The 247964-nt window shown below is 61.2% G+C and overlaps 2 protein-coding genes across 6 annotated transcripts; one reads left to right on the forward strand and one right to left on the reverse strand.

The window, feature by feature from the left end:
- The first annotated feature begins 59594 nt into the window (after positions 1-59594).
- Positions 59595-191915, forward strand: ASIC4 (acid sensing ion channel subunit family member 4). Of its 4 annotated transcripts, none has more exons than XM_075001758.1 (10): positions 59595-60304; positions 149849-149993; positions 150341-150468; positions 152618-152777; positions 157158-157214; positions 157436-157589; positions 158597-158688; positions 165345-165424; positions 166542-166646; positions 190379-191915. In XM_075001758.1, the coding sequence occupies exons 1-10, from the start codon at positions 59720-59722 to the stop codon at positions 190490-190492; spliced, it is 1620 nt and encodes a 539-aa protein (XP_074857859.1). In that variant the 5' UTR covers positions 59595-59719; the 3' UTR covers positions 190493-191915. The 4 variants fall into 4 exon arrangements, 3 of the variants coding, with proteins under 3 accessions (XP_074857859.1, XP_074857858.1, XP_074857861.1); XR_012646442.1 differs by lacking the exons at positions 59595-60304; positions 166542-166646; positions 190379-191915 and adding exons at positions 145134-145752; positions 162404-162543; positions 163939-164023 and having other exon boundaries at positions 165345-165371; XM_075001757.1 differs by lacking the exon at positions 59595-60304 and adding an exon at positions 145134-145752.
- Positions 191916-221959: 30044 nt separating this feature from the next.
- CHPF (chondroitin polymerizing factor) lies at positions 221960-237366 on the reverse strand. Of its 2 annotated transcripts, XM_075001735.1 has the most exons (4): positions 237078-237366; positions 232025-232589; positions 230984-231166; positions 221960-224875 (listed from the first exon to the last, which is right to left on the reverse strand). In XM_075001735.1, the coding sequence occupies exons 1-4, from the start codon at positions 237338-237340 to the stop codon at positions 223613-223615; spliced, it is 2274 nt and encodes a 757-aa protein (XP_074857836.1). In that variant the 5' UTR covers positions 237341-237366; the 3' UTR covers positions 221960-223612. The 2 variants fall into 2 exon arrangements, with proteins under 2 accessions (XP_074857836.1, XP_074857837.1); XM_075001736.1 differs by lacking the exon at positions 230984-231166.
- Positions 237367-247964: the final 10598 nt, after the last annotated feature.

Genomic DNA, 247964 nt, shown 5'->3' on the forward strand with positions numbered 1-247964 from the left:
AGGGCCACGAGAACGGCCAGGCCCCCACCATGCCCCCACAGCGCCCCCCGTGGCCTCCACCCACAGGGACCCTGCAGCCCTCTGCTCCCACCCACAGCACCCCCAGGGGGGACCCCAGTAACCCCCCAAGGCCTCCACCCACAGGGACCCTGCAGCCCTCTGCTCCCACCCACAGCACCCCCGGGGGGACCCCAATAACCCCCCAAGGCCTCCACCCACAGGGACCCTGCAGCCCTCTGCTCCCACCCACAGCACCCCCAGGGGGGACCCCATTAACCCCCCAAGGCCTCCACCCACAGGGACCCTGCAGCCCTCTGCTCCCACCCACAGCACCCCCAGGGGGGACCCCAGTAACCCCCCAAGGCCTCCACCCACAGGGACCCTGCAGCCCTCTGCTCCCACCCACAGCGCCCCCAGCAACTCACCCCACTGCCACCCATGGGCCCCCAATGGCCTTAGCCAGCGCGCGCCACCCAGCCACTATTCGGCACCCTGCCCTGGGTATAGGGTACGAGCTCTGCATGCTGCACATAAGCTCTTGCTCCTGCTGCACCACCCGGCCCCCAGCCTCCTCAGCCCGGTGCCCGGTGCCCGGTGCCCAGCCAGCCCCGGTGCTCACGTTCCTGGTGCCCGGTGCCCAGCCAGCCCAGTGCTCATGTTCCTGGTGCCCAGTGCCTGGTGCCCAGCCAGCCCCGGTGCTCACGTTCCTGGTGCCCGGTGCCCGGTGCCTGGTGCCCAGCCAGACCCGGTGCTCACGTTCCTGGTACCCGGTGCCCAGCCAGCCCTGGTGCTCACGTTCCTGGTGCCCGGTGCCTGGTGCCCAGCCAGCCCCGGTGCTCACGTTCCTGGTGCCCGGTGCCCAGCCAGCCCTGGTGCTCACGTTCCTGGTGCCCAGTGCCTGGTGCCCAGCCAGCCCCGGTGCTCACGTTCCTGGTGCCCGGTGCCCAGCCAGCCCTGGTGCTCACGTTCCTGGTGCCCGGTGCCTGGTGCCCAGCCAGCCCCGGTGCTCACGTTCCTGGTGCCCGGTGCCCAGCCAGCCCTGGTGCTCACGTTCCTGGTGCCCGGTGCCTGGTGCCCAGCCAGCCCCGGTGCTCACGTTCCTGGTGCCCGGTGCCCAGCCAGCCCCGGTGCTCACGTTCCTGGTGCCCGGTGCCCGGTGCCTGGTGCCTAGCCAGACCCGGTGCTCACGTTCCTGCTACCCGGTGCCCAGCCAGCCCTGGTGCTCACGTTCCTGGTGCCCGGTGCCTGGTGCCCAGCCAGCCCCGGTGCTCACGTTCCTGGTGCCCGGTGCCCAGCCAGCCCCGGTGCTCACGTTCCTGGTGCCCGGTGCCCAGCCAGCCCTGGTGCTCACGTTCCTGGTGCCCGGTGCCTGGTGCCCAGCCAGCCCCGGTGCTCACGTTCCTGGTGCCCGGTGCCTGGTGCCCAGCCAGCCCCGGTGCTCACGTTCCTGGTGCCTGGTGCCCAGCCAGCCCTGGTGCTCACGTTCCTGGTGCCCAGCCAGACCCGGTGCTCACGTTCCTGGTGCCCAGTGCCTGGTGCCCAGCCAGCCCCGGTGCTCACGTTCCTGGTGCCCAGTGCCTGGTGCCCAGCCAGCCCCGGTGCTCACGTTCCTGGTGCCTGGTGCCCAGCCAGCCCCGGTGCTCACGTTCCTGGTGCCTGGTGCCTGGTGCCCAGCCAGCCCCGTTGCTCACGTTCCTGGTGCCCGGTGCCTGGTGCCCAGCCAGCCCCGGTGCTCACGTTCCTGGTGCCCGGTGCCCAGCCAGCCCCGGTGCTCACGTTCCTGGTGCCTGGTGCCTGGTGCCCAGCCAGCCCCGGTGCTCACGTTCCTGGTACCCGGTGCCCAGCCAGCCCCGGTGCTCACGTTCCTGGTGCCTGGTGCCCAGCCAGCCCCGGTGCTCACGTTCCTGGTGCCCAGTGCCTGGTGCCCAGCCAGCCCCGGTGCTCACGTTCCTGGTACCCGGTGCCCAGCCAGCCCCGGTGCTCACGTTCCTGGTGCCCAGTGCCTGGTGCCCAGCCAGCCCCGGTGCTCACGTTCCTGGTGCCCGGTGCCTGGTGCCCAGCCAGCCCCGGTGCTCATGTTCCTGGTGCCTGGTGCCCAGCCAGCCCCGGTGCTCATGTTCCTGGTGCCATGGACTCATAGGTTGGACCCCCACATGGCCGGTAAGGTCCCTGGGGGGCACTCAGCAGTGCTACAGCCCCTTCCTGGGGGTGTCACTCGCACCGGGGCAGCCCCTTCCGCTCCTGAGCCCAGCCCCTCCTCTCCACCAGCACACCTGGCTCTTCCCCCAGCCCCTCGGGGAGCCCCTCGCTCTGCCCCGGCCCCCACCCTCCCCCCGTATGGCCTCCCCCCTACCCCCCGCTGCCCATCCTCCCCCTGCCTCCCACCCCACCTCACAATCCCCCCAACCCCAGCCACAGGCTCACAGCTCCCCTCGCTCTGCCCCCGGCCCCCACGCCCCGAGGGAGCAGCCAGCCCTGTTCTCCAGCCTGGAGCCACTCCCAGCCGGCCTCACGCAGGCGATCGCTGAGCACTGGACCCAGCACACGACCTCCCCGGCCCGTGGGCCTGGCTCCCCAGCACCGCCCGGCTGAGTCTGCCCTGCGCCCGGGGGTGGGGGCCCTGCCTCATCTCTGCCCCTTCCCGTCGTGTCCCGTCCCACAGCCCCCTGCTTCCAGCCCAGCCCAGCCCAGCCCCCAGTACCCCAGCTCCTCCCCCGGCCTTTGTCCTCCGCCAGGTAACCAGGGCGCCTGGACCCCTCTCTGCTCTGCCAGGTAACCAGGGCGCCTGGGCCCCTCTCTGCTCCGCCAGGTAACCAGGGCGCCTGGGCCCCTCTCTGCTCCGCCAGGTAACCAGGGCGCCTGGGCCCCTCTCTGCTCCGCCAGGTAACCAGGGCGCCTGGGCCCCTCTCTGCTCCACCAGGTAACCAGGGTCTCCTGGGCCCCTCTCTGCTCCACCACGTAACCAGGGCGCCTGGGCCCCTCTCTGCTCCGCCAGGTAACCAGGGCGCCTGGGCCCCTCTCTGCTCCACCAGGTAACCAGGGATCCTGGGCCCCTCTCTGCTCCCGCCTTTGTCCCCGCTGGCTGGGACCAGCCGGGCAGGGCACTGGGGTCTCCCTCCCCTGCATGTCAGAGCTGCAGGGAACCCCTTTCCCCCAGGCTCAGCCACTTTGCTCTGCTGGGGGTCATAAGGGTTCCTGCCCTGTGGGACTGTGGGGAAAGCCTCTGCTGGGCGGGGGGCCTGGTAGCAGGAACAGGGAGTGATTCCCGGACCCTGGGAAGGCTGAGAGACGTCTGGATCACGGCCACCTGGGAGCTGTGGGGAGCCCACGTCTGGCAGCAGGGGTGCCAGCAGAGCAGGGCACGGGCATCTCCTATCCTGTCCCTGGCCTGGGCTGTCCCATGTGTGGGGACCAGCCCCATCCCAGCTGGGGCCATCGGTCTTATCCCAGCCTGTGGGCGCCCTGCTGCCTGGCCTTGCCCCAGGGTGCCTGCAGGTGCCCCTGTGCCCGGCCCTGCATGGGTTAAGCAGCACTGGGCTGTTCTCCTGGTGATGCAGGGGGCACTGAGCAGTGGTGGATCGATACGATACGGGCGATGCAGCAAATCCCAGTGGGGAGCCATAAATCTGCCTCCCTCTGTGAGCAGGCGCGGGAGACCAGAGCTTATCTCCTGGCTGCAGCTGGTGCTGGCCAGCCATCCTCAGCGCTGCCACACCACAGCCACCTGCACCCTGGCACAACCACCTGCACCCCGGCATGGCCCCCTGCACCCCAGCACAGCCACCAGCACCCCAGCACAGCCACCTGCACCCCGACACGGCCCCCTGCACCCCAGCACGGCCACCAGCACCCCGGCACAGCCACCAGCACCCCGACACGGCCCCCTGCACCCTGACATGGCCTCCTGCACCCCAGCACGGCCACCTGCACCCTGACATGGCCTCCTGCACCCCAGCACGGCCACCTGCCTGCCGGCATGGCCCCCTGCACCCCAGCACGGCCACCTGCACCCCGGTGCAGCCCCCTTCACACTGGCACGTCACATGCTCGCCGGCATGGCCCCCTGCACCCTGGCACGGCCCCCTGCACACTGGCACAGCCACCTGCACCCCAGTGCAGCCCCCTAGCATGGCCCCCTGCACCCCAGCAGAGACCTCTGCACCCTGGCACAGCCACCTGCACCCCAGCATGGCCCCCTGCACCCTGGCATAGACCTCTGCACCCCAGCATAGCCACCTGCACTCTAGCACAGCCCCCTGCACCTCGGCGCACTGGCACAGCCACCTGCACCCCAGCATGGCCCCCTGCACCCCGGCATAGACCTCTGCACCCCGGCACAGCCACCTGCACCCCAGCATGGACCCCTGCACCCCAGCACCCTGGCATGGCTGCCTGCACCCTGGCATGGCCCCCTGCACCCTGACACCCTAGCATGACTGCTTGTACCTCAACATGGCTGCCTGCACCCCAACACCCCAGTATGGCCCCTGCACCCAATACCCTGGCATGGCCCTCTGCACCCTGGGATCCTAGCACAGCCCCCCTGCACCCTGACACCCCAGCATGGCCACCTGCACCCCCACACAACCCCCTACACCCTTTCACAACCCCTGCACCCTGACACCTCCACACTTCCCCCTGCACCTCAACACTTTGGCATCACCCCATCTGCACCCCAACACCAAAGCACAGCTCCCCTTCACTCCGACACACTGGCACAGCCACCTGCACCCTGACATGGGCTGGCAGGACCCATGGGGCGTGGAATCTGAGGCATGGGATCTATGGGATGTGCGGTCCTTGGGCCATGGGATCCGTGGGGGCGTGGGGTCCATGGGGTGTTGCATCCGTGGGGGAGTGTGATCTGTGGGATGTGGGATGTGGGGTGGGCAGGCTCCGTGGGGCATGGATGTACCCAGGGTCAGTGCGTGCTGTCAGCGCTGCACGCCCTGTTAGATTTCATCCAGCACGTCTCTCGTGGTGGGCCCATGGATGTACCCAGGGTCAGTGCGTGCTGGCAGCGCTGCACGCCCTGTTAGATTTCATCCAGCACGTCTCTCGTGGTGGGCCCATGGGTGTACCCAGGGTCAGTGCGTGCTGGCAGCGCTGCACGCCCTGTTAGATTTCATCCAGCACGTCTCTCGTGGTGGGCCCATGGGTGTACCCAGGGTCAGTGCGTGCTGTCAGCGCTGCACGCCCTGTTAGATTTCATCCAGCACGTCTCTCGTGGTGGGCCCATGGATGTACCCAGGGTCAGTGCGTGCTGGCAGCGCTGCACGCCCTGTTAGATTTCATCCAGCACGTCTCTCGTGGTGGGCCCATGGATGTACCCAGGGTCAGTGCGTGCTGGCAGCGCTGCAGGCCCTGATAGATTTCATCCAGCACGTCTCTCGTGGTGGGCCCATGGATGTACCCAGGGTCAGTGCGTGCTGTCAGCGCTGCACGCCCTGTTAGATTTCATCCAGCACGTCTCTCGTGGTGGGCCCATGGGTGTACCCAGGGTCAGTGCGTGCTGTCAGCGCTGCACGCCCTGTTAGATTTCATCCAGCACGTCTCTCGTGGTGGGCCCATGGATGTACCCAGGGTCAGTGCGTGCTGGCAGCGCTGCACGCCCTGTTAGATTTCATCCAGCACGTCTCTCGTGGTGGGCCCATGGATGTACCCAGGGTCAGTGCGTGCTGTCAGCGCTGCAGGCCCTGTTAGATTTCATCCAGCACGTCTCTCGTGGTGGGCCCATGGGTGTACCCAGGGTCAGTGCGTGCTGGCAGCGCTGCACGCCCTGTTAGATTTCATCCAGCACGTCTCTCGTGGTGGGCCCATGGATGTACCCAGGGTCAGTGCGTGCTGGCAGCGCTGCACGCCCTGTTAGATTTCATCCAGCACGTCTCTCGTGGTGGGCCCATGGATGTACCCAGGGTCAGTGCGTGCTGGCAGCGCTGCAGGCCCTGATAGATTTCATCCAGCACGTCTCTCGTGGTGGGCCCATGGGTGTACCCAGGGTCAGTGCGTGCTGTCAGCGCTGCACGCCCTGTTAGATTTCATCCAGCACGTCTCTCGTGGTGGGCCCATGGATGTACCCAGGGTCAGTGCGTGCTGGCAGCGCTGCACGCCCTGTTAGATTTCATCCAGCACGTCTCTCGTGGTGGGCCCATGGATGTACCCAGGGTCAGTGCGTGCTGTCAGCGCTGCAGGCCCTGTTAGATTTCATCCAGCACGTCTCTCGTGGTGGGCCCATGGGTGTACCCAGGGTCAGTGCGTGCTGGCAGCGCTGCACGCCCTGTTAGATTTCATCCAGCACGTCTCTCGTGGTGGGCCCATGGATGTACCCAGGGTCAGTGCGTGCTGGCAGCGCTGCACGCCCTGTTAGATTTCATCCAGCACGTCTCTCGTGGTGGGCCCATGGATGTACCCAGGGTCAGTGCGTGCTGGCAGCGCTGCAGGCCCTGATAGATTTCATCCAGCACGTCTCTCGTGGTGGGCCCATGGATGTACCCAGGGTCAGTGCGTGCTGTCAGCGCTGCACGCCCTGTTAGATTTCATCCAGCACGTCTCTCGTGGTGGGCCCATGGATGTACCCAGGGTCAGTGCGTGCTGGCAGCGCTGCACGCCCTGTTAGATTTCATCCAGCACGTCTCTCGTGGTGGGCCCATGGGTGTACCCAGGGTCAGTGCGTGCTGGCAGCGCTGCACGCCCTGTTAGATTTCATCCAGCACGTCTCTCGTGGTGGGCCCATGGGTGTACCCAGGGTCAGTGCGTGCTGTCAGCGCTGCACGCCCTGTTAGATTTCATCCAGCACGTCTCTCGTGGTGGGCCCATGGATGTACCCAGGGTCAGTGCGTGCTGGCAGCGCTGCACGCCCTGTTAGATTTCATCCAGCACGTCTCTCGTGGTGGGCCCATGGGTGTACCCAGGGTCAGTGCGTGCTGTCAGCGCTGCACGCCCTGTTAGATTTCATCCAGCACGTCTCTCGTGGTGGGCCCATGGGTGTACCCAGGGTCAGTGCGTGCTGGCAGCGCTGCACGCCCTGTTAGATTTCATCCAGCACGTCTCTCGTGGTGGGCCCATGGATGTACCCAGGGTCAGTGCGTGCTGGCAGCGCTGCAGGCCCTGTTAGATTTCATCCAGCACGTCTCTCGTGGTGGGCCCATGGGTGTACCCAGGGTCAGTGCGTGCTGTCAGCGCTGCACGCCCTGTTAGATTTCATCCAGCACGTCTCTCGTGGTGGGCCCATGGGTGTACCCAGGGTCAGTGCGTGCTGTCAGCGCTGCACGCCCTGTTAGATTTCATCCAGCACGTCTCTCGTGGTGGGCCCATGGGTGTACCCAGGGTCAGTGCGTGCTGGCAGCGCTGCACGCCCTGTTAGATTTCATCCAGCACGTCTCTCGTGGTGGGCCCATGGGTGTACCCAGGGTCAGTGCGTGCTGTCAGCGCTGCACGCCCTGTTAGATTTCATCCAGCACGTCCCTCGTGGTGGGCCCATGGGTGTACCCAGGGTCAGTGCGTGCTGGCAGCGCTGCAGGCCCTGTTAGATTTCATCCAGCACGTCTCTCGTGGTGGGCCCATGGATGTACCCAGGGTCAGTGCGTGCTGGCAGCGCTGCACGCCCTGTTAGATTTCATCCAGCACGTCTCTCGTGGTGGGCCCATGGATGTACCCAGGGTCAGTGCGTGCTGGCAGCGCTGCAGGCCCTGTTAGATTTCATCCAGCACGTCTCTCGTGGTGGGCCCATGGGTGTACCCAGGGTCAGTGCGTGCTGTCAGCGCTGCACGCCCTGTTAGATTTCATCCAGCACGTCTCTCGTGGTGGGCCCATGGGTGTACCCAGGGTCAGTGCGTGCTGGCAGCGCTGCACGCCCTGTTAGATTTCATCCAGCACGTCTCTCGTGGTGGGCCCATGGGTGTACCCAGGGTCAGTGCGTGCTGGCAGCGCTTCACGCCCTGTTAGATTTCATCCAGCACGTCTCTCGTGGTGGGCCCATGGATGTACCCAGGGTCAGTGCGTGCTGGCAGCGCTGCACGCCCTGTTAGATTTCATCCAGCACGTCTCTCGTGGTGGGCCCATGGATGTACCCAGGGTCAGTGCGTGCTGTCAGCGCTGCACGCCCTGTTAGATTTCATCCAGCACGTCTCTCGTGGTGGGCCCATGGATGTACCCAGGGTCAGTGCGTGCTGTCAGCGCTGCACGCCCTGTTAGATTTCATCCAGCACGTCTCTCGTGGTGGGCCCATGGGTGTACCCAGGGTCAGTGCGTGCTGTCAGCGCTGCACGCCCTGTTAGATTTCATCCAGCACGTCTCTCGTGGTGGGCCCATGGATGTACCCAGGGTCAGTGCGTGCTGTCAGCGCTGCACGCCCTGTTAGATTTCATCCAGCACGTCTCTCGTGGTGGGCCCATGGATGTACCCAGGGTCAGTGCGTGCTGGCAGCGCTGCACGCCCTGTTAGATTTCATCCAGCACGTCTCTCGTGGTGGGCCCATGGATGTACCCAGGGTCAGTGCGTGCTGTCAGCGCTGCACGCCCTGTTAGATTTCATCCAGCACGTCTCTCGTGGTGGGCCCATGGGTGTACCCAGGGTCAGTGCGTGCTGTCAGCGCTGCACGCCCTGTTAGATTTCATCCAGCACGTCTCTCGTGGTGGGCCCATGGGTGTACCCAGGGTCAGTGCGTGCTGTCAGCGCTGCACGCCCTGTTAGATTTCATCCAGCACGTCTCTCGTGGTGGGCCCATGGATGTACCCAGGGTCAGTGCGTGCTGTCAGCGCTGCAGGCCCTGTTAGATTTCATCCAGCACGTCTCTCGTGGTGGGCCCATGGGTGTACCCAGGGTCAGTGCGTGCTGGCAGCGCTGCACGCCCTGTTAGATTTCATCCAGCACGTCTCTCGTGGTGGGCCCATGGATGTACCCAGGGTCAGTGCGTGCTGTCAGCGCTGCACGCCCTGTTAGATTTCATCCAGCACGTCTCTCGTGGTGGGCCCATGGATGTACCCAGGGTCAGTGCGTGCTGTCAGCGCTGCACGCCCTGTTAGATTTCATCCAGCACGTCTCTCGTGGTGGGCCCATGGATGTACCCAGGGTCAGTGCGTGCTGTCAGCGCTGCAGGCCCTGTTAGATTTCATCCAGCACGTCTCTCGTGGTGGGCCCATGGGTGTACCCAGGGTCAGTGCGTGCTGTCAGCGCTGCACGCCCTGTTACATTTCATCCAGCACGTCTCTCGTGGTGGGCCCATGGGTGTACCCAGGGTCAGTGCGTGCTGTCAGCGCTGCACGCCCTGTTAGATTTCATCCAGCACGTCTCTCGTGGTGGGCCCATGGATGTACCCAGGGTCAGTGCTTGCTGTCAGCGCTGCACGCCCTGTTAGATTTCATCCAGCACGTCTCTCGTGGTGGGCCCATGGGTGTACCCAGGGTCAGTGCGTGCTGTCAGCGCTGCATGCCCTGTTAGATTTCATCCAGCACGTCTCTCGTGGTGGGCCCATGGGTGTACCCAGGGTCAGTGCGTGCTGTCAGCGCTGCACGCCCTGTTAGATTTCATCCAGCACGTCTCTCGTGGTGGGCCCATGGGTGTACCCAGGGTCAGTGCGTGCTGTCAGCGCTGCACGCCCTGTTAGATTTCATCCAGCACGTCTCTCGTGGTGGGCCCATGGATGTACCCAGGGTCAGTGCGTGCTGGCAGCGCTGCAGGCCCTGTTAGATTTCATCCAGCACGTCTCTCGTGGTGGGCCCATGGGTGTACCCAGGGTCAGTGCGTGCTGGCAGCGCTGCAGGCCCTGTTAGATTTCATCCAGCACGTCTCTCGTGGTGGGCCCATGGGTGTACCCAGGGTCAGTGCGTGCTGTCAGCGCTGCACGCCCTGTTAGATTTCATCCAGCACGTCTCTCGTGGTGGGCCCATGGGTGTACCCAGGGTCAGTGCGTGCTGTCAGCGCTGCACGCCTTGTTAGATTTCATCCAGCACGTCTCTCGTGGTGGGCCCATGGGTGTACCCAGGGTCAGTGCGTGCTGGCAGCGCTGCACGCCCTGTTAGATTTCATCCAGCACGTCTCTCGTGGTGGGCCCATGGATGTACCCAGGGTCAGTGCGTGCTGTCAGCGCTGCACGCCCTGTTAGATTTCATCCAGCACGTCTCTCGTGGTGGGCCCATGGATGTACCCAGGGTCAGTGCGTGCTGGCAGCGCTGCAGGCCCTGTTAGATTTCATCCAGCACGTCTCTCGTGGTGGGCCCATGGATGTACCCAGGGTCAGTGCGTGCTGTCAGCGCTGCACGCCCTGTTAGATTTCATCCAGCACGTCTCTCGTGGTGGGCCCATGGATGTACCCAGGGTCAGTGCGTGCTGTCAGCGCTGCACGCCCTGTTAGATTTCATCCAGCACGTCTCTCGTGGTGGGCCCATGGATGTACCCAGGGTCAGTGCGTGCTGGCAGCGCTGCACGCCCTGTTAGATTTCATCCAGCACGTCTCTCGTGGTGGGCCCATGGGTGTACCCAGGGTCAGTGCGTGCTGGCAGCGCTGCACGCCCTGTTAGATTTCATCCAGCACGTCTCTCGTGGTGGGCCCATGGATGTACCCAGGGTCAGTGCGTGCTGGCAGCGCTGCAGGCCCTGTTAGATTTCATCCAGCACGTCTCTCGTGGTGGGCCCATGGGTGTACCCAGGGTCAGTGCGTGCTGTCAGCGCTGCACGCCCTGTTAGATTTCATCCAGCACGTCTCTCGTGGTGGGCCCATGGGTGTACCCAGGGTCAGTGCGTGCTGTCAGCGCTGCACGCCCTGTTAGATTTCATCCAGCACGTCTCTCGTGGTGGGCCCATGGATGTACCCAGGGTCAGTGCGTGCTGTCAGCGCTGCACGCCCTGTTAGATTTCATCCAGCACGTCTCTCGTGGTGGGCCCATGGGTGTACCCAGGGTCAGTGCGTGCTGTCAGCGCTGCACGCCCTGTTAGATTTCATCCAGCACGTCTCTCGTGGTGGGCCCATGGGTGTACCCAGGGTCAGTGCGTGCTGGCAGCGCTGCACGCCCTGTTAGATTTCATCCAGCACGTCTCTCGTGGTGGGCCCATGGATGTACCCAGGGTCAGTGCGTGCTGGCAGCGCTGCAGGCCCTGTTAGATTTCATCCAGCACGTCTCTCGTGGTGGGCCCATGGGTGTACCCAGGGTCAGTGCGTGCTGTCAGCGCTGCACGCCCTGTTAGATTTCATCCAGCACGTCTCTCGTGGTGGGCCCATGGGTGTACCCAGGGTCAGTGCGTGCTGGCAGCGCTGCAGGCCCTGTTAGATTTCATCCAGCACGTCTCTCGTGGTGGGCCCATGGATGTACCCAGGGTCAGTGCGTGCTGTCAGCGCTGCACGCCCTGTTAGATTTCATCCAGCACGTCTCTCGTGGTGGGCCCATGGGTGTACCCAGGGTCAGTGCGTGCTGGCAGCGCTGCACGCCCTGTTAGATTTCATCCAGCACGTCTCTCGTGGTGGGCCCATGGATGTACCCAGGGTCAGTGCGTGCTGTCAGCGCTGCACGCCCTGTTAGATTTCATCCAGCACGTCTCTCGTGGTGGGCCCATGGGTGTACCCAGGGTCAGTGCGTGCTGGCAGCGCTGCAGGCCCTGTTAGATTTCATCCAGCACGTCTCTCGTGGTGGGCCCATGGATGTACCCAGGGTCAGTGCGTGCTGTCAGCGCTGCACGCCCTGTTAGATTTCATCCAGCACGTCTCTCGTGGTGGGCCCATGGATGTACCCAGGGTCAGTGCGTGCTGTCAGCGCTGCACGCCCTGTTAGATTTCATCCAGCACGTCTCTCGTGGTGGGCCCATGGGTGTACCCAGGGTCAGTGCGTGCTGTCAGCGCTGCACGCCCTGTTAGATTTCATCCAGCACGTCTCTCGTGGTGGGCCCATGGATGTACCCAGGGTCAGTGCGTGCTGTCAGCGCTGCACGCCCTGTTAGATTTCATCCAGCACGTCTCTCGTGGTGGGCCCATGGATGTACCCAGGGTCAGTGCGTGCTGTCAGCGCTGCAGGCCCTGTTAGATTTCATCCAGCACGTCTCTCGTGGTGGGCCCATGGGTGTACCCAGGGTCAGTGCGTGCTGTCAGCGCTGCACGCCCTGTTAGATTTCATCCAGCACGTCTCTCGTGGTGGGCCCATGGGTGTACCCAGGGTCAGTGCGTGCTGTCAGCGCTGCACGCCCTGTTAGATTTCATCCAGCACGTCTCTCGTGGTGGGCCCATGGATGTACCCAGGGTCAGTGCGTGCTGTCAGCGCTGCACGCCCTGTTAGATTTCATCCAGCACGTCTCTCGTGGTGGGCCCATGGGTGTACCCAGGGTCAGTGCGTGCTGTCAGCGCTGCACGCCCTGTTAGATTTCATCCAGCACGTCTCTCGTGGTGGGCCCATGGATGTACCCAGGGTCAGTGCGTGCTGGCAGCGCTGCACGCCCTGTTAGATTTCATCCAGCACGTCTCTCGTGGTGGGCCCATGGGTGTACCCAGGGTCAGTGCGTGCTGGCAGCGCTGCACGCCCTGTTAGATTTCATCCAGCACGTCTCTCGTGGTGGGCCCATGGATGTACCCAGGGTCAGTGCGTGCTGTCAGCGCTGCACGCCCTGTTAGATTTCATCCAGCACGTCTCTCGTGGTGGGCCCATGGGTGTACCCAGGGTCAGTGCGTGCTGTCAGCGCTGCACGCCCTGTTAGATTTCATCCAGCACGTCTCTCGTGGTGGGCCCATGGATGTACCCAGGGTCAGTGCGTGCTGGCAGCGCTGCACGCCCTGTTAGATTTCATCCAGCACGTCTCTCGTGGTGGGCCCATGGATGTACCCAGGGTCAGTGCGTGCTGGCAGCGCTGCACGCCCTGTTAGATTTCATCCAGCACGTCTCTCGTGGTGGGCCCATGGGTGTACCCAGGGTCAGTGCGTGCTGTCAGCGCTGCACGCCCTGTTAGATTTCATCCAGCACGTCTCTCGTGGTGGGCCCATGGATGTACCCAGGGTCAGTGCGTGCTGGCAGCGCTGCACGCCCTGTTAGATTTCATCCAGCACGTCTCTCGTGGTGGGCCCATGGATGTACCCAGGGTCAGTGCGTGCTGGCAGCGCTGCACGCCCTGTTAGATTTCATCCAGCACGTCTCTCGTGGTGGGCCCATGGGTGTACCCAGGGTCAGTGCGTGCTGTCAGCGCTGCACGCCCTGTTAGATTTCATCCAGCACGTCTCTCGTGGTGGGCCCATGGGTGTACCCAGGGTCAGTGCGTGCTGTCAGCGCTGCACGCCCTGTTAGATTTCATCCAGCACGTCTCTCGTGGTGGGCCCATGGGTGTACCCAGGGTCAGTGCGTGCTGTCAGCGCTGCACGCCCTGTTAGATTTCATCCAGCACGTCTCTCGTGGTGGGCCCATGGGTGTACCCAGGGTCAGTGCGTGCTGGCAGCGCTGCACGCCCTGTTAGATTTCATCCAGCACGTCTCTCGTGGTGGGCCCATGGATGCACCCAGGGTCAGTGCGTGCTGTCAGCGCTGCACGCCCTGTTAGATTTCATCCAGCACGTCTCTCGTGGTGGGCCCATGGGTGTACCCAGGGTCAGTGCGTGCTGGCAGCGCTGCACGCCCTGTTAGATTTCATCCAGCACGTCTCTCGTGGTGGGCCCATGGGTGTACCCAGGGTCAGTGCGTGCTGTCAGCGCTGCACGCCCTGTTAGATTTCATCCAGCACGTCTCTCGTGGTGGGCCCATGGATGTACCCAGGGTCAGTGCGTGCTGTCAGCGCTGCAGGCCCTGTTAGATTTCATCCAGCACGTCTCTCGTGGTGGGCCCATGGGTGTACCCAGGGTCAGTGCGTGCTGGCAGCGCTGCACGCCCTGTTAGATTTCATCCAGCACGTCTCTCGTGGTGGGCCCATGGGTGTACCCAGGGTCAGTGCGTGCTGGCAGCGCTGCACGCCCTGTTAGATTTCATCCAGCACGTCTCTCGTGGTGGGCCCATGGATGTACCCAGGGTCAGTGCGTGCTGTCAGCGCTGCACGCCCTGTTAGATTTCATCCAGCACGTCTCTCGTGGTGGGCCCATGGGTGTACCCAGGGTCAGTGCGTGCTGTCAGCGCTGCACGCCCTGTTAGATTTCATCCAGCACGTCTCTCGTGGTGGGCCCATGGGTGTACCCAGGGTCAGTGCGTGCTGGCAGCGCTGCACGCCCTGTTAGATTTCATCCAGCACGTCTCTCGTGGTGGGCCCATGGGTGTACCCAGGGTCAGTGCGTGCTGTCAGCGCTGCACGCCCTGTTAGATTTCATCCAGCACGTCTCTCGTGGTGGGCCCATGGGTGTACCCAGGGTCAGTGCGTGCTGTCAGCGCTGCACGCCTTGTTAGATTTCATCCAGCACGTCTCTCGTGGTGGGCCCATGGGTGTACCCAGGGTCAGTGCGTGCTGGCAGCGCTGCAGGCCCTGTTAGATTTCATCCAGCACGTCTCTCGTGGTGGGCCCATGGATGTACCCAGGGTCAGTGCGTGCTGTCAGCGCTGCACGCCCTGTTAGATTTCATCCAGCACGTCTCTCGTGGTGGGCCCATGGGTGTACCCAGGGTCAGTGCGTGCTGGCAGCGCTGCACGCCCTGTTAGATTTCATCCAGCACGTCTCTCGTGGTGGGCCCATGGATGTACCCAGGGTCAGTGCGTGCTGGCAGCGCTGCAGGCCCTGTTAGATTTCATCCAGCACGTCTCTCGTGGTGGGCCCATGGATGTACCCAGGGTCAGTGCGTGCTGTCAGCGCTGCACGCCCTGTTAGATTTCATCCAGCACGTCTCTCGTGGTGGGCCCATGGATGTACCCAGGGTCAGTGCGTGCTGTCAGCGCTGCAGGCCCTGTTAGATTTCATCCAGCACGTCTCTCGTGGTGGGCCCATGGGTGTACCCAGGGTCAGTGCGTGCTGTCAGCGCTGCACGCCCTGTTAGATTTCATCCAGCACGTCTCTCGTGGTGGGCCCATGGATGTACCCAGGGTCAGTGCGTGCTGGCAGCGCTGCACACCCTGTTAGATTTCATCCAGCACGTCTGTCGTGGTGGGCCCATGGATGTACCCAGGGTCAGTGCGTGCTGGCAGCGCTGCACGCCCTGTTAGATTTCATCCAGCACGTCTCTCGTGGTGGGCCCATGGATGTACCCAGGGTCAGTGCGTGCTGGCAGCGCTGCAGGCCCTGTTAGATTTCATCCAGCACGTCTCTCGTGGTGGGCCCATGGGTGTACCCAGGGTCAGTGCGTGCTGGCAGCGCTGCACGCCCTGTTAGATTTCATCCAGCACGTCTCTCGTGGTGGGCCCATGGGTGTACCCAGGGTCAGTGCGTGCTGGCAGCGCTGCACGCCCTGTTAGATTTCATCCAGCACGTCTCTCGTGGTGGGCCCATGGATGTACCCAGGGTCAGTGCGTGCTGGCAGCGCTGCAGGCCCTGTTAGATTTCATCCAGCACGTCTCTCGTGGTGGGCCCATGGATGTACCCAGGGTCAGTGCGTGCTGTCAGCGCTGCACGCCCTGTTAGATTTCATCCAGCACGTCTCTCGTGGTGGGCCCATGGATGTACCCAGGGTCAGTGCGTGCTGTCAGCGCTGCAGGCCCTGTTAGATTTCATCCAGCACGTCTCTCGTGGTGGGCCCATGGGTGTACCCAGGGTCAGTGCGTGCTGGCAGCGCTGCACGCCCTGTTAGATTTCATCCAGCACGTCTCTCGTGGTGGGCCCATGGATGTACCCAGGGTCAGTGCGTGCTGGCAGCGCTGCACGCCCTGTTAGATTTCATCCAGCACGTCTGTCGTGGTGGGCCCATGGATGTACCCAGGGTCAGTGCGTGCTGGCAGCGCTGCACGCCCTGTTAGATTTCATCCAGCACGTCTCTCGTGGTGGGCCCATGGATGTACCCAGGGTCAGTGCGTGCTGTCAGCGCTGCACGCCCTGTTAGATTTCATCCAGCACGTCTCTCGTGGTGGGCCCGTGGATGTACCCAGGGTCAGTGCGTGCTGTCAGCGCTGCACGCCCTGTTAGATTTCATCCAGCACGTCTCTCGTGGTGGGCCCATGGGTGTACCCAGGGTCAGTGCGTGCTGGCAGCGCTGCACGCCCTGTTAGATTTCATCCAGCACGTCTCTCGTGGTGGGCCCATGGGTGTACCCAGGGTCAGTGCGTGCTGGCAGCGCTGCACGCCCTGTTAGATTTCATCCAGCACGTCTCTCGTGGTGGGCCCATGGATGTACCCAGGGTCAGTGCGTGCTGGCAGCGCTGCACGCCCTGTTAGATTTCATCCAGCACGTCTCTCGTGGTGGGCCCATGGATGTACCCAGGGTCAGTGCGTGCTGTCAGCGCTGCACGCCCTGTTAGATTTCATCCAGCACGTCTCTCGTGGTGGGCCCATGGATGTACCCAGGGTCAGTGCGTGCTGTCAGCGCTGCAGGCCCTGTTAGATTTCATCCAGCACGTCTCTCGTGGTGGGCCCATGGGTGTACCCAGGGTCAGTGCGTGCTGTCAGCGCTGCACGCCCTGTTAGATTTCATCCAGCACGTCTCTCGTGGTGGGCCCATGGATGTACCCAGGGTCAGTGCGTGCTGGCAGCGCTGCACGCCCTGTTAGATTTCATCCAGCACGTCTGTCGTGGTGGGCCCATGGATGTACCCAGGGTCAGTGCGTGCTGTCAGCGCTGCACGCCCTGTTAGATTTCATCCAGCACGTCTCTCGTGGTGGGCCCATGGGTGTACCCAGGGTCAGTGCGTGCTGGCAGCGCTGCACGCCCTGTTAGATTTCATCCAGCACGTCTCTCGTGGTGGGCCCATGGGTGTACCCAGGGTCAGTGCGTGCTGGCAGCGCTGCAGGCCCTGTTAGATTTCATCCAGCACGTCTCTCGTGGTGGGCCCATGGATGTACCCAGGGTCAGTGCGTGCTGTCAGCGCTGCAGGCCCTGTTAGATTTCATCCAGCACGTCTCTCGTGGTGGGCCCATGGGTGTACCCAGGGTCAGTGCGTGCTGTCAGCGCTGCACGCCCTGTTAGATTTCATCCAGCACGTCTCTCGTGGTGGGCCCATGGGTGTACCCAGGGTCAGTGCGTGCTGGCAGCGCTGCACGCCCTGTTAGATTTCATCCAGCACGTCTCTCGTGGTGGGCCCATGGATGTACCCAGGGTCAGTGCGTGCTGGCAGCGCTGCACGCCCTGTTAGATTTCATCCAGCACGTCTCTCGTGGTGGGCCCATGGATGTACCCAGGGTCAGTGCGTGCTGGCAGCGCTGCAGGCCCTGTTAGATTTCATCCAGCACGTCTCTCGTGGTGGGCCCATGGATGTACCCAGGGTCAGTGCGTGCTGGCAGCGCTGCAGGCCCTGTTAGATTTCATCCAGCACGTCTCTCGTGGTGGGCCCATGGGCCTGCTGGTCCTATGCACCAGCCCTTCCTGGCTGCTGGCTGGGGCAGGCCTGGGGCTCATCCCCTGCCCGGCTGGTTGGCGTGGGTGGTGGCTGCAGCTCGCTGGGCCCGGGCTGCCCTGTGGGTTCTGCAGCAGCCTGGCAGTGCCCAGTCCCATCGGGGACACGCTGGGACACCGTCTCCTTCAGTAGAAACCACCAGGAGCCCAGTGGCCCCTTGGACCCAAACGAACCCCAAAAGCTGCTGCGCTCGCGCGCTGGTGCTCTGTTGGTCTGAGGAGTGCCCCGGACTCCTTGTTCAAACCAGGACGGCTGCCCGGGGTCCCAGCGGGGTCCACATGGCCAGGCAGCGGGAGCTCAGGACAGGCTGTGTCTTGGAGCGCGCTGAGCTGAGCCCGCATCCCACAAGGGCCCTGGGATGCGACGTCGGCGGAGCTACACGAACGCACAACAGAGCGTTGCACCCGCTGGGCCGGGCTGCACCAAACCGTGCGCCCAGCAGGCCCGGGAGCTCTTTGGGAAGCTGGCGTGGTCTGTGCTGTGCAGGGGCCCCGGTAACTTTGGGGTGTGACGTGCTGAGGCCTGGCTTGTGCTCGTGTTGCCGATGGGTCGTGCCGAAGTCAGGGGGTCCCCTGCCCATGTACCCTTCTCTGCAGTGTGAGGCAAGGGTGGCCAGGGAGTCAGGAGTGCACAGCAGGGGACGGGCAGACAACAGGGCAGGAGAGATTTCCCACACACAGCGGGCGGCTTCTCTCTCAAACGTACCCAGCAGCAGCTGCCGCACGCCCTCTGCGTCGCTGCCACACCCAGTCTGTGCCACACAGACAATGCCGCACACCCCAGACTGTGCCACACAGACAATGCCGCACACCCCAGACTGTGCCACACGGACACTGCCGCACACCCCAGTCTGTGCCACACAGACACTGCCGCACACCCCAGTCTGTGCCACACGGACACTGCCGCACACCCCAGTCTGTGCCACACAGACACTGCCGCACACCCCAGACTGTGCCACACAGACAATGCCGCACACCCCAGACTGTGCCACACGGACACTGCCGCACACCCCAGTCTGTGCCACACGGACACTGCCGCACACCCCAGTCTGTGCCACACGGACACTGCCGCACACCCCAGACTGTGCCACACGGACACTGCTGCTCATCCCAGTCTGTGCCACACGGACACTGCCGCACACCCCAGTCTGTGCCACACAGACACTGCCGCACACCACAGTCTGTGCCACACAGACACTTCCGCACACCCCAGACTGTGCCACAAAGACAGTGCTGCACACCCCAGTCTGTGCCACACACACTGCCGCACACCCCCAGTCTGTGCCATGCAGACACTGTCACACACCCCAGTCTGTGCCACACAGACACTGCCGCACACCCCAGTCTGTGCCACACGGACACTGCCGCACACCCCAGTCTGTGCCACACAGACACTGCCACACACCCCAGTCTGTGCCACACGGACACTGCCGCACACCCCAGTCTGTGCCACACGGACACTGCTGCACATCCCCAGTCTGTGCCACACACACCCTAGTCTGTGCCACACGGACACTGCCGCACATCCCCAGTCTGTGCCACACGGACACTGCCGCACACCCCAGTCTGTGCCACACGGACACTGCCGCACACCGCAGTCTGTGTCACACACACCCCAGTCTGTTCCACACAGCCACTGCCGCACACCACAGTCTGTGCCACACAGACACTTCCGCACACCCCAGACTGTGCCACAAAGACAGTGCTGCACACCCCAGTCTGTGCCACGCAGACACTGTCACACACCCCAGTCTGTGCCACACAGACACTGTCACACACCCCAGTCTGTGCCACACACACACTGCCACACACCTGTCTGTGCCACGCAGACACTGCCGCACACCCCAGACTGTGCCACACAGACACTGGTGCACCACATCCCCAGTCTGTGCCACACACACACTGCCGCACACCCCCAGTCTGTGCCACACAGACACTGCTGCACACCCCAGTCTGTGTCACACAGACACTGCCGCACCCCAGTCTGTGCCACACACACACACTGCTGCACCACATCCCCCATCTGTGCCACACAGACACTGCCGCACACCCCCGTCTGTGCCACACAGACACTGCCGCACACCCCCATCTATGCCACACAGACACTGCCGCACACACTCAGCTGCGTCTGCACGCCAGGAAAGAACGCCTTCAGAGGAGTGTGCCCACACACACGTGTGACCTGTGCCCACACAGCCCCCGCCTGTTGGCAGAACGGGCCAGGAAGTGCCCAGTCCAGCGCCAGGACAGCTCTGCCTGCACCTTGAGATGCTCCTCTGGGTATTCTGAAAGCATTTGCTAGTGTAGACGCAGCCCCAGTGTGTCACAAAGTCCGTCTCACACACTAAGGGTCTCTCACACTCACACACTCTCTATTTCCGCAGCCTGAGGCCCTGGCCCTTCCGGGGGGGCCCAGGGCCAGCCTGAAACCAGGAGCAACATTCGCAGTGTGGCTCCTCTGCGAAAATTACCGCTCACGCCTGCCTCAGACACTCTGCCTTCTGCTGTGCCACAACCAGTCCTCTCCTGACAGCTGAGATTATGAAAACTGGCTTAACAAATCCACCCAGGTTCTTCCTGCCCCCAAGGGCCGGCCACATCCCCAGCTCAGTGTGCACCTCGGGTCTGACCCCAGGGAGCAGCTGGGCCAGGCCTTCACAGCTAACAGCTAAAGGTTTATTAATAGGAAGAAAGAAAGAACAGGCTGAGAGTGAAATTGTTAAAGGGATCAAATTATATACACTGATTGCAAATGCTTTGGTGCAGGCTGCAGCAGATGGAACAGGCTGCTGTCCTATAACCCTCTGGAGAACGTCCTTTGTTGGGATGGGCCATCAGTCCTGGGCTCAGCTCATAGCAGCGATGCTCCTGAAGGGTCACTGCTACTGGCTGTCACGTGACTGGAGTTTTATATTAGATATGGAGGCCATTTTCTGTGCCCAGTGGATCACTGGCACCAAATATTGTGGGGCCATGGGAGGTGTCTCATGAGAGCGGAGGAGGCCCAGAATCTGCCTGTGCGACTCACACGTCCGTGTCACGCAGGTGGGTGAAGTTCCAGGTTTCAGCTGTGCAGGGTGTTAGGAAATGTGTCAGTGCTGAGCTTCACAATGGGGGTGCGACCTCAGCCCGGCCAGGGCACTGGGTAAACAAGGGGTGGAAACCAGAGGCTCACACAGTCCCTGCGGATTTCTGGCACCAGCATCTGATGAAGTGAGTCTGTGCTCACGAGGGCTCATGCTCAAAACTTTTCTGTTACTCTATAAGGTGCCACAGGACCCTTCGTTGCTGTTACAGTCCAAAGTGTGACTATTGTGGTGTTCACCTGAGGAAGTGGGTCTCTGCCCACCAAAGCTCATGCTCCAAAACATCTGGTAGTCTCTAAGGCGCCGCAGGACTGCTTGTTGTTTTCGAAGATACAGACTGGCATGGCCCCCCCTCTGACTCTTCTCAGCCTGTGGAGGCTCGAGATGGTGCCAAGGCCCCAGGGTTGGATCTGAGGGCAGCTGCAGCCCAGAACGGGAAGGCTTGTGTCTCTCCGGGAGGATGACGTCTTAGCTCAGTCTGGCCCAGTTAGTATCAGCAGGGAATCCCAGAGACCAGACGCTTCTGGGGCTTGTTCTTCGCCTGGTGTTGACGTGTTGCTGGGAGGGGGTGAGAGGACTCTGCCCGGTTGGGGTGATCCTCTGGCCAGGGCACAGGAAGGCCAGGAGGGCAAGGTCATTGTGCTGCCTGTTGGCAAGGGGGAAGCTTGCAGCAAAGGGGAGGATCCTAACCTTTTAGCGAGTGGTACTAGGTGTTTGCCTGGAAGGGGATGAGGTGGGAATCCACCTGAGGGGCCAGAGATGATCCTGGGTGTAGGTGAAACCCAGGAGCTGGTTGTGGCTCAAGGGAGCAGTGCCCCTGTGGAGCCAGATGGAGGTGAATTGTTGTCTAAGGAAGTCCCTAAGAAAGAAAATCTCCCTGAAAGTTTTCCCAAGCTGTCTGCGGTGCCTGCCAGGAACGGCAGTGAGGTGACTGAGAGATCAGGAGGCGAGGAGCTTGTCGGTAGGCGCCACAGCAGCCCTTCATCTGTGGAGCGGTTGCTTTCAACGCCTGATGGCCAGGACCTGCCTGAGCGTGAAGCCACTGGGTGTGCTCTGGGAGGGTCCAGAGCAGGCAGGGTGAAGGTTTCTCAGGAGCTGGAGGTGGTCCAGGGAAAGAGGAAAGTGAGGGAGGTCGAGCAGCCCTGTGATGACCAAGCAGCGGTGTGTGACCAGCGTGGTGGGAGCGCAGCTCTGCGCCCGGGTGCTGCTGTACATTGACCGAATGGGCCTCAGGTTCAGGGAGAAGGCTGTGAGGGGCTGAACAGCTGTGCAGTCAGTCTCTGGAGGGGGCAGGAGTTGGCCAAGAACGCCCCGCATCTGGGCACTGGAAACACTGGTTCTCTGGTATTGGATCCCGCTCCTCATTCCATGGGGGAACGGAAGTTGGAGGTGGAAGAACAAGGAAGTGGTGGGCCTGGAGGGCCAGTAAGGGTTAAACAGAAGTTCCTTCATGTGGGTGCTGGGGCTGGGACTCAGAAAGCAGTGTTGGGAAAGCAGTCGGGTGCCTGTGAAAATGCAAATTTCCAGACGGATTGGAAGAGGAGAGTCCTCTATAGCATGGTTAGAAGTGGGGGGGCACACCCAGACAGCCAGAGAGATCAGATTTCCACCCCACCGGAGCAAGGGGGAAGGTTCGAACTTGATGGTGCAAAGAAAGGCCTCAGCCGTTTAGCCCCAAAAGGCCAGATTCTCGAGGACGTTACACAGAGCAATGTGAATGTATAATTGCAATGGATTTACTGCTGTTAGCAGTTGTCACCGACGTGTTGCTGTTACCGAAAGCTGTAAAATTGTACAATGTGCATGATGTCTGGAGAGACCCAGGTAACACAATGACATTGATGTATAAGCACCAATTGCATTTAAAGAGACTTTGTAATCCTGAAATGTCGCTGTCGTTGCCTGTAACTAGACTTGTAACTTCTCACATGAGAAGGAGCTTTCCAAACCTACTGCGTGCTATGTGATTTCCCACAAAGCAATCCGTTCCTCGTTAGCAGAGCGGCGGGGTGAAAGGGAAGGGAAACTGAGGCACACAACTATTTTGCTTATGTGGCCAAGAAAAAAGGATTGTACACTGTGGGAGACATCTGCATGTACATTTACCAGATAGCGACTAAATTGCAAACCTCTGCCAGAGCCTGCAGGAATAAATTCGCTCTTTTGTGCAGCTCTGGGCATGAGCACATGAGATGTGTGGGAGCCAGGCTGCAAGAACAGATCCCCTCCGCTATTGCTCTAGCTGAGCATTGTTCTGAATTTGTCACAGAATGTACTGAGCCTGAAATGGCATTAAAGAAGGCTGTGTTGGACAAGCAAGGTTTTCAGGAGCCATTCAATTGATCATTGGCATGGTTAACGTTGGGTTAGAAGCTGTGGTGACCCAGGGCCAAGCATGGAAAGGCCCTGAGATGCGTTCTGTGATGCTACTGGCATCCCTTCCTGCATCAATTTTGCGAGGGGGGTCACATGGCTGGACTTGTGTATTGGGTCTGGAAGCTGTTTTATGTGTCCATTGTATCTACTGGTCCCTGCCAGTGTGCTGGGGGGCGGGGGGGGGGCGTGTGAGGTGTCTAACAAAGGCCGAGGATGCCCTGAATCTGTGTGTGCTACTTCTGTGTCTGTGTCACGTGTGGAGGTAGAGTTGTGACTTGTAGCACTCTAGCTGTATTAGCAATGATTTAGCGCTAAGCTTCACACTAGGAGGGTGAACTCAGCCCCGGGCAGGCACTGGGTGACCAATGGGATGGAAACCAGAGGCTCGGACATCGCATCCACACCTCAGAAATGGGGCACTTGCCAGTGGGACGCAGCCCACAGGTCGGGGACCTGGGCTGAGCAAAGGAGCTGCAATCTGATGCCCAGACACCCATCCCACCTGCCATGCGAGTGACTGGGGTGTGCTGGCAGAAGCAGCGACCAATGGCCTTCTGCCGCAGCGGCTGCCGTGGGTCAGATGACAGTGACCCTCGAGGGCCGGAGGGGAAGGAGAGAGCGTTTGGCACCTGGACACAAGAGAAGAACCATGAGGAGGACCTAGCAGCATCCAGCTTGTTCCTGTGCCTGTCTCCAAGGGCCCATATTCCAGCGTGTTGACCCCAGCCAGCCAGATTTACAATGCTCAGGTAACTAGAACCATGTGACCTGGAATCATGTCCCTTAGGGAATGGACTTTCAGATACCTACAAGAATTGGCAGATAACCTCTCTGGCTGCGTCCGTAGCTGTAACTGATGCATGTAAAGTGTCGCTTTAACAATTTTTCTCTCCAGCCCTGTTCTTTCTTTTGCGCTAATACATCTTTAGCCACTAGATGTAAGGAAATGGTGAGCGTGCTGTTTTAGGTAAGATCCAGGTACACATTGGTCTGTGGTTGGACCTTTGGGGGCTGGAAGAACCTGTGTGCAGTTGGTGAAACAGGTTTAAGAGCCTCTCGCTCGTTGTTTGGGGCTGTTGGCCTGGGCTGGTGCAGCAGCTGGGCAGTCTGGGGGTTTGCTGGTGTGGCTCTGGCTGGCCGGGGGGCTGGCAGAGGTGTGTGGCGGCCGGTTGGATTTGCCTTAGCGAGGAGGAAATCCCAGCCTGGGCTGTGAGTGGCCTGGATTTGAGCAAAGACACCCTGGGTTGATTTCCCTCACTGTGCCCAGAAACCCTGTCCTAAAACACTGGCCCTGCCCCAAGCTGGGGGATAGGGCACGTAGGGCCAGTGGTGAGCTGGCTGACTCACAGGATGAATGGTGCGGGGCAGCAGGGTGGACAGGCGGAGGGGAAGGAGGGACCCCAGAACTTCACTGGACCTGTCCTGTCTCTGGTACCTCCAGGCACTCCACCGGCCCTGGCCCTGGCCCTGGCCCTGGCTCTGGAGGCAGCTCAGCACCATCTCAATACTGCAGCCAAACTCCATCCCCTCCCCAGGCTGCGTGAGCCCTGAGCCCTCAGGAACCTCCCCAGTGGGCACAGCCACCGCTTGCCTCTGCAGAGCAGCTGTGTCCTGTGTGACAGTGACTGTAGAGCTGAGAGGTGACCAGTATGTGCAGCACATCCCCCTCCCCCTCCCCCATGCAGCATCTAGCGCAGCCCCCTTTCCCACCCCCAATGCAGCATCCAGTGCAGCCCCCTTTCCCACCCCCAATGCAGCATCCAGTGCAGCCCCCTTCCCCGCCCCCAATGCAGTATCCAGTGCAGCCCCCTCCCCCCCATGCAGCATCCAGTGCAGCCCCCTCCCCCACGCAGCATCCAGTGCAGCCCCCTTCTCCTCTCCCAATGCAACATCCAGCACAGCCCCTCCCCCTCCTCCAATGCAACATCCAGTGCAGCCCCCCCCTTCCCCCACACAGCATCCAGTGCAGCCCTCTCCCTCTCCCCAATGCAACATCCAGCGCAGTGCCCTTCCCCTCCCCCAGTGCAGCATCCAGCACAGCCCTCCTCCCCCATGCAGCATCCAGTGCAGCCCCCTCCCCCTCTCCCAATGCAGCATCCAGTGCAGCTCTCCACTGCCCCAACACAGTATCCAGCACAGCCCCCTCCCCCACTGCCCCAATGCAGCATCCAGTGCAGCCCCCTTCCCCCTCCCCAGTGCAGCATCCAACATGGCTCTCCCCCTCCCCCACCCCGCTCTCCCCAGTGCAGGATCTGGTGCCAGCAGTGCAGGGATAAATCACCCTGCTGCTCTGCTAACGAGGAGCTGATTGCTTCGTGCCGTGTGGGGTCACCTGGGAAATCACGTCCGGAGCCTGCGTGGCCACACGGGGTAGGGGATGCCGCTCCAGGCAGCGATTTATTGCTTTGATTTTCATGGGCTTGGTTTATTCCCAAATGGCCATGGGGGAATTGCAACCCTCAGAGCTGCAGTGCCAGGCAGGATGCCGGCTCATTAAAGTGTCACCAGCTGTAATTCCTCACACATCACCATTCCCAGGGAGTCTGGCTCTGAGACACTCTCCCTGTGGCCCTTCCTGGCCTGCTAGACCAGCTTAGGGGTCAGGGGCCCTAAGACAGATCCAGGTCAGGGGATTGGTGACCCTGAGACAGATTCAGCTCCCCTGAGAACAGGAGGAGTTGACCCCCGCAGGTGCATGGCAGGACAGAGTGATGCAGCTTTCCTGTGCTCAGCGTGGACGTGAGGGGCACCCCAGGCTGGGCCAACTCGGGGAGCGGAACTATTGACTGCGGTTTGTAGCCTATCTTCAATTTATCTTCTGTAGCTGCTGATTGGAAGATAGCTAATGTGATGCCTATATTTAAAAAGGCTCTAGAAGAGATCCTGGCACCTACAGACCAGTAAGTCTAACATCAGTAGTAGGCAAATTAGTTGAATCTATAGTAAAGAACAGAATTGCCAGAGACATGGATGAACATAACTTCTTGGAGAAAAGTCAGCATGGTTTCTGTACAAGGAAACCACGCCTCATCAATCTACTAGTTCTTTGACAGGGTCAACAAGCACGTGGCCAAAGGGGAGCCAGTGGATATAGTGTACTCAGATTTCCAGAAGGCCTTTGGCAAGGTCGCTCACTAAAGCCTCTTAAGTGAAATAAGTGGTCATGGAATAAGGAAGAAGGTCCTCTCCTGCATTGAAAATGGGTTAAAAGGCAGGAAGCAGAGGGTAGCCATGAATGGTCAGTTTTCAGACTGGAGGAAGGTGACTAGTGGTGTCTCTCAAGGGTCTGTAATGGGACCAGTCCTAGTCAACCTATTTATAAATGATCTGGAGAAAGGGGTAAACTGTGAGATGGTGAAATTAGCTGATGAGACTAAACTGCTTGAGAGATAGAAGTGGTCTTACCCACAAATGCCTATTACCTCAGAAATAAATGTGTTAGTCTTTAAGGTACTGCAGGACTGCTTGTTTTTAAGAATAAAGCAGCCTGTGAAGAGCTTCCAAAGGATCTCACAAAACTAGGTGTCTGGACAAGAAAAAGGCAAACGAAATTTAAAGTTGATAAAGGTAAAGTAACGCACATCGGAAAGAGTAACCCCAACTACATACACGGAGCAGTGGGGGCTCATTTAGCTGTAGCCACTCAAGAGAGAGATCTGAGAGTCATAGACAGAGCCCCGAAAGCATCCACGCAGTGTGCAGCAGCAGCCCGAAAAGCAAACAGGGTGTTGGGAATCATTAAAAAGAGGCATAGAGAACAGGACGGAAAACATCTCATTGCCTGTATATCAATCCCTGCTACACCCATGCCTGGAACACTGCGTGCAGACGTGTGGTCTCCTCGGCTCAAAACAGGTCCTGGCACCGGAAAAGGTTCAGGAAAGGGCGACAGAAACGATCAGGCATCTGGACTGGCTCCCACATGGCGGGAGACGAAACGGTGAGATCATGGAGAGGGACGCTGGGGCTCTTCACTTAGAAGCACGGAGGTGAAGGGGGACGTGCTGGAGGTCTGCGGAATCAGGACGGCTGCGGAGAGGGGGAATAAGGAGAAGTCACTGACGTGTTCCCATGACACGAGAACTAGGGCTCACCCAAGACGCTGAATGGGCAGCAGGCTTAAAACTAGTGAAAGTGGAGAACTCAAGCCCCAAACCGCTCTGCCCTGAGGCCCAACCCCTCCCCGCAGTGGCTTAATGCCTCCCCAGTGCAGGGCCCAAACCACCCCCATCAGCCTAAGCCACCACCCCATGCAGGGCTTAAGCTGTCCCCCAGCAGCTTAACTGCCCCCGAGTGGTCCCAAACCACCCCCCAGAGGGGCCTGAGCCACCCCACAAAAGCTTAAAACCACCCCCATCCTCCCAGAATGCCTCCCTCTCATGCCCAGGCTTAACCCCCTGCCCTAACCCCCCACCTCAGCCCCAACCCATGCCCAGGCTTAACCTCTAGCTCCCACCTCCCCTGCAGCCACAAACTGCCCATCCAGTCCCAGGATTCACTTACTGGCTTGCACAGGAACTCTGGGTGCTGCTGCTCCTTTCCGGCCAAGCCCTCTGGCTGCACAGCAGGGGCAGCTCCCACCGCCTTGCAGGGCTGAAAAACTAGCACTCAGTGTAACTGGTCTAATGGCCAGATCCCTCCTGCTGGCCACTAAAGCAGTTAAAGCAAGTGCTAGTCTTCCAACGTGCCAGGGAGCTGGAAGAGTGAGTGGCGGAGCCACAAATGGCTCCTCAAAGAGCCACGTGCAGCTCGGAGCTGCCCCACCCCAGCCAGCTTGCGAAATGGCAGCTGGGCAGAAAGGTGGCAGATCGCAGTGCCGCTGCATTCTGCCGGGAAGAAAAGCCCCGAGCACGCAGCACACAGGCAGCCTGGGGCGGGGACTCCGTGTCAGGAGATGTTGTGAAGAGCAGGACTGGAACAGGGCTCAACAAGGAGCTGGAGGCATGAGGTCAGGTCCATCGATGGCTGTTACCCAGGCCGGGCAGGCTGGGTGCCCTGGCCTCTGTTTGTCAGAGGCTGGAAATGGATGGCAGGAGAGGGAGCGCTTGATCGTTACCCGTTGGGTTCACTCCCTCTGGGCACCCAGCATTGGCCACCGTGGGCAGACCGGGCACTGGGCTGGCTGGACCTGTGGTCTGACCCAGTGTGGTCGTTCTTATGTTCGTATGTGTGGGAGGGGAACCTGCTGGGGCAGACAGGGAGCTGAGCCAGCCCCTGTTCTGGGCCACATACTTTGCTCAGATAAGATGGGAAGACAGTGACCCCCTGGCCTGGCCCTGCTCTGCCCTGCCCTGCCCTGCCCCCTCCTAGCACAAGGATCCAGGACCCTTTGACCCAGCCCAGCCTGGCACGTGCTCTTCCCAGAGCTGTAGCACTGGGCCTCCAGCCCCACAGGACCCCAACCCTGGTCTCTGTGGGGATCAGGCACCAGGTGAGGGGCTGGGCCCCCCCATGCTGCATCTGTCCAGGGGGGGTCATCCCAGCTGCCGTTTCACTCACCGCCTCCACCTGCGGGTGCTAGCTGAACAGCAGGGTGCTCCGGCTTGGTCCTGGGGGAGCAGGGCCCCTTGTCGGGCAGGGAGCTGGGGTCTCCCCATCACAGCTCAAGGCTGTGCCCCCAGCAGCCTCTCCCTCCCTGCAGCCCCCGGGGCCCTAGAACGGCAGGGGATGGCTGCAGGCACCCGGGACCTGGTGTGATCAGGTCCCTCAGGCCGAGCCAGGGGAAGGACCAGGGCCTGGCCCGGTTTGCACAGGCACACGCTGAGCTGAGGGGTGCAGGCTGGCAGAGCTGCTGGCCAGTGCCCATTGGTAGCTGTTGAGAGAGGGCAGGGCCTGGCTGTGAGCAAGGGGCGCTGTGCAGGTGCCAGCGAGGGCGGCAGAGCTGGGCACGGCAGGGCTGAGGCGGTGGCTGCAGTCAGGGCCAGGGCTGCCAAGGGGCTCTGCAGGGGATGCAGCTGCTGACCTGGCAGCGGCTGGGGCTGGGGCTGTGGTGGCCCCGCTAGTGGCCGAGACCCGGAGCTGTGTGAGGTGGGGGAGCTCAGGGCTGCGGAGGTCCTGTGGGGCAGGCGGCCTGCTGGTGGCACCTGGCAGGTGCGAGGGGCTGCAGAGGAGGCCGTCCTCAGGGCCAGCAGCCCCCCAGGCAGGTGGAGAGCCCCGCTGAGAGGGACAACGTGAGGCCATGCCGGGAGCCAGCAGGGAGCCGGGGAGAAGGCTTTGTCCAGGTGGTGCATTGGAGAGCTCGGCGGTGGCCAGGGGCTCCACCCCAGACAGACCTGAGCCCCGGGGTGTGGGCCTCAGCTGACTTCCCTCTGCCCGCAGGGCACCGTCCTGCACGCAGCCCTGCAGCCCTGCCCGGGCGGCTCCCTGCGGGGCTGCGCCACTCAGCCTGGCCACGCCTGCGGGGGTCACTGGACAATGGGCCAGCTCTGGGCCCAGAGCCACACCTGCCCTGCAGCCCTTGGGCGGGCGCCTCCTCGTACCCAGCGCTGCCTGGCTCAGTGACCTCCCCAGCCTGGCCCCAGCTCTCCCGCGAGTGCCTGGCGCCGCCACCCCAGGTTTGCTCTCCACGAGCAGCGGGGCGCGGGCGGAAGTGTACCTCCCATTAGCATTGCTTTTGCTGCTCCCCGAGTGCCGTAGAACCTGCGCTCGTCTGCAGAGCGACTCGTTAAGTTGCTCATTACGCCTAATTGTTCAAACTTTGCCTCTTGTCTTTCTGATTAAAAGCACATTTGAAAAGAGCCGTTCAGGAGCTCAGCTATTTTAGAGTCAAATGAATTCCAGCCCCCTCCTCACTTATTAATAACCCGCTTGCACGCTGACACCGCTTCCCTGGGGGGAGCCTGACGAGAGACAAAGTGACAGCACAGCTCCAGAGAAAGGGGTTCGGGGGGGTTACACATCTGCCTGTCTGTCTGTCTCTCCATACCCACGTCCCCATCTATCTATCTATCCTCCTGCACCGTATCTATCTATCTATCTATCCCCCTGCACCATATCTATCTATTTATCCTCCTACACCGTATCTATCTATCCCCCTGCACCATATCTATCTGTATATCTATCTATCCCCATACACCGTATCTATCTATCTATCCTCCTGCACCGTATCTATCTATCTATATCCCCATACACCGTATCTATCTATCTATCCTCCTACACCGTATCTATCGATCTATCTATCTATCTATCTATCTGTCTGCCCCCGCACAGCCCCCGCACTCTCTCTGCTCCCTACACCCCGCTCTTCCCACACACACCCAGTTCTCTATGACATGTGTTACTTCTCTCTTGTCGTATAGGGATCACAACAATGGGGAGGCGTCCCTACCTTCCCCACCTCTAGCAGAGGGCACAGCCGAGGGCGTGGGCAGGTGTGGGGGTGGGCTGAGGGGGCTGCTGGGGAGTGGGTGGCTGATTTGCTGGGTGAGTGGAAAGCAGGGAGGAGAGTGGGAGGTCACTGGGGTGGCTGGGTGGAGGGATGGGAGGTCACTGGGTGGGTAGGTGGGTGGGAAGGCGAAAGGTTATTTGGTGGGGGGCTAGGTGGGTGGGAGGTCACTAGGTGGGTGAGTAGGCAGGAGGTCATTGGGTGGGTAGGTGGGTGGGAGGTCACTCGGTGGGTGGGAGGTCACTGGGCGGGCGGGTGGGTGGGTAGGTGGGTGGGAGGTCACTCGGTGGGTGGGATGTCACTGGGCGGGCGGGTGGGTGGGTAGGTGGGCGGGAGGTCACTCGGTGGGCGGGAGGTCACTGGGCAGGCGGGCGGGCGGGAGGGCAGGCGGGAGGTCACTGGACGGGTGGGTGGGGGGGAGGTCACTGGGCAGGCGTGCGGGCGGGAGGGCAGGCAGGAGGTCACTGGACGGGCGGGTGGGTGGGTAGGTGGGCAGGTCACTCGGTGGGCGGGAGGTCACTGGGCGGGCGGGTGGGTGGGTAGGTGGGCGGGAGGTCACTTGGTGGGCGGGAGGTCACTGGGCGGGCGGGTGGGTGGGTAGGTGGGCGGGAGGTCACTCGGTGGGTGGGAGGTCACTGGGCGGGCGGGTGGGTGGGTAGGTGGGCGGGAGGTCACTGGGCAGGCGGGCGGGCGGGAGAGCAGGTGGGAGGTCACTGGACGGGCGGGTGGGGGGGTAGGTGGGCGGAAGGTCACTCGGTGGGTGGGAGGTCACTGGGCGGGCGGGTGGGTGGGTAGGTGGGCAGGAGGTCACTTGGTGGGTGGGAGGTCACTGGGCGGGCGGGTGGGTGGGTAGGTGGGCGGGAGGTCACTGAGCGGGTGGGTGGGTAGGTGGGCAGGTCACTCGGTGGGTGGGAGGTCACTGGGCGGGCGGGCAGTTGGGTAGGTGGGCGGAAGGTCACTCGGTGGGTGGGAGGTCACTGGGCGGGCGGGAGGGTGGGTGGGAGGTCACTGGGCAGGAGGCTGGGTGGGTAGGTGGGCGGGAGGTCACTGGGCAGGCGGGCGGGCGGGAGGTCACTGGGCGGGCGGGAGGTCACTCGGTGGTCGGGAGGTCACTGGGTGGGCGGGAGGGTGGGTGGGAGGTCACTGGGCAGGAGGCTGGGCGGGCGGGCAAGCGGGTGGGTAGGTGGGTGGGAGGTCATTCGGTGGGTGGGAGGTCGCTGTGCGGGCGGGCGGGAGGTCATTCGGTGGGTGGGAGGTCACTGGGCGGGCGGGCGGGTGGGTAGGTGGGCGGAAGGTCACTCGGTGGGTGGGAGGTCACTGGGTGGGCGGGCGGGTGGGTGGGAGGTCACTGGGCAGGAGGCTGGGTGGGTAGGTGGGCGGGAGGTCACTGGGCAGGCGGGCGGGCGGGAGGTCACTGGGCGGGCGGGAGGTCACTCGGTGGTCGGGAGGTCACTGGGTGGGCGGGAGGGTGGGTGGGAGGTCACTTGGTGGATGGGAGGTCACAGGGCGGGCGGGTGGGCGGGTAGGTGGGCGGGAGGTCACTCGGTGGATGGGAGGTCACTGGGCAGGCGGGTGGGTGGGAGGTCACTCGGTGGGCGGGAGGTCACAGGGCAGGCGGGAGGTCACTGGACGGGTGGTGGGTAGGTGGGCGGGAGGTCACTTGGTGGATGGGAGGTCACTGGACGGGCGGGTGGGGGGGAGGTCACTGGGTGGGTAAGTGGGCAGGTCACTCGGCAGGCGGGCGGGCGGGTGGGCAGTGGGTGACTGGCTGCTCTCTGGAGCTGCGTCTACACGTGCACGCTACTTCGAAGTAGCGGCACTAACTTCGAAATACTGCCCGTCGCGGCTACACGCGTCGGGCGCTATTTCGAAGTTAACTTCGACGTTAGGCGGCGAGACGTCGAAGTCGCTAACCTCATGAGGGGATCGGAATAGCGCCCTACTTCGACGTTCAACGTCGAAGTAGGGACCGTGTAGACGATCCACGTCCCGCAACGTCGAAATTGCCGGGTCCTCCATGGCGGCCATCAGCTGGGGGGTTGAGAGATGCTCTCTCTCCAGCCCCTGCGGGGCTCTATGGTCACTGTGTGCAGCAGCCCTTAGCCCAGGGCTTCTGGCTGCTGCTGCGGCAGCTGGGGATCTATGCTGCAGGCACAGGGTCTGCAACCAGTTGTCGGCTCTGTGTATCTTGTGTTGTTTAGTGCAACTGTGTCTGGGAGGGGCCCTTTAAGGGAGCGGCTGGCTGTTCAGTCCGCCCTGTGATCCTGTCTGCAGCTGTGCCTGGCACCCTTATTTCGATGTGTGCTACTTTGGCGTGTAGACGTTCCCTCGCAGCGCCTATTTCGATGTGGTGCTGCGCAACGTCGAAGTTGAACATCGACGTTGCCAGCCCTGGAGGACGTGTAGACGTTATTCTTCGAAATAGCCTATTTCGATGTTGCTACATCGAAATAATCTATTTCGATGTAGGCTTCACGTGTAGACGTAGCCTGGGTGTGCGGCTGCAGTTTCTGAGCTAGCGTGAGGCGGGGGTGTGCCAGAGGCTGGGGCTGTGTCCTGGGGGAATCACACATGCTGTGGGTGTGGGTATTTGTGTTGCCAGGTTTCCTGGGCCCAGGCAGGGCCATACCAGCGCCAGGTGGTACCTTGTGCCCCGCAGGGCAGGGGCTCCTCAGAGCTGCATCACACACTGACCTGGCGGGACAGTCAGTAACATTTCTGTGACCCCACCTGTGCCTCGGTTTCCCCCAAGGCCTGTGGTCTCTGAGGCGGGGTGGTTTGCTCTGCAGGAGGCTCAGAGCCATGGGGTGAACGGGAGGGGTCGCTGCCAGGCCTGTCCGAGCCCAGCCCCAGGCGAACGGGGGCCCCAGCAGAGCCTCGCCCAGGCAGGCGGCAGACGCCTACGCACAGCACCAGGGGGCTGGCTTTCCCCACCGTGGCAGGGGGCCTGGGCGCAGTTGGGGCTGGAGAGCAAAGGGGTCAGAGCTGGTCGTGTCCTTCCCGCAGGCCGGCCAAGGTCAGCCAGGTACAGGTGTGACCCGCCCCGCACACGTGCAATGCAGTTACATGCCAGTCCTACGGCGGAGCGCCCGGCCCCCCAGCGCCAGGCGGGATCCTGGCAGAGCCGGGCTGTAGCTCAGCGCTGCCTTCTCGGCCCCCCCGTCTGGCTAATGGGCCCTGACATTTCTGTGAGATTTAGCGCTGAGCCCGGCACTGAATATTCATGAGGCCGCCCAGCCGGCCGCTCGCGTGATTAATCATGTGTTGTTCCCTTTGCTGTAACCCTCCTCTGCACCCGCAGCTCACCAAGCACAGCCAGCCCAGCCCAGCCCAGCCCAGAGCGGGGCCTGTCCCCTGGACCCAGAGCAGCCCCATGCATCCCAACCAGGAAGAAGCTTCTGCATGCAGTGGTGCTGTGCCCGTGCCGGGGGGCCCTGGGCAGCAGCTGGGGCTGTGGGGTGTGGGGTGTGGCGGCTGCTCCTGGTCCCTCACCCACCCCCGGGTCATGTTTCCCAGAAAGCCCAGGGCCAAGCGGGCAGAGCTGCAGTTCGTGGCATCTGCTGGCTCAGGAGCCCCAGCTGCCTGGGTCTGTCTGTCCAGCCTGGCACAGTCTCTGAGTACCGCCTGGTCACCCTGGGCCGGGGCTCTCCAATCCAGATGGGCTCGGCGTCCTGCTCCCACTCCTGCCTGCTCGCCTGTGATGGCTCTGGGGCTGCCTGGACCTGAGACCACCTGGGTTTGGCCCACAATCAGCCAGGTGGGATGGGGCAGAGACGTGGGAGTCCTGGGAAAGACAGTTGGGGCCCGGCCTGGCCTGGAGCCCCAGACCCCTACTTACGTGCTGGTGTCCTAGTCGCACGCTGCATGGCCAGCTGCTGGATAGCGGAGCCTCCTCCGAACGCCCTGCACCTGGGCACGGGCCCCTCTGCACCTTCTCCAGACACTGGCAGGGCCCTTGGCACCATGTCCTGCCCTGCTCCTGGGTGGCAGCCTCTCCTCACCTCCTCCAAACACTGGCTGGACCCTTGGCTCTACGCCCTGCCCTGCCCATGGGCAAAGAAAGAAAGAAAAAGGTGAGAGTTAAAATTGTCAAAGGACTCAATGCCCCCCCAGCTGCACAGCGCTCGGCCCAGGCTTGTCACAGAGGTGGAATAATTCACTGTCTTACTTCAAGTCTCTGGAACACAGCGCCTGCTGGAAGGGCACCGGTCCCTCCAGGCTCAGCTCATGGCAGAGCCCGCCAGAGGTGACGAGCCGGACTGAAGACCAATGGAGGAAGCCCGGGGCCCATTTTTACCCTCGAGTTATGTTGTGGGATTCTCTTATGACCATGCAAAACATTATTGCAACAACTGCGCTATAGCTGCGTCTACACGTGCACGCTACTTCGAAGTAGCGGCACTAACTTCGAAATAGCGCCCGTCGCGGCTACACGCGTCAGGCGCTATTTCGAAGTTAACTTCGACGTTAGGTGGCGAGACGTCGAAGTCGCTAACCCCATGAGGGGATAGGAATAGCGCCCTACTTCGACGTTCAACGTCGAAGTAGGGCCCGTGTAGACGATCCGCGTCCCGCAACGTCGAAATTGTGGGGTCCTCCATGGCAGCCATCAGCTGGGGGGTTGAGAGACGCTGTCTCTCCAGCCCGTGCGGGGCTCTATGGTCACCGTGTGCAGTAGCCCTTAGCCCAGGGCTTCTGGCTGCTGCTGCTGCAGCGGGGGATTCATGCTGCATGCACAAGGTCTGCAACTCGTCGGCTCTGTGTATCTTGTGCTGTTTAGTGCAAGTGTGTCCAGGAGGGGCCCTTTAAGGGAGCGGCTTCCTGTTGAGTCCGCCCTGTGACCCTGTCTGCAGCTGTGCCTGGCACCCTTATTTCGATGTGTGCTACTGTGGCGTGTAGACGTTCCCTCGCTGCGCCTATTTCGATGTGGTGCTGCACAACGTCGATGTTGAACATCGAAGTTGGCAGCCCTGGAGGACGTGTAGACGTTATTCATCGAAATAGCCTATTTCGATGTCGCCACATCGAAATAGGCTACTTCGATGTAGGCTTCACGTGTAGACGTAGCCTATGTTTGTCAGTAAACTCTTCCCTCATCCAGAACTCTCAAATAACCGGCATTGTAACCATAAGTACATTTCAGTCACGTTTTCCATAAGCGCGGTATAAGCGGACGTAAATACAAATAAAGACAGCAAACCCAGGGTAGGTTTGCAGTGTACAATCCTCCTGTTGTTGGTAGTTAAAGTACACTGCATACATTTTCTGTTTCTTAATATCCAATCTCGCTTTCCTGAGTGGAATGCGCTGCTGGTCGACCTCTCTATTCTCCTGACTATTGAATATCCAGCAACCTCCCGGTCCCGGGGCTGCCGGCCAGGAAAGAGTTTACTGTACAAAATTGTGTGCACAGTGGGCCAAGTGAGGTGTCCATGGGAAACGTACGATTTGCTGGGTCTGTGCGTGCTGCTCAGGTGCATGTGCCATTTGTGTCCTGGAAGTTACGAGTACTGGCTCCGTTCTTGCAGAGCCCGTGCTCGCTTGTGGGAAACACCAATAGGAGGCTGGGCCACCTCTTGTGCTGGGCTCCTGGTCAGCTGAATGTGCACTCGACAGACAAAGGACCTTGAGGGGGCCAAGCCGCGTCTGAGGAACTTTGCGGTGAACATCAGACCAGCAGAGAGGCAATGGCTGATTGCCGCAGAAGGACATGCAAAGGGATTCCCCCCACATGGGTATAAAGGGGTCTGGGGGGCTCCTCCATCTTTGTCTCCATCCCAGCTCCTCACTTCAGGAGCACCTCTGCAATGAGCTGAGCCCTGGGGGATCGCTGACCTGCCCTAACATAGGATGTCCTTGTGATGGAGTGGGGGATACCTGTGTGTGTGTGAGTGTCTCACAGAGGGTGGGGGGCTCCTGCTGAGGGTAACCTTAACGACCAGGTGACACCTTTGTACTGCAGACAAAGGGGGAGGTGGAGCCTGAGGGGTTTGAATTGGAACTGGGAGTTGGGAGCAGTGAGTCTGGGCTGGGAGAGAGAGAGACAAAGGAGGGGGCAAAGCCCGGCTCTGGGGGCCCCTCGGGGCCTCCTCTCCCCAGCATGGATGGGACTGGCTGTCTCTGCCTGCTGTACTGACTCCTCTGTACGACGCTGTGTCCTGTCGGCTAATAAACCCGCTGTTCTCCTGCTAAGTGAGAGTCACTCCTGCCTGCAGATGGGGTGCAAAGTTTGGGGGACCCGAACCGCATCACACTGGTGTCAGACGTGGGATATGCTGCACCCCGAGGATGGAGCATCCAGCAGTAAGTGATGGGGGCCCCGGAAGAAGAAGGGGGGCCTGTGAGACCCAGGTGTGCTGACGGGCAGTGAGGTGCAGTTTCCCAAGGCGGAGGGGCCTGTGGCCAAACCCGAGCAACTGCAGTCGTGGTCCTTGAGAGGGGGTGTCACACCTGAGGAGGGGTTACTCGTTGGAGTCGGTCCTAGAAGGTGGAGGGGCTGAGGGCCCAAACCCCAGGAACAAGTGACCCACGAGGAGGCTGACACGCTGAATGAGTTTGTCCCAAGACAGGGTGCTCATGGTGTGATGGGGTTCTGGGGTCCCCCAAGCTCTGCACCCTGTCCGCAGGCAGGAGAGTCTCTCACTCAGCAGGAGAACAGCAGGTTTATTAGCCGACAGGACACAGCATCGTACAGAGGAGTCAGTACAGCAGGCAGAGACAGCCAGTCCAATCCATGCTGGGGAGAGGAGGCCCCGAGGGGCCCCCAGAGCTGGGGCCTAGCCCCCTCCTTTGTCTCTCTCTCCCAGCCCAGACTAACTGCTTCCCAACTCCCAGTTCCAGTTCAAACCCCTCAGGCTCCACCTCCTCCTTTGTCTGCAGTACAAAGGTGTTACCTGGTCTTCAAGGTTACCCTCAGCAGGAACCTCACACCCTCTGTGAGTCACTCACATACACACAGGTATCCCCCACTCCATCACACATGGTCCCTGAAAGCGGGTGTCACAGCGAAGAAGGGGTTCCTCTGGGAGTCTGTTGGAGTCAGTCCCAGAGGGCAGAGTGGGCTACGGCTTAACCCCGGGAAGCTTGTGACCCCCAAGAAGCCTGGCACACTGAAGGTATTCTTCCAGGAATCGTGGGGTGCAGAGGGCATCAGCCTGAGAGCCTGCAACCACGCTCAGCAACTCCACTGTGAAGTGGCAGCACCTGGAAACCGAATCGAGACTAAAGGAGCTGGACAAGGCAGCGTGGATGTGCAGTGGCAGAGCTGAGGGTTAAGGAAACTCCTGCAGGGGTGAGCCCAGATCGGGGCAGGGAACTCTGGACTGCATGGAGCTCTGAACCGAGTGGCCTGCCGCAGCTCAAGGAGGGAAGGAGCGATTCCAACCCAGCGTCTACTAGTGGCCAAGACAGGCCTGTGAAGAGTTTTCCAGTCCTGGGCTGAGGAAGGTGCCTGTGTGTCTGTGCAGGAAAGCAGCTTGTCCACTGGGAATGCAGCAGCCTGGGGAGAGAGCAGAGCCTGCATTTGAAAAAGGTGCCAAGGAGGAAACTCGTCCATTGTCTGCAGAAGATTCCCCCAGCCGGGGGTGGCTGGAGAGGGAACCACCAGGAAAGAGCATTCCAGGTATGACTCTGAATCCAGCCATGGGGGCTGGAACAGAGAGAATGGCCCTGGGATGGGCAGTGGTATCTCTGATAACGATGCTGGTCCTTGGTGCAAGAAAGATTCTCTCTGCTTCTGGGGAAGTGAATCCTTTGTCTGAGCCTGTGGGGGCTCAAGATGGGGCCAATATCCCAGAGCTGGATCTGAGGGCAGCTGAAGCCCAGATGGGAAGTGGGCCTACCTCTGTGTCTCTCAGGGAGGATGATGCTTTAACTCGGTCTGATCCAGTTTGTATCATCAGGGATTCCCAGAGACCAGGTGATTCTGGTGCTTGTTCTTTGCCTGATGCTGAGGTGTTACTGGGAGGGGTGAGAGGACTCTGTCCCACCAGAGTCATCCTCTAGCCAGGACACAGGAAGAGCAGACTGGCAACGGAGTTATGCTGCTGATGAAGATAAAGGAGCTGGTAGCAGAAGGGAGGAAAGGGACCCTGACCTTCTGTCCGGTGGTACTGGCTGTCTGCCTGGAGGGGGGTTATGTGGGAATCTGCCTGATGGGCCAGAAGTGATCCTGGGTGTAGGTGAAACCCCGGAGCTGCTGGTGGCTGAAGGGAGCAGTGCCCCTGTGGAGGCAGACAGGGGTGAGTTGTTGTTTGGGGGGGCTCTTGAGGAAGAGAATTTCCCTGAAACTTTTCCTGACCCGTCTGTGGGGACTGCAGAAAATGGGAGTGAGGTGAAGGAGAGTGAACAGGAAAGGTGCTTGTCTGTGAGAGCCAGAGCAGACTTTTGCCTGTGAAGTTTGTTTCAGTTCCTGATGGCCAGGACCTGCCTGAGTGTGAAACCACTGGCTGTGCTCTGCAAGGGTCCAAAGCAGGCAGGGTAAAAGTTTCTCAGGAATTGGAAGTTGGTGCAAGTAAAGTGAAAACTATCAGGTAGTGTGAGCAGCCCTGTGAGAACCAAGTAAAACAGCTGCACAGTCAGTCTCTGTAGGATGCTGGAGAGCGCCAGCAATTCCCCATCTCCAGATGGTGGAAACACTTATATTCTCATACTGGACTCCACTTCTGATTCCATGGGGAGGCAGAAGTTGGAGGTGGAAGGAGAAAGGAGCTTTGGGCCTGGTGGGCCAGTAAGGGATAAACAGCAACGAAGGGTCCTGTGGCACCTTATAACTAACAGAAAACTATAAGGTGCCACAGGACCCTTCGTTGCTGTTCCAGATCCAGACTAACAGGGCTGCCCCTCCGATGAGAAACAGGGATTCCTTCATGTGGATTCTGCGTCTGGGACTCTCAAAGCAACTTTTAGAAACCAGTTTGGTTTGCAAATTTCCAGGCTGGCTGGGAGGGGCCATCTCCCTAAGATCATCAATGGCCCAGCTCTTGTTAGAAGGGAGGGCACAGCCAGAGAGATCAGATTTCCACCCCAGGGGGCAAGAGAGAAGATTAGAACTTGATGGTGCAAAGAAAGGCCTCAAAACAAAAAGCAGTCAAGTAGCCCACTAAAGACTAGCAAAATAGTTTATTAGGTGAGCTTTCGTGGGACAGACCCACTTCCTCAGACAGGGTCTGTCCCACGAAAGCTCACCTAATAAACCATTTTGCTAGTCTTTAAAGGGCTACTTGACTGCTTTTTGTTTTGAAAGTGTATAGACTAGCACAGCTTCCTCTCTGTTACTATTCAACAAGAAAGGCCTCAGCCACTTAGCCCCAAAATACCAGATTCTCAAGGATGTTACACAAAGGTTGTGGTCTACCAAAGAGCAATGTGAATATACAGTTGCAATGGGTTTTGTTCTGTTACTCACACTGACTGCTGTAACCAGTGGGTGCTGCTACCCAAAGCTGTAGAATTGTACCATGTACTGAATGTTTGAAAAGAGCCGTGTGACATGACGACATGGATGTATAAGCATGAATTGTGTGTTGAAGGAGTTTGTAATTCTGAAATGTCACCACTGTTCCCTGTTAACTAGTCTTGCAACCTCTGACATGAGGAGGAACATTCATAAGAACATAAGAATGGCCATACGAGCTGATGGGAATAAGGGGACTTCGAAGTAGGCGGGGTCCTTTCAAAAAGGAGCCCCGTCGGGATGAGCCGCGCAGCGGCGAGGCACGTCAATTTCGAAGTGCTGCGGCCACCCGCATGCTAATGAAGCGCTGAATATGCATTTCAGCGCTTCATTAGTAAACTTCGAAATGGCCATTTGCGTGGCCATTTCGAAGTTTGGGGCACGTGGAGACACGGCCCTGTATTTGCCCTTTTCCAGTCTTCTGGAATCTCTCCTGTCCCCCATGATTTTCCAAAGATGATAGATAAAGGCTCAGATACCTCCTCTATCAGCTCCTTGAGTATTCTAGGATGCATTTCATCAGGCCCTGGTGACTTGCAGACATCTAATTTTCCTAAGTGATTTTTAACTTGTTCTTTTTTTATTTCAACTTCTAGCCCTACCCCTTTCCCACTGGCATTCACTATGTTGGGCATTCCTTCATCAGACTTCTCAGTGAAGACCGAAACAAAGAAGTCATTAAGCATCTCTGCCATTTCCAAGTTCCCTGTTACTGTTTCTCCCTCCTCACTGAGCAATGGCCCTACCCTGTCCCTGGTCTTCCTCTTGTTTCTCATATATTTAAAAAAGTCTTCTTGTTTCCCTTTATGCCTGTAGCTAGTTTGAGCTCATTTTGTGACTTTGCCTTTCTAATCTTGCTCCTGCATTCGTGTGTTGTTTGCCTGTATTCATCCTTTGTAATTTGTCCTTGTTTCCATTTTTTATACGATTCCTTTTTTACTTTGAGATCGTGCACGATCTCCTGGTTAAGCCGAGGCAGTCTTTCGCCATGCTTTCTCTCTTTCCTACGCTGCAGCGGGATAGCTTTTGGGCCCTTAATAATGTCCCTTTGAAAAACTGCCAACTCTCCTCAGCTGTTTTTCCCCAGACCCTACCTACCAGCTCTCTGAGTTTACCAAAATCTGCCCTCCTGAAATCCATTGTCTCTGTTTTGCTCTTTTCCCTTCTACCCTTCCTCAGAATTGTGAACTCTGATTTCACGATCATTTTCACCCAAGCTGCCTCCCACTTTCAAGTTCTCTACGAGTTCCTCCCTATTTGTCAGTGGGAGTGTGCAGGCAGAGGGGTGTGCGTAGAGGGGTGTGCAGGCAGAGGGGTGTGCATAGAGGGGTGTGCAGGCAGAGGGTGTGTGTGTGTGTGCAGAGGGGTGTGCGTTCAGTGAGGGTGTTCAGGCAGAGGGGTGTGCATTCAGTGGGGGTGTGCAGGCAGGGTGTGTGTGTGCGTGCAGAGGGTTGTGCATTCAGAGGGGTGTGCAGGCAGGGGGTGTGTGTGCATGAAGAGGAGTGTGAGTTCTGTGGGGGTGTGCACACAGAAGGGTGTGCACAGAGGAGTGGGGGTGTGCAGGCAGAGGGTTGTGCATTCAGAGGGGTGTGCAGGCAGAGGGGGTGTGTGTGCATGAAGAGGAGTGTGAGTTCTGTGGGGGTGTGCACACAGAAGGGTGTGCACAGAGGAGTGGGGGTGTGCAGGCAGAGGGGTGTGCATTCAGTGTGTGTGTGCAGGCAGGGTGTGTGTGTGCGTGCAGAGGGTTGTGCATTCAGAGGGGTGTGCAGGCAGAGGGGGTGTGTGTGCATGAAGAGGAGTGTGAGTTCTGTGGGGGTGTGCACACAGAAGGGTGTGCACAGAGGAGTGGGGGTGTGCAGGCAGGGGGTGTGTGTGCATGCAGAGGGGTGTGAGTTCAGTGTGGGTGTACAGGCAGGGGTGTGTGTGGGTGTGCAGAGGGGTGTGAGTTCAGTGTGGGTGTACAGGCAGAGGCGTGTGTGCGTGCAGATGGGTGTGCATTCAGTGGGGGTGTGCAGGCAGGTGTGTGTGCATGCAGGGGGTGTGCATTCAGTGGGGGTGTACAGGCAGAGGTGGGGTGTGTGTGCATGCAGAGCGGTGTGAGTTCAGTGGGGGTGTACAGGCAGAGCAGGGGTGTATGCAGAGGGGTGTGCATTCAGTAGGGGTGTACAGGCAGAGGTGGGGTGTGCGTGCGTGCAGAGGGGTGTGAGTTCAGTGGGGGAGTACAGGCAGAGGGGGTGTGCATGCAGATGGGTGTGCAGGCAGAGGGGGTGTGCATGCAGAGGGGTGTGAGTTCAGTGGGGGTGTGCACACAGAGGGGTGTGCATTCAGTGGGGGTGTGCAGGTGGGGGGTGTGCGTGCAGAGGGGTGTGAGTTCCGTGGGGGAGTACAGGCAGAGGGGGTGTGCATGCAGATGGGTGTGCATTCAGTGGGGGTGTGCACACAGAGGGGTGTGCATTCAGTGGGGGTGTACAGGCAGAGGGGGTGTGCAGGCAGAGGTGGGGTGTGTGTGCGTGCAGAGGGGTGTGAGTTCAGTGGGGGTGTGCACACAGAGGGGTGTGCATTCAGTGGGGGTGTGCAGGTGGGGGGTGTGCATGCAGAAGGGTGTGAGTTCAGTGGGGGTGTACAGGCAGAGGGGTGGGTGTGCGTGCAGAGGGGTGTGAGTTCAGTGGGGGAGTACAGGCAGATGGGTGTGCATTCAGTAGGGGTGTACAGGCAGAGGGGTGGGTGTGTGTGCGAGCGCGCAGAGGGGTGTGAGTGCAATGAGAGGCATACAGGTTAATGTGCGTGTGCACACTCAGTCCTGGCCTGGGTGCCACCACTCAGCAGCTAGCCCCTTGTTCCCTGGCCCAGCTATCCAGGCGATGGGCAGTACCACATGGCCTTTCCTGGACTGCCAGCCTCGCTGGGCCCCACTGCCCCATGCTGCCCCTGCACCCACCCCTGGTGCCCAGCTGAGCAGAGCTCAGCACACTCCCTCCATTCCTGGCGGGCGACAAAGCAGGGGAGGGGCGACTGAGCCAGGCAGGGGTCTGTGCCAGGGTCCCCACGCCCCCAGGGTGTCGGTGCCAGCCATTCAGATCGATCAGTGGCGCTCCTGACATTGGGTGAGAAGCTGTGGTGCCCCAGAGCCCAGTGTGGGAAGGCCCTGAGATGCACTCTGGTGTAACTGGCACCCCTTCCTGCATCAGTTGTGTGAGGTGCCACGTGGCTGGATATTCACGTGGGCTCTGGAAGCCATTTCACGCACCCTGTGTATCTGTTGGCCCCAAACAGTGCGCCGGGGGGCTTGTGAGGTGTCTGACGAAAGCTGAGGATGCCCTGAACCTGTGCCGGCTGCTTCTCTGCCTGTCATGTCGTGCACCCGAGGAACCAGGTCTTTGCTCCAGCGTGTCTGTTCGTCTATTAGGTGCCACGGGACTTGTTGGTGCTTTGGAAAGCACAGCCTGACTCGGCCCCCTCCGATGCCTGTCACGTGTGGAGGTAGAGTTGTGACTTGTAGCACTCTAGCTGTATTAGCAATGCTTTAGCGCTAAGCTTCACACTAGGAGGGTGAACTCAGCCCCGGGCAGGCACTGGGTGACCAATGGGATGGAAACCAGAGGCTCAGACATCGCATCCACACCTCAGAAATGGGGCACTTGCCAGTGGGATGCAGTCCACTGGTCGGAGACCTGGGCTGAGCAAAGGAGCTGCAATCTGATGTCCAGGCAGGGATCCTTCCCGACGCTGGCACTCCAAGTGCAGAAAGTGGAGCCCTGCAGAAACTTAAAACCCCTTGCCTAGCCACAGGCTTCACTTGAAAACTTCCCAAGGTCACAGCTCCCCTGGACCCTGGAAGACACAGCTGTGACCAGCCCAGTCCTTGGAGACCCCTTTGACCCAGGCAGGCAGATTGAGGAATGCCATGTTGTGGTAAAACTCCAGCCCGTTCTCCCCTCTGCAGAGGGCTGGAGAACAGCAAGCTGTCACTTGATAGCTCTGTGGCTGAAGGGAGGTACACAGACATTTCTCAGGCACGGGTATCTGATTGTTTGCTTTTAAAAACTGATTTATTCACAAAAATAAATGATGGGGTTGCACACAGAGAAAACTGTTTCCCTGGGATTCAGCTGAAAAGTTACAGGGGAAAAAACACCAAGCTGAACAACAACACAAAAGAGAAAACCAGAGCAGCCAGTCCAACCAAATTCAAAATAACCACAACCCGACAGCATCTAACTATGCACTTCCCTCTTACATATGCCTCTATAGCTACAGTCAGTATATAGCTGAACACAGGGGACACGTCCCCTCCCCCCCGTCTTCCTTCCCGCTGAGCTGCAGAAGAGAACAGCCCCAAAAGCTGCAATTGTTCCCAGTTTAAAAAACGTTTCTTCACTCCCATTGGCTCTCCGGGGATTCAAGTTGTACCAGGAAGATTAACCCCTTCCCTGCACTCATTCTTGACAGTGCCTGAATGGCTCTGCCTGGCAAGGGGTCCCCCGCAGCGTGGTTGTGGGGCTGCATGGGATGGATGGTTGCCCACGCAGTGGGGGTGGGTGCCCATGCGACTGGGCTGTGGTCAGGCTGGCGTGGGGCTCCCAGTGGTCTGGGTGCATCTGCCCAGCAGCTCCCCACTGGGTGCCTGGGACCCCCAGAGCATCTGGAGGTGGTTCCTAGCATGCTGTGGGGTGGCAGAGCTATAAATAGGCAGCGGGTCCGAGGGTGGCTTTTTGTGCAGGACAAGGAGGAGGCAGCTTTGGGCTCACTCACCGCCACTGCCAACAGGGCTTGCGAGGGCAGCAGCGAGCGCTGTTGGGCAGCGTACACAGCCTCCTGAGCTGAAGCACCTTGTCCTTGTAGTTCCTGCAGTACAGAGACTAGCATCCAAATCTCCCTGTCCGTTTAGTCCGACCCTGCCCAACTCTCACCCCCGGGGCAGCTCCCTTGGCCTCCCACAGCGGAACGAGCGAGGTCCCATCCGCTTCTCTTTGGTGTCAGAGAACCTCCACCAAACCCAGGACCTCACTGAGACGTAAACCTTCCTCGCGCCCAGCAGCGTTGGGAACCTATTTTAACAGAAAAGCACAGTGAATTTCCTGTCAGGGTGACGTCATTGGATATTTAAAAGGAGTATGGACGCCATTTCTGTCACCACTGTACTAAATGGTGAGGCCTCATCTGGAGTACTGTGTCCAGTTCTGGGCCCCCAGTTATAGGAAGGACGAAGACACACTGGAGAGGGCCCAGTGGAGGGCGACCAAAATACTTAGGGGGCTGGAGCGTATGACCTATGAAGAAAGGTTGAGGGAATTGGGACTGTTTAGTCTGCAGAAGAGAAGACTGAGGGGGGACTTGATAACAGCCTTCAACTTACTGAAGGGAGGCTGCAAAGAGGCTGGAGAGAGGCTGTTCGCAGTGGTCACGGACGGCAGAACACAGAACAACGGTCTGAGGTTGCAGTTGGGAAGGTCCAGGTTGAACATTAGGAAAAGCTTTTTCGCTAGGAGGGTGGTGAAGCATTGGAATGGTCTCCCCAGGGACGTAGTGGAGTCTCCATCCCTGGAGGTGTTTAAGTCTCGGCTCAACAAAGCCCTGGCGGGGCTGATCTGATGGGTTTGGTCCTGCCTAGGGCAGGGGGCTGGACTTGATGGCTTTTTTAGATCTCTTCCAGCTCTATTGTTCTATGCTTCTAGTGGCACCGACTCCTGTGCCCGGTGGCCCAAGGGAGGTGTCCCTGAATCTGTCCACGTGAGGTGTGTCTGCACCATGTTGTACGAGAAGTTCTAGCTATTGGCTCGCACTGCTTTGGGAACGTGTGAGTGATGAGTCTCACCGAGGCAGGTGAGATCCCCGCCCCGGTGCGGGTGATGGACTCAGCCAAAGGACCCGACTCCCAGCTGGCCCATACACAGCTCAGGGACGTGGGACTGTCACCTGGGATGCGTCCAGCGGCAGAGGCCACAGCAGCCACCTGGCTCAGGTGCCCCTGACTCTCCAATGCCTGATGGGAAGGTGAACGGACTTTTCCCTCCCCGGGCAGCGTCCCCCTTTGTTCTGTCAGTCCCACGACCGAAGCCTGCCCGGGCGGAGCCCGTCCCTCGGAAGGACGCTTGCAAAGACTTACACGAATCAGCACAGAACGTGGCTGCTGCGGCCGTAGCTGTAACCGACCTATGTCGTGTAAGTAGCACACGAAGACCTTCTCTCGCAGCCTGCTCTGTCTGGCTGTCTTTGCAAATGAACCTTCAGGTTTTAGAGCTGAAGGGTTGGCAATCAATGCATTGTTTCAGGTAAGGTCCCAGAATAGCTCAGTGCTGTAGCACTGGCCTGTTAAACCCCAGGCTGTGTGCTCAGTCCCTGAGGGAGCCATTTAGGGATCTGGGGTGAGTAGATTTAAAAAGTGAAAAAAGGATGATGCTTGGTCCTGCCAAGAGGTCAGGGGGCTGGACGAGACGACCTCCTAGGTCCCTTCCAGCTCTGTGAGATGTGCATCTCCACATATTGACCTGGGACTGTGGTTGGAGCCTGGAAAACCTGTGTGGAGCTGGTGAAATCAGTGGTAAGAGTCAGGGGCTGTTGGTCTGGGTATCTGAAGTAACTGGGAGGTCTGTGGGTTTGCTTGTGTGGCTCTGGCTGGCCGGGGGCGGGGCTGTGGCTGGTTGGATTTGCCTTAGAGAAGGAAATCCCAGCCTGGGCTGTGAGTGGCCCGGATTTAAACAGAGACACCCTGGGCTGAGTTCTTTAGCTGTGCCCAGAACCGCCGTCCTGTTACAACCAGTCTAGTTATGAACCCGTCAGTGCTCCTTTCTCTAAGAGCCAGGGACTTCCTTCTGAACACCCTGAACTGCTGGGCCTGCTTAACTTGCAATAGTGCCTTTGTTTCAGTGTGTTAAATATGCAGTAATCTGCCAGGATGACTTTCTGCAGGCCTCCGAGTGCATTTAAAATGTAAAATCAGCTTAGAAGTACTGATGAGGGAAGCGTAGACCGGAGAAGGGCTGCACCACAGATCCCAGACTATCTAATGTTGCCTTCTGCAGGACAGCTGACTCGTCCTTCCTTCCTGCAAAGGTTTTGCAAATAAGCCTCTGACAAACTTCAGGGCATATCAGATAACCTGGGTCTGACCTTCTTATTCCTGAACTCAGTGCTCTGAGTTAAATCCCTGCTTTTACCGGGTGGTGCTCTGGCCTGGCCTGGGAAACAGACGCCATGGGACAGAAAAGGGGCAAGTGCTCCCCCGTGTCTTTTGCCACCCGTGAGCGCAGGCGCTGGCAGAGGAGCAGGGAGAAGAGGGGCGCAGTAGGGAGTGTGGGGCAGGGCAGGAGCGCAGTCACCGCCCCCCAAGCAGCAGCTGCTGCCCCCGGGGCCAGTCCCAGCTCCACAGCCCAGGCTAGGGGCCTGCCTTTGGCCCGGGCCAGTGGCTCCCCTGCGGGCACTGGGGAGAGGGCCAGGCCGCTTAGCCAGTGGGCAGCAGTCACTGGCACACCGGGTGCATGAGGCCCACTGGGCTGGGCCTGCCCCATGGAGCCTGGCTCCAGCCGAAGGGAACGGGAGGCCCTGGGGCAGCGCCTGGCTCATGTGGGCAGCAGCCCTGGGGCTGCGCCCTGGGCACCCGAGGACCAGCAGAGGAGCCCTGGGGGGGCCAGGCCAGCTCGGCACTGCAGCCTGGGGCTGGGGGGAGGCAGGGCCCCGGATGTGGCACAGACGACCAGGCCAAGGTCAGCAGTGGGGCACAGCCTGGCCCTTGGGAGAGAGCCCCCAGCTCTGGAAGCGCTGGGCTGGGCCAGTGCAGCTCCGGCCACAGAGGGTTAAACAGGAGGCAGCGGGGGGTGGGTGCGGGGACGTGAGACACTCTGGGCCCCTGGTCTTAGGGGTGTTCTGGGCAGCTGGGGCTGGGCGGGGGCATTACTGGGCCCCAGGACCTGGGCCCACTGTGTAGTCACCCCTGCTATTTCTTGACCCCCTCCTCTTTACCTGGGGGGCAGAGCTGGGGGCCAGAGGGGCAGGGGCAGAATGGAGGACCTGGGGCAGAACTGGTGGGGCTGGGGGCAGAACTGTGGGTCTGGGGGAGAGCTGGGGGTGGGCAGGGCAGGGGCAGAACTGTGGGTCCAGGGGTGAGCTGGGGGTGGGCGGGCAGGGGCCGAGGCAGGGTTGCGGGGGCAGGGTTGCGGGGGCAGAGGCGGGGGGGCGGGCAGGGGCCGAGGCAGGGGATGGCCGCGGGGTGGGTGGCTGAGCTCCCTGCGGCGCAGCCGTTAATTACCGGTGCTGCTCGGCTGGCGCAGCACGGTGCGACACGGCACGGCACGGCACAGCCGGCTGCTCCCCTGGCAGAGCCGTGCTGTGTGACGCTCTGTGATAAATCGATGTCCCGTTTAGCATCAATTTTCCCTTCTCCGGTGGCAGACAGCCACGCTAATGGGCTGGGACGGCACGAACAGAGCAACAGGCACCGTGCGGCAGCGCCTGGGCACCGTGGCTGTCCGGGCCAGGAGCCTGGGGCCTGTCCTGGGAGTGCCCGGCTGGGCCGGCTCTTCGGGGCTGCCCCTCGCTGGGGCTGCCCTGGTGCTGGGATGCCCTCAGTCACCTCTCCCTGACCATCCCCTCCTGGTGTGGTTATTGGTGCCCAGGGAGGCCAAAACTGCCCGCCCCCCACCGGGGAGCAGAGCGGAGTGGGGCCACTGAGCCGTGGCTGTCGCCCCAAAGCCCTTGTGGAAATGCCCACTTGCCGCACACCTGCCCTGCTCTGGCGGGTGGGAGCCCCCAGCAGCCTCTGGGGGCTGCCCCCAAACGCTAGCCTGTGCTGGGGTGGGGGCTCTGGGGGCTCACTGCGCTTGTGACTGAGGAGCAGCGTGGCCAGGCCACGTGGGCGCCCGGTGCAGAGCAGCCTGGCACGCCGTCGCTGGCCGCAGGTCACGCAGGGCTGCGGCAGGGCCAGTCCCCTGGCTGGGGTTGTGCCCTGGGCCGAGCAGCATGGCATAATAGGGACAGGAGCGTGGCTTCCCCAGCGGGTGATTGCGTGTGCGTCAGTGTGTGTGTGCATGCGTGCGCCTAGCCAGTGTGTGTGTGGGTGTGCATCTGTGTGCACCTAGCCAGTGTGTGCACATGCGCGCCTAGCCAGTCAGGGTGTGTGTGTGTGTGCGTGCACGCGCGTGCACCTACCCAGTCGGTGTGTGTGTGTGCACGTGTGCGCGTGTGCGCACGCGCTCCTACCCAGTCAGGGTGTGTGTGTGTGTGTGTGTGTGCTCCTATCCAGTCAGGGTGTTTGTGTGTGTGTGTGTGTGTGCTCCTACCCAGTCAGGGTGTGTGTGTGTGTGTGTGTGTGTGCTCCTATCCAGTCAGGGTGTGTGTGTGTGTGTGTGCGCACGCGCGTTCCTGGATTTAAGAGGAACCCTCTTCCCCCGAGCACACCTCCCCTTCGGGGCACCCCCCGGAGCCTACTAGCGGCTGCTTCCTGGGGTCCCCCCACAGGTCAGGGGCCTGGCTAATTGCAGGGCCAAAAAGGCCGGGGTGCAGCCTAAAATGCTGCCCACCCCGGCTTAGAGAGCTGCAGGCCAGCAGCCCGGGGGGTGGGTATCGCCCCGCTCCTCCTGCCCCCTTCCTCCTGCCCCCCTCCCGCAGCCCCCCTCCTGCCCCCCTCCTCCTGCCCCCCTCCGCCAGCCCCGCTCCTCCTGCCCCCCTCCGCCTGCCCCCCTCCCCCAGCCCCGCCCCGTCCTGGTCCGCCAGCCCCTCTCCCAGCATCAGTCCCAGCCGTTATCCTGCTCTGCCAGCTGCCTCCCCGCCCACCATTCTCCGCCAGCCCTGCTCCGAGCCATTACCCCACCCCACCAGCCGCATCCCACTCTGCTCCACCAGCCCCACTCCGCCAGCCGTTACCCTGCTCTGCCAGCTGCATGCCCACCTCGCCAGCCGCCTCCCCGCTCCGCCAGCCCCAGTGTACCAGCCCTGTTCTGTCAGGCGCTGCCCCACTCCACCAGCTGCTGTGCTGCTCTGCCAGCCGCCTCCCCGCTCTAGGTTCACTGCAGTGCGTGCCCGGTGCCTGGGCAGCAGCCCCGGGCCTGGCCTAATGGCACCACTGGCTTTCAAGCGGTATAAGCTGGCAGGCAGCGGGCGGGGGGGGGGGGGCGGTTGCGCTTCAGGCAAGAGGAGCTCCGCAGATGGTCCTGGCGTGATGGACGGCACAGCCTTGCCGGCAGCTCCGCCAGCCAGCGCCCAGCCCCAGGTGTGAGGCTGAGCGCTGCAGCTGAGCCGCCCCCCAGCTGCAAGGCGCGGGAGGAAGGACTTGCTGGAGCTTGGGCCACTTGCCTGCAGTGCTGGCACTGTGCTGCACAACCGGCAGCCCTGCTCTGCCGCGCGCCTGGGACTGCGCAGGGCCTCGCTGCTCAGTGCCACGGCAGCCCTGGCGGGATGCACAGCCGGGCGGGGCCTGTGCCGGTGGCTGGGCTCCGCCAGGGTCTCCCCAGGAGAGATCCAGACACAAGCGGGGTGATTGGCAGAGCCCCCCGCCGGCAGCGCGTGGCTATGGGGGGTACGTCCCACCGCCTTGGACCGCACGGCACCATTTATTCTGCCCCGGCTCGGAAGGGAGCCCTGGGAGGCTTCTGAGGCCCAGTTGGAGGGTCCATGTCAGGGCTGGGCGGGGGCGTCTGGCTGTGATGGAGTGGGGGGGGGGTGTATGTGTGAGACTCAGGCTGGATGTGAGAGACAAGCAGAGCAGCTCCCAGTGGCTAAGGATGACCCTGGGGCTGCAACCCAGGCTGGCAGGTAACACCTCTGCCCTGAACAAAGGGGAGGGAGGAGCCGAGCTGGGTTTTTGATTCTGGGGCGGCAGTTAGAAGTTGAGGGGAGGGGGAGCTGGAGGGCAGCCAGCCGGGCGAGGGGGGAAGCTACACCCCAGAGGGGCCCCCGTCGGGCTCCTCTCCCCAGGACGGGTTGGAAGGACTGTCTCTGGCTGCTGCACTGGCGCTTCTGTGAGAAACTGGGCTCTGTCACCTCATAAACCTCCTGTTGTACCTGCTGAGTGAGAGTCACTCCTGGCTGCGGCTGGGGTGCAGTGCAGGGGGACCCCCTCAGTCCATGACACCAGCCGCTCCTTGTCAGACGGCCGTGTGTGCTTTGCCCTCTGCCCAAAGGGGCTGGGCCGTCCCTGGGGCCTGAGGTGGGTGTGCAGAACACACACCCGCTGGTTTGGGGGCCCGGAGGCTCTGCGGGCAGCTGGCACGGCTGGTTCTGTCTGCGCTGCACAGGGCAGGGGAACTTTGGGGTGTGACGTGCTGAGGACTGCCCACCGAGCACCCCCAGCCCCTGCCCACCGAGCACCCCCAGCCCCTGCCCACCGAGCACCCCCCAGCCCTGCCACTGCCCACGGAGCACCCCCAGCCCTGCCCACCGAGCACCCCCAGCCCTGCCACTGCCCACCGAGCACCCCCAGCCTCTGCCCACCGAGCACCCCCAGCCCTGCCACTGCCCACCGAGCACCCCCAGCCTCTGCCCACCGAGCACCCCCAGCCCCTGCCACTGCCCACCGAGCACCCCCAGCCTCTGCCCACCGAGCACCCCCAGCCCCTGCCACTGCCCACCGAGCACCCCCAGCCCCTGCCGACCGAGCATCCCCAGCCTCTGCCCACCGAGCACCCCCAGCCCCTGCCACTTCCCACCAAGCACCCCCAGCCTCTGCCCACCGAGCACCCCCAGCCCTGCCACTGCCCACTGACCACCCCCAGCCTCTGCCCACTGACCACCCCCAGCCTCTGCCCACCGAGCACCCCCAGCCCTGCCACTGCCCACCGAGCACCCCCAGCCCCTGCCACTACCCACCGAGCACCCCCAGCCTCTGCCCACCGAGCACCCCCAGCCCCTGCCACTGCCCACCGAGCACCCCCAGCCTCTGCCCACCGAGCACCCCCAGCCCTGCCACTGCCCACCGAGCACCCCCAGCCTCTGCCCACCGAGCACCCCCAGCCCCTGCCACTGCCCACCGAGCACCCCCTGCCACTGCCCACCGAGCACCCCCAGCCTCTGCCACTGCCCACCGAGCACCCCCAGCCTCTGCCCACTGAGCACCCCCAGCCCTGCCACTGACCACTGACCACCCCCAGCCTCTGCCCACCGAGCACCCCCAGCCTCTGCCCACCGAGCACCCCCACCCCAGCCTCTGCCCACCGAGCACCCCCAGCCCAGCCCACTGAGCACCCCCAGCCCCTGCCCTCCAGTCCCTGCCAGTTGCTGCCCACCAAGTCCCCCACTGCCCCACCGCCGTACCCCCAGCGCGCCGCAGCCTGAATCAGACTGGACAGCTTGTCAGCCCCTCCCCTGGCGCCGGAGTGGCCTGCGCTAACGAGGCGCTGCCGGCCAGGCCAGTGCCGCTGGGGGCCAGCCTGCCACACGCACATATTGGGGCCGCAAGGCAGAGTGTGCAGCCGCGTCCCTTCAATCACATCAGCATTAACGAGCGCCCGGCTGCACTGCGGGTGCACCTGGCCGGGCCTGGCCTGTGGCAGCGCTGCAGGACTGAGCACCCCAGCAGAGACCTGCCTCCTGCCCTGACCCCCACCCGGCAGCCGCCTACGCCCCCTGCCCCGCTCCTTTGGCTGGGCCAGGCAGCCAGCGTCTCTGCCAGGGTCCCCCGAGCACCGGGGCAATGCAGGGGCTGCCAGCGGAGGAGCAGTGCCGAGCCAGCGGTGCGCATCACAGACGCCTTCGTGCACAGAGCCGCATTTATTCTCCACTGGTTGGAAGAACGTAGCGGAAGCCTGGTCTCTCCCCAGGGCAGTGCCTGGCCCACCTCCCACATCCTGGCACAGCCCAAGCAGCCCCTGCCCTGGGCCCCCTGGGCTCTGCTGTGCAGCTGCGGGCTGGGCGGCAGGGGAGGGAGGGTCCGGATGGCGCTGCCTGGTACCCACTGCTGCTGGTCCCTTGCAGCGCCCGGCAGAGGAAACCTGGGTGCTGCCGTCAGCCTAGCTGGCTGTGATGGGGTTCAGGGGTCCCCCTGCACTGCACCCCGTCCGCTGGCAGGAGTGACTCTCACTCAGCAGGTACAACAGGAGGTGGGAGATTGTGATGGGGTTCAGGGGTCCCCCAGCACTGCACCCCGGCCGCTGGCAGGAGAGACTCTCACTCAGCAGGTACAACAGCAGGTTTGTTAGGCAACAAATGCCCAGTTTCTCACAGAAGCGACAGTACAGCAGTCAGAGACAGTCCTTCCAACCCGTCCTGGGGAGAAGACCCCGAGGGGGGCCCCTCTGGGGTGTAGCTTCCCCCTCCTCAGGCTGGCTGCCTTCCAGCTCTCCCCTTCCCCTAGCCTCTAACTGCCGCCCCCGATTCAAAACCCAGCTCGGCTCCTCCCTCCTCTTTGTTCAGGCAGAGGTGTTACCTGCCAGTTGTAGCCCCAGGGTCATCCTTAGCCACTGGGAGCTGCTCTGCTTGCCTCAGACACCCAGCCTGACTCACACCTGCACCCCCCCCCACTCCATTACACTGGCCCCACGCATGCCTGCGGAGGGGCTTGGAGCAGGGCCAAGCCACGCTCCTGCCAGCCAGGGCCTCAAGCTGCCCTGCATGGACATGGCCCTTGCAGAGCAGGAGCAGGAGCAGGAGCAGGAGCAGGAGCAGGAGCAGGAGCAGGAGCAGGAGCAGGACCAGGGCAAGGGGAGCCGGTGGGGAATGGGGGTGCGTGAGCACTGTTGCGACACACGTGGGTGGGTGGGTGTGGGCCTGTGTGCATGTGTGTGTGTGGGGATGTGGGCACGTATGGGCGTGGGTGTGTGGGGGATGTGGGCACATACGGGCCTGGGTGTGTGGGTATGTGGGCACATACGTATGTGGGTGTGGGTGGGGATGTGGGCACATACATGCGTGGGTGTGTGTGGGTGTGCATGGGTATGTGGGCAAGTACGTGCGTGGGTGTGTGTGGGTGTGCATGGGAATGTGGGCATGTACATGCGTGGGTGTGTGTGGGAATGTGGGCACATGTACGTGGGTGAGTGTGGGTGTGCATGGATGTGGGTGGGGTATGTGGGCACATACATACGTGGGTGTGCATGGATGTGGGCACATACGGGCGTGGGTGTGCATGTGTGTGGGGGGATGTGGGCACATATGTACGTGGGTGTGTGTGGGTGTGCATGGGTGTGGGTGGGGTATGTGGGCACATACATACGTGGGTGTGCGTGGGTGGGGATGTGTGCACATATGTACGTGGGTGTGTGGGTGTGCATGGGTGTGGGTGGGGTATGTGGGCACATACATACGTGGGTGTGCGTGGGTGTGCATGGGTGTGGGTGGGGGTGTGGGCACATACGTGCGTGGGTGTGGGTGGGGATGTGGGCACATACAGGCTTGGGTGTGTGCGTGGGTGTGGGTGTGGGATGTGGGCACATACGGGCTTGGGTGTGCGCATGGGTGTGGGTGGGGATGTGGGCACATACGTGCGTGGGTGTGCATGGGTGTGGGTGGGGGATGTGGGCACATACGGGCTTGGGTGTGCGCATGGGTGTGGGTGGGGATGTGGGCACATACGTGCGTGGGTGTGCATGGGTGTGGGTGGGGATGTGGGCACATACGTGCGTGGGTGTGCATGGGTGTGGGTGGGGATGTGGGCACATACGGGCTTGGGTGTGTGCATGGGTGTGGGTGGGGTATGTGGGCACATACGGGCTTGGGTGTGTGCATGGGTGTGGGTGGGGACGTGGGCATATACGTGCGTGCGTGTGAGTGGGTGTGCATGGGTGTGGGTGGGGATGTGGGCACATACGTGCGTGGGTGTGCGTGGGTGTGGGTGTGGGTGGGGATGTGGGCACATACGGGCTTGGGTGTGTGCATGGGTGTGGGTGGGGATGTGGGCACATACGTGCGTGGGTGTGCGTGGGTGTGGGTGGGGATGTGGGCACATACGTGCGTGGGTGTGGGTGGGGATGTGGGCACATACGTGCGTAGAAGTGCATGGGGATGTGGGCACAAGCCCACGCCTGCATGTGCCCACAAGTGTGTGCACACAGGGGGTGTGGCGCTCTCTCTGCATGCCATGCTAGTGGGTGTGCTCTGCCCATGGCTCTATGCGTCCCTGCGTATTGGAGCCGTTGGCCTGCTGGGGGTGGGAGTGTTGCAGGGCTGGGGGTGGGGCTGCCGGGTGGGGTCAGTGCAGAACACACATAGGAAGAGGGGCTGGCTGGGGGGTCAGTGTGGGCCTGGCGCTGGTCTGGCTGGGGGGTCAGTGTGGGCCTGGCACTGGGCTGGCTGGAGGGTCAGTGTGGGCCTGGCGCTGGTCTGGCTGGGGGGTCAGTGTGGGCCTGGCACTGGGCTGGCTGGAGGGTCAGTGTGGGCCTGGCGCTGGTCTGGCTGGGGGGTCAGTGTGGGCCTGGCACTGGGCTGGCTGGAGGGTCAGTGTGGGCCTGGCGCTGGTCTGGCTGGGGGGTCAGTGTGGGCCTGGCACTGGGCTGGCTGGAGGGTCAGTGTGGGCCTGGCGCTGGGCTGGCTGGGGGGTCAGTGTGGGCCTGGCGCTGGGCTGGCTGGAGGGTCAGTGTGAGTCTGGCGCTGGTCTGGCTGGGGGATCGGTGTGGGCCTGGCACTGGGCTGGCTGTGGGGTCGGTGTGGTCCTGGCACTGGGATGGCTGGAGGGTCGGTATGGGCCTGGCGCTGGGTTGGCTGGAGGGTCAGTGTGGGCCTGGCGCTGGGCTGGCTGGGGGGGGTCACTGTGGGCCTGGCACTGGGCTGGCTGGAGGGTCAGTATGAGTCTGGCGCTGGGCTGGCTGGGGGGTCGGTGTGGGCCTGGCACTGGGCTGGCTGGGGGGGTTGGTGTGGGCCTGGCGCTGGGTTGGCTGGGGGGTCAGTGTGGGCCTGGCGCTGGGCTGGCTGTGGGGTCGGTGTGGGCCTGGCGCTGGGCTGGCTGTGGGGGTTGGTGTGGGCCTGGTGCTGGGCTGGCTGGGGGGTCGGTGTGGGTCTGGCGCTGGGCTGGCTGGGGGGGTTGGTGTGGGCCTGGTGCTGGGCTGGCTGGGGAGGGTCGGTGTGGGCCTGGCGCTGGGCTGGCTGCGGGGTCGGTGTGGGCCTGGCGCTGGGCTGGCTGCGGGGTCGGTGTGGGGCTGGCAGTAGGCTGGCTGGGGGGGTTGGTGTGGGCCTGGCGCTGGGCTGGCTGCAGGGTCAGTGTGGGCCTGGCGCTGGTCTGGCTGGGGGGTCAGTGTGGGCCTGGCACTGGGCTGGCTGGAGGGTCAGTGTGGGCCTGGCGCTGGGCTGGCTGGGGGGTCAGTGTGGGCCTGGCACTGGGCTGGCTGGAGGGTCAGTGTGGGCCTGGCGCTGGTCTGGCTGGGGGGTCAGTGTGGGCCTGGCACTGGGCTGGCTGGAGGGTCAGTGTGGGCCTGGCGCTGGGCTGGCTGGGGGGTCAGTGTGGGCCTGGCGCTGGGCTGGCTGGAGGGTCAGTGTGAGTCTGGCGCTGGTCTGGCTGGGGGATCGGTGTGGGCCTGGCACTGGGCTGGCTGTGGGGTCGGTGTGGTCCTGGCACTGGGATGGCTGGAGGGTCGGTATGGGCCTGGCGCTGGGTTGGCTGGAGGGTCAGTGTGGGCCTGGCGCTGGGCTGGCTGGGGGGGGTCACTGTGGGCCTGGCACTGGGCTGGCTGGAGGGTCAGTATGAGTCTGGCGCTGGGCTGGCTGGGGGGTCGGTGTGGGCCTGGCACTGGGCTGGCTGGGGGGGTTGGTGTGGGCCTGGCGCTGGGTTGGCTGGAGGGTCAGTGTGGGCCTGGCGCTGGGCTGGCTGGGGGGGGTCACTGTGGGCCTGGCACTGGGCTGGCTGGAGGGTCAGTATGAGTCTGGCGCTGGGCTGGCTGGGGGGTCGGTGTGGGCCTGGCACTGGGCTGGCTGGGGGGGTTGGTGTGGGCCTGGCACTGGGCTGGCTGTGGGGTCGGTGTGGTCCTGGCACTGGGATGGCTGGAGGGTCGGTATGGGCCTGGCGCTGGGTTGGCTGGAGGGTCAGTGTGGGCCTGGCGCTGGGCTGGCTGGGGGGGGTCACTGTGGGCCTGGCACTGGGCTGGCTGGAGGGTCAGTATGAGTCTGGCGCTGGGCTGGCTGGGGGGTCGGTGTGGGCCTGGCACTGGGCTGGCTGGGGGGGTTGGTGTGGGCCTGGCGCTGGGTTGGCTGGGGGGTCAGTGTGGGCCTGGCGCTGGGCTGGCTGTGGGGTCGGTGTGGGCCTGGCGCTGGGCTGGCTGTGGGGGTTGGTGTGGGCCTGGTGCTGGGCTGGCTGGGGGGTCGGTGTGGGTCTGGCGCTGGGCTGGCTGGGGGGGTTGGTGTGGGCCTGGTGCTGGGCTGGCTGGGGAGGGTCGGTGTGGGCCTGGCGCTGGGCTGGCTGCGGGGTCGGTGTGGGCCTGGCGCTGGGCTGGCTGCGGGGTCGGTGTGGGGCTGGCAGTAGGCTGGCTGTGGGGGTTGGTGTGGGCCTGGCGCTGGGCTGGCTGCAGGGTCAGTGTGGGCCTGGCACTGGGCTGGCTGGGGGGTCAGTGTGGGCCTGGCGCCGGGCTGGCTGCGGGGTCGGTGTGGGCCTGGCGCTGGGCTGGCTGGGGGGTCGGTGTGGGTCTGGCTCTGGGCTGGCTGGGGGGGTCGGTGTGGGCCTGGCGCTGGGTTGGCTGGGGGGTCGGTGTGGGCCTGGCGCTGGGCTGGCTGGGGGGGTTGGTGTGGGCCTGGTGCTGGGCTGGCTGGGGAGGGTCGGTGTGGGCCTGGCGCTGGGCTGGCTGCGGGGTCGGTGTGGGCCTGGCGCTGGGCTGGCTGCGGGGTCGGTGTGGGGCTGGCAGTAGGCTGGCTGTGGGGGTTGGTGTGGGCCTGGCGCTGGGCTGGCTGGGGGGTTGGTGTGGGTCTGGCTCTGGGCTGCCTGGCGGGGTCGGTGTGCAGTTTGGGCCTCGTGCTGGGCTGGCTGGGGGGTTGGTGTGGGCCTGGCACTGGGGGTGGGGGCCATGGGGCTACTGCTTGGGGGGTGGGGGCCATGGGTGCTGTTGCTCGGGGCAGGGGGTGAGGGGGCTGCTGCTCGGGGGTGGGTGCCATGGGGGCTGCTGCTTGGGGGGTGAGGGCCATGGAGCTGCTGCTGTTCAGGGGGTGGGGGGCTGCTGCTAAGGGTCGGGGGGACTGCTTCTGCTTGGGGACGGGGGGGCTGCTGGTTGGGGCAGGGGCTGCTGCTCAGGGGCGGGGGGCTGCTGCTCAGGGGGCTGCTGCACGGGGGCGGGGGGCTGCTGCTCGCAGGCGGGGGGGCTGCTGCACTGGGTCGGGGGGGCGGGGTGCTGCTACACAGGGGCGGGGTGGCGTGGGGCTGCTGCACTGGGGCAGGGGGGCAGGGGCTGCTGCACTGGGTCGGGGGGCTGCTGCACCGGGTCACGGGGGCCGGGGGCTGCTGCACTGGGGCAGGGGGCTGCTGCTTGGAGGCGGGGAGGCTGCTGCACAGGGGCGGGGGGGCGGGGGGCTGCTGCTCAGGGGCGGGGGCTGCTGCACAGGGGCGGGGGGGCGGGGGGCTGCTGCTCGGGGCGGGGGGCTGCTGCACCGGGTCGGGGGGGCGGGCGGCTGCTGCACTGGGGCGGGGGGCTGCTGCTCAGGGGTGGGGGGCTGCTGCACCGGGGCGGGGGGGCGGGCGGCTGCTGCACTGGGGCGGGGGGCTGCTGCACCGGGGCGGGGGGGCGGGGGGCTGCTGCTCGGGGGCGGGGGGCTGCTGCACAGGGGCGGGGGGGCGGGGGGCTGCTGCACTGGGGCGGGGGGCTGCTGCTCGGGGCGGGGGGCTGCTGCACCGGGGCGGGGGGCTGCTGCTCGGGGCGGGGGGCTGCTGCACCGGGGCGGGGGGGGCGGGGGGCTGCTGCTCAGGGGCGGGGGGCTGCTGCACCGGGGCGGGGGGGCGGGCGGCTGCTGCACTGGGGCGGGGGGCTGCTGCACTGGGTCGGGGGGGCGGGCGGCTGCTGCACTGGGGCGGGGGGCTGCTGCTCGGGTGCGGGGGGCTGCTGCACCGGGTCGGGGGGGCGGGCGGCTGCTGCACTGGGGCGGGGGGCTGCTGCACCGGGGCGGGGGGGCAGGGGGCTGCTGCACTGGGGCGGGGGGCTGCTGCACCGGGGCGGGGGGGCGGGGGGCTGCTGCACTGGGGCGGGCGGCTGCTGCACTGGGGCGGGGGGCTGCCACCCTGAGCCTGTCCCCGGCCGGCTGGCGTTTGCCGGAGGGCAGCGGCCGCGGGGCAGGAGCCGGGCGAGCGGCTGGCCGCGGTGGAGCGGCTCCGAGCGAGCGCGTCAGTCCCGGGCGGGCGGGAGCCCTGACAGCTGCCGCTTCACACGGATCAATAACCCCTTTCACTTTTCCCGCTGCTTGTTCCGCAGGGAGCGCGATCGATCGATCGCCCGGCAGCTCCTCCCGCCGGCTCCCCCCGCAGCGCCGATTGGCAGGGCCTGGGCGGCCGGCGCCGGCAGCGCCTCCCAACTTTGGGAGCAGAGCGGCCGCAGGCCAGGGGCTCGGAAGGGCGGCTGGTGGGCTCCCGCCCAGGCGCTGCTCCTCTGCCGGGCAGGCTGGGCTGGGCTGGGCTGGCTGCCGGCCCCGGCGGAGCTGAGGCCAGCAGTGCCCCCGCGGCTTCGGCAGCACTTCTCCCAGCCACGCCATTCAAACAAGTGGCGGAGCGGCACTTTGCCGGGGCTGGGGCCCATGCGGCGAGGCGCCCCTGCCCGGCTCCGGTCCCTGCTCGCGCCGGGAAATAGCACTGACATGTCTTGAATGATTAAGTATTCCCTGGATTGTATTAGCACATGCTGCCTCGCTCGGCTCGGCTCGGCTGTGCTGTGCTGTGCTGTGCTGTGCTGCGGGGTCTCAGCCAGCCGGCAGGCAGAGGCAGGGTTACTTGACAGCTGTATTTGTGCTGATAAGCGAAGGCACAAGGAGCCGATCGAGGAGGGAGACAAGTGGAAGCAGCGGCCGGCAGCTCCGGAGAAGGGCTGCGCATCGGCTGGCGCCCGGCCTTGCCGGCCTGGCCGGGTCCGTCCAGGGCCCCGCGCCCGGGGACAGCTCGCTGGCTGGGCGCGCCGGGCAGATGCCGATCGAGATCGTCTGTAAGATTAAATTGGCCGAGGAGGAGGAGGAGGATGAGAAGCAGAAGGCGGAGGAGGAAGGGGACAAGGAGAGCCTGATCGAGGAGCCTGGCCGCCCCCACGCTCGCGACCTGGCCACCTTCGCGGGCACCAGCACCCTGCACGGCTTGGGCCACGTCTGCAGGCCAGGGCGCCCGGGCGTGCGCCAGAGCCTGTGGGCCTTGGCCGTCCTGCTCTCGCTGGCCCTCTTCCTGTCGCAGGCGGCCCGCTCGGCCCTGCGCTACCTGGAGCGCCCGCACCTGGCGGCGCTGGATGGCGAGGCTGCCCACCAGCTGGTCTTCCCAGCCGTCACCATCTGCAACATCAACCGCTTCCGCCACTCGGCGCTCTCCGACGCCGACATCTTCCACCTGGCCAACATGACCGGGCTGCCCCCCAAGGACCGCGAGGGCCACCGGGCAGCCGACCTGCTCTATCCTGACCCCGACATGGCCGACATCCTCAACCGCACTGCCCACCAGCTGCCCGACATGCTCCGCAGCTGCAACTTCAGTGGGGAGAAGTGCTCCTCCCAGAACTTCTCCGTGGTGAGTCCCCGGCCAGGTGCCAGATCCGGCCACTGCTGGAGAGCCCGGGTGGGACCTGTGCCCAGGCTGAGTGGTGGGCACAGCTCTGGGGCTGGAGCTGGGGGGGCGCGAGGCGCTGGGGCTGAGTGGTGGGCACGGCTCTGGGGCTGGAGCTGGGGGAGCGAGGGGCGCTGGGGCTGAGTGGTGGGCACGGCTCTGGAGCTGGGGGAGCGAGGGGCGCTGGGGCTGAGTGGTGGGCACGGCTCTGGGGCTGGAGCTGGGGGAGCGAGGGGCTCCAGGGGCTGAGTGGTGGGCACGGCTCTGGGGCTGGAGCTGGGGGGGGCGCGAGGCGCTGGGGCTGAGTGGTGGGCACGGCTCTGGGGCTGGAGCTGGGGGAGCGAGGGGCGCTGGGGCTGAGTGGTGGGCACGGCTCTGGAGCTGGGGGAGCGAGGGGCGCTGCGGCTGAGTGGTGGGCACGGCTCTGGGGCTGGGGGAGTGAGGGGCACTGGGGCTGAGTGGTGGGCATGGCTCTGGGGCTGGAGCTGGGGGGGCACCGGGGCTGAGTGGTGGGCACGGCTCTGGGGCTGGAGCTGGGGGGGGCCGCGGGGCGCTGGGGCTGAGTGGTGGGCACGGCTCTGGGGCTGGGGGAGCGTGGGGCGCTGGGGCTGAGTGGTGGGCACGGCTCTGGGGCTGGAGCTGGGGGAGCGAGGGGCGCTGGGGCTGAGTGGTGGGCACGGCTCTGGGGCTGGGGGAGCGAGGGGCACTGGGGCTGAGTGGTGGGCACGGCTCTGGGGCTGGGGGAGCGAGGGGCACTGGGGCTGAGTGGTGGGCACGGCTCTGGAGCTGGGGGAGCGCGGGGCACTGGGGCTGAGTGGTGGGCACGGCTCTGGAGCTGGGGGAGCGAGGGGCGCTGGGGCTGAGTGGTGGGCACGGCTCTGGAGCTGGGGGTGCGCGGGGCGCTGGGGCTGAGTGGTGGGCACGGCTCTGGAGCTGGGGGAGCGTGGGGCGCTGGGGCTGAGTGGTGGGCACGGCTCTGGAGCTGGGGGAGCGAGGGGCGCTGGGGCTGAGTGGTGGGCACGGCTCTGGGGCTGGAGCTGGGGGAGCGAGGGGCGCTGGGGCTGAGTGGTGGGCACGGCTCTGGAGCTGGGGGAGCGTGGGGCGCTGGGGCTGAGTGGTGGGCACGGCTCTGGGGCTGGGGGAGCGAGGGGCGCTGGGGCTGAGTGGTGGGCACGGCTCTGGGGCTGGGGGAGCGAGGGGCGCTGGGGCTGAGTGGTGGGCACGGCTCTGGGGCTGGAGCTGGGGGAGCGAGGGGGCGCTGGGGCTGAGTGGTGGGCACGGCTCTTGCTCTGGGGCTGGAGCTGGGGGAGCGCGGGGAGCCTGGGGCGGTTGCGGGTTGTCACCCGGCTCTGCTCTTGCCCTACTCAGCCCTGGCGGGCGGCCAGGTGGTGGAGACCCCTTGGAGGTGCCCGAGTCACACGCATCCCCAGGGCGACCATGCGCCTCCCGCTGCTGCCGATACCCAGGGCTCCCCGGCGGCGCCCTTCCGGGCAGTGCCACACAGGTGCCCGTTCGGCGGCTCGGCAGGCTGCCGATCCCTGTGGTGCTCAGGGGAGGGATGTGCTGAGCGGGCGGAAAAGCTGACGGGACCTTCACTGCCCACCGCGACCGGGCACCACACTGCTCCTGCCTGCGGCTGCAGCACCGCTGAGCCCTTCCCGGCGCCAGGCTGGAGGGGAGAGGACGTCCGCGGGTACTGGGGGCCCAGCCAGAAAGGGCAGCTGCAGATACCAGGGGCCCTGCTGGGAGGCAGTGAAGGTACTGGGGGCTCCACTGGGGGGGGCAGGTACTGGAGGCTTGGCCAGGGGCACGGGGGGGGTCTCGGCCAGGGGGCAGGTACCTGGGGGCTTGGCTGGGGGCAGGTACCTTGGAGGGGGCTCGGCCACTCAGCCAGGGGTGCAGGTACCCTGGGAGGGACTCAGCTGGGGCACAGGTACCCTGGGGGGGGCTCGGCCGGGGGGCAGGTACCCTGGGGGGGGCTTGGCCGGGGGGGGGCGCAGGTACCCTGGGGGCGGCTCGGCCTGGGGGCGCAGGTACCCTGGGGTGGGCTCGGCCGGGGGGCAGGTACCCTGGGGGGGCTCAGCTAGGGGCGCAGGTACCCTGGGGGGGGCTCGGCCGGGGGGCAGGTACCCTGGGAGGGACTCAGCCAGGGGCGCAGGTATCCTGTGAGAGACTCAGCCAGGGGCGCAGGTACCCTGGTGGGGGCTCAGCCGGGGGACGCAGGTACCCTGGTGGGGGCTCAGCCGGGGGACGCAGGTACCTTGGGGGGGCTCAGCCGGGGGATGCAGGTACCCTGGGGGGGCTCAGCCAGGGGCACAGGTATCCTGTGAGGGACTCAGCCGGGGGATGCAGGTACCCTGGGGGGGCTCAGCTAGGGGCGCAGGTACCCTGGGGGGGGCTGGGCCGGGGGGCAGGTACCCTGGGAGGGGCTCAGCCGGGGGACGCAGGTACCCTGGGGGGGCTCAGCCAGGGGCACAGGTATCCTGTGAGGGACTCAGCCAGGGGCGCAGGTACCCTGGGAGGGGCTCAGCCGGGGGATGCAGGTACCTTGGGGGGGCTCAGCCGGGGGATGCAGGTACCCTGCGGGGGGCTCAGCCAGGGGGCACAGGTATCCTGTGAGGGACTCAGCCAGGGGCGCAGGTACCCTGGGGGGGGCTCGGCCGGGGCGCAGGTACCCTGGTGGGGGCTTGGCCGGGGGACGCAGGTACCCTGGGGGGGGCTCAGCCGGGGGACGCAGGTACCTTGCGGGGGCTCAGCCGGGGGGCAGGTACCCTGGGGGGGCTCAGCCAGGGGCGCAGGTACCCTGCGGGGGGCTCAGCCGGGGGGCAGGTATCCTGTGAGGGACTCAGCCAGGGGCGCAGGTACCCTGGGGGGGGCTTGGCCGGGGGGCGCAGGTACCCTGGGAGGGATTCAGCCAGGGGCGCGGGTACCGGGAGCTTGGCCGAGGAGTCAGGGTGCCGTTGATGTCGCTGGCTGCCTGGAGGCAGAGGGGTGAATGGCTGGCGCGGCTGCCAGGCAAAGGCCCAGGGCAGCAGGGTGAGCAGCAGGCTGGGAGCCAGGAGCTCTGCTGCCCCAGGGGCAGAGCTGGGCTGGGAGGGTGCTAGCTGAACCTGCGTGGGTGGGAGCCAGGCCTGGACGAGCTGGGGGCAGGTCCCGCAGGCCCTTGGCGTGAGACCGGCACAGGGGTCGGGGGTGGCTGGCTTTGCTGGGGTTGTCTGTGGGGGGCACCGTTGCCGTTTTGCTGTGGCCCTGTGCACCTTGGGGCAGTGCCCAGAGGCTGGGGGCAGCCCTGCTCTGGGAAGTGGGGGCCGTTTCTGTGCAGGCGGCTGGGGCGTGGGGGGCTGGGGCTGCTGGGAGGCAGAGCCAGGCACTGCTCCCCGCCCCCCACTGGTGCTGGGGTGGGCGCAGGACTCCTGGGTCCTCACCCCACTGGGCCACAGGACCCGGTATGTGTGCATTGCGGTGGGAGGGCACCTGGGGCTGGCTGGCCCTGGCCCTGTGTGCCCCCCACTGGGAGGTGCCCAGCTGGGTGTGGGGAGGGGCGCAGGGCTCCCTGGCTGGCCTGCTCCTGCTGCAGCTCCGAGGCACAGGCTGGGCACCATGGGGTCCATGTCCGGTGGCATGGGGCGAGGCTTGGGGCGGAACAGTGCAGCTGTCGCATGGTCTGCGGCCTGGCCAGCCCAGGCTCTGCACCTTTGGCCTCTACGCTCCTGGCCCATTGGGCACAGACCCTCAGTGCCATGGGCTTTGTGTGTCGGCTGCAAAGCACAGCAGGAGCCCCACCCCCCAGTGCCAGGCCATCGATCTCTGCCCCTGGCATTACCCTCCGCGACCCCGGGGCTGCAGGGCATGGAGGCGCTGGGCGCGGGGCCAGGCACGCTCAGGTTGTGAGCGCCAGGGCTGTCGATCTCTGCCCCTGGCATTACCTTCCCCGACCCCGGGGCTGCAGGGCATGGAGGCGCTGGGCGCGGGGCCAGGCACGCTCAGGTTGTGAGCGCCGGGGCTGTCGATCTCTGCCCCTGGCATTACCTTCCCCGACCCCGGGGCTGCAGGGCATGGAGGCGCTGGGCGCGGGGCCAGGCACGCTCACGTTGTGAGCGCCAGGGCTGTCGATCTCTGCCCCTGGCATTACCTTCCCCGACCCCGGGGCTGCAGGGCATGGAGGCGCTGGGCGCGGGGCTGAGCACGCTCAGGTTGTGAGCGCCGGGGCTGTCGATCTCTGCCCCTGGCATTACCTTCCCCGACCCCGGGGCTGCAGGGCATGGAGGCGCTGGGCGCGGGGCCAGGCACGCTCAGGTTGTGAGCGCCAGGGCTGTCGATCTCTGCCCCTGGCATTACCTTCCCCGACCCCGGGGCTGCAGGGCATGGAGGCGCTGGGCGCGGGGCCAGGCACGCTCAGGTTGTGAGCGCCGGGGCTGTCGATCTCTGCCCCTGGCATTACCTTCCCCGACCCCGGGGCTGCAGGGCATGGAGGCGCTGGGCGCGGGGCCAGGCACGCTCACGTTGTGAGCGCCAGGGCTGTCGATCTCTGCCCCTGGCATTACCTTCCCCGACCCCGGGGCTGCAGGGCATGGAGGCGCTGGGCGCGGGGCCGAGCACGCTCAGGTTGTGAGCGCCGGGGCTGTCGATCTCTGCCCCTGGCATTACCTTCCCCGACCCCGGGGCTGCAGGGCATGGAGGCGCTGGGCGCGGGGCCGGGCACGCTCAGGTTGTGAGCGCCGGGGCTGTCGATCTCTGCCCCTGGCATTACCTTCCCCGACCCCGGGGCTGCAGGGCATGGAGGCGCTGGGCGCGGGGCCGGGCACGCTCAGGTCGGCGGCTGCTCTGCAGCACAAACTCCCTGTCAAAAGCCTTTTGTCTTTGCTCCCTCCTCGCGATCCCAGCGGGGGGGAGCCAGCCGAGACCTGGCAGCGCTTCCACCGCAGCTGGCAGAAGCCCGGAGCCTGGCACCAGCAGCCTCCTGGGCAGGGGCTTTCCAGGCACTGGGCTCCAGCCTCGCCCCAAACACGTGGTCAGTGCCGGGCGGGGGGAGCTCCTGCAGCCGGCAGAGCCGCCAGGCTGAGTGGAGAAGCCTCCAGGAGCAGAAAACTACAAAAAACAGTGCTGAGTGCATGGCCTGGGGCCAAGCTGGGGGGACTCTGGGGACAGCAGGGGCTGCGGGGGGGAGTGTGGGGCACCGGCAGGGCTGTGGGTGGGAGTGTGGGGCACCGGTGGGGCTGTGAGCTGGCTGGGGCTGTGGGTGCGAGTGTGGGGCACCGGCAGGGCTGTGAGCTGGCGGGGCTGTGAGTGGGAGTGTGGGGCACCGGCGGGGCTGTGAGCTGGCTGGGGCTGTGGGTGCGAGTGTGGGGCACCGGCGGGGCTGTGAGCTGGCTGGGGTTGTGGGTGCGAGTGTGGGGCACCGGCGGGGCTGTGGGTGCGAGTGTGGGGCACCGGCGGGGCTGTGGGTGGGAGTGTGGGGCACCAGCAGGGCTGTACGGAGCACGTTGGTGGGCAGGGGCATTGGATGCCCACCTAGGAGACCGAGGTTCATTCCTGTGCGATGCACTCAATGAGACCCTCCCTCATTCGTACAGCGGGAAGGAAGCCTGAGGCGGTGGTTGTGGGCTTTGCACGACAGGTGTGACAGGACGGGGGTTCTGGGCACAGCCAGAGAACTCAACCCAGGGTGTCTTTGCTCAAACCCGGGCCCCTCACAGCCCAGGCTGGGATTTCCTCCTCGCTAAGGCAAATCCAACCGGCCGCCACACACCTCTGCCAGCCCCCCGGCCAGCCAGAGCCACACCAGCAAACCCCCAGACTGCCCAGCTGCTGCACCAGCCCAGGCCAATGGTCCCCTGTTCTCAGGTGAGAGGTTCTTAAAACCTGTTTTGCCAACTCCACACAGATTCTTGTGGGCCCCAGAGGGTCCAGCCACAGCCCCAGGTCGATGTACACTTGGCTCTTACCCAACACACGCCGACGCCAACCCTTCAGCTCTAAAACCTGAAGGTTCATTCGCAGAGACAGCCAGACAGAGCAGGCTGCGAGAGAAGGTCTTCGTGTGCTACATACACGACATAGGTCGGTTACAGCTACGGCCGCAGCAGCCACGTTCTGTGCTGACCTTGTCAGGCTCTGAGCTCACCCCGCAGCGGGGAATGACCCCAGGGTGCACAGGCGCAGTTACTGGAGCACCGAATCCAAGATGGTCCCTGCCAGGGCCCTCCGACAGCTTTACCAGTGGAGAGGTGTGTGTGTGTGTGTGTGTGTCTCACACAGGGTGGGGGGCTCCTGCTGGGTTAACCTGGCGACCAGGTGACACCTTTGTACTGCAGACAAAGGGGGAGGTGGAGCCGGAGGGGTTTGAACTGGAACTGGGAGTTGGGAAGAAGTTAGTCTGGGCTGGGAGAGACAGAGACAAAGGAGGGGGCCAGGCCCTGGCTCTGGGGGCCCCTCGGGGCCTCCTCTCCCCAGCATGGATGGGACTGGCTGTCTCTGCCGGCTGCACTGACCCCTCTGTACGACGCTGTGTCCTGTCGGCTAATGAACCCGCTGTTCTCCTGCCGAGTGAGAGTCACTCCTGCCTGCGGCCGGGTGCAGAGCTTGGGGGACCCCTGAGCCCCATCACAAGGGAAAAGGTCCCTTCTCCCTGCGGCCCTGGAGGGTCAGACTCCCCCGCCCCAGGCGAGCGGCTGCGGCAGGCGGCCGTTGGTCGCTGGTCGCACCAGCCCGCCCCAGTCCTTCACGTGGCAGGCGCGATGGGCGTCCGGGCGTCTGCTCTCCACCCCACCGCTCAGCCCAGGTCTCCTGCCCCGCGGCGGCTGTGGGACTTTGCCCCGGCCGCATCGGCGAGGAGAGGCCGAGTCCCCCATGGCCGAGCCGTGGCTGGGACGTCTGGGCCTTTGGCCGGTGCGTCGCCCGGGGGGAGGGGATCGCACCTCCTGGTGTGCGACTGGACACTAACACAGCTCCCACGCGGCGATAGCGCCGGAGCCAGGACTCCTCACGCACAGGGCACAGCACGCCAGGGGCACGGCCAGGCTCAGGGCCGCACTAGCTTCCGTTAGACGCCTCCTCCCTCGGCCCAGCTGGCACAGGACTCGGTGCCACGAGGTTCAATGGGCACAGAAATGGCTTTACCCCATGGTAACATCCAGTAACATCACATGGCAGGACTCTGGGTCTGAGGCTGGGGTAATGGGCTGACAGGAGTTGGGGTCCCCAAGGCTGGGGTGATGGGCTGGCAGGAGTTGGGGTCCCTGAGGAGTTGGGGTCCCCGAGGCTGGGGTAATGGGCTGGCAGGGTCTGAGGCTGGGGTGATGGGCTGGCAGGGTCTGAGGATGGGGTGATGGGCTGACAGGAGTTGGGGTCCCTGAGGCTGGGGTGATGGGCTGACAGGAGTTGGGGTCCCTGAGGAGTTGGGGTCCCCAAGGCTGGGGTGATGGGCTGACAGGAGTTGTGGTCCCTGAGGAGTTGGGGTCCCCGAGGCTGGGGTGATGGGCTGGCAGGGTCTGAGGCTGGGGTGATGGGCTGGCCATCAGTGCTGCCTTGCACCTGCCCAATGTCTGGGCTGGGCTCCAGGTGGGGCCTGTGCCCCTCCCCAGTGAGATGATCCTGGGCTCCGGCAGGGCAGAGCTGGTGCCCCTGCCAGGCAGTGCCCAGTGCTCCCCCTCCGTAGAGCACACGATATCTCTGCCAGCCCCGGGCAGTGCGCTCTAAGCAGCCCGGTGAGCAGCTTGCAGCCGCCCAGACACCACAGTGAGGGGCAGCTTTGCCATGTAGCTTGGTACCCTGCCTGCCAGGCTGGGCTGTGGGGCGCAGGCAGGGTGTCCCAGCCAGGCTGGGCTGTGGGGCACGGGCAGGGTGTGCCAGTGTGGGGCGCAGGCAGGGTGTCCCAGCCGGGCTGGGCTGTGGGGCGCAGGCAGGGTGTCCCAGCCAGGCTGGGCTGTGGGGCGCAGGCAGGGTGTCCCAGCCAGGCTGGGCTGTGGGGCGCTGGCAGGGTGTCCCAGCCGGGCTGGGCTGTGGGGCGCGTGCAGGGTGTCCCAGCCGGGCTGGGCTGGGGGGCACGTGCAGGGTGTCCCAGCCGGGCTGGGCTGGGGGGCGCGGGCTGGGTGTCCCAGCCGGGCTGGGCTGTGGGGCGCTGGCAGGGTGTCCCAGCCGGGCTGGGCTGTGGGGCGCGTGCAGGGTGTCCCAGCCGGGCTGGGCTGGGGGGCACGTGCAGGGTGTCCCAGCCGGGCTGGGCTGGGGGGCGCGGGCTGGGTGTCCCAGCCGGGCTGGGCTGTGGGGCATGGGCAGGGTATCCCAGCCGGGCTGGGCTGTGGGGCACGGGCAGGGTGTCCCAGCCAGGCTGGGCTGTGGGGCGCAGGCAGGGTGTGCCAGCCAGGCTGGGCTGTGGGGCGCTGGCAGGGTATCCCAGCCGGGCTGGGCTGTGGGGCGCAGGCAGGGTGTCCCAGCCAGGCTGGGCTGTGGGGCGCAGGCAGGGTGTGCCAGCCAGGCTGGGCTGTGGGGCGCTGGCAGGGTGTCCCAGCCGGGCTGGGCTGTGGGGCATGGGCAGGGTATCCCAGCCGGGCTGGGCTGTGGGGCACGGGCAGGGTGTGCCAGCTGGGCTGGGCTGCGGGGCGCTGGCAGGGTGTGCCAGCCAGGCTGGGCTGTGGGGCGCTGGCAGGGTGTCCCAGCCGGGCTGGGCTGTGGGGTGCTGGCAGGGTGTGCCAGCCAGGCTGGGCTGTGGGGCACGGACAGGGTGTGCCAGCCAGGCTGGGCTGTGGGGCGCTGGCAGGGTGTCCCAGCCAGGCTGGGCTGTGGGGCGCTGGCAGGGTGTGCCAGCCGGGCTGGGCTGTGGGGCACGGGCAGGGTGTCCCAGCCAGGCTGGGCTGTGGGGCGCTGGCAGGGTGTGCCAGCCAGGCTGGGCTGTGGGGCGCTGGCAGGGTGTGCCAGCCAGGCTGGGCTGTGGGGCACGGGCAGGGTGTCCCAGACTGGCTGCAGCTGACCCCGCTGTGCCATGGGCCAGGTCCTGTGTCCTGTTCCTGGCTCTCACACACGCACTGCCCCCCTTTTCTGTGCCAGTGGTGCCCTCGCCCCAGGCCTCTCGCTGACCTTTCCGCCACAGCTATTTTTACGCGGGTACGAGGCTCGGTCGCCCGCCCCTCCCGCGCAGCCCCCCGCACACAATGCCGTGGCCTTGGGGGTGCAGGAGCTGAGCAGCCAAGGCCATTTAGTCGTGATGGGAGCTGCTGCCCCGAGCCAGCCCGGCCGCAGGAACTGTGCCAGCCTGGCCCCCAGCCCAGCCCAGCGTTGGGGGAGCCCACAGCTCAGGAAGGGGCTCTGGGTCAGGCGTGAGGGCACAAGCAGAGCCTGTGGGGCAGCGCTGCGTAGGGGCAGAGTCGACGGGATGGTGAAGGGGTTGTGGGTGGTGAATGAGGGGCAGCTGCAGAGCTGTGTTGGGGGCAGAGCTGTGGGGTGAGAGCCAGGTTGGGGGCAGCCATGGGGCACTACGTGAGTGCTGGGGGTGGTGGCGGAGAGGCCAGGCCAGGCCCGTCCACCAAGGCCCCGCCAGCCCAGCGGGACGTGCTACTGGACGGGATCGGGTTGAGCTCTGGGGACAGATTAGAAAGAGCTGGGGGGGGTGGAGGGGTCACGGGTGCGACATGTGGGAACAGGGTGGGGACACCGAGCAGAGACCCCCACACGGCGCCCACGGCCCCCAGGCTGGCGAAGGAGCCCACGGGGGCCGCCCGGGCGTTCAACCCTCTGCCAGACTGCGACAAGGGGGCAGGGGACGGGCCCAGCCGCAGAGCGCCCAGAGCCCATCGCCTGCCGCCCCTCACCCCGCACCCCTCGCCCGGCGCCCCTCGCCCGACGCCCCTCACCCCGCACCCCTCGCCCGGCGCCCCTCGCCCGACGCCCCTCACCCCACACCCCTCGCCCAGAGCCCATCGCCTGCCGCCCCTCACCCCGCACCCCTCGCCCGGCGCCCCTCGCCCTGCGCCCCTCACCCCACACCCCTCGCCCGGCGCCCCTCGCCCTGCGCCCCTCACCCCACACCCCTCGCCCGGCGCCCCTCGCCCTGCGCCCCTCACCCCACACCCCTCGCCCAGAGCCCCTCGCCTGCTGCCCCTCACCCTGCACCACTCACCCAGAGCCCCTCGCCCTGCGCCCCTCACCCCACACCCCTCGCCCGGCGCCCCTCGCCCTGCGCCCCTAGCCCAGAGCCCCTTGCCTGCCGCCCCTCACCCCACACCCCTCGCCCAGAGCCCCTCGCCTGCTGCCCCTCACCCTGCACCACTCACCCAGAGCCCTTCACCTGCCGCCCCTCACCCCGCACCCCTCGCCCAGAGCCCCTTGCCTGCTGCCCCTCACCCTGCACCACTCACCCAGCGCCCCTCGCCCAGAGCCCTTCACCTGCCGCCCCTCACCCCGCACCCCTCACCCGGCGCCCCTCGCCCTGCGCCCCTCACCCCACACCCCTCGCCCAGAGCCCCTCGCCTGCTGCCCCTCACCCTGCACCACTCACCCAGCGCCCCTCGCCCAGAGCCCTTCACCTGCCGCCCCTCACCCCGCACCCCTCGCCCGGCACCCGTCGCCCCACACCCAGCGCCCGCCGCCCAGAGTGATGGATGGTGGCTGTGGCCAGGGCCAGGAGGAGGTGGCCAAGGGGGTCTGGCAGCTTTGTGGGGCCACGGGGGGAGGAGCAGGGGTGGGAGAAGTGCAGAAGCCGGAGCAGGGGCTGCAGCCTGGCGCACTCGAGGTAGACGTGTGCCCAGTTTTCCCTCACGCTGCAGGAGAGGCAGGTGTGGGGACGGGGATCAAACGTGCCACAGACGCGCCCGGCAGCGGTTGGGACAGGATCGCAGGGCTCAGGAGAACGCTCCTGTCCCAATTACATGTAACGAATTGACTCGAAAAGCTCCTTGTGCTTACCTGGGCAATTTCACACCAGGCTCCACCTGAGAGCTGCCTCCCTCACCTGGCGCGGGGCTGGGGCGGGGCCAACGTGGGGCCATGGGGTCCAGGGGTCCCCAGGCTCTGTGCCCCGTGCTCAGGCAGGAGTGTGATGGGGTTTGGGGTCCTGCAAGCGCTGCACCTGTCCAAAGGCAGGAGTGTGATGGGGTTTGGGGTCCCGCAAGCGCTGCACCTGTCCAAAGGCAGGAGTGACTCTCACTCGGCAGGAGAACAGCGGGTTTATTAGCCAACAGGACACAGCATCGTACAGAGGAGTCAGTGCAGCCGGCAGAGACAGCCAGTCCCATCCATGCTGGGGAGAGGAGGCCCCGAGGGGCCCCCAGAGCTGGGGCCTGGCCCCCTCCTTTGTCTCTCTCTCTCCCAGCCCAGACTCACTGCTCCCAACTCCCAGTTCCAATTCAAACCCCTCCGGCTCCACCTCCCCCTTTGTCTGCAGTACAAAGGTGTCACCTGGTCGCCAGGTTACCCCCAGCAGGAGCCCCACACCCTGTGTGAGACACGCGCGCGCACACACACACACACACACACACACACACCCCTATCCCCCACTCCATCACACCTGGTTAGCTCCGCCCCTGCTGCACCTGGGCGAGGGGACCGACCCCAGGGCCCCTCTTCCAACCCCCAGGCCAAACCCCCCTTGCTGTGATGTCCTGCCCCACTGGCTGACGGCAGATGTGATTGGCTGCACCCCAGGTGGGTGGTCCACTCTGATTGGCCAAAGTGCAAGGGAGCCTTGCTATAGGGTAACATGATTGGTTGTGTGGTGCATGAGGGATCTGCAGCGTGTCCAACATGGAACAATGCCATTGGCTGAGACAGGGGTGGGCCTCGTGTGGGAGGATGCGATTGGCTGTGGCATGGGTGGGGCTCATATGGGGCAATGCGATTGGCTGTGGCATGGGTGGGGCTCGTGGGACAATGCGATTGGCTGCGATACAGGCGGGGCTCACGTGGTCTGGATAAATTGCAGGACTGGGCCAAAAGAAATCTGATGTGGTTCAATAAGGAGAAGTGCAGAGTCCTGCACCTGGGGCGGAAGAATCCCAAACACTGTTACAGGCTGGGTACCGACGGGCTCGGCAGCAGCGCAGCGGAAAGGGACCTGGGGGCTATGGTGGATGAAAGGCTGGATATGAGTACACAGGGCGCCCTTGTCGCCAGGAAGGCTAACGGCATAACTGGGGTGCATTAGGAGGAGCATTTCCAGCAGATCTGTATGTAGGTAGTTGGTTGTGTCCGATAATGACGTCTTGAGCTTGCACAGGCTCATCGGTTGTGGACTTGCATGTGGCTGAGGAGTCCAAGCGTTGAACGGCCTGGGCGTTCATCCTGGGGGCAAGGGAATTGTCCTGGCTCTGTTGGTGCGGCCACTGCTGTTGTTCTCTTCCTCTCACGAGCATCAATGAGGCGTACGCGTCGCTGCTCTTCAAAGTTGTCACGCGCATGTCGTACAAGAGCACGCCAGCCTGGTCGGTCTTTTGCACGCTGCTCTAGCAGATCTGGTTTTAAACAGCATGAGCAATGTTGGCTTTCACACAGTCTTTCTACCTCCTGCGAGGCCTACCTTGATTCCTTTTGCCCTGGGAGAGTTCACCGAAGAGGAGTTGCTTAGGGATTCTTGACTCCTCTGTTCATATGACGTACCCTGTCCAGTGAAGTTGGGCTTTCAGAATCATGGCTTCGATGCTCGTGGTTCCTGCTCTGTCCAGGACTTCCAGGTTCATGACTGTCCTGCCATCGAAAGTGCAGTACTGACCTCAGGCTGCATGCGTGGAAGCGCTCCAGCAGTTTATATGTTTTCTGTACAAGGTCCAAGTTTCACAGCCCTACAGGAGACTGGTCAGGACTACAGCCCTGTACACTTTCAGTTTAGTAGAGAGGTGGTTGTTCCCCTCTATTTGGCACTGGTGAGGCCACATCTGGAATATTGTGTCCAGTTTTGGGCCCCTCAGTATAAAAAGGATGTGGATTTGCTGGAGCAGGTTCAGCGAAGGGCAACAAAAACGATTAAGGGGCTGGAGCACAAGACCTATGAGGAGAGGCTGAGGGATTTGGGCTTGTTTAGTTTACAGAAGAGAAGACTTAGGGGTGATTTAATAGCAGCCTTCAACTTCCTGAAGGGAGCTCTAAAAAGGAGGGTGAGAAACTGTTCTCAGTGGTGTCAGATGGCAGAACAAGGAGCAATGGGCTGAAGTTACAGAGCGGGAGGTGTAGGTTGGATATTAGGAGAAACTCTTTCCCCAGGCGGGTGGTGAAGCACTGGAATGTGTTGCCTAGAGAGGTGGTGGATTCTCCATCCCTAGAGGTTTTTAAGTCCCGGCTGGACAAGGTCCTGGCTGGGATGACTTAGTGGAGGTTGATGCTGCTTGAAGCAGGGGGCTGAACTAGATGACTCCTGAGGTCCCTTCCAGCCCTGGGATCTGTGATTGGGTGGGGTGATGGGATTGGCTGCGATACAGGAGGGCTCCTGTGGGCTGATGTGGGGCTTTTCCTCCCCCCCCGTTGGCTCTGCAAGGGGGTTTTGCAGGGGGTAGGGTCCCAGACGGCAGAGGGGGTTGCAGGTGACAGGCCAGAGGGCCCATACGGGGGCACCCTTAGCTGGGGCTGCGCCTGCTCTGAACCCTCCCTGCCTCCCTTGGCCCCACGGCCACCCCTCAGCCCCACTGGCACTAAGCCTAGCCACCTCCCACCCCCACTTGCAGCCCTGCCCCTGTCACCCCACACCAGACTCATAGCGCCTCAACCCCTGGCTCTGCCCCCCGGCCATGCCTTGGGGCAGCCCACTGGTCGGGGCTGAGGTCGGCACCCCTGGGGCTCAGCGGGACAGACACGTGGCACTGGGCTGGGAACCAGCTGGCTGACGGTCACCCTACCCAGACCCCCCACACCCCAGCAGACCACCCCATGCCCTGGCAGGCTGGGACTGGAGTCACCTGGAGCCCCCAGCCAGCAGAGGGGCCACTGACCCACAGGCTGGGCCCACACTTGGCCCACAGGTCCCCAGGAGGCACCCGCTCCAGTGCGACAGCCCCTCCTGCAGGGCCACTCGCTCGGGGTAACCTGTCCTGGGACTGCACCCCTCTTCTCCACCAGCACGCCTGGCTCTGCCGCCGGCCCCTCGGGGAGCCTCTTGCTCTGCACCCGGCCCCCACCCTCCCCCCGTATAGCCTCCCCCCTACCCCCCACTGCCCATCCTCCCCCTGCCTCCCACCTCGTCCCACAATCCCCCAACCCCAGTCACAGGCTCACAGCTCCCCTCGCTCTGCTCCCAGCCCCCACCCTCCCCGCTCTCACTCACCCCCCGAATGGCCTCCCCCCTACCCCCACCGCCCATCCTCCCCCGCCTCCCAACCCGTCCCACAACCCCCCAGCCCCAGCCACAGGCTCACAGCTCCCCTTGCTCTGCCCCCAGCCCCCACCCTCCCCGCTCTCACTCAGCCCCCGAATGGCCTCCCCACCGCCCATCCTCCCCCGCCTCCCAACCCGTCCCACAACCCCCCAGCCCCAGCCACAGGCTCACAGCTCCCCTCGCTCTGCTCCCAGCCCCCACCCTCCCCGCTCTCACTCAGCCCCCGAATGGCCTCCCCACCGCCCATCCTCCCCCGCCTCCCAACCCGTCCCACAACCCCCCAGCCCCAGCCACAGGCTCACAGCTCCCCTTGCTCTGCCCCCGGCCCCCACGCCCCGAGGGAGCAGCCAGCCCTGTTCTCCAGCCTGGAGCCACTCCCAGCCGGCCTCACGCAGGCGATCGCTGAGCACTGGACCCAGCACACGACCTCCCCGGCCCGTGGGCCTGGCTCCCCAGCACCGCCCGGCTGAGTCTGCCCTGCGCCCGGGGGTGGGGGCCCTGCCTCATCTCTTCCCCTTCCCGTCCTGTCCCGTCCCACAGCCCCCTGCTTCCAGCCCAGCCCAGCCCAGCCCAGCCCCCAGTACCCCAGCTCCTCCCCCGGCCTTTGTCCTCCGCCAGGTAACCAGGGCGCCTGGGCCCCTCTCTGCTCCGCCAGGTAACCAGGGCGCCTGGGCCCCTCTCTGCTCCGCCAGGTAACCAGGGCGCCTGGGCCCCTCTCTGCTCCGCCAGGTAACCAGGGCGCCTGGGCCCCTCTCTGCTCCGCCAGGTAACCAGGGTCTCCTGGGCCCCTCTCTGCTCTGCCTCTGTCCTGTGTTCTCCCTCCTTACACCAGCTGGAACCAGCCAGGCAGGTCACTGGGATCCTCCCACTGGCCTGAGCCAGCTGCGCCATCCCAGCTGGGGTGGCTGGGCCGACCGGTGCGCCATCTCCAGGCGTTGTCTGGGGTTCTGGCTGCTAGGCGAGGACTCACCTGGTCACAACAAACGCTCCCCCACCCCCTTGCAGCGTACGGGGAAATGGGGGAGCTTGCACCATTCATGTAAAACACAACAACCCCCTTTTGTCACAAAAGCAGCTGCTGCTGCCCCACAGCTCCATCTGGGGCCCTTCAGCCTCCCCTGCTGGGGTCCTGGGGGGCCTGGGCCAGACCCCTGAGAGGCAACTGAGCCCTGCGGGTGCTGTGGAGGTGCAGCCAGAGCAGTGCTGGGGCTGGGAGCTGTGCTGATACAGCAGGGGATCCGGGGCAGGAAGTGGGGGCTCGGTGCTGTCACCCTGAGGGGAGCCACGCAGCCCTGGACTCTCGGTGCTGCTGGCCCCACAGGGGATGCGCCAGAGCTACACGATGCCAAGGACTTGGAGCCCATAAAGGGGCCCAACGCGGCTCCCAGCGCCGCGGCACAGACGGGCCGTATTTATAGCAGGCCGCGTGCGCCAGGGAGCAGTGGGAGAGCTGGACGCCAGCCAGGGCCCCGCTGCTCGCGCTGCGACTCATTTCCCCGGCAGCTGCTGCCAGCTCTGCTCCCCCTCACAAAAAATCACAAGTTTGCAGCCAGTCGGGCGGAAAAACAATCAGCGTTTCAAACCGGATTCCCCTCTTCCACTGACGAGTCGCATGGTGGGGGATGCCCGTGACGGGGCCAGGCCTGTGCAAGCTGGAAAAGCCAGGCTGAGGGGCGTGGGGCCAGGGTTAGGGGCATGGCAAGAAGGGGGAGGGCTCGGGGCTGGGCTGGCAGGGGCTGCGGGTCGGGAGTGAGGGGCACTGGGAGGGCTGTGCCAGTCTCGCAGGTTGCAGGCTTGCGTGCGCCCTCTGCCTGCCTGTGGCATTTGCTCGTTTGCCGCGGAGGGGGGATGGGGCTCCTATTCCTGAGGCCGTTCTCCCAGCTCTCGGGCAGTGGGCTGTGGAAATGGGAGGCTGCGGCCGCTGGGGGGTGACAGGGTGGGGGCCTGGCCCGGCCTCTGGTGAACAAGTGTCCCAGTCGTGTCGCCCGTCACTCCCTGCTGCAGGCCTTGGACTTGCCTGCACCGCCCTTCCTTGCCAAGCAGGGCCAGGCCCAGCCCAGAGAAGGGCTCTTCCCAGCATGGAGCTGTGCCAAGACCCCGCACACTTAGCAGGCAGCCAGGCAGATCCAGGGAGTCCCTCATCCCAGAGCCCAGGGTGGCGGGTGAGCTCTGCTGTCTGCCACTGCTCCCCCATGCATGGCTGCGCCATAGGCCAGGGGTTCTGGGGAGGCACTGCTGGCAGGGAGGCACACGGGCGCAGCAGGCTGGCCCCTGGGGGCGCGGCTGGCAGAGTCATTGGGGGACTTGGCCGGGTCGCTCACTGGGCCAGTATTGCATGTGGGATAGTGCTGAGAACAGCTGTTCCCAGGCCGCATTCCCTTGTGATCCTTGGTGACTGTCCCACGTCACACTGGAGAGGAGCAGCAGTGCAACACAGTGTTGTGCAGTGCAGCAGGGTGCAGTCCTGTGCAGAAGAGTGAAGTGCAGCAGAGGGTAGGGCAGTGGGATGCTGTGCAGTGGGGTGCAGGGCAGGGCAGGGCAAAGTTGTGCAGTGGGGTGCAGGGCAGTGCTGTGCAGTGGGGCCGGGCAGTGCAAAGTTGTGTAGCAGGGTGCAGGGCAGAGGAGTGCTATTCAGTGGGGTGCAGGACAGTGCAGAGTTGTGCAGAGGAGTGCTGTGCAGGGCAGTGCAGTGGGGTGCAGGGCAGAGGAGTGCTATGCAGTGGGGTGCAGTGCAAAGGAGTGCTATGCGGTGAGGTGCAGGGCAGAGGAGTGCTATTCAGTGGGGTGCAGTGCAGTGCAGTGGGATGCAGGGCAGAGGAGTGCTATGCAGTGGGGTGCAGGGCAGTGCAGAGTTGTGCAGAGGAGTGCTGTGCAGTGAGGTGCAGGGCAGAGGAGTGCTATTCAGTGGGTGCAGGGCAGTGCAGTGGGGTGCAGTGCAGAGGAGTGCTATGCAGTGTGGTGCAGGGCAGTGCAGTGGGGTGCAGGGCAGAGGAGTGCTATGCAGTGGGGTTCAGGGCAGTGCAGAGTTGTGCAGAGGAGTGCTGTGCAGTGGGGTGCAGAGTTGTGCAGAGGAGTGCTATGCAGTGGGGTGCAGGGCAGTGCAGTGGGGTGCAGGGCAGAGGAGTGCTATGCAGTGGGGTTCAGGGCAGTGCAGAGTTGTGCAGAGGAGTGCTATGCAGTGGGGTGCAGAGTTGTGCAGAGGAGTGCTATGCAGTGGGGTGCAGGGCAGTGCAGTGGGGTGCAGGGCAGAGGAGTGCTATGCGGTGGGGTGCAGGGCCATGCAATGCAGTGCCAGCTTCTGACAGTGCCGGGCCCTGCCTGAGGTCTGCCCACGGCACACGAAGGAGCCATTGCGCACCAGGCCAGGTGCGGTGCGATGGGCTCAGCCTGAGCTCATGGTGGCGAGGGTGGGGGTACAATCAGAGGCAGGGTGTGGTGGCTGTGCTGCAGGCATTGCCAGATGCCCGGCCACCCCACTGGTGGCTGGGCTGGGCTGGGCACGCTGGAGAGGGCCACATGAACCCTGGTTCCTGGCCTGGCGCCCTTGCCAGCGGGTCCCTGGACACAACCCCAGGAGTGCCTGTGATGAGGGGCTGGCTCATTAGGCACCAGGACGCTGGCCCCTCAGGCGGGCCAGATGCTCCACCCGCCCGTGTGCGACTGACACAGACAAGCCGCGTGTCACCATCCGGCAGTAGTTACCAGCCTCGCGCCGTGGCCCTGCCGGTCCGAGCGAAGCAGCCTCATCCGTTATCCTGTCACTGCCTTATCTCCCCGGGCACCCGTCTCTGGGCCGGCTCCAGGGCGCCTTGGTGGCCAGGTGGAGAGTTCCTGGGCTGGGCAACCCCCCACCCGCCAAGGCACGTGCTGCCCAGGCCTGGCTCAGAGCTGGCGTGTTCCTGTCTGTGAGGACCGCAGCTCCTTGCCACAGAGCAGAGGGAGGGCAGGGAGTGCAGCTGGCAGATCCCAGCAGCGTTTCTCTCCCCTGGAGCCTGGCGCTCAGCTGGGCACGGCCCTGGGAAACAGCTGGCTCGGTTCTGTCTCATCAGTAGTGCTGAGCTGGCCCCCGGCGTGGTGCCCAGAGCGCTGTCTGCAGGCGGCGAAGCAGCCAGCCGGGGCGTGGGGGGACGGGTCCCCAGGGCCAGCGAGAAACTGCTGAGGGTTGCATCGTTGGGCAAGCACTGTGTGTGAGGGCTGCTGTCCTAGAGTAACCCTGGGGCGTGCCTCAGTTTCCCAGCGTGCTCTGCACCCCCACCAACAGCCAGCTGTGATGCTCAGCCAGCAGGTAGAACAGACTTAGCCCAGGACCGGGGGACCTGGGCAGAGCGGGGCTGCGAATCAGGGCCCTGCTGTCCACCGGCGCCCCAGGCTGGCTCCCTGGGCTCAGGTTACAAAGAGAACATGCCCAGCAGCCTCCCTCCGGCGAAGCCGCACCCCAGACAGGCTGCCCAGCCAGCGGCACCTTTGGGACGAGGTAAGGAGCCTCCGTGGGTCAGACCCACTTCCTCGGCGCCCCTGGCCGCGTGGGTTTTGTGAAGCTGCAGAGCAACAGGGCCACCCCATGGGGACTCTTCCAGAGGTTTGCTGCGGTGCCCAGGGAAGCTGAGGCACACGCCCGCCTTATAGCTCCCCGGGGGCACTTGTGCAACATGCCGAGGTGGGTGCCACCCCCGTGGGCATAGCTGGGCCAGGTGTCACGACGCTGCTCGCTCGCCGGGGTGTGAGCTGCCAGGGCCTCAGCACGTGGGCCGCTGCAACGCCAGAATTCACACGGGGAGCTGGGAGTGAAATCTGGGCCCCAGGCTCCAGCCAGGCCACCTGCCAGGTGCTCTGGGCCGAGGGGTGGCAGGGTGGGGGCGAGGCACGCTCTGAGCTCGGGGGGCTCAGGCAGAGGGGGAGGAGCTGTGGTTAGCTGTGCTGAACAGCTCACTCACCCCCCTGCCCACGGCAGCGGGAGCCAGGGAAGGTGCTGGATGTGGGGTTCTGCAGCCCCCTGGCTTGAGGCCGTTTCCATAGGCCTGGAGCCAGCGGCACTCAGCACCCCTGGATAAACCCCTCCCAGCCCCTGGCTCCAGGGCTCATGGTGAGTGAGCTGCCGAGTCCCTGTGCCGGTGGCTCTGCTGGGGACAGCGGGGGCAGGACGGGGAAGTCCCTGCTCTAAGCAGGCTGCTGGACCCTGATTAATCACCAGCCTCCCCAGCTCTCCAGCCGCAGCTCATTAGCTGTAATTCCCTCCCACCGGCTGGCTGAGGCCGCACTGATTGAGCCCTCCTGGGGCTCCTCTGGGGAGCAGCAATCAGCCCCCAGCCAGGGAGCGCAGCCGGGAGGGGAGCATGGGCCTGCGGGGGGTTCTCAGCCATCTCGTCACACTCAGCTTCAGCCCCGTGTGCCACCAGGCTGAATCCCACCACGTCCCTGTCGCCCACGACACCACCGGCCGCACCCCCCAGGGCAGGGGGCTCGGGGCGCGGGGGACAGACTGGGGCGACAGCTGGTGGGGAGGAAACCGCAGGAGCCAGGGGGTCCCCTAGGAGTCTGGGTCCTGTGGGTGGTGCTGAGGGGCCTTGTGTGACCTGCTGGGCAGTCGGCCTGGTACACGCCCGGTGAGCGCAGGGCAGTGCCAGCTGAGCCGGGGCCACCTGGGCTGTGTCAGGGGCTGCCTGTGACGAGGGGCTGGCTCATTAGGCACCAGGACGCTGGCCCCTCAGGCCCTCGTCACAGGCAGCCCCTGACACAGCCCAGGTGGCCCCGGCTCAGCTGGCACTGCCCTGCGCTCACCGGGCGTGTACCAGGCCGACTGCCCAGCAGGTCACACAAGGCCCCTCAGCACCCACACCACCGGCTGCACCCCCGCATGCTGGCACCTGCCCCATCCGCTCCCCCCAGCTGCACCACCTGCACTAGGTTGGGCCCCTCTTGCCTTGCCCACTCACCCGCTCTCCCTGGCTCCCTGCCCTGCTGCCCCTCCCCCTCCCTTGCTGCTCCCCACTGCCCCTGCTACCCCCAGCCCTGTCACTGCCCCCAGCCCCCCCCCACAGCCCCTGCTGCTGACACCTGCCTCCAGCCCATGCGGGGGGGGGCCCTCACAGGCCCCTCACTGCCCTTGGCTGGGCCCCAGGGCCCCACGAATGCCAAGCTGCTGCCCCCCAAAAGGTGCTCAGGCAGGTGCCAGAGGACTGTGGCTGGAGGCGCTGGGGAGGCTGGAGGCACTGGGGAGCTTGCTTTGCAGGGAGGGCTGGGCACTGGGGGCAGCTGGAGCACTGGGCAGAGCCTGTTTGTGGGGCTCTGTGCCAGGCTGTGGTTCTGCCCCACAACCTGCTCTGGCATCAGCCGCTGCACCCGGGAAGGGCATGGAGTGAGGCAGGTCCGTGCCAGCTCCCGCAGGACTGACGCAGGGGTGTCCCCGGCATGGCTGCTGTGCCCGTGGATGGGGGGGCCCCGGTCATACAGCTGCACCCATGGACCCCAGCACGCTGCCCGCCAGCATCCCGGCTCCCTGGGTCCTCTTCTCCCATCAGAGCCTGGCCACAGCCACGCACTAATTGCAGGTGGAGCCTTTCTCTGGCAAACCCCATTGTTCTGGGAGCGGTCAGCTCAGCCCCCCGGCATGCCAACCTCTGGGGGAGTATGGGCCGGTCTGGGATCAGCTCAGCCCCCCGGCATGCCAACCTCTGGGGGAGTATGGGCCGGTCTGGGATCAGCTCAGTCCCCCAGCATGCCAGCCTCCTGGGGGAGTATGGGCCGGTCTGGGATCAGCTCAGGCCCCCGGCATGCCAGCCTCCTGGGGGAGTATGGGCCGGTCTGGGATCAGCTCAGCCCCCCGGCATGCCAGCCTCCGGGGGTAGTATGGGCCGATCTGGATCAGCTCAGCCCCCCGGCATGCCAGCCTCCTGGGGGAGTATGGGCCGGTCTGGGATCAGCTCAGGCCCCCGGCATGCCAGCCTCCGGGGGTAGTATGGGCCGATCTGGATCAGCTCAGGCCCCCGGCATGCCAGCCTCCTGGGGGAGTATGGGCTGGTCTGGGGCCCAGCACCACCCAGCCGCAGGCAGCAGCTTTGCAGACGTGGCAGTGGTGCCCAGAGCCTGTACCCACCGGGGGGGCAGGAGGGGCTGGGGGGAGACATGGAGGCGGAGGGGTGCACAGGGGCTGCAGGTTGAGCCCAGCCCCAGGCCTGGACTGTTGCTGGTGCCAGTGGCCCATAGGACTCACTTCTGGGGCTCTGCACAGCCGGTTGCACCTTGACGAGATTATGACCCGTGGGAATTGTCTGCCCCTCCTGACACAGCCACGGCTGCCAGCAAGCTGCTTGAGGAGAAACCCTGTGATGGGGTTCAGGGGTCCCCAGGCTCTGCACCCTATCTGCAGGCAGGAGTGTGATAGGTCCAGGGGTCCCCAAGCCCTGCACCCCATTCTCAGGCAGGAGTGTGATGGGGTTGAGGGGTCCCCAGGCTCTGCACCCGTCCGCAGGCAGGAGTGACTCTCACTCGGCAGGAGAACAGCGGGTTTATTAGCCAACAGGACACAGCGTGGTACAGAGGAGTCAGTGCAGCCAGCAGAGACAGCCAGTCCAATCTGTGCTGGGGAGAGGTGGCCCCGAGGGGGCCCCCCGGAGCTGGGGCCTTGCCCCCTCCTTTGTCTCTCTCTCTCTCTCTCCCAGCCCAGACTCACTGCTTCCCAACTCCCAGTTCCAATTCAAACCCCTCAGGCTCCACCTCCCCCTTTGTCTGCAGCCCGGAGGTGTCACCTGAGGAGCCCCCCACCCTCTGAGAGACACACACACACATCAGAGCGGAGCTGTGTTAGTCTGTAGCTTCGAGAACAACAAGAAGTCCTGTGGCACCTTATAGACTAACAGATACTTTGGAGCATGAGCGTTCGTGGGCACAGACCCGCTTCATCAGATGCATGAGGGGCGGAGTGGGGATTTCCAAAGGGCTATTTAAAGAGTGGGGGCCCCATAAAAGGAAGGCCCAGAGCTGACAAGGTCTATTCAGTAAGGTGGAAATGGCCCAGTATGAGTAGTACTTATCAAAAGAGGAAAAAACAAGTTAGGGGCATTGTAAGGCAAATCCAACCAGCCACAGAACCTCTGCCAGCCCCCCCGGCCCGCCAGAGCCACACAAGCAAACCCACAGACTGCCCAGCTGCTACAACAGCCCAGACCAACATGCTGTTATCTGCTGATTCCTGAAAGTCTGTGAAAGTTCATAGAATCCCAGGGCTGGAGGGGACCTCAGGAGGTATCTAGTCCAGCCCCCTGCCTAAAGCAGGATCAACCCCACTAAGTCATCCCAGCCAGGGCAATGTCACGCTGGGACTTAAAAACCTTATTTAAAGCAACATAGATTCAGTCACTGGAACATTGTAGGTCCGGCCCACTGGGGTCCACATGCTGAGACACGGCTCCTTGGAGACCACAAGACGAGATCCGAGATGGACACAACGAAGTCCTCATCAGCCCTCTGAGGGACGGTCCCCAGTCCAGACAGGCTTTCAAACTGCAGACCGGCCATGTAGACACGGTGCTTCGAAATACAGCCCTGACTTCGAAATCCCCTTACTCCAACCCCTGGGAACGAGAGAATGTCGAAGTGTGGTGCTTGTTCCCACGCTGCCTGTACACGGCCCAACTGCGCTTCGAAATACACCCCCGACTTCGAAATCCCCTTACTCCAACCCCTGGGAACGAGAGAATGTCGAAGTGTGGCGCTTGTTCCCACGCTGCCTGTACGCGGCCCAACTGCGCTTCGAAATACACCCCCGACTTCGAAATCCCCTTACTCCAACCCCTGGGAACGAGAGAATGTCGAAGTGTGGCCCTTGTTCCCACACTGCTTGTACACGGCCCGACTGTGCTTCGAAATACACCCCCGACTTCGAAATCCCCTTACTCCAACCCCTGGGAACGAGAGAATGTCGAAGTGTGGCCCTTGTTCCCACACTGCTTGTACACGGCCCGACTGTGCTTCGAAATACACCCCCGACTTCGAAATCCCCTTACTCCAACCCCTGGGAACGAGAGAATGTCGAAGTGTGGCCCTTGTTCCCACGCTGCCTGTACACGGCCCGACTGCGCTTCGAAATACACCCCCGACTTCGAAATCCCCTTACTCCAACCCCTGGGAACGAGAGAATGTTGAAGTGTGGTCCTTGTTCCCACACTGCTTGTACACGGCCCGACTGCGCTTCGAAATACACCCCCGACTTAGAAATCCCCTTACTCCAACCCCTGGGAACGAGAGAATGTCGAAGTGTGGTGCTTGTTCCCACGCTGCTTGTACACACCCAACTGCGCTTCGAAATACACCCCCGACTTCGAAATCCCCTTACTCCAACCCCTGGGAACGAGAGAATGTCGAAGTGTGGCCCTTGTTCCCACACTGCTTGTACACGGCCCGACTGTGCTTCGAAATACACCCCCGACTTCGAAATCCCCTTACTCCAACCCCTGGCAATGACAGAATGTCGAAGTGTGGCCCTTGTTCCCACGCTGCCTGTACACGCCCCGACTGCACTTCGAAATACACCCCCGACTTCGAAATCCCCTTACTCCAACCCCTGGGAACGAGAGAATGTCGAAGTGTGGCCCTTGTTGCCACACTGCTTGTACACGGCCCGACTGTGCTTCGAAATACACCCCCGACTTCGAAATCCCCTTACTCCAACCCCTGGGAACGAGAGAATGTTGAAGTGTGGTCCTTGTTCCCACACTGCTTGTACACGGCCCGACTGCGCTTCGAAATACACCCCCGACTTCGAAATCCCCTTACTCCAACCCCTGGGAACGAGAGAATGTCGAAGTGTGGCCCTTGTTCCCACACTGCTTGTACACGGCCCGACTGCGCTTCGAAATACACCCCCGACTTAGAAATCCCCTTACTCCAACCCCTGGGAACGAGAGAATGTCGAAGTGTGGTGCTTGTTCCCACGCTGCTTGTACACACCCAACTGCGCTTCGAAATACACCCCCGACTTCGAAATCCCCTTACTCCAACCCCTGGCAATGACAGAATGTCGAAGTGTGGCCCTTGTTCCCACGCTGCCTGTACACGCCCCGACTGCACTTCGAAATACACCCCCGACTTCGAAATCCCCTTACTCCAACCCCTGGGAACGAGAGAATGTCGAAGTGTGGCCCTTGTTGCCACACTGCTTGTACACGGCCCGACTGTGCTTCGAAATACACCCCCGACTTCGAAATCCCCTTACTCCAACCCCTGGGAACGAGAGAATGTTGAAGTGTGGTCCTTGTTCCCACACTGCTTGTACACGGCCCGACTGCGCTTCGAAATACACCCCCGACTTCGAAATCCCCTTACTCCAACCCCTGGCAATGACAGAATGTCGAAGTGTGGCCCTTGTTGCCACACTGCTTGTACACGGCCCGACTGTGCTTCGAAATACACCCCCGACTTCGAAATCCCCTTACTCCAACCCCTGGGAACGAGAGAATGTTGAAGTGTGGTCCTTGTTCCCACACTGCTTGTACACGCCCCGACTGCACTTCGAAATACACCCCCGACTTCGAAATCCCCTTACTCCAACCCCTGGCAATGACAGAATGTCGAAGTGTGGCCCTTGTTGCCACGCCGCCTCTACATGGCCTGACTGCGCTTTGAAAGCAGCACTTCTGAAGCCCAAATGGCTGCCAGTATGCTAATGAGGCACTGAATATGTATGTCAGCGCTTCGTTAGCCTGTTCTGAAGTGCCTCATTAATATGCCCCTTCCGAAAGGGAGGGACATGTGTAGACACAGCCTGACAGTTAGGAAGTTTTTTCCAAATCTCCAGCTAAACCTCCCTTGCTGCAGTTTAACCCCATTGCTCCTTGTCCCGTCCTCAGAGGCCAAGAGAACAATTTTTCTCCCTTCTCCTTGTAACTCTCTTTGAGGTGCATGTAAACCGCTGTCCTGTCCCCTCTCAGTCTTCTCTTTTCTAAACTAAACAAGCCCACTTCTTTCAGTCTTCACTGGCTGGTTGGCTATGGGGGGCCCAGGTATGCCGGCTGGCTGACTGGTTATGGGGCTCAGGTGTGCCGGCTCACTGGCCAGTTTTGGGGCCCAGGTGTGCCGGCTCACTGGCGGGTTATGGGGCCCAGGCGCCGGTTGTGGGGCCCAGGCTCAGTGTCTGGCTGGCTGGTTATGGGGAGCCCAGGTGCGCTGGCTGGCTGGTAGGCTGCAGGCGGGATCCCAGACTCATTGACTGGCTGGCTGGTTATGTGGAGCCCAGGCACGCTGGCTGGCTGGTTATGGGGGACCCAGACGTGCTGGCTGGCTGGCTGGTTATGGGGGACCCAGACGTGCTGGCTGGCTGGTGGGTTATGTGGAGCCCAGGCGCGCTGGCTGGCTGGTTATGGGGGACCCAGACGTGCTGGCTGGCTGGTGGGTTATGGGGAGCCCTGGCGCTCTGGCCGGCTGGCTGGCTGGTTATGGGGAGCCCAGGCGCGCTGGCCGGCTGGCTGGTGGGTTATGGGGAGCCCAGGCGTGCTGGCTGGCTGAGTGGCTGGCGGGTTATGGGGAGCCCAGGCGCTCTGGCCAGCTGGCTGGCGGGCTATGGGGAGCCCAGGCGCGCTGGCCGGCTGGCTGGCGGGTTATGGGGAGCCCAGGCGCTCTGGCTGGCTGAGTGACTGGCGGTTTATGGGGAGCCCAGGCGCTCTGGCCGGCTGGCTGGCTGGTTATGGGGAGCCCAGGCGCTCTGGCTGGCTGAGTGACTGGCGGGTTATGGGGAGCCCAGGCGCTCTGGCTGGCTGGCTGGCGGGTTATGGGGAGCCCAGGAGCACTGGCCGGCTGGCTGGTGGGTTATGAGGAGCCCAGGCGCTCTGGCCGGCTGGCTGGCGGGTTATGGGGAGCCCAGGCGCTCTGGCCGGCTGGCTGGCGGGTTATGGGGAGCCCAGGAGCACTGGCCGGCTGGCTGGCGGGTTATGAGGAGCCCAGGCGCTCTGGCCGGCTGGCTGGCAGGTTATGGGGAGCCCAGGAGCACTGGCCGGCTGGCTGGCGGGTTATGAGGAGCCCAGGCGCTCTGGCCGGCTGGCTGGCGGGTTATGGGGAGCCCAGGCGCTCTGGCCGGCTGGCTGACGGGTTATGGGGAGCCCAGGCGCTCTGGCCGGCTGGCTGGCGGGTTATGGGGAGCCCAGGCGCTCTGGCTGGCAGGTTATGGGGAGCCCAGACGCTCTGGCTGGCTGGCTGGTGGGTTTTGGGGAGCCCAGGCGCTCTGGCTGGCGGGTTTTGGGGAGCCCAGGTGCTCTGGCTGGCAGGTTATGGGGAGCCCAGGCGCTCTGGCTGGCGGGTTTTGGGGAGCCCAGGCGCTCTGGCTGGTGGGTTTTGGGGAGCCCAGGTGCTCTGGCTGGCAGGTTATGGGGAGCCCAGGCGCTCTGGCTGGCTGGCTGGTGGGTTATGGGGAGCCCAGGCGCTCTGGTTGGCTGGCTGGCAGGTTATGGGGAGCCCAGGCGCTCTGGCTGGCTGGCTGGTGGGTTTTGGGGAGCCCAGGCGCTCTGGCTGGCTGGCTGGCGGGTTATGGGGAGCCCAGGTGCTCTGGCTGGCTGGCTGGCGGGTTTTGGGGAGCCCAGGCGCTCTGGCCGGCTGGCTGGCGGGTTATGAGGAGCCCAGGCGCTCTGGCCGGCTGGCTGGCGGGTTATGGGGAGCCCAGGCGCTCTGGCTGGCTGGCTGGCGGGTTATGGGGAGCCCAGGCGCTCTGGCCGGCTGGCTGGCGGGTTATGGGGAGCCCAGGTGCTCTGGCTGGCTGGCTGGTGGGTTTTGGGGAGCCCAGGCGCTCTGGCTGGCGGGTTTTGGGGAGCCCAGGTGCTCTGGCTGGCAGGTTATGGGGAGCCCAGGCGCTCTGGCTGGCTGGCTGGTGGGTTATGGGGAGCCCAGGCGCTCTGGTTGGCTGGCTGGTGGGTTTTGGGGAGCCCAGGCGCTCTGGCTGGCTGGCTGGCTGGCGGGTTTTGGGGAGCCCAGGCGCTCAGGCGCTCTGGCTGGTAGGTTTTGGGGAGCCCAGGTGCTCTGGCTGGCAGGTTATGGGGAGCCCAGGCGCTCTGGCTGGCTGGCTGGTGGGTTATGGGGAGCCCAGGCGCTCTGGTTGGCTGGCTGGTGGGTTTTGGGGAGCCCAGGCGCTCTGGCTGGCTGGCTGGCTGGCGGGTTTTGGGGAGCCCAGGCGCTCAGGCGCTCTGGCTGGCGGGTTTTGGGGAGCCCAGGTGCTCTGGCTGGCAGGTTATGGGGAGCCCAGGCGCTCTGGCTGGCTGGCTGGTGGGTTATGGGGAGCCCAGGCGCTCTGGCTGGCTGGCTGGCTGGCGGGTTTTGGGGAGCCCAGGCGCTCAGGCGCTCTGGCTGGCGGGTTTTGGGGAGCCCAGGTGCTCTGGCTGGCAGGTTATGGGGAGCCCAGGCGCTCTGGCTGGCTGGCTGGTGGGTTATGGGGAGCCCAGGCGCTCTGGCTGGCTGGCTGGCGGGTTATGGGGAGCCCAGGTGCTCTGGCTGGCTGGCTGGTGGGTTTTGGGGAGCCCAGGCGCTCTGGCTGGCTGGCTGGCTGGCGGGTTTTGGGGAGCCCAGGCGCTCAGGCGCTCTGGCTGGTAGGTTTTGGGGAGCCCAGGCGCTCTGGCTGGCGGGTTATGGGGAGCCCAGGCACTCTGGCTGGCTGGCTGGCTGGCGGGTTTTTTGGGGAGCCCAGGTGCTCTGGCTGGTGGGTTTTGGGGAGCCCAGGCGCTCTGGCTGGCGGGTTATGGGGAGCCCAGGCACTCTGGCTGGCGGGTTTTGGGGAGCCCAGGCGCTCTGGCTGGCGGGTTATGGGGAGCCCAGGCACACTGGCTGGCTGGCTGGCGGGTTTTTTGGGGAGCCCAGGCGCTCTGGCTGGCGGGTTATGGGGAGCCCAGGCGCGCTGGCTGGCTGGCTGGCGGGTTTTTTGGGGAGCCCAGGCGCTCTGGCTGGCGGGTTATGGGGAGCCCAGGCGCTCTGGCTGGTGGGTTTTGGGGAGCCCAGGCGCTCTGGCTGGCTGGCTGGCGGGTTATGGGGAGCCCAGGTGCTCTGGCTGGCTGGCTGGCGGGTTTTGGGGAGCCCAGGCGCTCTGGCTGGCGGGTTATGGGGAGCCCAGGCGCTCTGGCTGGCGGGTTTTGGGGAGCCCAGGCGCTCTGGCTGGTGGGTTTTGGGGAGCCCAGGTGCTCTGGCTGGCGGGTTTTGGGGAGCCCAGACGCTCTGGCTGGCTGGCTGGCGGGTTTTGGGGAGCCCAGGCGCTCTGGCTGGCAGGTTTTGGGGAGCCCAGACGCTCTGGCTGGCTGGCTGGCGGGTTTTGGGGAGCCCAGGCGCGCTGGCTGGTGGGTTTTGGGGAGCCCAGGCGCTCTGGCTGGCGGGTTTTGGGGAGCCCAGGCGCTCTGGCTGGCGGGCGCTCTGGCTGGTGGGTTTTGGGGAGCCCAGGTGCTCTGGCTGGTGGGTTTTGGGGAGCCCAGGCGCTCTGGCTGGCTGGCTGGTGGGTTTTGGGGAGCCCAGGTGCTCTGGCTGGCGGTTTATGGGGAGCCCAGGCGCTCTGGCTGGCAGGTTATGGGGAGCCCAGGCGCTCTGGCTGGCGGGTTTTGGGGAGCCCAGGCGCTCTGGCTGGTGGGTTTTGGGGAGCCCAGGTGCTCTGGCTGGCGGGTTATGGGGAGCCCAGGTGCTCTGGCTGGCTGGCTGGCGGGTTATGGGGAGCCCAGGCGCTCTTGCTGGCGGGTTATGGGGAGCCCAGGCGCTCTTGCTGGTGGGTTATGGGGAGCCCAGGTGCTCTGGCTGGTGGGTTTTGGGGAGCCCAGGTGCTCTGGCTGGTGGGTTATGGGGAGCCCAGGCGCTCTTGCTGGCGGGTTATGGGGAGCCCAGGCGCTCTTGCTGGTGGGTTATGGGGAGCCCAGGTGCTCTGGCTGGTGGGTTTTGGGGAGCCCAGGTGCTCTGGCTGGTGGGTTTTGGGGAGCCCAGGCGCTCTGGCTGGCGGGCGCTCTGGCTGGTGGGTTTTGGGGAGCCCAGGTGCTCTGGCTGGCGGGTTTTGGGGAGCCCAGGTGCGCTGGCTGGCGGGTTTTGGGGAGCCCAGGTGCTCTGGCTGGCGGGTTTTGGGGAGCCCAGGTGCTCTGGCTGGCGGGTTTTGGGGAGCCCAGGTGCGCTGGCTGGCGGGTTTTGGGGAGCCCAGGCGCGCTGGCTGGCGGGTTTTGGGGAGCCCAGGCGCGCTGGCTGGCGGGTTTTGGGGAGCCCAGGCGCTCTGGCTGGCGGTTTATGGGGAGCCCAGGCGCGCTGGCTGGCGGGTTTTGGGGAGCCCAGGCGCGCTGGCTGGCGGGTTATGGGGAGCCCAGGCGCGCTGGCTGGCGGGTTTTGGGGAGCCCAGGCGCGCTGGCTGGTGGTTTATGGGGAGCCCAGGCGCGCTGGCTGGCGGGTTTTGGGGAGCCCAGGTGCTCTGGCTGGCGGTTTATGGGGAGCCCAGGCGCGCTGGCTGGCGGGTTATGGGGAGCCCAGGCGCTCTGGCTGGCTGGCTGGCGGGTTTTGGGGAGCCCAGGCGCGCTGGCTGGCGGGTTATGGGGAGCCCAGGCGCGCTGGCTGGCGGGTTTTGGGGAGCCCAGGCGCGCTGGCTGGCGGTTTATGGGGAGCCCAGGTGCTCTGGCTGGCGGGTTATGGGGAGCCCAGGCGCTCTGGCTGGCTGGCTGGCGGGTTTTGGGGAGCCCAGGCGCGCTGGCTGGCGGGTTTTGGGGAGCCCAGGCGCGCCGGCCGGCTGGCTGAGTGGCTGGTGCTCCAGCAGAGCCGTGCGGCGCCGGGAGCGGTAATGAGATGGAAGCGGCAGAAGGACGGGGAGATAAGGCGCCCGCGCTGCCCCAGCAGATTAAAGGCTGGGATTAAGCAGGCGGTGCCAGCTCCGCTGCCTCTTTATCTGGCTGCTTCCCGCTCGGCCCCGGCAGGCACCGTCTCCTCCGCTCCGCTGGCAGCAGAGGAAATTGCTTGTTAACCCTTTGGGGGCGAGCGAGCGCAGTGCCAGAGCCCCCAAGCCGCTGTGTGCCAGTGACAGCGACTCCTGCCGGGTGCGCGTGGGAGCAGCCAGGCAGCAGAGGCCTGGCGACTGCCTCCCAGCAGTGCCCAAGCCACACTGCACGCCCTGCAGGCCTGCCTGCGCCCTGCCCTGAGGGGCCCCAGGAAGACCAGGCTGGCATGGAGGGTCCTGGCCCCAGAGCTGCCAGCAGTGTCAGATGAGATGTTGTCCTGCCCCTGCCCAGATGGAGCCCTGCAGGTGACGGGCTCCTCCCCAGCCCAAGATGCAGGAAGAACCTACTCAGGGGTGTTCAGCAGGCACTGGGGGAAGGCCAGGGCATTTGATTGGCACGGGGGAGACTTTGGGGAGGCCGGGGTGTTTGGTTGGCACTGGGGGGAGGCCAGTGGCGTTTGGCTGGTGCACGGGCGGATTTTGAGGAGGCTGGGGCCATTTGGTTGGTGCACAGGGAACTTTGGGGAGGACGGGGGCATTTGGTTGGCGCCAGGAGGACTTTGGGGAGGCCGGGGGCGTTTGGTTGGCACCGGGAGGACTTTGGGGAGGCCGGGGGTGTTCGGTTGGCACAAGGGGGACTTTGGGGAGGCCGGCGGCGTTTGGTTGGCGCCAGGCGGACTTTGGAGAGGCCAGTTGTGATGGGGTTCTGGGGTCCCCCAAGCTCTGCACCCTGTCCGCAGGCAGGAGAGTCTCTGACTTAGCAGGAGAACAGCGGGTTTATTAGCCGACAGGACACAGCATCGTACAGAGGAGTCAGTGCAGCAGGCAGAGACAGCCAGTCCAATCCATGCTGGGGAGAGGAGGCCCCGAGGGGCCCCCAGAGCTGGGGCCTTGCCCCCTCCTTTGTCTCTCTCTCCCTCAGCCCAGACTAACTGCTTCCAACTCCCAGTTCCAATTCAAACCCCTGAGGCTCCACCTCCTCCTTTGTCTGCAGTACAAAGGTGTTACCTGGTCGTCAGGGTTACCCTCAGCAGGAGCCCCCCACCCTCTGTGAGCCACACACACGCAGGTATCCCCCACTCCATCACACCAGTGGTGTTCGGTTGGCACAGGGGGGACTTTGGGGAGGCTGGGGGTGTTCGGTTGGCACTGGGGAGAGGCCAGTGGTGTTCAGTTGGCGCAGGGGGGACTTTGGGGAGGTCAGACCTGCACTCTCTCTGGCGGCCCGTTCCCAGCAGGCATGTGGAGAGGCTGGAGTCAGTCTGGCAGTGCAGTGCAGTGTCGGGTGGGTGTGCCACGAGGCCGGCATGGTGCAAACCTGTACCTCAGGGACAGCAATGATCTGCCTGGCAGGGGCACAGGGAACAGGGGGCAGCAGCGAGCCCTTGGTACAGCCAGTTGCCTCCACCCACGTCCCGAGAGTGCCCACGACCTGGGCAAGGCCCTGTGGGGCACAGTGGGCATCCCTCCCTGCATCCAGGGACAAGCACAGCTGAATGGCCCCGAGGCGGGAGGCAAAGCCCTCAGGTGGTGTGTCCAAGCGGGGCGTGCAGGTAAGAGCATACCTGTCCCCTTGCCCGTGCTTTCATCTGCGTGGGCGTTGCTGGGGCGGGCGGGGAGGGGACAGGCTTTGCCTCTCATGGGCCCTGGTGTGATGGGGTTCAGGGGTCCCCAGGCTCTGCACCCCATCCGCAGGCTGGAGTGACTCACTCGGCAGGAGAACAGCGGGTTCATTAGCCAACAGGACACAGCATCGTACAGAGGAGTCAGTGCAGCTGGCAGAGACAGCCAGTCCCATCCATGCTGGGGAGAGGAGACCCCGAGGGGCCCCCAGAGCTGGGGCCTGGCCCCCTCCTTTGTCTCTCTCTCTCCCAGCCCAGACTCACTGCTTCCAACTCCCAGTTCCAATTCAAACCCCTCCGGCTCCACCTCCCCCATTGTCTGCAGCCCAGAGGTGTCACCTGGTCGCCAGGTTACCCTTGGCAGGAGCCCCACACCCTCTGTGACACACACACACACACACACACACACACACACAGAGGCAGCAGCAGGGCAGTTAATGTCAGTGATCGGCAGCCCGGTGGCAGGCATATCTCTACCACTCCTGTTGCCAGCCCCCAGCCGTTCTTCGGCGCCACACCACTGGCACTCGGCCGCCCTCGGGTTAACCTGCAGCTGCCCTTTGCAAGCCCAGCTTTGCCCTCCTCCTTGCCCTCGCAGGCTGGGGGTGTGCTCTGCTAGCAGTGGCCACAGGGTCTGCTCCCCGCAGCCCGAATCTGAGGATGTGGGCCTGTCCCATGAAAGCTCAGTGTCTAATACATACATGGGCTAGTCTCTAAAGTGCCGTTGGACAGCTTGTTATATGCGACGTCCCAGAAACAGGGCTCCCTGTCAGGGTCCCCCAGGCACTCAGGTCATTTGCATCAGGACAGACACTAATGTGTTCCTCGGTTCTCAGCTTCTTAACCATCGCCATGCGCAAAGCGGGTCTCTGTCCCAGAGATGGGGCCGTCTGCACTCAGGGTTGTCCTGTCCCTCCATCAGCAACCTCTGCTCCTGCATACAGCCAGTGGTCCCCGAAAGGTTACAAGTGGGCACAGTGTCTAGAGATGGGGCTTTACCTGCCATCCCTGGCATTCTCCAGAGCTTAACTGCACAGCTGTTCTGCTGTGCACACTCCTCTATGCAGTCTGCCCTCTGCGCCTGAGCCACAGACCGCCCACTTTCCCAACCACCATGGAAAATTCCCGTCCCAACAATGCTGACTTCCCAGGCAGCTGCTCTAGCACTTTTCACTTGGTCCTCAGGGCTGTTGTAATTTTCTGGTAGTTTCTACTTCATCTGAAACAACTTTCAGCCCATCTGAAGTATCTTCAGAGCTGTCCACCCTGGATCCTTCTCAACCAAAGTCAGAAGAATCCCAGCTGTTAGGAACCAAAACAAAGCTTCCAAGCGATGCACCGCTGCCTTCTCCGGCAGGCCGTTTCTCCCGCCCTTCCTCCCTCAGATCACTTCCACTCCCTTCAGCCACAGCAAATGGCACCACAAACCACCGGCAGGAACTTCTTCAGGCAACAGCTCACCTGCCCCTGGCTCGGCTCGGCTGAGCCACAACCAGCCCCTGAGTGTCACTTACACCCAGAATCGTCTCTTGTCCACGAGGCAGATTCCCTCACAATTCCCTTCCAGGCTCGCTGTCAGCTTCACTAGCTAAGCGGGCAGAACGCTCTCTTCCCTGTGCACCTTGCCTTAGGGGCAACAGGCAAGTTCCCAGCTCAGCACACAAGGGCAGGACTTCCTCTCCTCCTTTCTACAAGTTCCCACACTCAGTCAGCATCACAAGCAAATCACCACTATGAGCTCCTTGTGCCCTGGCTAGTGTGACACCCTGATTGGATGGTTCTCTCGCCCATTCCCAGCAACAGGTAACATACAAGCACCGAAATCGTCGGGTCTCTGGGATTTTGCTAGGCTGTTATCTGGACACAACCAATTTACAGCAGCTTTCTCCCTGGCAGACACACACGTAGGGCCGGTCCCTCTCTGAACCAGCGCTGGGACAACTGCCCATCAGCTACCACAGGCTGAGAGGCACCTTGTGCAGACAAAGGACCGGAAAGAAACTCTTCCCCCAGACTGCTGCTGCTCAAGGCACACAGACACGCGGAGACCTCTGCTGTGTCCCAGCGCCCCCGGCTGGAGTCGGACACACACCGGGAAACGGAGCCGCCCTCCACGCCCATCAGAGGCGCCGCTGGGCTCCACAAGCCATGGCAGATCCCACGGAGCTCCCTCGCGCCGCTCCTTTTCCTCCTGTTCAGGTTCACCTGCACAAGCGTCAGTAGCCAACAATCCATCCTCCTCCCCTACGTCCCCTTTCCTCAGGCCGGGCTCCAACCTGACCAGCGTCACTCCGCGCCAGCGAAACTTTCTCCTGATCCCCGAGTTCTCCCTGGGCTGGATCTAATGCCGGGCTCTGACCCATGCTCAGTACCTCACTCACAGACACCCGGCTTTCCGGCACAAACAGTGATCTATCTCTCCAGGCACATGCCTAGAGCAACCCTCCCCTTGGGCCCAGCAAAGCTAGTTAGACACAGACAAAGCTCCCAGTGAGTTACAGGGAACACACAAGAGTTACCGTCATGCTCGTCTGGGGGCTAAGTTGCGACATTAACCTGATTAGACTGAGCCGCCAGGTTACAACCAAACCACAAGCCGCCCCAGTCACACACTGGACTCCCGGGGGGGACGGTCTCTGCTGCTCTGCCCCTTTCTCCTCCATCTGGAGTCCCAGTCCGGCAACTCTCTTGGCCGCTTGCCTGACTCTCTCCTCAGCAGCCAGTCCTTCCCCACACCTCGCCTGGCTTCTCTCCTCCCGCCTTTCCTTTCAGCAGCCCCTCTCTCCACAGCAGCTTTCTCTTGCTTTTCTTTTAAACCGAGGGCTGCAATTTTTTTTTTCATTATCATAACTGACTTTCTTCACTGCCTTCTTCGCCCTGCCTGCTTCTGCAGCACCTCTGGCCACTGACAAAGCGCTCAGGCCTCGATTAGTAGTTCTCTTTTGAAAGGTGATTGCTTTTTGGAACACAAATCTTCCAGGGCTGTTTTACTAAGGCCTTGTGCTGTTGCTGACTCATTGCAACTGCATTTTAACTAACCAAACTCTCAACCCCAAAAGTCAAATTTAGTCTAGCACAGGGTTCTGCTGCAAAGTGAATTGCCCTGGTTCTGTGGATCCCAGCACACCTGCACCACTGGAGGGTTTTCTGGGCAGTGCTGAGAGGGCCACTCAAGGGCAAATTGATTAAAACAGGGCTACTGACAGCCCACAACTGGGATCCTGCACTACAAGGCACCAGGCCAGCCACACCAAGCACGTCTGGTCACCACACTGGCCAGCCAGACCTCGCACCAGCAACCCCCTCAGACACCCCAGCTTCTCCTGTGCCACAGCCCGTCCCCTCCCCCTGCACACAGCTGAGAGGTTACGGAACCAAATTCACCGAATCCACACAGGTTCTTCCCGTCCCACAGGGCCGGCCACATCCCCAGGTCGGTCTGTACCTCGGATCTACCCAACGAGAAGCAGGGCCAGGCCTTCACAGCTAACAGCCAAGGGGTTGTTAATGAAAGAAGAAAGAAAGAACAGGGTGAGGGTGAACTGTGGAAGCCATCGAGTGCCACACACCAGTCACAGAGTTCTTGGTGCCGGCTGCAGCCGAGGTGGAGCATGCGGCTGTCTTACAAGTCTGTGGAATCCATCCGAGGTTCGGACAGGTCGTTGATCTTCCCAGGCTCAGCTCAGAGCAGAGATGATCCTGCAGTGAGGAGCTGGACTGAGGACAAAGGAGACAATCAGCACCCCCTTGGTCCCCTTTCCCATGGGAGGGAATGCCCTTGTTCGAAGCAGGGCTGAGATGGAGCCTGACGCCTGAGCAGCTCACCTGTCCAGGGCCTTTTCAGGCCCTCAGCCATCACTGTCTGCTGGGTTGGCTGGTCACAGCCAGAGTACTCTGGCGTCCACTGGAATCTGATAAGGCCCTTTGTCAAGTGCAGCTTCACAGGAGTAGGGACCCTTCACAATAGGTAGCCACAGTGCCTACTGTGGTCCCCCAGAAATGGAACATTTCAATGCAAGTACCAAGCCCCTACTTACAGCTTCGAGCGCGGAGACGGCGGCTCGCCCTGTGCAGCAAACCAGAGCCAGCGACTGGACAGCTTTCCACAGACCCCTCCGGGATAGTGACAGCCGTGCCACAGCTGCTCACAAGCATGCCCAGCCACTGTCGTAGCATGGCTCATGCTCCCCTGCCCCACCTAGCGCACAGGGATCCAGCCACCCAGTGACTCCCCCTCCCTTTCATCCCCCTGAGGAAATCCTGCCTGGGGCTCTCCACTGGGCCCCAAGTCTGCAGGCAAGCTGGACAGGGGGCCCCGGCCCCAGCTCTGCACGATGTCCTCATTTGGCCTGGCTACAGCACACCAGCTGCTTCCCTGCCCCAGTGCCAAATGCAGAGGGTGGGTTAGACCGGCCCAGTGCCCAGTGCAGGGGGTGGGTAAAACTGGCCCAGTGCCCAGTGCAGGGGGTGGGTAAGACTCGCCCAGTGCTCAGTGCAGGGGGTGGGTAAAACCGGCCCAGTGCCCAGTGCAGGGGGTGGGTAAGACCGGCCCAGAGCTCAATGCAGGGGGTGGGTAAGACCGGCCCAGTGCTCAATGCAGGGGGTGGGTAAGACCAGCCCAGTGTAGGGGGTCAGTAAAACCGTTCCAGTGCCCAGTGCAGGGGGTGGGTAACACCGGCCCAGTGCCCAGTGCAGTGGGTGGGTAAGACTGGCCCAGTGCCCAGTGCAGGTGGTGAGTAATACTGGCCCAGCGCCCAGTGCAGGAGGTGGGTAAGACTGGCTGTGATGGAGTGGGGGGAAGTGCAAATGCAAGACTCAGGCTGGATGTGAGAACACAAGCAGAGCAGCTCCCAGTGGCTAAGGATGACCCTGGGGCTACAACTGGCAGGTAACACCTCTGCCCTGAACAAAGAGGAGGGAGGAGCCGAGCTGGATTTCTGAATCGGAGGACGGCAGTTGAGGAGAGGGGAAGAGGAGCTGGAAGGCAGCCAGCCTGAGGAGGGGGGAAGCTACACCCCAGAGGGGCACCCCTCCGGGTCTTCCCCCCAGGACGGGCTGGAAGGGCTGTCTCTGGCTGCTGTACTGTCGCTTCTGTGAGAAACTGGGCATCTGTTGCCTAATAAACCTCCTGTTGTACCTGTTGAGTGAGAGTCACTCCTGCCAGCGGACGGGGTGCAGTGCAGGGGGACCCCTGAACCCCATCACACTGGCCCAGTGCCCTGTGCAGCAGGTGGGTAATACTGGCCCAGTGCCCAGTGCAGGGGGTGGGTAAAACCAGCCCAGTGCAGGGGGTGGGTAAGACCGGCCCAGTGCCCAGTGCAGGGGGTGGGTAACACTGGCCTGGTGCCCGGTACAAGAGGTGGGTAAGACCGGCTGGCAGGAGCTGGGGTGAGGCCGGTGGGAGATGGGGTTGTGGCGGGAGTTTGGGTCAGGCTGGTGGGATCTGGGGTCAGGCCAGCAGGAGCGGGGGTGAGGCTGGCAGGAGCTGGGGTGAGGCCAGTGGGAGGTGGGGTTGTGGCGGGAGCTGGGGTCAGGCTGGTGGGAGCTGTGGTGAAGCTGGCAGGAGTGGGGGTTGTGGTGGGAGCTGGGGTCAGGCTAGCGGGAGCTGGGGTCAGGCTGGTGGGAGTGGGGGTCAGGCCGGCAGGAGCTGGGGATGTGGCAGGAGCTGGGTGAGGCCAGCGGGAGCTGGGACTGTGGCAGGAGCTGGGGTGAGGCCGGCGGGAGCTGGGGCTGTGTTGGGAGCTGGGGTGAGGCTGGCGGGAGCTGGGGCTGCGGTGGGAACTGGGTGAGGCTGACGGAAGTGAGGGCTGCGGCGGGAGCTGGGGTGACGCCGGCGGGAGCAGAGCGAGGCTGGCAGGAGCTGGGTTGAGGTTGGCGGGAGCGGGGGCTGCAGCAGGAGCTGGGTGAGGCTGGCGGGAGCGGGGCTGCGATGGGAGGTGGGCTGAGGCTGGCAGGAATGGGGGCTGTGGCGGGAGCTGGGGTGAGGCTGTCGAGAGCTGGGGCTGTGGCGGGAGCTGGGTTGAGGCTGGCGGGAGCTGGGGTGAGGCTGGAGGGAGCGGGGGCTGTGGCGGGAGCTGGGGTGAGGCCGGTGGGAGCTGGGTGAGGCTGGCAGGAGCTGGGGTGAGGCTGGAGGGAGCTGGGGCTGCGGCAGGAGCTGGGGTGGGAGCTGGATGAGGCCAGCGGGATCTGGGGTGAGGCCGGCGGGAGCTGGGGTTAGGTCAGCGGGAGCTGGGTGAGGCTGGTGGGAGTGGAGGCTGCGGCGGGAGCTGGGTGAGGCTGCCAGGAACGGGGGCTGCGGCGGGAGCTGGGTGAGGCTGGCGGGAGCAGGGGCTGCGGCGGGAGCTGGGTGAGGCTGGCGGGAGCAGGGGCCGCGGAGGGAGCTGGGTGAGGCCGGCGGGAGCTGGGTGAGGCTGGTGGGAGCTGGGTGAGACTGGCAGGAGCAGGGTGAGGCTGGCGGGAGCTGGGTGAGGCTGGCAGGAGCTGGGTGAGGCTGGCGGGAGCAGGGGCTGTGGCGGGAGCTGGGTGAGGCTGGCAGGAGCTGGGTGAGGCTGGCAGGAGCCGGGGCTGCGGAGGGAGCTGGGTGAGGCTGGCGGGAGCTGGCTGAGACCGGCGGGAGCTGGGTGAGGCTGGCAGGAGCTGGGTGAGGCTGGCGGGAGCCGGGGCCGCGGAGGGAGCTGGGTGAGGCTGGCGGGAGCTGGGTGAGGCTGGCGGGAGCAGGGGCTGTGGCGGGAGCTGGGTGAGGCTGGCAGGAGCCGGGTGAGGCTGGCAGGAGCCGGGGCTGCGGAGGGAGCTGGGTGAGGCTGGCGGGAGCCGGCTGAGACCGGCAGGAGCTGGGTGAGGCTGGTGGGAGCGGGGACTCCGGCAGGAGCTGGGTGAGGCTGGCGGGAGCTGGCTGAGACCGGCGGGAGCTGGGTGAGGCTGGCGGGAGATGGATGAGGCCGGTGGGAGCTGGGTGAGGCTGGTGGGAGCGGGGACTCCGGCAGGAGCTGGGTGAGGCCGGCGGGAGATGGGTGAGGCCGGCGGGAGCTGGGTGAGGCTGGTGGGAGCGGGGACTCCGGCAGGAGCTGGGTGAGGCCGGCGGGAGCTGGGTGAGGCTGGCGGGAGCAGGGGCTGTGGCGGGAGCTGGGTGAGGCTGGCAGGAGCCGGGTGAGGCTGGCAGGAGCCGGGGCTGCGGAGGGAGCTGGGTGAGGCTGGCGGGAGATGGGTGAGGCCGGCAGGAGCTGGGTGAGGCTGGCAGGAGCTGGGTGAGGCCGGCGGGAGCTGGGTGAGGCTGGCGGGAGCTGGCTGAGACCGGTGGGAGCTGGGTGAGGCTGGTGGGAGCGGGGACTCCGGCAGGAGCTGGGTGAGGCTGGCGGGAGCTGGGTGAGGCCGGCGGGAGCTGGGTGAGGCTGGCGGGAGATGGATGAGACCGGCGGGAGCTGGGTGAGGCTGGCGGGAGATGGATGAGGCCGGCGGGAGCTGGGTGAGGCTGGTGGGAGCGGGGACTCCGGCAGGAGCTGGGTGAGGCCGGCGGGAGATGGGTGAGGCCGGCGGGAGCTGGGTGAGGCTGGTGGGAGCGGGGACTCCGGCAGGAGCTGGGTGAGGCTGGCGGGAGCTGGCTGAGACCGGCGGGAGCTGGGTGAGGCTGGCGGGAGATGGATGAGGCCGGCGGGAGCTGGGTGAGGCTGGTGGGAGTGGGGACTCCGGCAGGAGCTGGGTGAGGCCGGCGGGAGATGGGTGAGGCCGGCGGGAGCTGGGTGAGGCTGGTGGGAGCGGGGACTCCGGCAGGAGCTGGGTGAGGCCGGCGGGAGCTGGGTGAGGCTGGCGGGAGCTGGGTGAGGCTGGCGGGAGCAGGGGCTGTGGCGGGAGCTGGGTGAGGCTGGCAGGAGCCGGGTGAGGCTGGCAGGAGCCGGGGCTGCGGAGGGAGCTGGGTGAGGCTGGCGGGAGCTGGCTGAGACCGGTGGGAGCTGGGTGAGGCTGGTGGGAGCGGGGACTCCGGCAGGAGCTGGGTGAGGCCGGCGGGAGCTGGGTGAGGCCGGCGGGAGCTGGGTGGGGCTGGCGGGAGCGGGGGCTCCGGCAGGAGCTGGGTGAGGCCGGCGGGAGCTGGGTGGGGCTGGCAGGAGCGGGGGCTCCGGCAGGAGCTGGGTGAGGCCGGCAGGAGCTGGGTGAGGCCGGCGGGAGATGGGTGAGGCCGGCGGGAGCTGGGTGAGGCTGGTGGGAGCGGGGACTCCGGCAGGAGCTGGGTGAGGCCGGCGGGAGCTGGGTGAGGCTGGCGGGAGCTGGGTGAGGCTGGCGGGAGCAGGGGCTGTGGCGGGAGCTGGGTGAGGCTGGCAGGAGCCGGGGCTGCGGAGGGAGCTGGGTGAGGCTGGCGGGAGATGGGTGAGGCCGGCGGGAGCTGGGTGAGGCTGGCAGGAGCTGGGTGAGGCCGGCGGGAGCTGGGTGAGGCTGGCGGGAGCTGGCTGAGACCGGTGGGAGCTGGGTGAGGCTGGTGGGAGCGGGGACTCCGGCAGGAGCTGGGTGAGGCCGGCGGGAGCTGGGTGAGGCCGGCGGGAGCTGGGTGGGGCTGGCGGGAGCGGGGGCTCCGGCAGGAGCTGGGTGAGGCCGGCGGGAGCTGGGTGGGGCTGGCAGGAGCGGGGGCTCCGGCAGGAGCTGGGTGAGGCCGGCAGGAGATGGGTGAGGCCGGCGGGAGCTGGGTGGGGCTGGCGGGAGCGGGGGCTCCGGCAGGAGCTGGGTGAGGCCGGCGGGAGCTGGGTGGGGCTGGCAGGAGCGGGGGCTCCGGCAGGAGCTGGGTGAGGCCGGCGGGAGCTGGGTGGGGCTGGCGGGAGCGGGGGCTCCGGCAGGAGCTGGGTGAGGCCGGCGGGAGCTGGGTGGGGCTGGCGGGAGCGGGGGCTCCGGCAGGAGCTGGCTGAGACCGGCGGGAGCTGGGTGAGGCTGGCGGGAGCTGGCTGAGACCGGCGGGAGCTGGGTGAGGCTGGTGGGAGCGGGGACTCCGGCAGGAGCTGGGTGAGGCCGGCGGGAGCTGGGTGAGGCCGGCGGGAGCTGGGTGGGGCTGGCGGGAGCGGGGGCTCCGGCAGGAGCTGGGTGAGGCCGGCGGGAGCTGGGTGGGGCTGGCAGGAGCGGGGGCTCCGGCAGGAGCTGGGTGAGGCCGGCGGGAGCTGGGTGGGGCTGGCAGGAGCGGGGGCTCCGGCAGGAGCTGGGTGAGGCCGGCGGGAGCTGGGTGGGGCTGGCGGGAGCGGGGGCTCCGGCAGGAGCTGGCTGAGACCGGCGGGAGCTGGGTGAGGCCGGCGGGAGCTGGGTGGGGCTGGCGGGAGCGGGGGCTCCGGCAGGAGCTGGGTGAGGCCGGCGGGAGCTGGGTGGGGCTGGCGGGAGCGGGGGCTCCGGCAGGAGCTGGCTGAGACCGGCGGGAGCTGGGTGAGGCCAGCGGGAGCTGGGTGGGGCTGGCAGGAGCGGGGGCTCCGGCGGCAGCTGCGCCCCAGGCCACGCGGACGCGTCTGAGCGGACTCTCTCCCGCCCGGTCGGACTCCCGCACAGAGGGGCTGGCGTGCGGGGGGGAGGCACGTTGTCAGAAGTGAAAACATTCCACTGGGTCAGAAAATTACTGCGGGCTCAGGCTTGAAATGAGTGGAAATTGCTGAATGCAAGCGGATCTCATATCCCCGGCAGTGGCAGTGCTGGCGTCAGCTCTGCTGCCTGCTTACTGCCCGCCAAGGTGGCGGATGGCAGCAGCTCTGCGCTGGGACAGTCGGGCTGTGGGTCGGGAGTGGGGGAACTGGGGCGGGGAGGAGAGAGCCCTGGGCTAGCAGGGGCTGTGGGTCAGGAGTAGGGGAACTGGGGGTGAGAGAGCCCTGGGCTAGCAGGGCTGTGGGTCAGGAGTGGGGGAACTGGGGGCAAGAGAGCCTTGGGCTAGCAGGGGCTGTGGGTCAGGAGTAGGGGAACTGGGGGCAAGAGAGCCCTGGGCTAGCAGGGGCTGTGGGTCGGGAGTGGGGGAACTGGGGGGGCGAGAGAGCCCTGGGCTAGCAGGGGCTGTGGGTCGGGAGTGGGGGAACTGGGGGCAAGAGAGCCCTGGGCTAGCAGGGCTATGGGTCGGGAGTGGGGGAACTGGGGGCGAGAGAGCCCTGGGCTAGCAGGGGCTGTGGGTCGGGAGTGGGGGAACGGGGGGCGAGACAGCCTTGGGCTAGCAGGGTCTGTGGGTCGGGAGTGGGGGAACGGGGGGCGAGACAGCCTTGGGCTAGCAGGGTCTGTGGGTCGGGAGTGGGGGAACGGGGGGTGAGAGAGCCCTGGGCTAGCAGGGCTGTGGGTCAGGAGTGGAGGAACCGGGGGCGAGAGAGCCTTGGGCTAGCAGGGCCTGTGGGTCGGGAGTGGAGGAACCGGGGGTGAGAGAGCCTTGGGCTAGCAGGGGCTGTGGGTCGGGAGTGGGGGAACTGGGGGCGAGAGAGCCCTGGGCTAGCAGGGGCTGTGGGTCAGGAGTGGAGGAACAGGGGGCGAGAGAGCCTTGGGCTAGCAGGGCCTGTGGGTCGGGAGTGGGGGAACCGGGGGTGAGAGAGCCCTGGGCTAGCAGGGCTGTGGGTCAGGAGTGGAGGAACCGGGGGCGAGAGAGCCTTGGGCTAGCAGGGCCTGTGGGTCGGGAGTGGAGGAACCGGGGGTGAGAGAGCCTTGGGCTAGCAGGGGCTGTGGGTCGGGAGTGGGGGAACGGGGGGTGAGAGAGCCCTGGGCTAGCAGGGCTGTGGGTCAGGAGTGGAGGAACCGGGGGCGAGAGAGCCTTGGGCTAGCAGGGCCTGTGGGTCGGGAGTGGAGGAACCGGGGGTGAGAGAGCCTTGGGCTAGCAGGGGCTGTGGGTCGGGAGTGGGGGAACTGGGGGCGAGAGAGCCTTGGGCTAGCAGGGGCTGTGGGTCGGGAGTGGGGGAACTGGGGGCGAGAGAGCCTTGGGCTAGCAGGGGCTGTGGGTCGGGAGTGGGGGAACCGGGGGCGAGAGAGCCTTGGGCTAGCAGGGGCTGTGGGTCGGGAGTGGGGGAACTGGGGGCGAGAGAGCCTTGGGCTAGCAGGGCCTGTGGGTCGGGAGTGGAGGAACCGGGGGTGAGAGAGCCTTGGGCTAGCAGGGCCTGTGGGTCGGGAGTGGAGGAACCGGGGGTGAGAGAGCCCTGGGCTAGCAGGGGCTGTGGGTCAGGAGTGGAGGAACAGGGGGCGAGAGAGCCCTGGGCTAGCAGGGGGCTGCGAATTGGGATCGAGGGGGACCAGTGGGGCTGGGAGGGTGGGGGGCTCTGGTGGGTGGAGGTCCATCCCAGAGCAGCCTGGGCTCCGAGCTCGCATTCCAGACCAGAGCAGGTCCCCCCAGGGCACAGATGGGAGGATCCCCTCCAACTGGCTTCTCTGCCCGGCTCAGCCCCCCGCCCCCCAAAGTCTGTTCTAAAGAAAGGGGGAGCTGAGCTGGGCAGCGCAGCCCCAGCCCCTAGGCAAAATGGGAACGTTCCTATTGCTGTCGCTGAACAGTGCGGGCCTCAGTTTCCCCTTTGCGCTGTTCTGGCATCTGGGAATGGGGGGATCCAGGCACGTGACCCTTGCCCAGGCAAGGCTGGGGCAGGGCCGACACTCTGTCCTGGCACCCGATGGCAGCGCCCGACCCTGCCGGGGGCCAGCCCAGGGTGCTGGGGAGCAGAGGCCTGGTGACCTGTTTGTCAGCCCCAGGGCGAGGTGCAGCTGGGGTGACTAGGCTGGGCTGCTGAAGGGGTCAGGCTCTGGGTTTGGGACTCAGGGATGGAGGGGCGCAGACCCCAGAGCTCTGGATCCCCCCCCCGATGGACTTTGCTGAAGGCCCCGGCTCCCTGTGCTCACAGGCCCCGTCCCACGCTGGGGCCCGACCAGTAACCACCCATCTGCGGCACACGCTGGCTGGGAGTCACTGCTGGCTGGGGGGGGGGGGTGAGGCTCCCCCAGTCCGACCAGGGGACACGCTGCAGGGTGGGGCCCTGTGGGGTGTGAGGCTCCCCCAGTCCGACCAGGGGCACGCTGCAGGGTGGGGCCCTGTGGGGTGTGAGGCTCCCCCAGTCCGACCAGGGGACACGCTGCAGGGTGGGGCCCTGTGGGGTGTGAGGCTCCCCCAGTCCGACCAGGGGCACGCTGCAGGGTGGGGCCCTGTGGGGTGTGAGGCTCCCCCAGTCCGACCAGGGGCACGCTGCAGGGTGGGGCCCTGTGGGGTGTGAGGCTCCCCCAGTCTGACCAGGGGACACACTGTGGGGGAGGCCCTGTGGGGTGTGCGGCTCCCCCAGTCCGAGCAGGGGGTGCACTGCAGGGAGTGTGCTGCGGGGGTCCACGGGGGGCTCCGAGGTCAGAGCCGAGCAGTACCGACAGCAAGCAGGCTCCTTGCCCTGGTGCCAGGCACCCATGGGAGACACTGCCCAGAGCCCAGCCTGGCCACTCCCAGCGCAGCGCCCGAGCCCCAGGCCGGGGAACCCAGGTTCCCCCGTGCCCTTCTGGGGAGGAGGGGGCGGTCTCTGGTTCTCCCCTCCGTCCTGCAGCCTCCTGGCCTGGGCTGATGGAAGTGCTGTGGCTGGGGGGCTGGCTGGTAGGACCCCAGAGGGAGGCGTGTACCCCTGCAGGGAGCCAAGCCCCCACTGCACTGGTTCTGCAGGGCTTGGCCCGGGGACAGCCGAGGGGCGCCTGGCATCCGTCCCCACTTACCCCCAGGGCTGGCGCAGGGCAGTGATGGTAAAGCCAAGTCCAGCTGGCCCCCAGCCCTCATGCTGGGCAACGGCCTCGGGCACAGTCCCTTGGGCATGGGGCACTCAGCGCCCCCCTGGCTCTGTCCTTGCCGGCCGGCTGTGCCCCGGCTCTGGCCACCCCACTTAGCATCTGTGCTGCTGCCAGGCCGTCTCCCTGGCAACTGGCGCGTGTGACTCCCGGGCTCCACTCTCACTTAGGGGGCAGCTTCCGATGCCAAGTTGCTTGTTCCTGGCACTGCAGGTGCCCCCCCAGCCCCTCTGCCCCTTGCTGGCCCTTGGCCCCCCCAGCTGTTGTGCCCCTTGCTGGCTCCTGGCCCCCCCCGCCCTGTGCCCCTTGCTGGCTCCTGGCCCCCCCAGCTGTTGTGCCCCTTGCTGGCTCCTGGCCCCCCCAGCCCCTCTGCCCCTTGCTGGCTCCTGGCCCCGCCCCAGCCCCTCTGCCCCTTGCTGGCTCCCGGCCCCAATGCCCCCCCAGCCCCTGTGCCCCCTGCCTGGCCCCAGTGCCCCCAGATCCCCAGCCCTGTGCCCTCTGCCCCGCGCTGCAGGGCCCCCAGCCCCAGCGTGGTGCAGGCTGTACTGCCCTGTGAGCGACACTGCCTCACTCCTCATGTTGTGCTGACTTTACTCGCAGTTCTGCTGCTGCTTGTTGAGCTGCGTCTGTGGCCCCCGGGTCACCCCGTCGCAATCCCCCGGCTGAGAGCTGCTGCGCCAGGGGCTCTGCCCCAGCAGTCGGGGCGTCCTGCCTGTGGGGTGGCACCGAGCACTCAGCTGCAGAGCCCAGCGGGGCCGTCCGACGTGCTTCCCAGCTCCCGGGGGAACTTTGCAGGAGTGTGCGGCCAGGGTCAGAGGGTGCCTCTCTCACACACACACACATTCTCTCTGCCATAGGGCGAGGGGTGCAGTGAGGGCCAGCCAGAGGCATGAGGGGGGCACTTGGGCTCCCCCTTTAGGAATTCACGGTTGGGGGCACAGGGGTAGTGGGCCCCCAGCATTGCCATGAGTCACTATTCACCACAGCTCTGGCTTGGCGCTGGGACCTGGCAGGGAGCCTGGAGATGGATGGCTGGGGTGGGGGGCCTGGTGGGGAGCAGCAGCCAGGCCCTGCGCTGGGCTCCAGCAGCTCTATGGGGCGTTTCTGGGACAGTGGGGATTGGTGGGGTGCCCCTGTCCCAGAGAGCGAGCTGAGCATCCTGCCCTCCCCGGGGCACCCCCGACTCGCCGGCCTATCCCCAGCCCCCTGAGGCACAGAGTCGGGATCGGGGTGCAGCACCCCCAGCCTGCGTTCCGAGCCCCACAGCAGCAGCGCCGGGGTCCGATTCCCCCTCCTGCCCCCAGGCGGTGGAGCAGCTGGCCTGCCGAGGCCGCAGCCAGGGCCTGGCGCTGCAGAGGCAAATCCATCTGGGAGACAGCGGGCGACATGCGAGCAGCGTCTCCCGTCAAGGTCAGAGCGTCTCTGCAGCAAGGAGCCAGAAAGGAGGAGATTACCCAGCCTAATGGTGTGTCCCCGGTGGGAGCCCAGCCGCTGCCGGGCCAGAGCCAGAGAGCCGAGTACAGACAGGGCCGGGCACAGCGCTAGGCACAGAGTGCCAGGCAGAGGGAGCCCCAGCATGGGCACCGCGGGGTCCCAGCAGTGCAGGCGCCTGAGCTGGCGAGCGCTGGAGGAGGCCGTGGGGGCAGAAGGACCACGGCTGTGCTCAGGTGGGAGCCACCCCCCCAGGCCACGCCGCCTGTCCCTCTGCAGAGTGATGGGGTCTGACAGGACAGATGGGAAGTGCTGGGCGCCGGCGGGCGCTGGGCACATTTCTGGGTCAGCTGCTTGGAAAAAATCACGATCCCTGCACAGGCAGCGCCCCTGCGCCCGCCCCCGCCCTGGCACCGTCCAGCTCTCATCTGCTTCACCAGGCTGCACAGGCAGCGCCCCTGCGCCCGCCCCCGCCCCGGCGCCGTCCGGCTCTCATCCGCTTCGCCAGGCTGCACAGGCAGCGCCCCTGTGCCCACCCCGCCCTGGCACCGTCCGGCTCTCATCTGCTTCACCAGGCTGCACAGGCAGCGCCCCTGCGCCCGCCCCCGCCCCGGCGCCGTCTGGCTCTCATCCGCTTCACCAGGCTGCACAGGCAGCGCCCCTGCGCCCGCCCCAGCGCCGTCCAGCTCTCATCCGCTTCGCCAGGCTGCACAGGCAGCGCCCCTGCGCCCGCCCCCGCCCCGGCGCCGTCCGGCTCTCATCCGCTTCGCCAGGCTGCACAGGCAGCGCCCCTGCGCCCGCCCCCGCCCCGGCGCCGTCCGGCTCTCATCCGCTTCACCAGGCTGCACAGGCAGCGCCCCTGCGCCCGCCCCCGCCCCGGCGCCGTCCGGCTCTCATCCGCTTCGCCAGGCTGCACAGGCAGCGCCCCTGCGCCCGCCCCAGCGCCGTCCAGCTCTCATCCGCTTCGCCAGGCTGCACAGGCAGCGCCCCTGCGCCTGCCCCGGCACCATCCAGCTCTCATCCGCTTCACCAGGCTGCACAGGCAGCGCCCCTGCGCCCGCCCCCGCCCCGGCGCCGTCTGGCTCTCATCCGCTTCACCAGGCTGCACAGGCAGCGCCCCTGCGCCCGCCCCAGCGCCGTCCAGCTCTCATCCGCTTCGCCAGGCTGCACAGGCAGCGCCCCTGCGCCCGCCCCCGCCCCGGCGCCGTCCGGCTCTCATCCGCTTCGCCAGGCTGCACAGGCAGCGCCCCTGCGCCCGCCCCCGCCCCGGCGCCGTCCGGCTCTCATCCGCTTCACCAGGCTGCACAGGCAGCGCCCCTGCGCCCGCCCCCGCCCCGGCGCCGTCCGGCTCTCATCCGCTTCGCCAGGCTGCACAGGCAGCGCCCCTGCGCCCGCCCCAGCGCCGTCCAGCTCTCATCCGCTTCGCCAGGCTGCACAGGCAGCGCCCCTGCGCCTGCCCCGGCACCATCCAGCTCTCATCCGCTTCACCAGGCTGCACAGGCAGCGCCCCTGCGCCCGCCCCCGCCCCGGCGCCGTCTGGCTCTCATCCGCTTCACCAGGCTGCACAGGCAGCGCCCCTGCGCCCGCCCCAGCGCCGTCCAGCTCTCATCCGCTTCGCCAGGCTGCACAGGCAGCGCCCCTGCGCCCGCCCCCGCCCCGGCGCCGTCCGGCTCTCATCCGCTTCGCCAGGCTGCACAGGCAGCGCCCCTGTGCCCACCCCGCCCTGGCACCGTCCAGCTCTCATCTGCTTCACCAGGCTGCACAGGCAGCGCCCCTGCGCCCGCCCCCGCCCCGGCGCCGTCCGGCTCTCATCCGCTTCACCAGGCTGCACAGGCAGCGCCCCTGCGCCCGCCCCAGCGCCGTCCAGCTCTCATCCGCTTCGCCAGGCTGCACAGGCAGCGCCCCTGCGCCCGCCCCCGCCCCGGCGCCGTCCGGCTCTCATCCGCTTCGCCAGGCTGCACAGGCAGCGCCCCTGCGCCCGGCCCCGGCACCGTCCAGCTCTCATCCGCTTCACCAGGCTGCACAGGCAGCGCCCCTGCGCCTGCGCCCGCCCCCGCCCCGGCGCCGTCCAGCTCTCATCCGCTTCACCAGGCTGCACAGGCAGCGCCCCTGCACCCGCCCCGCCCTGGCACTGTCCAGCTCTTATCCGCTTCGCCAGGCTGCACAGGCAGCGCCCCTGCGCCCGCCCCAGCACCATCCAGCTCTCATCCGCTTCGCCAGGCTGCACAGGCAGCGCCCCTGCGCCCGGCCCCGGCACCGTCCGGCTCTCATCCGCTTCGCCAGGCTGCACAGGCAGCGCCCCTGCGCCCGCCCCCGCCCCGGCGCCGTCCGGCTCTCATCCGCTTCGCCAGGCTGCACAGGCAGCGCCCTTCAGGGCTGTGCTGTGCTGTGCTGTGCCACCCAGTTGGGGTTCCCAGCATCTCCTATCCCACTGCGCCACCCCCACGGGACCCACTGCATCAACCACAGGGGCCCACTGTGCCACCCCCACGGGACCCACTGCGTCACCCACACAGGGCCCACTGCACCCGCCCCACAGGGCCCACTGCACCAGCCCCACAGGGGACCCACTGTATCAACCACAGGGGCCCCACTGCACCACCCACACAGGACCCACTGCGTCACCCCCATGGGACCCACTGCATCAACCACAGGAGAATGAGTGCACCACCCACAGGGGCCCCACTGTGGCACCTACCAGGGTCCCACTGTGCCACCCAAACGGGACCCACTGCGTCAACCACAGGGGACCCACTGCACCACCCACAGGAGTCCCACTCCACCACGCATGGGGACCCACTGAACTGCCCACAGGGGACCCACTGCACTGCCCACTAGGATCCCACTTTACTGCCCACAACGTCCCACTGTGCTACCCTCAGGGGACCCACTGCACTGCCCACTGGGGTTCCACATCATCACTCACAGGGGTCCCACTGAACTGCCCACAGGGGACCAACTGCACTGCTTACTGGGCTCCCACTGCACTGCCCACAAGGTCCCACTGTGCTACCAACAGGGGACCCACTGCACCGCTCACTGGAGGCCCACTGTGCCACCCACTGGGAACCCACTGAACCGCCTACAAGGAACCCATTTCACTGCTCACTGGGATCCCACTGCACTGCCCACAGGAGACCAATTACACTGGTCACTTGACTCCCACTGCACTGCCCACAAGGTTCCACTGTGCTACCCCAAGGGTACCCACTTCACTGCCCGCTGGGGTTCCTCTGCATCACCCACAAGGGACCCACTGCATTGCCCACTGGGGTCCCACTGCACTGCCCACAAAAGACCCACTTCACTGCCTACAGGGGTCTCACTGTGCAACCCACTGGCGACCCACTGTATCACCCAGAGGGGACCAACTTTGTTGCCCACAGAGGACCTACTATGCCTCCCACTGGCATCTCACTGCACCACTCACAGGCAACCAACTGCACTGCCCATAGGGGCCCATCCAACAGCTCCCATAGGGACCATGGCCAGGCCCAGGGACCAGTGTGGTCAGACCTAGCAAAGTCGCAGCCTGAGAGGGATCAGAAAGTCCTGGGGTCCTTCGCTCTGTCCTTCCTCCCTTAGTCACAGCACGCCGAGAGCATCACTGCCCCGTCTGTCTCTGCCACCACTTCACCCCACCTCCCGCCCATCACTGCCCTGTCTGTCTCTGCCCCATCGCCACCCCCACCTCCTGCCCATCACTGCCCCGTCTGTCTCTGCCCCATCGCTTCCCCACCTCCTGCCCATCACTGCCCCGTCTGTCTCTGCCATCACTTCCCCCCACCTCCTGCCCATCACTGCCCTGTCTGTCTCTGCCCCATCACTTCCCCCCACCTCCTGCCCATCACTGCCCCGTCTGTCTCTGCCCCATCGCCACCCCCACCTCCTGCCCATCACTGCCCCGTCTGTCTCTGCCCCATCACTTCCCCCACCTCCTGCCCATCACTGCCCCGTCTGTCTCTGCCCCATCGCTTCCCCCACGTCCTGCCCATCACTGCCCCGTCTGTCTCTGCCCCATCGCCACCCCCACCTCCTGCCCATCACTGCCCCATCTGTCTCTGCCCCATCGCTTCCCCCACCTCCTGCCCATCACTGCCCCGTCTGTCTCTGCCCCATCGCTTCCCCCACGTCCTGCCCATCACTGCCCCGTCTGTCTCTGCCCCATCGCCACCCCCACCTCCTGCCCATCACTGCCCCGTCTGTCTCTGCCCCATCACTTCCCCCACCTCCTGCCCATCACTGCCCCGTCTGTCTCTGCCCCATCGCCACCCCCCACCTCCTGCCCATCACTGCCCCGTCTGTCTCTGCCCCATCGCTTCCCCACCTCCTGCCCATCACTGCCCCGTCTGTCTCTGCCCCATCGCCACCCCCCACCTCCTGCCCATCCCTGCCCCATCTGTCTCTGACCCATCGCCACCCCCACCTCCTGCCCATCACTGCTCGGTCTGTCTCTGCCCCATCGCCACCCCCCACCTCCTGCCCATCCCTGCCCCATCTGTCTCTGACCCATCGCCACCCCCACCTCCTGCCCATCACTGCCCCGTCTGTCTCTGCCCCATCACTTCCTCCACCTCCTGCCCATCACTGCCCCGTCTGTCTCTGCCCCATCACTTCCCCCACCTCCTGCCCATCACTGCCCCGTCTGTCTCTGCCCCATCGCTTCCCCCCACCTCCTGCCCATCACTGCCCCGTCTGTCTCTGCCCCATCGCCACCCCCACCTCCTGCCCATCACTGCCCCGTCTGTCTCTGCCCCATCGCCACCCCCACCTCCTGCCCATCACTGCCCCGTCTGTCTCTGCCCCATCGCCACCCCCACCTCCTGCCCATCACTGCCCCGTCTGTCTCTGCCCCATCGCTTCCCCCACCTCCTGCCCATCACTGCCCCGTCTGTCTCTGCCCCATCACTTCCCCACCTCCTGCCCATCACTGCCCCGTCTGTCTCTGCCCCATCACTTCCCCCACCTCCTGCCCTTCACTGCCCCGTCTGTCTCTGCCCCATCGCTTCCCCCACCTCCTGCCCATCACTGCCCCATCTGTCTCTGCCCCATCACTTCCCCCACCTCCTGCCCATCACTGCCCCGTCTGTCTGTGCCCCATCGCCTCCCCCACCTCCTGCCCATCACTGCCCCGTCTGTCTCTGCCCCATCACTTCCCCACCTCCTGCCCATCACTGCCCCGTCTGTCTCTGCCCCATCACTTCCCCCCACCTCCTGCCCATCACTGCCCCGTCTGTCTCTGCCCCATCGCCTCCCCCACCTCCTGCCCATCACTGCCCCGTCTGTCTCTGCCCCATCGATTCCCCCACCTCCTGCCCATCACTGCCCCGTCTGTCTCTGCCCCATCGCCACCCCCACCTCCTGCCCATCACTGCCCCGTCTGTCTCTGCCCCATCGATTCCCCCCACCTCCTGCCCATCACTGCCCCGTCTGTCTCTGCCCCATCGCTTCCCCCACCTCCTGCCCATCACTGCCCCATCTGTCTCTGCCCCATCGCCACCCCCACCTCCTGCCCATCACTGCCCCTGCTGGCACAGGTGCCAGGAACTGCTGGTGGGGGGAATGCAGTGAGATGTGGGGCTGGTGCTGACGTGCCCGTAGGGTAAAGCTAATGGTCAGGATTGCCCCTGCTCTTGCCGCATGGCCGCTCTTGGCCCCTACCTCCCCGTGTGTTCATTGGCAATGCCCTGCATGGCCCAGGAGCAGGCCTGGAGCTGCCATCCTCTCATCCCCATCCCCGTGTCACACCTCCTTGGGGTACCACCCCTCCCTGCCTGGCCTGCTGCCCATGTCTGTGGCATCGCTGCCTGTGCTCGTGGTGGGCCGGGGAGTTAGGGAACACCACTGGGGTCCTCACACATTCACTGAATGCACCTATGGGGTTTGCCCTTCTTGGGGTGGGGCTTCCCCCTGCCCTCCGCAACCCCTGCCTGGGCTCTGAGGTCTCCTGCCTGCCCTGCATTGCCCTGGGCGGGTGCTGTGGCTGTGGCACCTGGGTGTGGGCAGCAAGGGGCAGGCAAGGTTCCCTCCCCCCACTGATCGCCGTCGGGGCTGCACTGGTTTCTGAGCATAGGTGCGCGCTGTGCTGGCTGCAATGCCATTTCCGTTCCCCGGCAGCCCGGAGCCGAGCGCGGCTGAGCAGGAGCTAATCGAAAGCCGCCCTTGTGTGACAGGGGTGATGTTATCAGCTGCCTGCCGCCGGCAGCCACAGCAACGTGCTTGCGAGGCAGCTGCCAGCTTGGGGCTCCATGCTGCCCCCCCACTCTCCACTGGGGGGCTGCAGCACTACCCTGGCACACAGGGGCCATGGCACTGGCTGGCGAGGTTTGCGCTGATGCAGGGCACAGGTGCAGCACTAGGCCTGTGTCGTTCTGGGGGTGGGGAAGCCTGGGAGATTGCCCTCCATCCAGCCCCACTGTGCACAGGTGCAGGGTGGCTGGCACAGCTGGCTCAGAAGGGGGCAGTGACAGGCAGCTGCAAGACACCCCAGGCACCCGGACTTGCACAAAAAGGGACCTGGCTGCTCCCTACCATGGGTGGCCCTGATGAGGCTGGTCAGTGGCACAGCCCAGCAAGTGGCTGGGAGTCTCTGCACTCTGCCCCCCGCCCCAGAGCACCAGCTCCGCAGCTCCCATTGGCCAGGAAGTGCAGGGTGGTGGCTGCAGGCACAGGCAGCACACAGAGCCCCTGGACTGAGGGACATGACCCCTTTTGGGAGCACCCACCCCCTGAACCCTCCCTCATCCCAGCACTCTGCCCTGGCCCCCTTCCACCCCCAACTCCCTCCTAAAGCCTGCACCCCAACCCCCACTGCCAGCCTGACCCCCCTTCTGCACCCCAACCCCCACTGCCAGCCTGAACCCCCTTCTGCACCCCAACCCCCCCTGCCAGCCTGAACCCCCTTCTGCACCCCAACCCCCCCTGCCAGCCTGAACCCCCTTCTGCACCCCAACCCCCCCATCCCCAGCCTGAAGCCCCTGTCCTCACCCGAGCTCCCGCGCAGAGACACACGCACACCTCACAGCGCTGGAAGGGACCTCGGCAGGCCCAGGCGCCCTCCCCGGCAGACTTCTTTTTTAAATCTTCCCTGCCCCAGGCACTCGAGCGGCCCCCACAGGGACTGAGCTCCCCACCCCAGGTTCACAAGCCCAATGCCCTAACCGCTGAGCTACCCCTGCCCAGCCTGGGAAATGGATGCATGGGCGAGTGGCTGGGTGGGGCTCGAGCGAGCGGGGCCTCGGCAAAGGGGCGCGCTGGGGCGAGGGGGTCGCTTTTCTCCCAGCTGAAGGCTGGCAGCCCAAACGCCTGCGCCTCCCGACAGCTGCTGGCCTCGCCCAGGACATGAGCTCCCTGACGGGTGCCAGTGGGGAGGGAGCCGGCCCCATGGCTCAGCTGGTGGGTAGGCGGGCTGGGGCCGAGGCCACACACACTGGGGGACCCCAGCTCCAGGGTCTTGCCGTGGCTTCCACACACGTCCAGGGCAGGCACAGGGGTGTCGTCCGGCCAGCCCCAGCGCTGTGCTCCCTTTGAATACCAGCCCGCCAGCCCCTCAGGCACAGCGACCTGGGGGGCCAGTCACGACTGCACCCCCAGCAGCTGGAATCAGGCCCCGTAACAGGACAAGGGGCAAAAGAGGCCAATGGGCTGAGAGCATCAGCACGACAGCCCCCTTGGATAGGTGGGGAGGACATTCGGATGGGGGCGTGAGGGGGTAACCCTGGGACGGGTGTCCAGTAACCCAGCATAAGTGTGAGGTTACCCTCAGCCAGGTGTGTGGGGGGTACCCTGGGACGGGTGTCTGGTAACCCAGCGTAGGTGTGAGGTTACCCTCAGCCAGGTGAGTGGGGAGTACCCTGGGACGGGTGTCTGGTAACCCAGCGTAGGTGTGAGGTTACCCTCGGCCAGGTGAGTGGGGAGTACCCTGGGACGGGTGTCTGGTAACCCAGCGTAGGTGTGAGGTTACCCTCGGCCAGGTGTATGGGGGGTACCCTGGGACGGGTGTCTAGTAACCCAGCGTAGGTGTGAGGTTACCCTCGGCCAGGTGAGTGGGGAGTACCCTGGGACGGGTGTCTGGTAACCCAGCGTAGGTGTGAGGTTACCCTCGGCCAGGTGTGTGGGGAGTACCCTGGGACGGGTGTCTGGTAACCCAGCGTAGGTGTGACGTTACCCTCAGCCAGGTGAGTGGGGAGTACCCTGGGATGGGTGTCCAGTAACCCAGCGTAGGTGTGAGGTTACCTCAGCCACGTGAGTGGGGAGTACCCTGGGACGGGTGTCTGGTAACCCAGTGTAGGTGTGACATTACCCTCAGCCAGGTGTATGGGGGGTACCCTGGGACGGGTGTCTGGTAACCCAGCGTAGGTGTGAGGTTACCCTCAGCCAGGTGTATGGGGGGTACCCTGGGATGGGTGTCTGGTAAACCAGCGTAGGTGTGAGGTTACCCTCAGCCAGGTGTATGGGGGGTACCCTGGGACAGGTGTCCAGTAACCCAGCGTAGGTGTGAGGTTACCTCAGCCAGGTGAGTGGGGAGTACCCTGGGACGGGTGTCTGGTAACCCAGCGTAGGTGTGACATTACCCTCAGCCAGGTGTATGGGGGGTACCCTGGGATGGGTGTCTGGTAAACCAGTGTAGGTGTGAGGTTACCTCAGCCAGGTGAGTGGGGAGTGCCCTGGGATGGGTGTCTGGTAAACCAGTGTAGGTGTGTCGTTACCCTCAGCCAGGTGTATGGGGGGTAACCCTGAGACGGGTGTCTGGTAACCCAGCGTAGGTGTGACGTTACCCTCAGCCAGGTGTATGGGGGGTAACCCTGGGACGGGTGTCTAGTAACACAGCGTAGGTGTGACGTTACCCTCGGCCAGGTGTATGGGGGGTACCCTGGGACGGGTGTCTGGTAACCCAGCGTAGGTGTGAGGTTACCTCAGCCAGGTGAGTGGGGAGTACCCTGGGACGGGTGTCTGGTAACCCAGCGTAGGTGTGACATTACCCTCAGCCAGGTGTATGGGGAGTACCCTGGGACGGGTGTCTGGTAACCCAGCGTAGGTGTGAGGTTACCTCAGCCAGGTGAGTGGGGAGTACCCTGGGACGGGTGTCTGGTAACCCAGCATAGGCGTGACATTACCCTCAGCCAGGTGTATGGGGGGTACCCTGGGATGGGTGTCTGGTAACCCAGTGTAGATGTGAGGTTACCTCAGCCAGGTGAGTGGGGAGTACCCTGGGACGGGTGTCTGGTAACCCAGCGTAGGTGTGACATTACCCTCAGCCAGGTGTATGGGGGGTACCCTGGGACGGGTGTCTGGTAACCCAGCGTAGGTGTGAGGTTACCCTCAGCCAGGTGTATGGGGGGTACCCTGGGATGGGTGTCTGGTAACCCAGTGTAGATGTGAGGTTACCTCAGCCAGGTGAGTGGGGAGTACCCTGGGACGGGTGTCTGGTAACCCAGCGTAGGTGTGACATTACCCTCAGCCAGGTGTATGGGGGGGTACCCTGGGATGGGTGTCTGGTAAACCAGTGTAGGTGTGAGGTTACCTCAGCCAGGTGTATGGGGGGGTACCCTGGGATGGGTGTCTGGTAAACCAGTGTAGGTGTGACATTACCCTCAGCCAGGTGTATGGGGGGTACCCTGGGATGGGTGTCTGGTAAACCAGTGTAGGTGTGAGGTTACCTCAGCCAGGTGAGTGGGGAGTACCCTGGGACGGGTGTCTGGTAACCCAGCGTAGGTGTGACATTACCCACAGCCAGGTGTATGGGGGGTACCCTGGGACGGGTGTCTGGTAACCCAGCGTAGGTGTGAGGTTACCTCAGCCACGTGAGTGGGGAGTACCCTGGGACGGGTGTCTGGTAACCCAGTGTAGGTGTGACGTTACCCTCAGCCAGGTGTATGGGGAGTACCCTGGGACGGGTGTCTGGTAACCCAGCGTAGGTGTGAGGTTACCTCAGCCAGGTGAGTGGGGAGTACCCTGGGACGGGTGTCTGGTAACCCAGCGTAGGCGTGACATTACCCTCAGCCAGGTGTATGGGGGGTACCCTGGGATGGGTGTCTGGTAAACCAGTGTAGGTGTGAGGTTACCTCAGCCAGGTGAGTGGGGAGTGCCCTGGGATGGGTGTCTGGTAACCCAGTGTAGGTGTGTCGTTACCCTCAGCCAGGTGTATGGGGGGTAACCCTGGGACGGGTGTCTGGTAACACAGCGTAGGTGTGACGTAACCCTCAGCCAGGTGTATGGGGGGTAACCCTGGGACGGGTGTCTGGTAGCCCAGCATAGGCGTGACGTTACCCTCGGCCAGGTGAGTGGGGAGTACCCTGGGACAGGTGTCTGGTAACCCAGCGTAGGTGTGAGGTTACCTTCAGCCAGGTGTGTGTGGGGTACCCTGGGATGGGTGTCTGGTAACCCAGCATAGGTGTGAGGTTACCCTCGGCCAGGTGTACAGGGCAGTAACCCTGGGATAGGGGTCTGGTAACCCAGCATAGTTGTGAGGTTAACCGTGGCCAGGTGTACAGGGAGTACCCTGGGACAGGTGTCTGGTAACCCAGTGTAGGTGTGAGGTTAACTTCGGTCAGGTGTACGGGGGGTACCCTGGGACGGGTGTCCGGTAACCCAGCGTAGGTGCGAGCTTACCTCAGCCAGGTGTATGGGGGGTACCCTGGGATGGGTGTCTGGTAACCCAGTGTAGGTGTGAGGTTACCTTCGGTCAGGTGTACGGGGGGTACCCTGGGACGGGTGTCCGGTAACCCAGTGTAGGTGTGAGCTTACCTCAGCCAGGTGTATGGGGGGTACCCTGGGATGGGAGTCTGGTAACCCAGCATAGTTGTGAGGTTAACCTTGGCCAGGTGTACAGGGAGTACCCTGGGACAGGTGTCTGGTAACCCAGTGTAGGTGTGAGGTTACCCTCAGCCAGGTGTATGGGGGGTACCCTGAGATGGGTGTCTGGTAACCCAGAGTAGGTGTGAGGTTACCCTCGGCCAGGTGTATGGGGGGTAACCCTGGGATGGGTGTCTGGTAACCCAGCGTAGGTGTGAGGTTACCTCGGCCAGGTGTGTGTGGGGTACCCTGAGATGGGTGTCTGGTAACCCAGCGTAGGTGTGACGTTACCCTCGGCCAGGTGAGTGGGGAGTACCCTGGGACAGGTGTCTGGTAACCCAGCATAGGTGTGAGGTTACCCTCAGCCAGGTGAGTGGGGAGTACCCTGGGACGGGTGTCTGGTAACCCAGCGTAGGTGTGATGTTACCCTCGGCCAGGTGTATGGGGGGTAACCCTGGGACGGGTGTCTGGTAGCCCAGCATAGGCGTGACGTTACCCTCGGCCAGGTGAGTGGGGAGTACCCTGGGACAGGTGTCTGGTAACCCAGCGTAGGTGTGAGGTTACCCTCAGCCAGGTGTATAGGGGGTAACCCTGGGATGGGTGTCTGGTAACCCAGTGTAGGTGTGACGTTACCCTCGGCCAGGTGAGTGGGGAGTACCCTGGGACGGATGTCTGGTAACCCAACGTAGGTGTGATGTTACCCTCGGCCAGGTGTACGGGGGGGTAACCCTGGGATGGGTGTCTGGTCACGCAGCGTAGGTGTGAGATTACCCTCGGCCAGGTGTATGGGGAGTAACCCTGGGACAGGTGTCCAGTAACCCAGCATAGGTGCGAGGTTACCTCGGCCAGGTGTATGGGGGGTAATCCTGGGACGGGTGTCTGGTAACCCAGCGTAGGTGTGAGGTTACCTCGGCCAGGTATATGGGGAGTACCCTGGGACAGGTGTCTGGTAACCCAGCGCAGGTGTGAGGTTACCTCGGCCAGGTGTGTGGGGGGTACCCTGGGAAGGGTGTCTGGTAACCCAGCATAGGTGTGAGGTTACCCTCGGCCAGGCGTACGGGGGGGTAACCCTGGGATAGGGGTCTGGTAACCCAGCATAGTTGTGAGGTTAACCGTGGCCAGGTGTACAGGGAGTACCCTGGGACAGGTGTCTGGTAACCCAGTGTAGGTGTGAGGTTAACTTCGGTCAGGTGTACAGGGGGTACCCTGGGACGGGTGTCCGGTAACCCAGCGTAGGTGCGAGCTTACCTCAGCCAGGTGTATGGGGGGTACCCTGGGATGGGTGTCTGGTAACCCAGTGTAGGTGTGAGGTTACCCTCGGCCAGGTGTGTGTGGGGTACCCTGGGATGGATGTCTGGTAACCCAGCATAGGTGTGAGGTTACCCTCGGCCAGGCGTACAGGGCGGTAACCCTGGGATAGGGGTCTGGTAACCCAGCATAGTTGTGAGGTTAACCGTGGTCAGGTGTACAGGGAGTACCCTGGGACAGGTGTCTGGTAACCCAGTGTAGGTGTGAGGTTAACTTCGGTCAGGTGTATGGGGGGTACCCTGGGACGGGTGTCCGGTAACCCAGCGTAGGTGCGAGCTTACCTCAGCCAGGTGTATGGGGGGTACCCTGGGATGGGTGTCTGGTAACCCAGTGTAGGTGTGAGGTTACCTTCGGTCAGGTGTACGGGGGGTACCCTGGGACGGGTGTCCGGTAACCCAGCATAGGTGCGACCTTACCTCAGCCAGGTGTATGGGGGGTACCCTGGAATGGGAGTCTGGTAACCCAGCATAGTTGTGAGGTTAACCTTGGCCAGGTGTACAGGGAGTACCCTGGGACAGATGTCTGGTAACCCAGTGTAGGTGTGAGGTTACCCTCAGCCAGGTGTGTGTGGGGTACCCTGAGATGGGTGTCTGGTAACCCAGCGTAGGTGTGACGTTACCCTCAGCCAGGTGAGTGGGGAGTACCCTGGGACAGGTGTCTGGTAACCCAGCATAGGTGTGAGGTTACCCTTGGCCAGGTGTACAGGGAGTACCCTGGGACAGGTGTCTGGTAACCCAGTGTAGGTGTGAGGTTACCTTCGGTCAGGTGTACGGGGGTACCCTGGGACGGGTGTGTGATGGGGTTTTGGGGTCCCCAAAGCTTTGCACCCTGTCCGCAGGCAGGAGAGTCTCTCACTCAGCGGGAAAACAGCGGGTTTATTAGCCGACAGGACACAGCATCGTACAGAGGAGTCAGTACAGCAGGCAGAGACAGCCAGTCCAATCCATGTTGGGGAGAGGAGGCCCCGAGGGGCCCCCAGAGCCGGGGCCTTGCCCCCTCCTTGGTCTCTCTCTCCCTCAGCCCAGACTAACTGCTTCCAACTCCCAGTTCCAATTCAAACCCCTCAGGCTCCATCTCCCCCTTTGTCTGCAGTACAAAGGTGTTACCTGGTCGTCAGGGTTACCCTCAGCAGGAGCCCCACACCCTCTGTGAGCCACACACACACACACACACAGGTATCCCCCACTCCATCACATCGGGTGTCCGGTAACCCAGCATAGGTGTGATTTTACCTCAGCCAGGTGTATGGGGGGTACCCTGGGATGGGTGTCTAGTAACCCAGTGTACGTGTGAGGTTACCTTGGCCAGGTGTGTGTAGGGTACCCTGGGACAGGTGTCTAGTAACCCAGTGTACGTGTGAGGTTACCTTGGCCAGGTGTGTGTAGGGTACCCTGGGATAGGTGTCTAGTAATCCAGTGTACGTGTGAGGTTACCTTGGCCAGGTGTGTGTAGGGTACCCTGGGACAGGTGTCTAGTAATCCAGCGTAGGTGTGAGGTTACCTCGGCTAGGTGTATGGGGGGTACCCTGGGACAGGTGTCTGGTAACCCAGCGTAGGTGTGAGGTTACCCTCGGCCAGGTGTATGGGGAGTACCCCAGGACAGGTGTCTGGTAACCCAGCGTAGGTGTGAGGTTACCCTCGGCCAGGTGTATGGGGAGTACCCTGGGACAGGTGTCTGGTAACCCAGCGTAGGTGTGAGGTTACCCTCGGCCAGGTGTATGGGGAGTACCCTGGGACAGGTGTCTGGTAACCCAGCGTAGGTGTGAGGTTACCCTCGGCCAGGTGTATGGGGAGTACCCTGGGACAGGTGTCTGGTAACCCAGCGTAGGTGTGAGGTTACCTCGGCCAGGTGTATGGGGAGTACCCTGGGACAGGTGTCTGGTAACCCAGCGTAGGTGTGAGGTTACCCTCGGCCAGGTGTATGGGGAGTACCCTGGGACAGGTGTCTGGTAACCCAGCTTAGGTGTGAGGTTACCCTCGGCCAGGTGTATGGGGAGTACCCTGGGACAGGTGTCTGGTAACCCAGCGTAGGTGTGAGGTTACCCTCGGCCAGGTGTATGGGGAGTACCCCAGGACAGGTGTCTGGTAACCCAGCTTAGGTGTGAGGTTACCTCAGCCAGGTGTATGGGGAGTATCCCGGGACAGGTGCCTGGTAACCCAGTGTAGGCGTGACGTTACCTTCGGCCAGGTGTATGGCGGGTAACCCTGGGATGGGTGTCTGGTAACCCAGCCTAGGTGTGAGGTTATCCTGGGCCAGGTGTATGGGGAGTACCCTGGGACGGGTTTCTCGTCACGCAGCGTAGTGTGAGATTACCCTCTGCCAGGTGTATGGGGAGTACCCCGGGACAGGTGTCTGGTAACCCAGCCTAGGTGTGAGGTTACCCTCGGCCAGGTGTGTGGGGAGTACCCTGGGACGGGTTTCTCGTCACGCAGCGTAGTGTGAGATTACCCTCTGCCAGGTGTATGGGGAGTACCCCGGGACAGGTGTCTGGTAACCCAGCCTAGGTGTGAGGTTATCCTGGGCCAGGTGTATGGGGAGTACCCTGGGACGGGTTTCTCGTCACGCAGCGTAGTGTGAGATTACCCTCTGCCAGGTGTATGGGGAGTACCCCGGGACAGGTGTCTGGTAACCCAGCATAGGTGCGAGGTTACCCTCGGCCAGGTGTGTGGGGATATGATGGAGTGGGGGGGTGCATGTGTGAGACTCAGGCTGGATGTGAGAGACAAGCAGAGCAGCTCCCAGTGGCTAAGGATGACCCTGGGGCTATAACCTAAGCTGGCAGGTAACACCTCAGCCCTGAACAAAAAGGAGGGAGGAGCCGAACAGTTTTGAATTGGGGGCAGCAGTTAGAAGCTCGGGGGAGAGGGAGCTGGAAGGAGCCAGCCTGGCGAGGGCGGAAGCTACACCCCAGAGGGGCCCCCCTCGGGCTCTTCTCCCCAGGACGGGTTGGAAGGACTGTCTCTGGCTGCTGCACTGTCGCTTCTGTGAGAAACTGGGCATCTGTTGCCTAATAAACCTCCTGTTGTACCTGCAGGAGCAGACTCCACCGCAGGAGCTTGGCGTTGGCCCCTTTCATGCGATGCAGCCAGGTCAGGGGTGAGTGATCAGTGTACACAGTGAAACGCCGTCCAAACAGGTACGGCTGCAGCTTCCCCAGCGCCCACACCATGGCCAGACATTCCTTCTCTATGGCTGCGTAGTTCTGCTCCCGGGGCAGCAGCTTCTTACTCAGGTACACGATGGGGTGTTTCTCCCCTTTGTCAGTCACCTGCATTAGCACAGCCCCCAGCCCCACGTCTGAGGCATCGGTGAACACCAGGAAGGGCTTGTTGAAGTCTGGATTTGCCAGCACTGGGGCCCTGACCAGAGCCTCCTTCAGCGCACAGAGGGCTTCCTGGCACTGCTCGGTCCAGACCACCTTGTCAGGCTGTGATGGGGTTTTGGGGTCCCCCAAGCTCTGCACCCCATCCGCAGGCAGGAGAGTCTCTCACTCAGCAGGAAAACAGCGGGTTTATTAGCCGACAGGACACAGCATCATACAGAGGAGTCAGTACAGCCGGCAGAGACAGCCAGTCCCATCCATGTTGGGGAGAGGAGGCCCCAAGGGGCCCCCAGAGCTGGGGCCTTGCCCCCTCCTTTGTCTCTCTCTCTCTCCCAGCCCAGACTAACTGCTTCCAACTCCCAGTTCCAATTCAAACCCCTCAGGCTCCACCTCCTCCTTTGTCTGCAGTACAAAGGTGTTACCTGGTCGTCAGGGTTACCCTCAGCAGGAGCCCCACACCCTCTGTGAGCCACTCACACACACACAGGTATCCCCCACTCCATCACACAGGCTTTCCCTTTTTACATAGCTCCGTGAGGGGGGCTGCGATGGAGCTAAAGTGGGGCACAAACCTCCAGTAGTACCCCGCCATCCCAATGAAGGCCTGGACCTGTTTCTTAGTCTGGGGTGTTGGCCAATCTCTGACAGCCTCCACTTTAGCTGGCTCTGGCTTTAAGCAGCCGCTGCCCACCTTGTGGCCCAGGTAGGTCACCTAAGCCACCCCCACCTTGCACTTCCCTGCCTTGATAGTCAGCCCGGCATTCTGGAGTCGGTCCAGCACCTGCTTGACCTGGGACACATGGTCCTCCCACGTCTGGCTGAAGATGCAAACGTCGTCCATGTAAGCCAGGGCAAAGCTCTCCATCCCTTTCAGTAGCTGGTCCACCAGACGCTGGAAGGTAGCGGGTGCCCCCTTGAGGCCAAAGGGCAGGACCAGGAACTCGTAGAGCCCCACAGGGGTGATGAAAGCCGACTTCAGCCGGGCATCTTGGTCTAATGGCACTTGCCAGTACCCCTTGGTGAGGTCTATGGTGGTGAGGTAACGGGCTCCCCCCAGCTTGTCTAAAAGGTCATCAGGCCTGGGCATGGGGTAGGCGTCCGATACAGTGATGGCGTTAAGCTTGCGATAGTCCACACAAAACCGAACAGACCCATCTTTTTTGGGGACTGTAGTGAGTCAGTGTGGCCCTGCTGCTGACGCGGAGGCCGAGGAGGCTGCGCAGAGGCCCTGGTGGGTGGGCCCGGAGCCAGGAGACCAGAGGCCGCCCCTCAGAGCGTGGGGCCCAGGGCTAGAAAGGCCCAGGGCGGGGCGCAGGACCCATTAAAGCCTGGGCCTCCGGGCAGGGAGGAGGCGCCTGCCTGTGCTCCCCGGCGCCAAGGGCGGAGGGCCTGTCGCCGCCTGGTCCGGCCGGAGGAACCAGCCCCCAGCGGCTCCGAACAACCCTGGATCCAGATGCCCCAGGGGAACTACCCGGATTTCCCAGACCTGCCAGGACCCTCACGCCGGCGGAGACCCCCCGCCTGGGAAGGAGCCCCAGGAGCGACCTGCCCCAGAGTCCCGGGGGACCCCTACAGCCCCCAGGCCCAGGATCACCTCGGGTCCCCCGTGCTACCGCCGCCCGACTGTCCCAATGACGTTGATATGGGCGACCGGCCGGAGCCCCCGAAGGTGGACGACCTGGAGGAGGCCGACCCCACGGGACCCCCCGACCAGATGGACTGGGACCTTCCGCCGGCGGAGGCAGAGGTAGGAAGTGGCCCGGGGAATGACGCTCCCGAGCCCATGGCGGGGTGTTGCGGCCTGGATCCCCACTGCCGTGGTCGTGTGTGAGCGACCCCCAGGGCCCCGGGCCGCGTCGCAGTGGAGTGGGAGGGCCTGCGACCCCCTACCCCTTCCTTGACAGGGCCGGCCCACGCTGGGGCTGTGCTCAGACACTTGTGTTGCTGCCCCGCCCTAGACTGACGGCTGGGCCAGAATTGTACCATTATTGTGAACTGCTGCCCCGCCCTAGACTGAGGGCTGGGGCCTGTATTGTATTGAACTGGGAACTGCTGACAGCCCCCAGCTGAGTGCGGACCGGTGTTATAACCCTTGTGGTGGCCGCCTCGCCAGAGACCAAGGGCTGGGCGTCCCAGGACTTCTTACAGGGACCAACACCACGGGAGAGGCCCAGGGGCTGGACGAGGGTTGGATCACCCTGTGATGGAGTGGGGGATACCTGTGTGTGTGTGAGTGGCTCACAGAGGGTGTGGGGCTCCTGCTGAGGGTAACCTTGATGACCAGGTAACACCTTTGTACTGCAGACAAAGGAGGAGGTGGAGCCTGAGGGGTTTGAATTGGAACTGGGAGTTGGAAGCAGTGAGTCTGGGCTGGGAGAGAGAGACAAAGGAGGGGGCCAGGCCCCAGCTCTGGGGGCCCCTCGGGGCCTCCTCTCCCCAACATGGATGGGACTGGCTGTCTCTGCCTGCTGTACTGATTCCTCTGTACGATGCTGTGTCCTGTCGGCTAATAAACCCGCTGTTCTCCTGCTGAGTGAGAGACTCTCCTGCCTGTGGACAGGGTGCAGAGCTTGGGGGACCCCAGAACCCCATCACACACCCCCACAGCCAGCATGTCTTCAACCTCCCGCTCTATGTCCTGAGCCGTCCTCCCTGTGACTCTGAATGGCACACACTTGATAGGGGCGTGGGTGCCTGTCTCTATTCGGTGGACAGCCAGGTCAGTGCGTCCGGGTCTGTCCGAGAACAGCTGTTGATGCGAATGCAGCACCTCATTGACCTCCGTCTGCTGGGCAGGGGTCAGCTGGTCTGAGAGGGGAATAGACTCCAGCAAGGAGCCGGCTCCAGCCCTTGTGTGCAAATCCACCAAGGGATCATCCCCCTGCCCCTCCCAGTGTCTGCACACAGCCAGCACCAAGTTCTGCCTGTCCCAGTAAGGTTTCATCATGTTCACATGATAGACCCGGTGGCTGTGGGCCCAGTTCGACAGTTCCACCCCATAATTCACGTCATTTAGCTGTTTGACGACCTTGAAAGGCCCATCCCAGGCCGCTTGCAGCTTGTTCTGCCGCACAGGTACAAGAACCATCACTTGATCCCCGGTGGCATAGGCTCGGGCCCTGGCGTTACGGTCATACCAGACCTTTTGCTTCCTTTGGGCCATGGAGAGGTTCTCCCTGGCCAGGCCCATGAGCTCGGTGAGTTTTTCCCGGAAGGTCAGTACGTACTGTACCACTGACTCCCCTTCAGGAGAGGCCGTCCCCTCCCACTCTTCTCTGAGCAAGTCCAAGGGTCCCCGTACCCTCCTTCCATACAGCAGCTCAAACGGGCAGAACCCCGTGGATTCCTGGGGCACCTCCCTGTATGCAAACAGCAAGTGGGGTAAGTACTTGTCCCAGTCATGGGGGTATTGATTCATGAGGGTTCTCAGCATCTGCTTCAGAGTCCCATTGAACCTCTCCACCAGCCCATTGGTCTGCGGGTGGTAGGCTGTGGCCCAGGTGTGCCGGACCCCACACTTGTCCCACAAGCTTTGCAGCAGGGCCAACATGAAGTTGGACCCCTGACCTGTGAGGACTCCTTGGGGAACCCCACTCTGCTGAAAATGGACAGCAGTGCATCCGCCATGGTGTCAGCGTCGACAGAGGTCAAGGCCACTGCTTCTGGGTATCACGTGGCAAAATCTACCACTACCAAAATATATTTCTTCCCCGAACGCGTTGCCTTGCTGAAGGGGCCCACTATGTCCATAGCTACTTTCTGGAAAGGCTCCTCTATGATGGGCAGTGGCCTCAGGGCAGCTTTCCCCTTGTCTCGGGTCTTCCCCACCCTCTGGCAGGGATCACAGGACAGGCGATACGATGGACAGCTGCAAAGACCCCTGGCCAAAAAAAGTTCTGTAACAACCTTCTCCTGGTGCGGTGGATCCCCTGGTGTCCTGCGAGTGGGACATCATGGGCTAGGTACAGCAACCTGCGCCAGTACTTTTGGGGAACCACCAGTTGCCTCTGGACCTTCCATGGCTCCGCTTTGCGTCTGGGAGCCCATTCCTGGTACAGGAATCCCTTTTCCCACAGGAATCTCTCCCTGCAGCCCTCCCCCCAGCTGTGGAGCTGGGCTGAGACTGGCCAGTTCCCTCAGCTTCTGCAAGGAGGGGTCTCTCTGCTGCTCTGCCTGGAATTCTTCCGCTCGGGCAGGGGCGGATGCTACTTCCCCATCCCTGCCTGGCTCCAGCACCCCTGGCCTGTGAGATCTGGTTTTTGGGGGCCCCCTTTCTCTCAGGGTTGGCCCCTGTGGCTTCTGTGGCTTTGGCTGGGCAGGTACCCCCGAATCCAGGGAACGCACCCCTTGTTTTCTTTGGCTACGGGTCAGGACCAGGGCACGAGGGCGTTCACCTTGCCAGTTCTCCAGGTCAGCCCCCATCAGTACATCTGCCGGCAAATGGCTGTGCACGCCCACTTCCTTGGGGCCTTCCTTCTTCCCCCATTTCAGGTGCACCCTCGCCATGGGCACCTTGAAAGGGGTCCCATCAATTCCTGTTATCGTCAGGTGGGAATTGGGTATCACGCGGCCCGGTGCCACCACCCCGGGTCGGGCCAGCGTCACGTCAGCGCCTGTGTCCCAGAACCCCGTGACCTTTCTCCTGTCTACCTCGAGGTGTGTGAGAAACTTGCTCCGCAGAGGCAGTGCCGCCCCCACTCTGTAAACTGACCTCTGAGCATTTGGTCCCCCTGAGGAGCTGGTCTGTGGGGCGGACTCGGCCCAATCCGAGTGCCCATTGTCAGCACCACCCGCCTTGGCCGCCAGCCCCTCTGGCTTCTGGGACTCCATCCAGTTGACTCCATGACCCCCCAGCCTGCTCAACCTGTCTGGGAGCTTGGGGCACTGGGCTGATCTACGCCCCTTTCGCCCACAGCGATAACAGCCTGGGTCTTGTTGTGTCCCTCGGGCCGGCTGCTCTGTCCAGGCTCTGCTTGGCTCTCAGGCGGGTGGGTGGCCGGCCCCTCTTTCCTGGGCTCGCCCAAGAGGTGGTCCCCTCTGTCGTACGGTCAGGAACCGGTCTCTCTGAGATTCTCGGTCTCTCCGGGACTCCCTCTCCCTCTGGGACTCCCTCTCTTTGTGGGGCTCACTTTCAAACCTGGCCCGGCTGTTTGTGAAGTCATCTGCCAGTTTCCCTGCATCATGTGAATCCCCTGGCTTCCGGTCCACGAGCCACACCCTCAGGTCAGGTGAGCACATCTCGTAGAATCGCTCCAGGACCGCCAGCTTGATCAGGTCCTCTACGGACTGGACTCCCATTCCGAACGCCCACTTCTGGTAGTATTGCCTCAGGCGGGCGGTTGTATCTACATGGGTTTCCTCTGGCCTCTTCTGCGCCTCCTGGAACCTCTTTTTGTACATCTCCGGAGTCAGCCCGAACTTATGCCGCAGGGCCTGTTTGAACCGTTCATAGTCCCCAGGCTGCAGCCCCTCCAGCTGGCTGAGCACCGCTGCGGCCTTCTGGCCCAGCAAGGGGGTGAGGTGCTGGAGCCACTCGGCTGGGGGAACCTAGTGCAACTCACAAGCTCACTCAAAGGCGGTAAGGAACTCGTCCATGTCCCCTGGGTCCTGACACTGGGCCAGCACACGCGTCTCCACGTGACTGGCCACCCCGAGCTGCCTGGCCCTCTCCCCACTTACCGCTGCTGGGGCCTCTTGGCGTCTTGCCTCCGCCATGGCCTGCTCATGCTCCCGCTCTCACTCCTCCCACTCTTGCTCTCTCTCCTCCTGCTGTCTCTCTTGTAGCTGACGCTCGTGCTCACGTTCCCTCTGCCGTTCCTGGTGCTCACGTTCCCTCTGCCGTTCCTGGGCTTCCAGTTCCTTTAATTTCACCTCGAGCTCCAGCCATCGCAGCTCTGCAGCGGGGGACTCTGCCCGCGATGGACCACCGCTAGCTGAGCGCGACCTGGCGGGCACCGCGTCTGTCTGACGGCGTCGAGCCCCCGCTCCCGTCGGAGAATCCGAAATGCTTCCCGAGGGTGACCGGCCACTTTCTGCCGGGACAGGCTCTGCCCCCCTGGATCGGTCACTCTCTTCCAGCTGTGCAATCAGCTGGGCCTTGGTCGCCTTCCCCACAGTCAGGCCCCTCTCTCTGCACAGCCCCACTAGCTCTGCCTTCAGGAGTCGGGTATAATCCATCTCCCCACTGTCTCCCGGGGTATCCGCTCACCAGCAGCAGCTGCCGGATTGGCTCTGTTCCCCCTCTGGCTCTTGTGAGGCTCCTTCCTCCTCTTGCGCTCAGTCAACCACTGCGGGGAGCTCATCCGTGGGTGCAGTGCATCCCACTTCTGACACCAGTGTGATGGGGTTCAGGGGTCCCCAAGCACTGCACCCCGTCCACTGGCAGGAGTGAATCTCACTCAGCAGGTACAACTGGAGGTTTATTAGGCAACAGATGCCCAGTTTCTCACAGAAGCGTCAGTACAGCAGCCAGAGACAGTCCTTCCAACGCGTCCTGGGGAGAGAAGCCCGAGGGGTGCCCCTCTGGGGTGTAGCTTTCCCCCTCCTCAGGCTGGCTGCCTTCCAGCTCTCTCTTCTCTCCAGCCTCTAACCGCCGCCACCCGGAAGAAGTTCCAGGAGGCGCAGAAGAGGCCAGAGGAAACCCATGTAGATACAACCGCCCGCCTGAGGCAATACTACCGGAAGTGGGCGTTCGGAATGGAAGTCCAGTCCGTAGAGGACCTGATCGAGCTGGCGGTCCTGGAGCGATTCTACGAGATGTGCGCACCTGACCTGAGGGTGTGACTCGTGGACCGGAGGCCTGGGGATTCACACAATGCAGGGAAACTGGCAGATGACTTCACAAACAGCCAGGCCAGGTTTGAAAGTGAGCCCCACAAAGAGAGGGAGTCCCGGAGAGAGAGGGAGTCCCGGAGAGACCGAGAATCTCAGAGAGACCGGTTCCTGACCGTACGACAGAGGGGACCACCTCTTGGGCGAGCCCAGGAAAGAGGGACCAGCCACCCACCCCCCAGAGAGCCAAGCAGAGCCCGGACAGAGCAGCCGGCCCGAGGGACACAACAAGACCCAGGCTGTTATCGCTGTGGGCGAAAGGGGCATAGAGCAGCCCAGTGCCCCAGGCTCCCAGACAGGTTGAGCAGGCCGGGGGGTCGTGGAGTTAACTGGGTGGAGTCCCAGAAGTCAGAGGGGCTGGCGGCCAAGGCGAGTGGTGCTGACATTGGGCACTCGGATTGGGCCGAGTCCGCCCCACAGACCAGCTCCTCAGGGGAACCAAATACTCAGAGGTCAGTTTACAGAGTAGGGGTGGCAATGCCTCTGTGGAGCGAGTGTCTCAAACACCTCGAGGTAGATGGGAGAAAGGTCACGGGGTTCTGGGACACAGGCGCTGACGTGACGCTGGCCCGACCTGGGGTGGTGGCACCGGGCCGCATGATACCCAATTCCCACCTGACTGTAACAGGAATTGACGGGATCCCTTTCAAGGTGCCCATGGCGAGGGTGCACCTGAAATGGGGGGATAAGGAAGGCCCCAAGGAGGTGGGCGTGCACAGCCATTTGCCGGCGGATGTACTGATGGGGGGTGACCTGGAGAACTGGCCAGGTGAACGCCCTCGTGCCCTGGTCCTGACCCGTAGCCAAAGAAAACGAGGGGTGCGTTCCCCAGATTCAGGGGTACAGGCTCAGCCAAAGCCACAGAAGCCACAGGGGCCAACCCTGAGAGAAAGGGGGTCCCCAAAAACCAGATCTCACAGGCCAGTGGTGCTCAAGCCAGACAGGGAAGGGGAAGTGGCTTCCGCCCCTGCCCCGGCCGAAGAGTTCCAGGAAGAGGTGTTTACTGCCAGCCTAGGCTGTAGCCCCAGGGTCATCCTTAGCCACTGGGAGCTGCTCTGCTTGTCTTACCCATCCAGCCTGAGTCTCTCACATGCACTCCCCCCACTCCATCACAGCATGCAACACTGGAAGGCCTTTGGGTAACATACAGAACTGAAGGCTAAAACATGGTCCATCATGGTTATCTCAGAGCCCAGCCCATCTTTAGTGAGCCCCATGGTTCAAGCTTTGTCCATCCCTCCATCTGACCTCCTTTGACAGGCTCCATATGAGAGCCCCCAATGCCTTCCGGCTGCCAAAGGCACAGAGAAGTGAGGAAATCGGTGTTCCTCTGGAGCCTTGGCTGCTTGGTGACTGGATTTGCAATGGTCTTCTCCTGTGCACTGTCACAATGGGGACAAGGCCCAGACAACTCAGTGGCTACATCTACACGTGAAGCCAACATCGAAATAGCTTATTTCGATGTAGCAACATCGAAATAGGCTATTTCGATGAATAACGTCAACACGTCCTCCAGGGCCGGCAACGTCGATGTTCAGCTTCGACGTTGCTCAGCCCAACATCGAAATAGGCGCTGCGAGGGAACGTCTACACGCCAAAGTAGCACACATCGAAATAAGGGTGCCTGGCACAGCTGCAGACAGGGTCACAGGGCAGACTCAACAGCAAGCCGCTCCCTTAAAGGGCCCCTCCCAGACACAGTTGCACTAAACAACACAAGATACACAGAGCTGACAACTGGTTGCAGACCCTGTGCATGCAGCATGGATCCCCAGCTGCCGCAGCAGCAGCCAGAAGCCCTGGGCTAAGGGCTGCTGCCCACGGTGACCATAGAGCCCCGCAGGGGCTGGAGAGAGAGCATCTCTCAACCCCCCAGCTGATGGCCGCCATGGAGGACCCAGCAATTTCGACGTTGCGGGACGCGGATCGTGTACACGGTCCCTACTTCGACGTTGAACGTCGAAGTAGGGCGCTATTCCGATCCCCTCATGAGGTTAGCGACTTCGACGTCTCGCCGCCTAACGTCGAAGTTAACTTCGAAATAGCGCCCGACGCGTGTAGCCGCGACCGGCGCTATTTCGAAGTTGGTGCCGCTACTTCGCAGTCGCGTGCACGTGTAGACGCAGCTGGTGACACCTACACCTCCCTTTTTTGGCTTGCTCTCAGAGGCCTTTTCCACCCAATGGGTGAATTGCTGCAGATGGGATACAGAGACACATGCTGGACTCATGATAATATTCCACTTACGCGTGGGGCCAGAGAGAGCAGGCAGCGGCGGTGCCTCCGGGAGGCAGAACAGAGCCAGCTGTGATAGGACGGGATTTTGGGGCACAGCTAGAGAAACCACTCCAGGTACCTTTGCTTCAAATCCAGGCCACTTACAGCCCCAGGCTGGGATTTCCTTCTCGCTAAGGCAAATCCAATCAGCCACAGCACCTCTGCCAACCCCCGGGCAGCCAGAGCCACACAAGCAAACCCACAGCTGTTCAAAACCACTGATATAAAGTTAGACCCATGGTCCGACAGGATTTCCGTAGGGAATCCCACCCTGCTGAGAACAGCAAACAGGGTATTCGCTGCTGTCTCCACTTCCACCTCAGACGATGCTACAGCCCCCGAGTACCCGGTGGCAAAATCCACCCCTGCAAGCATGTGCCGCTTCCCACTGCGGGACGGCTTGGGAGATGTGATGGAGTGGGGGGAGTGCAAATGTGAGACTCGGGCTGGATGTGAGAGACAAGCAGAGCAGCTCCCAGTGGCTAAGGATGACCCTGGGGCTACAACTGGCAGGTAACACCTCTGCCTGAACAAAGAGCAGGGAGGAGCTGAGCTGGGTTTTGAATCGGGGGCGGCAGTTAGAGGCTAGGAAAAGGGAGAGCTGGAAGGCAGCCAGCCTGAGGAGGGGGGAAAGCTACACCCCAGAGGGGCACCCCTCGGGGTCTTCTCCCCAGGACAGGTTGTAAGGACTGTCTCTGGCTGCTGTGCTGTCGCTTCTGAGAGAAACTGGGCATATGTTGCCTAACAAACCTCCTGTTGTACCTGCTGAGTGAGAGTCACTCCTGCCAGCGGATGGGGTGCAGTGCTTGGGGACCCCTGAACCCCATCACACTGGTGTCAGGAGTGGGATGCACTGCGCCCACGGATGAGCTCCCAGCAGGGGCTGACTGAGCGCAAGAGAAGGAAGGAGCCTCACAAGAGCCAGAGGGGGAATTTCCTGCAGCTGCTGCTGGTGAGTGGATACCTTGGGAGACGGTGGGGAGATGGATTATACCCGACTCCTGAAGGCAGAGCTAGCGGGGCTGTGCAGAGAGAGGGGCCTGACCAGGGGAAAGGCGACCAAGGCCCAGCTGATTGCCCAGCTGGAAGAGAATGACCGATCCAGGGGGGCAGAGCCTGTCCCGGCAGAAAGTGGCCGGTCCGCCTCGGGAAGCGTTTCGGATTCTCTGACAGGAGAGGGGGCTCGATGCCGTCAGACACACACGGTGCCCTCCAGGTCGAGCTCAGCTACCGGTGGTCCATCGCAGGCAGGGTCCCCCGCCGCAGAGCTGCGACGGCTGGAGCTCGAGGTTAGATTAAAGGAACTGGAAGCCCAGGAACAGCAGAGGGAACGTGAGCGCCAGGAAAGGGAAAGAGAGTGTGAGCACGAGCACGAGCGCCAGCTACAAGAGAGACAGCGGGAGGAGAAAGAACGAGAACGGAAGGAGAGAGAGCGAGAGCGGGAGCATGAGCGGGCCATGGCGGAGGCGAGACGCCAAGAGGCCCCAGCTGCGGTAAGCGGGGAGAGGGCCAGACGGCTCGGGGTGGCCAGTCACTTGGAGGCGCGTGTGCTGGCCCAGTGTCAGGACCCAGGGGACATGGACGAGTTCCTTACTGCCTTTGAGCGAGCCTGTGAGTTGCATGAGGTTCCCCCAGCTGAGTGGCTCCGGCACCTCACCCCCTTGCTGGGCCAGAAGGCCGCAGCGGTGCTCAGCCGGCTGGTGGGGCTGCAGCCTGGGGACGATGAACGGGTCAAACAGGCCCTGCTGCATAAGTTCGGGCTGACTCCAGAGATGTACAAGAAGAAGTTCCAGGAGGCGCAGAAGAGGCCAGAGGAAACCCATGTAGATACAACTGCCCGCCTGAGGCAATACTACCAGAAGTGGGTGTTCGGGATGGGAGTCCAGTCCGTAGAGGACCTGATCGAGCTGGCGGTCGTGGAGCGACTCTACGAGATGTGCGCACCTGACCTGAGGGTGTGGCTCGTGGACCGGAGGCCTGGGGATTCACATGATGCAGGGAAACTGGCAGATGACTTCACAAACAGCCGGGCCAGGTTTGAAAGTGAGCCCCGGGGAGAGAGGGAGTCCCGGAGAGAGAGGGAGTCCCGGAGAGACCGAGAATCTCAGACAGACCGGTTCCTGACCGTACGACAGAGGGGACCACCTCTTGGGCGAGCCCAGGAAAGAGGGGCCGGCCACCCACCCCCCAGAGAGCCAAACAGAGCCCGGACAGAGCAGCCGGCCCGAGGGACACAACCAGACCCAGGCTGTTATCGCTGTGGGCAAAAGGGGCGTAGACAGCCCAGTGCCCCAAGCTCCCAGACAGGTTGAGCAGGCCGGGGGGTCATGGAGTCAACTGGGTGGAGACCCAGAAGCCAGAGGGGCTGGCGGCCAAGGCGGGTGGTGCTGACAGTGGGCACTCGGATTAGGCCGAGTCCGCCCCACAGACCAGCTCCTCAGGGGGACCAAATGCTCAGAGGTCAGTTTACACAGTGGGGGCAGCAATGCCTCTGCGGAGCAAGTGTCTCACACCCCTCAAAGTAGACGGGAAAAAGGTCACAGCGTTCTCGGACACAGGCGCTGATGTGATGCTGGCTCGACCCAGGGTGGTGGCACCGGGCCACATGATACCCAATTCCCATCTGACAGTAACAGGAATTGGCGGGACCCCTTTCAAGGTGCCCATGGCGAGGGTGCACCTGAAATGGGGGGATAAGGAAGGCCCCAAGGAAGTGGGCGTGCACAGCCATTTGCCGGCGGATATACTGATGGGGGGTGATCTGGAGAAATGGCCAGGTGAACGCCCTCTTGCCCTGGTCCTGACCCGTAGCCAAAGAAAACGAGGGGTGCGTTCCCCAGATTCTGGGGTACAGGCCCAGCTAAAGCCACAGGAGCCACAGGGGCCAACCCTGAGAGAAACGGGGTCCCCAAAAACCAGATCTCACAGGCCAGGGGTGCTGGAGCCAGGCAGGGATGGGGAAGTAGCTTCCGCGCCTGCCCAGCAGACGGAGATCAAGGAGGTGCTGCATTCGCACCAACAGCTGTTCACTGACAGACCTGGACACACTGACCTGGCTGTCCACCGAATAGAGACAGGCACCCACGCCCCTATCAAGTGTGTGCCATTCAGAGCCACAGGGAAGACGGCTCAGGACATAGAGTGGGAGGTTGAAGACATGCTGGCTCTGGGGGTGATCCAACCCTCCTCCAGCCCCTGGGCCTCTCCCGTGGTGTTAGTCCCTAAAAAAGATGGGTCTGTTCGGTTTTGTGTGGACTATCGCAAGCTTAACGCCATCACTGTATCGGACGCCTACCCCATGCCCAGGCCTGATGACCTTTTAGACAAGCTGGGGGGAGCCCGTTATCTCACCACCATAGACCTCACCAAGGGGTACTGGCAAGTGCCATTAGACCAAGATGCCCGGCTCAAGTCGGCTTTCATCACCCCTGTGGGGCTCTATGAGTTCCTGGTCCTGCCCTTTGGCCTCAAGGGGGCACCCGCTACCTTCCAGCGTCTGGTGGACCAGCTACTGAAAGGGATGGAGAGCTTTGCCCTGGCTTACATGGACGACATTTGCATCTTCAGCCAGACGTGGAAGGACCATGTGTCCCAACTCAAGCAGGTGCTGGACCGACTCCAGAAGGCCGGTCTGACTATCAAGGCAGGGAAGTGCAAGGTGGGGGTGGCTTAGGTGACCTACCTGGGCCACAAGGTGGGCAGCGGCTGCTTAAAGCCAGAGCCAGCTAAAGTGGAGGCTGTCAGAGATTGGCCAACACCCCAGACTAAGAAGCAGGTCCAGGCCTTCATTGGGATGGCGGGGTACTACCGGAGGTTTGTGCCCCACTTTAGCTCCATCGCAGCCCCCCTCACGGAGCTGTGTAAAAAGGGAAAGCCTGACAAGGTGGTCTGGACAGAGCAGTGCCAAGAGGCCCTCTGCGCGCTGAAGGAGGCTCTGGTCAGGGCCCCAGTGCTGGCAAATCCAGACTTCAACAAACCCTTCCTGGTGTTCACCGATGCCTCAGACGTGGGGCTGGGGGCGGTGCTAATGCAGGTGAATGACAAAGGGGAGAAACACCCCATCGTGTACCTGAGTAAGAAGCTGCTGCCCCGGGAGCAGAACTACACGGCCATAGAGAAGGAATGTCTGGCCATGGTGTGGGCGCTGGGGAAGCTGCAGCCGTACCTGTTTGGACGGCGTTTCACCGTGTACACCGATCACTCACCCCTGACCTGGCTGCATCGCATGAAAGGGGCCAATGCCAAGCTCCTGCGGTGGAGTCTGCTCCTGCAGGACTACGACATGGAGGTGGTCCATGTGAAGAGGAACAACAACACCATAGCCGATGCCCTGTCACGCAGGGAGGGCCCCGAACTTCCCCAGGTCACTGGCTAAGTGACCCCACTCAGTTCGGTCTGGAAGTGGGGAGAGATGTGATGGAGTGGGGGGGAGGGTATGTGTGAGATTCACGCTGGATGTGAGAGACAAGCAGAGCAGCTCCCAGTGGCTAAGGATGACCCTGGGGCTACAACTGGCAGGTAACACCTCTGCCCTGAACAAAGAGGAGGGAGGAGCCGAGCTGGGTTTTTGAATCGGGGGCGGCAGTTAGAGGCTGGGGGAAGAGAGAGCTGGAAGGCAGCCAGCCTGAGGAGGGGGGAAAGCTACACCCAAGAGGGGCACCCCTCAGGGTCTTCTCCCCAGGACGGGTTGGAAGGACTGTCTCTGACTGCTGTACTGTCGGTTCTGTAAAAAACTGGCATCTGTTGCCTAATAAACCTCCTGTTGTACCTGCTGAGTGAGAGTCACTCCTGCCAGCGGACGGGGTGCAGTGCAGGGGAACCCCTGAACCCCATCACAGGGAGTGGTCTCACAAGGCCCACAGACATGCGGGCAAAGGCCTTCCCACAACGGGCAGGGCCTGCAGGGCAGCCTTACTCGGCCCCCTCAATCTCTTGCGCTTCTGGCACAGCTCACCGCTCCTCCGGGCTCTCCCACTGCCTGGTACATGCGGGGCCAGTAGAAATTCTGCTCCAGTCTGCCACAGGTTTTCCCTGCCCCAGGTGCCCTGTGAAGGGCCCGTCATGAGCCAGCCTCAGCAGCTCACTGCAACAGCTCTCTGGCACCACCGGCCGCCTGCACGCTGCCACCCAGGGGCGTCTCTTTCCCTGCACAACGGGCCGTCCTGCAGGAAGAACCTGCCTCGCTCCTCACTGCCTGGGCCCTGATTCTGAGCATCAGCCCGGACCCGCTCCACGGACACATCGCTCTGCTGCGCCATAATGAACTCCGCTCGGCCTCGCTCCCACCCAGAGCCACTTCTGGGTCCTCAGGCGGCGACTCCTGAGCCCCGGCCTGAGGGACACCCTCCGTCTGCTCGTAGTCCCCTCCCCGGCTCTCGGCCTGGGAGTGCGCCTCAGACCCACACTCCCTCTGCGACCTGGTTACCACGTTAACCCGGCCGGGCGCATCCACTGCGTCATTCCCCACTGGGGTATCAGCTGGGATAAAATCCTGGACAGCCCCCAGCACTTCGCCCTCCCAGCTGTCACACTCGAGGTGGACCTTAGCTCTCGGCAGGTTTCCCAAGTACTCCGACAGAGCCACGACCATCACGCACTTCCCGGCAACATGTCCTCTGGCCTCACCAGGCGCCCTTTGGCTATAGTGATACCCGAGCCTGTATCTCGCCATCCCCGGCACACGACACCATTGACCTTTGCCTGCTTAACCAACCTCCAGCTCCCTTTCCATGCCTTGCACCTGATGTAGCAGGTGAGCTCACCGTTCTCCCTTCTGCTACCAGCTTTCATGTTCTCATTAGGCAGCAAAACTCCGGTGCCCTTCAGGTTTCCCTGTGTGCTGGCCAGAGAATGACCGAGTTACAGCATCATCCTCCCTGAGAGACACAGAGGTAGGCCCACTTCCCACCTGGGCTTCCGCTGCCCTCAGATCCAGCTCTGGGATCTTGGCCCCATCTCGAGCCCCCACAGGCTCAGACAAAGGATTCACTTCCCTGGGAGCAGAAGCACCCTTTTTACACAAAGAACTAGCCTTCTCAGAGGCACCTTCTTCAAATGCAGGCTCAAACAAAGGCTCCATTTCCCCCGGCTGCTGCTGCTGTTCAGCACAGCCAGACAATTGGAGACACTCTCTCCTTTGTCCCAGCCCCCCTGGCTGATTTCAGACACACACCTAGAAGATAACAGAGAGGTGGCCGTGTTAGTCTGTACTCCAACAAAACAAAACAGCAGAAATGTTGCACCTTAAAGACTAACAAAATGATTTATTTGGTGATGAGCTTTCGTGGGACAGACCCACTTCACCAGATCAGTCGCATTTCCAATCCAGGCTGACATTTAAGTACAGAGGATCAACCAAAAAACATTTTTTGTAATAAAAACTGACAAAGCCAGTACATAGGACTGAAGTTTGTGGCGGTGGGGGGGGTTGGATGTTAAGTGTCCTGCCTGAGATAATTACCAGCATCAAAGGAAGGGAAGCAGGCCTTGCAATGCGTGAGGTAATTGATGTCTCTGTTCATCCCACGTTAAAGTGTCGAATATGAATTCATATTTGGAATTCATTTGGAATTCATATTCAAATTCGACATATTAACGTGGGATGAACAGAGACATCAATTACCTCACGCATTGCAAGGCCTGCTTCCCTTCCTTTGATGCTGGTAATTATCTCAGGCAGGACACTTAACATCCCCCCCCAGCCACATACTTCAGTCCTATGTACTGGCTTTGTCAGTTTTTATTGCAGGTTTTTTTGGTCCTCTGGTCTGAAGAAGTGGGTCTGTCCCTCAAAAACTCACCTAATAAACTATTTTGCTAGTCTTTAAAGTGCTACTTGACTGCTTTTTGTTTTGTACTGGTAACTGTCGGTCTGTTCTGGGAAAGAGATTGGCCTGATGATGTGGGTCTGTCCCACGAAAATTCACTACCTAGAAGATAAGGCAGCTTTTCTCTCAGACAATTTGCCACTCCCAGCCAACAAGCTGCTTCCCTGCAGACACACAGGCATCTCATTTTTGGCCAGGCTTGGAAAAGCTTTTCCCAGACCTGTCCTTGCCCTTAGCAGACAAACTGCTCTTCTGCACAGACAATGGCTGACACTTGTTCTTTCTTAAACAAATTACTCTTCTCTGGCCTCTGCCCAGAGACACCATTTACAGGTAATTTCCGGCCACTAGCAGTGGATCAGATTTACTCTTTCCCTCTGCTGGGCCCGCAGTAACTTGAAACTTCTCCTTAATACAAACTTTACTCTTCTTCTTAAGCAGGATTTTAACCTGACTCTTAACTTTAACCTGCTTCACAGAAACCTTCTGTTCCTCCCTGCACCTTGCCTGTCCCTGGTCTAATTCTGAGCTCCTTTTGAAGGATTTAGACTCACATGCAGAGGTGACATTGGGGACACGCTGCTTTTCTGCATAGACAAGAAGCTGACTTCTTCAGACCCACAGCCCAAGATGCTTTCCCCTTGGCCATAGCAATACAGGTTAGATACAGAGCAATTCTCAGAGCTTCACACGTCCCCTTTACCGCTCCCCCTGTTACAGACAAGCGGTACAGACACAGAAGAGTTACGCAGAGACTTACCCCGTGTGTTACATACCCCATACCCCATGTGTTACACACCCCATGTGTTACACTCAGAGTCCACACCAGAACAGCTGCACACTGGAGCTCCAGGGACTGCTGGTCTTGGCTTCTCCCACGATGATTTTGACCACAAGTCCAAGGCTTGAAGTTTGGCCTCCGTCTCTCTCGTAACTCGGGCATGATCAGCTTTTTCTGATGCGGCTTTTTGTCCCTTTTCCTTTAGACCCAGGCTTCTGAGTTGTAGTCGACAGTCTGACTCCAACCTTATTTCTTCCAACGTGCTCATTCTTTCATCGGCCGTTGCTTCTGTATGGCACCACACCCATAACAAAGAATGAAGTCTTCCATTGGTGGTTACTTCGCTAAAGGAGATTTTCCGTTCACAGGACATCTCTTCCAGAGCTTTTCTTTCCATACTACTGCAAACTGATTAGCCCCACAGACCTGCACTTTAACCACAACTCTCTCAAAACCCAAAACTCTAATTTAGAACAGCTATTGCGTGGGGTCCTGATCCCACACTCAGTCGAGGAGGCTCTGTGGAGCCAAACATGACTACACCACTGTGATAGGACGGGGGTTCTGGGCACAGCTAGAGAAATCAGCCCAGGGTAAGTTTGCTTAAATCCGGGCCACTCACAGCCCAGGCTGGGATTTTCTTCTCTAAGGCAAATCCAACCAGCCACAGAACCTCTGCCAGCCCCCGCAGCCAGCCAAAGCCACACAAGCAAACCCACAGACTGCCCAGCTGCTACAACAGCCCAGACCAACAACCCCCAAACTCAGGGGAGCGGTTATTAAACCTGCTTCACCCAACACTGTGCAGATTCTGCCAGATCCCAAAGGGCCCAGCACCAGACCCCGGTCAATATACACTGGATCTTACCCAAACAACCGTGCACAAGCCAGATCCTTAGATCTAATATCTAAGGGTTTATTAATACAAAAGAGAGAAAAGAGGTAGAAGGAAGGATGGTTACAGCCACACTTCACATGCGTCAGCCATACCCACTGGTGCAGCCAGCGGTGTTATCTGCTGATTCCTGAGAGTCTCTGAACGTCCATTTCAGGCAACCTACATTTAGTCATTAGAGCACTGTAGGGCTGGCCTGCTGGGGTCCACATGCTGGACATGGACCCTTGGAGACCATGAGACAAAAGATCCAAGATGGACACTGCTAAACCCACATCATCCCTCTGAGGGATGGGCTCCCAGTCCAGACAGGCTTAACTCTGAGGACTGAAGAACAAAGAAAGTCCCTGCCAGAGCCCATCTTAACAGCTTCTCATATGCAGTGGGAAAATCCCATTCTTCTCCAGAGGCCTTGGCTCACCACAGCTGTGTCTACACGTGCACGCTACTTCGAAGTAGCGGCACTAACTTCGAAATAGCGCCCGTCGCGGCTACACGCATCGGGCGCTATTTCGAAGTTAACTTCGACGTTAGGCGGCGAGACGTCGAAGTCGCTAACCTCATGAGGGGATCGGAATAGCGCCCTACTTCGACGTTCAACGTCGAAGTAGGGACCGTGTAGACGATCCGCGTCCCGCAACGTCGAAATTGCCGGGTCCTCCATGGCGGCCATCAGCTGGGGGGTTGAGAGATGCTCTCTCTCCAGCCCCTGCGGGGCTCTATGGTCACCGTGGGCAGCAGCCCTTAGCCCAGGGCTTCTGGCTGCTGCTGCGGCAGCTGGGGATCCATGCTGCAGGCACAGGGTCTGCAACCAGTTGTCGGCTCTGTGTATCTTGTGTTGTTTAGTGCAACTGTGTCTGGGAGGGGCCCTTTAAGGGAGCGGCTTCCTGTTGAGTCCGCCCTGTGACCCTGTCTGCAGCTGTGCCTGGCACCCTTATTTCGATGTGTGCTACTTTGGCGTGTAGACGTACCCTCGCAGCGCCTATTTCGATGTGGTGCTGCGCAACGTCGAAGTTGAACATCGACGTTGCCAGCCCTGGAGGACGTGTAGACGTTATTCACCTAAATAGCCTATTTCGATGTTGGCTTCACGTGTAGACGTAGCCCACCTGCCCTGGTGACTCTCTGTGCTGAGTCCCCATTCGTTGCAGTCCCAGTGGGAAAACCCCACATCAGGAAATGGGTGTTGGCCGCCTGGGCCTTTCCTTGGGCTATTGTCCTGGCTGGGGTGGAGCCCCACCTCCGCTTGTGAAACTCAGCACTGAACCATTCCTCACCCAGCTCCAGTGGAAGTCTGTAACTTCACATACAAGCACCATGCAGACATATAAACAGTGCGCACCATGTCAGGGCATCATCAGCTTTCCTTACACACCTCACACGGCCCCCGGCACAATACCTGGGGCCAAGAGCCCCAGTGGGCACTAACATGGCTTCCAGACCCAATATAAGAATCCGGTCATGTGAGCTGGCTCAGGGACCAGCTCTGCCCTGTCCAGCAGCCCTGGGCCCTGCTGTGCCAGTGCCTTGCACATCTCTGAGCAGATGCATCACCCCCCGGAAACATCTCCCCCATGACTCAGCCTCGGCTGGCATCACAGACTCAGAGAGCCCCGGGGCCGTCCTGTTGTGGCAGGTTGCTGAGTGGGGAGGAAGGAGCCATTCTGGGTGAAGAGGTGTGATGGGCTTCAGGGGTCCCCAAGCTCTGCACCCGTTCGCAGGCAGGAGTGACTCTCACTCGGCAGGAGAACAGCGGGTTTATTAGCCGACAGGACACAGCGTGGTACAGAGGAGTCAGTGCAGCCGGCAGAGACAGCCAGTCCCATCCATGCTGGGGAGAGGAGGCCCCGAGGGGTCCCCGGAGCTGGGGCCTTGCCCCCTCCTTTGTCTCTCTGCCCTTTGTCATCTCCCCCGTTCTTTGTCTCAGCCTAGACTCACTGCTTCCCAACTCCCAGTTCCAATTCAAACCCCTCCAGCTCCACCTCCCCCATTGTCTGCAGTACAAAGGTGTTACCTGGGCGCCAGGTTACCCTCAGCAGGAGCCCCTCACCCTCTGTGAGCCTCCCTCGCCCCCCCACACCTATCCCCCACTCCATCACATCTCTCCCCCACTTCCAGACCAAACTGAGTGGGGTCACTCAGCCGGTGACCTGGGGAAGTTCGGGGCTCTCCCCTCGTGATCGGGCATCGGCTGTACCCTCGGTGCTCCCCTTGATGCGCACCACCTCCATGTCATAATCCTGCTGGGGGAGGCTCCACCACAGGAGCTCGGCATTGGCCCCTTTCATCTGATCCAGCCGGACAAGTCCCTTTAGTTCCCTCAGGTTGGTTGGTCTCCCTGCTTCGCCCCCAGTCCACCAGCCACGTTCTCAAGTCTGGCAGGCAGAGCCCATACAGCTGCTGCAGCACCAGCAGATCAAACAGTTCTTCTCTGGTCTGGGCCCTGCCCCGTCTGCCCACCAGCCCATACAGCTGCTCTGGCCAATGTCTGGAATTCAGTTACAGTCCAGTAAGGGAAGGTACAAATGCTTCCACCCTTGGCATTTAGCCAGACCACCAAAATGGTTGTGTGCCTCAGTTTCCTTTTCCATGCCACACTCTGGCTACGTCTACACTAGCCAAAAACTTCGAAATGGCCATGCAAATGGCCATTTCGAAGTTTACTAATAAAGTGCTGAAATGCATATTCAGCGCCTCATTAGCATGCGGGCGGCCGCGGCACTTCAAAATTGACGCAGCTCACTGCTGCGCAGCTCATCCAGACAGGGCTCCTTTTCGAAAGGACCCAGCTACTTTGAAGTCCCCTTATTCCCATCTGCTCATAGGAATAAGGGGACTTCGAAGTAGCTGGGTCCTTTCGAAAAGAAGCCCCATTCGGATGAGTCGCGTGGCGGTGAGGCGCGTCAATTTCGAAGTGCCACAGCCACCCGCATGCTAATGAGGCGCTGAATATGCATTTCAGCGCTTCATTAGTAACCTTCGAAATGGCCATTTGCATGGCCATTTCAAAGTTTTTGGCTAGTGTAGACACGGCCAATACGTTTGGAATGTTCCTTCTCATGTGAGAGGTTGCAAGACTAGTTAACAGGGAACAGCGGTGACATTTCAGAATTACGAACTCCTTCAACGTACAGTTCATGCCTCTACATCAATGACAACATGTCACACAGCTCTTTCCAAACAGTCAGTACATGGTACAATTCTACAGCGTTTGGTAGCAGAATCCACTGGTTACAGCAGCCAGTGTGAGTAACAGAACAAACCCATTGCAATTGTACATTCACATTGCTCTTTGGTAGACCACAACCTTTGTGTAACATCCCTGAGAATCTGGTATTTTGGGGCTAAGTGGCTGAGGCCTTTCTTAGCACCATCAAGTTCTAATCTCTCTTGCCCCCTGGGGTGGAAATCTGATCTCTCTGGCTGTGCCCTCCCTTCTAACACGAGCTGGGCCATTAGAGATCCTTGGGAAAACCTCCTTCTCCCAGCCAGTCTGGAAATTTGCGAACCAAATTGCTGCTTTGTTGCTTTCTGAAAGTTGCTTTCTGAGTCCCAGACGCAGAATCCACATGAAGGCATCCCTGTTTCTCCCTTACTGGCCCACCAGGCCCACAGCTCCTTTGTCCTTCCACCTCCCCATGGAATCAGAAGTGGAGTCTATTACAAGAATACGTTTTTCCCAGTATCTGGAGATGGGGAATTGCTGGCCCTCTCCTGCATCCTACAGAGATTGACTGTGCAGCTGTTTCACTTGGTTCTCACAGGGCTGCTCACACTCCCTGACAATTTTCACTTTACTTGGACCAACTTCCAGTTCCTGAGAAACCTTTACCCTGCCTGCTTTGGACCTTTGCAGAGCACGGCCAGTGGTTTCACACTCAGGCAGGTCCTGGCCATCAGGAGCTGAAACAAACTTCACAGGCAAAGGGCTGCTCTGGTGCTTACAGACAAGCACCTTTCCTGTTCACTCTCCTTCCCACTGTTCTCTTGAGCCACAACCAGCTCCTGGTTTTCACCTACACCCAGGATCACTTCTGGCCCATCAGGCAGATTCCCACATAATCCCCCTCCAGGCAGACAGCCAGTACCACCAGACAGAAGGTCAGGGTCCCTTTCCTCCCTTCTGCTGCCAGCTTCTTTATCTTCATCAGCAGCGTAACTCCCTTGCACGTCTGCTCTTCCTGTGTCCTGGCGAGAGGATGACTCTGGTAGGACAGAGTCCTCTCACCCCCTCCCAGTAACACCTCAGCATCAGGCAAAGAACAAGTACCAGAATCGTCTGGTCTCTGGGATTCCCTGATGATACTAACTGGATCAGACCGAGTTACAGCATCATCCTCCCTGAGAGACACTGAGGTAGGCCCACTTCCCATCTGGGCTTCAGCTGCCCTCAGATCCACTTCCGGGATCTTGGCCCCATCTCGAGCCCCCACAGGCTCACACAAAGGATTCACTTTCCCAGAAACAGAAGCACTTTTCTTGCACCAAGGACCAGTGTCCTTATCAGGGACACCACTGCCCATCCCAGAGCCATTCCCTCTGCTCCAGCCCCCATGGCTGGATTCAGGGTCACACCTGGAATGCTCTTTCCTGGTGGTTCCCTCTCCAGCCACCCCAGGCTGGGGAATCTTCCTCAGGTGATGGACGAGTTTTCTCATTGGCACCTTTTCCAAATGCAGGCTCTGCTCTCTCCGCAGGAAGGCAGCCCCGTGGCTCTGAGACAGCAGGTGCCAGCCCCTGGCGCTGCACTGCAGGAGCTGTGGGGCCGAACACCGGGGGCTGCGCAAGGGCATAGCCAGGTCTGTGCCAGGCATGTCCCCCGGCTGCCCCTGCGTGCTGGCTGGGAGCTGCGGCGCGGATCAGAGTCTGCCAGACGTCACTGGGAACGCGGCGATGTGGCTTTGAAGCCGCCCTGATGAGCTGTCGGCGTGTCGGAGCTGCAGTGACAGGTTCTGCCTTTGAGGAGCTGATGGGTGGAGCGCAGGCCCCCCGCCCCCCCCAGCGCCAGGCACCGCACGCTGATCACCGCCTCATCTGCCGGCCTGCAGCTGGACTCAGGTGCCACGGGACGGGGCCCTGGAGTGCTGGGACCCCGGCCTGGCTCTGCCTGGCCTGTGTGGAAGGGAAGGGGCTACCGGGGCTGGGGAGGCCGGGCCCTGGGAGGGACAGGGTAAGGTGGGGAGCAGGGGCTGGTGGGGGGCAGTGCCAGGACAGTGCCCACAGCAGCCCGAGCTGTCTCGGCAGGCAGGGGATGGGCTGTCTGTGGGGAGCCTCCCCCCGCCTGGCAGCCCCTGTCCCAGCTCGGTCCCTCCAGCCACGCCCCATTGCGCAACCAGGCTGGGGACCCTGTTGGGGCGGTGGGCAGATGCCAGGGCCCCCATGGAGCGGCTCCTGGCACGTGTCCAGACGGCCCGCCCAGGCCACGGCACCAGAGCCCCCCGCTGCTGCCGGCGGTGTCAGAGCCGGGCAGTGGGGCCCTGGGAACGCTGCCTCGCTCCGGTGCCAGGCTGGCATGACACCGCCCGCCCAGCCCGGATGGGAGAGTGCTAGGAATTTTCCGTTCCTGCCTGGAGCTGGCGGGGAGGGCGTCTGTCTGCACCAGCCCCCACCCCTCCCCTCGCCCGTCACAGGAGCAGCCTGCCGCGCTCGGCTCACGTGGGCGCCAGATCCCAGGCGCTGCGCCACAGGCTCCGGAGACGGGAACCTGCCTGGAGGGAAAGAGGCAGGTCGCGGGGCTGGGCGCCTTCCGGGGCAGACCGTCTCCTGGCTGAAGCCCGCGGTCGCAGGCCCAGCTGCCGGCGATGACCCTGTCCCGAGCCTGCTGCCCCCGGGGGGTGCCACTGGCTCCAGCACCGGACGGCGCCTGCGCGCAGCTCACGGCCCGGTTCCTGCGCCTGACCAGGCTGCATGGCTTGCGCTACATGGGCTCTCGGCCGCAGTCGCGCCTGCGACGCCTGCTCTGGGGCCTGGCCTTCCTGCTGTGCCTCGGCCTCCTGTGCGCCTGCTCCAGCGACCGCCTGCACTACCTGCTGTCGCGCCCGGTGCACGGCCGGCTGCTCCCGGGGCGGGCGGCAAACCTGCGCTTTCCCGCCGTCACCGTGTGCAACAAGAACCCCGTGCGCTTCTGGCAGCTCACCAAGCCCGACCTCTACTCGGCGGGGCAGTGGCTGGGCCTGGCGGGCGCTGACCACTCCCTGCTGCCTGGCCTGCTGGAGGTGCTGCCCCAGGCACAGCGCCGCCGGCTCACCCGCCTCGCCAACTACTCGCTCTTCCTGCCGCCGCGCAGCTCCGAGCGCGCCATGCACAGCCTCTTCCACCGCCTGGGCCACCGGATCCAGGACATGCTGCTGGCCTGCCGCTTCCGGGGCCAGCCCTGTGGCCCCCAGCACTTCACCCCCGTGAGCCCCCGCTGCGGGCTGGCCGTGGCCAGAGACGGGTTGCCAGCTCTGGGTGCCGCGGCAGGAGCGGGGAGCCACGGAACGGGCAGCGTTCGGGCTCGGGTGTGGCGTGACAGGGCTGGAGGGACAGGAACCTGCTCCCCACAACCCCCTGCCCCACAGCCGGTGGGAGTCATGGGGCGCTCGCTGCTTGGGGCCTCTCCCTGACCCCTCCTGTCCCACAGACGAATGCCACGTCCGGATGCCGGGGGTGTGGGCTGTGGCAGGTTGCTGGGGGGGGACCATGTGTTACTTTGCTGGGAGTATGGGGTGAGCTGGGGGGCGCATAGCTGGGGGGTGTGATGAGGGCTGGGGAGGGGCCAAGTGTTTATCTGGGGGTGGTTAAGTGGGCTGGGGAGGGGGGCACCTGGCTGGGGGTGAGATGAATGCTGGGGTTTTGGGGGGGCTGTGTGTTACTCTGTGGGGGGGCCGGGGAGGGAGGCGCCTGGCTGGGGGTGTGATGAAGGCTGGGGCTGGGAGGGGCCATGTGTTACTCTGGGGGGGGGGTGAAGTGGGCTGGGGAGGGAGGCGCCTGGCTGGGGGTGAGATGAAGGCTGGGGCTGGGGGGGGCATGTGTTACTCTGGGGGGGGTGAAGTGGGCTGGGGTGGGGGGCGCCTGGCTGGGGGTGAGATGAAGGCTGGGGCTGGGGGGGGCATGTGTTACTCTGGGGGGGGTGACGTGGGCTGGGGAGGGGGGCGCCTGGCTGGGGGTGTGATGAAGGCTGGGGCTGGGGTGGCCGCGTGTTCCTCTGTGGGGGGGGTGAAGTGGGCTGGGAAGGGGGGCACCTGGCTGGGGGTGAGGTGAAGGCCGGGGCTGGGAGGGGCCGTGTGTTCCTCTGTCGGGGGGGTGAAGTGGGCTGGGGAGGGGGGCGCCTGGCTGGGGGGTGTGATGAAGGCTGGGGCTGGGGGGGGCAGGTGTTCCTCTGTCGGGGGGGTGAAGTGGGCTGGGGAGGGGGGCGCCTGGCTGGGGGTGAGATGAAGGCTGAGGTTGGGAGGGGCTGTGTGTTACACTGTGGGGGGGGGTGAAGTGGGCTGGGGAGGGGGGTGCCTGGCTGGGGGTGAGATGAAGGCTGGGGCTGTCAGGGGCATGTGTTACTCGGGGGGGGGGTGACGTGGGCTGGGGAGGGGGGCACCTGGATGGGGGTGTGATGAAGGCTGGGTTTGGGGGTCCGTGTGTTACACTGTGGGTGGGGGGTGAAGTGGGCTGGGGAGGGGGGTGCCTGGCTGCGGGGTGAGATGAAGGCCGGGGTTGGGAGGGGCTGTGTGTTACACTGTGGGGGGGGGTGAAGTGGTCTGGGGAGGGGGGCGCCTGGCTGGGGGGTGAGATGAAGGCCGGGGCTGGGGGGGGCCGTGTGTTACACTGTGGGGGGGGGTGAAGTGGGCTGGGGAGGGGGGTGCCTGGCTGGGGGTGTGATGAAGGCTGGGGTTGGGGGGCCGTGTGTTACTCTGGGGGGGGGTGACGTGGGCTGGGGAGGGGGGCACCTGGATGGGGGTGTGATGAAGGCTGGGTTTGGGGGGGCCGTGTGTTACTCTGGGGGGGGTGAAGTGGGCTGGGAAGGGGGACGCCTGGCTGGGGGTGAGATGAAGGCTGGGGTTGGGGGGGGTGTTACTCTGTGGGGGGGGGTGAAGTGGGCTGGGGAGGGGGGTGCCTGGATGGCGGTGTGATGAAGGCTGGGGTTGGGGGGGGCGTGTGTTACTCTGGTGGGGGGCGAAGTGGGCTGGGAAGGGGGATGCCTGGCTGGGGGTGAGATGAAGGCTGGGGTTGGGGGGGGTGTGTTACTCTGTGGGGGGGGTGACGTGGGCTGGGAAGGGGGATGCCTGGATGGGGGTGTGATGAAGGCTGGGTTTGGGGGGGCCGTGTGTTACACTGTGGGGGGGGGGTGAAGTGGGCTGGGGAGGGGGGTGCCTGGCTGGGGGATGAGATGAAGGCTGGGGTTGGGAGGGGCTGTGTGTTACACTGTGGGGGGGGGTGAAGTGGGCTGGGGAGGGGGGCGCCTGGCTGGGGGGTGAGATGAAGGCCGGGGCTGGGGGGGGCCGTGTGTTACACTGTGGGGGGGGGTGAAGTGGGCTGGGGAGGGGGGTGTGATGAAGGCTGGGGTTGGGGGTGGGGTGTGTTACTCTGTGGGGGGGGTGAAGTGGGCTGGGGAGGGGGGTGCCTGGCTGGGGGTGAGATGAAGGCTGGGGTTGGGGGTGGGGTGTGTTACTCTGGGGGGGGGGTGAAGTGGGCTGGGGAGGGGGGTGCCTGGATGGGGGTGTGATGAAGGCTGGGGTTGCGGGGGGCGTGTGTTACTCTTTGGGGGGCTGAAGTGGGCTGGGGAGGGGGGCGCCTGGCTGGGGGTGTGATGAAGGCTGGGGTTGGGGGGGGCGTGTGTTTCTCTGGGGGGGGGGTGATGTGGGCTGGGGAGGGGGGCACCTGTCTGGGGGTGAGATGAAGGCCGGGGCTGGGAGGGGCCGTGTGTCACTCTGTGGGGGGGTGAAGTGGGCTGGGGTGGGGGGTGCCTGGCTGGGGGTGAAATGAAGGCTGGGGCTGGGGGGGGCCATGTGTTACTCTGTGGGGGGTGAAGTGGGCTGGGGAGGGGGGTTCCTGGTTGGGGGTGAGATGAAGGCTGGGGCTGGGGGGAGTCATGTGTCACTCTGTGGGGGGGTGTAGTGGGCTGGGGTGGGGGGTGCCTGGCTGGGGGATGAGATGAAGGCTGGGGTTGGGAGGGGCTGTGTGTTACACTGTGGGGGGGGGTGAAGTGGGCTGGGGAGGGGGGCGCCTGGCTGGGGGGTGAGATGAAGGCCGGGGCTGGGGGGGGCCGTGTGTTACACTGTGGGGGGGGGTGAAGTGGGCTGGGGAGGGGGGTGTGATGAAGGCTGGGGTTGGGGGTGGGGTGTGTTACTCTGTGGGGGGGGTGAAGTGGGCTGGGGAGGGGGGTGCCTGGCTGGGGGTGAGATGAAGGCTGGGGTTGGGGGTGGGGTGTGTTACTCTGGGGGGGGGGTGAAGTGGGCTGGGGAGGGGGGTGCCTGGATGGGGGTGTGATGAAGGCTGGGGTTGCGGGGGGCGTGTGTTACTCTTTGGGGGGCTGAAGTGGGCTGGGGAGGGGGGCGCCTGGCTGGGGGTGTGATGAAGGCTGGGGTTGGGGGGGGCGTGTGTTTCTCTGGGGGGGGGGTGATGTGGGCTGGGGAGGGGGGCACCTGTCTGGGGGTGAGATGAAGGCCGGGGCTGGGAGGGGCCGTGTGTCACTCTGTGGGGGGGTGAAGTGGGCTGGGGTGGGGGGTGCCTGGCTGGGGGTGAAATGAAGGCTGGGGCTGGGGGGGGCCATGTGTTACTCTGTGGGGGGTGAAGTGGGCTGGGGAGGGGGGTTCCTGGTTGGGGGTGAGATGAAGGCTGGGGCTGGGGGGAGTCATGTGTCACTCTGTGGGGGGGTGTAGTGGGCTGGGGTGGGGGGTGCCTGGCTGGGGGTGTGATGAAGGCTGGGGCTGGGAGGGGCCGTGCGTTACTCCACGAGGTGGAAATGGGCTGAGTAGGGGCTATGTGGCCAGGGGCCTGGGTCGTTGTGGGACGCTGTGTGATGTGGGGGGACTGGGCCTTATCCAGCCTGCCTGGTGCAGAGCATGCAGAAGTGAGAGCCGCAGGGTGGAATCGCACCCCAGAGAGTCCCTGGGTGGCCCCTGCACCCTCGGAGCCCAGCAGGTGCTGGGGATACAGCCCAGCAAGGCCCCGGCCTGGGCAGGCTCCCTCCAGTTATTTCCATCTGCCAGAATAAGTTGTGGGCTGTGTGCCGAGCTGTGTGAGGTGCACCCCATAAAAATACACTCTGCCATGGGGCAGCAGGGGGCTCATTCCAGGGGCTGCACACCCCCCAAGGCCCAAGTGCCCCAGCGCAGGGGCCAGGGTACTTGGCACTCCCGCCATAGGGCGTGACACGCAACCAGCAGCCAGCTGCCCACCCCCAGGACGCTGGCACCAGCAGCACCGCCTGGCGGCCCAGCGCCCGGGTGTCTACCCAGGTCAGGGAGCAGGAGCGTGGCAGCTGGCTCCCCGGTGGCACTACCCCCATCTCCTCCTGCCCAGGTCTACACCCGCTACGGGAAGTGCTACACCTTCAATGCGGACAGCAGCAGCCCGCGCGTGGCGCGCCAGGGTGGCGCCAGCAACGGCCTGGAGCTCATGCTGGACATCCAACAGGAGGAGTACCTGCCCATCTGGAGAGAGACCAGTGAGTGCTCAGCCAGGCCAGAGGCCTGGGGGCTGTCCTGGACACAGGGCTGCCAGCCGCGGGCTGCACCAGCCAGGGGCAGGGCTGTCCTGGGCTGGGGACATGCAGCCGGGGTTGGGAGCTGTCGGGGCTGGGGTGAGGCATGGGAGGCTGGGCTGTCGTGGGGGGGGGCTGTCCCAGACTGGGGTGAGGTGGGGGTGCTGGGTCATGGGGGTTGGGCTATCCCAGGCTGGAGTTAGGAGCTTGGGGGCTTGGGCTGTCGGTGTCTGGGATGTGGGAAGAAGCCAGCAAGCACCGGGGCTGGCATCAGAAGCACTGAGTTGCCGACAGCTCCTGGCCTCCCACAGACGAGACGTCGTTCGAGGCCGGCATCCGGGTGCAGATCCACAGCCAAGACGAGCCGCCCTACATCCACCAGCTGGGCTTCGGGGTCTCCCCTGGCTTCCAAACCTTCGTGTCCTGCCAGGAGCAGAGGGTGAGGCAGTTGGTGGGGGCTGGGGGCCAGGCTGGCTGCTTGTCAGGGAAGCGCAGTGCTGCTAAGGGAGGCTACGGGGGTGGAGCTGGCTGTGTGGGGCAGTGTTCAGGGCTGGGTGGGTGGGTCACAGACTCCTAGGGCTGGAAGGGACCTCAGGAGGTCATGGAGTCCAGCCCCCCTGCCCAAAGCCCCAACTGAATCATCCCAGCCAGGACTTTGTCAAGCCAGGACTTAAAAACCTCCAGGGACGGAGATTCCACCATCTCTCTAGACAACGCATCCCAGTGCTTTTTCCTAATATCCAGCCTACACCTCCCCCCTGTAACATTAGCCCAGGGATTCCCAACCTGTGGGTCAGGACCCAAACATTGGTCATGATTCGATTTGTTAAGGTCACCAGCAGCTTGGAGCTGTATGTGGCTCTCAAAGAAGCCATTTGCAGCTCCTTAACGCTGCCATCTCCAGCAGCTCTCAATAGAGAAGCAATTACGCATCACAAGACAGCTTCTCCATTATGCTCCAAAATATCTGTTAGTCTGTGAGGTGCCACAGGACTTCTTGTTGTTATGATGGTGTTCGGGTCCCCCAAGCTCTGCACCCTGTCCGCAGGCAGGAGTGACTCTCACTCGGCAGGAGAACAGCGGGTTTATTAGCTGACAGGACACAGCGTCGTACAGAGGGGTCAGTGCAGCCGGCAGAGACAGCCAGTCCCATCCATGCTGGGGAGAGGAGGCCCCGAGGGGCCCCCCGGAGCCGGGGCCTTGCCCCCTCCTTTGTCTCTCTCTCCCAGCCGACTCACTGCTTCCAACTCCCAGTTCCAATTCAAACCCCTCCGGCTCCACCTGCCCCTTTGTCTGCAGCCCAGAGGTGTCTCCTGGTCGCCAGGTTACCCCCAGCAGGAGCCCCACACGCTCTGTCACACACACGCACACGCACACGCGCGCGCACACACACACGTATCCCCCACGACATCACAGTTGTTTTTAAAGACACAGACTAACTTGGCTGCCTCTCTGCTACGTGTCTCCACAGCCACCCCAGGCAAGCCACTGAACGGACGCTTGCAGGAAGCAATTCCCCCTCCTCGGGGTCTGTCTCAGGGGCTCACTGTCTGGAGCTCCCCACGGGAGCAGGGCTGGGGGACCTCTCCCAGGAGCCAGGGAAGTCATGTGGCTTCCTCTGGAAGGAAGAGTGAGACCCTCGTGGGGTCTGAATTGTTAGAAATGGTCCCTGCCTGGAAAAGGTTGGGAACTGCTGTGTCACACCATTGCGCTTTCTCCTGCTACCCATCACTACTGAGAATAGCCTCTCTCCATCCTCTTTGGGTCCATGGGGCCATGGGGCAGTGAGTGGAGCTGGCTGAGGGGCATGGGGCAGTGGGCAGAGCTGGCCGTGGGGTGTGGGGCAGTGGGCAGAGCTGGCCGTGGGGCGTGGGGTAGTGGGCAGAGCTGGCCGTGGGGCTATGGGCAGAGCTGGCCATGGGCTGTGGGCTGTGGGGCAGAGGGCAGAGCTGGCCTTGGGCCGTGGGGCAGTGGGCAGAGCTGGACTTGGGCCATGGGGCAGTGGGCAGAGATGGCCATGGGGCGTGGGGCTGTGGGCTAAGCTGGCCGTGGGGCAGTGGGCTGAGCTGGCCTTGGGCCGTGGGGCAGTGGGCTGAGCTGGCCTTGGGCTTTGGGGCAGTGGACAGAGCTGGTGGTGAGCTGTGGGGCAGTGGACTGAGCTGGCCATGGGGCATGGGGCAGTGGGCTGAGCTGGCCGTGGGGCATGGGGCAGTGGGCAGAGCTGGCCGTGGGGCTGTGGGCTGAGCTGGCCGTTGGGCAGTGAGCTGAGCTGGCAGCGGGCCGTGGGGCAGTCGGCAGAGCTGGCCGTGGGGCTGTGGGCTGAGCTGGCCTTGGGCTGTGGGGCAGTGGGCTGAGCTGGCTGGGAGGATGGAGGAAGGGCCAAGGTAGGTGAGAGGCAGTGGAGGCTAAGCTGGGGCAGGCCCCTCCCCGTGGCTGGGCCGTACCATGGCTGTGCCTGGTGATGGGTCCTGGCCCCAGCCCCTCCAGCCTGGCACGGCCACGTGCGCATCCCCCACAGCCGGTCCCTTGCAGGCACTGAGCCCAGGAGGCCCCAGCCGGCCCTCACTGCCTTTTCCTGCACCCCACAGTTAACCTACCTGCCCCAGCCCTGGGGGAACTGCCGGGCCAGCGTGCCAGGGGAGCAGATCCTGCCAGGCTACGAGGGGTACAGCATCGCCGCATGCCGCCTGCAGTGCGAGAAGGAAGCTGTGGTGAGCAGCTGCCACTGCCGTATGGTGCACATGCCAGGTGAGTCCCACCTGCCCCCGTCCTGTGCCAGGTCAGTCCCACCCGCCCCCGTCCTGTGCCAGGTCAGTCCCACCCGCCTCTGTCCCGTGTGAGGTGAGTCCCACCCACCCCCATCCTGTGCCAGGTCAGTCCCAACTGCCCCTGTCCTGTGTGAGGTGAGTCCCAACTGCCCCTGTCCTGTGTGAGGTGAGTCCCACCCGTCCCCGTCCTGTGCCAGGTGAGTCCCAACTGCCCCTGTCCTGTGTGAGGTGAGTCCCACCCACCCCTGTCCTGTGCCAGGTCAGTCCCAACTGCCCCCGTCCTGTGTGAGGTGAGTCCCACCCGCCCCTGTCCTGTGCCAGGTGAGTCCCAACTGCCCCCTGTCCTGTGTAAGGTGAGTCCCACCTGCCCCCGTCCTGTGTGAGGTGAGTCCCAACTGCCCCTGTCCTGTGCGAGGTGAGTCCCACCCGCCCCTGTCCTGTGCCATGTGAGTCCCAACTGCCCCCTGTCCTGTGTGAGGTGAGTCCCAACTGCCCCTGTCCTGTGCCAGGTGAGTCCCAACTGCCCCCTGTCCTGTGTGAGGTGAGTCCCACCCGCCCCTGTCCTGTGCCATGTGAGTCCCACCTGCCCCCTGTCCTGTGTGAGGTGAGTCCCACCCGCCCCTGTCCTGTGCCATGTGAGTCCCACCTGCCCCCTGTCCTGTGTGAGGTGAGTCCCACCTGCCCCCGTCCTGTGTGAGGTGAGTCCCAACTGCCCCTGTCCTGTGCGAGGTGAGTCCCACCCGCCCCTGTCCTGTGCCATGTGAGTCCCAACTGCCCCCTGTCCTGTGTGAGGTGAGTCCCAACTGCCCCTGTCCTGTGCCAGGTGAGTCCCAACTGCCCCCTGTCCTGTGTGAGGTGAGTCCCACCTGCCCCCGTCCTGTGTGAGGTGAGTCCCAACTGCCCCTGTCCTGTGCGAGGTGAGTCCCACCCGCCCCTGTCCTGTGCCATGTGAGTCCCAACTGCCCCCTGTCCTGTGTGAGGTGAGTCCCAACTGCCCCTGTCCTGTGCCAGGTGAGTCCCAACTGCCCCCTGTCCTGTGTGAGGTGAGTCCCAACTGCCCCCTGTCCTGTGTGAGGTGAGTCCCACCCGCCCCTGTCCTGTGCCATGTGAGTCCCACCTGCCCCCTGTCCTGTGTGAGGTGAGTCCCACCCGCCCCTGTCCTGTGCCATGTGAGTCCCACCTGCCCCCTGTCCTGTGTGAGGTGAGTCCCACCTGCCCCCGTCCTGTGTGAGGTGAGTCCCAACTGCCCCTGTCCTGTGCGAGGTGAGTCCCACCCGCCCCTGTCCTGTGCCATGTGAGTCCCAACTGCCCCCTGTCCTGTGTGAGGTGAGTCCCAACTGCCCCTGTCCTGTGCCAGGTGAGTCCCAACTGCCCCCTGTCCTGTGTGAGGTGAGTCCCACCTGCCCCCGTCCTGTGTGAGGTGAGTCCCAACTGCCCCTGTCCTGTGCGAGGTGAGTCCCACCCGCCCCTGTCCTGTGCCATGTGAGTCCCAACTGCCCCCTGTCCTGTGTGAGGTGAGTCCCAACTGCCCCTGTCCTGTGCCAGGTGAGTCCCAACTGCCCCCTGTCCTGTGTGAGGTGAGTCCCACCCGCCCCTGTCCTGTGCCATGTGAGTCCCACCTGCCCCCTGTCCTGTGTGAGGTGAGTCCCACCCGCCCCTGTCCTGTGCCAGGTGAGTCCCAACTGCCCCCTGTCCTGTGTGAGGTGAGTCCCACCCGCCCCTGTCCTGTGCCATGTGAGTCCCACCTGCCCCCTGTCCTGTGTGAGGTGAGTCCCACCCGCCCCCGTCCTGTGCCAGGTGAGTCCCACCTGCTACCTGTTCTGTGAGTCACACCTGCCTCCTTCTGTGCCAAGTGAATCCCACCCTCTGCTTCCTGCTCTAGGTGGCTACGTCTACATGTGCAGCCAACATCGAAATAGCTTATTTCGATGTTGCGACATCGAAATAGTCTATTTCGATGAATAACATCTACACGTCCTCCAGGGCCGGCAACGTCGATGTTCAACTTCGACGTTGCTCAGCCCAACATCGAAATAGGCGCAGCGAGGGAACGTCTACACGTCAAAGTAGCACACATCGAAATAGGGATGCCAGGCACAGCTGCAGACAGGGTCACAGGGCGGACTCAACAGCAAGCCGCTCCCTTAAAGGGCCCCTCCCAGACACAGTTGCACTAAACAACACAAGATACACAGAGCTGACAACTGGTTGCAGACCCTGTGCCTGCAGCATGGATCCCCAGCTGCCGCAGAAGCAGCCAGAAGCCCTGGGCTAAGGGCTGCTGCCCACGGTGACCATAGAGCCCCGCAGGGGCTGGAGAGAGAGCATCTCTCAACCCCCCAGCTGATGGCCGCCATGGAGGACCCAGCAATTTCGACGTTGCGGGACGCGGATCGTCTACACTGTCCCTACTTCGACGTTGAACATCGAAGTAGGGCACTATTCCCATCTCCTCATGAGGTTAGCGACTTCGACGTCTCGCCGCCTAACGTCGAAGTTAACTTCGAAATAGCGCCCGACGCGTGTAGACGCGACGGGCGCTATTTCGAAGTTGGTGCCGCTACTTCGAAGTAGCGTGCACGTGTAGACGCAGCTGGTGAGTCCCACCCGCCCCCTCTTCTGTGCTGGGGAGACCACCCCGCATTCTCCCTACCCCACCTACTGGTCTGTTACAAGAGACTCTCTGCTCGGCGCCCCCTTTCCTGGCAGTCTGAGTGACCCACAGAATCAGCGCTCTGACCCCATCCGTGGGCAGGCCCCCGAGGGTCTCACTCTTCCTTCCAGAGGAAGCCACATGGCTTCATTGGCTGCTGGGAGAGGTCCCCGAGCCCTACTCCCATGGGGAGCTCTGGGCAGTGAACCCCCCACCCCCCGAGAAAGACAGCTGCCCCCAGCGCCCACCTGCCAGCATCTGCAGGGACACCCCAGCCTCAGCCGGGGCCAGGCTATTGTCACCTCACCCACTTTGTCCCAGGCCAGATCAGTCCTTCCGCCCTGGCCCTCAGCCCTCTGTTCCCCACGGGGGCGGCAAGAGCCCAGAGCTCTCGGGGTGCTGTCTGCTGGGCATCCCTGGGAGGGCAGCGGGATTTGCTATTGTCTTCTCAGAGCTCCACTGATGTGGCGCCTAAGGGTGCACCTGTCTCTTCCTCTGCCCACAGGCCTCTCCCTGTGCCAGACTCAGGACGGGAGGGCAGCCTGCAGGGCAGCTGGTGCTGAGGGCTCAAGCGAAAGGGGCAGCCTCAGAGGCGAGCAGACAGTTCTTGCCGGCTGCGTCTTAACAGGTGGCTCATGCCCCTGCAGGGCTCCCTGTGCCAGGGACCAGCCTTTGCCCCCACACCTCCGAGCCGGGGCTCCGGCACTGCTGGGCCCTGAGCAGCATGTCCCTGCTGGGCACCTGGCACCTGGGCAAGGATCCAGCTCACCACAGAGCCCCCCCCCAGCACACCCCTGATCGGACTGGGGGAGACTCACACCCCACAGGGCCCCACCCCCACAGCGTGCCCACTGGTCAGACTGAGGGAGCCTCACAACCCACAGGGCCCCACCCCCACAGCGCACCCCCTGATCGGACTGGGGGAGCCTCACAACCCACAGGGCCCTGCCCTCCCCCACAGTGCACCCCCTGATCAGACTGGGGGAGTCTCACACCCCACAGAGCCCCACCCTGCAGCGTGCCCCCTGATCGGGTAGGGGGAGCCAGCGTGTGCCACAGAGGGGTGGTTACTGGTCGGGCCCCAGCGTGGGACGGGGCCTGTGAGCACAGGGAGCCGGGGCCTTCAGCAAAGTCCATCAGGGGCGGGGTCCAGAGCTCCGGGATCCCCCACCGGCTCTGAGCCCCAAACCCGGAGAGTCAGCAGTTGTGTGGCTGCCGTTGTGCCCAGCCGCTCCCCACCTTGGCCCTCTGCATTCAGCCCCTGCCTGCTGCTGGCCCTGGCTGCGTGTCGCCCCTGCGCTGGCAGGGGTATGGGCCCGGTCTGCCTTAGAGCCTGTCTCAGGGGCTCACTGCCTGGCACTGCTGGGGTGGCAGGGGCCTGCAGGGCCAGTGAGGCAGGCAACCCCTGCAGGAGCCATGGGACCCCTCAGGGGCCAGGCCCATTGAAAGGGCCTCCCAGAGCCAGGGCCCCCACTCGGGCTGAGGTCCCGATTCTGTGGGTCCCGACAGACGGGGGGCATGTGCCCTGGCAGACGGGGTGCCACAGGGCCGAGCGAGCTGTGCTGGGGAGGGAGCATGACAAGGGTGAGCAGGGCCCCGGGGGGAGCGGGTTCTGGGGGGGCCAAGGAGGGCAGGTGGGCAGTGGTGCTGGGACAGGGCGGGGATGGCTGGGATCCGCGGGAATCTCTCACTGGTTCCTCCCCCCAGGGAACGAGTCCATCTGCTCACCCAACGTCTACATCGAATGTGCCGACAGCACGCTCGGTAGGTGCCCACGGGCCAGCGGGGCCGGAGGGAGGTCTGGCGCTGGGGGGCAGGGAGGGACCCTGACACCGTGGGGACCCGGGGCAGCGGGAGGGGGGACCAGCCCTGCAGGACGCTCACAGTGCGGGTGCTGCTGGCGGCAGGCGGGGCGGCGGGGAACCCAGGTGCCAACGGTGAGGCGGGCGCAGGCGGGTGCCCATCCCTTGCCGTGTGCCCAGCAGACACTGCCATGGAGGACTCCCAGGAGCGCTGCAGCTGCCCCACACCCTGCAACCTGACGCGCTACGCCAAGGAGATTTCCATGGTGCGCATCCCCAACAAGGGCTCAGCCCGCTACCTCGCCCGCAAGTACCAGCGCAACGAGACCTACATCCGGTGAGCGCCCGCTGCCCCAACACCCCTCCCCCGGCGCCCGCTGATCCCGCACCCCTCCCCCGGAGCCCGCTGCCCCCGCACCCCTGCCCCGGCGCCCGCTGATCCCGCACCCCTCCCCCGGCGCCCGCTGATCCCGCACCCCTCCCCCGGCGCCCACTGCCCCTGCACCACTCCCCCGGCGCCCGCTGATCCCGCACCCCTCCCCCGGCGCCTGCTGATCTCGCACCCTCCCCCGGCGCCCGCTGCCCCCCGCACCCCTCCCCTGGCGCCTGCTGCCCCCGCACCCCTCCCCCGGCGCCCGCTGCCCCCGCACCCCTCCCCCGGCGCCCGCTGATCCCGCACCCTCTCCCGGTGCCCGCTGCCCCCTGCACCCCTCCCCCGGCGCCCGCTGCCCCCGCACCCCTCCCCCGGCCCCCGCTGCACCCGCACCCTCCCCCGGCGCCCGCTGCCCCCGCACCCCTCCTCCGGAGCCTGCTGCCCCCGCACCCTTCCCCTGGTGCTCCCTGCCCCCGCACCCCTCCCCCGGCGCCCGCTGCCCCCGCACCCCTCCCCCGGCCCCCGCTGCACCCGCACCCTCCCCCGGCGCCCGCTGCCCCCGCACCCCTCCTCCGGCGCCTCCTGCCCCCGCACCCTTCCCCTGGTGCTCCCTGCCCCCGCACCCCTCCCCCGGCGCCCGCTGCCCCCGCACCCCTCCCCCGGCGCCCGCTGATCCCGCACCCCTCCCCCGGCGCCTCCTGCCCCCGCACCCCTCCCCCGGCGCCCGCTGATCCCGCACCCCTCCCCCAGCGCCCACTGACCCCGCACCCCTCCTCCGGCGCCTCCTGCCCCCGCACCCTTCCCCTGGTGCTCCCTGCCCCCGCACCCCTCCTCCGGAGCCTGCTGCCCCCGCACCCTTCCCCTGGTGCTCCCTGCCCCCGCACCCCTCCCCTGGCTCCCCCTGCCCCCACCGAGCCGCTCCCCCCTGCACTGTGCCTGCACCGAGGCACGGCTCCATATTCTCCCCCCAGGGAGAACTTCCTGGTGCTGGACATTTTCTTCGAGGCGCTGAACTATGAGGCTATCGAGCAGAAGAAGGCCTATGAACTGGCTGGGCTGCTGGGTGAGTCAGAGCCCAGGGCATCTGCCCCCCCACATTCTTGGGTGCCCCCCACTCCTTACTTCAGCCCTCTAACCCATCCCTGCAGCCCTCCATGTCCCCCATCCCCTCCCCCACCGTCCTGTCCTGCCCCGGGGTACAGCTGAGAGCTGTGGGCGCCTCCCTGCCCACAGGCTGGGGTTCCCCTTCCCCCAAACCTGACTCTTGGGGCAGAGCAGCGAGAGGGGACAGAGATCCCTACAGGCGGGAAGGGGCTCTCGACAGCTGGGCCCCATGCCAGGCAGGGGCCTGGGCAGCATTCGAATGGCCGCGAGTCCCTCTCCCAATAACTGCCCCGTGGCTCCCCAAAACCTGCCAATCCCTTCCCTGGGCCCCTCCCCTCCCTGCTCTCCCTTAGTGCCCCCGGCGCCCCCTTCCCCACCACCACTCCCCAAAACCTGCCAATCCCTTCCCCTGGGCCCCTCCCCTCCATTAGTGTCCCCTTCCCCACCACCGCTCCCCAAAACCTGCCAATCCCTTCCCTGGGTCCCTCCCCTCCCTTAGTGTCCCCTTCCCCACCACCGCTCCCCAAAACCTGCCAATCCCTTCCCTGGGTCCCTCCCCTCCCTTAGTGTCCCCTTCCCCACCACCACTCCCCAAAACCTGCCAATCCCTTCCCCTGGGCCCCTCCCCTCCATTAGTGTCCCCTTCCCCACCACCGCTCCCCAAAACCTGCCAATCCCTTCCCCTGGGCCCCTCCCCTCCATTAGTGTCCCCTTCCCCACCACCGCTCCCCAAAACCTGCCAATCTCTTCCCCTGGGCCCCTCCCCTCCATTAGTGTCCCCTTCCCCACCACCGCTCCCCAAAACCTGCCAATCCCTTCCCCTGGGCCCCTCCCCTCCATTAGTGTCCCCTTCCCCACCACCGCTCCCCAAAACCTGCCAATCTCTTCCCCTGGACCCCTCCCCTCCATTAGTGTCCCCTTCCCCACCACCGCTCCCCAAAACCTGCCAATCCCTTCCCCTGGGTCCCTCCCCTCCCTTAGTGTTCCCTTCCCCACCACCGCTCCCCAAAACCTGCCAATCCCTTCCCTGGGCCCCTCCCCTCCATTAGTGTCCCCTTCCCCACCACCGCTCCCCAAAACCTGCCAATCCCTTCCCCTGGGCCCCTCCCCTCCATTAGTGTCCCCTTCCCCACCACCGCTCCCCAAAACCTGCCAATCTCTTCCCCTGGACCCCTCCCCTCCATTAGTGTCCCCTTCCCCACCACCGCTCCCCAAAACCTGCCAATCCCTTCCCCTGGGTCCCTCCCCTCCCTTAGTGTTCCCTTCCCCACCACCGCTCCCCAAAACCTGCCAATCCCTTCCCTGGGCCCCTCCCCTCCCTGCTCTCCCTTAGTGCCCCCGGCGCCCCCTTCCCCACCACCGCTCCCCAAAACCTGCCAATCCCTTCCCCTGGGTCCCTCCCCTCCCTTAGTGTTCCCTTCCCCACCACCGCTCCCCAAAACCTGCCAATCCCTTCCCTGGGCCCCTCCTCTCCCTTAGTGCCCCCGGCGCCCCCTTCCCCACCACCGCTCCCCAAAACCTGCCAATCCCTTCCCTGGGCCCCTCCCCTCCATTAGTGTCCCCTTCCCCACCACCGCTCCCCAAAACCTGCCAATCCCTTCCCCTGGGCCCCTCCCCTCCATTAGTGTCCCCTTCCCCACCACCGCTCCCCAAAACCTGCCAATCTCTTCCCCTGGACCCCTCCCCTCCATTAGTGTCCCCTTCCCCACCACCGCTCCCCAAAACCTGCCAATCCCTTCCCCTGGGTCCCTCCCCTCCCTTAGTGTTCCCTTCCCCACCACCGCTCCCCAAAACCTGCCAATCCCTTCCCTGGGCCCCTCCCCTCCCTGCTCTCCCTTAGTGCCCCCGGCGCCCCCTTCCCCACCACCGCTCCCCAAAACCTGCCAATCCCTTCCCCTGGGTCCCTCCCCTCCCTTAGTGTTCCCTTCCCCACCACCGCTCCCCAAAACCTGCCAATCCCTTCCCTGGGCCCCTCCTCTCCCTTAGTGCCCCCGGCGCCCCCTTCCCCACCACCGCTCCCCAAAACCTGCCAATCCCTTCCCTGGGCCCCTCCCCTCCCTTAGTGTCCCCTTCCCCACCACCGCTCCCCAAAACCTGCCAATCCCTTCCCTGTGCCCCTCCCCTCCCTGTTCTCCCTGAGTGCCCCTGGTGCCCCCTTCCCCACCACTGCTCCCCAAAACCTGCCTATCCCTTCCCCTCAGCCCCCTCCTCCACCTCCCCTCCCTGTTCCCTCTACCTGCTCCATGGTTCCCCCTTTCCCCAATATCCCCTCACCCCTTCTGCCAGACACCCCAGCTCCATCACCCACTGTCACTAATCCTCCATGTGCTACCCCATGTCCCCCCACTCAACACCCCCATTCCCCTCCCCCTGCCCACACGCTCCCCGCTGTCACTCACCCCCCGAATGGCTTCCCCCCTACCCCCCACTGCCCATCCTCCCCCTGCCTCCCACCCCACCTCACAATCCCCCCAACCCCAGCCACAGGCTCACAGCTCCCCTCGCTCTGCCCCCGGCCCCCACGCCCCGAGGGAGCAGCCAGCCCTGTTCTCCAGCCTGGAGCCACTCCCAGCCGGCCTCACGCAGGCGATCGCTGAGCACTGGACCCAGCACACGACCTCCCCGGCCCGTGGGCCTGGCTCCCCAGCACCGCCCGGCTGAGTCTGCCCTGCGCCCGGGGGTGGGGGCCCTGCCTCATCTCTGCCCCTTCCCGTCGTGTCCCGTCCCACAGCCCCCTGCTTCCAGCCCAGCCCAGCCCAGCCCAGCCCCCAGTACCCCAGCTCCTCCCCCGGCCTTTGTCCTCCGCCAGGTAACCAGGGCGCCTGGACCCCTCTCTGCTCTGCCAGGTAACCAGGGCGCCTGGACCCCTCTCTGCTCCGCCAGGTAACCAGGGCGCCTGGACCCCTCTCTGCTCTGCCAGGTAACCAGGGCGCCTGGGCCCCTCTCTGCTCCGCCAGGTAACCAGGGTGCCTGGGCCCCTCTCTGCTCCACTTTGTAATGGAGTGGGAGGTCCCTGGCCCTGCCCCCCGCCCCCCGCAGGTGGATGTGGCTCTCGATCCCCAGGAGAACAGCCGGGGGTCAGGCCACAGGGACCCAGCGTAGAACAGATGGGTCAGCACAGGGACCAGAACCCGTCAGTACCGTCCATCTGGGGAGAGGGGCCCAGAGGGGTCCCTGAGCTGGGCCCTGGTCCCCCTCCTCCCTCTCCAGCCAGACCAGCCAGCCCCACCCCCCAGCCCAGTACAAATCCCAGCTGCCAGGCCCCTTATCATGTGGCTGGATTTTTAAAAGGAATATGGACGCCACTTCTGTCACCACTGTGCCGAGTGGCACCGACTCCTGTGCCCGGTGGCCCAGGGGAGGTGTCCCCGAATCTGTCCACGTGAGGTGTGTCTGCGCCGTGTTGTACGAGAAGTTCTAGCTATTGGCTCGCGCTGCTTTGGGAACGTGTGAGTGACGAGTCTCACCGAGGCAGGCGAGATCCCCGCCCCGGCGCGGGTGATGGACTCAACTGAAGGACCCGACTCCCAGCTGGCCCATACACAGCTCAGGGACGTGGGACTGTCACCTGGGATGCGTCCAGCGGCAGAGGCCACAGCAGCCACCTGGCTCAGGTGCCCCTGACTCTCCAGTGCCTGATGGGAAGGTGAACGGACTTTTCCCTCCCCGGGCAGCGTCCCCCTTTGTTCTGTCAGTCCCACGACCGAAGCCTGCCCGGGCGGAGCCCGTCCCTCGGGAGGACGCTTGCAAAGACCTACACGAATCAGCACAGAACGTGGCTGCTGCGGCCGTAGCTGTAACCGACCTATGTCGTGTATGTAGCACACGAAGACCTTCTCTCACAGCCTGCTCTGTCTGGCTGTCTTTGCGAATGAACCTTCAGGTTTTAGAGCTGAAGGGTTGGCGTCGGCGTGGTGTGTTGGGTAAGAGCCAAGTGTACATCGACCTGGGGCTGTGGCTGGACCCTCTGGGGCCCACAAGAATCTGTGTGGAGTTGGCAAAACAGGTTTTAAGAACCTCTCACCCGAGTAGGGGGCTGTGGGTCTGGGCATTGGGAAGTAGCTCTGAAATCTGTGGGTTTGCTTGTGTGGCTCTGGCTGGCCGGGGGGCTGGCAGAGGTGCTGTGGTGGCTGGATGGATTTGCCTCAGTGAGAAGGAAATCCCAGCCTGGGCTGTGAATGGCCCGGAGTTGAGCTAAGACCTCCTGGGTTGATTTCCTTAGCTGTGCCCAGAAGCCCCGTCCTGTTACACCCCTTGTCCTGTTTCCTGGGAAAGAAAGGTGTCACCTGGTTGTCTAGGTTACAAATGGCATGGAGCCCTATTGTGTATGTGTCTACACTGAAACTCTTCGCACCACTATGCACTGATGCTGTGCCTAGGGAAACTGAGGCACCCATCTTGGGTTGCTACAGGACAGTTGGAAACACACGCAGCCAAACCAGGGACTCACACCCCCATGGCGTCTCACCTCCCTCCCCTCTGGCCAGGGCTAGCGGCAGGTGTGACGAGGTGGGGCATGTGGGGGTTTTATCCCCCAGGGCAAGTTGTGTGTATGTACTACTGCCCTGCAGTTGGTGATGGCTGGTTCTGTGTGATGGCTTGTCACAAATACACAACGGCCCTCCATGCCCTATGTAACCTAGGCAACCAGTTGACACCTTTTTGGGGGATGGGACAAAGGTGGGAGGAGGGTGTGACAGGACGGGGGTTCTGGGCACAGCCAGAGAACTCAACCCAGGGTGTCTTTGCTCAAACCCGGGCCCCTCACAGCCCAGGCTGGGATTTCCTCCTCGCTAAGGCAAATCCAACCGGCCGCCACACACCTCTGCCAGCCCCCCGGCCAGCCAGAGCCACACCAGCAAACCCCCAGAGTGCCCAGCTGCTGCACCAGCCCAGGCCAACAGCCCCAAACAACGGGCGAGAGGCTCTTAAACCTGTTTCACCAACTGCACACAGGTTCTTCCAGCCCCACAGGGTCCAGCCCCAGCCTGCGGTCAATATACACTGGATCTCACCCAAACAACACGACCACCAGTTCTTCAGATCTAAAGATTTATTAATACAAAGGAAAGAGCAGGGTCAGAGGGAGGGATGGTTAGAGCCACACTTCACAAGCGTCAGCCGTACCCAGTGGTGCAGCCAGCGGTGTTATCTGCTGATTCCTGAAATTCTCGAAACGTTAACTCAGGTTACATCAATTCGGTCGCAGGAGTAGTGTAGATCCAGCCCGCTGGGGTGCACATGCTGGGACTTGGACCCTTGGAGACCAAACGACAAAGGACCCAAGGTGGACAGTAAGTCCACGGCCTGGCTCTTTTCTTCCTGGTGTTGTCTCTTGTGTTTAGGGACAAAGCCCCTTCCTCTTCCCACAGTCCCTTGAGGGGTCGCCCCCACCTGACCTACATGGGCTGTGGTGGCAAATGGCCACGGGGTGAATCCCAGAGCCAATCTCAGATTCCTGCATTGGACCTGTTCCTTCGTCTCAGTCCAGGGCCCCTGCCCAGTGGGCTGCACCCACTGACATGGCCCAAGCCTCTGGGAGGTGGATCGGGTGCCTGAGCCTTTGCTCACGGTCCATTCACGCTGGCGGGGGCGGGGGCTGAATTCACACCCCCCAGCGCGACGCCGAGCACTCAGCCGTTTCCAAACACCCTGCAGAGCTGACCCACCTGCGTGCCACGGACGTGAGCGGCACCCTCAGCTTCCGTTAGACCCCTCCCCCGGCCCCCCCGGCACAATACGTGGGGCCAATAACCACCCTGGCATTAAAATGGCCTCCAGACCCAACCTAAAAGTCCAGCCACATGACAAGGGGCCGGGCGGGTTTGAATTGGAACTGGGGGGTGGGGGTGGGGCAGTCTGGGCTGGCTGGAGAGGGAGGAAGGGGACCAGGACCTGGCTCGGGGACGCCTCTGGCCCCTCTCCCCAGATGGATGTTACTGACGGCTTCTGGTCCCTGTGCTGACAAGTCTGTTCTACGCTGGGTCCCTGTGGCCCGACCCCGGGGTGTTCCCCTGGGGAGTGAGAGCCGCATCCACCTGCGGGGGGGGGCAGGGCTGGGGACCCCCACACGCCAGGACAGCAGGGCACCGGGCTCCTCTCTCCGCAGCTCATTGTCCTCCACGGGCCAGGACCAGCTGTGCCACCCGAGCTGGGTCTGCCGGGCACCAGGCACCTGTCGGTGGGGTCTCTGCTCTGTGCTCGTCCTGCACCAACCAGCCCCCTCCCCCTCCCCTCGTTACACCAGGGACCCCAGGGCACGGAGTCCCCACCCCCGCATGCCAACCCCTCAACCCCCCCCACAGCCCCCAACGTGTCTCCTCCTTCCCGCACTACACCCCACGCCCCTCCTCCCTGTGCCCCATGCCCCCCATTCTCACTCACCTCCCATGTGGTTCCCCCTCCCTGCAGATTCCCAGTGCCAATCCCTCCACCTCACTGCTCACGGACACCCCCCGTGGCCCCTGCCCTCCCCCCAGCCCTGGCAGCAGTGACTTGGGGACTCTGGCCAGTGTCTGGCCCCCAGAGCCTGTCCCAGCCAAAGGGCACAGAGGGCTGAGCCAGGCTGGCTCTTGCAGCCCCTTCCGCCCATGACCAGCTCCCTCTCACTGCCAGGGGACATCGGGGGGCAGATGGGCCTGTTCATTGGGGCCAGTATCCTGACCATCCTGGAGATCCTGGACTACATCTATGAGGTGAGTGCCAGCACAGGCAGCTCTGGGGGGCCTGGCATGCGGAGGGGAGGCCATGCTGCGGGGCCTGGCATCTGGGGGTCACTGTGGGGCCTGGTGCATGTGGGGGGGGCATTCTGTGGGCTGAGGTCCAGGCTGAGCTGCTGTCCCTGCCTGTCTCCTCGTGCACCACCACTGACTGCACAGGAGCAGGTGGCTGGGACCCTAGGTGGGCAGGGGAGCATGAGCTCCGAGCTGCGCAGATCGGGGCCGATCTGGGGGTGTGTCTGGGTCTGTGCCTCAGCCTGCGAATGGGTGTGTGTGTCTGGGCACATCTACTTATGTGTTTGGGTGTGCACATGTGTCTGGGGTATGTATGTGTGTGTCTGGGGTGTGCATGCAGGTATCGGGGTGTGTAAGTGTGTGTCAGGGGGTGTGCACGCAGGTATCTGGGGTGTGCACGTGTGTGTCGGGGTGTGCATGCAGGTATCTGGGGCGTGTAAGTGTGTGTCTGGGGTGTGCACACAGGTGTCTGGGTGTGTACGTGTGTGTCTGGGGTGTGCACACAGGTATCTGGTGTATGCACGTGTGTGTCAGGGTGTGCACGCAGGTATCTGGGGTGTGTAAGTGTGTGTCTGGGGTGTGCACGCAGGTATCTGGGGTGTGTAAGTGTGTGTCGGGGTGTGCACGCAGGTATCTTGGGGGTGTAAGTGTGTGTCTGGGGTGTGCACACAGGTGTCTGGGTGTGTACGTGTGTTTCTGGGGGTGTGCACACAGGTATCTGGGGTGTGCACACAGGTGTCTGGGGTGTGTAAGTGTGTGTCTGGGGTGTGCACGCAGGTGTCTGGGGTGTGTAAGTGTGTGTCTGGGGTGTGCACACAGGTGTCTGGGTGTGTACGTGTGTTTCTGGGGGTGTGCACACAGGTATCTGGGGTGTGCACACAGGTGTCTGGGGTGTGTAAGTGTGTGTCTGGGGTGTGCACACAGGTGTCTGGGTGTGCACGTGTGTGTCGGGGTGTGCACACAAGTGACTGGGTGTGAGCATGTGTGTATTGAGGGTGTGCACATGTGTGTCTGGGCGTGAGCGCCTGGGTGTGAGCACACGTGCAGTGAGCAGCCCCCTCCCCTCTGACCGGCCCAGGTGATCCGGGACAAGGCCAGCCGGGCTCTGTGCCGCTCCAAGCCGCCGCTGAAGAAGCCGCCAGGCAGCATTGCCACGCTGGGGCTGGAGGAGTTCAAGGCTCAGGTACGCTGCCCGCCCCCCCAGCAGCCCCCAGGGTGGGCAACGGGCCAGCCGCACACGCAAGGTGAGGCAGGGGCAGGGGCCAGTCCCAGCTGGGGGCTCAGGGGCTGCACTGGGAGTGGCCAGTCCGAGCTTTGGGCAGCATCTCCCACAGGTGCCTGGCACCAGGGCAAGCAGCCTACTCAGCATCAGCATCAGGCAGGTCTGACCTCAGAGGCCCCCACGCCCCCCGTGCACCCCTGGCAGCACGTCCCCTGCTCACACCCCGCAGGGCCCTGTCCCCCCCAAGCACGGGCAGGTCTGACCTCAGAGGCCCCCACGCCCCCCGTGCACCCCTGGCAGCACGTCCCCTGCTCACACCCCGCAGGGCCCTGTCCCCCCCAAGCACGGGCAGGTCTGACCTCAGAGCCCCCCACGCCCCCCGTGCTCCCCCGGCAGCGCGTCCCCTGCTCACACCCCGCAGGGCCCTGTCCCCACCAAGCACGGGCAGGTCTGACCTCAGAGCCCCCCACGCCCCCCGTGCACCCCCGGCAGCGTGTCCTCTGCTCACACCCCGCAGGGCCCTGTCCCCCCCAAGCGCCCCCCTGGTTGGACGGGGGGAGCCTCACACCCCACAGGGCCCTGACCCCACCCCAGCCAGCGTGTGCTGCAGACGGGTGGTTACTGGTCGGGCCCCAGCATGGGACAGGGCCTGTGAGCACAGGGAGCTGCGGCCTTGGCGGGGGGGGTGGAGGAGGGTGTCCAGAGCTCCAGGATCCCCCACTGGCTCTGAGCCCCAAACCCGGAGCCTGCCCCCTTCTGGCAGCCCAGCCTAGTCACCCCAGCTGCGCCTTTCTCCGCCCCCCAGGCTGTCTCTGCTCCCCAGTGCCCTCAACTGACCCCCAAGAGAGTCGGGCGCTGCCGTCGGGTGCCAGGACGCGGTGTGGGTGAGGGGCCCATGGCGGGATTCACACACACTTATCCCAACACCCAGCTCAGCCGTTTCCAGTGCCTGGGAACTTAGGGAAACGCAATCTAAGCAGGCGAATAAAACACTCACGCGCCCGGTGAGCTACAGCCCGGAGACTGGCGCCCAGCTTGACCCCGCTCTCTGGGTGCACTGTGTTAGGGGTGCCCATATGCAGCGTGAGCCCCTGGGAAATTCTGGGGCTTGCTCAGGAGGGACAGGCAGGAGGGAGGGAGGGTCGTTGCCATCTGTGTTAAAAAGGCAGCCACTGGGCCTGGCGCTGAAAGGGACATAGGAGACACACTGGTGGAGAGTCTCTTGGGCAAGGTAAAGGGGTAAAATCCCCGGGTGATGTCGCAGGAGCCGTCTGCTACCGATCTCCTAGCCAGGAAGAGGAGGTGGACGATGAGGCTTGTTTTGAATGACTAACAAAATCACCCAGAGCGGGGGGTTGGTGGTGTCGGGGGACTTCCACTGTCCAGACATCTGCGGGGGAAGTAGCACAGCTGGGCTGCTGGGATTCACTGGAGACCCTTCTGTTTCAGAAGGCGGAGCGAGCTCCTGGGGGAGGATGTTCTGGCCTGAACTTAGACCAGTAGGGAGAACTGGCTGAGAACTTGGAAGTGGCAGGCAGCGTGGGGAAAAGCGATTGTGAAAAGAGAAGTTACTCACCGTAGTAACGATGGTTCTTCGAGATGTGTCCCCGTGGGTGCTCCACGATAGGTGTCGGGCTCGCCCCGGCGCCACAGATCGGATCTTTCGAGCGGTTTCTGCCGGACCGCGCATGCACTGACTCGCGCCGCTCCCCTGTGCACTCCCAGCCACATGCGCGGTCCGGTCCCCACTAGTTCCTTGACCAACCGCCTCGGATGCTCCTGAAAAACACCAAACAGAGATCCGAAGTGGGGAGGATGGGCGGGTGGTGGAGCACCCACGGGGACACATCTCGAAGAACCATCGTTACTACGGTGAGTAACTTCTCTTTCTTTCTCGAGTGTCCCCGTGGGTACTCCACGATAGGTGACTACCCAGCAGTAACCCAAGAAAGGAGGTGGGTAATCGGGTTATGTGCAGCTTGCCCCCGAAAGGACCGCTGTCGAGAGGCGGGTATCCTCTTGGAATACCCAGTGTAGGGCATAATGCTTGGCGAAGGTGTCATGGGATGACCAGGTCGCCGCTCTGCAGATGTCTTTTAGTGAGATGCCCTTGAAAAAGGCTGTTCATGCCGCCACCGCCCAGGTGGAATGAGCCCTAGGCGGGGCCAGTAAAGGAGTCTTTCGAAGTTCGCAGCACATCTTTATGCAGGACGCAATGTGCTTCGAGATTCTCTGTGAAGAGAGACCCTCTCCTTTTGACCTGGGAGCGAGAGAGACTAAGAGTCTGTCCGTTTTCCGGAAGGACTTAGTTCTGCCTATGTAGAAGGCCAACGCCCTCCTCACGTCCAGGAGGTGCAGGCATGCCTCCTTGTTGGAGCTATGAGGCTTCGGGTAAAACGAGGGTAAAACTATAGGTTCGTTAAGATGGAACTCTGAAGAAACTTTCGGAACAAAGTCTGGGTGCAGCCGTAAGGTTACCGCCTCCTTTGAGAATACCGTGCAGGGCGGCGTTGCCATAACTGCTGCGAGCTCACTGACCCTGTGAGCTGACGTGATTGCAAGAAGGAAGGCTGTCTTTATCGTAAGGAGACGGAGGGAAACCGTGGCTAAGGGTTCAAAGGGTGGTCCCGTTAGCGCGCTGAGCACCAGGTCCAAGCTCCACGATGGCGGAAGCGGTTTCCAAGGGGGGTACAGGTTTACCAGCCGCTTCAGGAACCTGGTAACAATAGGATGGGCAAACACCGTGGGCCCTTCATCCTCATGCCGAAAAGCTGATATAGCGGCGAGATGGACCTTCAACGATGAGAGGGAGAGCCCGCCTCTCTTGAGGTCCAGTAAGTATTCTAGTATGACAGGTATAGGCACTTCAAGGGGAGCTAACTGCTTGGTGGAACACCATGCAGTGAATCGAGTCCATTTCTGTTTGTAGGTCTTCCTGGTGGAGATCCTTTGGCTACTTTCCAGGACTTGTTGCACTCCCTCCGTACACGTACTTTCTAGGGAGCTGAGCCATGGATTAACCATGCTTGTAGGCGCGGGCCTCGGGGGTGAGGATGCACTATGGACCCCTGGGCCTGCGTGGGCAGGTCCGGCGCTACCGGAAGGGTGGACGATCCGACATGCGGAGAAGCAAGGGGAACCATTGCTGTCAATCCCATGTGGGGACCACAAGAATCATGCGGGCTCTCTCCCTCCTGGCTTTCTGCAGGACCTTGTGGATGAGCACCGTGGGGGGGAACGCGTAAAGCAGTGGGCCCTTCCACAAAATCGCGAATGCGTCCCCCAGGGACCCCCGCCCCAGTCCTGCCCTTGAGCAGTATTGGGGGCACTTCTTGTTGTGCTGAGTGGCAAACAGGTCTATCTGGGGAAACCTCCATGCCTGAAAAATCGGTCGTAGCAGATCGGAGTGGATCTGCCACTCGTGTGGGAGTGCGAAGCGCCTGCTCAGCTGGTCTGCCTTCACGTTGTGAGCGCCTGGTAAGTACGAGGCTTTCAACGTTATATTGTTGGCGATGCACCAGTTCCACAGCCGGACTGCTTCCGCACATAAGGCACGGGATCGAGCTCCGCCTTGTCGGTTTATATAAAACATGGTGGAGATATTGTCTGTATTGATCCCGACTACCTTGCCTTGTATGTGGTCTTGAAAGTGTTTGCAGGCGTTGAACACCGCTCTGAGCTCCAGAATATTTATATGCAGTGACTGTTCCGTAGGGGACCACAGTCTTTGCGTCACCTTTTCACCAATATGTGCTCCCCACCCTATGTGGGAGGCGTCGGTGGTGAGAAAAATAGAGATTTGTGGTTGGTGAAAGGGTACCCCTGTTAGCATGTTCTTGGGGTTTACTCACCATTGCAGGGATCTGCGCACCTCTGTCATGGGCGACACCACCCTGCGGACGGTATGGGATGCCGGCTTGTAAACGCTCGCCAGCCACTGTTGTAGGTTGTGCATATGCAATCTGGCGTTCTGTACCACGAACGTTGCCTCTGCCATGTGGCCGAGCAGCTGCAAGCACGTTAAAACCGGCACCGTGGGGCTGTATGTAATGACTTGTAACAGGGAACCGATGGCGCGAAAGCAAGCGTCGGGTAGATAAACACTTGCTGTGATAGAATTTATGCGTGTCCCTATGAACTCTATGTCCTGTGTGGGGTCGATCTTTGACTTCGCAAGGTTGATGACCAAGCCCAGCGAAGAAAACGTGTTTGCTGTTACGCGTATCATGCGTAGTACCTCCTCTTTCGAGGCCCCTTTCAGTGGGCAGTCGTCCAGATATGGGAATATAAATACCCCGCCTGTGCAGGTAGGCTGACACCACTGCCAGGGTCTTGGTAAAGACGCTGGGGGCCAAGGAGAGGCCGAACGGAAGAACCTTGTATTGGAAATGCTCTTTGCTGACCATAAACCGGAGAAACCGTCTGTGAGCCGGGTGGATCGTTATATGAAAATACGCATCTTGTAAGTCGAGGGCTGCAAACCAATCTCCATCGTCCAGTGCCGTGAGTATAGAGGCGACTGTGATCATCTGAAAGCGTTGTTTGCGCAAGTACCGGTTGAGGCCTCGAAGATCTAAGATAGGCCTCCAGCCTCCTGTTTTCTTCTCTGTGAGGAAGTATCGGGAATAAAACCCTTTCCCCTGAAGTCGCTCTGGCACTCTTTCGACCACCCCTATAAGCATCAGGTGGTCCACCTCATGCTTGAGTTTCGCCTCGTGGGAGGCATCCCTGAGATGAGGCCTGGGCGGAGGTCTTGGCGGTGGGAGCGACTGAAAGGGGATCACGTAACCCGTGGCTATGATCTCTAGTACCCACTTGTCTGGGGTGATCTTTTGCCATTGTGAGTGGAACGGTCGGAGGCGATGATGGACCATTAATTGTGGATGACATTGCGCGATGGCAGTAATAGTGCAGCCCTCGATCTGTCCGTCAAACTTGTTGCCTTTGGGCCTGCCCCGAGGATGCATGGCCTTGTTGGGAACGTCGCCTGGGAGTTCTATACTGTTGTTGCTGTTGATGCCGCCCTTGGTCGTAGCCCTGTTGGTACTGAGCACGGTGAGGTTGGTACGGGTATCGCCTTTGTTGAGGGTAATACTTTTTCTTTCTGTATGGAGGGGTATAAATACACAGGGTTCTGAGTGTGGCTCTTGAGTCTTTACTGGAATGAAGAACCTAATCAGTTGACTCCGCAAACAACTTCTGCGTGTCGAAAGGGAGATCGACAATTTTTGCCTGCAGATCCCTCGGGATACCCGATGTCTGGAGCCAAGATTCCCTGCGCATGACCCCTGCCATAGCCATTGAGCGTGCCGCCATGTCCTCTACGTCCAGGGCGATCTGGACTCCCGTCCTTGAGGCTGCATAGCCCTCTTGCACGATGGCCTTCAGCACCGGCTTCTTATCTTCTGGAAGGGAATCCATGAGAGAAGTAAGCCTGGAGTAATTGTCGAAATTGTGGTTCACTAGATGTGCTGCATAATTAGCCATTCTCAGCAGCAGGGTGGAGGAGGAGTATACCTTTCTGCCAAATAGCTCTAGCTTCTTGGCATCTCTGTCCATTCCCCCCGCTTTGTACTGGGAAGTCTTCGATCTCTGCTGAGACGATTCTACCACCAGAGAATTTGGTTGTGGGTGACTAAACAGAAACTCCATGCCCTTCGCTGGGACGAAGTATTTCTTATCCGCCCTCTTGTTTATAGGTGGAGCGGAAGCTGGGGTCTGCCATATGGTAGTAGCAGACTCCATGATTGCTTCGTCAAGCGGGATAGCGATTTTGGATGAGGCCGGAGGCCTCAGGTTTTTGAGGAGCTTGTGGTGCTTCTCCTGCACCTCTGCTGTTTGGATGCCTTGCGTGAAAGCCACCCTTTTAAACAGCTCCTGAAACTGTTTGAGGTCGTCCGGGGGGGGCAACATCCCCGGGGGCCGTAGCCTCGTCGGGGGAGGACAAGGAGGAACCACTAGGGTAGGCCTCCCTGGAACTCTCAGGGTCCTGGTGCCGCTGGTACACCCTCTCACTGGAGGCTTGCGAGGGAAAATCTCGGGGTTCCAAAATCAGCTCCCCTTGAGACAGCTGTGTTTCTGTCCCCATCCGTGAGTGCCCGCGGGGGTACTGGGTGGTTGAGGGGGACCTGCCCCTGGGTGTATGCCCGTGGTGTCTATGCCCGGCGTGATAAGGACGACCGTGGCAGCACAGGCTCGGTTCCTGGGATGGAGACCTAGACCACTCTCGAGGTGCATACCCCCGATGTCTGGGGGAGCGAGATCGTCTGGACGATTGAGACAATGGTGAAACTGGTTTGTGGTGGTACTCCAGAGGGTCAAATCCCAGAAAGGGCGAGGGTGGCCCGAGCCATGGTGAGGCTGGTTGGAGGAACGGAGAAGGAGGCTCTGGGTAGGCTGGGGGAGACCCATGTCTCCTGGTTGGTGTACGCAGCATAAGGGGAGGACTTGTTGAGAGCAGCCCTGCAGCCCTGTCCAGAGAAGGGCTGCGGTGCCGGGTTTTCACTGCTGCCTTTCCCCTCCCCTGCGGGGGCTGGATCCGCCCCTCCCCGTGCCGGGGATCTCGGCCCCGCTGTCGGCGTCGCACTCGGCACGCTCATCTGCAGTGCCGCGCAGGTGGTCTCCTCCGGTGCCTGCAGGCTACGTGCCTGTTGGCCCTGCACCATTGGTACCGCGGGGGTCTGTGCCGCTTGCGGCGGTGCCGCCAGTTCCGGCGCTTGCCTGGCCGCCGCTCTGAATGTGCGGTCCGGCTGCTTAGTAATCGGAGGCTCAGCCTCTGCCACGTGCGCTGCTGTGCTGCCGCTTGCTTGTGACTGCGGCTGGGGGCTGTGTGCTATGCCCGTCCCGCTCGCTGTGACTGCCGGCAGGGATCGGGCTGGAGAGAGCTTCCTCCGTTTATGCACCGAGGGGGTGAGGGACACCGCCTTCCTTTTATGGCGCCCTGTGGGTCCCTCTGGTTGAGGCCTCTCCGGCACGTCTGGCTGGAGGGCCTTATCAAACAGCAGCATTTTCAGCCGCATTTCTGTATCCTTTCTGGCTCTGGCCGTGAGCTTTGCACAGAAGGAGCATTTCTGGGTGACGTGTGATTCCCCCAGGCACCTAATACATTGACTGTGCCCATCAGAGGCCGGCATAGCTTCGCGGCAGGACTCACACTTCTTGAATCCTGAAGAGGACGTTGTGGTGAGTCTTTGAGCTGTTAATAGGGTACTTAGCACCTTCTTTGTGCCTGTTCCCCTCTCACGGACTCCAGCCCGCCGCAGCAGGAGGCCTACTGGCCTTCACGTCCCCGGGTTGCCTCCGCTCCTCCTTCTCGTTACTAAGACTTTCTACTTATATATATATATATATATATATATTTTTTTTTTTTTTGCAATAAAGAAACAAACAATTTAACTAAGAACTCTGAAAGAAAACTCTAAAACTCTGAAAAACTCTAAATACGCTGGCTCTAGGCGCAGCCTGAGCAGATTCCGTCTGCAGCCGATGGCGGTTAAGAAGGAACTGGCGGGGACCGGATCGCGCACGTGGCCGGGAGCACGCAGGGGAGCGGTGCGCGCCGGCGCATGCGCGGTCCGGCAGAAACTGCTGGAAAGATCCGATCTGCGGCACTGGGGCGAGCCCGACACCTATCGTGGAGCACCCACGGGGACACACGAGGAAGAACGAGGCAGTTCGTGATTCTAAGGAGTGGTACATGTGAGAACCACAAAACAAGGACAATGGATGTCAAGGCCGACTTAGCAAACTCAGGGAGCTGAGAACCAAGACCAAGAGGAAAGCCAGTCTAAGGCAGTCTGCAGTTTTTCCAAAGAGACATTATTAAGGGCACCAGAGCAAACTATCCCACGGTGCGGGCAAGAGAGAAAGTCTGGCCAGAGACCACCCAGAAGATACTGAATGGTGTAAACATCAAAAAGGGAGTCCTGCAGAAATGGAACCCTGGGCCAGCTGCCATGGCTGAACAAATGACACAAGCGTCAGGGCAAAATTAGAAAGGCCCAGTCACAAAACGAGCACAGCCTAGCTCGCGGCACGACGGGCAGCAAGCGCACACTCTCCACATACCTTACAAGCAGGAGAAAAGCCAAGGGCAGAGTAGGCCCTTTGCTCAGTAAAGAGGGAAAAACAATAATAGAAAATGTGGAAATGACAGAGGTGCTTAATGGCTTCTTTGTCTCGGCTTTCACCAAGAAGGATGGCAGTGACTGGAGGCCAACAACAGTGAGTGCTGGAGAAAAGGAGGCAGGTTCAGAAGTTAAAATAGGAAAAGAACAAGTTAAAAGTTACTGAGATAAGTTGGATGTCTTCAAGTCAGCGGGGCCTGATGAAATGCCTCTTAAAACACTCAAGAAGCTGACTGAGGAGAGATCTGAGCCATTATCTTTGAAAAGTCGTGGAAGACGGGAGAGATTGCAGAAGACTGGGAAAGGGCACATACAGGGCACATCTATAAAAGGGAAATAAGGACACCCAGCAAATTACAGACCAGGCAGCTTAACTTCTGTGCCAGGAAAGATAATGGAGCAAATAATTAAGGAATCCATCTGCAAACATTTGGAAGATAATGTGGCTTAACAGCCAAGTAAAACGAGCAATGAAAAATAAAAAGGCATCCTGTAAAAAGTGGAAGTTAAATCCCAGTGAGAAAAATAGAAAGGACATAAACTCTGTCAAATGAAGTGTAAACAATAGGAAGGCCAAAAAGGAATCTGAAGAACAGCTCGCCAAAACTCAACAATTAATTGTAAAAAATAGTTTATGTCCCTCGGAAACAGGAAGCCTGGTAAACAGCAGTGGGGCCACAGGGCTATCGAGATGCCAGAAGGAGCACTCAGGGACAGCTAGGTCTTTGCGGAGGGAGGAACTCCACAAATGAATTCTTGGCATCTTCATGGCTGAGGATTCCCAGCCCTGAGCACTTCTTTGTACATACCAATCCAAGGAACTGTCCCAGATTAAGGTGTAATTAGAGAAGGTTTTGGAACAAATTGATAAACTAAACAGAAATTAGTCCCTGGGACCCTAGAATCATAGGGTTGGAAGAGACCTCAGGAGGTCATCAAGTCAGCCCCCCTGCTAAGAGCAGGACCAATCTCAACTAACTCATCCCAGCCAGGACTGTGTCAAGCTATGACTTAGAAACTTCTAGGGAAGGAGATTCCAGCACCTCCCAAGGTAACCTATTCCAGTGCTTCACCACTCTGCTGGTGAAACAGTTTTTCCTATTAACCAATATAGACTTTCTCCACTGCAGCTTGAGGTCATTATTCCTCATTCTGTCATCTGTCACCACTGAACACAACCAAGCTCCATCCTCTTTGGAATCCCCCATCAGGTAGCTTAAGGCTGATAATCAAATCTCCCCCCTCCACTCATCTGCCGACTAAATAAGTCCAAATCCCTCAGTCTCACCTCAGAAGTCCAGATGGCATTCACACAAGAGTTCTGAAGGAACTCAGATGTGAAATTGGGGCAAAAACTGTGATTTGTAACCTATCTTCAAATCCTCTTCTGTACCTAATGACTGGGAAATAGCTAATGTGATGCCAATCTTTAAAAGGGACTCTAGAAGTCATCCTGGCAATTACAGACTGGGCATTCTAATGTCAGTACAGGCAAATTAGTCGAAACTATAGTAAGAAATGGAATTGTCAGACAAATGGATGAAAATAATTTGTTGGGGAAAAGTCAATGTGATTTTTGTAAAAGGAAATCATACCTTACTAATCTACTAGAGTTCTGTGAGCGGATCAACAAACATCTGGACAAGGTGGATCCAGTAGATACAAGGTATACTCATTCCTCATTAAATGAGTACTTTACTTATGAGTACTCACTAAAACGAGGGACACACAGTCACTGACCTTTTTTCACTAAACGAGTGAACTCCCCTCCTCCTGCTAATGCAAGCCTAACCCCCTCCCTGCAGCTCCAACCAGCCACAGCCTGACCCCCTCGCTGGCTCCACAGCCCCAACCAGCCACAGCCTGACCCCCCCGCCAGCTAGCTCCACAGCTCCAACCCGCCACAGCCTGACCCCTCCTCCGCCAGCTCCAGGGCCCCAACCAGCCACAGCCTGACTCCCCCGCCAGCTCCACAGCTCCAACCAGACACAGCCTGATCCCTCCTCCGCCAGCTCCAGGGCCCCAACCAGACACAGCCTGATCCCTCCTCCGCCAGCTCCAGGGCCCCAACCAGACACAGCCTGATCCCTCCTCCGCCAGCTCCAGGGCCCCAACCAGACACAGCCTGACTCCCCTGCCAGCTCCACAGCTCCAACCAGACACAGCCTGACCCCCTCCACCGGCTCCACGTCCCCAACCAGCCACAGCCTGACCCCCCCACCACCACCAGCTCCACGGCCCAAACCAGCCACAGCCTGAACCCCTCACCGGCCCCACACACAGAAACTGACATGGCCTGAACCCCACGCCGCCAGCTCCAGACACTGAAACCACTGCAGCCTGAACCACCCGCCAGCCCCACACACCGAAACCGCCATGGCCTGACCCCCTCCCCACCCCACAGACCCAACCTGCCCCCAGTCTTTAACCCTCCCCAACCCAAGGTTCACTCACCTTTCAAAAGCAGAACCACCTGCTGCTGCTCCTTCCCCCGGTTGGGAGCACGAGGAAGCAATCAGCCTTTCACGTGCGTTTAACAGGAATTTAGTGTCCCTCTGATGAGTTTTCGCCTCTGGGCAGAACGCTGGGGACCAGTTGTGCTCGTACAGCGAGGGAGATGAGTGCACTCAGATTTCCAGAAAGCCTTTGGCAAGGTCCCACACTAAAGCATCCTAAGTAGAATGAAGTGTGGTGGGATGAGCGGGAAGGTCCTCTCCTGCACCGAGAGTGGGTTACAAGGCAGGAAGCAGGAGGAAGGCAGGAATGGTCAGGTTTCAGACGGGAGAGGGGTAACCAGTGGTGTCACGCAGGTGTCCACACCAGGACCAGTCCTAGTCAACCTCTCGATAAGTGATCTAGAGACGGGGCACACTGTGAGCTGGCTCAGGAGAGTTAAATCCAAACCAGACTGTGAAGAACTTCAAAAGGATCTCACAAAACTCTGTTGAACGGTAACAGGGAGAAAGCCGGGCTCGTCTGTGCACTATGAAAACAAACCAGCCGTCCGGGAGCACTTTACAGACTAACCAAATAATGTATTAGGTGCTGAGCTTTCGTGGGACAGACCCACTTCCCCAGCCCAGAGCCAGACCAGAACAGACTCCATATTTGAGGCACAGAGAACCAAAAACAGGAATCAAGGTTGACAAATCAGACAAAAATTATCAAGGTGAGCAAGTCAGAGAGCGGAGGGCAGAAGGGGCAGGCGGGAGTCAAGAAGTAGATTAAGCCAATATGCAAACGAGCCCCTGGGACACTATAGGGACTCATTTGCATACTTGGCTTAATCTAATTCTTGACTCCCGCCCGTCCCCACTTCTGCCCCCCCGCTCTCTGACTTGCTCGCCTTGATCATGTTTTTCTAATTTTTCAACCTTGGTTCCTGCTTTTGGTTCTCTGTGCCTTAAATATGGAGTCTGTTCTGGTCTGGCTCTGGGCTGAGGAAGTGGGTCTGTCCCACGAAAGCTCAGCACTTAATAAGTTATTTTGTTAGTCTTTAAAGTGCTACTGGACGGCTTTGTTGTTTTCACAAAACTGTGTGTCTGGGCAACAAAATGGCAATCAACATTCATTTTGATGAATACAAAGTAATACTTGCTAGAAAACATCATCCCAAATACATACACAAAATGATGGGGAGTAAATTAGCTATTACCAGTCGAGAGAGCTCAGAAAACATCCACTAAATGTGCGGTGGCAGCAAAGCAGTAAGCAGAATGCTGGGATCATTACAGAGGGGATAGAGAATATCCGATTGCCTCTGTTTAAATCCCTGGTACACCCACGTCCTCCATGACTGAACTGACCTTGTCAGCTCTGGCTCTCCTCTTGCCTGGGATTCCCTCCTTTTCATCAGCCTATAAATTTAGACCCCCCTCTGGGCCCCCCCACGCATCTGACGAAGGGGGTCTGTGCCCACACGAGCTATCTGGTAGTCTATAAGGTGCCACAGGTCTTCTTGTTGTCAGTGTAACAATGACAGTTATTTATTTTGGGGTAGTGAATGTATATTTAATAATTACAATAGCAAATAACCAATTACAAATGCTAGGGCTAGCAAGCCACGTAAGGCAAGGTTAGGAAGCTATGTCTAGAGGGGGGGGGGCGGGGGGAGAGAGAGAGAGAGTGAGCTCACCGCTCACATGGAGCTTGCTCTGACCGGGGCGGGGGGGTGGGGGGCCGGGTCTCAGACAGCACTGGGAGCCTGGGAGCCAGAGGGCAGGAGACAAGCAGAGCCCACAGCACAGTGAGGCAGGAGATGGTGATGTCTCACTGGAATTGGTGCAGAGTTCACATCCAGGCATCAGAATATTTTCTTGAGCAAGGGTCGGGGTTTTTGTAGAGACAGGACAGTAGTAGCAGCAGTAGCAGTAGTAGTAGCAGTAGGCACCCTTCAGTCTGCATAGACTGTGGATCACGCCCTTTATAGTTTCAATTGAGGACTTCATTTACAGCGTCTATTGTGACTATGAAGACCCACACGAGAGTGACAGTCCTTGCTGCATCTCTTGCAGATGTGGTGGGTGTCTGGCAAGTCCTTATTGTGCTTTCTGTGCGCTCGCTTCTCCTCTGCTAGCTGTCTGATCCTCAACTCGCCCTTCTGAAGGCCCTTGTGTAACTCCTGCCTCCATCTGCCGCGGTCGTCTGCTAGTTCTTCCCAGTTGTCCAGCTCGATGTCTACCTCTCTGAGGTCTCTCTTGCAGACATCTTTGTAGCGCAACTGGGGGCATCCGGAAGGTCTTTTGCCAGAGGCTAGCTCACCGTACAGGATGTCTTTTGGAATCCTTCCACCATTCATCCTGTGGACGTGGCCAAGCCAGCGGAGTCGACGCTGCCTGAGGAGGGTGTGCATGGTTGGGATTCCAGCTTGCTCGAGGACGGCGGTGTTGGTCACTCTGTCCTTCCATGATATTCTAAGGATGCGCCTGAGGCAGCGCAAGTGGAAGACGTTCAGCTTCTTTTTCTGGCGGGTGTACAGGGTCCAAGTCTCGCTGCCATAAAGGAGGGTGCTGAGGATGCAGGCTCTGTAGACTTGCATTTTGATGTGAGTGTACAGCTTGTTGTTATTCCACACTCTCTCGCTGAGTCTGGACAGAGTTGTGGCCGCTTTTCCAATCCTCCTACTTAGCTCAGTGTCCAACTACAGGGTGTCAGTGATGGTGGACCCGAGGTAAACGAACTAGTGGACGACCTCTAATGAATAGTTGTCAGTGCTGATTGATGGAGGTTCAGCAACGTCCTGACCAAGTATGTTTGTCTTCTTTAGGCTGATGCTAAGCCCAAAGTCCTTGCACGCTTTGGAGAACTGATCCAGCAGTTTTTGAAGCTGGTCTTCTGTGTGAGACACTACAGCAGCATCGTCTGCAAACAGCATGTCTCTGATGAGGACTTCTCGCACCTTAGAGTTAGCTTTCAGCCTTGCAAGGTTAAACAGTTTCCTATCAGATCTTGTGTGCAGCAAGATGTCCTCTGTTGAAGATCCAAAGGCATGCTTCAGGAGGAGTGCGAAGAAGATCCCAAACAATGTCGGAGCAAGCACGCATCCTTGTTTGACGCTGCTCCTGATTCTGAAAGCATCCGATAATGTGCCCTCATATTGGATGGTTCCTCTCATGTCTTCGTGGAATGACTGGATCATCTTGAGTAACCGTGGAGGACAGCCTGTCTTGTGGAGCGGTTTGAACAGACCATCCCTGCTGACCAAGTCAAAGGCCTTGGTCAGGTCGATGAAGGCTATGTAGAGTGGCTTTCTCTGCTCCCTGCACTTCTCCTGCAGCTGCCTTAGAGAGAAGACCATGTCAACGGTAGACCTCTCTGCACGGAATCCGCACTGCGATTCGGGGTACACCCTCTCAGCAATCTTCTGGAGTCTGCCAAGGATGACGCGAGCGAACAGTTTACCAGCGACGCTTAGGAGGGAGATTCCACGGTAGTTGTTGCAGTCGCTTCTGTCTCCTTTGTTCTTATACAACGTTACAATCCATGGAGCTTGCTCTGATGGGGGGCCGGGTCTCAGACAGCACTGGGAGCCTGGGAGCCAGAGGGTAGGAGACAAGCAGAGCCCACAGCACAGTGAGGCAGGAGATGGTGATGTCTCACTGGAATTGGTGCAGAGTTCACATCCAGGCATCAGAACATTTTCTTGAGCAAGGGTCGGGGTTTTTGTAGAGACAGGACAATGGTTCAAGAACACTGGGTGTGATTATGGGCAGGCAGAGGCGAGACAATAGAGACAGATCATGCCTGGCTATGGGTGATGTTCCTTGAAAGAGCTGCCAATGCAACTGGGCAGTTTCAGTGTTTTGGGTACCAATAGGATCCATGACTAGAATTGCTCTGATAATGACTAATTTGGGTGTGAGCAGGCCTGGATTCACTAGCATCAGGAGCAGAGATTTCCCATCGGGCAGTGCTTCTCTGCATTTGGTATCGCAGAGTTCAGTGGGGTTCCTGCTTTGGAAGAGCTGCTCTCCATTCATTATGCTAATGGAGAGGTCTTTCTGTTCTATCTTCACTGCAGATGAGGCTGGGCGTGTTTCCTCAATCCAATCACCCATGCTGATGGGATTTAGGGGTGTCCACCCCGTCCAGTTTCAGTGCTTTGTCTTTGATCCATGCAGAGGCCTGGGGGAAGAGGATTTGTTTTCCATGAGTGTCACTCCCTGGCTCCCCAAGAGCGCAGGGCTGAGAGGTGGTCACGCTCTGGTTCCCCAAAAACACAGAGCTGGTAGGTAACACTCTAGGGATGGAGATTCCACCACCTCTCTAGGCAACGCATCCCAGTGCTTCACCACCCTCCTGGGGAAGTAGGTTTTCCTAATATCCAACTTACACCTTTCCCTCTTCAACTTCAGCCCATTGCTCCTTGTTCTGCCATCTGACACCACTGAGAACAGTTTCTCTCCATCCTCTTTAGGGCTCCCCTTCAGGACATTGAAGGCTGCTATCAAATCGCCCCTCAGCCTTCTCTTCTGTAGACTAAATAAGCTCAAATCCCTCAGCCTCTCCTCAGAGGTCATGTGCCCCTAATCATTTTTGTTGCCCTTCACTGAACTCTTCCCAATGTGTCCACATCCTTTCTTTACTGGGGGGCCGAGAACTGGATGCAATACGCCAGTTGTGTCCTCACCGAAGCCGAGTAGAGGGGAATAATAATGCCTGTAGATCTACTGGAAATGCTTCTCCCGATGCACCCTTTCTGTCTACAAGGGCACACTGTTGACTCATGTCCAGCCTTTCATCCACCATAACCTCTAGGTCACTTTCCGCTGCACTGCTGCTGAGCCATTCAGTCCCCAGCCTGTAACAGTGTTTGGGATTCTTCCATGCCAAGTGCAGGCCTCTGCACTTCTCCTTTTTCCTAGCTCACAGAACTGGAAGGGACCTTCAGAGGTCATTGCGTCCAGTCCCCTGCCCTCACACCAGGATCTATCACCATCCCTCAAATTTCTTTTGGGCCCCTGCTCCGCTTTGTCTGGGTCACTCTGGACCCTATCCCCACGCTCCAGTGTGTCTACCTGACCCCCTACCTTCGTGTCATAGGCGTGGATCAGTTTTGGGACCGGTTCTATTCAATATCTTTATCAACGATTTGGATACTGGCATACAGGGCGTGTTTATAAAGTCTGTAGCTGACACTGAGCTCAGGAGTTACAAGTGCTTTGGAGGGGAGGGCTGTAATTCAAAATGCTCTGGACAAACTGGAGAAATGATCAAATAGGTTGAAGTCCAACAAGGACAAAAGCAAAATATTCCACTTTGGGAGGAACAATCAGTGTCACACACAAAATGAGAAGGGAGTCCCAAGGAAGGAGCACTGTGGGAAGGGATTTAGGGGTCAGAGTGGGCCACAAGCTAAGTATGAGTCGCCAGTGTTGCACAAAAAGCAAACATCATCCTGGGATACATTAACAGGAGTCAGAGAGGTGGCTGAGTTAGCCTCTATCTTCCAGAGCAACAAGAAGTCCTGGGGCACCTTATAGACTAACTGAGCTGGGGTTCAGGGATCCCCCTGCACTGCACCCCGTCCGCTGGCAGGAGTGACTCTCACTCAGCAGGTACAACAGGAGGTTTATTAGGCAACAGATGCCCAGTTTCTCACAGAAGCGTCAGTACAGCAGCCAGAGACATTCCTTCCAAACCGTCCTGGGGAGAAGACCCTGAGGGGTGCCCCTCTGGGGTGTAGCTTTCCCCCTTCTCAGGCTGGCTGCCTTCCAGCTCTCTCTTCCCCAGCCTCTAACTGCTGCCCCCGATTCAAAAACCAGCTCAGCTCCTCCCTCCTCTTTGTTCAGGGCAGAGGTGTTACCTGCCAGTTGTAGCCCCAGGGTCATCCTTAGCCGCTGGGAGCTGCTCTGTTTGTCTCACACACATCCAGCCTGAGTCTCACACATGCGCTCCCCCCACCCCATCACATCTCTCCCCCCTTCCAGACCGCACTGAGCGGGGTCACTTAGCCAGTGACCTGGGGAAGTTCGGGGCCCTCCCTGCGTGACAGGGCATCGGCTATGGTGTTGTTGTTCCCCTTGACGTGGACCACCTCCATGTCGTAGTCCTGCAGGAGCAGACTCCACCGCAGGAGCTTGGCGTTGGCCCCTTTCATGTGATGCAGTCAGGTCAGGGGTGAGTGATGGGTGTACACGGTGAAACGCCGTCCAAACAGGTACGGCTGCAGCTTCCCCAGCGCCCACCCCATGGCCAGACATTCCTTCTCTATGGCTGCGTAGTTCTGCTCCCGGGGCAGCAGCTTCTTACTCAGGTACACGATGGGGTGTTTCTCCCCTTTGTCATTCACGTGCATTAGCACAGCCCCCAGCCCCACGTCTGAGGCATCGGTGAACACCAGGAAGGGTTTGTCGAAGTCTGGATTTGCCAGCACTGGGGCCCTGACCAGAGCCTCCTTCAGCGCGCAGAGGGCCTCTTGGCACTGCTCGGTCCAGACCACCTTGTCAGGCTTTCCCTTTTTACACAGCTCCGTGAGGGGGGCTGCGATGGAGCTAAAGTGGGGCACAAACCTCCAGTAGTACCCCGCCATCCCAATGAAGGCCTGGACCTGTTTCTTAGTCTGGGGTGTTGGCCAATCTCTGACAGCCTCCACTTTAGCTGGCTCTGGCTTTAAGCAGCCGCTGCCCACCTTGTGGCCCAGGTAGGTCACCTCAGCCATTCCCACCTTGCACTTCCCTGCCTTGATAGTCAGCCTGGCCTTCTGGAGTCGGTCCAGCACCTGCTTGACCTGGGACACATGGTCCCCCCACGTCTGGCTGAAGATGCAAATGTCGTCCATGTAAGCCAGGGCAAAGCTCTCCATCCCTTTCAGTAGCTGGTCCACCAGACGCTGGAAGGTAGCGGGTGCCCCCTTGAGGCCGAAGGGAAGGACCAGGAACTCGTAGAGCCCCACAGGGATGATGAAAGCCGACTTGAGCCGGGCATCTTGGTCTAATGGCACTTGCCAGTACCACTTGGTGAGGTCTATGGTGGTGAGGTAACGGGCTCCCTCCAGCTTGTCTAAAAGGTCATCAGGCCTGGGCATGGGGTAGGCGTCCGAGACAGTGATGGCGTTAAGCTTGCGATAGTCCACACAAAACCGAACAGACCCATCCTTTTTAGGGACTAACACCACGGGAGAGGCCCAGGGGCTGGAGGAGGGTTGGATCACCCCCAGAGCCAGCATGTCTTCAACCTCCCGCTCTATGTCCTGAGCCGTCTTCCCTGTGGCTCTGAATGGCACACACTTGATAGGGGCGTGGGTGCCTGTCTCTGTTCGGTGAACAGCCAGGTCAGTGAGTCCGGGTCTGTCCGAGAACAGCTGTTGGTGTGAATGCAGCACTTCCTTGACCTCCGTCTGCTGGGCAGGGGTCAGCTGGTCTGAGAGGGGAATAGACTCCAGCAAGGAGCCGGCTCCAGTCCTTGTGAGCAAATCCACCAAGGGATCATCCCCCTGCCCCTCCCAGTGTCTGCACACGGCCAGCACCAAGTTCTCTCTGTCCCAGTAAGGTTTCATCATGTTCACATGATAGACACGGTGGCTGTGGGCCCGGTTTGACAGTTCCACCACATAATTCACGTTATTTAGCTATTTGACGAACTTGAAGGGCCCATCCCAGGCCGCTTGCAGCTTGTTCCGCCGCACAGGTACAAGGACCATCACTTGGTCCCCGGTGCCATAGGCTCGGGCCCTGGTGTTACGGTCATATCAGACCTTTTGCTTCCTTTGGGCCATGGAGAGGTTCTCCCTGGCCAGGCCCATGAGCTGGGTGAGTTTTTCCCGGAAGGTCAGTACGTACTGTACCACTGACTCCCCTTCAGGACAGGCCGTCCCCTCCCACTCTTCTCTGAGCAAGTCCAAGGGTCCCCGTACCCTCCTTCCATACAGCAGCTCAAACGGGGAGAACCCCGTGGATTCCTGGGGCACCTCCCTGTATGCAAACAGCAGGTGGGGTAAGTACTTGTCCCAGTCATGGGGGTATTGATTCATGAAAGTTCTCAGCATCTGCTTCAGAGTCCCATTGAACCTCTCCACCAGCCCATTGGTCTGCGGGTGGTAGGCTGTGGCCCAGGTGTGCCGGACCCCACACTTGTCCCACAAGCTTTGCAGTAGGGCCGACATGAAGTTGGACCCCTGATCTGTGAGGACTCCTTGGGGAACCTCACTCTGCTGAAAATGGACAGCAGTGCATCCGCCACGGTGTCAGCGTCGATAGAGGTCAAGGCCACTGCTTCTGGGTATCGCGTGGCAAAATCTACCACCACCAAAATATATTTCTTACCCGAACGCGTTGCCTTGCTGAAGGGGCCCACTATGTCTATAGCCACTTTCTGGAAAGGCTCCTCTATGATGGGCAGTGGCCTCAGGGCAGCTTTCCCCTTGTCCCGGCTCTTCCCCACCCTCTGGCAGGGATCGCAGGACAGGCAATACAGACGGACAGCTGCAAAGATCCCTGGCCAGAAAATGTTCTGTAACAACCTTCTCCTGGTGCGGTGGATCCCCTGGTGTCCTGTGAGTGGGACATCATGGGCTAGGTACAGCAACCTGCGCCGGTATTTTTGGGGAGCCACCAGTTGCCTCTGGACCTTCCATGGCTCCGCTTTGCATCTGGGAGCCCATTCCCGGTACAGGAATCCCTTTTCCCACAGGAATCCCTCCCTGCAGCCCTCCCCCAGCTGTGGAGCTGGGCTGAGACTGGCCATTTCCCTCAGCTTCTGCAAGGAGGGGTCTCTCTGCTGCTCTGCCTGGAATTCTTCCGCTGGGGCAGGGGCGGATGCTACTTCCCCTTCCCTGCCTGGCTCCAGCACCAATGGCCTGTGAGATCTGGTTTTTGTGGGCCCCCTTTCTCTCAGGGTTGGCCCCTGTGGCTCCTGTGGCTTTGGCTGGGCCTGTACCCCTGAATCTGGGGAGCGCACCCCTCGTTTTCTTTGGCTGCGGGTCAATACCAGGGCACAGGGGCGTTCACCCGGCCAGTTCTCCAGGTCAGCCCCCATCAGTACATCTGCAGGCAAATGGCTGTGCACGCCCACCTCCTTGGGGCCTTCCTTGTCCCCCCATTTCAGGTACACCCTCGCCATGGGCACCTTGAATGGGGTCCCGTTGATTCCTGTTACCGTCAGGTGGGAATTGGGTATCATGCGGCCGGGTGCCACCACCCAGGGCCGGGCCAGCGTCACGTCAGCGCCTGTGTCCCAGAACCCCGTGACCTTTTTCCCGTCTACCTCGAGGGGTGTGAGACACTCGCTCCGCAGAGGCATTGCCGCCCCCACTCTGTAAACTGACCTCTGAGCGTTTGGTCCCCCTGAGGAGCTGGTCTGTGGGGCCGGTTCGGGCCAATCTGAGGACACCCTGTTGGCACTACCTGCCTTTGGCCGCCAGCCCCTCTGGCTTCTGGGACTCCACCCAGTTGACTCCATGACCCCCCGGCCTGGTCAACCTGTCTGGGAGCCTGGGGCACTGGGCTGCTCTATGCCCCTTTCACCCACAGCGATAACAGCCCACGTCTTGCTGTGTCCCTCGGGCTGGCTGCTCTGTCCAGGCTCTGGCTGGCCCTCTTGGGGGGTGGGTGGCCAGCCCCTCTTTCCTGGGCTCGCCCAAGCGGTGATCCCCTCTGTTGTACAGCCAGGAACCGGTCTTTCCGGGACTCCCTCTCTTTGTGGGGGTCACTTTCAAACCTGGCACGGCTGTTTGTGAAGTCATCTGCCAGTTTCCCTGCATCGTGTGAATCCCCAGGCCTCCGGTCCACGAGCCACACCCTCAGGTCAGGTGAGCACATCTCGTAGAATCGCTCCAGGACCGCCAGCTCGATCAGGTCCTCTACGGACTGGACTCCCATTCCGAACACCCACTTCCGGTAGTATTGCCTCAGGCGGGCGGTTGCATCTACATGGGTTTCCTCTGGCCTGTTCTGCGCCTCCTGGAACCTCTTCTTGTACATCTCCGGAGTCAGCCCAAACTTATGCAGCAGGGCCTGTTTGAACCGTTCATAGTCCCCAGGCTGCAGCCCCTCCAGCTGGCTGAGCACCGCTGCAGCCTTTTGGCCCAGCAAGGGGGTAAGGTGCCGGAGCCACTCATCTGGGGGAACCTCATGGAACTAACAGGCTCACTCAAAGGTGGTAAGGAACTTGTCCATGTCCCCTGGGTCCTGACACTGGGCCAGCACACGCGTCTCCAAGTGACTGGCCACCCCGAGCTGTCTGGCCCTCTCCCTGCTTACCGCAGCTGGGGCCTCTTGGCGTCTCGCCTCTGCCATGGCCCGCTCATGCTCCCGCTCTCGCTCTCTCTCCTCCCACTGTCTCTCTTGTAGCTGGCGCTCGTGTTCACGCTCTCTTTCCCGTTCCTGGCGCTCGTGCTCACGCTCTCTCTCCCGTTCATGGTGCTCCAGTTCCTTTAATCTCACCTCGAGCTCCAGCCGTCGCAGCTCTGCAGCAGGGGACTCTGCCCGCGATGGACCACCGCTAGCTGAGCGCGACCTGGCAGGCACCGTGTGTGTCTGACGGTGTCGAGCCCCCGCTCCTGTCGGAGAATCCGAAACGCTTCCCAAGGCTGATCGGCCACTTTCTGCCGGGACAGGCTCTGCCCCCCCGGATCGGTCATTCTCTTCCAGCTGGGCAATCAGCTGGGCCTTGGTCGCCTTCCCCGTGGTCTGGCCCCTCTCTCTGCACAGCCCCACTAGCTCTGCCTTCAGGAGTCGGGTATAATCCATCTCCCCACTGTTTCCTGGGGTATCCACTCACCAGCAGCAGCTGCAGGAATTGCTCTGTTCCCCCTCCGGCTCTTGTGAGGCTCCTTCCTTCTCCTGCGCTCAGTCAACCACTGCTGGGAGCTCATCCGTGGGTGCAGTGCATCCCACTTCTGACACCAGTGTGGTGGGGTTCAGGGGTCCCCCTGCACTGCACCCCATCCGCTGGCAGGAGTGACTCTCACTTAGCAGGTACAACAGAAGGTTTATTAGGCAACAGATGCCCAGTTTCTCACAGAAGCGACAGCACAGCAGTCAGAGACAGTCCTTCCAACCCGTCCTGGGGAGAAGACCCCGAGGGGTGCCCCTCTGGGGTGTAGCTTCCCCCTCCCCCAGCTGGCTGCCTTCCCTCTCTCTTCCCCTAGCCTCTAACTGCCACCCCCGATTCAAACCCAGCTCGGCTCCACCCTCCTCTTTGTTCAGGGCAGAGGTGTTACCTGCCAGCCCAGGTTATAGCCCCAGGGGTCATCCCCAGCCCCTGGGAGCTGCTCTGCCTGTCACACACACATCCAGCCTGAGTCTCACATGCACTCCCCCCCCTCCATCATACTAACAGATATTTTGGAGCATAAACTTCAGTGGGCAAAGACCCACTTCATCAGATGTGATGGTGCAAACCATGTGTTAATGTGTCGACTTTGAATATAAAAGAGAGTTCAGCAGCCTCTTTCCAAAGGGTTGTGAAAATTCCTCTCCAGTAAAACGCAGACGTTCAGGTCATTAACAGAATGGCCCACTTGGTTAAAGTGCTGGCTGACGGGTTTGTGGATCAGGAGTGTTTTGATGTCTGTTTTGTGCCCATTAACTCTTTATCTGAGAGAGTTTGAAGTCTGTCCAATATACAAAGCATCTGGGCGTTGTTGGCACACGATGGCATCTATGATGTTAGTTGAGGAACATGAGAATGTGCCCGTGATTCTGTGACTATCCCGGTTAGATCCAGTGATGGTATCTCCAGAATAGACATGTGGACAAAGCTGGCAGTGGGCTTTGTTGCAAGGAAAAGTCCCAGGACTGGTGTTCCTGCAGTATAGACTCTGGCTGTTGGTGAGAATCCTTATAAGTTTGGGGGGTTGTCTGTAGGCGAGAACAGGCCTGGGAACACTGCTTCAGAATGAAGTCTAAAGGGCTGTTGTTAAAAAGAAATAGACAGAGTAAAATTGCTAAAGCAATGAAATTCCACACACCCATCCCAGAGTTCTTGGTGCCGGCTGCAGCCAAGGTGGGATAACTGCTGTCTTACAAGTCTCTGGAGTCCACCCTTTGTTAGGCCAGGCCAGCGATCCCTCCGGGCTCTGCTCATCGCAGAGATGCTCCTGCAGTGAGGAGCTGGATTGAGGACAAGCTGGAGGAACCTCAGGGCCCCTTTGTCCCCTTTCCAGTGTGGAGGGAATCCCATTGTTCTCCCTGTGGGGAGGCAGGTCGGAGATGGAACCTGTCACATGGGCAGGTCACTTGTCCAAGTCGGTTTTTGGGCATTCTGCCATTGGCAGCCTCCTGGGCTGCACATCCACAGGCAGGCTCCTCCGACGGGGGTTGGAGTAAAGTACCTGCCTGGGAACCCTCTTCCAGTAGGTCACCGCGCCTCCTGCTGAGGTCGCCCAGAAGAAGAAATTTCATCTATAAACCCAGAGCCAAAACTTTTAAGGGCACCCATAAAAGTGAACAAACGTCGGCACAGCCTGGCCTGCTGGCGCGACTGGCCGGCTTGCACTGGACACCTCCCTTGGCACAAGAGCTGGTGCAAACCTAGGACAGTGGTTGCAATAGTGTTCTGCACACTCATCTTCAAACCCAGTGATCTTACACAGAGCACGCGCTCCCCATTCCCGGGGGCTGGGGGGACGCTGCTGGTCACTGCTAACATAATATCACCTCCAGCTGAATCTCTGCCTTGGCGGGCGTTTCCTGGGCACTGGGGCCCTGCTGCAGCCAGAGACCCTCAGGGGTTTAATGTCCAGCCTGCGGAGCATGAGGGGCAGCCCAGGCCCAGGCTAATGGTCGGGGGGTTGGCCCCTGGAGACAGAGGGGCCTATCTTACTGCTGGGGCTTGGGCAGGCTCTGCCCAGGGTACACCCATGGCCCAACCCACAGGTGGCCAGTGAGGGACGCCAGGGCCTGAGCCAGCCCCCTGGATCCTGGCTGGATAGCACCATGTGCCCATCCCAGCTCTCGTGATGGGCAGGCCCTTGCCAGCAGGTGCAGAAACACCTGGCGGAGGGGAAACATATGGCCCATGGGCGTCCCGGGTGGGGAGGGAGCTTGGGAGGCGATCGGCCCCGGCCTCGTCTCTGGGCAGGCAGGAGAGCCCCAGTGGCGGTGCTGACCGTGCCCTCCATTGCAGAGCCCCTGCGGGACGCTGGGCCGACACGCCGAGGGCGCCTACAGCACCAGCATCCTGCCCAACCACCGCCACCGCTACAGCCACCAGGGCGTCTTCGAGGACTTCGCCTGCTAGGCCAGGCTCGGTGCGGTGCGCCCTGCTCTGCCCGGAGAGCAGCACCTCGCCTCGCCTCACCTCGCCGCCCAGCCAGCCCAGCCCAGCCCTCAGCGACGCCCAGCCCAGCGCCTCCCTCCCCGGGGGCACAACAGGCTTCCAATCCCTGCCCCAGCCCCTCCAGCCCAGGCCTGTGTAGGGCCTAGCGCAGAGCCGCAGCGACAGCGCGCCCCAGGATTGGGCCCAGCTCTGCAACTGGGGGTGGGGGGGCAGGGACCAGGTGTAAACGCTGCATTTACGGGTGATGGGGAAACCTCCCGCCCAGCCTGAGGGACGGCGCCGTGCCCAGAACAGCACTTGGCTACCCCAGGGCCACACCCCCTGCAACTGAACCCCTCCCATGCATGCCCCATAGACCCCCCCCCAACCCAGGCCTAGACCCCACCTCTGCTCCCCACATCTCTGCCCCACCCCCAGATGACCACTGCTCCCCACGTCCCCTCCTTGGAGCACTGCTCCCTGCACCTGCTCACGCGACACCCCACCAGCTCTGCAGTGCCTGGGGTGGGGGGGGGGGCGTGCAAGGGCCCATCCCCCTCCCAAACTGCCCTGTGGGAGGGGCAGACTGGGTCAGGCCCTGCTCCAGTGCCCATGCAGGGGTGGGCAGGGTCCAGCCTGACCTACCGCCCCCATGTGCTTTGCTGGCCACTGTCTTCACCTGTGGGCACAGCCCCACTGCAGCCCCAGCCAGCTCATCTCCTGCTACCCCATTCCTGGGCGCTGAGCACCCGCTCTCCCACCCCACACAGAATTTGTGCCCCCCTCCTTCTGGGTTTGAGTGGTGCCCAGCTGCAGCCCCTGGGCCCTGCCCCATGCCCAGACACATATAGCCATGTGGGCCCATGGGATGGCCAGACAGACACATGTGGCCATGTGGGCCCATGGGATGGCCAGACAGACACACATGGCCATGCAGGCCCTGGGGATGGCCAGACAGACAGACACATATAGCCATGTGGGCCCATGGGATGGCCAGACAGACAGACACATATAGCCATGTGGGCCCATGGGATGGCCAGAGAGACACACATGGCCACGTGGTCCTGTGGGCGGGGGGTTGGACAGATGGCCGCACATGGCACTGTGGGCCCAGGGGATAGGCAGACAGAGCTATGCGGGCCCCACAGAAGATGAAGAGACACACATGGCCATGCAAGCCTGGCAGGTGGACAGACAGACACGCATGGCCATGCAGGCTCCCCATGGGGGGGACAGACAGACACACACAGCCATAAAGGACTCAGGAGATGCCCAGACAACGTGGCCCTGGTGCCAGCGAGGGGCGATGCCCAGGGAGGGGGCAACGTGAACCCCCCCATTGCGCTGCTGAATGTAGGAGACTTGAGTCCCATTGTGTAAATGTACAAACTGCTCCCTAATAAAGAGGCACAAGTAGACCTGAGCCAGGTACATTGTGTGGTGTCCCACCGTGGAGCTGGGCCGGCCGTGGCGGGGGCGGGGGGGACAGTGGGATGTCCAGGGCCCTGGTGTCCCCCTCCAGAGCTGGGCCGGCCATGGGGGGACAGGGGAAGTCCAGGGCCAGGTGTCCTGCTGCAGAGCTGGGCCGGCCGTGGGGGGGCAGGGGAAGTCCAGGCCCCAGGTGTCCTGCTGCAGAGCTGGGCCGGCCGTGGGGGGGGGCAGGGGAAGTCCAGGGCCAGGTGTCCTGCTGCAGAGCTGGGCCGGCCATGGGGGGACAGGGGAAGTCCAGGCCCCAGGTGTTCTGCTGCAGAGCTGGGCCGGCCGTGGGGGGACAGGGGAAGTCCAGGGCCAGGTGTTCTGCTGCAGAGCTGGGCCGGCCGTGGGGGGACAGGGGAAGTCCAGGGCCAGGTGTCCTGCTGCAGAGCTGGGCCGGCCGTGGGGGGGACAGGGGAAGTCCAGGGCCAGGTGTCCTGCTGCAGAGCTGGGCCGGCCGTGGGGGGGACAGGGGAAGTCCAAGCCCCAGGTGTTCTGCTGCAGAGCTGGGCCGGCCGTGGGGGGCAGGGGAAGTCCAGGGCCAGGTGTTCTGCTGCAGAGCTGGGCCGGCCGTGGGGGGACAGGGGAAGTCCAGGGCCAGGTGTCCTGCTGCAGAGCTGGGCCGGCCGTGGGGGGACAGGGGAAGTCCAGGCCCCAGGTGTCCTGCTGCAGAGCTGGGCCGGCCGTGGGGGGGACAGGGGAAGTCCAGGCCCCAGGTGTCCTGCTGCAGAGCTGGGCCGGCCGTGGGGGGACAGGGGAAGTCCAGGGCCAGGTGTTCTGCTGCAGAGCTGGGCCGGCCGTGGGGGGCAGGGGAAGTCCAGGGCCAGGTGTCCTGCTGCAGAGCTGGGCCGGCCGTGGGGGGGCAGGGGAAGTCCAGGCCCCAGGTGTTCTGCTGCAGAGCTGGGCCGGCCATGGGGGGCAGGGGAAGTCCAGGGCCAGGTGTCCTGCTGCAGAGCTGGGCCGGCCGTGGGGGGACAGGGGAAGTCCAGGGCCAGGTGTCCTGCTGCAGAGCTGGGCCGGCCGTGGGGGGGACAGGGGAAGTCCAGGGCCAGGTGTTCTGCTGCAGAGCTGGGCCGGCCGTGGGGGGACAGGGGAAGTCCAGGGCCAGGTGTTCTGCTGCAGAGCTGGGCCGGCCGTGGGGGGACAGGGGAAGTCCAGGGCCAGGTGTTCTGCTGCAGAGCTGGGCCGGCCGTGGGGGGACAGGGGAAGTCCAGGCCCCAGGTGTCCTGCTGCAGAGCTGGGCCGGCCGTGGGGGGACAGGGGAAGTCCAGGGCCAGGTGTCCTGCTGCAGAGCTGGGCCGGCCCGGGGTGGGGGGGCAGGGGAAGTCCAGGCCCCAGGTGTTCTGCTGCAGAGCTGGGCCGGCCGTGGGGGGCAGGGGAAGTCCAGGGCCAGGTGTTCTGCTGCAGAGCTGGGCCGGCCGTGGGGGGCAGGGGAAGTCCAGGCCCCAGGTGTCCTGCTGCAGAGCTGGGCCGGCCCGGGGTGGGGGGACAGGGGAAGTCCAGGGCCAGGTGTCCTGCTGCAGAGCTGGGCCGGCCAGGGTGGGGGGATGGAATTGCCAGGAGCGCATGGGGGTTAGGGGGATCAATGTGCCCATTGGGACCTTGCCCCACGTGCAAGTCCCTACTGCTGCAGCCCCCGTCCCCCAGCTGAGGTGCAGCTGCTCCCGGCCTGTTCCCTTTCCCCATGCTCTGCAGCAGGCAGCGCCCCTGCGACCCCCCCTTTGGGGAGCAGCCCTGCCAGGCATGGGGCGCGGGTGGCTCTCAAGCTCCAGGGGCTGTCCCACTGGCCCCACTCTGGGCGAGACAAAGCAATAGGGGAGGGAGACAAGGGCTGCTCCCTGCCCGAGCTCAGGTGACCCCGAGTGCAGGCAGGAGGCGAGGGGAAAGCCAACATGCCACCAGCAGTTCCCACGTGCATGGCCCTGACATGGAGCAGCACCCACACCCCTGATCCCAACAGCCTCCCCGCCCAACAGGGCAGGGGAACCCACCATCACGCTGCCTGCAGCAGGGCCTGGCCGCCCCCCTCCTGCCTGGCAGCTTGGTGAGCAGGTCCAAGCACTGGCCTGGGGACCCTGCACCACCGCGTGAAAATCTGCCCTGTGCTGTGGCAGAGCCCGGCAGCCTGGGGAGCCAGCAGGCAGGCCGAGCCGGCAGGCACAGCCCTTTGCCTCGTCAGGAGACCCCTCACCACACAGGCAGCTCTGGCGGGTGCTCTGAGCTCCGGACCCCCTTGGGTGAACGGCCAGTCTCCAGGACAGGGAGCAACCAGAACCTCTTGTGGGATTTCGCGCGTACCAGCCGGTGAGCACAGGGCCGGCCGTGGGCAAGCTGTGGGAGTGCCTGGGGAGCTGCAGGGCAGGGGAAAGTGGGACAGAACGTGCCGCAGCTCGGGGCATCTGCCCAGCGTGTCCCACCGTGGGGCCCTGGAGGAGCCAGCAGGCCGGCCACCCTTCTCGTACCGGAGGTGTCCCGGACACCGGGGAGCAAGTGAAACCAGGGTGAGCTGCTTAGAGACCAGGCTACTGCCAGCCCCGGACGGGGGGGTGGGAGGGGGGTGCTCCCCTCTAAGGCCCCAAACCCCTCACACAGAGGGGCACCAGATTTTCAGAATGCTTATGAGAGACAATGCCACCCCTCCCCCAGAGCCAGACCCAAGGCCCCCCAACTCCCACCCCTCCCCCAAAGCCAGGGCCCCCCAGGTTGTAACCCAATCCCCCTCCCCTCCCCCAGAGCCAGGCTTCCCCCCACGCTGCCCTAAACCCATCCCCCTCCCCTCCTGCAGAGCCAAGCCCCCCCAGCCCGCCACTCTCCCCCAGAGCCAAGACCCCTGCCCCCCCCTTCACCCAGCAGTCACCGTCCGAGGCAACTTTGACCACAGCAGTTTTCCAAACTACGTAGTCACGTCACTCTGACCCAGGTGCTTCTGGTTCACTAGTGACCCTTCTGGGGAACCACCAACAAGATGGTTTTAACCCGGGCACGACTGGCAAAGCTCTTTTTAAACCCTTTGTAAACTGCCACGCTGCAGCGTTCCCTGGAGCCATCCGCTCAGTCCCTGCGGATGGGCTCTGGTCAGCCACGCTCTAACTGCCTCCAGCCTACTGACGTCCAGGGCAGAGCGTGGGGGTGCACATCTCCAGCACTGCTTGGGGCTTAGGTGAGACATTTTTTGCTTCATATGGTGCCAAAAATCAGTCAGCTGAAGAGCTTTGCTGTCCTTCTAGCCTAAAGCACAATGGTTTGGCCAGCTTCAGTTCTAAGCAGAGATGAAGAGCAGGATTAGGTGGTTGTGATGGGGTTCAGGGGTCCCCCTGCACTGCACCCCGTCCGCTGGCAGGAGTGACTCTCACTCAGCAGGTACAATGAAGGTTTATTAGGCAAAAGAAGCCCAGTTTCTCACAGAAGCAACAGTACAGCAGCCAGAGACAGTCCTTCCAACCTGTCCTGGGGAGAAGACCCTGAGGGGTGCCCCTCTGGGGTGTAGCTTCCCCCTCCTCAGGCTGGCTGCCTTCCAGCTCTCCCTTTTCCTCGCCTCTAACTGCCGCCCCCGATTCAAAACCCAGCTCAGCTCCTCCCTGCTCTTTGTTTAGGCAGAGGTGTCACCTGCCAGTTGTAGCCCCAGGGTCATCCTTAGCCACTGGGAGCTGCTGCTTGCCTCAGACATCCAGCCTGACTCACACATGCACCCCCCACCACTCCATCACATCTCTCCCCCCTTCCAGACCGCACTGAGCGGGGTCACTCAGCCAGTGACCTGGGGAAGTTCGGGGCCCTCCCTGCGTGACAGGGCATCGGCTATGGTGTTGTTGTTCCCCTTCACGTGGACCACCTCCATGTCGTAGTCCTGCAGGAGCAGACTCCACCGCAGGAGCTTGGCGTTGGCCCCTTTCATGTGATGCAGCCAGGTCAGGGGTGAGTGATCGGTGTACACGGTGAAACGCCGTCCAAACAGGTACGGCTGCAGCTTCCCCAGCGCCCACCCCATGGCCAGACATTCCTTCTCTATGGCCGCGTAGTTCTGCTCCCGGGGCAGCAGCTTCTTACTCAGGTACACAATGGGGTGTTTCTCCCCTTTGTCAGTCACCTGCATTAGCACCGCCCCCAGCCCCACGTCCGAGGCATCGGTGAACACCAGGAAGGGCTTGTTGAAGTCTGGATTTGCCAGCACTGGGGCCCTGACCAGAGCCTCCTTCAGCGCGCAGAGGGCCTCTTGGCACTGCTCGGTCCAAACCACCTTGTCAGGCTTTCCCTTTTTACACAGCTCCGTGAGGGGGGCTGCGATGGAGCTAAAGTGGGGCACAAACCTCCGGTAGTACCCCGCCATCCCAATGAAGGCCTGGACCTGCTTCTTAGTCTGGGGTGTTGGCCAATCTCTGACAGCCTCCACTTTAGCTGGCTCTGGCTTTAAGCAGCCGCTGCCCACCTTGTGGCCCAGGTAGGTCACCTCAGCCATTCCCACCTTGCACTTCCCTGCCTTGATAGTCAGACCAGCCTTCTGGAGTCGGTCCAGCCCCTGCTTGACCTGGGACACATGGTCCTCCCACGTCTGGCTGAAGATGCAAATGTCGTCCATGTACACCAGGGCAAAGCTCTCCATCCCCTTCAGTAGCTGGTCCACCAGACGCTGGAAGGTAGCGGGTGCCCCCTTGAGGCCAAAGGGCAGGACCAGGAACTCGTAGAGCCCCACAGGAGTGATGAAAGCCGACTTCAGCCGGGCATCTTGGTCTAATGGCACTTGCCAGTACCCCTTGGTGAGGTCTATGGTGGTGAGGTAACGGGCTCCCCCCAGCTTGTCTAAAAGGTCATCAGGCCTGGGCATGGGGTAGGCGTCCGAGACAGTGATGGCGTTAAGCTTGCGATAGTCCACACAAAACCGAACAGACCCATCTTTTTTAGGGACTAACACCACGGGAGAGGCCCAGGGGCTGGACGTGGGTTGGATCACCCCCAGAGCCAGCATGTCTTCAACCTCCCGCTCTATGTCCTGAGCCGTCCTCCCTGTGGCTCTGAATGGCACACACTTGATAGGGGCGTGGGTGCCTGTCTCTATTCGGTGGACAGCCAGGTCAGTGCGTCCGGGTCTGTCCGAGAACAGCTGTTGATGCGAATGCAGCACCTCCTTGATCTCCGTCTGCTGGGCAGGGGTCAGCTGGTCTGAGAGGGAATAGACTCCAGCAAGGAGCCGGCTCCAGTCCTTGTGAGTAAATCCACCAAGGGATCTTCCCCCTGCCCCTCCCAGTGTCTGCACACGGCCAGCACCAAGTTCTGCCTGTCCCAGTAAGGTTTCATCATGTTCACATGATAGACCCGGTGGCTGTGGGCCCGGTTCGACAGTTCCACCACATAATTCACGTCATTTAGCTGTTTGACGACCTTGAAGGGCCCATCCCAGGCCGCTTGCAGCTTGTTCCGCCGCACAGGTATAAGGACCATCACTTGATCCCCGGTGGCATAGGCTCGGGCCCTGGCGTTACGGTCATACCAGACCTTTTGCTTCCTTTGGGCCATGGAGAGGTTCTCCCTGGCCAGGCCCATGAGCTCGGTGAGTTTTTCCCGGAAGGTCAGTACATACTGTACCACTGACTCCCCTTCAGGGGAGGCCGTCCCCTCCCACTCTTCTCTGAGCAAGTCCAAGGGTCCCCGTACCCTCCTTCCATACAGCAGCTCAAACGGGGAGAACCCCGTGGATTCCTGGGGCACCTCCCTGTATGCAAACAGCAGGTGGGGTAAGTACTTGTCCCAGTCATGGGGGTATTGATTCATGAAGGTTCTCAGCAACTGGTTCAGAGTCCCATTGAACCTCTCCACCAGCCCATTGGTCTGCGGGTGGTAGGCTGTGGCCCAGGTGTGCCGGACCCCACACTTGTCCCACAAGCTTTGCAGTAGGGCTGACATGAAGTTGGACCCCTGATCTGTGAGGACCTCCTTGGGGAACCCCACTCTGCTGAAAATGGACAGCAGTGCATCTGCCACGGTGTCAGCGTCGATAGAGGTCAAGGCCACTGCTTCTGGGTATCGCGTGGCAAAATCTACCACTACCAAAATATATTTCTTCCCCGAACGCGTTGCCTTGCTGAAGGGGCCCACTATGTCTATAGCCACTTTCTGGAAAGGCTCCTCTATGATGGGCAGTGGCCTCAAGGCAGCTTTCCCCTTGTCCCGGCTCTTCCCCATCCTCTGGCAGGGGTCGCAGGACAGGCAATACAGACGGACAGCTGCAAAGATCCCTGGCCAGAAAAAGTTCTGTAACAACCTTCTCCTGGTGCGGTGGATCCCCTGGTGTCCTGCGAGCGGGATATCATGAGCTAGGTACAGCAGCCTGCGCCGGTACTTTTGGGGAACCACCAGTTGCCTCTGGACCTTCCATGGCTCCGCTTTGCGTCTGGGAGCCCATTCCCGGTACAGGAATCCCTTTTCCGACAGGAATCTCTCCCTGCAGCCCTCCCCCAGCTGCGGAGCTGGGCTGAGACTGGCCAGTTCCCTCAGCTTCTGCAAGGAGGGGTCTCTCTGCTGCTCTGCCTGGAATTCTTCCGCTCGGGCAGGAGCGGAGGCTACTTCCCCATCCCTGCCTGGCTCCAGCATCCCTGGCCTGTGAGATCTGGTTTTTGGGGGCCCCCTTTCTCTCAGGGTTGGCCCCTGTGGCTTTGGCTGGGCCTGTACCCCTGAATCTGGGGAGCGCACCCCTCGTTTTCTTTGGCTACGGGTCAGGACCAGGGCACGAGGGCGTTCACCTTGCCAGTTCTCCAGGTCAGCCCCCATCAGTACATCTGCCGGCAAATGGCTGTGCACGCCCACTTCCTTGGGGCCTTCCTTCTTCCCCCATTTCAGGTGCACCCTCGCCATGGGCACCTTGAAAGGGGTCCCATCAATTCCTGTTATCGTCAGGTGGGAATCGGGTATCATGCAGCCCGGTGCCACCACCCCGGGTCGGGCCAGCGTCACGTCAGCGCCTGTGTCCCAGAACCCCGTGACCTTTTTCCCGTCTACCTCGAGGTGTTTGAGACACTTGCTCCACAGAGGTAGCGCTGCCCCCACTCTGTAAACTGGCCTCTGAGCATTTGGTCCCCCTGAGGAGCTGGTCTGTGGGGCGGATTCGGCCCAATCCGAGTGCCCATTGTCAGCACCACCCGCCTTGGCCGCCAGCCCCTCTGACTTCTGGGACCCCACCCAGTTGACTCCATGACCCCCCGGCCTGCTCAACCTGTCTGGGAGCCTGGGGCACTGGGCTGCTCTATGCCCCTTTCGCCCACAGCGGTAACAGCCTGGGTCTGGTTGTGTCCCTCGGGCCGGCTGCTCTGTCCGGGCTCTGTTTGGCTCTCTGGGGGGTGGGTGGCTGGCCCCTCTTTCCTGGGCTTGCCCAAGAGGTGGTCCCCTCTGTCGTACAGTTAGGGACCGGTCTCTCTGAGATTCTCGGTTTCTCCAGGACTCCCTCTCCCTCCGGGACTCCCTCTCTCTCCGAGACTCCCTCTCCTTGTGGGGCTCACTTTCAAACCTGGCCCGGCTGTTTGTGAAGTCATCTGCCAGTTTCCCTGCATCATGTGAGTCCCCCGGCTTCCGGTCCACGAGCCACACCCTCAGGTCAGGTGCGCACATCTCGTAGAATCGCTCCACGACTGCCAGCTCGATCAGGTCCTCTACGGACTGGACTCCCATTCCGAATGCCCACTTCTGGTAGTATTGCTTCAGGCGGGCGGTTGTATCTACGTGGGTTTCCTCTGGCCTCTTCTGCGCCTCCTGGAACTTCTTCTTGTACATCTCCGGAGTCAGCCCGAACTTATGCAGCAGGGCCTGTTTGAACCGTTCATAGTCCCCAGGCTGCAGCCCCACCAGCTGGCTGAGCACCGCTGCACCCTTCCGGCCCAGCAAGGGGGTGAGGTGCCGGAGCCACTCATCTGGGGGAACCTCATGCAACTCACAGGGTCGCTCGAAGGCGGTAAGGAACTCGTCCATGTCCCCTGTGTCCTGACACTGGGCCAGCACACGCGTCTCCAAGTGACTGGCCACCCCGATCCGTCTGGCCCTCTCCCCGCTTACCGCAGCTGGGGCCTCTTGGCGTCTCGCCTCTGCCATGGTTCGCTCATGCTCCCGCTCTCGCTCTCTCTCCTCCCGCTGTCTCTCTTGTAGCTGGCACTCGTGCTCACGCTCTCTTTCTCGTTCCTGGCGCTCGTGCTCACGCTCTCTTTCCCGTTCCTGGAGCTCACGCTCACGCTCTCTTTCCCATTCCTGGCGCTCACGCTCTCTTTCTCGTTCCTGTCGCTCACGCTCACGCTCTCTTTCCCGTTCCTGGTGCTCCAGTTCCTTTAATTTCACCTCGAGTTCCAGCCGTCTCAGCTCTGCGGCGGGGGACTCTGCCCGCGATGGACCACCGCTAGCTGAGCGCGACCTGGTGGGCACCGCGTCTGTCGGACAGCGTCGAGCCCCTGCTCCTGTCGGAGAATCCGAAATGCTTCCCGAGGCTGACCGGCCACTTTCTGCCGGGACAGGCTCTGCCCCCCCGGATCAGTCATTCTCTTCCAGCTGTGCAGTCAGCTGGGCCTTGGTCGCCTTCCCCACGGTCAGGCCCCTCTCTCTGCACAGCCCTGCTAGCTCTGCCTTCAGGAGTCGGGTATAATCCATCTCCCCGCTATTTCCCGGGGTATCCACTCACCAGCAGCAGCTGCAGGAATGGCTCTGTTCCCCCTCTGACTCTTGTGAGACTCCTTCCTTCTCTGGTGCTCAGTCAGCCACTGCTGGGAGCTCATCCGTGGGTGCAGTGCATCCCACTTCTGACACCAGTGTGATGGGGTTCAGGGGTCCCCCTGCACTGCACCCCGTCCGCTGGCAGGAGAGACTCTCACTCAGCAGGTAGAACAGCAGGTTTATTAGGCAACAGATGTCCAGTTTCTCACAGAAGCAACAGCATAGCAGCCAGAGACAGTCCTTCCAACCCGTCCTGGGGAGAAGACCCCGAGGGGTGCCCCTCTGGGGTGTAGCCTTCCCCCTCCTCAGGCTGGCTGCCTTCCAGCTCTCCCTTCTCCTCGCCTCTAACTGCCGCCCCTCATTCAAAACCCAGCTCGGCTCCTCCCTGCTCTTTGTTCAGGCAGAGGTGTTACCTGCCAGTTGTAGCCCCAGGGTCATCCTTAGCCACTGGGAGCTGCTGCTTGCCTCGGACATCCAGCCTGACTCACACATGCACCCCCCCCACTCCATCACAGTGATGATGGGGGACTCAACTGCCCAGGCAGAGTTGGGAAACTACCACAGCCAGGCACAGACTATCCAGTAAGTTCTTGGACCGCGTTGAAGGCAACTTTTCATTTCAGAGTATGGAAAAAGCTACTGGGGAGCAGCCGGCTGTAGATTTGATTTTAGCAAATTGGGAGGAACTGGCTGAGAGTCTGAGAGTGGAAGGCAGCCCGGGGGACAGTGACCATGAGGTCACAGAGCTCACGATTCTAAGGAGTGGTGGGAGGGAGAACCGCAAAATAGAGACGATGGGTTTCAGGAAGGCAGATGTGGGTAAACTCAGAAAGCCGGCAGGTGAGGTCCCATGGGAAGTGTAGTAAGTACAGGCCCAGTATGAGGCCTTCGGCCTGAACTAAAATAATGGTCAAGACTTTGCTAACAGAAAGCAAAGTGCAGCTGTGAGCTAAAGGAATGCATTGCTCACAGGAGCTGGCAAGAAGAGGGTTGATGTTGCATAAACATCTCTACCCAGCATATTGAAGTATGAACATGGTACCAGAACACCCTACCCTGGAACATGCCCCAGATAAGAAAGAACAGGCCGACCCATCCCAGTGATGGGGAAAAAGGGTAATATGATGGATAGAGTTGTTTTGTTCGAACCAACAAGTACAAGGTGAGAGGCGGCACCTGACTACATAGAAGGGTTGGTACCTCAATAAGTCAGGAGTGATGTGTAAATTGTTTGTACCTGTGTATAAGAATGTACTTCTGGGGTGTGGTCTGGGTCCGGCCGAGGGGGCAGTGGAAAGTCCTGCCACTGACTGAGCCAAGTCCATTGACCGTGGGTGCATATTTGTAGTATGCCCTGACTTAGACTAAGAAGTCTACAGGGAACTACTATTAGCTGTGTCTACACGTGCACGCTACTTCGAAGTAGTGGCACTAACTTCGAAATAGCGCCCGTCGCGGCTACACGCGTCGGGTGCTATTTCGAAGTTAACTTCGACGTTAGGCGGCGAGACATCGAAGTCGCTAACCTCATGAGGGGATCGGAATAGCGCCCTACTTCGACGACCGTGTAGACGATCCGCGTCCCGCAACGTCGAAATTGCCGGGTCCTCCATGGCGGCCATCAGCTGGGGGGTTGAGAGATGCTCTCTCTCCAGCCCCTGCGGGGCTCTATGGTCACTGTGGGCAGCAGCCCTTAGCCCAGGGCTTCTGGCTGCTGCTGCTGCAGCTGGGGATCCATGCTGCAGGCACAGGGTCTGCAACCAGTTGTCGGCTCTGTGGATCTTGTGTTGTTTAGTGCAACTGTGTCTGGGAGGGGCCCTTTAAGGGAGCGGCTTGCTGTTGAGTCCGCCCTCTGACTCTGTCTGCAGCTGTGCCTGGCACCCTTATTTCGATGTGTGCTACTTTGGCGTGTAGACATACCCTCGCAGCGCCTATTTCGATGTGGTTGAACATTGACGTTGCCAGCCCTGGAGGACGTGTAGATGTTATTCATCGAAATAGCCTATTTCGATGTTGGCTTCATGTGTAGACGCAGCCATTGTGTCCAATACGGCAATAAACCTGGCCGATGCGCCTTCGCACCTTACTAGACTCTGCGGTCATTGGGGGTTCTCTTCGGGTCTGCTGTGTCAGCTATCTGCAGAGCTGGGGCAGCACACAGAGGGAACACACGCACGCAGCCGAGCGATACCAACATTGGAGAGAGCAGAGCACCGCGCTGGTGGCATCTGACAACAGGAAGCAAGGCTAAGAGGAAAAGCAACTGAAGAGAGTTGGCAGTTTCTCAAAGGGATGTGGGCCCAAGAGCAGCTGTACTTCTGCATGGGAAAGGTACCAAGTTGGTAAAAGACCACCTCAGTGTAGCCAGGAGACCTGGAGTGATCTCAACATCAAAAAGGAGTTGTATAAAAAGTGAACTCTAGGACAAATTACAAAGGGTGAATATAAGCAAACACTACGGCTATGGCTACACGAGCATGCAAAAATGATCAATTGAAAATGAAAACGAGGCACTGATTTGCATATTCCACATTGCATTTACATAATTCTAGCCACTCGCCATACCAGAAGTGCTGTTTTGGAAAGCCAAAACAGCGGTGTAGCTGGCATTCCTTTGCCAGGCAGTCCCACTGTTGAAGCTGCCCTTCTTCCCGCTCATATAAGCGTCACACTCATAGTGACAACCCAGACCACCCATTCTTCTGGTGCACTCACCTGAGCTCCTTTACCTTCATGCAGCACTGCGGGTGTCCCTGGTGCATCCTTTTCCCACCATGCCCTGTGAGATCTTGGCACAACTATCAGCATTTCCTTTGCTGCGTCATAGTTCTGCCTGCAGAGTCTTCTCCCAACGCAGCAGTCAGACCCAGGATCCCCTGGACATGCTAGGCTGGAGCTTGTCTGTGACCCCAGGCAGTCACGACCAGCTGTGCTGCCTGCTGCACTCCCCATGCTAGGCAAACAGGAAATGAAATTCACACCTTCCCAGACCTTTTCCTTTGTACATGCATGGGAGAGCAGCGGAGTTGAAAGCGCTGGCCACATGGAGCGCACTGGGGCATTGTGGGACACCTCCAGGAGGCCAAGAATGTCAACTTTCACAGCATTGCATCTTCACTACCCCAAAGTCTATCATACAGGGTCTAATTTAGCATTCCCATCAGCTCTTGGGAATAAGGGGACTTCGAAGTAGGCGGGGTCCTTTCGAAAAGGAGCCCCGTCGGGATGAGCCGCACAGCGGCGAGACGCGTCAATTTCGAAGTGCCGCAGCCACCCGCATGCTAATGAAGCGCTGAATATGCATTTCAGCGCTTCATTAGTAAACTTCGAAATGGCCATTTGCGTGGCCTTTTCGAAGTTTGGGGCTAGTGTAGACGTAGCCAACTGAAAGCCATTTTGAGCCAGTGGTTTTTCTGGAGGGTTGTGAGAGAGGATGTCAAATGTTACCTGCCTTATAGGAAGACAGGTTTTTAAGTCCTGGCTTGTCACAATCCTGGCTGGGATGGCCTAGTGGGGACTGATCCTGCTTTGGGCAGGGGCCTGGACTAGATGACCTCCTGAGGTCCCTTCCAGCCCTAGAATTCTATGATTCTGTGATTCCATTTAAGCAGTGAGAAGCTACCACCTTTTTGTCTTCAGCCAGCTTTGGAATCTGCCTGGCATACACTATTAAGAAGTAAAGACCTGTGAAAGGCTAATGACCCAAACTGGAGAAAAGAGGAGAAGATTTTATCTGACAGAAGAACAGCTCTTAGGGTATGAATCTGTGTTGTTGGGCCCAGAAGTAAGTACGAGCTATGTGTTTTCTTTTTATTTAATTTTAGTAACTTCCTTTACCAGTTTACCTGTTTTCACTTCTAACCACTTCAATCCTACTTGTTTTGTTTAATAAAAACTCTTTAGTTTGTAATCAACCCCAGCGCAAGTAATTATTACCGGGGGCACTGCCGTGCATAACACACTTTCACCAATAAAAGGGCTTACCTGCTGAGCCCCTCCTCTGCAAACCTTTTGCCCACAGAGAGATGGATTTATCTGGGGGCTTGATCCTGTCTGGGGGTTGTTTTCCTGGGCACTGTGCCCTAGAGCTGCACCCTCCCAAAACTGCAGTTAATTGGTATCTACATTGGTCAGGGTGGGGGATAGTAACCCCAACTCTATGCCTTGGCTTGCGGGGATGAGAGGATGTGGCCCTGCAGGACAGGGTGGCAGGGACCCCCAGAGAGCAAGAAGGCCGGTGACAGGGCAGGATCAGCACCGCAAGGAACAGAGCCAAGGGATCTCCTGTGAGCGCACTGGTCACGTTGACCTTACCAGCCCTTAGAGTGGCAGGATGGGCTTGGTGCTGCGGACTCGTTAGGAAAAGTGACCTAACATGGCTCTTGTGGTGCAGGCCAGGCCAGCGTGAGAACAAGCTCTCCACTGACATCTAGTGCTGAGCTGATCTCATTTGCGTGGGCTCACCGCTAGGGTTAGGGTTTCCTAGGAGCGCAGCATGATGGGATTGTTTGCCCCACATGTTGTCATGTGGCACCTCCTCAGCTAAAGAGCTTGCTGAGCGGAGAGAGGCTGGGAGCAGGTGTTTGTACCTGGGGTTGTGGACCCTCTCTCAGTGGTCAGAGAACAAGTCAGGCTCTAGCTACATGCTGCAGAGCTGAGATCACTGATGCCCAGGGCTCAGCACGAGGCCAGAGTTTCTGGGCTAGAGTTTCCGGTGCAAGAACACTGCCTAGTGTGCATTGTCCAGTGCTCCTCCATGAACAGCAGCAAGCACCGAGAGCTGCAGGGCAGTCTCTGCCGCCGCTCTACAAACAGTGCAGGTGAGCCGTGGTGCCCCTGGGGCACACGAGCCCAAGCATGCTGCTGGGCCCCAGCCGTGAAGGTGACGCTCTCCTGGCCTTCCCTTGCAAGGGGAACGCTCCAGAAGCCGTTTGCTACATCCGGTACTGTGACTACTGAGTGGCTTGGACTTAACAGGTTAAGGATGGCGGCTGGACTTGTCACAGCAGGTGAGCCTTAGGTGTTACTCGGTTAACGGTGAGTGTAATCTACGGTTAGTCTCCATGTTCCCTCCGGTTTTCAGAAAGGCCATACTGGGAAATTAGTTGTGGAGGTCGTTTTCCGAAACACTCCTTTAGATTCCAAATCTCTGGTTATACCTTTAACTGCCTCTAAGGCTTCTGGTTTGATAGGGTACTGCCTATGGGCTTGATGTGCGGGTCCTTCAACAATCACACGCTCCATGTTTACTAGCCCAGTCTTGTTTATCCGTGGCCCAAACTTCCAGGTGAAGGGAGCAGAGAGTTTGTATGATCTGGACATATTGGAGAAATGGGTTGAGGTAAACAGGATGAAGTTTAATACGGACAAATGCAAAGTGCTCCACTTGGGAAGGAGCAATCAGTGTCACACATACAGAATGGGAAAGGACTGCCTAGGAATGAGTATGGCAGAAAGGGACCTGGGGGTTATAGTGGACCACAAGCTAAATAGGAGTCAACAGTGTGATGCTGTTGCAAAAAAAGCAAACGTGATTCTGGGATGCATTAGCAGGTGTGTTGTGAACAAGACACGAGAAATCATTCTACCGCTCTGCTCTGCGCTGGTTAGGCCTCAGCTGGAATAGTGTGTCCAGTTCTGGGCACCGCGGTTCAAGAAAGATTTGGAGAAATTACAGAGGGTCCAGAAAAGAGCGACGAGAATGACTAAAGGTCTAGAGAATGTGACGTATGAAGAAAGGCTGAAAGAACTGGGCTTGTTTAGTTTGGAAAAGAGAATACTGAGGGGGGACATGATAGCGGTTTTCAGGTATCTAAAAGGGTGTCATAAGGAGGAGGGAGAAAACTTGTTCTTCTTGGCCTCTGAGGATAGAACAAGAGGCGATGGGCTTAAACTGCAGCAAGGGAGGTTTAGGATGGACATTAGGAAAAAGTTCCTAACTGTCAGGGTGGTCAAACAGTGGAATAAGTTGCCAAGGGAAGTTGTGGAATCTCCATCGCTGGAGATATTTAAGAACAGGTTAGATAGATGTCTGTCAGGGATGGTTTAGACAGTGCTTGGTCCTGCCATCGGGGCAGGGGGCTGGACTCGATGGCCTCTCGAGGTCCCTTCCAGTCCTTGTGTTCTATGATTCTATGATTAGATTCTCCCCCGGCTTCTGGGGTTATTACTTTACCACTTGCAATTATAGCAGTGCTCTGGGGCAACCTTTCCTGTGTGGGTTCCCTTGAAGTCGATGCTGCTGGCTCTTGAGATGCTCCAAGTCCTAAATAAGGGTGGAGGTGAGTGGAGTGTTGAACTGGGAAAAAAGAGGGCTGCTTCTCGGTGATGACCCGCACCACTGGGATTGATTCTGCTGTTACGAAACTGGTGTGGTTACAGCTGTGGCTTACACCACACTCCTAACAGGAGGAATAGGATTATGCCCAACAGAAAAGAGAAGCTCCCCCGGGGTTTTCTAACTCCCAGTAGATATCTAAAGCAGCCCACGGGTTGGTGGAAGTCATTGGCTGTTATCTATCCCCAAGAAGTGTGAGTTCCGAGTTTCAGGGGATGGGACTACTGAGGGATTAGTAGGGGGGTATGACACACAGACAGAAACGACACTCTACCCTGTAGAACGTGGAGGCTCAGTGGATCACGCTTCCCAGTGGAGGCAGCTTTACTATGAGAACTTCCCAGTCATTGGGTCAAAGCCCTTTTGGGGGTTCTGGGGCATCTTTGCCTCAGCCTTGCACATGACCCTTACAGGCTCATGAAATTAAAACATAAACACACCACCATATAGACAGACTTGCCACAGGACAGGATACAAACAGAGTTAATGAGAGCGTTCACTGAGAGCATATACGTACACAGTTAAGCAGATACAGGAATAAGATGCACCGTTGCATCATGTTACTTCAGCTAGCTATTCTACTAACAGAGATTTTTGTGGTACGGTTAGGTATTCACACCCTGCTCTATCTAACTCGTGAGCAGGCGGAAGGAGCGGCGAAGGGTGATCAGGCCTTGTCACAGACAGTGTCCGGTCTCTCCAGGAATCAGGAGTTCCTCCTCCTCCTTACATTGTAGCCCCCCTTTATAATCCTGATGTTTGCTGGCTCCACCTGAGGCCTGGCACATCACAGCCTGGTTGCTTCTGCTTCTCTTTGCTTGCAGCCCCCCTTAGTCCCCCTTCCAATTTTACACAACTGTATCATACTTATTGTGTCCTTGTCAAAGTACACAGCTGGCTCCTCTGGGCTGACAGGTCAGAGGCCATGGTCTTTCCTGGTTTTCAGTTTAGGCCAGGAGGATGTGGATGCTGCTGAAGTTACATACTGCTGCTAATGCAGGCTGTACGCAGTCCAGTAAATCCCGGTGCTAACAGCTTTAGACTTGCCGAGTTTACTCAGTTCCTCGGTTCTTGTCCTGGGGTTAATGTTTTAGCCACTTTGTGCTGAGGCATATTTCTTTATAGTATTTTAAAAGGGTCTCTGTACCCTGCCTCCTTCCCACGTACCTCATCCGCGTTGTTCAAGTGCCCATGCAATTCACCCTAACATGCCCGAGCTTGGCCGGTCACTTAGGGGTCACCAGGTTATTTCGCCCAGCTCTGGGGTTGATCACTCCTCCCCATTCTAAAGGAGATCTATACCACAGAGCGTGTCTCCTTGTTCAGGGCAGACCCAAATCTGGCTTACAGCGATCGTATCTTCAAATTCTGTTTCTACTGGTTGCCTTAAGGCAGCTTTGAGTTTCCCTCCCCACACCCCTTCGACCCACATGATTCGGTGGGTAAGGGGAAGGTCCTGGCTGCTTATCAAAACCAAGGCTCCAGTGTCTATTAACATTTTCCAGTGTCTCTTAACATTTTCCATGGCTGTCCCTCACCTCCCCCCACTCATGCATTGAGAAACATCCTTGGGTCGCTCCCCCTTCCAGCTACTGAGGCCGCTGATACCTACTTGCTGATCAGGAACTTGAGTAGCTCCTGGAGTTGAAGTTGTTTGGCTTGTTCCTGATCTTTGGTGCTGGGGTGATCGGGCTCCTTTGGCCCCTGCCCTTCCTTGCCCCCTCCAGGGTGAAATCAGTCGTCTTTAGCGTGGCCTTTTTACAGATTCGAGCTTCCTCGCGCCTCTGCAGCCCCGTGCTAAATGCCTGGGTTTCCCACAGGTGTAACAGAAAAGGGTCCCAACTGCATAGACTGTTGCACCCTCCTCCAGGGAAGTGGCTGTGGCTACCTTCTTTTTCTTTTTGCTCTCTGTGATGGAGTGGGGGATACCTGTGTGTGTGTGAGGGGCTCACAGAGGGTGGGGGGCTCCTGCTGAGGGTAACCCTGATGACCAGGTAACACCTTTGTACTGCAGACAAAGGAGGAGGTGGAGCCTGAGGGGTTTGAATTGGAACTGGGATTTGGGAAGCAGTTAGTCTGGGCTGGGAGAGAGAGAGAGACAAAGGAGGGGGCCAGGCCCCAGCTCTGGGGGCCCCTCGGGGCCTCCTCTCTCCAACATGGATGGGACTGGCTGTCTCTGCCTGCTGTACTGACTCCTCTGTACGATGCTGTGTCCTGTCGGCTAATAAACCCGCTGTTCTCCTGCTGAGTGAGAGACTCTCCTGCCTGCGGATGGGGTGCAGAGCTTGGGGGACCCCAGAACCCCATCACACTGGTGTCAGAATGGGATGTTCTGCACCCCGAGGATGGAGCATCCAGCAGTAAGTGACCGGGGCCCCGGAAGAAGTGGGGCCTGCGAGACCCAGGTGTGCTGAAGGGCAGTGAGGTGCAGTTCCCCAAGGCGGAGGGGCCTGCGGCCAAACCCAAGCAACTGCGGTCGTGGTCCTCGAGAGGGGGTGTCACACTGAAGAAGGGGTTCCGCTGGGAGTCTGTTGGCGTCGGTCCCAGAGGGCAGAGGGGCCTACGGCCTAACCCTGGGCAGCTTGTGACCCGCAAGGAGCCTGGCACACTGAAGGGATTCTTCCAGGAATCGTGGGGTGCAGAGGGCATCAGCCTGAGAGCCTGCAACCACGCTCAGCAACTCCGCTGTGAAGTGGCAGCACCTGGAAACCGAATCGAGATTAAAGAAGCTGGACAAGGCAGCGTGGATGTGCAGTGGCAGAGCTGAGGGTTAAGGAGAATCCTGCAGAGGTGAGCCTGGATCGGGGCAGGGAACCCTGGACTGCATGGAGCTCTGAACCAAGTGGCCTGCCACAGCTCGAGGAGGGAAGGAGCGATTCCAACCCATCATCTACTAGTGGCCAAGACAGACCTGCAAAGAGTTTTCCAGGCCTGGGCCGAGGAAGGTGCCTGTGTGTCTGTGCAGGAAAGCAGCTGATCCACTGGGAATGGCAAGTTGTCTGTGAGAGAAGCTGCTCCACCTTCTGTGTGTGTGTGGAGACCAGCCGGGGGGGCTGGGACAAAGGAGAAAGTGTCTCCCATTGTCTGTCTGTGTTGAACAGCAGCAGCAGCAGCCTGGGGAGAGAGCAGAGCCTGCATTTGGAAAAGGTGCCAATGAGGAAACTAGCCCATTGTCTGAGGAAGATTCCCCAGCCTGGGGTGGCTGGAGAAGGAACCACCAGGAAAGAGCATTCCAGGTGTGACTCTGAATCCAGCCATGGGGGCTGGAGCAGAGGGAATGGCTCTGGGATGGGCAGTGGTGTCCCTGCTAAGGACACTGGTCCTTGGTGCAAAAAAAGTGCTTCTGCTTCTGGGGAAGTGAATCCTTTGCCTGAGCCTGTGGGGGCTCGAGATGGAGCCAAGATCCCAGAGCTGGAGCTGAGGGCAGCTGAAGCCCAGATGGGAAGTGGGCCTGCCTCTGTGTCTCTCAGGGGGGATGATGCTTTAACTCGGTCTGATCCAGTTAGTATCATCAGGGAATCCCAGAGACCAGACGATTCTGGTACTTGTTCTTTGCCTGATGCTGAGGTGTTACTGGGAGGGGGTGAGAGGGCTCTGTCCTACCAGGGTCATCCTCTCGCCAGGACACAAGAACAGACGGGCAATGGAGTTACGCTAACTGATGAAGATAAAGAAGCTGGTAGCAGAAGGGAGGAAAGGGATCCTAACCTTCTGTCTGGTGGTACTGGCTGTCTGCCTGGAGGGGGATTATGTGGGAATCTGCCTAATGGGCCAGAAGTGATCCTGGGTGTAGGTGAAACCCAGGAGCTGGTTGTGGCTCAAGGGAGCAGTGCCCCCGTGGAGGCAGACAGGGGTGAGTTATTGTTTGGGGAAGCTCTTAAGGAAGAGAATTTCCCTGAAACTTTTCCTGACCCGTCTGTGGGGACTGCAGAAAATGGGAGTGAGGTGAAGGAGAGTGAACAGGAAAGGTGCTTGTCTGTAAGCACCAGAGCAGCCCTTTGCCTGGGGAGAAGTTTGTTTCGGCTCCTGACGGCCAGGACCTGCCTGAGTGTGAAACCACTGGCTGTGCTCTGGAAGGGTCCAAAGCAGGCAGGGTAAAAGTTTCTCAGGAATTGGAAGCTGGTGCAAGGAAAGTGAAAACTATCAGGTAGTGTGAGCAGCCCTGTGAGAACCAAGTAAAACAGCTGCACAGCCAATCTCTGTGGGATGCAGGAGAGGGCCAGCAATTCCCCATCTCCAGATGGTGGAAACACTTATATTCTCACACTGGACTCCACTTCTGATTCCATGGGGAGGCAGTAGTTGGAGGTGGAAGGACAAAGGAGCTTTGGGCCTGGTGGGCCGATAAGGGATAAACAGGGATTCCTCCATGTGGATTCTGCGTCTGGGACTCACAAAACAACTTTTAGAAACCAGTTTGGTTTGCAAATTTCCAGGCTGGCTGGGAGCGGGAAGTCTCCCTGAGATCATCAATGGCCCAGCTCTTGTTAGAAGGGAGGGCACAGCCAGAGAGATCAAATTTCCACCCCAGGGGGCAAGAGAGAAGATTAGAACTTGATGGTGCTAAGAAAGGCCTCAGCCATTTATCCCCAAAATACCAGATTCTCAAGGATGTTGCACAAAGGTTGTGGTCTACCAAAGAGCAACGTAAATGTGCAGTTGCAATGGGGTTGTTCTGTTACTCACGCTGACTGCTGTAACCAAGGGGTGCTGCTACCAAAAGCTGTAGAATTGTACCATGTACTGAATGTTTGGAAAGAGCCATGTGACATGATGACATTGATGTAGAAGCATGAGTTGTATGTTGAAGGAGTCTGTAACTCTGAAATGTCACCATTGTTCCCTGTAACTAGTCTTGCAACCTCTGACATGAGGAGGAACATTCCAAACCTATTGTGTGGCATGGAAGGGGAAACTGAGGCACACAACCATTTTGGTGGTCTGGCTAAATGCCAAGGGTGGAAGCATTTGTACCTTCCTTTACTGGACTGTAACTGAATTCCAAACATTGGCTGGAGCAGCTGTATGGGCTGGGGGGCAGACAGGGCAGGGCCCAGTCCAGAAAAGAACTATTTGATCTGTTGGTGCTGCAGCATCTGTATGGGCTCTGCCTGCCCGACTTGAGAACGTGGCTGATGGACCAGAGACAGAAGCAGGGAGACCGACCAACCTGAGGGAACTAAAGGGACTTGCCCGGCTGCATCACATGAAAAGGGCCAATACCAAGCTCCTGAGTTGGAGCCTCTCCCAACAGGATTATGACATGGAGGTGGTGCACATCAAGGGGAGCACTGAGGGTACAGCCGATGCCCGATCACGAGGGGAGGGCCCCAAACTTCCCCAGGTCACTGGCTGAGTGACCCCGCTCAGTTCAGTCTGGAAGGGGGGAGAGATGTGATGGAGTGGGGGATACCTGTGTGTGTGTGAGTGGCTCACAGAGGGTGTGGGGCTCCTGCTGAGGGTAACCCTGACAACCAGGTAACACCTTTGTACCGCAGACAAAGGAGGAGGTGGAGCCTGAGGGGTTTGAATTGGAACTGGGAATTGGAAGCAGTTGGTCTGGGCTGAGGGAGAGAGAGACAAAGGAGGGGGCAAGGCCCCGGCTCTGGGGGCCCCTCGGGGCCTCCTCTCTCCAACATGGATTGGACTGGCTGTCTCTGCCTGCTGCACTGACTCCTCTGTACGATGCTGTGTCCTGTCGGCTAATAAACCCGCTGTTCTCCTGCTGAGTGAGAGACTCTCCTGCCTGCAGACAGGGTGCAGAGCTTGGGGGACCCCAGAACCCCATCACACTCTCTAAGCCAGTAGCCCATTTTATGATGTCTGCGTAGGTGTTCCCAACAGAGACACCTAGGGCCAGAACGGCTTGGTGATCTGTGGACATGCCTTCTTTCAAGATTTGGAGGAACACCTCATGGTCTCTGGTGGTTATACCACCTAGACCAGAATATGAACAGAAGGTATTCCATCTCCTCTCGGCATAGGGCAACTGACTTGCCTTTCTGGTGGGTTACCATCTGCAGGGCTCCCCAGCTGGTGGCTCTGGCTCCAAAGGCTGTGGAGAGATTGCCACCCTGAGGTTGGCTTCCTCACCTGCCTTTGGGTTATCTTGAGGTTCTCCTTCCTGATTTGGGATGGTGTCCTTGACCCAGCGACCAAATTTCCATGGGTCGGCTAGGTTATCCCATACATCTCGGGGACATGTACATTTGACCAAGATGTGGACATCCTCCTTGAGTTAAGTTATGTATTTCTGTTAAATTATCCAGTGTGTCAGCAAACTCAGTGGTTTTGTTATCGCTCATCAGTTCAGGCAGATCCACTAGGAGTGCCTGCTTTCCAGGGGCATGCACGAGGAGTGCCTGCTTTTCCAGGGGCATGCACGAGGAGTGCCTGCTTTCCAGGGGCATGCACGAGGAGTGCCTGCTTTCCAGGGGCATGCACGAGGAGTGCCTGCTTTCCAGGGGCATGCACGAGGAGTGCCTGCTTTCCAGGGGCATGCACGAGGAGTGCCTGCTTTGCCAGGGGCATGCACGAGGAGTGCCTGCTTTCCAGGGGCATGCACGAGGAGTGCCTGCTTTTCCAGGGGCATGCACGAGGAGTGCCTGCTTTCCAGGGGCATGCACGAGGAGTGCCTGCTTTCCAGGGGCATGCACGAGGAGTGCCTGCTTTTCCAGGGGCATGCACGAGGAGTGCCTGCTTTTCCAGGGGCATGCACGAGGAGTGCCTGCTTTTCCAGGGGCATGCACGAGGAGTGCCTGCTTTTCCAGGGGCATGCACGAGGAGTGCCTGCTTTGCCAGGGGCATGCACGAGGAGTGCCTGCTTTGCCAGGGGCATGCACGGAGCAGAAGCTGATGTGGTGTCTGTATGGCATCCCCGAGCATCTGTGCTGTTTTCCCCAACATTCCTTATCTTTCTAGTTTGGATTTTAACTGGGGCCATGTGCTGTGCTTGACCCCCCTTGAAGGTTGTCTTCTGTGCTTCCTTTCCATTATTTCCAATGGGGTTTGGAATAACTCCTGGCCCGTATAGAGCTGGGCATGGAGGGAGAGAGTTCGCTCTGGCTGCCAAATCTTCCCAGGGATAATGGAGTGGTGGTGTAGTTGGTGGGCACGTACTGGCTGAGAGTTCCTTCTCTCCTGTCTTTAGGGTGTTCTCCTGGCACAGATGTTGTGGTTCTTGGGGTCTGGTTCTCCCTTTCTGGAGCGAGCATTTACTGCGCAAAGCATCGTTCATCTCTTCAGGCTTTATTTTCTTTCTCCTTTGATTTGAGGATATCCAACAAAATGATCACTGCTGTATCTGCTTTGTCACCTTCCTGGTTATTCCACCATTTAATTAGCTCCTGCTCTGGTCCGGCTGCGGCACAGCCTGCCCTTTTAACTGCCACCTGCTGAATCCTTACGAGCCTGTACTCCAAATACACTTGTGGGTCGGCTTTCACTTCCCCCTTAGATGTCCTGGTGTCTAATCGCCCTGGTTGCAGCCTGAGGATGTACGTCTCCTCCTTCTCTCCTTTCTTTTTAGGAGAAGTGCGTCTTCTCTCTGCTTTCTTTAGGGCCCTTCCCTGTGTCTTTTTTTTCCCTCCTGTACACAGTTTATGCCACAGTCATATTATCCACAATCCCACAACATGGGCTTCAGTGGGGACTTGTAGCATTTGAGGGTATATGTGTTTTATGCCTGACGGGGAGGCACTCCGTTAGGACTTACAATGTTACATGCAATGAGGAAGTGGGACCACCATTTCACACCGCCTGCTGCCTCACGTACCCAGCCAGTCCTGGGCTTAACACACAGCTCAAGTGCTCCCTGGTGGCTTATCCCGTCCCTATGTAACACCCCTTAGCTTAAGCAGTATACATCCCTCTTGTACTCGGACCCTGTACAGGGATACCCTTTCTGAGACCTGTGCTTGGATCCACACCTCCAGGTTCCTCAGTTTAAATTTGGACAATTGAACCAAGATGTGTCTGAAGGGAAAGAGAGACTTCTGTCCCTGACCTCATGAGGTGCTAAGTAAACACACTCGCCTCTCTTGGATGTAAGTCTCTGGCTCCCATGCAGCTCACAAGCTCGGATCCTGGACGAGCCCCCAGGCTGTAGGAACAACGTCTGGACACCGGGTAGAGTCAAGCAGGAGGGATAGATAACAGCCAATGACTTCCACCAACCCGTGGGCTGCTTTAGATAACTACTGGGAGTTAGAAAACCCGGGGGGAGCTTCTCTTTTCTCTTCTCTTTTCTGTTGGGCATAATCCTATTCCTCCTGTTAGGGCTGGACTCGATGGCCTCTCGAGGTCCCTTCCAGAGAAACAACAGGGTGAGAGGCCCCAAACCCTGGATAGGTGCTGGCAGCAAGAGATGATGAGCATAATAAACTAATAGTCTAAAAGGTGACACAATGACCCGGCCCATTATTTACATGCAGCATTTTAGACAATACATGGGTGTTTTTTCCTTTAGTCATCTGTTTAAACAACATGTACATTGATTCCAGTCCCACTTGTGTATCCATGAGAGTAGCGGTGCCTTTGTTCGATTGGGTACGATCCACAGGTCCATATCCGAAGGAGATAAAACAAAACTATGAGAGAACATAACAAACATCACAATGTTCTTGTGTCTGGGGCCCTGGGTGAGTGAACTAGGGAAATGTCTTATAGAGAGTCCTGAAAAGGGAGGAGGGTATCTCATCCCTGGCAGCTCAGGCTTGTCTCACAGCCTCTGGACTTGGCCTTGCAGCACAGTTGCTGTGGTTATTATCTCTTTCTCCGGACTATGAGAAAGCTCTGGCCTTGCTTGCAAGTTCCTTCTCACCCTAGATGTATTTGTGAGCCTGATACATGTCATGAGTTAGCTGGGTCTTATACCAGACCATGACATTTAACAGAAACCAGAACATGCATCAGGAATTTGGATTTTCACCCTACCAGTGGAACTGACAATCATTAGCAGAAAGGGTGCTCACTTCCCATGGTTTGCTCAGTGCCAGGCCTCGATGAAGAGCTGTGATGGGGTTCAGGGGTCCCCAAGCACTGCACCCCGTCTGCTGGCAGGAGTGACTCTCACTCAGCAGGTACAACAGGAGGTTTATTAGGCAACAGATGCCCAGTTTCTCACAGAAGCGACAGTACAGCAGTCAGAGACAGTCATTCCAACCCATCCTGGAGAGAGAAGCCCAAGGGGTGCCCCTCTGAGGTGTAGCTTCCCCCCTCGCCAGGCTGGCTGCCTTCCAGCTCCCTCTCCCCTCCCGCTTCTAACTGCTGCCTCAGATTCAAACCCTGCTCGGCTCCTCCCTGCTCTGTGCTCAGGGCAGAGGTGTTACCTGCCAGCCCAGGTTATAGCCCCAGGGTCATCCTTAGCCACCGGGAGCTGCTCTGCTTGTCTCTCACATCCAGCCTGAGTCTCACACATGCACTCCCCCCACGGCATCACAGGAGGCCCCAGGCAGAGTGACGGGCAGGGAGACTGGCCTTCTCTGCTGTGCCTAGAACAGGGGTGTGCAAAGTGGGGAGCATGAAATTGCATAAGGGGGGTGCAGTGCAATCAGCCTCCCTCCCCTGCAGCATCTGCTGGCTCCTCTGGCCTCCACTGCCACTGCCCCCACCACTGCTGTGGGAGTGGGGCACATCACTTCTGGGAGACCGGGGCAGGGGGGAGGGGCTGCTAACTGCAGGATGAACAGCGAGGCCCACCCTGATCTAGATCTCCCGTCAGGTATTTATCCAGCCTGTTCCTAAATGTCTCCAGTGATGGAGATTCCACAAGCTCCACAGGCAATTTATTCATTCCAGCGTTTCACCACCCTGGGACCTTTTTAGGAAGTTAGGGAGTTTTTCCTAATGTCCAACCTAAACCTCCCTGGCTGCAGTTTAAGCCCATTGCCTGTTGTTCTATCCTCAGAGTTAAGGAGAACAATTTTACTCCCTCCCCCATAAAACAACCTTTTAGGTACTTGGAAGCTGCTGTCATGTCCCCTCTCAGCCTTCTCTTCTCCAAACTAAACAAACCTAATTCTTTCACTCTCCCTCACAGGTCACATTTTCCAGACAGTTAATCATTTGTGTTGCTCTTCTCTCTACACATCTTTCTTGAATGGTGGGGCCCAGAACTGGACACAGTACTCCAAGTGGGGTCTAATCAGTGCTGAGTGACTTCTTGCAGCTTGCTCACAACCCTCCTGTCAATGCACCCCAGGATGAGGTTTACTTTTATTGTAGTGTCACACTGTTGACTCATATTTAACTTGTGCTCCAGTCTGACCTGCCTGTCTCTTTCTGCAGAGCTCCTTCCTAGACAGTCACCTCTCATTTGATGTGTGAAGCTGTTTGCTCTTTCCTAAGTAGAGTACAGCAAGGTCACGACATTCACAAGTGTGACATTCACAAATTCAATTATTTGTGCACATCACATCCCCGGGGCTCCGGGGCCCCCACATTCAGGAAACTCAACATTCGCCATGGTTCTCAACACAGAACCCTCACAAATGTTGAGGCCCTACTGTATTGTACATTTGTCCTTACTGAATTTCATCCTGTTTACTGCAGACCAATTCTCCACTTCATCCAGATCATTTTGAATTGTGACCCTACCCCCCAAAGCAGTTGCAACCCCTCCAAGCTTGGTATTCTTCACAAGCACTACAAAGGTACTCTCTATGCCACTAGCTAAATAGTTGATAGATGTTGAAGAGAACCAAAACCCATCCCTGAAGAACCTCACCTGTTATACCCTTCCAGCCTGATTGTGATCCATTGGTAAGAACAGTTATCCTATGAAAGAAAGCTGACATGGTTTGTTCTTGACAAATCCATGCAGTTAATTATCACCTTGTTATTTTCCAAGTGTTTGCAGATGGATTCCTTATTTGCTCCATCAAAACAAAAAGCAGTCAAGTAGCGCTTTAAAGACTAGCAAAATAATTTATTAAGTGAGCTTTCGTGGGACAGACCCACTTCTTCAGACCTGATCGTGTATAGACTAGCACGGTTCCTTCTCTGTTATTATTTGCTCCATTATATTTCCTGGCACAGAAATTAAGCTGACTGGATCTCTAGTTTTTTGGGTTGTCCTTATTTCCCTTTTATAGACGGGCACTATATTTACCCTTTTTCAGTTTTCTGGAATTTCTTCCATGGTTTTTCAAAGATGACAATGAATGGCTCAAGTCTGTCCTCAATCTGTTCCCTGAGTACTCCAGGACGCATTTCATCAGTCCCTGGTGTCTTGAAGACATCTAATTGTTCTAAGTAATTTTTAACTTGTTTTTTTCCTATTTTAACTTCTGAACTTACCTCCTTTTCTCCAGCATTCACTGTTGTCAGCCTCCAATCACCACCATCTTTCTTGGTGAAAACCAAAACAAACAAAGAAGTCATTGAGAACCTCTGACATTTCCACATTTCCTATTATTGTTTTTCCCTCTTCGTTGAGCAATGAACCTTGGCCTGTCCTCAGCGTCCGTCTTGTTTTTAATATAGTTTGTCAAATGTTTTCCCTTTATGTTGCTAGCTAGACTGAGTTCTTTTTGTGCCTTCCCCTAATTTTGGCCATAAACACTTGTGTTATTTGTGTATATTCACCCATTGTAATTTAACCCAGTTTCCCCTTTTTATATGCTCTGTATTCATTTTTAGATCATTCAAGATCTCATGGTTAAGCCAGGGCAGTCACTTGCTGTACAGCCTAACTTTTCTATGCAGTGAATAGTGTATTCCTGCTCCCTTCATAATGTCCCCTTGAAAAACTGTTACCTGCCTTCAATTAAGAACATAAGAATGGCCTGACTGGGTCAGACCATATGCCCATCAGGCCCAGTGTCCTGTCTTCCGACAGTGGCCAATGCTGGGCGCCCTGGAGGGAATGAACAGAACAGGGAATCATCAAGCAATCAATTCCCTGTCACCCATTTCCAGCCTCTGGCAAACAGAGGCTCGGGACACCATCCATGCCCGTCCTGGCTAACAGCCATTGACGGACCTATCCCCCATGAATTTATCTAGTTCTTTTTAAAACTTTACTATAGTCTTGGCCTTCACAACATCCTCCAGCGAGAAGTTCCACAGGTTAACTGTGTGTTGTGTGAAAAAATATTTCCTATGTTTTAAACCAGCTTTTGGTTTGTTTTCCCTCTGAGTCTGATGAGCATTGGCTGCATCCTAGTACAAGTACAGTATTTCAAAGGGTAGCTCCTGAAGTAACACCCACAGTGTAGGTAGCTAGCCAGCATGTCTGGGAAAGGCTATTCAGGTTGACTGGCCCATCAGGAAACCTTACACAGACAATGCAGCATAGGAGGTGCCAACTGCACAAAATGCACTTTCCTGCAAACCTACAGTCTGGCTTATGGGCAGTGGCACCCACCTGTAAAGAACTGAGTTACATGTGGACATGTGACTTGACCATATGGCTCCGTAGTCCATCTTGGGACACACTTTTGCACAGCAAGAGTGATGGGAGCCCCCTCCACAGGGCCATGATATACAAAGGGCCCTAGAAAATTGTTTTGTCTTCAATCTGTCTTCTCACCTCCGGGAGACCTTTACAAGCTCAAGCACTGAATGAAGGGCTGAACAATGCATCCTAAGAATGGATTTATTCCAGAGATTTCATTTAAACCAGCAGTTTATTCCACCTCTGTCAAAAGCCTGCACCAAGAACTTTGTAATTGGTGTACATAATTTGATTTCTTCTCTCACCCTTCCTTCCTTTTCTTTCTTAATAAACCTTTAAATTTCAGACTCTAAAGGACTGGGAACAGCATTCTTTTGGGTAAAAGTCCAAGTTAAATTTGACCTGGCAATACAACAGGTTCTTTGTTATCAGAAGAATCTTTTTGATGAGATTGGTTTTCATAATCTCTTCTCTGTATAGAGTTTTTACTGGTGGCAACAACAGAAAGCTGGAAAGCTTGATGAAATTACTTGTATGACTTCTTGCTAGCCAGTCTGCTGAACACAAAGGTGTTTGTACCGGTTTGGTGTGCCTCACAGTAAAGGACCCCCTAGTCTCAGAGTGTAAACAGCCCTGTCTCTAAGCAATTCACCCCAGACGCTCAGGAGCATCACCCCAAACCTCTTATTACACCTGGACTTCAGATGGAAAAATCTCACGTGCTGCTACAGGCTGGGGACCAACTCGCCAAGCAGCAGTTTTGCAAAAAGGACTTGGGGATTACACTGAATGAGAAGCTGGATATGAGCCAACAGTGCGCCCTTGTAAGCAAGAGGGCTAACGGCACGTTGGGGTGCATTAGCAGGAGCATTGCCAGCAAATTGGGAAAGGGTGATTGTTCCCTTGTTTGGCACTAGTGAGGCCGTATCTGGAGTAGCGTCTCCAATTCCGCCCCGACTCCCCATTACAGAAAGGATGTGGAAGCAGTGGAGAACCCAGCAGAGGGTGACAAAAATGAGTAGGGGCTGGAGCACATGACTTATGTGAGGCTGAGGGAACTACACTTGTCTAGTCTGCAGAAAAGAAGAGATTTCATAGCAGACTTCAGCTACCTGAAGGCGGGGGACCAAAGAGGATGGAACCAGGCTGTTCAGTGGTGGGAGGCAGCAGAACAAGGAGCAATGGTCCCAAGCTGCAGTGGAGGTCTGGACTGGAAATAAGAAAAACAATTTCACTAGGAGGGTGGTAAAGCAGCAGACCAGGTTGGCGAGGGAGGCAATAGAATCTCCACCCTCACAAGTTTTCAAGGTGAGGCTTAACAAACACTGGCTGGGATGATTTAGTGGGGCTGATCCTGCTTCAGGCAGGGGGCTAGACTAGACGACTCCTGAGGTCCCTTCCAGCCCTGGGATTCTGTGGATAACAAGAACGCCCAGTGTCATTGTGATAGAATAGTGCTAGGAATATTACCCACCTGTATCAGGACTAAAGCCGGAGTCTGTTAGATACCAGGAACAGAGCCCTTGGGGCGCACTTTATCCCACATCATGGATGCAGGGTTCTTGCACGGGCCTCTGAAGAAGCTGGCAGGCTGTAGGGGAGGGAGCTACCTTTGTTCACTGAGGCGGGGCAGCCAGTACGCCCCACAGGAAGGGAGGAGACAGAGAGGCCTGTGCTCCCCCTCAGGTGCAGGAGGGAAAGATGGGAGGATAGCCCAGGACCCCTCAAGGTGGGAAAGTGGCCCACATCCCTTCAGGCAGCGAATCAGACGCACACTGGGAATCACGCTCCCCTCAGGTGGGCAGGGTGAGGGGAGATGGTCAGGAAGTTGGCAGGCACTTGCCCCACTTGTGGGACGGCAGCTTGTGCTTTCCTCAGGTGGGTGGGGAGGCAGAACATCACATGTGGGGGATGAGGCGGCAGGAATGGCCCACACCCCTCAGACACAGCTGTCCTCTTCTCCGTGAGCCTAGACAGCCCTCCCCCACCCAGCTAGCACCGTACACCCTCACACGGAGCATGCTGCAGCTCTCGGCTCTTCGCAACAAACATGCCCTTCTATCAGGTCGGCTATGCCAGCCTCCCCAGTGAGAACAAGCTGAGACCCAAGGCTGGAGAGACACAAGACAGAGCACAGGCCAGGACCCAGCACCAAGCCACATGCTGGGAGCTGACAGGCCACGCCAGCACCAGCACTGGCCACCTCAGCAAGAAGAGAGTAGGGGATGGGAGTGGCTTCCAGCAGTCAGGCCTCGGGGGAAGGAGGTGAGGCAGCCCAGGAACAGCTGAGTTGTCCTCCTGTGCACGCAGAGCTCCCCAGTGGCCAAGGCAAAGCAGTTGTGCCCCAGCTCTGCTGCAGAGCCCCAGTGCAGCACACTGCACAGCCACAGTAAAGAAGGGACAGCCCTGCCCTCGGACTCTCCCTGCCAGGCACTAGCCTACTTCCTTTGTCCTGCTCCCCAGAGCTCCTCTTCAAGCCCACCCCCAAGGTAAGTCCCTTTGTCCCCTTCTTTGCTATCTGGCGTCCCACCCTCCCTGCAGTGAAGAACTCACACACAGACTAGTTCTCTCCACTTTATTGCCGTGTAAACACAAACATTCAACCCTGCTATTAAATATAAACCTGGAGTGGAGTCACCCATTGCAGCCAATCTATTCCGTTTGTCTTGGAAGGCCCAGCAGCACTGGTTGGGTCAGACCCAAGCTTTGCCACTTCCTGGCCATGGCATCCCAGCCCAGTATGCTCAGGCAGAGAGCACAGCTCTACAGAGAAGCCAGGAGTCAATGCCAGCTCAGAGAAGGGCCTGATTCCAAGCAGACATGACCCTGCACAGGACCCTGACTGTGGCCAACAGAGGCAGGATTCCCCATCCCCTCATGCAGCCCCTGGAAAGCAGCGGCAGGGAAAGCACAGATGGAGACAGCACCAGCAGGGGTGGCTGCGTCAGGCCTGCTCGGCCAGCAGCATAGAAAAATCAAAACCTCCCATGGGAAGCTCTCGTCGGAGGGCTGCAACCTCTTCATGTCCTATAAAATACTACGGAGGCCAAGGCGGCCTGGGTCATGATTCTCAGGAGGAGCAGCATACAGTCAATGCATAGACACACCACTTTCTCCCCTTCAACTGTAAGTCTTGAAGCTCTATCCCTGTAGGCTTCTCCCCCAACCCAAAGCCTGCAGGTTAGTGCCAGAAAGCCCTCACCCTCCCACCCGACCTCTATGGCAGCAGCTTCAACCAGCTTCCACCTGCCCAGAGCCCTTGCCGTGCTTGCAGGAACACAAGCCAGGAGCCGGCACCCCAAGCTCCCTGGGACACAGAGCCCTGGATTGGACCTTTTAGAGCCTGCCTGTCTAATCCCTCCTTCCCAGCAGCAACGTGGGGACACCCTGGGTAAGGGGCAGGAGCATCACACATTGTACCAAACTGAGGGCTCTCAGAGCCTCCAACCCCAGATGGCCAGCACCTGAAGGTAAAGCCTGGTGATTACTCCTTAAAACCACATACTCCAGGGCCAAAGCCCCCAGCCTTGCCTGCCATGGGACAGGGAATAGAGCCTCAGCCCACTGGAGCCAGCAGAGTTCAAAGGACAGAGGGCAAGAGATACGGAGAAATGCAACTCACTGTGGGAGGGAGCTGCATGGCCAGGCCTGTCCACACAAGTCACCCTACCCACATCAGTGTCTCACACTCACCAGCATGCAAAGCCTGGCAGAGCTGCATGCTGTGGGGCAGGGCCATACACCCGGGTGCAGAGGGCAGCCCCCACAAGGGCCACATGCTGTACACAGGAGACAAAGAGCCCCACCCTCCCTGCAGTCTCCAGCCTCCTCCGCCAGCCACCCAAAGCCTTCCAGGGCCATTTTATGGGAGCAGAAGCTTTGGAGCAAGCCCTGGACCTGCCAAGCCCACAGCCAGGACAGGTTCAGGTGCCCGCTGCTCAGTATCACTGCCCCAGAGAGAAAAGGAAAGAGGGAGACATTGAGACCAGGCAGGGTCCAGAGTACAGCTGGGGCTTCCAACCCCACCCTTTAGTCATTTCATCAGTGAGCACCCCTCCCCACCCCAAGGGATCACAGCACCACTATCAGTGCAACTCCCACATGGCCCCCCCAGCACAGCAGATCACCCGTTGCACCAAGAAGGGGAAAATGGGAGTCAGCAGGGCAGATGTGGCAGGCTGTGGGAGGCTGGTAAGCTGCACCCCCCCGCAGCTCAGGTGCTGTTGCCCTGCTCCTGCTCAAACAGCACCATGGCCAGCTGGGAGCGGGAGCCCAGCCCTTCCAGGCTGCTCTGCATGCAGCGGTGGTAGCTCTCCTCACTGAGGCGTGGGTTGCAGGCATGCTGCCGGTAGCGTTGCAGCAGGGCAGGCTCCACAGCCCGGAAGACATGCAGGCTGGAGTACTTGACAAACATGTCATAGATGTCCAGGGTCTCCAAGATGTCCTCATTCTCCTGCGCATCGCCCGCCATGCGGGTGCGTGCTGCCATGTAATCGGCGTTGTAGAAGCAGGCCTCGTGAAAGACATCTCGGTCAAAGCGCCCAGCATCCCGCAGCAGGCCCAGGGCAGCGGGAGGGGCCTGGTTGTGGTAGGCAATGGCGGGGTTGTAGCCCTGGAAGTGAATGGGGAAGAAGACCTGCCAGCTGTTGATGGTGTTCATGCGGCAGCGGTTCAGGAAGTCGGTGGTGACCTCCGTGTCCACGCCAGCCACAAAAAAAAGCGTGTCCACTGGGTGTTTTTTGGAGATAATGTCCATAACTTTGATCTGGGAGGGTGCGTCCGTCTTGACGCTGATCCAGGGTATCTTCACCTCAGCATACTTGCGCTCATATTCAGCAATCTTGGCCTTGACTGGGGCGAAAATGTCATTCTGTGCCACCTGCTGGGCCTCAAAGGGGTCATAGATGAAGAGGAAGGTGAGCACAGCATTCTCGCTGCTCTCAAAGGCGGCTGCTGCGTACGACTCCAGGAAGTGGCTAGCGTGGCCGCGATCATGTGCAGTCAGTGGAAGTATGACATTGATACGGCTGGCCTCGGTCACGTAGGGCATGGGGATGATCTCCACCTCACTGAGAGGCCGTACCAGATGCACGCGCTTGATGACCGAGCGGCTATGACCCTTCTGCGTCACCACCTCCACCTGCAGATCCAATGTGTACTCCATGCCCCGCGTGGGGTCGAAGCGCCGGTACCCATTCACCAGCTGCTGCTTACGGATATGCAGCACTGGCTGGTACTTGCGGTTCAGCTCCTCCATGGCTGTGGCCACCACGTCGGCCACATCTGCCATGTCCACACCATGCAGTTCACACTTGGGGGAGCCGTCCACGCATGAGTACAGCTGCTCCTCTGTGAAGTAGTCCCAGCGCAGCACCTCAAAGCGTGTCTTGGGCTGGAACGGGGGTGTGATACCAATGGGCCATGTGGCGCCATGATCTCCATCCGCAGACAGGCTGCTGGTATTCTGGATCTCCAGCTACAGGAGAGAGAGAGAAGTTCAGCATAAACAAGACACCCTGAAGATTCCCATGACAACTCTCCATGATTTGTCTTAGCTCCTGCTTAGAGCAGACGGATGGACTAGATGGTCTCCTGAGATCACCCTAATCTCCCATCATTCCTCTCAGTTACATAATCACCTCTCCTTTCATGTCCAATCCCAGCATACCTAAGGGACCTACGTGTGGCGCAAAACCGCCTCTCTCGCCAGGAGAAGTTAGTTCAGCAAAAGATATGCTTTCCCTGTCTTCTCTCTCTAGGGCTGTGGTTCTCATCCAGGACATGTAGCCCTGGGGGTACTGAGAGATCTTCAGGGAGTACCTCAACTTATCTAGATATATACCAAGTTCTACAATAGGCTACGTAATGAACACTAGCAAACTTCATACAAACTTATTTATACTGCTCTATATGCCACACACAATGTATAGCACACTATATAGCAATCAATAATTACATGGTGAAATGAGAAAGTAGGCAATTTTTCAGAAACAGCGTGTGAGTGTGTGTCTCTAATTCCTTCTTCTGGACATTCCAGCCACTCAGTTAACTGAAGTCTATTCTTAGTAGTTAACTCTTGAGATTTCAACCTACTTCTTTCCTGTAAGGGTTAAAACCATAGACAGTGGGCCCTAGAGAGTACCCAGCAATGCTAGGAAAGTGGGAAGTGAGTGGGCAGGAGGCCAGGAGAGCCAATGGAAAGAGAGTGCAGGCTTCTGAATTGGAAGCCATGGCCTTTCAGGGCTGTCTTCTGGCCACACAAGAGGAACAGAAAGACATGAAATAAGCCAGGCATAAGGAATTCAGCAACATCCGTACCTAGGGGAGGACTAAGTCTTGAAACTATAGATATGTAAGCAGAACCGAAGATGTTTAGTCACAAACAATCAGATTATTTTCTTTACTTTTGGAATTGTTGGATTTATCTGTGCTGAACACATGGAACTAGGCCCTTACACTGCAGCTTTCCAAACTGAATCCCAGGAAAGCAACTACCAGTTTTTCAGTTGCCCTGTAACACGCAGAAAACAGGAAATGTTTCACCAAGTGTGTTTTGTTTTTTTGTGGGGGGGGGGAGTGGGAGTTGGTTATAATAAAAATTACTCTTTTAAAACTATGATCTGATTCCTGTGTGCGAGAAGGCAGTAGGCTGTATGTACACATGCCTAAGTCTGCACTAGCAAGGGAAGGGAACGCAGGCTGGCAACTATGCAATGAAACACTTCCTCACCAGGTGTCAGCACCAACCCATACTAAGAGGAGCAGAGATTGTTCCTCAGCCTACATGTGACAGCTGGTTGTCCGATTCCCCCATACTCCACCTCTTGGCTGGATCTGCAGACTGAGCCCTCCAGGAAGGGACTGGCTCTGACCAACCCTATTCCGGCCTGATACTGCGTGAGGCCTGTGAGTGCTACCACCATATACCATCTACAAATTTGCAGTCTGGGGCCAGCCCACTCTTGCACTCTGCCCACACAGACCACAATCCCTCCCACCAACCCCTGCATCCAGTCCCCACTCTTGTCTGAGCTGAAGCAGGGCTCTTAGAACTCAGTCCGGTCCCCGGAGGACCTTCTCCAGTGGTTAATTCCTTGCATCATTAGATCTGTGATTCATTGCTATTGTGAATTTGTCTCAGTTCAGCTCCAGTCACTGGGTTTCCCTCTGCCTTGTCTGCTGCATAAGAGATATCTACTAGGAGAAGTTAACCTGTGCTTTAAGAGTACCAGGCATGTGCCCAAGTCACTTAACATTCTCTCCGATAAACTGAATAGACGGAGCTGCCTTAGTGTCTTGCTGCCAAGCAGCTTTGCGAATCTAAAACCCTCTCCGTAACTCCCTTCTGAGCTCTGATCTCCAACGCTTTGTATGAAGTGTTGATACCAGAACGGGGGACAGTATCCAACGCTGGTGTGTCTAGCACCATGAACAGAAGGAATGGCACCTCCCTGCTTCCACCTGGCATTCCCTGCTTATACAGCCAAGAATTTCATTTGCCCCATTAGCTATAGCACTGCATCGGAAGCTCACATTCAATTGCTTACATACTGTGATCCCCCAAATCCTTGTCAACATCTCTGATTTCCAGGATACAGTCTCCTTCTCGTAAATGTGACCTACATTCTTTTTTCCTAGGCGTATGACCTTGCATTTGGCTGTGTTAAAACACATTGTTCCTATAAGTTGACCTTACCAAGTGATCCAGGTCAGTATATACCCACAGATCTGTCCCCATCATTATTTAAAATACAACCAATTTGTGTCGTCTGCAAATTTTTTACTAGCAGTGATTTTATGTGAATTCTACATCACTGATAAAACACACGGAACAGCACTGGATCAAAAACCAATCCCAAGGCACAACAGATGGCCACTGCCTCCCTTTGCCATGTGGGTGACGGTTTCCCATTTATAATTACTTCTGGAGATCTGTTCCCCACTTTTTAATTCATTCCATTCACGTTTCAATGATTTTGTGAAGTGATGATTTTTTTGGTTTAATCAGAATGTCATATAAGACTAGGACATGCCTTACAGAATGTGTGTGTAGTGTGGTAACAGTTCCCTTTATCATCCAAACCTGTGACCCTCCATACAGAATCACAGGTTGGATTTTAAATGCTGGTGCAATATTGGCTTTTCCCCAGTCCCCAGAAAATTGCCCAGGGATCCAAGATTTCTTGTATTTCAAACACTAACAGGAACACTCAGACAGGCCTCCCTATGGCTGTAGGGATTCAGAGAGACCAGGGAGGACAGAGGTCAAAACGTCGTCTCCTAAGGCCACATCTAAAAGTTCTGGCTAAAGACTGATGCCCTCTCCCAGTGTTGATTCCTGGTCCCAGCGTGACGCGAGCCTTTGTCACAGCTGGCTCACTGCAGATGGCGCTCACCCGACAGAGTTACAGGTGTTATAAAGGAGTTTACCAGAACCCACAAGAACCCTGTCCATGCTATTGGTGCATTGCTAGATACAAATGGAGGAACTGTCACTGATAATACAGCAAAGGCAAAATTGTTTTTGTTCTGGGGTTGGAGAAAAGCCAGATGATGACACTATGTCACAAGGGCCGTGTCTACACTAGCCCCAAACTTCGAAATGGCCACGCAAATGGCCATTTCGAAGTTTACTAATGAAGCGCTGAAATGCATATTCAGCGCTTCATTAGCATGCAGGCATCTGCGGCACTTCGAAATTAACGCGGCTTGCCGCCGCGCATCTCGTCCCAATGGGGCTCCTTGTCGAAAGGCCCCCGCCTACTTCAAAGTGCCCTTATTCCCATGAGCAGATGGGAATAAGGGGACTTCGAAGTAGGCGGGGTCCTTTTGAAAAGGAGCTCCGTCGGGACGAGCCGCGCGGCAGCAAGGCGCCTCAATTTCGAAGTGCCGCTGCCGCCCACATGCTAATGAAGTGCTGAATATGCATTTCAGTGCTTCATTAGTAAACTTCGAAATGGCCATTTGCATGGCCATTTCGAAGTTTGGGGCTAGTGTAGACATAGCCAAGAGGATCAAACACTTAGCTATCATAGTCAGACATTTTCAAATCAGCAGGTCTGCACAACTTGTCTTCAAGAGTTGTAAGAGCTGGCACAAGTGTCTCCAGATCACTCACACAGATTTTCAGTGAGCATTGGGACTGCTTGAGAACTTCCAGAGGACTGGCAGAAAGATCATGTGTCAATATTTGAAAAGGGTAAACAGGATGACCTAGGTAATTATAGGCCCGTCAATCTGACAACAACTCTGAGCAAACTACTGAAACAGTTTATCTGGGAGGCTGTTAATAAAAAAATTAAGGGAAGGTAATATAATTAATGCCTATAAACCTGAATTTATGGAAAACAGATCTTGTCAAACCAACCTGATCTTTGTTTATGAACCTGCCAGTTGGGTTGACAAAGGTGAATAAATATATTACAGCTACCCAATTCTCTAAAGCATCTGATTTGACACCACATGACAACTCAATAATCTAGAAAGGGGAAAACCAACATGAACACACATTAAATGAACTAAACACAGGCTAACAGGTCTCAAAATGCATCGAGCTGGTCTGTTTCTAACAAGGTTCTCAAATAGCCCAATGCTATTAGCATCCTTAACAATGGCTTTGAAAAAACAAAATCACTGAAAGTTTGCAGATGACAGAGATAGGAGGAAAAATAAATAGAGACAAGTCATCAACACAGAATGACCAGGATTGCTTGGTAAGCAGGATGCAAGCAAACAATGGTTTTTAGTAGGACCAAATACAAAGAGACACATCTAAGAACAAAGAATACATGCCATACTTACAGGAAGTGGGATTCTGTCCTGGAAAGTACAGGGTCTTGGCACATAGCCAGCAGAACTCTGACCTTGCAGTGAGATGCTGAGGACAAAAGGGTTAATGCCATCCTTAAACTATGGAGCTGAAGACAAAATGTTATATTGTCTCTGTATTTGGCACTATGCCCAATTCTGATGTTCACAATTGAAGCATGCTGATAAACTGGGGGAGGGTTCAGAAAACATCACAAGAATGATTCACAGATTGGAACACACGCTTTACAGTGACCGACTAAAGGAGCTCCATCAATGTAGCTTATCAGAAGCCAAAGTTAAGGAGCCACTCCACCAAGTCTAGGAGCTATGCAGGGAAGGTTTAACACAGGGGTGAGGAACCTTTTCTGGGCTGGGAGCCACTGACTCACAGAAAACTCAGCCAGGGCCACCCAAAAGTGAGAACCAAAAAACTCTCACTGACCCAGCCCCCAAGTAAGGATCAGGAAAAGAGACATCTCACACCCCACAGCTCCAGCCCCAAGGGACTGCGGGGAGGCACTGACGCTCAGAGCTTTCCCCATCAGATTAATGCTTCTGGAGAACTAGGGGCCCCCTAGCCTCTGGAGTGAGGCCAAAACTGAGGGTTCCATGTGCAGGAGGAGGCTGCAAAGGAGTGGGCTTGGGATGAGAGTGAAGGGTCAGGGCAGGAGGAAGGGTGTAGGAGCAAGCGCTGGGCCTGGCACTGGAGAACCTACCTGGCACATCTCTAGGGCAAATCTTCACAGACGTCTTGAATGGCATCATGAGCTTCAGTAGAGCGCTCCCTGAAGACACAGCCCCACGCTGCTCCCACTGGGCATAGCTTCCTGAAGCACACCCAGCCGCTGCCTCCCCACTGTGAGGCAGAGCCAGCAGGCTGAATCTGCCATGCACTTTGCCTTGATCAGGTATGCGAGGCTCAGGGCTGCCCTTCCCCCACAGCAGGGAGCCAGCGCTGGTGCTCCTGGCACAGCACCCCCCAACTAGCTGAAGCCCCAGTGGCAGGCTCACCCCACTGCACTGGAGTGGGGAGGTAAGGAGTCTCACAGGCCTGACCAAGACAAGCCGCAGGTTCCCCATCCCTGGTCTAACACAATCTAGTGGCTAGAAATTGAAACTAGGCAAATTCAGACTAGAAACACGGTGCCCATTACGAAGTGACAGTAATTAGCCATTGGCACAGTTTATAAACGGCCATGGAAAACTCCCTATCACGAGAGCTTTTTTCAAGACTACACATTTCTCAGATCTGCTCTAGTTCGGCCAGAGGCTGTTCCAAGGAAATTCTCGACCTGCGTTATGCAGGACGTTAGCGCTTACCATCCACCACAGAGGTGACGGTGGTCCTTTCTACCTTTAAAAGAAACAAAATGATGAAACCCTGCAGCAGGAAGACAGCCAGCAGGGGTGCATCTGAGCTGGCACGAGTGCAAGGCTGGGCTCAGCATTCAAGCCAGCCCAGACCTACCAGAGCAACTGCCTGCAGAGAGCCTGCTCTGCTACCCTGGCAAGCTCATCCTTCAGGCAAAACCATCTCTGCTGGGGTAAGTCACCAGCATGAAGGTTGAAGAAACGGGCCAAGCTACAGGCCAGAGAATTCTGTGCTCTGGCTAATTGACCCATTAAGGCAGATAAAGCAAATTAAAACTGAACGAGAAGGCTCCCTGAGACCAGGTGACACCAGCTCTGACCAAACTGTCCCCTGCCCATTTGACTCAGAGCCCTGGGCACATGCACTCCACCCTACCCCTGCACCCACAGAGCCAGGCCTCACCTGGAGCTGCTGGATCTCCTGGTAGGTCTTGTCCAACTCCACCTGGGCAAAGTGCTTGTGCAGCCTGTACATCTGGACAGGGTCCAGCACAGGATGGGCAGTGAATGCACTCTGGAAACGGGGGTCGCTCTCCCGCTCCGGGGCTGTGTTCTTCCCCAGCTCAAAGTACTGGTACCGCAAACCCTAAACCGGAGAGATGGGCTAATTCCGACCCAAACCCCACCCCAGTCCCTGCTTGAGTACTGGTATTGCAGGTCCTGAACCAGAGAGACAGGGACAAAGCCTACCCTAAATCGCACCCCATCCCCACTCTGAGTACTGGTAGAGGCCCTGAACCGGAGGCTCAAGGCTGGGTGTGTGGGCTTTGGGGTGGGGCCAGGGATGAGATATTTGGGGTTCCAGAAGTGGCTCTGGACTGGGCTGTGCTCAGGGTGGGGCAGAAGGGTTGGAGCTCAGGCTTACCTGGATGGCTCCTGCTCAGCAGCACTAAGGCAGACTGCCTGTTGCCTGCCTGTCCTGGGGCACTGGGCTGCACCCCGGAAGCAGCCAGCAGCAGGTCCAGCTCCTGCAGGAGAAGGGGGAAATGAAGCTCCACAGCACACCCTCAAGCACTGACCCCGTTCCCGACCAATGGGAGTATGGAGCCAGTGCTCATGGCAGGGGCAGCACATGGAGGCCGGTGGCACCTCGCCTAGGAGCTGAACTTGCTACTGGCTGCTTCCTCATCAGCCTCAGCAGAGTGGTCCTGACTGCAGCAGCTTCATGCTGAAACTGCTGGTGAGGGGCCCCACTCCCACGGCAGCTCCATGTGGGGTGAAAGGGTCAATGGGGGTTGGGAGTTGATGGGGACAGGGATCAGTGATGAATGGGGGCTGGCTGGGGCAGGGTCAGCAGGGGGCGAATGAGGAGTGTGATGGGGCTGGCTGGGGCAGGTTCAGCAGGGGGCGAATGAGGAGCGTGATGGGGCTGACGGGGGCAGGTTCCGCAGAGGGGCGAATGAGGAGCGTGATAGGGCAGTACAGCAGCAAAGGGCGCTCTCACTTCATGCTCCTCCACGCAGTTGATGGCCGTGTAGTCGATGATGCAGCGACCCAGCCACTCATCAGGCCGGGCGCTCAGGATATCGTTGCGGCAGTTCTCCAGGTGGGGCTGCAGGCGCAGCAGCAAGCTGCGTGACAGGAGGTAGCCGAAGCCACCGTAGCAATACCGCCCCTCTGTGTCACCACCAATGAACTCCTCAGGCCGGCCCAGGTAGAGCAGGGTGTCAATGCTGAGGTGGGACACCAGGCGGCTCACACGGTGGGCCTCGGTGTAGGTGTCGTCCTGCACCAGATAGAACCAGTCGAAGTCACCCACATAGTGGTCCAACACGTACTTGATGGTCTGGTACATGTTCCAGATGGGCCGCTCGTCACCATGCGTCACCACTGTCATGCCGTGTGGCACCTTGCGGCCCCGCATGCCCGTGAAGTACACCAATCGCTCCAGACGGTGCCCGAGTGTGCGATTCACAGCCACGGCCAATGTGTTCAGTGTGCTCTTGGAGGTGAGCACCCCCACAAAGAGCCGCTGCCGGATGCCCAGCTCCGTACTGATGTACCGCGTCCTGGAAAGGCAGAGAGTGCACATCAGCAAGCCGTTTCTCCATCCCGGTGAGACAGGCGCAGATCTATCCTTGAGACCCACTGACTACGTGAGCCAAGGCATCTAGGCACAGCTCCGAATTTTGGGATGTCCCCACAAATCAGGGATGAGCTACTGCATGGCTGGATTCAGGGAGGGCAGTGCTGTGAGGAACCTTACAGAGAGCCGAGGAGGGGAGCAGGAGAGTGATGACCAGTTACCCCCATTTCTGCCAAGCAGGGATCCTTCAAGGGCAACAGTTAGCACAGGTAATGGCCAGGACTGGGTTGTGCAGGACACATGGCAAGGCCCTTCCCTGCATGGCAAACCACCCCCTCCCCCCGACCAGTGAATTACTGTCTCACCCAGACCTGCCCTGGCACAGCAACCCTCCTGCAGTCCCCATCACCACTGCACCTTCGCCACCTTCTGTCATTTGCAGAGCATGCTGCCCCGGGCAGCCCCACTCCTGTTTGGCACGTTCCTGGCCAAGCTCTCAAAAGCCGCGTCTACACGTGCACGCTACTTCGCAGTAGCGGCACTAACTTCGAAATAGTGCCCGTCACGGCTACACGTGTTGGGCGCTATTTCGATGTTAACATCGACATTAGGCGGTGAGACGTCGAAGCCACTAACCCCACGAGGGGATGGGAATAGCGCCCTACTTCGAAGTTGAACATCGAAGTAGGGCACGTGTAGCCGATCCGCGTCCCGCAACATCGAAATAGCGGGGTCCGCCATGGCGGCCATCAGCTGAGGGGTTGAGAGACGCTCTCTCTCCAGCCCCTGCGGGGCTCTATGGTCACCGTGTGCAGCAGCCCTTAGCCCAGGGCTTCTGGCTGCTGCAGCTGCAGCTGGGGATCCACGCTGCATGCACAGGGTCTGCAACCAGTTGTTGGCTCTGTGGATCTTGTGTTGTTTAGTGCAACTGTGTCTGGGAGGGGACCTTTAAGGGAGCGGCTAGCTGTTGCGCCTACTTCGATGCAGTGCTGCCCTACATCAATGTTGAACGTTGACGGCACCAGCCCTGGAGGACGTGTAGACATTATTCGTCGAAATAGCTTATTTTGATTTTGCTACATCAAAATAAGCTATTTCAATGTAGCATCCCAGTGTAGACGTAGCTAAAGTGGTTCATGAAGGACCTCTTTGTAGGGGTGGGCAGTCCACTACCCATTGAGCCAGACCTGCTAATCCCCAGCCATCCCCACGGGGGCCCCATGTGTCTGGGACCCTGAGGACTCCCGCACTGACATAAGGGCACGCAATGATACCTCCTACCAGCCTGGCACAGAGACACTGGCGCAGTCCAGAAACCCAACACGTGACTTCATGAGATACCAACCTCAGCTTGAAGAATGGGAGACTCTCCCCCCACAGAGAATGTACAAAATTGCAGGGATGACTAGTTGGGGCAGAGCAGATGAGGAGACATCCCAGATTATGGCGAACTCCAGAAGACTCCCCACAATCTAAGGAATCTCCACACATCAGACAGGTTCCCCAACCCACCCCATCTAATGCACACAGAGCAATGGGTACATTGTTTAAAAAAGCCCCAAATCCAGACCCTCCACAGCATGTGCTCTTTCCCTAGGGGAGCAGAGACAGAGAGCGAACACACGGCAGCACTGGAAGGGGCTCAGATGCTGATGGGACAGTATAAAACCTATACAGGGCAGAAGAGCAGACAGCCAGTCTTCAGATCTGCCTCGCTGGTCCCCCAGATCCACTTCACCTCCCGCTGCCCAGAGATGACATACCAGCCATCTGCAGCTCCAGCAGCCCTGTGGGGCTCTAAGAACACTAATTCCTAATCCCTCCTACTGAAGCAGAACAACAACAGTGGGGGGCCAGAAAGATAAATGTGTGAGCAGATGTCCTCCCAGCTCTGCAGTGGGTGTCTCTGGATGCCCTGGGTGGAGGGAAGAGAATCTGCTGACGTGCTACTCTCTCACTCCCTCCCAACCACCCTTCGTCCGGGATGAGGATGACTTGACCTGCCTTGGCCAGAGGCTAAGGAACATGGCTCCCGCACAGAGATCATGGGCCCAGGCAGCTCCATCCCATTCACTGGTAACCCAAGCTTTCTGCTGCTGCTGTGTGCCAGCCTTAGGATATGAGCTGCACCTCACAACCGTGACTGAGGGAAGGCCCCAAACCAAATTCCTGTATGTGTCACAGAACCACCCTGCAGAGCCCACTAGCGACAGAGACATAGTATGCTCCCCCCATCAAGAGGACACTGAAGCACTCAAAACAAACCCTTCTTGGGAAGGAACTTGGCACAGCTTGTGGGAAGCAATGGAGCAGTGTGTCCTGGATGGAGCCCCTCCCACCCTCTCTCCATACTGGTGTACATCACAGAGCTCATTCTGTACATGAAACAACACAAGATAAGGCCTTCCACTAGGGCAAAAGCAGCTTAAGGCCAGAGGAACAGCTCTGGGGGACACAGCTTACCCAGCAGCAAATGCACACTACCAGGCCGCTCACAAAGGAACCTTACTGCACAAAGGCTTCCTATGCAGCTGGAACACAGACCTGCCCTCTCCTGTAGGGACCTCTAAGCATGACAAACCATCCAGTCACAGTGAACAGATGGAGGCAATGCAATCTGACCAGTCAAAAGCACCCACCATGCTGAAGCACAGCCCGTGCCGCATCTGCCCACTGGTGCCCCCACTGACTGCTCCAACCCAGCCAGCAAGCTGCACCAGCACGAACCATCACAGTGGTCACTGCCTTAGAAGGAAACTATGGACACAGCTTAGGCACTCCCCAGCACCACACTCGTTTTTCATGTCCAGAAGCAGCTGCCCCACAGCTCTAATAGCTCAGCAGTTTACATGCTCTCCTGCTAAACTCGGGGGTGTGAGTTCAACCCTTGAGTGGGCCAACAGTTTCGCTTAGGGGCAGGGATAGCTCAGGGGTTTGAGCCTTGGCCTGCTAAAGCCAGGATTGTGAACTCAATCCTTGAGGAGGGAATTTAGAGATTGGGGCAAATAGATGTCAGGAATGGTGCTTGGTCCTGACAAGAGGGCAGGGGACTGGACTAGATGACCTCCCAAGGTCCCTTACAGTTCTAGGAGATGTGTATCTCCAATTAACATAACAATGCAGCAGTTCTCAGCCACCCCCCAGGTCCCTCCAAAGCACCCCAACCCCTGCATTCTAACAGGCAGTGGCTGTGGAGCTGTTATTAATTGGACTGAGGAACAGCAGGGCCAGACGGATGGAAGTACTTTCCAGTAGGCAGACCCTAGATGCACATCCACATGTCCCAATTTTTCCCCATGAGCACCATCTCCTCCCAGCACTTGTCACCCCGAAGGAAGGCAGCAGCCTCAGGGTGGTTGGCACAATACCAGTGGGGAGCCAAACTCACTAGACACCTGTTACCAACTCACGTCAGCATCCCCTTCCCCTCACCTCCCACCATGCTGGCTGAGCCACTATGGGTTTGGGCTGGCTAGTCCAGGACAGCAAGCCTAGGCACAGAGCACCTCAGTGACATCTCAGGATACAACAGAAGCTCTTAGATAGTAACTGTTTGCACAGTGCCCCAAAGCTGGCTCATACAGGGGTAGGCTGATGCGCCCAACCTGGTGACTGTGTAGCCCAGAAGGCTGCATGGGAGCTGTGGGGATGCCAGATAGGGGAGAGCTCTGCCCAAGACATGGAGGATGAGCAGGGCTGGACCCAGCCCCTACTTACCACTTCATAAACACAGCTCCCAATCTTCCCCAGCCCCCACATGCCAGCCCCTCCCCCAACCTGCACCCCCTACAGCCCCCACATGCCGGCCCCTCCCCATCCCTAGGTTCTGCCCCCACCCTGCACCCCCTACAGCACCCACATGCCGGCCCCTCCCCCAATCCCCCAACCTGCACCCCCTACAGCACCCACATGCCGGCCCCTCCCCCAATCCCCCAACCTGCACCCCCTACAGCCCGGTCCCTCCCCCAAGCTGCACCCCCTACAGCCCCCACATGCCGGCCCCTCCCCCAACCTGCACCCCCTACAGCCCCCACATGCCGGCCCCTCCCCATCCCTAGGTTCTGCCCCCACCCTGCACCCCCTACAGCACCCACATGCCGGCCCCTCCCCCAATCCCCCAACCTGCACCCCCTACAGCACCCACATGCCGGCCCCTCCCCCAATCCCCCAACCTGCACCCCCTACAGCCCGGCCCCTCCCCCAAGCTGCACCCCCTACAGCCCCCACATGCCGGCCCCTCCCCCAACCTGCACCCCTTACAGCCCGGCCCCTCCCCCAACCTGCACCCCCTGCAGCCCCCACATGCCGGCCCCTCCCGCAACCTGCACCCCCTACAGCCCCCACATGCCGGCCCCTCCCCCAACCTGCACCCCTTACAGCCCGGCCCCTCCCCCAACCTGCACCCCCTACAGCCCCCACATGCCGGCCCCTCCCCATCGCCAGGCCCCGCCCCCAACCCGACCCCCCGCACCTGACGGCTTTGGTGGCGGCGCGCGCGGGCGCGGCGGGCCGTGCGGGCAGCACGCGCGGCTCCCAGGCGGCGGTTGGCGGCGCTTGGCGGGGGGCGGGGCCGGCGCGCGGCGAAGCGAGGGGGGCGGGGCGGCGGGCGGCGCGCGGCCCGCAGGGCGCCTGGCTCCAGCCGGCGCTGAGCAGACTGAGCGTCAGGCCCAGCGACACCCCCACGGCCACGGGCGCCGCGGGCCGCAGCAGCGGCAGCACCAGCGACAGGCGCATGGCGGAGGCGACGTGTCCGCGCGCGCGCGCGCGCCCGCCCGCCCGTTGCGTCACCGTCGCGTCGGCTCCCGACCGCCAATCCCCGCCCGGCGCGCGCTCGCGGCGCGGAGGCGTCACCGCCCGCCCTTCGGGGGCGGGGCCGAGCTGCCTGGAGGTAGGCGGACAGCCCCGCCCACCTGGGGCGCGTGATGGGGGAGCCGGGGGCGGGGCTGAGGGGCGGGGCTCGCCGGGCACGGGGCGGGGCTGGGGACTGAGGGGTCGCTGGGCAGGGGGCGGGGCTGGAGACGGAGGGGGTCGCCGGGCAGGGGGCGGGGCTGGGGACTGAGGGGTCGCTGGGCAGGGGGCGGGGCTGGAGACGGAGGGGGTCGCCGGGCAGGGGGCGGGGCTGGGGACTGAGGGGTCGCCGAGCACGGGGCGGGGCTGAGGGAGGGGCTCGCCGGGCAGGGGGCGGGGCTGGAGACGGAGGGGCTCGCCGGGCAGGGGGCGGGGCTGGAGACGGAGGGGCTCGCCGGGCACGGGGCGGGGCTGGGGACTGAGGGGTCGCCGGGCAGGGGGCGGGGCTGGGGACTGAGGGGCTCGCCGGGCAGGGGGCGGGGCTGGGGACTGAGGGGTCGCCGGGCAGGGGGCGGGGCTGGGGACTGAGGGGCTCGCCGGGCAGGGGGCGGGGCTGGGGACTGAGGGGTCGCTGGGCAGGGGGCGGGGCTGGGGACTGAGGGGGTCGCTGGGCACGGGGCGGGGCTGGGGACTGAGGGGTCGCTGGGCAGGGGGCGGGGCTGGGGACTGAGGGGGTCGCTGGGCACGGGGCGGGGCTGGGGACTGAGGGGTCGCTGGGCACGGGGCGGGGCTGGGGACTGAGGGGTCGCCGGGCACGGGGCGGGGCTGGGGACTGAGGGGTCGCCGGGCACGGGGCGGGGCTGGAGGTGGTGGGGGCGGAATGAGGTTTGCTGATGAGTGACGAGGTGTTTCAGGTGGTGTCATGCAAAATCCAGCCCCAGTGATTCAATCCTGCCTGTCGTGAGCTGCAGGCCGGGCATGTGTGTAGCGCAGAGTGTGGAGGAGCTGCTGGCTCAGTTACCCGCAGAGCCTGGCAGAACACAGCCTGCAGGTACGATCAGGGCAAAGCGGTGCCGCTGCACTGGGTCTGACCATTCCTGTCCCAGACTGGTCCCTGCTGCCAGAAGCTCAGCAGGAATCGCTGGCAGAGCTACCCAAGGGCCAGCCAGAGAGGAAAGGTGGGTGATGTGATATGGCTCATGGGACAGAGCTCTGCTGGGGAGAGAAGCTTTTGAGCTTTCCCAGAGTTGTTCTTCAGGCCTGGGAAACTAACCTAGACTGTCGCTGTTCTCTCTCCTTGGCCAAGAAAAGTGGTTCCTCCCCGACTCATGTCTCTAATACCCTGGCTCCAACAATGCATGTGCCAATGGCTGCAGAGCTCATGTCCTCAAGCCCACCTGCAACACCACCAGCACCCTGCCAGCTCTACTCATCAGCCTGGAAGCATTTTGACTATTTGGGTTTCTCAGAGGCTCCTTCCCGGGTAGAATTTAGTCTGTTTCCGCCAGCACATGCTGCCTGCTGGAGTTTGTGGCACTGTGGATGCAGCATAGGAGCCTGAATGCTAGCAGATGGCCAGAGGGTTTGCGTTTCTGCTCAACAAAACTGCACTATTAGTGCAGAAAGGAGCTTCCCAAAATCCCAGCGCAAGCACCTGAGCAATAACCGTGCAATAAAATAGCTGAACAGAAAAGGCCCAGAGGTGCGGGAGGACTCCAGATGAGAGGCCAGGAGGCCTGCTTGGTCTGTCCCTCAACTACAAGCTCACCGGACGGATAAATTGCATCCCAGCCCCACTAACACGTTTCTTTTCAGTTTAACTGGAACAAGAGAGAAAATGTCTGAGCTGATTTAATCACAGGTTTCTCCAGGTCAGGGCCATTTGGGTTCCTTCCCCTGTGGGCTGGATATAGCTGATTCTTTGTCCCTTACGGTTTGAAGCTGGCTGTGAGAGGCAGCAGATGGCAGATGTTCCCCAGCTCAGGAGCTAAGACTGGAAACAGCCCTCGTCAAAGCCAGATGAAAGCAAATCCGGGGGCAACCAAAATCTCCTCCCCTAATCTCCGCCAAAGGCTGTTCTCACCAGGGATCAGAACTGCTTCTCTCTCAGCTCTGGGCCATGGCCAGTACGTAGCACTCCTCGCTCCTTGGCACGTGAGCATCTAGCGTAAGAAATATGGACAGAAAGGTGACTTCTGATTGATTCTGAGACATGCGTGTGGGCTGGCTGTGGGGAAGTCCGGCTGACCCATCAAGCTGGGGTGTTTCTGAGCTCTCTGCGTGTGAGAGAATGCAGCACAATCCAAGAAAAACTGTCAGGCCAGAAGAAGTGATTTGGAGGATGTACTGGACTTGATCCTAGCTCTCCCTTGGACCTGCCTGCAGTAGCAGTTTGTTGGGGGACCCAGGGGTAGCTCATGAATTGTGGCCACCTGGCACTCAGCCAGCTTGCCTGCTGGAGGGAGCTGTGCTGGATCAGGGCATTTGGGGTAACATTTGATGTGCATCAGTTTGCCTACATGTGCGGTCTGCATGGGAAGAAGGATAGGCAGTGTCACTGCCTGAACCCAAGTCCCAATGCACCCGCAGGAACGGACTGGGATCAGTGCCTAAGGCCCGGGGAGATAATAGGTGACCCAAGGGCTGGCTGATAAGCATTCAAGTAGGCTGAGCATGTGACTGCAGTGTGAAGAGCAGAGGGACAAGGTGGAGGCACCTGCGGTAGGAGCTGTGCTCACAGCCTGAGGGGAGACACCAGACGTGTGAGCAGTCTCTGGAGAGTGCCTCACAAGTTCCTGCTAACACGGGCACCTCCGCCACAAACTGCAGCTGACAGACAGGTCATGGTACAGCTGCTGCAACTCGTCTGTGGCTCAGGCACATACGGATTGTGTGCGTCCTCCCCAGGAGCGCCTGCAGCAGCGGTGCGGCACAGGAAGGTGTCCAGGTCTGCCACTCGCCCCCAGCCAGGCACTGGCTTTTGGGACATTTCCACAGTGTCTCAGAAGTGAGGAACACTTCGTCCTGGGACTGGAGTCAAGTTCCCAGCATGCAGCTTTCTCCACCCCAGACCTTTGCATTGGCGCTGAGCAATTGCCCACACCGAGTAGAGTTTACAATTGTGAGCACTGTGGTCTCTGGGCTGTGAACCTGAGCAGTGGGGGTCAGCTGGTCATGCAGTGTCTATGCCGCACTGCACCACCTAGGCCTTTGCGCTCTTTAGGGTGGAGGGGCTTTTTAATGAGCCCCTGTAATGGGTCACACGAGCTAGAGACCAACTGGAGCGGAGACATGCGAAGTTAGGGCAGCCCAAACAGGGTCAGACCGGTGCTCCATCTAGTCCAGTATCCAGTGGTGACTCCTCCTCTGCCAGGGACGGCCCCACCGCCCCGGGCACGGCCCGTCCTCCCCCTCCTCCCCCCAGGGACTGCCCCACTGCCCCGGGCACTGCCCGCCCTACCCCTCCTCCCCCAGGGACTGCCCCACTGCCCCGGGTACGGCCCGTCCTACCCCTCCCTCCCCCAGGGACAGCCCCACTGCCCCGGGTACGGATCGTCCTACCCCTCCTTCCCCCAGGGACTGCCCCACTGCCCCGGGCACGGCCCGTCCTCCCCCTCCTCCCCCCAGGGACTGCCCCACTGCCCCGGGAACTGCCCGTCCTACCCCTCCTCCCCCATGGACTGCCCCACTGCCGTGGGCACGGCCCGCCCTACCCCTCCTCCCCCAGGGACTGCCCCACTGCCCCGGGTACGGCCCGTCCTACCCCTCCCTCCCCCAGGGACAGCCCCACTGCCCCGGGTACGGATCGTCCTACCCCTCCTTCCCCCAGGGACTGCCCCACTGCCCCGGGCACGGCACGGCCTACCCCTCCTGCCCCAGGTACAGCCCCACTGCCCCGGGTACGGCCCGTCCTACCCCTCCCCCCACCAGGGACTGCCCCACTGCCCCGGGCACGGCCCGTCCTACCCCTCCCCCCCAGGTACAGCCCCACTGCCCCGGGTACGGCCCGTCCTACCCCTCCCCCCACCAGGCACTGCCCCACTGCCCCGGGCACGGCCCGTCCTACCCCTCCCCCCACCAGGGACTGCCCCACTGCCCCGGGCACGGCCCGTCCTACCCCTCCCCCCCCAGGTACAGCCCCACTGCCCCGGGTACGGACCCCCCCTGCTCTGCGCCCACTTCCGGGCGTGCAGCCCGGCCCCGCGCCCCGTGACGCGCGGTGACGTCAGGCGGAGCTGTCCGTTCAGCACCAGGCCGGAGGCCGAGCGGGCCCTGCCGGGACCATGTGCCGGGGCCGGGGCCGGGCCGGGAGCGCAGGTAGGGCGGGGCGGGGCGGGGCTCCCGAGTGGGGTGGGGGTGGAGATGGGAGCCCCACGGGGGGCCAGGGAACTGGGGTGCAGGGTGGAGACGGGAGCTGCACAGGGGGGCCAGAGAAGTGGGGTGCGGGGTGGAAACGGGAGTCCCAGAAGGGGGCCAGGGAACTGGGGTGCGGGGTGGAGATGGGAGTTCCACAGGGGGGCCAGGAAACTGGGGTGTGGGGTGGAGGTGGGAGCCCCACAAGGGGACCAGGGAACTGGGGTACGGGGTGGAAATGGGAGCTCCACAGGGGGGCCAGGGAAGTGGGATGCGAGGTGGAGATGGGAGCTCCACAGGGGAGCCAGAGAAGTGGGGTGTGGGGTGGAGGTGGGATCCCCACAAGGGGACCAGGGAACTGGGGTACGGGGTGGAAATGGGAGCTCCACAGGGGGGCCAAGGAACTGGGGTGCAGGGTGGAGATGGGAGCTCCACAGGGGGGCCAGGGAACTGGGGTGCAGGGTGGAGACGGGAGCTCCACAGGGGGGCCAGAGAAGTGGGGTGCGGGGTGGAGGTGGGAGCTCCACAGGGGGGCCAGGGAACTGGGGTGCAGGGTGGAGACGGGAGCTCCACAGGGGGGCCAGAGAAGTGGGGTGTGGGGTGGAGGTGGGAGCCCCACAAGGGGACCAGGGAACTGGGGTACGGGGTGGAAATGGGAGCTCCACAGGGGGGCCAGGGAAGTGGGATGCGAGGTGGAAATGGGAGCTCCACAGGGGGGCCAGAGAAGTGGGGTGTGGGGTGGAGATGGGAGCCCCACAGAGGGGGCAGGGAACTGGAGTGCGGGGTGGAGATAGGAGCCCCATGGAGGGGCCAGGGAACGGGGGTGTGGGGTGGAGGTGGGAGCCCCACAGGGGGTCCAGGGAAGTGGAGTGGAGGTAGGAGCCCCACAGGCAGTCCAGGGAAGTGGTGTGTGGGGTGGAGGTGGGAGCCCCCAGGGGGGCCAGGGAACTGTGATGTGGGGTGGAGGTAGGAGCCCCACAGGGGGACCATTAAACTGGATTGCGGGGTGGAGGTGGGAGCCCCGCAGGGGGGCCAGGGAACTGGGGTTCAGGGTGGAGGTAGGAGCCCTATGGGGGGCAGGGAACTGGGGTTCAGGGTGGAGGTGGGAGCCCCACAGAGGGGCCAGGGAAGTGGGGTGTGGGGTAGAGGTGGGAGCCCCATGGGGGGCCAGGGAACTGGGATGTGGGGTGGAGGTGAGAGCCCTACAGAGGGATCAGGGAAGTGGGGTGCAGGGTGGAGATAGGAGCCCCACAGAGGGGCCAGGGAAGTGGGGTGTGGGGTGCAGGTGGGAGCCCCATGGAGGGATCAGGGCTGCCAGGTCAGTCCTTAAGTCCCCTTACAGTGCCCTCTGCCCAGGATGTGCCAGGCAGCCATCCACAGCCACCGTCAGTTCAGCACCAGCTGGTCCCTCATGGCTGGTACTGGGAGCAGCGCACTGAGGCAGGGAGCAGGAACAGGTGGGGATAGTTATACTGGGATGGGGTGACAGGGACAGATGGAGATAGCTGTGCTGGGATGGGGTGACAGGTATGGATGGGGACGGCTGTACTGGGGTGGGTGACGGACAGATGTGGGTAGCTGTGCTGGGACGGGGTGACAGGTATGGATGGGGATAGCTGTACTGGGCTGAAAACAAAAAAGCAGTCCAGTAGCACTTTAAAGACCAACAAAATAATTTATTAGGTGATGAGCTTTCGTGGGACAGACCCACAGAGACATACCAGAACAGACTCAATAGTTAAGGCACAGAGAACCAGAAACAGGAATCAAGGTTGACAAATCAGAAAAATATTATCAAAGTGAACAAATCAGAGAGCACGGGGCAGAAGGGTTGGGCGAGAGTCAAGAATTAGATTTAGCCAAGTATGCAAAAGAGCCCCTATAATTACCTAAAAAATTCCCATCCCAGTTTGAATCACATGTTAATGTGTCAAATTTGAATATAAAAGAGAGTTCAGCAGCCTCTCTTTCCAAAGTGTTTATAGCTGTACTGGCAAGGGGTGAGAGGGACAGATGGCGATAGCTGTACTGGGATGAGGAGACAGGGATAGATAGGGATAGCTGTGCGGGGATGGGGTGACAGGGACAGATGGGGATAGCTGTACTGGGGTGGCATGACAGGGATGGGTGGGGATAGCTGTACTGGGTTGGGGTGACAGGGCAGATGAGGATAGTTGTACTGGGATGGGGTGACAGGGATGGGTGGGGATAACTGTACTGGGATGGGGTGACAGGTACTGATGGGGATAGCTGTAATGGGATGGGATGACAGGGACAGATGGGGGTAGCTGTACTGGGATGGGGTGACAGGGACAGATGGGGATAGCTGTACTGGGGTGGCGTGACAGGGATGGGTGGGGATAGCTGTACTGGGATGGCGTGACAGGGCAGATGAGGATAGTTGTACTGGGATGGGGTGACAGGGATGGGTGGGGATAACTGTACTGGGATGGGGTGACAGGTACTGATGGGGATAGCTGTAATGGGATGGGATGACAGGGACAGATGGGGGTAGCTGTACTGGGATGGGGTGACAGGTGAGACGTAACCAAAAACAATGTCACCAGAAGGTATCCCCATCCATCCCTGTCACCCCACCCCAGTACAGCTATCCCCATTTGTCTCTTTCACCCCATCCCAGTACAGCTACCCCCATCTATCCCTGTCACCCCATCCCAGTACAGCTACCCCCATCCATACCTGTCACCCCGTCCCAGCACAGCTATCCCCATCCGTCCGTGTCACACCATCCCAGTACAGTAATCAGAAAAGATTCTTCTGGTCCCAAAGGACCAGCCACTTTTCCAAGCTTATTTATATCTAAGACCTTTACCCAGTACTTTAGAATCTAACATGTAAGGGTTTATTCTATTCAGGAGGGAAGGAGGTGAGGAAGGAAGGAATGGAAAAGTTAAAAGTTTTGCAGGAAACAACTACATACGCCAGTGACAGGGTTGTAGCAGAAGTGGCGTAATCCGCTTTCTTAAATCAAGTCCCTGGGAAAGACCCTCTGTTGGGATAAATCCTCTGTTTGAAGGTTCAGTTCATAGCAAAGCTCTTCCAGAAGCGAGGAGCCGAGCTGAAGAGAAAACAGAGGGACCTTCAGGGTCCTTAATGTATCCTGGGCCACGTGGCAGGACTGTCATTGTTTTCTCTGGAGGAATAATGTTACAAATGAGTGTGTCACTTGGGCCTGACACAGGCCTCCAGGTGGATGTCCTCATCTCTCCCCTCCTGGCCTGAACATTCGCAGAAAAGCTCATCAGATGTTGCATGATGGCACCATTGATAGTCTAGTGCTTCCAACGTGACTGGGCACCCTTTCCCAATAGGTTGCCAAGCCTCCTGTTGGTGTCTCTTAGAAGTAAACAGTTCAAACACAAGCTCAGAGCCAACACGCATCACTTCAAATACAACCATGATACGTGCATACAAATAGTACAAACAGAGCTGGCAAATCAGATTTCTCAGAGGCACTTCACTTGATCACCTGTGCACAAGATTGGTGCAAACCTAGCCCAGGGGTTTGCAGTCCTGCTGTGCACGTTCACAATCCAGTGATGTCTCTGGAAGTAGGAAGGAATCAGAGACATCTGCCCCAAGCTTCAGGAGATAGAGGCGCCTGGATCACTGTCTGGGTAATAAGGACCAGAGAGGAGCCGTGTAAGTCTGTAGCTTCAAGAACAAAAAGAAGTCTTGTGGCACCTTGTAGACTGACAGATATATTGTCTGGGTAATGGCACCTTACCAGCCCATGGCCTTAGTGTTCATCACCTTTGTGGGGCTCAGAGATCCCTGTGAAACCACTTGCTCTGTCAGTCTCTGCACTGTGGACCAGGCCTGCAAAAGGGCTCTGGCAAGGTTCTCACCCTTTGCTAGGGAGTCCTCAAGGCCCAAACGCGTAGCAGGGCCCAGCCCAGCCCAGCCCCAGCCCCAGCCCAAGGCTTGCCTTGTCCCCAGGTGATGGGGGACACTGCCTGGGGTTCCCTGGTTCCCATCCAGCTCCTCTCCGTGTGTAGCGCCCTTTGTTCATTGACCCAGCATGAAGCTGTTAGCAAAGGGGAAGCCGACCTTGGGTACCTTGTGACCTTTGACACAACTTTGGGAGACTGGGCCACTGGCTCCTTTGTGTGCCCTTTGCTGCAGGTCAGCGTGTGCAGCTGGGACCAGACCTGCTCTGACATGCCCAGGAGCAGGTGTCATGTGCAGAGATCCGAGCACAGCTGGGTTCCAGGCCAGCAGCCTCCTCTCCCTTTGCAGCTGAGCGCTCCCAGCCCTGTCTGGTGCCCGTGTGGGGCCCTCCTGCTGGAAGCAGCAGGTGCAGCCTGGCAGGAAACCGAAAGCCATCACAAAGTGCCGCAGCTTCTGGCCCACACTTGCGGTTCCCAGGGCTGGTGCGGAAGCAGACAGGACTGTGGGCTGCATGTGCTCACTGGAACATGTGCCCCTGGCTGGTCTTTCTGCCCACACCCCTGAGCCCAGCACACGCTGCTCAGGCAACCAGGCTCTCAGGGCCAGCCCTGCCAGGCAGGAGCTTGCTCCAAGGCTGACGCTGGGACCCTCTGGCAGTAGCAGGCCTTCCCTCCTGAGACCCCTCTAAGCCAGACAAAGAGAGGAGGAGCTGCCGCTGGCCGACTCCCCAGCAGGCTTTGCAGCACTGTATCCTAGCAACACCCATCCTCGCCTTTTGCTTCCTGCATTCGGGGCACATCCGGAGGGTGCACCTGGATGCTAAGACCAAATGGGACACTGCCAAGGGGCAGGATGGTATGGTATGGCCAGGTGGGGCATGGGGACGGGCTGTGGGACTGGGTGAGGGAGAGTATGAGGTGGTACAGGGAGTGTGGGGCAGGGCACCGGGGGCACTGTGTGAGCAAGGGCGGACAACGTGTGGAAGGAGCACAGCAGACTGGCCTGGCAAGGCCGGACAGGGTGTGTGCATAGGGCTCCCTGTAAACTGGGTGCTTGTGTGGCTGCTCAGGAGAGATTCACCTGCTGCCTTGCTGATTCGCAGGGTGCTGCTGCTCAGCTGTGTGGGTCTGATGGTGGTGCACATTGCACAGGCCTCAGTGCACAGAAGAATGTGTTCCACACATGGATGCGTGAAACCTGCATCTGGTTGGACTGGATTAGGGGGAACATTAGTGGGGAGGGCGGTGAAGGGTGAGACCAAGTGGAGAGGAGTCTACTGGCGTGGCAGTGGGGTACAGCAAAGTATGGCCTTTGTGGGGAGACAGGGCAGTGCAGGAGGGCGGGGGGCTGCAGCATGTGCTGGGCATAAGCCAGGGGATGGCATACGATGGGTGGGGCAGGACAGGGCAGTGCAGGAGGGCTGGGGGCTGCAGCGTGTGCTGGGTACGGACCAGGGGATGACATGCGATGGGTGGGGCAGGACAGGACAGGGCAGGAGGGCTGGGGGCTGCAGCGTGTGCTGGGTACGGGCCAGGGGATGACATGCGATGGGTAGGGCAGGACAGGGCAGGACCGGGCAGGAGGGCTGGGGGCTGCAGTGTGTGCTGGGTACAGGCCAAGGGATGACATGCGATGGGTGGGACAGGACAGTGCAGGAGGGCTGGGGGCTGCAGTGTGTGCTGGGTACAGGCCAAGGGATGACATGCGATGGGTGGGACAGGACAGTGCAGGAGGGCTGGGGGCTGCAGTGTGTGCTGGGGATGGGCCAGGAGATGACATACGATGGGTGGGACAGGACAGGGCAGTGCAGGAGGGCTGGGGGCTGCAGCGTGTGCTGGGTACGGCCAGGGGATGACATGCGATGGGTGGGACAGGGCAGGACCATGCAGGAGGGCTGGGGGCTGCAGCGTGTGCTGGGTACGGCCAGGGGATGACATGCGATGGGTGGGGCAGGACAGGGCAGTGCAGGAGGGCTGGGGGCTGCAGTGTGTGCTGGGTACGGCCAGGGGATGACATGCGATGGGTGGGGCAGGACAGGGCAGTGCAGGAGGGCTGGGGGCTGCAGCGTGTGCTGGGTACGGCCAGGGGATGACATGCGATGGGTGGGACAGGACAGGGCAGTGCAGGAGGGCTGGGGGCTGCAGCGTGTGCTGGGTACGGCCAGGGGATGACATGCTATGGGTGGGACAGGGCAGTGCAGGAGGGCTGGGGGCTGCAGCGTGTGCTGGGTACGGCCAGGGGATGACATGCTATGGGCGGGACAGAGCAGTGCAGGAGGGCTGGGGGCTGCAGCGTGTGCTGGGTA

The sequence above is a fragment of the Carettochelys insculpta genome, chromosome 8 (assembly GCF_033958435.1).
Source record: "Carettochelys insculpta isolate YL-2023 chromosome 8, ASM3395843v1, whole genome shotgun sequence".
Classification (NCBI taxonomy): Eukaryota; Metazoa; Chordata; order Testudines; family Carettochelyidae; genus Carettochelys; species Carettochelys insculpta.

What these genes read in the sequence shown, in the direction of transcription:
- ASIC4 (XM_075001757.1), top strand. Translation starts at nt 145,156, where the DNA reads ATGACCCTGTCCCGAGCCTGCTGCCCCCGGGGGGTGCCACTGGCTCCA. An exon ending in GCCCCCAGCACTTCACCCCC is followed by an intron (nt 145,753 to 149,848) that starts GTGAGCCCCCGC and finishes CCTCCTGCCCAG; the next exon opens with GTCTACACCCGCTACGGGAA. An exon ending in TGAACTGGCTGGGCTGCTGG is followed by an intron (nt 158,689 to 165,344) that starts GTGAGTCAGAGC and finishes TCTCACTGCCAG; the next exon opens with GGGACATCGGGGGGCAGATG.
- CHPF (XM_075001735.1), bottom strand. Translation starts at nt 237,340, where the DNA reads ATGCGCCTGTCGCTGGTGCTGCCGCTGCTGCGGCCCGCGGCGCCCGTG. An exon ending in GCCGCCACCAAAGCCGTCAG is followed by an intron (nt 232,590 to 237,077) that starts GTGCGGGGGGTC and finishes CTGCCTTTCCAG; the next exon opens with GACGCGGTACATCAGTACGG. An exon ending in AGGAGATCCAGCAGCTCCAG is followed by an intron (nt 224,876 to 230,983) that starts GTGAGGCCTGGC and finishes TCTCTCCTGTAG; the next exon opens with CTGGAGATCCAGAATACCAG.